Source organism: Dipodomys merriami, unplaced genomic scaffold, assembly GCF_024711535.1.
Source record: "Dipodomys merriami isolate MVZ:Mamm:240054 unplaced genomic scaffold, mDipMer1.0.p SCAF_1, whole genome shotgun sequence".
NCBI lineage: Eukaryota > Metazoa > Chordata > Mammalia > Rodentia > Heteromyidae > Dipodomys > Dipodomys merriami.
In genome coordinates, this window is record NW_027202270.1 from 53,888,105 (window position 1) to 54,133,743 (window position 245,639).

A 245,639-nucleotide genomic window follows, 5' to 3' on the forward strand; every position below is an offset into this window, starting at 1 on the left:
ATATAGGTCAGGACCTAGGACAATTTTAAAATTCTAAAAAAAACAAACAAAATCTATCAAAGTCTATTAGGATCTTGTAAAAAGAATCAGGAGACAATCTAAAAGAGTTCCAAGTCAACCAATGATAGGACAATTTGGGTATTAAAAGAGAAGGATGAAGCAATTAGAACATGTTAAATTTGGAAAATTTACTTTGCTATGGAAGCAAGTTATTATTCTGAAAATTGGCAAATAAAGGAAAATTAGTCTGTGTGTCCTGTACTAGATTTAGTTCAAGTTGACCAGAAAGTGGGAGATGGAAAGTTCCTTCCAATAAATTCAAAAGGAATAATAAAATTGGATTGATTGAAACTTATTGTAAACGTGTGTGGAAATATAATAATGAAATCCCCCTCTGTATAACTTCTGTAAGCTACTAATAAAACGTAAAGGAGAGAAAACCACAATTCTGCAACTCTTGATGATATAGACAACACCTCTGAACATTACAACTTATCTGTGAGTTGATGGGGAAATTTATAATGAACAAATAACACTGATAACACCTGAACTTCTGTCTGGTCTTAGTAGCATCATTAAAAGTGAGACAATCTGACATTCCATGTCCTGATGTCATCCACATCACATCCTCTATTTTATTCAATGACATCTAGGAAGCAATCTTTTCTGAAATATAAATTTGCACCTAATCAAACCCTGAGTAGTAACTATCACATAATTTAGTGTGTACTATGAAGTTGCAGTCACGCTGGAAATTCAATGACACAAATGTCTCTAATCCTTCAACAAATAAACATTCATTTTAGATATGAATGGAAGTGAACCTTCATATGTTAAAAGAGGCTTCCAAGACATATAAACCCAATTTATTATATACTTTGTTTTATCCTGATTGAAATAAACTAACCTCAAAAAGTTATTTTTGATAATTGGAGAAAAGGAATGATCAACATATATTAACTGCTGCTAACAAAATATTAAAGTTATTAGATGTGATAATAGCACTATGTTGAAAGTTTTTATGTGTTAATGGATGATATTAAGACAAAAATGACCATGGTTGTCATTTCTTTTAAGGAAAATGTGTGTGTGTGTGTGTGTGTGTGTGTGTGTGTGTGTGTGTGTGTGTGTGTGTGTGTGTGTGTGCATAGACAGACAGAAAGACAGAGAGAGACAGAAAAATGGCAATACAGAGCTGAATGATAGTCATGGAAGGGTCATCATCCTTTTCGCTCTGCTTTTGTATTTCTTTGAAAACATGTTTAATGTTAACGTTTATTTTTTGTTTTAGATATATCAGTTTGAAACACAGCAGAAACACAAAAAGGCTATGAAATATTTAAAGAAAAATATTGAAGCATATTCCTATATAATCTCCAACCCAGAGCAAACCATAGAACTTTATCATTTCTATATCTCTTTTGGTTCTTCCCTAAGCCCTTAACTCTTTCTCTCCCTCAAGGAGAATTGTTATTCTAAATCTTATGTTATAATCCTTTTGGTATTCTTTGTTTTAAAATTTATTTATATGCTTATTCTTACACATTTTGTTTGTTTTTGTTTGTGAAGTTAACACAAATGGAATCATGCCTATGCATATTGCAGTCTGTGGACTTGTTTCATTTTTCAGTATAAATTTTGAAATGGTCGAGATTGTTGTGATGGTACTGCTGTAGTTTTCTATGTTTGCCAACTAAAACCCTTTCACCAATTCTCCATTTGAGTTCTCTTCAGTGTCTTATGACTATTCTAGTGTATTTCATCTGATGTACAATGGAAGAATTTCTTCAAGGTATACACCTGTAACTGCATGGCAAGGTTTATACAAATAAAAAATAGGCCATGCTTTATTCCTAAGTGATGGGTAAAACACGGCATCCAGGAAGCAGTTTTTTTTTTTAACAACTTTACTTCTCCCTTCTTCACCTGCTTTTTTATCTTCAAAATTCTTAATTTTTGCCAGTCTAGTGGTAAATGTAGAATGGCGTCTTATTTTTATTTTATTTCAAAATTGCTCTTTTACATGCTAATGTGCATCAACATTATTTATCCTCCTTAGTAAGTATGCACTCATCATTTATAATAAAGACTTTTCTCTTTTTTGGGGTTCCAGGTCATTTTTAAATAAGCTCTATTGTGATTTTTGCACAATACTTATTTTGTGGCTTTTAAAATTATTTTTTACTCTTCTTATACAATCATTCTATAAACCAAGCTTCTTGATTTTAATAAAGTCAAATTTAACCATCTTGCTTTCATGCTTATCATATTAAAGATACATCCCTACATCAAGGTCAACAAGCTTTCCCCTCTATTCTCTTCTAACAGCTTCATAATTCTGTTTTTCATATCGAACTCCTGAATTCACCTGGACTCCACCCTCAACATTGGCATTGGTGAAGTAGGGCTTGGATTTCCTCTCTTTCATATGGCTAGCCACTTAACCTAGAATATTTGTAGCAGAGTTCATTCCTACTCTACTGCTTTGTAATGGTCATCTCTATCTAACTCAAGCATCTCTCTCCCACTCCCTCCCCCTCTCTTTCTATGCTAAGTCTGCTTTTAGTCTCTCTAAATCAGGCTAATTTTTTTTTTCATCAAGGGTAAAAAAAAAACCCACAGTAAGTAGAACCGTTTGGCAATTTCCCATCTCCCTTCAAATCACACAACTTATTTCTTATTTCTTTATTCATCTTCCAAATTATCACTCCTAGTGTTCTTTGGTTCATGCTAGTTCTCTGCTGAAAAACACTAAATGACCTCATAGTGAAACAATCTAAGAAACTTTTAAAGCTGGCTGGCAGTACCTGTTATATAGGAAAAATTCCGTGCATTCTAGTTTCTTTCTAGGATATCATAAGGGTAATGAGGGGGGGTCATGATTTGCCTCATGTCATCACCAAATGTTCTCACAAGAGTTACATTGGCTTTATTTTTGTTAAACACATATGACTTAGAAATGTGCCTAAATCATATAAAGATAAAGGTTTTAGTTCACTGTTTCATCATGTGTGAAAGTCTCTTATCAAACCGATTTAAAAATGCAAATCATATAAAGATAATTTAACAAACTCTGGTGTTGCACTTTTTATTATTTACCCTGTGCTATTAAGAAATGACTACCAGAAAATGAAAATGACAAAATACAGTAATCAAGGTTTCTTTAATAAGTACATTTTGCACTTTTTTTTATTAGTTGTGCAAGGACAGCAATTTGGGGCTTTTTTTCTTATTGTACCACTTCATATGATCTCTCCTTTTGAGCTAGAATATAAAAGTCTTCTGCAGGCAACTTCAGGGACCAATTAACTCCATTAAATTATAACCAGTTACATAGTGAACTAAACCAGTGTTCATGTGGGGCTGTCTAGAGCTGAAACAATTAGGAGCTGGAGAGCAACAGAGAGAGGAGAGAGATTGATTTTATGTGTCACAGAAGCACACTGCAACAATATGCCGGTGTGACTTTCAAAATGGCCTTAAAATATTCCAAACTAAGGGAGTTTCCTTGCTCATGAGTGGGAGTTGACAGACTGTCTGGCAGCATTAGAAAGAGGCAGCGAAAAGCTGATGTCTATATTGTGTCCTCTGATAGCATTCTGCCTCTTTGCAGCAGCAGGATCCTTCAATTTGGTGTGTGTGTGTGTGTGTGTGTGTGTGTGTGTGTGTGTGTGTGTGTGTGTGTGTGTGAAAGAGAGAGACAGAGACAGAGAGAGACAGAGAGAGAGACAGACAGACAAACAGACAGTGAGCTTTGACTAACCCCTTATAAGGAAGCGCATGATTTCCCCTTTCTCCTCTTACATCTAGGACACCCCAGTCAAAGAACAGCAACCTCCCAAGGTCACCTAGAAAATTTGTATCTTAGCCTAATGTAGGGGTGGAACAGAACCCAGGTATTTCTACTCCAGCACTAAATAATTTCCCTTCCTTAGTGGGGTGGGGGGGGGAGAGAAAGGGGGGCAGAGGGAGAAGGAGAAGGAGGGAGACAGACAGGGAGAGACAGAGAGAGGGAGGAGAGGGAATCCTTGAGCAAGGGATGGGGGGGACCCAGTGTGAGTTTAATCAGATTTCCTCTTTACCTTACCTCCCTTTCTCCTTCAGATGATAAAAACTTAAATCGGGTATCCCACGTACACCACAACTCCAACCACCCCACCCGCGACACAAAGCGATCTTGGCTCCCGGGGCCTGCAAGCCGACCTTCCGAGGAGCCTGGGAGGTGAGGAGTGGGGAAAACTCAGCCCTCACCTCCAGCGGGTCCGGAGCTCCGCGGCGTCCAGGCCCCGCCTCCGCCCGCCCTTCCCCCCCTGCGGCCTCGCACGCCGGCCCCTCTCCCCTCTCCCCTCTCCCCGCCGGGTGCACCCACCCCAGATGCCGGCTGGCACTGCGCGCCTCCGCCGCCGCCGCTGCACTTTCCACTTGTATTGATCACCTCCCGGCTCCGCTCCGCCTGCTCGCCCGCCCGAGCCCAGCGCCGCCAGCGCGCAGCCCTGGGCAGCCCCGGTGCAGTCGGGCTCCGGAGGAAACTCCTTGGGAGCGCCCTGTCCCGGGTGTCCTCTGCGCTCTGCAGTGTCTTTCTCTGCTAGGGAGGAGGAAGAGGAGGAGGAGGAGCGGGGGGGTGGGGGGGCGAGAAGAAGAGGAGGAGGAAGAGAAGGAGGAGGAGGAGGAAGAAGAGGGGAAAGAAGAGGAGGGAGAAGAAGAGGAGGAGGAAGAGGAGCAGGAGGAGGAGGACGAAGTGGAGGAGGAGGGGGACGTCTGGTCCCGGTTGGGAGGTGGAGCAGCCGCTGAAGCCGCCGCCGCCGCCGCCGCCTCCGGAAAGGGAGAGGCAGGAGAGACCGAGACTTGGAAACCCCAAAGTGCCCGCGACCCTGCACGGCAGGCTCCCTTCCAGCTTCATGGGCAAAGTGTGGAAACAGCAGATGTACCCTCAGTACGCCGCCTACTACTACCCCCAGTATCTGCAGGCGAAGGTAAAGGTGGGGTGCGGTGTGTGTGTGGGAGAGGTGGGAGGGGGCAGGGTCGCTCAAGGAGGGGGGCGACGGAGGCGCGCGTCCGGTCGGGCCTGGGGAGGGGCGCGCGGCCAGCCCCCCGCCCGCGGCTGGACTTGATGGAAGGTTGCTAACTATAGCCCTGGCCCTGGCGTAACCGGGCGGGCTGCGCGCGGGGCGGCGGCTTCCCGGGGAGCGGATTGCGGGGATCAGGTTACAGAAAGCAGCGGGGGCAGAGACTAGACAGGAAAGAGCCGCCAGCCCCTCCCTGGCCTGGGAGGCGGGGAGGGGGTCGCGGGACTGAGTGATGTTCCCCCCTGCCAAGCGCAGGCTGACGGACGGCGGGACCCAGGGGCCCGCAGCCGCACCCGCCGGTGGCATGGCTTGACGACCTCTGCCTAGTCCAGGGCCTTGCCCTAAGATCAGTAACTCTTCGCTTCCCTCCCAACGACTGGGGAACCTGACCACCCCCCCATCCCCACCCCCGCCTCCCGCGCGCCCCGGGCTCCGGGCTCGAGGGGGGTGGGCTGGACGCTTCCCTCCCCGCCTCTGGCCCTGCGCGTCCGACCCTCACCGCCTCTGATCTCTTTGCGGTGTGGCACTTCACCTGGTTACTCATTTCTACTTTTACACCGGTGTTTTGGGTAAAAAAGTGGCCAAAGTTCACTCAGCATTCATAGACGTTCCTTTTCATGTACTCTGTAGTTTTTGTTTTTGTTTCCCCCCCCCCCAAAGGGGGACAATGGAGAGAAATTAGTGCAGAGAAAGAAGTGACTTTGTGTTTAGTTTTTTTTGTTCTCTCCTTTAAACAACAGCAACAACAAACTACATCATAGGTTCACCACAGATCGATGGTGGTGCCTTTTCGAAAGTGGCCTGGCAGCCACACTTAGCTAATGACAAGCAGCCAGCCATACACATTCTGCCTGCATTTCTAGGGACTATAGCTACCTTGTTAACGGGTTTATTCTATTTTAATGACCATTTGATGCCTCTCGGACCAATTTTAAAAATTACTTGGGCCCTTGAAGATTGGAGATTTCACTGATTTGTAAGCTTCTGACACTAGAGGGGAAGGCAAAAGGTGGATGCACAGGCTGCCATCAGACATTAACATGTAGCACTACTCCAGTGCCTTTCTAGATCACAAAGGAGTCAGGTATGGATGGAGCCAGCGGCTGAACTTTCTTCAGTAGATCATAGGAGGTGATCTTACTGGTGAATGGTCATTTCTGGTCTGGTACCAAAAGAATCTTTGATTCAATCTTGATAAGCTTTTCTTCCCTGCAACGTATGTGGTCCTTGTTGTCATGTACATACAACATAGTCCTGCATTTGTCCACAGAAAAAAGGACACTTGTCAGCATCTAGGCCAGAATTTTTTTACTTAGCATTTGGGGTCTTTTTTTTTCATGCCATCCCAGTTCCCATTTTATCTCCCATACATCAGAGAACAGAGGAGCAGTAGCCTCAAGAATACCTACGGAACTTGAAGGAAATGCTCTGTGTGTGTGTGTGTGTGTGTGTGTGTGTGTGTGTGTGCTGTTCCAAGAAATTTTGTAGCGTAATCAATGCACTGCCTTTTAGATGTGTTATATATTTAATGCACTTGTTTAAATTATGCAGTATTGGGTGCCTAAAGGCCAGCCTATTCAACACTTAACTGAATAATAAATATGCACACTCAGGTGAAGAAGACAAAGCTATGTTTCTACAAGCACATTCACCTTGGTAATTTTTATGTACCATTAGTAAGTTACAAACCAAATACATAATGTTTAATATAGCTAATGCAATGCCATTTGGTTCCCCCCCACCCCTGTGAATAATTGAAGAGAGACAAACTGGCAAGAGCCTGCTCGAGTAATTAGGGTCGGATCCCAGAAAGCTTTAGGGCCCATTTTCTGAAAGCGTGCTTCCTGAATAAAGCAGTTAATATTGATTTGTGTTACAGTAAATGACATTCTCAAAAGATATTTTGCTGTTTCTCCTATGAAACCCGAACTCCTATTACTCTGAATCCCTTTGTTTGAGGAGAAAGGTACACATCCTCATTTGACCTATATAATGTGATATTAAAACTTAGTAATTAAATCTAAATTCCCTATGGTTAAAAAAAAGTGTTTGCATCTCTGACAAATGAGAAGTGATCACATGCAAATTTTAGAAAAGAAGAGTTTGAAACATACAACTCTTTTTTTCCCCTTTCCCTTACCTAATGTACTAGTTGTGTGAGTCATTTTGAAATATAGAGACATTTGATTTGTAGTGTAATAATAAGTTAAGTGTAATAAAGAGTTAAGAAACCAACTTAGCATCTGTTGTCTACAGGGATGATACTTGCCTGTATTTCTTCTTGAAACAAGAGGTAGAAAGCATCATTTTGTTTAAAGTACAGCAATGTGTTCACTAGTCCTAGTTGTTTTAAACTTCTGTTTGACACGTATATTAAAAAATAAGGACTGTCTCTCAAAGTGGCTTTCGTTTGTGATCAAGAAGTACAGAGGATTTTCTTGAATCCAAGAGGAATAGACAGATGTGCTTTTTGTGTTTTTCCCCCATCAGAATAATAATGATACCAATTAATATGGCACTTATAAATACTGTTAAATGAGGGAAAGGTGACACTATTCAAAAAGAAATGTACTCCTTACCTGACTTATGTAACTGTAACCCCTCTGCACATTGCCTTTATAATAAAAAGTAAAAAAAGATGAATATTGTTACCATACTTTTAAAAGTTGAAGATGCAAAACTGTGTTTCTTGGCTTAATCTAATCATCATCTGTTTTGACAAATTTATTCTGTATTTTTCCTATAAAATATTAGCTGTACTGATATTTTTAAAAAATAACATTTATGGGCCCTACTAGTGCAGATGACCATATTGGTATACTTTGATCCTTGCTAGGAAAAAGAAATCACCAGCAACATAATATATCTGTATTAACCATTAAGTAACATAAACCAGGATAGATGAAAATGAAGGAGATCATGAAATTTTTTACAATACATTATTGTAGAGTAGCAAGAGATTTCAAGTAACCCGATTTTACATGCTGTTGGGGATTTTTTTTATTCCCCTCCTCCAAAGATAATCTTATCACAGCATTCCTGTTTATCACCTGGCACAGTTACTGTGAACTGAATAGCTTGATGTAGCTTTGTAAACATGAGCACATATTGGTCTAAAGGATTTTGTGAATTTAAAGCAATTTATGCTACATAATAAAAAAAATCAGACTTGGTTTCTGCTTTTCACCTACTCAAAAAAGAAGTGGTGATTCATGTTTTAACTTGAAGACTTGTATTTGAACAATTTTCAGCCAGTGGCTATAGAAACCTAACTTGTTGTGAAGGCCATCCTGGAATCAGGATTTGCTTATTTGAAAGATAAGTATACATTATAGTCAATGTATACATGCAGATATTCATGGGAATTAAAATACTCTACTGATGAAAAGCAAGTACACAATTTTCTTTGTGACTTGATATGTATTTTGTACCAGCTAAACCATTTTGAAACTTTATCATCTTTATTTACAGTTACAATATACAGATTTTTCACTACATAGTTATAAATATATAAATATTTGCTTTATTTTCCTTATATAATACTATATTGTATATTAGGATATGTTTTATTCGAAGGAAACGTTTGCTTTTAAAACATTGTAATTTGTTCTTGTTATTTTGTTTAAATGTACGTTTATAAAAAGTAACTGAACTTAGCTTCAAAATCTCAAAAATGGTGTATAATGTGGAATTTATTTATAAAAAAGCCTACTAGGAAAATTTTTTTTTTTAGCGGAACACATGTTCAGTTACCATTTTGTTGAAATCCTTAATTCTTAGCTGTGACTAAATGGGTTGTATCAAATGATCTGGTCCTTTGGAAATTCCCTAGGAATTAAGAGTCATGATTTGATACATGAGTTGAGAAAGTGCATAGGAAGTACAAAGGCACAAGAGATAGAGTGCTTTGAGGATTGCTTAAATGTTTTAATTTAGTAACCTTGTGTGTTACACTGATAAATCAACTGCATTTGTATAGTGGGATGTTGTGAATGTCTCCAAGAAGTATTGGGAGATTCAAGGTCACGTGAATGGTTACGTGAATGTTTAAATGAAGTTGTATGCTAGTGCAACATTGTAACATCCTTTCTAATGGCTTTGAATTCATCACCATGTTATTGTTTCTATATTTTAAACTACTAGAAGTGAAAAAAAACTAAAATAGAAAATAAGTATTTAGTGTGGGTATAACTAGATACACCCCATTTGGGGGACATATAAACTGAATTTAAACTTAAATGTGGACACTTTCCATATAATATGTTTTCAAGAACAAAGTGTTTTAGATACATCTCTCCAACTTTCTATTTGCTTGATGTTTTATTAAAATAATACTAGCTTACTTAATAGGTGCTGAAATTTTAAGTTATAGATCTTTTAGCTAAAGACAAAAGGATTTTTTTTTCTTTTCTTTTTATTAAAGAGGTTTTTGCCTGGAAAGAAACCCACATTTTTCTTTTCTTTTCTTTTCTTTTAACCAATAAAGATCACATAATAAAACCTGATTTGTTTTGATTTTGTGTTCCTATAAGGAAAACTGTCAAATGTTTTTTGAATTAAGATCTCTAAGAGAATCACATGTTGACTTCCAAATTCTTAACTTATAGAGTAAAAGATGTCTTTTTGTGCAATCTTTATTAAAGAATATAAGAGGGCACTAGGGAAAATATCACTGCCATACACTGAGGAGGAAAACAGCACACAGATTGAACTGGCAACTTAGGCCTGTCTAGACACACTATCACTCAGGCCAACATTGATGGGAACTTTTCATGCTTAAATTTCCAGGAAGTTCCTTCTTTCCAGTGTATTTCAGATATAGTGAAAACACTTACTCATTTAATGGGCAATAGTAAACATATAATAAACTAGGATTGGTAAGTTGAGAATTGATTCTCATTACCTGTTCATTACTAACTATAGCAACAGTATTAACATGGCATTTGGCTATCTATATTTTAAATTGGAAGATGCCAGCTTACATCTATCTCATTAGGATATTGTAGGAAAAATCAGGGATATATCATGTTGCTGTTAAGGAGAAGATTTGTATTCAGTGTAAAATAATGTTTTTTAAAGAAAACATAGTTGTGAGGTATAATGTATTTAAATACAGCACCATAGTATATGATCAAACTAAATATTCAAAAATTGCACACTGGGTTTGGGGATGTTAATATGGGACTCATAAATGTTCTGGGTTTTTCTGTTATGTAGTTTTACCAAATAAAGAGTAAAACCAGATGGAACACAGCTTTGCCTTGGGAGGAACAGCCATTAGTAATTCCTTAGCACTGAGAATTTATTTGGTCAGGTGATACAGAGAAAATGGCTTGTCTTGTTAGACACACATACAAACTTGAGCCCACACACAAATTTGATAATAGAAACTAAAGATTTCTTAATGTAATTGATGTGAGGGAAAAAGAAAAGTGTAAAGGGAATATGATAGCTAAGCCAACAATAAACTGAACACATATCTCCCATAATCTGATTCTTTGTTTGTGCCTAATGTATCTAGTCTTCTTAACATAATTATATGAACATTTTAATTTTTCAAACAAGCACTGGAAAACACGTGTCAAAATGATGAGAGAAATAGAGGAGAGGGCAAAAACAAACACTGAGAGCTCATCACGGAGCAGAGACTTAACACTGAGCGTGGCCATGACCTCAACATTATCTTCTAGCCAGTTCTTAAATGAACACATCTCTTATTTTAGAAGATGAAAGATAAATGCAGTATTCTGGATAGTGAATATGAAAGCTAAAAGAGAGAAATCACATCGTGTGCTACTAGATGTACTTCACTTGCCTATAAGTATTGTAAGCATGCATAGTCATCACTTGGTGGATGATTTCTTACATTAGTTGTAATATCTGCATTCTGAAATTAGATTATGTTTTAAGGTGGTAGCTTGTTGCAAACTCATGGGACTCAGGAAAGGGTAAAACACTTGCCGGTGGATTGTAATAACTGAGAAAGTTAATGCCCTACTCCTTGTTCTTAACATTGGGAGAAGTTTTGGAGAAGAATATCTGACCCCTGTTTTCTAGCAACTCCCCAACCACCAGGGAAGATAGAATAAACACAATAGAACAAATAAGTGAAAAATATTGTCTAAATAGTCTACACAGGTGGCAATATACCAGCCAAAGTTCTGCTGATAGTGAAGGCACTGGGATTTGTGTGGGAATTAAAACTATTATGCACAATGCAGATGTTTTATCCCTGTAATCCTAACTAACTCAGTAGCTGAGATCTGAGACTTATCTGTTACAATAAATCTGAGAATTTTAAAAAGAAACTGGGCTTTATGTAAATAAATGCATAAAACAGTCTCTAATTGATAACCAGATTTTCCCCCTTTTTTCACTTTGTAAGTCTTGAGATCACTTAGAATTTTTTTAATTACATTTTTTTGGTACTGTAAGTCTTTCTTCCTGAAATCTCAAGTTCAATTATTTTATTTTACATTATTTCCAGTTTATGATTACAAATGTGTTTTTAAGCCAACCTATTTAGTGTTATAACAGGGTGGTAATGTATCTTTAAGTGGTGACATAATGGTGTACAGAAATACTTTTACTGTTTTAAACTATCTAAAATGATGTTTCTTTCTCCTAACCCATTAGCTTTGCTTATGGCAATGGAGAGAAAATAAGTTTTGAGTTTTAAAGGCTTCTAATTAGGTCATTGCCTGCAATCTACACATTGATGCCGTCTAATGGGAGCCTGTGGGGTTTTTTTTTCTGAAAATAGATTTTAAAAATTATTTCTGATCTTTTGTAGACATCTCTTTATCTAACATGAATTCTTCTAAAATAAGCTTTTCTTTGCCTCTGCAAATGAGATCTCATGCTTTAGGAGTCAATCTGTCCACTTCTTGGCCTCAGTGGGGGACTCAGAGTCTGTCTCTCTGGCTGGCTTCTGAACATGTGCTGTGTATTTGGGCTCCTGGGTCCCAGACAAATAATAATTTCAGGGAAAGGTTTTGTGCAACAAAATGAGATCATTGCATAGAGGTTATAAATAACATTCACTAGTCTTGAAGGAAAAATGGATCATCTTCCCAGTTCTGCAAGTATGAGCCCATTTCACAAATACTGGTTGTATTTTTCTATGAGTTGCACAATTGAATACTTAGAATAGCAAAATTGAATGGATACTGCCATAAAACATTTTGTTCTTAACTTGTGTTTCTTAGGGGAAAAATAAAAGTTGGCAAAATGAACTTTATATTACAAGCTTACATCTATATTATTCTCAAGTAACTCTCTACTCTTCCTTGTTAGAAATTTTTAAATCATGATTTTTCAGCTGTGGTTGGGAGAATATTTCATACTGGAGATCTGAGCCCTTGTTTTCCTCTGAAATCTTGAGGAAATATTTTCATAGTTTATCTAATAAAGTCTCAGGTAGAATATTTGGTCTAAATTTCATTAGAAATTTGCAAGACCATCAGTTATATTTTTGTCTAGCAGCTTGGGTTTTTCATGGAATAGGATTTTTTCAAATGCAGCAATTATGAAGTGTTTGCCTGAAAACGGTACCTTTAAGTCATTAGCTGAAATATATCCTCAAAGTACTCTGCTTTTTATACAGCCCAGCATTGATTACTTTTATTTTCTTACTGTTCTTGTTTTGTTTTTGAGATAGGGTCTTGAAATATAGCCCAGGCTAACCAGGGCCTCTCAATTCTCCAGTTTCAGCCTCCCAAGTGCTGGGATTACAAGCATGCACCACCATTCCTGGCCCATTTCATTGTTTTTAAAATAGAAGTTAAAAAAAGAATACCAAAAAAAGTGAATTTCCAAATATTCTTTTGTTGTTGCTGTTGTTGTTGTTATTTTATTCCACACGATCACTTTATTTGAAAAAAGTAATTAACACAGAAAGGATTGGCTACCAGCTGACATTTTTCTTGTTCTCAATGTGACTTGTTGGATTGGATATGTTTCCAGTAGGTCTTATTCTACATGGTTCACTTGTCAAGTGGTTTTGAAAACTTGCAATTCCTTTCATGTACGTCATGATAAGCCAATCCCTAAGAGCCTGTAAAAGTTACTCACCTTATAATTCGTACATACTTCTATAGCAGTACACCACAGAACCACATCACCTAACCAGGGGGTGTTTCTTGGAGAGAAGAGTACTCAGAGTTGAAATTCCAGGAATCCATCTTTGCCTTCATTAAGGGAATAGGAACGCAGAATTGCCATATAGTCCTAAAATAGTGCTTTGAGCTTTTAGGACTGGGGAAAGGGTTTCAGGAAGATGGGAGATAAGGCTTGTGACCAGGGATGGATCAGGAATTTGCAAAACCAGCTGCTGGTGCTGGGACCTCCAGCACCAGTCAGACCCTGGGAGCCCTCACTCCTAAAATACCTTCCCAATCTGGTTTTCCTTCCTCAAGATAGACTCAGATAGAATTTCACGTCCTATAACTGCTTCTCTGCCATTTTTAAAAGCAACCCAATGGTAGTGACACTATATAACAGTGCTCATCCTTAGCTCACTGGCTGTGTTACTTCAGCTTCACCCTTCTTCCTTCCCTTCCACATCCCTGATTCAAGCAACCATGGCTCCTGTCTAGTAATGAGAAGTGAATGAAAACACAAAGTCTAAACTGGCTTGTTCCATCAGTTCTCTTTTTTCTACCTGTGGATTCATAACTTCTGGGTAAGCTGAGACCTACCTGAGAATCAGGGGATGGTACATACTCCTATTTGCCTCTGCTTTTTAACCTAGTGTCTTTCCATGGAACACAGATTAAAAAACCCAGCCTGAAAGGAGAGTGAAGACTGAACCCATCTATACATTGGAAGATCCATTGGTATTTTGTCTGTGGACTGTGGCTCATCTGCTTCTGGTTGACAAGGTCCTGTGGTGTGTAGTAAATTTCATAGCTCTATCTAACAAGCATTTGGACAGTGCCCCTTCTTGCCAGCTTCCTCCTTCCTGCCCCAACTTTTCCTCCTGTATTCGTTTAAGATTGGAGCCACTGTGAATTGAATTCTTCCCATAACAGGTGTGTGTGCTAATGGTAGATCCACCACAGTGACCATCACAGAGAATCTGTTCTCACTTGATCTGCCCAAATATGGACCATGTTTGTCTGCTTTATTTGGCCTGAAATAATTTTTGCTAACTCTTAAAAATTCTGATTATGACAAAGAATTGGCTACTACAATTGTCCTTTTGAATCAGATTTTCTTGTCTGATTCCTTATCCAATTTTGTATGGAAATTTTAATAAAATTTTATTTAGTAATGTATAAGTGTGTTATAGAAGACAGACATGATGTAATACTTCAAATCAGAATATGTAATCCACATAATAGAAAGTATTTAGATGACAAATGTGCATTTCTAATGAGATTGGAGCTTAAATATGATCTGGTCCAATGGAGGCTCCTCACATTTTTTTCTTTATTCATATTAGAATTTAAAGTGATATATAACCATTTTCTATATCTTGAATATTCACTAATCTATTTATTTAAAACATAATCATAAAAGAATTGTGTGTGAGGAGGGGTTATTTGAAAAAGACTAAAATAGTATGTTTCTTCCTTGGTAATATTTTCTCAGGTTAAATTTTGTTAACAGAATTCTTAAATATGAAATTTTTTGCTTTTTTTATGCTGACTCCCTTATACCTAAGGGGTTTATAATGACAGTGGGTGACATCTAGTGCACTATGCCAACCACTCTGTCTCACCGAATTCAAATGCATGTCTCAGCAGCACGGGATGTTCTTCTGTGCATCCTCTGAGCTTGAACAATTTGATTTGACTGTGAGTCTGAGGATTGGCTGTTAGATCCGTACAGTGTGATACTGATCGGGGCATCTGGTTTGTAGGAAATCACTACAGCACCTTTCTTTGTTTCCTCTTCTTTTGCCTCTTTGATTTAAATCTTGTTTAACTCTAAAACTGGGGTGGGTTTTGTTTGTTTTCAGTATTCAAATGCTCTTATCTCCCTTTTTGGAAAACAGCATATTTTAAAAATGAATGACTGCTCTGGGAATTGAAAAGAAGACTGAAGGAAACCCAGCTACAGTTCCGCTCTTAGCTTCCCAGTTATACAAAAAGACATCTAGTTGTGATCTTATAGATGGAACTATCTAGTGAATTTAATTAAGTTTGATAATCATCCACCAGAACAGGCATTGTATTAGGCCCTGGAAGGCACAAATATATAATTAAGACATTGTTTGTACACTCAGGAAGCACAGTGGGATGTTACTTTTTTGTTTTTTTAAAATTTGGATTAAGGTAAAATACTCACACAGTATAGAGCACCAATTCTAAATATATGATTAATATACTCATGTCACACACTCAGGTCACAATATAACATTTGCAAAAGCACCCAGAAAGTATCATTTTTACTAACTGTAATGACTCACCTGACTTCACTTTGTAGATTGCTTTCCCCTGTTCTTACCCTTTATGAAATAAAATCAGATTATACCTTTCCTGGCCTCTAAAGCTCATCATTATTTTGGTTTGATTCACTGATGTTATATGTGTAGTTGATGCTTCTCTTTTTAAATATTGTTTAGTGTTTAATCACAGAATATACCATAATTTAATCTTTTTATTAATATGCATTTGGATTATTACAATTTAGGGTTACTGTGAATAAAATTGCTGTACTTATTCTTGTTCATGTCATGTGTTTACCATAAGAATGTCCTCTTATGAAGTGACTGTAGATCATAGGGTATGTGCATGTTCAGCTGTGGTAGACATTACCACTTTTCTAATCTAACCAACAACTCATGAGAAGTGGAATTTTTCTATGTTTCTAATAATGCTTGGCATTGTTAGTTTTAGCCCTTTCACTTGGTCTTATCTCATGGGTTTAATTTGCATTTTTCTAATTGGTGATGCTGAATACTGTTTTGTTTTGTTTTTAACTGAAGTTTGAATTAAGGGCCTTGTGCTCACTATGCAGGTGTTCTACCACTTTTGAGTCATGCCCCAGGCATTTTTGCTTTCATTATTTTTAAATAGGCTCTCACTTTTCTTTTCTTTTTCTTCTTTCTTTTTGTTGGTCATGAGACTTGAAATTAGGGCCTAAGAGCTACCCCTGAGTTCTTTGGCTCAAGGCTAGTCACCTACCACTTGAGCCACAGCTCCACTTCCAGTTTTCTGGTGATTAATTGGACATAAGAGTCTCATGGACTTTGCTGCCACAGCTTCCTGAGTAACTAGGATTATAGGCATGAGCCACCAGCACCCGGCAGGTTCTCCCTTTTTCTCCCTTTTTTTTGCCTGGGCTGGCCTAGACCAGGATCCTCCTATTTATGCTCCTTGCCATAGCTGGGGTGACAGGTGCATGACACTGCAACCCGTTTATGTTCAACACTGTATGGATTTTGGTTTAGGGCCTACAGTAAAGCCTTGAACTCCTAGTCTCAAGCCTGTTAAGTAAATAGGACTACATATGTGTGACACCTAGTTTACTCCTTTTCATATATTTGTATGTCAACTGGTGGCCTCTTGTGTAAAACCTATTTCTTTTTTTTTTGCTTATTTAAAATAATGATTTAATTGAGGTATAATGCACATACTATAGAAGTAAACTGCTGACTTTTTAAATTGGCTTGTCGTTTGTGAGGTTTAAAATATATTCTGGATGCTGTTCTTTTATTATGTATACATATGCAACTTTCTCCAAATTTTCAGTTTTTCTCATTATTGTCTGCTTGCTTTTGATAAACAGTTACTCTTTTTCTCTTCTTCTTTGTCTTCATCTTCATCTTTTGTTTGGAGGGAATGCATTACTAGAATTTGAACTAAGGACCTCACTCTTGTTAGCTGGTGCTCTAACACTTGAGCCATACAGACAGAGTCTTGAGAAGTTTTTTGCCCAGATTGACCTCAGTCCTCAATCCTTCTGCTCTCAGCCTCTCAAGTAGCTAGGATTATAGGCATAAACTACTGCACCTGGCTAGGAGTTTCTCATTTTAATGAGGTCTAGTTTGTCAGAATTTTATGACTGTTGCCTTCAGTGTCATTAAGGAAATCTTTACTTAAATTTGGGAAGTTCCCTACATTTCCAGCTAGAAGCAGTGATTTTCCCCCCTCACATTTTGGTCTGTAGTTCATTTCTGTGTGCATACAGTCAATACATTTTTTTTTCCTTTATGAAAAAGACATTTTCCCTTTTTGGATTTCAGTGTTCCCTTTGTTGTGAAGCAGTTAGCCACCCTGTCTGGGTTCGTGTTTTGTTCCCTATACAGCCTGCTGTCAATCCTTCACTGTAGCAGTACAACGAAGTATACTTTTTTAATGGTCTCCACTATACTAGGTATTTTGCATTTATTTATAAAATGTAGTATCAGCTTGTCAACTTTCATAAAAAAATGAAATCTGCTAGAGTTTTTATTAGGATGGCATTAAATCCATAGGAAAAACTTAGTGTTTTAGCACTGATGACTCTCCCCAGCTATAATTGTAATAAAATCTCATATTTATTTATGTTTTATAATTACCACTCTTAACTAACTAAAATTAACACAATGGAAAATTACTCTTCTTTAAAATATTAAAGTAGCCAGGCGCTGGTGGTTTATGCCTGTAATTCTAGCTACTCAGGGGGTTGAGATCTGAGGATGACAGTTCAAAGCCAGCGTGGAAACGAAAGTCCATGAGAAAAACTGGAAGTGGCATTGTAGAGTGCTAGCCTTGAGCTGAAGAGCTGAGGGACAGCGCCCAGGCCCAGAGTTCAAGCCCCACAACCAACAAAAATAAATAAATAAAGTTAAAATACAAATGAATACACCCAATGACTTCTTCAAAATCTTCTATGAAGAAAATAATTCTTTTGAAGGAAGGATAATCAGATATCAAAATTAATTTTGGAAAAAATAGCTTGTGTTGAAATACACTTTTAAACAAGATGAAACAATTTTTTAATTTCTTGAATGAATCTCAAATTATAGCCATTTTTCCCTTACATTCTTTTTATTTTTTTTTGAAGCTTTATTTCATATTGTTGTGAAACTTTACTATAGTAATAAGTTAATTTTGTTTTGAGAATTTTCTGACATCCTTTAAGGTTTGGGGTGGGGATGGATTTAAGACAAGAACTAATTATGTAGTCTAGGCTGGCCACAAGTTATTATCTTCATGCCTCAGTTGCCTGAGTGCTGAGTTTATAGGTATGCACCACTATGCCTCTTCTATACATTTTTAAAAATTATTCTGTATTGTTACTATACAGGCGATATACAAAGCAGTTACAATTACATTAGTCAGGTAATGAGTACATATCTTTTTGGACAATTTTACCCCTTCCATTGCTTTCTCACAGGTTTTCCCTCCAACCCCACCCACAAGTTGTATAGCTTATTTTCAACATAGTATCTAGTGATTACTCCTGCTGCATTTGTTCATCCTTTGTCCCTCCATTTCTGTGTCCTCCTTTACCCTCCCCGATCACCTGTTATAAGTTTGTTGTTGTTGTTGTAAAGGTGTTGTACAGAAGGGTTACAGTTACATAAGTAAGGTAATGAGTACATTTCTTTTTTTTTGCATTTTCTTTTTTTAAAATTTTTATTTTTATTTTTTGTAAACATACTGTACAGAGGGGTTACAATTACATGGGCAAGATAATGAGTACATTTCTTCTCAAGCATTGCAGTACGTTTCTTGTTTAACATCGTTACTCACTCCTTCATTTTTCTCCCACTATTCCTCCCCCCATGCTCCCCCTTCCAAAGTTGTAAAGCTCATTTCCAACCCTTTGAGTTACATGTTTTTAATATGTTTTTGATGTTGTGAAAGCAAAGATTGGGAATTTCTAGTTAGATACTAACTTCCTCTTCCTTCTCCCCTCGTCCTCCCCCTCCTCCTCCTCTTCCCCCTTCTCCTCCCCTTCCTGCTCCCTCTCCTCCTCCCCCCTCTTCTCCTCCTCCCCTCTCTTCCATCCCCATCCTCTTCTTCCCGCACTCCTCCTCTTCCTCCTCCCATCTTCAGCTTTAGACTTAGGTCCTGGGCACTGTCCGGAGAGTCTTTGGCTCAAGCTTAGCACTCTACTACTTGAGCCACAGTGCCACTTTTGGCCTTCTCTGAGTAGTTTATTGGAGATAAGAGTCTCATGGATTTTCCTGCCCATGCTGGCTTCAAATTGCAGTCTCAGATCTCAGCCTCCTTTGTATCCATGATTACACATGGGACACCAGTGCCTGGCTAGATACTAACTCCGGAGCAACAGAACATGCTGCTATCTAGGCTTCAAAAAAAAAAAACTTTCCTTAAATTTTTGAAAAATACATATTTTTCTTGCTTAGTATTTAAGGTTTTAAGCTTTGATTATTGACATATTTAGCCAGCCAAAAACAACTTCGTAGAACTTTCAAAGCTTATTAGTTCTGGCCAGGTTAATGTAGGTTGAGTGGGTGGTTGAATAGATGACTTCTGATGTTTCTTTCAACTCTAAATTTTATGATTCTGGACTTACAACATCCAAGAATCATAGAATGTAGAATTGGAACCATCTCTGGGATCATCTGGTCCTAGCACTTAGAGACACAGTCTAGCTCTAGAGAGGCAGGGAGAGAGAGAAAGGGGTAGGGAGTAAGGAGTTGGGAGGCTGGGCCTCAACTCACATGACTGGTAAATGCCATGGCTTATGGAGGAAGTAGGAAGAGAGACCACATGCAGTCAAGCCAGGAAACTGATCACAGGTTGCAGATGGTGTGAAAGAGGCCAGCCATGCCCAGCGATTGTCAACAGAAGTTAAGACTGGTCACAGCACTACAGGTTACCCTGCAGTGTGGACTAGCCAGACTTCTGTATTTCCCTCTACCAGCCTGGCTAGATCTCCTGCTTCACTAGAACCAGGTTCTGTTTTTCAGGTTCCAGGTTCTGCTTTGCTCGCAATGTTTCTAACCTACTTCAGCTAGACAGTCACTAGCTGGCCATGATCATAACCCCATGGCTTCTGGCCTATTCCTGGCCCAACAAGGCCTTGTGTAAACACCTCTTCTACTTGTTAAAAATAATGCCCTTGTTCACCATCCTGATGGGAACCACCTTATTCCCATGCCAACCATTACACAGTGTCCTGGTTTTCCCCTGAGATTTATGAACTGGTTTGAAGGTTGGTGGCCTGCTATCCTCATCTTACAATTAGGCTTTAGAGGCTGTTTTAATCAATTATGTGAATAACATTGGAAAGACAAAGTACACAGTGGGAAGCATCAATAGTTCCCTTGTGCCATTTGGGCCTAGCTTTACTTTCCTTCTATTTGGGTCATATATTTACTGAGCAGAGCCCCTGCAAAAGTCATGACTTGTTGTGTGCCACCCATTTGGGAAACCAAATTAAGAAGGACTGAAGATATAGAAAGTACATAAGACATTATGATTTTCCTACAATTTGCAGAAAGATTCGCCAGTAAAAATGCCTCCTTGTTCATTTGCATGTTTCAAAGACTATTATAGGTCACTAACTCTTTGACAGAATTTATAATTTATGTTAAGCCATCAGGAACCATGGCTTATTAAAGGTTGATTAGGTATTATGAAAAGTGACTTTGTGAAACAATTTCTTAAGCCCATTGGAAAGGATGAGTTTAGTTTCGTAATTTCTATCCAAATTCTTGGATTGCATGATTGAGCAAGAACAAGATGCAACTGAAACTAGCTTTGTTTGTTTTTGTTTATTTCTCATGGCTTTAAGGATATTTTCCCTTGATTAAATCCTTTTTGCCATCCTAGGAGTGTGTATGTGTGTGTCTGTATAGGTGTGTGTGTGTGTGTGTGTGTGTGTGTGTGTGTATGTGTACACGCACGCACACACGCACGTGCATGCCCTCCGAAAGTTGGACAATACACAGAAGGAACTGAGAAAAAAGGACTTCTAGGCAAGTTAAAATTGAGTTATCTGTAATAAGATCAAGTGTGTGAACCATTATTACTTGACAAGTGTAGTCAGGGAGTTTAGTAGCAAGGTTGGGTGTTTTAAAGGCTGGGGAGAGGCATACCCTGGTAGAAGACATTGGGTATCAGTTTTAGAGTGAATGGCTGTTTGGACTAGATGATCCTTTGGGCAGTGATGGAAGAAATCTTAGCAACATGTTGAGCCCAAACAGTTTGTTGTTAATAATATTCATGTGTAAAAAATGGCTCAAAATCTCTTGCAAAACACAGCAGTAGCCTACTATGTGAGTTTTCCTTACTTCTTTTATCTTCACCAATAAAATATGGGCACACTTGACACCTTAGAAGTCAGACATTATTTGTTTAAGTTACAAATATACATATTCATTGGAGATTTTAAAAGTCTAAGAAGAAAGTAAAGGCTCAAAAAGAAGATGAAGAATTATGTCAGAAATCTAGGGTTTTTTGGGTTCCAATTCAAGTTTGCTTCTGAATCTAAAAGTTTCTGTTAATAACATTCATCTGAATTTCTCAACATATTATGAAGACTAGTTTACTCATGGTTTTAAGAATATACAGGCAGATCAAAGAGACTGTATCCCATTTGGTGTTAATATTATTAAGCAGACTGTAAAACCTCATTGTTAGGAAATTAAAAAATAGAGGCATTTGAATTTAATACTTTGGCTATTCTTTTTCTTATTACGTTTTAACTTTTGCTAAGTAGCATTTCATTTAGAGTATACTGTTAATGAATTTATATTTAATATTAGGGAAAAAGACAAAGTTGGAAAATATTAAGAAAGAAGAAGTAGCAATGAATAGGATAGAAATAATCAGGAAACAAATATCCATGAGCTTTGTGACCCACAAGATACTTTCAGTGGTGCTGTACGTATTAATGTCATATTTATGACATGAGATGTTTCTTCTTCAGTAATGATGAGTTTCAGATGACTATTTTGTCAGATTCTAGACTTGTGATAAAGCAGACTTCTCAAGACAAATTTTTAAAAGACAAAATGTCATTGAAAGAGTAAAAAACAACTCAGGTCAGACTTTAAATATGTTATTATAAAGCTGATGTTATATATATGTAATGATATATATATACACTATATATATATATATATATATATATATATTTAGAAAAAACAAGCAGAGTACTGCTAGCTCATACCTATAATTCTATCTACTTTTCAGGAGACTGAGATCTGAGGATTGTAATTGGAAAGGCAGGAAAGTCTGTGAGACTCTTATCTCCAGTTAACTACCAAAAAGCCAGAAGTGGAACAGTGGTTCAAGTGATAGACTGCTAGCCTTGATCACACAGACTCAGAGATAGTGCATTCAAGCACCAAGACCAGCACAAAAAAACACACAGAGAGAGAGAGAGAGAGAGAGAGAGAGAGAGAGAGAGAGAGAGAGAGAGAGGGAGAAAGAGAGAGAGAAACATCTAAATGTCAAAATCTTGAAGAGAAAGTAATATGTAATGAGTAATATTATTCTGTATGTCCTATGTCATATCCCTCTACCCCACTCTAGTAGCTACCAAAACCTATAGTGGCCCAGGTGATTTATATAAGCTGTGTGGAATTTGAATATAACCTACATATATCCTCCCCCATACATTGAATCATTTGATCTGATAACTTTTAATTCTATTGTAACATAAATGACAAGTGAGTAATGTTACTGTAGTTCAATTGTTTTAACTTTTATTGTTATATTCTATCCTGCCTTTTTTTTCTCAAAAACTATTTTCACTCCATGGTTGCTTGGGTCTGAGCATGCAGAACCGTGAGCTACAAAGGGTAATTACATAGCTAATATAGCATGTAGAAATGGGGGACATTAAAATGAAAATTATTACTCCATTAGTATAAAATTTCAAACAACATATGTATAGGGCATGATTATTGAAAAGAAATTTCATTTTAAAAATAAAATGTAAAAGACTGAATTTTAAAAGCCTGCATTTCTTAGCATTAGCTGCCATCTCCTTGGGCCTGTGATTCTGATAGAAATCACAGGAACTCACATATCTGCCTTCATACTATTTGGTGCCTGAAACTGGAATCAATAGGATCCTAGAAGGAGAGGTCCTAAGGATGCATACATGTGTTCCATCTCCTAGGGCACCAGATAGACAGTCCCAAAGAGAGGCTGAGGGATCAGTAAATTCTGTTAAATAAATGAATGTCTGATTGCTTTTTTTCTTAGTGGGAATTTTATGTCTTTCATTTAGCAGTGATCTATTCACTTTATTGACTTAAAATCTATTATTACTCAGATAAATAAGATAAACAGATGCACAAAAGATTGGACAGGCCTGTTGATGTTGATAATGAATGCCTTTCTTTTATTTTTTTTTATTTTTTATACCTTTCTGAAAAAATTAGCTGTTGGTAGAATGGTAGTATGCTTTCAGTAATAAATACCTAAAACAACCGAATAAGTGTTGCTATTCTGAACTTTAAGGCAGCACTATAAAACCCAAAGCACTTCATTTCAGGTAGATCTGGGGAACTTTCTATCCAAAGCACTCTCATAGTACACCTCTGTCCAGCAGAATGTTCTCTGATGATGGAAATGTTCTAGTTTGTACCATCAGCTATATTAGCCACTGCCCCTGTGGGGCAGTTAAGCACTTAAAGAAGAACTGGATTTTCCATTTTCAGACACGTGTCACTTGTGACTCTTACATTAGCAAACATAGCTAATATAAAAAATGCAAATACACACTCTCTGCTTTTAATTTTCATTATTCCATTTTGAAATATGAAGTTGAATATTGTAGTTTCTGATTTTCAGATTGCTCAACTTGTGCATAAGAACCCTACCAATGCTGGTGACTAGCATGGAAAGGGAAAAGAAATCCAAAGCAACCAAGGTGATGAATTAAAGCCTATACAAAAAAACTGCAAAACCCTTGTTTGTTATATAGTGTATACCTCTCAAAGATTATTATATTTATTTAGACTAAGTCATAGTGAAAAACAGATGGCTTATCACTTCGAAGACTTTTGGAGCTGGATAACAGAATAGTGCTCAGTTGTGGAGTTATGAGAAGGAGTTATGAGCAAGTACCTACTAAAAAGAAAAAGTTTCTTAAAGATTCAAACTGCAACAATGTTGCTCACACCAAGTGATAACAGGTTTTCCAGAGTCTTGTTAATGAAATAGGTTAAAATGCATATTTAAAGTTATTGAATTTTTATTTAATGGATATGTGTTTCTATTATATTTTTTCTGAATATTTTATTCTTACTAAAATAGCTGCCCCCCAGTATAAGTCATGGGTGTAAAAAATAATCATAAGGCCAGGCGCTGGTAGCTCACACCTGTAATCCTAGCTACTGAAGAGGCTGAGATCTGAGGATCATGGTTCAAAGCCAGCCTGGGCAGGAAAGTCCGTGAGACTCTTATCTCCAATTAACCACTAGAAAACAGGAAGTCGTGCTGTGGCTCAAGCAGTAGAGTGCTCACCTTGAGTTGAAGAGCGCAGGGATAGCGCCCAAGCCCAGAGTTCAAGCCCCATGACTGACAAAAAAAAAAAAATCATAAGTACTTTTTGACCTACCCAGCCACAGGAACTATAACTGATTACATATTAAATGTATATTACCATTTCGTCAAGATTGTCACATTTGAGACCTCTTTTGTCATCTGTTTTCTTTGATTTATATGTTATAGAAGCCGTATTACATTTCCCCTTTGGATGATATTTTGTCTTACTTTTCCCTTGTCTTCAGAAGCCTGCTTTATCCTAAGTCAAGAATCTGGGGAAACAGTCCCTTGAAGCTCATATTTATTGTAGAAGAAACATTATCATGTCATAAGTATGACAATACCTGCAGCACCAGTAAGCTTATGGATATTTGTTCCTGATGATTTTCTTCAGCCTTCATTAGATCTGCCTTCATGGGACATAAGAATTACATCTGAGATCTTGCTTTTTTCTAGATTTAGTAACAACAGCAACAACAATATCAGCAATAGTAATAACCATGGCTTTTGATATACCCATCTATATAACAGTCCAGAGTCATTAACACTATTCTCCTTGTGCAGCCATCACATCCTAAGTATTATAAGGTGATGTTTCTGTTTCCTGGAGATTTTTGTTTTGTTTTCCTCTTTCCAAGAGAACTGCCACAAAATTTCCTGAGTTTTTCTTTGTATCAGTCAAGAAACATCTGTTAAAACCCTACCAAATGATATTTTAAAGTAGAATTGAATTAGTGAAGCTATTGTTCATCAACTTACACAAAACATACTGAAAATAACTTTTAAAATAAAAATATCAGCCACTTAAAATAAAAAGATGCTATCCTTTTGCTTCTTGATTCTCTTCTGAAAGAATGATGTCAGACGCTCAGGTAATACTGAAGTCTAATGATAAGCGGGAAAGAAGAAAGCATGCTTGTAATGTATAGGATGATATCACTTACCTTTCTTTAATTTATTTTTCAAGTTTGTTTAATAATACCTACACTTAAGCTTTCTTTCATTCGTTTGATCCTAAGACAACAATGAAAAATTTTAATTCACTTTCCTGTGTGTTAAAATGTATAATTAACTTTCAGTGTTTTATAAAACTATAAAAGCTAAAACTACCTTTCTTTACAACATGAATTTGGTTTACTTATTGCCATGGTAGCCAGGTAAATAGTAATACTCCCCAGTAGACCTCTATTTTTATCCACATAAATTGTATTACTAATTCTTCATAAGATCTTTAAAATTTTTGATACCTCAGTAAAGGAAGAAAAGGTTCAAGCACTGGAAGAGAAGCAGTCAAACTTTACTTGACTACAGAAGGAGTTGAGGGGGTGGAAATGTGTGCTGCTGAGCAAAAGAGTTTTCAGAGCAGCCTGTTCTGGTATTTTATACCAATTATGTGCAACTATTGCTTTGAATAATTTTGCCGCCCTGCTGAGATTTCCTTTTTACAAATCCTGGAGCAATTATAAGATGGAAGTCTGGAATGTATAAACAACGTCCTTTGAACAGTAAATGAGCCTCATTCTTCTAAAAACTCAAGGGTAGGAATGTACGACCTCTTATGCTATGGTTTTCTGCCTTCCCTTCCTTCTTCAACAAAAGCTGACAAATTAGCATCTACTTCCAGAGTGTACAGAAACATGACTTTTGGCCTAAAATAATAATAAATCACATCAAATTAACAAGATCTATTGCTACAATACAATAGCCAGTGTACTGAATACCTGTTCAATACAGCTATTAATTATATATTTCTATTTGATTCTATTTCTCTTTTTAACCTTAACCAAGAATGTTTAGTGGGTTACCTTTTTCTCTGGCCCTGAAACAGACAGTTGTATACTGCGGGGAAACACACAACACCCTTAGAACATAACATTGGGCTGAGTTTCCAAATGCCAACTTGTTTTATGTAACAAAGCAATCTGTGTTAACCATAGCAAACAAATAGAAAATACCTTAAAGAGAAGTCAACTGTCACTTGGAGTTAACTATATAAAGGGTGAACTCCATTATTTACTGAACTTACAGACCTCATACAGTGTTTACGATAAGGTCTGGAGAGTTGCCTAGCACTGGAAAATATACAATTAAACAACATATTTGAGTAGCCTTTTATGTTGGTACTGCCAAAAGACCATCATTACACTCACATGCTAGTCATTCTTGGAACTCTTAACATAAACAGGAATAGAGAACATTAATTTGTAATTCTGTCTAAGTGCATGGGGGATTTTTATTTTCTTTTATTCACAGAAACCCCCTTAGAAACTAAAAGATAGCAGTAATGAAAGAGTCCCTGCATGAGAATGGCTTCTTTGACTATGGAAGAAAAAAAATTTCTTTGACTTTTGTTTTCTTTGCAACTAAGCCTCAGAAATCATTCTGCTGTCTGAACTTTCATTTAAGCTTCTATAAATAAGGGAGATTGTATTTAAATTAACCATAAAATGAATTTTATTTCTTTAGAAATAACACTAAAATTAATGCAAAATGCACTTCCAAACTTCCTTCAGACCTTCCTCCCTAAAACTAGCAAGTGCTAAGAGACAACAAAATATTACAGATTAAAATGAGCCAAAACACAGGCAACATTTTAAGTACACCTTGTGTTTACGTAGTAGATCTAACTCAACTAAAAAGTAAGGCTGATTTTTCAGTAATGATGAAGAGGGAACAATATATAACTGAAGTGATTTTTAAAAAGGGAAATGGAATAATATAAAAGATTGTTTTATAGTTCTGTCACCACAAAATAGAAATACGTATTTCCCTACAGTATTTTTTTTCCTATCAGTTTCTCAGGGATGTTTGGCTTTGTGATGCTTTAAAAAATAGTTTGTATAGACAACAAAATTAACTACAGCTAAGTGGCCTGACATAAAAAGGCAAAGGTATGATTTAATGCAGGAAGGAAGATTTGAGCTCATTTAGGTCTCTGGATCCAGCTATTCCAGCTGCTCTGCCTCCTTTCTGAAATTAGGGAATTTACATAGCATGCTAATAGAGATTTGAGCTGCTAGGCACAACATTTACCTATTATGTAGAAGAAAAAAATATCTGTCAACCCGAAATAGAAGATTGGCAACATATTTACATACTTGAATGACAGAGGAAGTCTACTATTAAAAAGTTGATACCAGCACAACTATGTTTATTGCAGCATTATTTACCATAGCTAAGATATGGAACCAACCCAGATGCCCCACAATAGATGAATGGATCAAGAAAATGTGGTATATATACACAATGGAATTCTATACCTCCATCAGAAAGAATGACAATTCCCCATTTGTTAGGAAATGGAAAGGCTTCGAAAAAATTATATTAAGTGAAGTAAGCCAAGCCCAAAGAAACATAGGTCCCATGCTTTCCCTTATTTGCAATATCTAGTAAATGTATGAGTCAAGCAGAAAAGGTCAGATAATGTGATGTCAGGAAAATGAACCCTTAGATACGTATTTAAATGTTTTTTTTCTTTCATGCATTTGTTTCTAACTCATTTATAAGATTATTTCTTTGTTGCTTTGTATGTCCCTCCCCCACAGTATAACCCCCGCTTTCACTATATTTGATGTCGGTATAATTTGTGGAGGAGAAGGGGAAAAACAAGTCATTTAAGGATACAGGTAGTTGTTGCAACAATGAGAAGTACAAGTTGTCATGTCCAAAACGAGCTTTACAAAGTCGGTGGGGGGGGGGGTAGGGGAAGGGGGGGAAGGTGAAGGATTGGGATTGGGGGGGAGGGGGGAGGCTGGGAAGGGATGTGAAGGGTAAACAAAGGAGGAGGCTGCAATGCTTGGTAAGAAATGTCCGCATTATCCTGCCCATGTAATTGTAACCCCTCTGTACAGTATGTTCACAAATAAAATTAAATTAAATTAAAAAAAAAAGGATACAGGTAGACCCGTTGCAACTATGAGAAGTACAAGTTGTCATGTCGAAAACGAACTTTACAACTTTGGTGCGGGGGGGGGGGGGGGGGGGGGGGGGATTGGGTGGGGGGTTGGGGGGGGAGGTTGGGAAGGGATGTGAAGGGTAAACAAAGGAGGAGGCTGCAATGCTTGATAAGAAATGTACTCATTATCTTGCCTATGTAATTGTAACCCCTCTGTACAGTATGTTCACAAAAAATAAAAATTAAAATTAAAAAAAAAGTTGAAATAATTACGTCTGGACATGATTAATTAAACAGCAATCTACACATGGTGAGAACAAAGGAGAATATTCTTAGGAGAGGATTTAAGGGCTGAATAGCTATGTGCACAATATCATATAAAATGATGTTTATCAAAATGAACTCCAACAATTAAGAGGGTTGTTTTTTTTTTATTAAACTGTTTGCAGTTCCTTCCCACCCTTCTTTCCTTTATTCTTTGGTTTATTCCTTCTGTTTTTTTTAAATTTCTGTGCCCTTTGTCTTGTATATAAGTTTATCTGATTTGGGGAGAAGAGAGGGAAGCACAGAAATGGTGGGACAAAGGGTGAACTAATCAGCAGTGAAACCCACTAGACACTAGACACTATATTGTAAATGAACTATACAACTTTGAGGGGAGGGATGTCAGGAGGGGACAAACTGGGAGAGAACATGAAGTAGGTGAGAGTGTTCAAAAGGAAATACGCTAGTTACCTGACGTACACAATGTAGCCCCTTTGTACACCACCTTCACAATAACATTTAAAAATCAAATTAGTAATAGAAATTAAACAGTTTCTAGGAAAAAAAAGTTACTAGAACTGTAACTTCACAAAACAGAGAACTATTTACCTCCTAACATAGCCTGAAATTTAGTAGTTTATAGCCTGCAAATACAGACAACTTTTGTTCTTTAGTTTCTTTTACAATATAAATCTCCACTTCTCAAAACATCATCAGAATATATGAAAGATTAATGTTTTTGTACATTTTTTAATTGTAAAAATGCCGTACAGAGGGGTTTCAGTTACATGAGCAAAATAATGAGTACATTTCCTATTAAGTATTGTTGCTTCTTCTTTGTTTTCCCCCTACCATCCCTTCCTTCCCATCTCCTCACCAAAGTTGTAAAGTTCCTTTTCAACATAGTGTTTTGTACATCTCATTGGAAAGATTAATATTGACTTAGACAAAAAGATCTTCTCTGCACAGCTTTTACCTCTACTTTTTGGATACTTAATTGTCAATTGCAAGAGATTAACTAGTGCTTGAAATCTCTTAAGTACAGGAATATGATTTGACCATTCTTGGACATACTTATGTGTTAAGAACATAGCCATTTCCAGGTATATATGTAAACTCAACTTCTTCTTTTCTAGAAGAAAAAAAACTACTATGAACTTTTTCTTACTTTTTAATGGCTCAAGATTTGATGTATAAATGATCAATTATTTTTTGAACTTTAATAATTATCCTATGTAAGATAATATTTTTCTTTCTTTTCAAACAAGAAGTTTATTTAAACAACAAGACGCTTGACTTGAGGGGAAAACTATCTAGGATTCTTTTTTTTAGAGTAATTTACCCCTACTTAAAGACAGATTGCCCTACATTAACAGCTATGTACAACAAAAGAGTTATAAAATTTTCCTTGGTTTTATGTCCTTGATAAATGAAAACATTAAAATTCTCCAATCAAACAAGGTATGCAAGAATTTTTGTTGTTTTTTTCTTTTTCTTTTTGTTAAAACGGTGAGAGCAAAGTAACTTACTGAAATATAAAGATAAAAGCTGAATGAGCATGCCACGAATGGAGAAGGGAGATATCTTCACAGAACCAGTATTTTCCCCCATCCCATCTCCATTTGATGCCAATCAAAATATACATTGGCCATTTAGTTTAAAAGAAAGAAAAGAAAAACAATATGCTTGTGCACATACACCAGTTACTTTATGTACAATAAAGGAATAGGGAAGGGAAAATGAAAGAATAGAGAAAACTATACTGTAGTAGTCAGGATGTGGTGGAACCAAGTTGCTGTTTTCTAATTAAGAATGTATTCTTGGTCTATAAGAACAAAGTTCTGGAGCAAAGTAGCAGGTTCCCTTTTTCAGTAGACATCTCCTGTCTGCTGCTGGAACACATCAATTGTATCTCCATCCTCCCTTTCCACCTGTTGAAGGTGTGTCTGCTTCATTGATTGGCTGCCCATCAAATTGGAATCTGATCTGCCTCATTGACAAACCCTGTCGTTCACAATAGACTTTCATTAGTTTACTAAGTGGTGTGTGCCTCTTAATCTTAAACTGTACCACAGAACCATCCTGTCCGCAACCTTCAAATTAATATGATCCTTGTTCTCGGTCTTGATTCCTTCCTTGGGCTTTTCGTTGGCCATCATGACCACCAGAGTCTCCTCAGATGCCACTTCACAAAAGAGGTCCCCGGTCCACACCGAAGGAGCACACAGGCAGCACCACCGTGGCTGGAGGAGGTGGCAGCAGTGCACCTATTTTTCTTTTTTTTTTATTTGACCGTCATGGAGCCTGAACTCTGGGCCTGGGTGCTGTCCCCCAGCTCTTCAGCTCAAGGCTAGCACTCTACCACTTGAGCCACAGTGCTACTTCTGGCTTTTTCTGCTTAAGTGGTGTTGAGGAATCGAGCCCAGGGCCTCATGCAGGCAAGGCAAGCACTCTACCACTGAGCCACCTTCCCAGCCTCAAGATAATATTTTTCTATACAGAATAATTCTAATTTTAAAATTTACATTTTCACAGAAGTCTCTCTGTCCTATGAGTCACTTTAAGCTATTCTCCATTTTGTTTTCTAAGGGTAACTGAGAGTGATAGCTGAGATATGGTTGAATTTTCTACATGGTAACATTATATTTTCCATTTTATATCCAATATGTAAAATTTCTCTCCGTAGTCAGTGTTTGTTGATATATTGAGTCATGGTTCATTTCTGACCGCTGCCTCTCACAATGGGGCCAAACCAGGGTGCCAGTTGAAGGGATGGTTTCCTGGCTTGCTACTCTTACTCCCGTAAGCTATTGAAGATAGCTGTCACTTTTTGCATGCACTTTCCTGCTGTGCATCTCAATGTTCTCACTGATATCAGTGTAATTGCTTGTTTAGTATTCTGTGCAGATGTGGAGATTTTGGTGTAGATTGCATCTTCCTGGTGTTGTACTGGGCAAATGTTAAGTAGGTGTGGGTCTGTCATTCTTAGAAACTGAAGCCAAGAATTATGTCATGACTCTTTAGTTGGTCTGCAATTAACTTTCTCTGCATAATAAGGCTTATTGCACAGATAGTCATATTTAGGTATATGGAGTGTTTAAAGGTTGAGAGACGTGCTTACTCTGAGAAAGTCTATGGTGTCACCTGATAGCCTGATTCTGATAGCCTGAGTCAGGCTGTTGTTAGCAGGCCTTAACAAATGAGGTGGGAGTCAAGGATGCTTTTTGGAGGGAGGTGGATAACATCATTCACTTCTGTTCCAGAGAAAATGAAAAGGTTCTGTGGATGAAGCATCATTTGTGATGTGGTTAGTGGTATTAGTTCAGAGTTGGGACAGGAGAGTAGTGATGGTATGTGTTTTAGTCTGCTCAAGATACCATAAGAAAATACCACACAGTGACTTAAATAACCATTTTTTTCACTGTTCTAGAGGCTAGAAGTCCAAGATCACATGTGGTGTTGGTAGGGTTAGTTTCTAATGAAGCCTTGCTCCTTGCCTTGCAGATGGTCAGCCTTTCACTTTGTCCTCTGAACAGCCACATGCTCCTGCTGTTTCTTCTTCTTTCTACTGCTTTCTCTGTTTAACAGGACTCTGAGCATATTGGATTCGAGCCCCATCCTTGTAACCTCATTCAACCTTAGTTACTTCCTTAAAGGTCTGACTCCAAATACATTGGAGGTTAGGACTTCAACATGTACATTTGGAGAAACACTATTCAGTCTCTAACAGTATATTTGGGATGGTTGAAAGGAGCAATATGGATCTAATCTGCAAGTATGTATGGATGGATATCAGGCAAATGGAAAGTTCCTATTATGTCCTTTGGGTAATTATGAGTTTTAATCTGAGGAATGACAACATTTTAGGAAGAACAACCTACAGATGCATGGAAAATGAGTTGGATGGGAAGGGAAAGACCTAAGTATAGGTCTTATTTGTATGTGTTTTAAATGATTTCTTTGGATACCTTGTCAAAGATTTTTTTAAAGCTGTTATATATTCATTCACTTAAAACTAATACTAACTTTTTTTATTACAGACTACACAAAATCTTGAAGTACAAAATAAAATGTGGCTGTGTGTTAGTTTATATTCTGTTTCTGTAATGGAACATATGAAACTCCCTGAAGCATTAAAAAAATAGATTCAGGACTGGGATGGGGCTCAATGAGGCTCTGAGTTCAAACCTAGTACCTACCCCTTCTCAGCTTAAAAAGATGAGTGTTTTGTTATGGTTTGTGGCATTAGAGGGTAGGAAGTCTAAGAAGATGGTCTCTTCTTGCGGTAGGGGGTCAGGTGAGTACCTGGTGCTCCTTCAACTCATGGCAGAAAGTAAAAGGGAAGTGGATACAACTGGAAGAGAGGAAAGTAGCCAAACTTGCACCATACCAACCTGTTCTCACAAGATAAACATTAGTTGTTGCTGAGGGCTCTGGCCTGTGACCTGAACACCTCCCACCAGGCTGCCTCCCCATTCTGCCACATTGGGAACCAAACTTCGTCATGAGTGTTGGTGGGGACAAACTATATTCAAACAACGCAGATGCCCATAAAAGGCATATAAACCAAAGTGGCTATATCTCACTCTAGATGACTGAGCACTGTGTCAATCCATATGGTACAGTTGTAGGAATTTCTTGGCAGTTATAGACTGTGTTATAATTAGAATTTGTTGTAACAGAGACATTGCTATTCAAAAAAATTGACAATGACACTAGTGATAATCATTATAGCTAACATATATTAATTATTTACATGTGACAAGCACTGTTTCAAGGAATTTATATATGTGCAAATCACTGTTGCTAAATTATATAGTTAAATATGAATGTATTTCCTGTTAGAATAAATAATGGGAAAAAAGGGAAAGAACACAACAAATTGATGTGGTTGATAAATTGAATAAATTTAATCCATAAATATTGTTCTTTTTCATAAATTGAATAAATTTAATCTATAAATATTGTCTTTTTCATATAATCAGGAAAATACATATGTACTATACACTGTGGGAAATGTTACGGTTTTACACTGACAATTGAAAACTTGTTAATTAACATATGCTAGAAAGTAAAAATAAATTAAGTTTATGCAATAATATTTGGGGAGTGTGATGTGGAGCTATTCCAAGCAGAGCAGCAGCTTGGATGTTTTTTTTTCCTTCTTTTGCTGTATTTCTACACCCTCACAACAGCCTGATAGATTAAAAATATGTCTGTGTAATTTTCTTGTCTTGGTTCTGGTTTTCAAAATGTGACTGTGTAGCCAAGCACTGGTCGCTCACCCCTGTAATCCTAGCTACTCAGGAGGCTGACATCTGAGGATCTTGGTTTGAAGCCAGCTGGTGCAAGAAAGTTCATAAGACTCTTATCTCTGGTTAATCATAGGAAAAAAATCCAGAAATGGTGCTGTGTCTCAAGTGGCAGAGCACTTGCCTTGAGCAAAAGGAGCTCAGGAACGGAGCCCAAGCCCAGAGTTCAAAGCCCCAGGACCAGGGATAAAAAGTGGCTGTGTAGCTTTCCTACCTTGGTTCTAGAAACTGGAGTTGATAAAAATTGTAGTTATAAGCATTTGGCTTTGGGTGCCACTGATGCAGCCCAAGCATATTTTACTAGGAATCTCCTTTAGCATAGCTCCTTGCAGGAATGTATACCATTTCTCCTAGTTCCAATATTCATTGATTTGGCTATTCAATGGTAGGTCAACTTTTGTATCTCCTCTATTTTAAATTTGAAATCTGTTGATCATTTGCAGAATTACATTCCATAGTGTGTGTGGTGTGTGTGTGTGTGTGTGTGTGTGTGTGTGTGTGTGTGTGTGTGTGTACGCGCGCACGTGTGTGCATGTGCACACATCCCCTACTATGATGTATGTTATCTTCTAGAAATTCTCTGGTACTTACTCAGAATCATTTCTGTATTGGCATACTTGTGCAATAGTTGATCAAAGAAGTTCTGAAAGAGAAACGAGGTTCAGATAATAAAGGCTGAAGTTATTGATACACTAAAGAGAAAGGGTCTCTGGGGAGGTGGTACCAGAATGAGAAACTAGATAGTGCCCTAATAAATTGTGATTCTTATGAGGTCTTGTCCATCGTGCAACAACTGTAACCAGGGACCTGAGATCTATCAGAGGCTTGGTGTCCAAACATACATACTGTGGGCAGAGTTCACCAAAGCCTGGAGTCGGGTCTGTGGTGATAGAAAGAGCCCGGGAGATGAGAAAAGCCCAGACAAGAAGCGCTGGATCCAGCTTCTTTGGCAGATGGAAAAGAGGCTTGTAAAGGAGGGTGAATGTGGAAAAGAGACTGCAAACGCCATGAGAGAATGATGCGATGTGTCAACGTGAACTGGCTCTGGTGGAATTTGAGAGTGTTTTCCTATAATGAGTTAATTTGCAAGCAGTTTTTCTTGCAGAGACACATTGTGAGTGAAGACTCTGGAGCTTCAAATGTGCATTCCATTCTGTTGTGTTATGGTGGTTTTGTGTACGAGTGTGTGTGTGTGTGTGTGTGTGTGTGTGTGTATTTGTGTGTTACATAAATGGTGGCTTTGGTGTCCACAATAGCATTTGAAAATGAGTGTTTCAGACAAAAACAAGAGCTGAGATTCCTGCTGTTCAATTCTCAAATTTAAAAATTCCAAAAATTAGCCTGATAGGTTCTTTGTCCTCTCATTTTCTCATGGATATCTAATCTAGAAGAATTTTTCCTTTTTAAGCAAGACATCAGTTGAAATAACCAATATTTTATATTTACATTTTGTTATATTCTGAGAATCTTTAGGATGTCATTATAATATAACTTATTGAATATAATGTCATAAAATGATGTTAGAAGCTTTCATTTTTATAGGTGTGATTGACAGACATAATATAAGTCATTTTGGATGGCAATAAATTGCAATAAAAATATAATAACACTCTGAACACATATATACCATGATAGTAATAACTAAATACATTTTAGGCTAATAACTTTTCTGATATGTCTTAGACCACGACAGGAAGCTCATTAAGCTAGATAATATAATAACTAGATAAAGCTTGGAATTCTAGAAGTATAAGTGTGTGGTGTATATTGAGCTTGTGATGGAATACCCTCCTAGGGTATACTTGCTCTTCCACTCCACTGTCTTCCCCGTCCTTCTTATTTTTCACAATTCCATTTAGCTCAGGCTGACCTACAACTCATAATATTCCTGCTTTGGCCTTACAAGCATATCCCTTTCTGGGATTATATCATATGACATCACATCTGACTTCTAATTTCTTTAGTTGGACTTTTGTTTCTTCTTACTAAAGTCTCTATTGTGATCTTAATTATGATATCTTCAACAGAAGGCACTGAGAATGGCAGGAATACACCCTCCTTTTTCCAAACCACCAGTCTTAGTTCTTGAGCCAAATCTGGTTTACTGATTCCATAACTGGAATTCCTTACTCCTGCTATCAGTTGTGAATTGATTCTTATCCTTGGAATGATGACCAAACAATAATTTTAATCATTTATTTAAATGAAAAAGTTGAGTGAAGAGTGTAAGACTGAGTTGGACAAGAGCAATCATATGTGCATTATTGGGACCTGAATTTTTCGGTATTGTTGGTGATTTATACTTGTTGTGGAAAGACTATACAATACTATCTTAGCAGAAACAAGACAAGATTTTTAGTTTTGAATTTCTGGGGAATTGAGTCATAACATGTTGAAGCAATGTTGTAGAGCAAATTATTCAAGTTTCACTATATCACATGGCTGGCCAATTAATTTGTCTCCTTGGAAAACCTTCAAAGAGTGATCAGCATATTTGACGTTTAGTTGTTATAACTATCTATTTGATAATATTTCATTTTGGAATATCTTCAAAAGTCATTTGCTTAAATGCCATTTAAAAACTCATGGCAAGAAGATAAAGATACATATTAATATTTTTTGAACTGTAATATCATGCTATTCTATAAAGAAGCAACACACAGCTACTTTTTTACAACTTCACATTTAGTAGAAATCTTTTTTTACTGTATTTATAAACCTATGCTATCGAATATGACAAGATTCCAGAATAGGAATGGGTCCATTTTGCATAAACCTTGCAAGGGAATAAGTATTTTCAGTTTTCATTGCTCAGGATTGCTTAGGATATGTTCCACAAATACTTATTGAGTGAATGAGTAGATGGGCAATTTAATTAATTTAAGAAAATGTGAGTTTTTACTGAGTTTATGAAGTTTTCAGTGCTGCACTATTAAAAAATACCTGCAGATAATGATGAATTACCTATGTATCCACCCTAAAGTAATAACAGCTGAATGCACTGGCCTCACAGGTTTTATCTTTTGCTTTTTAATAAAAGAAACCAAATATTGCTTTTGTTTCTTCCACACAGACTTGTCATCAGATGTTTTCAGTATAACCATCATATTTCTACTTTCCTATGTTTTCATATAGAGTTTTAAAAATATATAGCATCACATTTTGTATTTCTTCTTGTCTTTTTGTCTTCTTCTTAGCTTCTTCTTAGCCATTTCCTTTTTTCTTCTTCTTCTCCATCCCCCTCCTCCTCTTCCTCCCTTTTCTCCTCTTCCTCCCTTTTCTCTTCTTCCTTTCTCTTCCTCCTGTTCCTCCTCAGTGGTACTGGGATTTTAACTCAGGCTCTTCTGTTTTCTAGGCAAGCATTTTATAAATTAAGCTGTAACTCTAGTCCTTTTTGAATAGTGTTCCATTTCTGCTCAGGTGGTAACCTGAACAGCAATTGTCCTATTTATACTTCTTGAAAAGCCCAGACGATAGATGCCTGGCACCAAATGCAGCTATTGATTGAGATGGCAATATGTTTTTCCTGGGGTTGATCACAATTCTGGTGATCTCTACTTCACAAGTAGTATGAGGTTCATAGGTGTGAGCCACCACATCAAGCCACGTTTGGTGTGTGTGTGTGTGTGTGTGTGTGTGTGTGTGTGTGTGTGTGTGTGTGTGTGTGTGTGTGTGAGTGTGTGTGTGTAGACTGGGATTTGAACTCAGCCCCTCCTCCCCGTGTATTTGTTAGATGTTTCTGTACCACATGAGCCATACTCCCCAGGCTTTTTTATTTTCTTCATTTTCCAAATAGGGTCTCTTATTTATGTGTGGATTGAGATTTTCCTATTTACCCTTCCCATGTAGCTGGGATGACAGGTGCACACTATCATGCCAGCTTTTTATTGGTTGAGTTTTTGCCTGGGTCAGCCTCCAAGAGGTATCCAATCTCCACCTCCAGTTCTCCTCCTTCCAGTAGCTAGGAGCACAGGAATGAACCACCTTGTCCAGCTCCTAGCTGCATTTTTAATTTCCAGTGATTTTGTACTCTATGTCTTTCAAATTTGCTCATTTAACATTGTTTCTAAGAAATGTCTGTGCTATTACATGTGTATATTCATTTTACTGCTGAGTCACTGTTTAAAAACTCTTGCATTTTTTATTGTGAAAATACCTACAGAGGGGTTACAATTACATGAACAAGGTAATGAGTACATTTCTTATCAAGCACTGTTGCCTCCTCTTTTGTTTCCCTTCTCATCCCTTCCCATCTCTCCCTTTTCCTTCCCCCCTCCCCACTCCAAAGCTGTAAAGTTCATTTTCGACTTAACATCTTGTACATCTCATTAGTGCAATGGGTCCACCTGTATCCCCATTTAAACAATTTGTTTTTTCCCTTTCCCTCCACAAATTATACCAACATCAAATACAGTGAAAACAGGGGTTATACCATGGGGGAGGGACATACAAAGCAACAAAGAAATATCTTATAAATATGTTAGACACAATAGCAAGAAAGAAAAAACATTTGAGTTCTTAACTTGGGGTTCATTTCACCCAACATCAACTTACCTAAACATTTCTGCTTGTCTCAGACATATACTAGTTATTGCAAATAAGGGAAACTATGGGACCTATGTTTCTTTGGGCCTGGCTTACTTTACTTAATATAATTTTTGGCAAGTCTTTCCATTTCCTAACAAATGGGGCAATGTCATTCTTTCTGATGGAGGCATAGAATTCCATTGTGGATATATACCACATTTTCTTGATCTGTTCATCTACTGATGGGCATCTGGGTTGATTCCATATCTTAGCTATGGTAAATAATGCTGCAATAAACATAGTTAACTCTTGCATTACTTACCTGTTGACTTTTTGATGCATACATGGGCTGTTACTGGTTTTTTGTTTTACATAATGACAGGTATATTTCAGTGACTGGCATGTGTGGTCTCTGCACATGTTCAGGAGCTTCTCTGAGACATGTCAACAGGTGAGTGGAGTGGAGTGGATGTTACTTCTGAACTTGCTGTCTTGAGTTATCCTTCCATTGGCAAGCATGAAAGCACTTGAACTTCATGTATTGTCAAAGAGGATGCAATATTTAGTTAGTAAAATCTGGGACTTTTTATATAAGACCATAGTAGGTAGTTTAAGTACTATTTAAGTACTATTATTCTCACAATTAAAATTTCTTTTCATAACCTTAGAGAAAGGCAGACAGCATAATACAAAAAAAAACACTTGTGGGTGACATGGAAGGGAACAGCATGGGATGAAATAGGAGACACTAAATTTAAAAAAATGGTTTGCTTTTGAGGTTGCTATGGAACCCATGGAGGGCCCATTTGGTTGTAAAGGAGATGGGGCTAAATCTCCCAGTAACAGCCTGTTGAAAGGACCACACAACCATCATTTTTCACCACTAAATAGTTAGCCTTGAACTGCCCAAACTGATTTTTGGGTAGGTATGCATTAGAGGTTCTGTATTAAGTGAGAACCAGCTTCTGTGGTTATTAGATTTAACCCTTGCAGATTATTCTGAACAACCTTTTGGATTAATTTTGCAATTTTATGGACCACATTGGGCTTTTTTTCTTTTCTCCTCCTAACAATGAATTTTGTTTTCTTCTTCACTCTTCAGGAAAAGTCTATCTTGTCATGTGTTTCAGAGGTGGGGGGGAGGGGGACGAGGGAAAGAGGGAGAGGGGGAGGGAGAAAGAGAATGAGGCTCTGCCTTATAACCTTACATCATTTCCATTCATTGAGGGTTTATTTTTCAGCTGAGATGTCCTTCTAAATCTACAAGTGAACATGGCTAATATGATGCTCCTTATCTTGTGTCATAATACTGTTATTGTTAAGATGATGTTTTCTCTGTACCCAGTAGTAGAGTCTCAAAATCCACATAGCTTTTGCTGTTGTTTTGTGGTGCTAGAGATGGAACTTGGGCAAGTCTTCACAAATGCTATGCATGTTTTACCACAGAGCTACACCCCAGGACCTCCCCCATAAAACTAACTAGTTTTAGGGTAAGCTCACTGACCTAGCATTGCAATAGTCACCTATTTTCTTTCTTTAGCCCTTTCATTTCCTACCTGACCAGTGCTATACAATACATTATGTTAAATGATAAACCAAGACAAGATCTTCCTGGGATGCTATACAAAATTCTGGATAGACATAGTATGTCAGAGCAGAGGGCCAGAATCCTGTCTGTGTCAGTTCATTGTAATACTTACTAAATGTGTGAAATCAGGATGCATAAAGTACAGACAAACTCTTGAGTGTCTACCTGTCAGTTACCTGTGATCACTGGCAGAAACCAAATTGTTTCCTTCATCTCACTGTGTGCTGTTTGACCATTTGCAGACTTTGCCCTCAATCCTCCATCTTATCCCCTCAGGAGTGTGATGCACATTGAAGTTTAGAGCCCACTGGGTTAGGCAGAAGAGAGCTTGGACAACAACTTGATGGGTAAAGAGAATGCAAAACATCTTCTAGTTAATAGCTGTACTATGAACCTTCATGCACACCTTTGCTGTAAGTTCATCTGCTCTACCACTTGCCTTTCATCATCAGAAAACTGAATATTGACTGAAATTGTTAAAGAAGATAGCAATAATGATTCCATCTAGCTGCCTACCAGCCCAAGGGATTGTTCTTTTTTTAAAAAATACATTTTTATTGGAAAAATACTGTACAGAGGGGTTACAGTTACATGAGCAAGGTAATGAGTCCATTTCCTATTGAGCATTGTTGCCTCCTCCTTTGTTTTCCCCCTACCATCCCTTCCTTCCCACCTCCACAACTACCCACCCCACCTAAGTTGTAAAGTTCATTTCAACATAGTGTTTTGTACATCTCATTGTTACAGTGGGTCAACCTGTATCCCTATTTAAGCATTTTGTTTTTTTCCCTTCACCTCCCCAAATTAGAGAAGTGTATATACAAGATACAAGATACAGGGTACAGACATCAAATATAGTGAAAACAGGGGTTGTACCATGGGGGAGGAACATACAAAGAAACAAATATGACATTATACATTATAAATACACTAGAAACAATAGCAAGAAAAAAAGATTTGTGTCCCTATCTTGGGGTTCATTTCGCTTAACATCATCTTATATGGTCATATATACATAGCTTTTGACCTTTTCTGCTTGTCCTACACATGTACTCGTTATTGCAAACAAAGGAAATCATGGGACCTATTTTCTTTGGGCCTGGCTTACTTTACTTAATATAATTTTTTCCAAGTCTTTCAAGGGATTGTTCTTACAGCTAAGCAAATGGTAACATGGTGAATGCCTTAAAGAAAATAACTAGCAGCTTCAAGAGAAATTAAACTCCCCCTTGCTATTTTTTTTAACAGAAATTTGTATTTGTGAAGCATTTCTGAGGGGTTTGCTGTTGGTGAATACTGGCATGAGCCTAATGGAGTAGAGAGCAGTGCAAAAAGGAGGTTATAACTCATGCAGGAAGGGCTTGAGTAGCAGTGATGGATGACCCAGGCAGGGCGTCTTCCACTATCTTTATAGCCCTGAGCCTATGCCATGGCCATAACATGCTCCAGAGGCAGGACTGGCCTCGACCGTTTCCTTGCTAGAGCTGATGGGGGCATAGGCTTTGACCCCTAGGTGAAAAAATGTGCGGACTTTGCAAAAGTAAAAGGAGAGAGACCTGGTTTTTCCACTTACCTTGTGTTAGGGTAAGGTAACTTCTAGAACATCCAATAAGGGTACATCTACTCTGCCTCACTCTGATGGTTGCAGTGCCACTATTTGGACTTTATTCTTCTCATCAAAGCATTATTACTGGTTTAAAAATAAAAAAGCACATTTTCTAAGGCAGCTAATTTTAAGCTTTATTGCTCACTTAACGTACTATAGTAGACTGCTTAAAGAACTAGGAAGACAAGAGGATGCTGTATATCTTCAGGAAGGTCTGACAAGGTCACGGGAAGGGCATTGCTCAAGGATCCCATAACTAGAGAGAAATGCACTTCCTTCCTCCCACCTCAGAGCCACTCAATGCTATTGCTATAATAGAGGTACCAGAGTAAGGCGAGTGCAGCATTAAAAGGGAGCAAAACCACCAAAGAGGAAAGATAAAAGCACAGCGGGTTGTATGGTGTCCTCTGACAGAAAAGGGGATGGACAGTGTTATGCAGTAGCAGCTCCAGAATTTTCTCTCCCTTGTAACTGGCCAGCAGATAACCTTTGGCTATACATCACTGGCTGGTAGCCAGCTGTCCCTATTCTGATCTAAGGAGAGACTTCTGAACCGAGTGCCAGAGCTGGTGTCAGTATTGAATAGAGTATGATGTGCAAAGTTCTGTTGGAAGTTTGTGTTTGTGTGTATGTGTGTGTGTGTGTGTGTGAGAGAGAGAGAGAGAGAGAGAGAGAGAGAGAGAGAGAGAGAGAGAGAGAGAGAGAGAGAGAGAGAGAGAGAGAGAGAGAGAGAGAGAGAGAGAGAGAGAGAGAGAGAGAGAGAGAGAGAGAGAGAGAGAGAGAGAGAGGGGCCAGCATAGATTTCCTTACCACCTAGTGACATGCTAAGTGTAGAAGACTCATAGATCTGTCCACCACCTCTGGCTCCTCCTGCTTCTTTGACTTGGTAAGTTTCAGAGTCATTAAGTGACTTCAATTTTGTATTCCCCACAGAAAAGCAGATGCCTTCCCAAATTGATGACCAGAAGCAGGGCATTGACCTTGACTGCCTTGGTTTAGGTAAGGGTGGGCCAGCTGGGGGAGGAGTGAAGTCATTCCTCTGCTTTAGGAAGTATCTACTATCTGTGTTCCCAAAGGTGTGTTTTAACTTATCTACAAGGTTAATGGATTTAATTGTGTATTAGAGGAGAATTAGAAATTCTTCCCAAAGAATGTTGCTGGGGTAGGGAAAGCCATAAATCCTCCCATGGCTCAGCAAGCTTAGGCATGCAGGAAAGTGCTGTGTAGGGGAAGTTCATCTCTCCTAAAACATACTTCTGTGCACATTGGGTTCAATCAGTATCGATGAGCCAATCTGTTAGAAAGAAGATATGTGCATTAGGCCTCAGTTCATCTATTTAGTAATGTAGTGATGCGGGGAGTATTAGTGTCAGACACCATTCTGAAACATGGCTTTCCAAGTAATGGAAAAGTGAGCTAAATTATTTATTAAGAACTTTGGTCATAAAATACTCACTGGTTACTGGAGGCAATGCGATTAACTGTATGATATGTGAAATAATATATGATTTGGGTTCACAGTGAAAAATGGCAAACAAGGAGAAGAAAAAATCCTTTTTATTTCTTTTAGAAATATGTCAGAAATGTAATGCTTATGTTGATTCAGACTTCTGTTTGAAATTGCCACAATTATTAGCGTGGATATCATTTTCAGTATTTTGGACTCTGCCATTAAGAAATAAGGGTTTAAAATTTTCCTTGAAGTATATTTAATCTTTTAAGCATTTCGGCTATTAAAAAGATCACTAAGGATCAAGAAGAAATATTTACATGTAAATCTTGGGATTCCAAAGAATAGCAGAGCTTTGTGTGCTATCCTGTTGATTTTTCTAAGATGGAATTAAATGTTATGTGCTTGGGGACCCAAACCAGACTCTTTTTTTTTTTTTTTACTTTTTCAAGGGAGAAAACAATTTATCAACTGAGAAATAGTAGGTACATGTGGGAAATGGGAATAAATATGCCAGTGTTAGGTAAGCTTCAGTCTATATGAACAGAAACCATGTCACGTGGTTTGATACTCTGTTAACTGTAGTGTTTGGAACATTAGTGGTGGCAACTCTGAGCTGAACAGTCTTTAACATGATTGTATTACAAAAAGAAATTAGGCCATCTGAAAGTAATAGGTCTCATCTCCAAATCTGTATGTTACTTGAACAACAGAGCTGTCTTGATGCAGATTATTACACACAAGTAAAAGAACATGCCAAGAATCAAAAGGTTCTATAACATATGTTAAATACCTTTTCAAATTAAAATAGTTCTAGCATCAATTTTTATTTATCGTTACACAAAAAACTTGGGTGATCATCGTATCCAAAAATTCAATTAACTCTCTAGATGGAGATGGTTTTAGTATTTGTTTTTTGTTTTGTTTTGTTTTGCTTGGACATTTCTGCATGGTGGTTTAGAAGAGATCAAAGCAGCACATAAAGATCATGATCTCAAAGGGAAAGCAGCATGAGAGCCTGATCCTTCCAGTAAGCCACTTCTCCACAATGCTGTGCACATAATATCCATTCCTGTACTTTGGATTTAAGTTTCTCCGAAGATGTCTTTCAGGCAATGTGTGTTCTGAGATCCAGAAGCCAGAGAGGTCACCAACATCTCTTACTATAGGTCACAGGAAGTTTCCAGTTGGATTTTGTCATGTGATGATTTCTCTCATTTATGTAGTGATCTAAGTAACTTTAAATATAAGTACATTGAGAATAAAATAGTCTTTGATAGAGTTTGTCCTCTATAATAACTTTTACGTGTGTGTGTGTGTGTGTGTGTGTGTGTGTGTGTGTGTGTGTGTGTGTGTGTGTGTGTGTTCCAGTCCTGGGGCTTGAAATTAGGGCCTTGGCCCTGTCTCTGATCTTTTGAGTTCTGGCTAGTTCTACCACTTGAGCCACAGCCCACAGCTCTAGTTCTGGCTTTGGGGTGTTTAATTGGAGATAAGAGGAAGTGGCGCTGTGGCTCAAGTGGTAGAGCGCTCACCTTGAGCTGAAGGGCTGAGGGACAGCGCCCAGGCCCAGAGTTCAAGCCCCACGGCCGACCAAAAAAAGAAAAAAAGAAAAAAAGAAAAAGTCCAGACTGTTTCTCGCAGCCATTACTATTATGCCAAATGATTAGTTTGCTTCTATCCTTCTGTGGTGGAGGATAGACCAGTTCAAATCCCAGCAGGCTACTTGCTAGCTGTGAAAACCTGAGAGGCCTCCTCTCCACCATTTCCTTTGGTCCTGGGGCTTGAACCCATGGCCTCATGCATGTTCACTGGTCACACACTCCACCACTGACATGCACTCCCAGGAAAGATGATACTACCACTGATGCACATGACTACAGTCTTCTCAATCTCTGTACAAAGGCCTCACATCTGACCAGATGAAGTACGTGTGTTTTTGATTTGGCAGTATAGCTCTATTATTGATGAACTTGCCCACAGAGAATGAGTAGAGGTGAAAGTAGAACTTATCAAAATAAGCAGAGCTGATCAGATTGGAACTTCATCAGCAGAGGATACTGCCAGAAGAGTTGGTGACACAGCCAAATTGGAGGAAGGAGAAGCTGATTGTTGTGGCACTGAGTATCCTGACAGTGAGAGATGGGAGTCTAGCAGTAAGGGCACAGACAGTCAAAATAAAAAACCAGGAGCAAGTCAGAGAGCATTTCTCTTCCACGTGGTGTAGACATAGCAGTCCTATGGATCTCGGTAGCTCTTAAGCAGTTTTATAACAGAACTTGACAATAAATGTTTTAAAGTTATGCATAGTCTATTGTGAATGATTAAGAGAACTTTATGGATGCTTAGAATGCTGGTTACTGTGTTCAAGAAAGGGGACATCTAAAATATGACTTAGGAAGCTTTTTACTAAAAGGATTAATATAATAGATAATGTTATATTTTATTTAATATCTCAGTTATAATATTTAAAAAACTACAAGAAAAACGTATGTAAAATTCATTTGCAAAAGTTCCAGTTAAACAAAGCTAACCTTACCTTCAGTTCTAGCTTCCCTATCCTGCATCTGACTGCACTTTCCTTCTCTTAAAGGAATACAGATATTTCTTACTGTAGAGTTGGTAAAAAGTTTAAGTCAAATAAGCCATGGAAAGCAGTATGCATAGTTCTAATATGTACTTTGGGCTAAGTATATTAGCTTTTGTTTTTTCTCTTGTTATTCTCAGTGTTATAACTTACTACTATCTTTCCCTTTTTGTAGTTTTTCTTTATGAAACCATTAGAGTCTACTCCTTTTGCACTGGTTCCCTTTGCTCTTATTTGGTCTTGTTTGCTAATGACATTCATCATTCTCTTTATTATAGATAAATCACTGGCCATATAAAAGCTTAGGAAAGGTTTGTGGTGGATAAAATTTTTTTTCCGGATTTTAGCTGGATGTTGGGCTTGTCTTTGGTGTTATCTCCAAGCAGACTCACAACTTTCCTGTCCCCCGTGGTGAATAGGATCATACAACAGAGCCAGGCCCTGCAGTGGACAGCTAGCTATGTGCTCTTTAAACCTCTGTGAGATTTCCAACTATGTTTCCCATTTTTTCCTTTTTCCCTTTTCAGGTTGGGACGTGTCTTCTGGCTTATGTAAACATCACAAGAACTTTCTAAAAATAATACTACTTTCTATCTCCTTTGTGTTGTAATGGTAACTTGAGTGAATTTATTCCCAACAGAGAAAGATTATGACATTTCTAAACAAACAAACAAGAGCTGTCTTAAATGCTTCTTTATATCATTGATAAAGCCTCAGCTCAGGTGGGAAAGGCCTCTCAACTACAGTTAAAACCAGCACAAGTATGTTCATCACAGCATTGTTCACCATAGCTAAGATATGGAACCAACCCAGATAGATGCCCCTCAGTAGATGAATGGATCAAGAAAAAAAAATATATATATATATTTGATTCCACTGTGTACACACACACACACACACACACACACACACACACACACACACACACACACACACACAGTGGAATTCTATGCCTCCATCAGAAAGAATGACACTGCCCCATTTGTTAGGAAATGGAAAGATTTGGAAAAAATTACATTAAGTGAAGTAAGCCATGGTTTCCCTTATTTGCAATAACTAGTATATGTCTAGGATAATCTTACCAAGCAAGTAGAAAAGGTCAAAAGATACTTACATATGAACATATAAGGGCTGGGAATGTGGCTTACTGGTAGCGTGCTTGCCTTCCATGCATGAAGCCCTGGGTTTGATTCCTCAGTACCACATAAATAGAAAAAGCCAGAAGTGGCGCTGTGGCTAAAGTGGTAGAATGTAAGCCTTGAGCAAAAAGAAGCTCAGGGACAGGCCCTGGGTTCAAGCCCTAGTACTGCCCCCCCCCAACCAAAAACCCCCCAGCTTTATTGACATATGACCACATAAGATGATACTAAACGAAAAGAACCCAAGATAGAGACACAAGAGGTTTTTATCTTAGTCACTGTTGTTTTTAATGTACTATGTGATGTTTTTTGTTTCTTTTGTATGTTCTTCCCCCATGGTATAACCTCTGTGTCATTATGTTTGATTACAGTGCCCTGCATCTTGTACATACATTTTTCTAATTTGGGGAGGGAAAGGGAAGTCACAAAATGTCTAACAAGGATACAGGTTGACCCATTGTAACAATGAGATGTACAAGACATTATGTTGAAAACAAACTTTACAACTTGGGGGGAGGAGAGAAGAGTTGGGGAGGTGGGGAGGGAAGGGATGGTAGGGGAAGAACAAAGGAGGGGGTAACAATGCTTGATAGCAAATGTACTCATTGCCTTACTCATGTAACTGTAACCCCTCCATACAGTAGCATTACAATAATATATACATATATATGTGTATATATATATATATATATATATATATATATATATATACATATACGTGTGTGTGTGTGTGTGTGTGTGAAAACTTTGGATTTCAATCAGCATCAGATACTGGCTTTATCTTGACAAGAGATTGTAAACTCTTTGGAATGAGAACTCAGATTAAAACTTTGTGTATAGTGGTTTCACAAGAACGATGATCAGCATTGTAACTTTATATGCTTCAAGTATGTTATTCAAAGAAACAAGAGCAGAGAGCTAGTTTGTGTTGAACTTTTAAAAATTATCAGAAGCTAATGAATATAATATTTGATTGATGGATGTTCAACTACCTAGTATTTTAAACATGTAGAAAAATCAAATATAGCCTGTGCCAGTAGCTCATGCCTGTAATCCTAGCTACTCAGGAGGCTGAGTTCTGAGGATCATGCTTCAAAGCCAGCCAGGGTAGGAAAATACATGAGACATTTTTCTCCAATAAACCACCAGAAAACCAGAAGTGGCACTGTGGCTTAAGTGGTAGAACGCTGGCCTTGAACTGAAGAGCTGAGGGACAGCACTTAGGCCCAGAGTTCAAGCCCTATGACCAACAAAAAAAAAAAAAGAAAAGAAAAAGAAAAAGAAAAAAAGAATAATCAAATACAGAACTTTTCCAGCTCATTAGTAATTTTACCTATGAGTATTTTTCATTCCTCATGCTCAAGAAAGGATCAATAAGTCCTATCACTTTACCATACCCCAGCTCTAGTGACTTATACATGCCTTCCAAAGAAAGTGCTCTAGCTGGCATAGCACCCCTCCCCTCCAGGTTGCAAGCTGACAGGAATGTTCATACTTTCCCAGGTGTGTCAATCTCCCTCCTGCCTCAGGACCTTCAAGAGTATTTTCCTTCTCTGTGAATGTGTCTCCTCTGTCTCCTCCCCTTCCCCCACAATGGTTAATTCTTCCTCACTTGTCACTTCCTATTGCCAAAGTTTTTCCTCAAACTTTGTCCTCCTTACCTGGTCTTCAGTTCCTTTCCTGCATGACATTTATTATAGATTATAAATACACATCTATTTGTATGTTTCTGACTTATAGTTGTAGACTGAGTGCCTCACCCAGTACCTGGAAAACAGAAATTGAAAACCAAGTGCTGAATAGGTCAACACTAATATATATTGCAGGAAAAGAGGAAATAATTGGAACTGTTTGTCAACTTTCTGTCTTTTCAATGTCTATCTTAAACAGTGTATATCCCATGAGATTTTCCCCAAACAAACCATTCTAGTGTTTTCTTCATATGAATAGCAAAATGAAGACATTTATGAGTTATGAGCCAGACCACAGCAACAAACAAAGGTTGAGTTGATACAGCTCTGCTGTGATAAAATCCATAATATAAGCAGAGATAAGAATTTCTGTAACACTCTGGAGCATGATACAAAGATTCTTACATAGGAAATGGCTCCCAGGGGCAGGGGATCATTTTGTGGCCTTGCTGGATACAACAGGGACAACTTTCATTGAGGAAAGGACCTTAAAGCTCATCAGGTTTGGAAGGAAGAGTTGGAATTTGCTGGTTGTATGACATTGGAAGGCAGTTCTTGGCATGAAAATTAAAATGAGCTAAAGTAAAGGGACATCAGAATATCTGCCATGTTGAGATATCAAGAGAAGTTCTGTGTGACTTGGAGGGGGTTTGTAGAGAGAGGGAGAAGAGTGGCCGGAAGTGACACTGGAGTTATGCTCAGGCTTTGGTCCTAGACCATATGGGCAGTTTTACTCAGGAGCTTGGCTGTGATTTGTAAGGAAGAGGAATCTATAAAACATTTCAGCTTGTGGCTGAGCAGACCTGTGTGATGGAAATATTGTGTTGGTGTTCCACTTGAAGACATTTCTAAGGCAGCTCTTTAATGAAGTGTTTGCAATGAGTCCTTATATGAGCAGGAAGTGATATGAGGGCCTTGAATAAAAGCCATGTCTTGCACAAAGGAAGGGTGGGCAATAATGAAGGGATTTCTATTTTTTAACTATATATTTTTTAAATTATGCAATTACCACGTGATTAGAAGAGAAGCTTTGGAAAATGCGGAAAATTTAATAAGGAAAATAAAGACCACAATATAGTTTAAAGAAGGAAAAACAGTCAAAGAAAAATGTTTCTGGGCTGATTGGTATAAGAGGAGGAAATTCTGGAAAGAATCTAGAAAGATTTTCTCTTCTGGAGAACTCCCTTTATTTTATTTCATTTTTGCCAGCCCCAATTCTTTCCATCCAGACAACCCACAAACTTCTGTTTAAGACTCTTGGCATATGTCTTTTCCTCTGTCTAGAGAAGGTCCTCCTGCTGTCTCTCTGGCTCCTCCTTGTTAGCTTCTATTCTTCTCTTCCAGACAATAAAATAGCGGTCGAAAACTTTATATTATATGAATAATTACAGAAATATCTATTAGTACAGTATCCAAAGCTTGTCACTGTGTTTAATATTTTCATTTCTTATCAAATCCCTGCAAGAGTCCTCTATGGTAGGACCCATAGTCACCCCATTGTGCACATGAAGTTAATACTACAGTGACTGAATAAATATAAAAAATACCACTTCCCCAGGAATTCTTGTCTCTCCCCCCCAATTCTACCATCAAAGTTAGGAACCTCTATAGAGTTATCTCATTTTCTGTGGGAGGCTTTATCTTATTAGTGTTTGTCTCTGAACGCAGATCTTCCCTGCTAAACTGTAAGCCAAGTGAGGATGGGTTCTGTGTCATCATTTTCCCTGCAATACTCTCTGATGCTTTACTTTGTGATTATTTGCAATGTAATGGGGTTCTTCATCGGCTGCTTGACATAATCACACTTCTATACTACAGTCAGTCTAAGCTTGTCACACACTGTCTTGGCAAAAGCATCCACCTAAAGGGAATACTTGTTGTCTCACCTTAATAGGGCTACGTTGAGATAAGAACATTAGGGTTCCCTGGGGTACAGAGACTAGATAAAAGTCCTTCTCTTTCATTCCCATCTCATCTAGTTTCCATAATCCCACAAAATCTTTTCATTATCTTACCAGATTTTCTGGGTCTTGCACTAAGTCTCATTCCTACAACAATACACATGACATGGACTCCAGGGCCATCCATCATTGTCATTCAGATTCTCTGAGCAATCTGTTTTAGGGGGTTCAGGTATGCTTTTGTTCAGGTTTGACCCATCTGGTTTGTACTAAAATGATATAATTTGAAAATATCTTAGATGAAAATCATACAAAGGAAACTATAAGACTTTGATTCATTTTAACTTTTTTTTTTTTTTGGTCGGTCATGGGGCCTGAACTCTGGGCCCACGCTGTCCCTCAGCTCTTCAGCGCAAGGCTAGCACTCTATCACTTGAGCCACAGCGCCACTTCTGGCTTTTTTTCTTTCTGCTTATGTGGTGCTGAGGAATCGAACCCAGGGCCTCATGCATGCAAGGCAAGCGCTCTAGCACTGAGCCATCTTCCCAGCCCTTAACTTTATTTTTATTTGTGGTCTCAACACTAGATTTATAAGACATTTGAATATGGTTGATAAAGAATACTTTACTACCAAATGAAACATTATTGATATTTTAATTCCAATGTAAGTTACACCTGTGCATGCTAAGGATGCTTTTCTGGATTATTATTTGGACTTGTTTCTTTTCCATTTATCCAGGAAGATGAAAACATGAAGGCACTGGAAGATGAACTCTCTCCATTTACCCAGTTCATTGAAAATGAAAGTACACTAACATCCACAGAGCAAACTTTGAAATTGGTTTGATATAAGCAAATCAATTTGAAGAATCCTATGACTTTTTTTTTCAACTAGTCAATACAGAATGTCAGGAAAAAGGCATATTTTGATTTTTTTCTCTCTCTAGTTTTAGACATTAGAGTTTTGTTTTTGTAAGAAAAAATAGTCGCAGCATTAAGTAAGATATTTAAATCAGGTAAACACACTGTTTCAAAACACGCTTGGGAACAACATTGGTCTTTATCTTTGCCTTCCTGTTTATTTATAGACTGGAAAAGGAAGACAGCCTTTCCTGACTCTTCAGTTTCCTTATGACATCTCAGTTGATCCAAAGGAATAGGCTTTCTTTCTATGTCTTCAAAGAAATGACCACTACTAAAACTGGGTTAGTAGTTGTCAAATCCAAACAGTTACGTGATTTCACTTTATTTAAAACCTAATTCAACTCTCTGTACACTCAGCCTAAAGATTTATTAGAACACAGACTATGGAAAGAATAGTGTGTAAGTCCAGGGATTATTGTAAAACAAAAACAAAAGAAAATGTCATAAATATAATAGTTTTAAGCTCTAGTCAGAGTGTCTCTCTGTTGGTATTACATGGTTTGTATGGTTTAGCCTATTAAATTTTGTTAGTTTGGGGCATGAAATTAAACTTAATAGACTGTAGTTTGATTAATCTCTTTATGAAGATACTTTCAAGTGTTTTGCATTCACTCACTCACACTTTCTAAGCATGTGAGTGCTAAGAATTCCATGATAAATCAAACACATTCAAAAAGGAGATGTTTTCAGCTTTGCTGTGTTTGTCAAGGGCATCATCCAGTCCACTCTAAGAGACATTGTAGCATCTCTTGACCTGTAGTACTCAAAGGAGCCAGGCTCTTGTACATCTTGATCTTTGGATCTTCAAGTAATGTTTTAGCTGTCAAGAATAGTAAAATAACAGAAGGAACTCATTCATTAATCAATTTATGGACACCTTAGAGCAGAAGTATCTTGTGATACCTACTATCAATGTAAAATGAAAGTTACATTGCTGAAATGCGCATGGTGGCACATAGCTGTAATCCCAGTACTAAGGAGGCTGAAGACAAAAACTACTCAATTTGAGGCCAGTGTGAGCTACAGAACTAATGAAACTCTGTCTCAAAAAAAAATGTCACATGACTATCCTCCGACAAGGAACATAAATAAGAAATTTTACTAGCCTGTATAGCAAGTGCTTTTATCCTGAAATTATTCTGTCATAGTACAGGCAATGTTTATATTCTGCTTTAGAATATAGTCCTATGGAGATCAGTACACACAAGCTTTCTTGGAGAACAAAACTCCTACTGGGGTGGCCACTCCAATGCCCCTACCACCTGGCTTCACTTGCTGTAAGTTTGGAACCCTGTTACTGGGTTGTGGGAAGAAGTGACTCACACCATGTTTTGGCCTAGATATGAAATCATTCACCCTATTGTTCATAATCTTTATTTTTTTCTGGTGTGACCTTGGAGTCAGATGTAGAAGACAGCAGCCTTCTTGGACAGAGGCAGTCTAGTCCTTCAGGGATGCTGTAGAACACAGTACCCCAACCATATTGAACCGTAGTCTGATAAGAAGTACACTCTCATGGTGTCCCTATGGCCTGAAGATTATTTCACAGCACTTAGTCTACCCTGAGAAGATGACCTCTGTACTCTAGGGCTGCCTGCCCTAAGGAAGCATTCGTTGTCTCAAGAAGAGGAGAAAGGGAGACCCATGTGGAGAGGGTCTTAGGGAAATGAGAAAGCTTGGACCTTTCCTACAACCATAATAGCTGGGTGTAACCTGGCTGCAGTTAGGAGGAGAGGGCAGCAACTGTGACGGGACTGGAGAGAATGGTCAAGATGAGAACATAGAAAGTTGTATGATGGAAGCAGGTAGACCTGGGGATCAGAGAGTATAATAGTGGTGTCCAAGCAATAGTAAAAAGGTTCTAGCCTCCGTCCTCTTGTAATTGATTTCATAACAGAAACAATTTATTATGAAATCAGTCTTAATAATGGACATGCCCATTAGGATTCATCACATATGCAGTTTCCAAGAGTACACAGCTGGAGATCCTTTCATTGGTATTCGTGTGGACAGGGGCATGGATGGGGCATGGGAGATTGAAGGCTCTGGGATTGCTTAGCTGGAAGAGGAGGAGGCTCAGAGGAAGCTCTGATACTTGCTTTCAAGTATCAGAAGAGACAGCAGGTAGAAGAGGGTTCTGCTTGACTGAGTAACTCCAAAAAGTAATATAAGACAAGTAAGTTGGGCTTTGCATAAAACAGAACTTTGTGGAAAACGCCTGAAGGCACTTGGTCTGAGGTGGTATAAACTGCTTCACGACTTGGGGGAATTGTCACTGTGGTGCCTCTGTGGACAAAGCAGGACCACCTCCTATTCTTTATTACTGGAAACATAAAACATTTTGAAGGGTGAGGATACTTCTGATGTCAATATCAGGGAAATATGCCTGACCCAAATGTCTGTCTTTACCCAGAGTTAAATATTTGGTACTTAACCCATACATTTTAATTGGGTCTGCTGAATATGAATTTAGTCTGGTTAACATGGCTGAATGACCTTGCAATGATATCATGGAAGTGTATCACCAAGAAAATGTCAAACCCAACAAGGCAGTGGGTAAATGTAAAGGCAGGTACTATCTGCCTCTAAAATACTCCAGATACTGGGTGACGAAACTTTCCCTTAACTCCTGTATTTATCAAAGCCAGATAGCTCAGCTATTCAGACACTGTCAGAATTTCTCTCATCTCTGCCTCTGAACTGATGGATGGGGATTGGTCTTGCTTAGTAAATGTGCAGTATAGCAAGATACAACTTTATTTAAAATACCATTAAGATACAAACACATTATGGCTCTTCTGAAGGCCTCCTCTTACAACATGAATTATTCAAATAGCTTCTTAATAACTGCATTGATTTCCACAGTTAAAAGCAGATCAGATTATGGAATCTGCTCAATACCACTTAAATGTTTATAGATGTTAGCGTTGACAAAGACCTTTTAGACACTGATAATTCATTTCACAGGATCAGAATGCTGGGGATTTGGCAGGAGTAGTGTGATTTGTGATTATTTTTAATAAATGGGGACAGTCTAACAGCCACCATTTAAGGTCTTCATTCTTATTCCATTTTAGTTCCAGAGTCATTGCCTGAAAATCTAGTTATGCTAAAAATCTGACCAGAAACTCTTGCATTTATATTGATCAGAAGCTTTTATGCTTCTTTTTCAAAGATCAATGCAGTAAACATGTCCTAACCTACATATACTGTGTATATATAAAAATATCTATGAATATTTATGACAAAATCCAATAGGATTTCAGTTTTTCATGTGCTTTTAGTGTCTCATGAAAGGCCAAAATGGTCCAGGTTTGCTAGTATGAGAACTTATAGGTGAAGCAAAAATTTGATCTTAGGTTTGCTCTGATGCCTTCGTCTGGTTAGTCTATTATAACAAAATGCCACACCAGGCTAAAAGAGGAGAAATTTATTTTCTCACAGGTCTGGAGGCTGAAAGTTTGAGGTAGTGGTGGTAGTTTGGTGTAGTGAGGCCTCTCTTTATGGCTTGTAGACCAGGCCTTCTCTCTGTGTACTGACCTGGCCTTTCCTCTCTGTCTGTCCATGGTAGACAGAAGGAGCTATTTCATCTCTGCTTTCTCCTGATGGAAGTGGAAGTGTGACTCAAGCTTTAAGTGAGAAAGTGAAGCCCAAGTGCCAGGCCTTGAGTTAAGCACCAGTACAGTTGTCTGCATGTACATATGTGAATGCATGCACGTGTACACACATGCACACACACACATGCACACACACACATACACACACACACTGAGCTTTGTTTTTCACACACACATGCACATACACACACACACACACATACACACACACACACACACACACACACACACACACACACACACTGAGCTTTGTTTTTCCTACTCCTGAATGCCCATCAATTCCACAAGATTAGAATCTTATTTGAGATTAACTACCTTTTTATGGATCTTATCTCTAAATTCACTAGAAGTGAGAGCCTCAAAACAGAAATTATTTGGGGGAGACCATAGCTTGAAAGCCATTGGTTTTGGAATCTGCCTGCCTGGGTTCAAATGTAAGTCAAAAGTCAAAGCAAGTTACTTACATTCTCTCTTTCTCAGTTTTCTGTAACCTGAGAATAAAGATAGGAGTTATTTCATAGATTTTTCATCTTGGATAAAAGAGTTAAAATGTGTGAAGTATTCAGACAATGTATGGTAAGTATTAAATGCTCAGTGAAATTTTATTATTATTATTATTATTATTATTAAATAGCGGTGACTTACATGATTTTATATGTGTGATCTCCAACTTCTTTATATTTATCTATTAAATAATTATTGGCATTGGTGAATTCACATTATGCTTTGAAAATTTGATGGAATAAGAGATTATATTTTATTATCTAAAAGTCTTAAAATTTGTTACTATCAGTGTTGTTCTATCAGTGTTCATCTTTAGCTACCCATCACCTAAGGATTTTGAGATGACCTGTGTGCATTCTACACAAATAGTAAGGACACAGTAACTTCCCAAGTGGTAAAAGTGGAAATTCTCTATATCTTACACACACACACACACACAGTTTTCATACTTTGTACAATCAAACATAGGACATACAGAATATACTTGATTACTGTGGAAATCAAAGATTGTTGTTTACAGTAAGAAATTTTGAAATCTTTAGGTTCCTGCAATAGCAAGTTTGAAACCAGAGCTCACATTTAGTATCTTGAAAAGCTAAAGAGGAAATACTTGATAGCTTATCAGATGCTCCACAGGTAAGGGATGGTGGCCTAATTCATTGGCCTATATTACACTTCATGTGTTGCAATTGGATACAAATGGTGGAGAAAGCACACTTAACTGATACTGAAATAATATTTTTTATGATTTGCACTATACATTGGGAACCACTCTTCTTTCACTTTGGCCCCCTTCTGAGTCTAGAAAAATAGTTATGTCTTTTTTCATGCATAAATTAAGGTCAAATTTGTAGGTAGGGTTTAGGTAGGGAGAGAGAGAGAGAGAGAGAGAGAGAGAGAGAGAGAGAGAGAGAGAGAGAGAGTATCAGTATGCTGTTACTGGGGCTTGAACTCAAGACTTCCTGTTCATGTTTTTCTGCTCACAGATGATGTTCTGTCAATTGTGCCATGTCTTCATTCCTGGCTTTTTGCTTGTTATTTGGAGGTTAGAGTCTTGAAGACTTGTCTCCCTAGGCTAGCTCCAAGCTATATTCCTCAGATCTCAGCTTCCTGAGTAGCCATCACTGGCCTGGCTTCTACAAAGTTTTATTTTTTAGTGCCCTGTCTAGCAAGTAGCTGGCCTTTCTGCCTTCTAAGTCCCTGCTGCTGAGCTGGCTTTGCCTGTGCCTCTCTCTCTCTGTCATGGATATTTTACACTTAGAAACATTTCATTCTAAATAGTTGCACTTCTGAGTCAAATTAGAAAACTTTCACTAAAATTAGAAACCTAAGAGTCTTTTTTTATCCGAGTTCCTGCTTTAAAAGAAAATGAAAGTGAAATATTTATGCACAGCTAAGTCTCTAGCCGATGCAGTATGTGCAGTTAAAATGACTTCTCCTTATAATAACCTCTCAGCATCAGGATGGCCAATGCTACCCGAATGCTGAATGCAGTAGGAAATGTTGTGGATATGTACAAGTGAAATGTCAGCTATAATGCTGACAAAGGCTGTGATACCACCAGTTCCCAAACCATGGATAAACACAGTATTTAGAAACCAACCTTCAGGGAAATGAACCATTTACCTATCTCCATATCCAAAAGGTAATTTGATTTGTATCATAAATTTAACATACACGTAGACCTAAAAATCCTAGTTGGATGCCAGTGGCTCAAACCTTTAATCCTAGTAACTACTCAAGAGAGACAGAGTGAGATCTGAGGATCACAGTTCAAAGACAGCCTGAGCAGAAAACTGTGAAACTGTTATCTCCAATAACCTACTCAGAAAAAGCTGGAAGTGGCACTGTGGCTTAATTGGTAGAGCACTAGCCTTGAGCACAAAGAGGCTCAGGGACAGTGCCAGACTGAGTTCAAGCCCCAGGAATGGGGAAAAAAAATCCTGTGGAAGGTAGAGTGTGATAGCTTTGTGACCTTGGGGCAGGCAAAGGATTTTTACACATGATACAAAACACTTACATCAGAAGTTAAACAGTTACCAATTTACCAATTAGGCACTACCAAAATTAAATATTTCTATTTACCAAGATATACTGTTTGAGAAAATGAACATATTATTAACAGCTAAGTAAATACTCATAACATATTTCTGACAAAGGGCATGGGTCCAGAATATATTAATAAATTTGTATAAACCTACTATAAAATGACAACCTACTCTTTGTAGTGAGCCTGCCTGTAATTCTAGCAGTCAAAGTCTGAGGCAGGAGGTTCTAGAGTTTCAGTCTGGCTAGGCTATCTGGTCTGTCAAAGAAGAAAGAAAGAAAAAAGAAAAAAGAAACCCAGTTAAACATTTGAATCAACATTACACAAATTTAGGCCAGTGGCCTAAAAAGTTCTCAATATCAATAGACATTAGAGAAATAAACATTATAACTACAATGAGATGCTATTTCATATTCACTAGGTTAAAAGACTGTCAACAGGTCAGGTGCTGGTAGCTCATACCTCTAATCCTAGCCACTCAGGAGGCTGAGATCTGAGGATCAAGATTCAAAGCTAGCCCAGGCAGGAGGGGCATGAGACTCTTTTCTCCAATTAATATCCTGAAAACTGGAAGTAGAACTGTAGCTTGAAGTGGTAGAATGCTAGCCTTGAGCAAAAAGTCTCAGGGACAGTGTCCAAGCACTGAGTTTAATCTCATGACTGACCAAATGATGATGATGATGATGATGATGATGATGATGATGATGATGATGATGATGATGATGATGATGATGATGATGATGATAACAATAACAATAAAATGATAGTAATAATGATAATAACAACAATAATGAAAGATTGTTAACACTGAGTGTTTGGAAGGACATGGGACACCTAGAATTCTCAGTCACTGTGGGAGTATCAATTGCCTAATCCCATTGGAAAACTGTTAACAGCTTTAATAAAGTTAATCTTACATACCTTGTGTGCCTGGAAGTTCCACTCTTGGATATTTACCAGTAATAAATAAAAAGATACATATAGAAAGCAGGCTTTGGATAGATAAAAATGTTTATCTCATGCAGACTCATTCATAAAGCCGAAATGTGGAATTAATCTAAATGTCTATTAACAGGAGAAGGAATAAAGAATTCCTCTCACAGTAGAATACTGCTCAAGCAATTAAAAAAAGAATAAACTATTGATTCAAGCAACAACAGTGATGAAACTTAAAAAAAAAAACAGGCTAAATAGTTACCCAAAAATCCTTACTCTATAATTTTATGTATGTAAAATCCAATATAGGCAAAAATCTCATGTCTGGTGCTAGACATTGGTAGTAGAAGGAAAGAAGCTTGATGGGGGGCAAATGGCCTGTGTATTGTTGTGAGTGGCGGTTATACAAATGTCTACAACTGTCAAAACTGGAGCTGAACACTTAGGATCTGTACTTTAGTCTATGTTAACTATATTTCAGTCTTAAATGAAAGAAAATTTATCCTTCCTCAGTTAAAAAAATGGAGACCAGCCCATAAAAGAAAGGAATATAGAGAACAGGAGGTATAATTTGTGAGATTTCTTGGAAGAAGGAGATGTTGCCTATAATTTATACCAATATGTATGTATTATGAGACATGCTCAAAAGAGTCTTACAGGGGCTAGGAAGGTGGCTCAGTGGTAGAGTGCTTGCTTTGCATGCATGAGGCCCTGGGTTCAATTCCTCAGCACCACATAAGCAGAAAAAGCCAGAAGTGGTGCTGTGGCTCAAGTGGTAGAGTGCTAGCCTTGAGCTAAAGAGCTGAGGGACTGCTGAGGCCCAGAGTTCAGGCCCCATGACTGACAAAAAAAAAAAAAAAAAAAAGTCTTATGGAGGGAGAACTGGAGTCAATCACGGACTCAGGGAAAATGCAGCACATACATCTGAGAAAGACAAGAGTCCAGGATACAAATGAATTTCTATAAATCCACCATGAAATGATCATTAAATTGAAAATGCAGCTTCAGCATCAGTACATGAAGCACACTACTAAAGATCACCAACGTCAAAAGATTTTGGGGAGAGGGAGAGGGATGGGGCAGGAGATGCCAGCAATAAAGATGGCCTCTCTCTTCCATCCCTTAAAGGTAGTGCATGGAGATCTGCTCTGGGGCTGTTTCAGATGTTCCTCTGCTTGCTAGTAGACTCACTGAAAGATCACTTACTGCTTGCACATTGAAGGTGGGGCTAACGTTGAAGCAGCCCACATTCAGGGACCTGGCTTCATTTTTAGTGATCCTCTTTTTTTTGTATCCTCTTTTCCTTTTAAAAATTATCTTTAAGTAGATCCCTCCTCTACCCACCTTTTCCATCATTCTTCTTAATTTTGTAGAATATACATTGAAGTGTTAACTGCATTCTCCCTCTCTTCTCTTCTTCACTCATCTATCCCTTTCTTCTTGATCCCACCTCACACTTTCAAGTTACCTGCTTCCTAGTGTTTATTTCATTGAACTTTGAATTCAGCCCATTTGTCTGAATTTACTCTATTTGAGTTCCCCCTTGGATCTACCATATTTCAGTTAATACATTTGTATACATTTGCATACGACACAACCCATTTACTTATGAGTTTATAAGTGAAAGTGAGGATCCTCTTTCTTTTCTTTCTTTCTTTTTTTTGTCTTGTGTGTATATCACTGTTGCATTGGTTCAAGAGGATCCTCTTTCTTGAGGCTGGAGATGTTGGGTCCTACCTTCGTCAGGAGATGGAGCCCACACAACCATGCATTTTGTCAGAGGAGGAGAATGCCTCCACCTTCACGGTTACAGGAGCACATCCACAGTTACCGGAACACATTGATCCTCCGAATACTGCCTTTCATCTACATAAACTATGGACTCTAAATAGCTTAATTTCTCGATGGAGTCTCTTAGAATGAGCTCAAAGAGTATTCTTGACTTCCAAATGCTTTCAGTGCTGCTGAAAGAGCAAAAAAGGACTTGATAAGAAGTCAGAGATGGTGTTAATATGAAAGTGACTTCCTTTCAGCGATGGAAAGAACAGCAAGACCCTAAGGCATTGCTTATTTCTGGCTAAGTTCTGCCAAAAATCTCAGCTAAATGTTCCTGATCACAGAAGTAAAAATAGTATGAATGGGGTGATTCTCTTACACTTTTAAAGCTAAACTCTTGGAGCTTGTTTCAGAGACATTTTTCTTAAGTGGAGAAGTACCTAACAAGGCTGTAATTGGTACTTTGTTTTAGGAGAACTGTTATGCATCACTGGGTGCTTTGATAATCAAAGTCTGCAGGTTTTTCTTTGGATGATCACAGTTTGTGTTGCACTTGGTGCAGACCATGAGTTCTTCCTGAACATCTCAACCATGTGAACACACATGGGGTTATATATCCTAAGGATGCAACAATGTTAAGAGGCAATGCCCATCAGATACTTTGAAAGTTGGTGGAGAAGGGAGCTTTGTATTCTTTGTATTCATATTTGAATAGACATTTCAAGATTCATTCATCAGCCACAAATAGGCGTTGGTCAACACCCATTACTTCTGCACTTACTGACAGAAAGAAGGTTCTGTATAGAGAATATGTGACTGCAGTGTTGGTATTTCTGACAGAACTAGCAATTTCTCAATTTGAGTGAGGGGTTAGGTTGGCTTTTCTTTATGGATTATGTATCACTTTCTTATGGATTACCTACCATTCTTGCTAATTGTGCTAAACTAGGAAAGACTACAAGAGAAATGAGACTAATGCTTTGAGCTCTTTCTTCTCTCTCCAGTGTTAGTAGCTCCAGTGGGGACCACAGACAAGAATAAAAATAATGATGGAGCAGGTAAATGCCACTGGGGTAAACCATGAAGTTCTGGGATGGTGGGTTTTAGGATGCTAATTTGCCATCCCATTTATATGGGTTTTGTATTGTTTTGTTTCTGTTTTTGGTCTCAGCATCATCACTCTTTTCTAGTTCCATTGAAATAGACAGGAAGTTCCAAGAAACTTTTACCTTCGTGCAACCCCTTCGATAAGTTTAGGCTTCTCTTCCTCCCTCTAAAAATGCCATAAATACGTAAGTGTGCCAGCATAATCTCAGCGGTCAACAAGATTAATGTTGTATAATATTTTAAAGGTTGTATATAGTATCTTAAAGTTCTGATCTCATAATTGAATTAATATTTATTTTTTAAAAGCAACTCATAGACCGGGGTCGAGGTGAGCTTCTAGGATGTAGCTTACTCCAGAGATGGACTGCCTAACTGCTTGACTTCAATGGGTTTATCTCATGATTTTTTTCCATCATTCTTCAGATTCCAGTATAAAGACTTTGGGATTCTTTTGCTAAACACATTCCTTCTAAAGTATATAACAAATATAAGCTATGTTTTTCCAGGACCCCACTATTCTCTTAGCTCATATTTTATTTTTAGTTAATTGTGGCAATAAGATGAAATAAAAGAAACGAGGAAGATTGGGGATGAGCTTTCTGTGTAGGTGTGTCAACAGCATACTCAGAAATACCTGCCATCAGCCATACTGGAATTTGAGTGAAAATGGATGACTAAAAAGCATAAATTTCCTTTTATTCAGAATAAAAGGTAGAAATAGTAAGTTGGGCAGTCAGTGAATATAGATATAGTTAAATTGAGTCAAAACATGGTGACTTAAAACAATAATCATATGTTTCATGGTTCTGTAGCTTAGGAATTGAGACAGTTTGGCGATTCCATGTGTTAGCTGGCTCACTCCTGTGCATTCACTCGGCAGCTTAAAGTTGAGCATTGTGGCACATTTCAGTAAGTCCCAGCTGCTTGGTGAGGAGGATTACTTGAGTTTAGAAATTCACAGCCAGCCTGAGGTGAGCCCTCCTCTCAAAACCAAGCAAACAAGCTGAGACAAACAACTGGAAGCTTAAGTAGGCTAGAAGGTTATACAGGCCTCACTTTTAATAGCTGGTCCATCCTGCTGTGCTATTAACCTTTCTCACTCCCTCTGGGTGTTGGGCCTCTCTTACAGGATAAGATAATGGTTTCAAGATGGTTTGACTTCTTACCTGGTGGCCAGCTTCTAAGAGAACATGTGAAAGCTGCCAGCATACATCACCTACTCTGCATTTATTGCACAAAGCAAGTCACCATGCCAACCCAAATTCAAGCTGGGATGAGGAAGATTCCAGCATGAGTACAATAGCAAGAGAGTGTTGAAAATGATGGCTACTTGCAGATTTCCTATCTCAGTTACTTACCAGGGTTCCTAGGATGGGTTGGGATCATTTTTAGAAAAATGTGCTTTTACTTGATTCCATCACCCTTCAAATTCTACCATATTTAACTTGTGACAATCAGATTATTTGCTATTGTAAAAATTTTGGAATGTTTCTTGGTAGATTGGACAATAGATAAGACTTCGTAAATCCATTGATGATGATCAAAACAACATAGTCAAAAATTTTCCGTGCTTATTAAGTAATAACTTATCTATCTGATGGATCACTGACTGATGCATTATAACTAGATCTTTGGAATACTCTAATGAATGTATTCTTCATGGATCCCAGTTTGGATAAGGAAAATAAATTTAATCCAGACCTGAAAATAATTCTATCCTTTGCATTATGCTATTTCAGCTTTCTATGTAATTCTTCTTCCTATTACAGGGAAAGTAGTATAGGTTCATTTTTTTTCACATCCAGAGATGATTTTAAAAAATAGGTGCCCTTTCTTGGGGGGCAGAAAAATAAAAGTCTGGAATTCCAAGGTGAAAAATACAAACACTACTTTAAGACTTGGTGAAAATGAAAATCTGTTTAGATTGCATTGTAATTGTTAGGCAGTAAGTTCTATTGCATCAGAGTGTTATATTCAACACTCTGAAGTGATAGACATGAAGTAAGAATTAGGATTGATGTTCTGGTCATTTTTGTCAAGTCACTTAGTTTGAAGCCTTTTTTTTGGGGGGGGGTCCGGTCGTGGAGCCTAAACTCTGGGCCTGCACGCTGTCCCTCAGCTCTTCAGTTCAAGGCTAGTGCTCTACCACATGAGCCACAGCCCCACTTCCGGCTTTTTTTTTTTTTGCTTATGTGGTGCTGAGGAATCGAACCCAGGGCCTCATGCATGCAAGGCAAGCGCTCTACCACTGAGCCATCTTCCCAGCCTTGAAACCTTTTTGTAATTTGTGAAGTGACAAGAATAATTCCTTCTTCCTGGATTGGAAGGATCAATATCATGAAAATGGTAATACTTCCAAAGGCTATCTACAGAATTTGCATTGAATTAATGCAATACCTATCAATATTCCAGCCTCATTCTTCAATGAAATAGAAGCAATCCAAAGGTATTACTTCCAAAGGCTATCTACAAATTCAATGCAATACCTATCAATATTCCAGCCTCATTCTTCAATGAAATAGAAACAATCCAAAGGAAATACTTCCAAAAGCTATCTACAAATTCAATGCAATACCTATCAATATTCCAGCCTCATTCTTCAATGAAATAGAAGCAATCCAAAAATTCATATGGAACAATAAAAGACCCCGAATAGCAAAAGTGATCCTTAACAGAAAGAACACTGCTGGAGGAATATCAATACCAAATTTCAAACTATACTACAAAGCCATAGTAATCAAAACAGCTTAGTACTGGCACAAGACCAGATCTGAGGACCAAGGGAATAGAAATGAAGACCCAGAAATGAACCCAAAGACTTATAGCTACCTAATCTTCGATAAAGGAGCTAAAAAATTACAATGGAAGAAAGACAGCCTCTTCAGTAAATGGTGCTGGCAAAATTGGTTAATCATCTGTAGAAAACTAAAGCTAGATCCTTATATATTACCCTACACCAAAATCAACTCCAAATGGATCAAAGACTTCGGAATCAAAGCAGACACTCTGAAAACATTACAGGAAGGAATAGGAGAAACCCTAGGTCTCCTTGGCGCAGGCTGAAATTTTCTTAATAGAGACCCAGAAATACAACAAATCAAAGAAAGGTTGGACAAATAGGATTGCAAGAAGCTGCAGGGCTTCTGCATGGCAAAGGACATAGCTAGCAAAATCAATAGAAAGCCCACGGACTGGGAGAAGATCTTCACTAGCCATACAACAGACAAGGTTCTCATATCTAAAATATACCTGGAACTCAAAAAATTAAATCCCCCAACAACAAATCCTCAAACAACTTCCTGATAAATAAGTGGGCTAAAGGCTTAAAGAGAAACTTCTCTGAAGAGGAAATAAGAATGGCCAATAGACACATGAAGAAATGCTCAACCTCTCTAGCCATAAAAGAAATGCAAATCAAAAAACATTGAGATTCCACCTCACCCCAGTTAGAATAGCTATAATCAAGAACTTTAATAACAACAGATGCTGGAGGGGATGTGGACAGAAGGGAACCTTACTGCATTGTTGGTGGGAGTGTAAACTTGTTCAACCTCTTTGGAAAGTAGTATGGAGGTTCCTCAAAAAAAACTCCACATAGAGCTCCCCTATGACCCAGCAATCCCACTTTTGGGTATTTACCCAAACAATCCCAAACAAGGCCATACTAAGGCTACCAACACAACTAGGTTTATTACAGCATTATTTACCATAGCTAAGATATGGAACCAACCCAGATGCCCCTCAGTAGATGAGTGGATCAAGAAAATGTGTTTTATATATATACATGCATGTATATATATACATGTTATACATACATGTATATATACATGTTATACATACATGCATATATACATGTATGTATATATGTGTGTACACACACACACACACACACACACACACACACACACACACACACAGAGTAGAATTTTATGCCTCCATTAGAAAGAATGACATTGCCCCATTTGTTAGGAAATGGAAAGACTTGGAAAAAAATACATTAAGTGAAGTAAGCCAGACCCAAGGAAACATAGTTGCCATGGCTTCTCTTATTTGCAATAACTAGTATGTGTGTAGGATGAGCAGAATAGGCCAAAAGCTATGTACATATGCCCAAATAAAATGATGTTAAGTGAAATGAACCCCAAGATAGGGACACAAATATCTTTTTTCTTGCTTGCTATTGTTTCTAACAAATTTGTAATGTTCCATGTGATTTTTTTTTTACTTCTTTGTATGTTCCTCCCCCACGGTATAACCCATTTTCACTGTATTTGATGTTGATGCCCTGCAACTTGTATTTACACTTCTCTAATTCAGGGAGGGGAAGGGAAAAAACAAAATGCTTAAATAAGAATACAGCCCATTGTAACAATGAGATGTACAAAACACTATGTTGAAAACAATTTTTACAGCTTGAGGGAGGGGGATAGTTGTGGAGGTGGGAGGAAAGGGTTGGTAGGGTGAAAACAAAGGAGGAGGCAACATTGCTCAATAGGAAATGTACTCATTACCTTGCTCATGTAACTGTAACCCCTCTGTACAGGATTTTTACAATACAAAAGTGCAAAAAAATAGAATAATTCCTTCTGTCTGCCTACCGCAGACAGTGTTGGTGAAGTTTAAATAAAGTCTTTAGGACCACACATATGTTAGGTACAAGAAGTATTAGAATGAATACCAAAGAGGCCAATTATTTAGATAGAAATAGATGAAGCCTCGTAGGATCTTTCTAACAGGATATTTATTTAAAATATAATGATAGCTTAAAATAATGTGTTAGCAAGACCTAACCATCTTTTCAATTCTTCATGGTTCTGTTGATTCTATGGAAAGCAAATTAAATTGAATTACTTTAGCCAAAGTATCAACCTGTTTTAAATGTCTACCTCTGGGCAAAGCTGGCACATAGCAGGATAGTAAGCCAGGACTCAGGACAGGGCTCATCTTTTGCTATGGTAATCTTACCATTTCTTGCCTTCCTTGACAGAACTTTATTATTTGTAGACAAAAGTCCCATTTTTTGTTATTGTTGGTTAGTTTGGTTTGTTTGGAATGTAAGGCCCAATGTTGAACTTAGGGCTTCAAGTTCTCTCAGCTGTTTGGCTCGCAGCTGGTGCTCTCTCTGGAGTTTCACCTCCAGTTCTGACTTTGTGTTGTTAATTGGAGATAACAGTCTCATAGAGTTGGTCTCCCTGAGCTACCTTCAAACCATGAGCCTCAGATCTCGGCTTCCTGAGTAACTGGGATGTAAGCATGAACCACTAGAGCTAGGCTTCAAATCTCGTTTGTTTCATTTTCATTTCATTTCTTTCCTTTCCTTTCCTTTTGGTGCCTTTGGTATGAGGCTTGAACTCAGGGCCTGGATGATATCCCTGAGCTTTTTTTCTTATGACTAGCACTTGGCCACTTGAGCTACATAGTTTACTTCCAGCCTTTTGGTAGTCTCACAGGCTTTCCTGCCCAAGCTGGCTTTGAACTGTGATCCTTACGTCTCATCCTCTGGAGTAGGTAGCATTATAGATGTAAGCCACTGGTGCCAACTTCAAAGCTCTTTTTGTGGTGACTAATTTAATAATGATTTTTAAAGATCATTACATAAGCATCAGAAGAAAATAAGTTGAGGCCAGAAATGGTGGATTATACCTATAAGTCCAGCTACTCCAAAGGTACAGATTAGGAGTATCACAATTCAAGGCCAGCCTGGGCAAAATGTTAGTCAGAATCTCTCCCACTTTAATAAATAAGCCAGATGTGGTAGTACCCATTTGTAGCACTAGTTATGTAGAAGGATTGTAGTCCAAGGCTGAAAAATGAGACCCTATCTCAAAAATAACCCTAAAGCAAAATGTGTTAAAGGTTTAGATCAAGTAGAAAAGTACCTGCCTAGCAAATAGAAATCCCTGAGTGCAAATTCTAGTCCCATCAACAAAAAGATTGAGATTCCTGCTGGACATAAAATAATTGCCATATTTAAATATTTAACTCATTGCATATAGTAGCTTGCCTCTTCATCTTTCAGGATTCTTTTAATGATGCATCCATACCACCTAATACAGTAGCTCTGAGGTAGTTGAGAATATTTAAGTTTGAACTAATTAAAATTAAAAGTTCAGTTGTGTAGCCATGTTAACCTTATAGCAAGTGCTGATGAGCTGCATGGGTTTAGCGTATTTGTAGTCCAGATGTAAAATGTTGCCAGAATCATAGGAAATTCACATGGATAACACAATTATAACCCATATGTCCTGTTCTCTTTCTCAAAGGCTTTCTTTAAATCTGCACTGTTTGGGTAGAGCATCAGGAAATTGGGAATCAAACTCAATCCTGTTGATGAAATAGCTGGTGATTAAATGTACTGAATCCATTCACTAGAGTAAAATTGTTGGTTTATACTGATGCGTGTGTATCAGTATTGGAGCTTGAACTCGGGGTGTTGCTAACTCACTTGGCTTTGGCTTTTTTGTTCAAGATTGGTGCTCTATCACTTGAGCCGAAGGGACCAAGGGTAAACAAATGCAGCAATGATACTCACTAGACACTATGTTGAAAATACTTGGGGATTCAGTGGGGAAAACTGGGAGAAAACAAGGGAAGAGGTGAGGTGACACTGTTCAAAATGAAATGTACTCCATCTGTGCTAGGTGCTGGTGGCTCACACCTGTAATCCTAGCTATTCAGGAGGCTGAGATCTGAGGATCACGGTTTGAAGCCAGCCCAGGCAGAAAAGTCCCCTTGAAACTCTTATGTCTGATTAATTACTCAAAAACCAGAAGTGGAGCTTGCTTGGTTCAAAGTAGTAGAGTACTGATCTTGAGCAAAAGCTCAAAGACAGGCACCCTAAGTCCAAGCCCCACAATGTACAAAAAAGAAAAAGAAAGAGAAAGAAATCTACTTTTTGCCTGACAAATAACTGTAACTCCTCCATATATCACCTTCACGGTAACAGCGACAACAAAAAAGACCCTCCCTTCACAGCAGCAAAAATTAGGCAACTATGGGAAGGAAGTAATATGTGTCCTTTGTTCAGTTTAAACAATATTTCTATCCAAGGTTGGTTCAGATCTTGATATGTGCCAATTAAAATATTGACATTAAATAAAGAGGTCATAAAAATGTAAGATTAAAACAACTAGGAGCTGAGTCCTTATCACCTAACCCAAAGTAAACTTGGATTGCGCAATGCTGGGATTAAGGAGCTCAATTTCATTGCACAGGCGTGTTCCTAGATACTTCGCACTGCTTTCAAATGATAGTGCTCATGATGAGAGAATGATACTAAATGAGGCATGGGAATGAAATTCACGTTAGGATGTCTAGTTGCTGAAAAGCTTTAAGGTACAGCTGTGCAGATTTGACATTTAAAAACAAACAAACCAACAAAAATCTCTGAAGCCAATCCACGTTTCTTCTGATCAGAAAGTTCTGTGTTAAGTAGTGTGGATTTTGCTTTTTGGGGGGACGGGGAGGGATCGGTTATGGGGCTTGAACTCTGGATTTGGGTGCTGTCCCTCAGTTCTTCAGCTCAAGGCTAGTGCTCTACCACTTGAGCCACAGTGCCAGTTTTCTGAGTGGCTTATTGGAGATAAGAGTCTCATGGACTTTCCTGCCCAGGCTGCCTCTGAACCATGATCCTCAGATCTCAGCCTCCTTAGTAGCTAGGATTACAGGCATGAGCCACCAGCACCTGGCAAGTAGTGTGGTTTACTGGATGTGTCTTCTGCAATGGAAGTCTGTTTCCAAGCCTTGAAATCAAAGTGTATCTTTGTGTCACTTAATGTTTTGTTACTTGGACCCACCCAATTGCAGTTATTTAGTTGTGAAATTAAAAGTGAAGTCTTGTGGCTGAAAACGTAACTTCCATGAGCAGACTTGTTCGAAGCATATTTTCCTACCTTATCACAACCAGTGAGAGGAGCCATTCAGCTAGGAGATTTTGCCAGTGAGCACAGAAGACAACTGCCCTAGTTCATCTCCTAGGATCCTGCAAAAGGAGAATTGGTTGAGGATTGGGCAACTGGAGTGTTTTCCCAGGTGCTCTTCTGTTTGGTTTGGGTAACTGGGCAGGTAGATTCATGTGTCAGTACAGAATTCCAAACTGTGAAGTGGAATGCCTGTGACCAGCTTCTCCTAATCACCATATCATAACCCACTGATGGAGACCAAGATTTCTTCATGTTGGAGCAAGCCCAGCTTTTCCCCAGAGCTCTGGCTCCTGATATAGTGCCACCAGGCTACCTGACAGCCTGTACGCTTTCTGTTCCCAGGTACTTGACATTCCTTATATGTAGACTTAGCCAAGGACTTGGCTTGGGCAAGGTTGGCTTCAAGCTCCTAATGTGAGTTCCCCCACATATATGCCAACCACTTATTGCTGCAGGGGTTAATGGGGCCTTCCACAACAGGCCTATCAGTTAGTTCATCATTAAGTGCCACTTGTCTGAGTAAAGTATTGCCAATGCTATTACACTACTACTCCTTTATTTCCTGGCATCTAGAGGGCATTTAGGACAGCAGGAAAGGATCAAAAGAGAGACTCTGTGTGTGTGTGTGTGTGTGTGTGTGTGTGTGTGTGTGTGTGTGTGTGTGTACGTGCGTGTACGTGCGTGTGAAAGAGAAAGAACAACAGGAAAGTGTTGGTGTCATGACACTTGTGAACCATATAGTCTTGTCCATCATTACAAGTACTTTTGGATTTTCCTTAGAGAACTATGGCTTATGGTCTCTTCTTGCGGTCATTTTCTTTCTCTCTTAAGTCCAGTAAATATCTTTATCTTCTTAGGTCTCTATCACATCACACACCAATCAGTCTGCATTTGTGCTTATATCTGTTACTGAAGTAGTCAGATCCTTCTTTGTATCTCTGAGAGTACCTATAATATATAAAATTGCATAGTGATATGCAGTTTGAGTTCTTAAACTAAAATTGGATTCATACTCAAAAAAATCACCTGGAATACCACTATCTACAGAACCTGTATTGTAATACAAATAAGAACAAGACAAGATAGAATCTTTCTCTCAAGGGGCTTTCCTAACAAAGTAAAGGAGATGTTTAATAAATAACAATTTCAATTGTAAAGATGAAAAAGAAATAAACCATATGTTATCCATACTCTGAGAAACTGGAAGTCCTATCTTATTCTTGGTGGCTTGAGGGAAGATTTTGCTGGCAAACGACAGGATTGAAGAGGGGAGTTAACGAGGTGAAGAGGCAGAGGGAAAAGCAGAAGACAAAGCATGTGAGAATCAGGTGGCTGGATCAGTTGCCTTGCTATAAGATCATAATATCTGCATCTCAATCAGCCAAGAGGAGAATGGCTCAAGATGGTGAGAGAGAAGTAGGTAGGAGGCAACTCTTGCAGAAGATCTTTGGACCATGAAAAGGTGTTGGTTGTTGTTGTTGTTGTTGTTGGTGGTGGTGGTGGTGGTGGTGGTGGTGGTGGTGGTGGTGGTGTGTGTATGTGTGTGTGTGTGTGCCCTAGTACTGGAACTTGAACTTGGGGTCTGGGCCCTGACCCAATAGACTAGCACTCTACTACGTGAGACACACCTCTATTTCTGGATTTTGTGTGTGTGTGTGTGGTTAATTAGAGATAAGAGTCTCAAGGACTTTCCTGCCCAGGCTGTGTTTGAACCAGGCTCTTCAGATCTCCAGTTCCTGAGTAGATACAATTACAATTGTGAGCCACCAGCACCCAGCCTAAGGGATTTTGTTCTTTACCTAAGATCAAGAAATAGTTTCTGGGAAGTATGAAGTAGAGAGTGCTTAATCTACATTTATCCACAGAGCCCTTGATGTGGCTTACTGGCTTGCAGCATGTGCCACTTACCTGCATGACTATGGTGGAGGCAGCACATCCTTAGAGCTTCACCCCAGAGAATGGGGAGTTGCCTACTTAGAAAAGAACCTCACTAGCAGGTGGAAAACTACCAGTCTGGATCCAAGGATTTCAAAATTTCTATTTGTTCTGACTTGGAGGTAAACCATTCAATCTATTTTGCAAACTTGAGTTCTTTCTTTAGAAAATTACATGCATTAGGGGCTGGGAAGGTGGCTCAGTGGTAGAGCGCTTGCCTTGCATGCCTGAGGCCCTCGGTTCGATTCCTCAGCACCACATAAGCAAAAAGAAAAAAAAGCCGGAAGTGGTGCTGTGGCTCAAATGTTATAGTGCTAGCCTTGAGCTGAACAGCTGAGGGACAGCGCCCAGGCCCAGAGTTCAGGCCCCACGACCAGACCCCCCCCCAAAAAAGAAAAAAAAATTATATGCATTAGTTACAAGGAAGGTTTCATTGTGATGTTTACACACACACACACACACACACACACACACACACACACACACACACACACACACATTGTATCCAGACCAGACTTACCTGCTCAGTTCTCTCCCTTATCCCCCAAGCTCCCATTGTTCTCTTTCCATACACACATTCAACTACTTGCGCCCTGTTTATGCTCATTCATCTTCTCCCTTAGATAATGATCTAGCTGAAAACCCTTCCCTCCATAACACAGCCTGTTTCACTTCCTGTAATTCTTTTGTATGTGCACACACGCATGAATTTCATGTATATGTGTGTCCATTAATTGTATCAGAGCACTTCCCCATAGTAGTTCAGACATGCATATCCAATCTGATTTCTGTTATTCATCTTTTTCAAGTTCATTCTTAGAGTTCTGCCTGGGTGAACAAGACCATTCTTGAGTTGTGACACTACAGTACCAACTACATACAAGTTTTTCCCTAAGAATACTTAGCAAGCAATTGGAAAACCTAGTGTCTTTTTCTTTCTGGAGCTGTGTGTCCGTGACAGTCACACACAATCTCCAGGTGATCCTGGAGGAGAGCTAAGGGAGGGAAGCTAGAAGGCAAAGGCCCTGTGCTATATGTTACTCTTCCATGTTGTTGTGCTGGAACTAAGAGGCAATGGGAGAATTTTAAGGGTCCTTTCAAGTTCAAAAATCCAGTTTATAATATTGCTTGAAATTGCTAATGCTTTTAGACTAACATTCTTAAATATCAAGATGACAGTATAAGTGTGCATAAATTGAAAGACACAAGTTCAGTAAGGTTATTTTTTATTTTTTTAATCTATAGAACTTGTAGAAATGAATATAATTGTTTAGATTACCCTGGTCTAACCATAAGGAAGACTAAAGAGAACATTTTTCACTTAACAGTTGATTATCTTGATAAACACTACCATACTAGATATAAAATAGAAAGGGATACATAAGAAAAGCATCCTTTAAAAATGGAACTTGTGTTTGTTTAAGTGCCCTGAGATTTTGCACAGGATATTTAAGTTTGATAGAGTGTTTCATTGCATGGCGTGACCATAGGTGACAGTGGATATAAAAGGTTTTTAACCTTATGGAACATCATACAAACATACTTAATGGTGTTAGTGTTTCAGTTATCCATTACTGAGTAGCAGATTACCTCAAACTTAAAACAATGCTGTCTTACTTTGCACAGTTCCCTAGTTGGCTGGGATCAGTTGGTTGGTTCATCTGCTCATGTGGCTCTGACTTAGTCATATGTGTAGTTGCACGCAGTTGGGACCTCAGCTGGGGATAGAATGTCTGGAATGACCTCACATACTTCATAGCTGTCTGGCTGTGGGCTAAAGTACCTCTATTCTCTATTAATTTTACAAGGTTTTTTTTTTCTTTGCATAGGAATCCTTACAAAATAGCAGAAAAACTGGGGCTTTTTATAGGGCAGTTAGCTGAAAGACTATTCAGTGTTAGATCTGAAAGTCACTCCATGATTTGTTTGTATTCCTCTAGTCTAGTTGTGGTGTCATCTTTTATTCAAGAGCAAGTAAAATCAGTCCCACCCTTGATTTAGGAGGGTGAGTCATACTGGAAAGTGTACATAGAAGGGGAGGAATTATGATAGATCTCTGAGGAACATTCTACCAAAATTATTAAAGCTTAGAAGACTAGAACAATTAATTTCCAATGGATAAGCAGTTCAAACCAGACTCAACCTATACAGCTTCCAAAGATTTAAAATGTTCAATACCTTTTTAATATAAATGTGCTACATTTAATAACACACACACACACACACACACACACACACACACACACACACACACACACACACACACACACACACACACATATATATTCATGGTTTTTACTCTAGATGAAGGAGTTATTCTACATTTTCCCCTAAAAAGCTTTTTTTTTTTTGTTTCATTTTACTGATTATAGAAAGAAAGCATACCTCAATGATACTTTGTTTTTGCAGAAGTTAACTTCAGTTTACCTGTGTATGGATACAAAGGGAATTTTGAACTCCCCCTAGTGGTTTCCTTATATTCTAACAAAGAAATTGCTTGAGTTAATAAAATGGCTGACTTACATATAATACAACTATAATAGAGCCTGGTTTCAAAAATGACTAGTTTCTTACCACAATGCACACCTGCTCCTGTGTGTTATGGAAGCTACTTCCATCTCTTATAAGAAATGTTTAGCTTTCTAAGATACATGAATCATAGTATATTAAAGAAATAAAAGACTTCTTATTAACTTTTAAAAGTATAAAGATTGCTGGCTGCTCTCAGTTACGTTAAAAATATTTTCAAAATTAAATTATTCCAATTCTTGATTAAAAACTAAATTGAATTTTAAGTTTTTATCCGCAGAATTATTTTTGAATAGATGTATTATTTAATTGCAAAAAGCTTTACATAGAGATCATTGGGTAGAATTGAAATATAAAACATGAAAGCACCAATAGCCAAACTTGACAAAAATAAAGGCATTGAAACCTTTAAGCTTTCTTTAAAAAAAATTCAAATGAGGATGTTCCTAGCCAATCCAAAAACAATAGTCACCCTAACTATTACCATCATTCCAAGCAAAAGCAAGCACAGCACCAAAGAGGATAGGAAAGGAAGGAGATAGGAAAACAACTCTCAGACAAAAGCCCACTTTTCCTATCCCTACCTCATTGCTGAAGAGTTAATAATATTTCTTTAATTACTCTGGTACCTGTCCAGTTATAGACAGATTTATTCTCATCTTTTTTAAGACTTTTTTTTTGGGGGGGGTAATGCTATTAGAAAAGACCTTCTCACAAAGTCTTATCTTCCCACCTAGGTGGGCAAACAGAGCCAACTTACCTTGTATCATTTGGCAGGTTGATACTGTATCCATCTGCTCACATACTGGCCAGAGCTGGGAAGAATCTATAGTTATTCTTGTTTTATCTCCAGGAAGAACCAGGATTATCAGAGTAATTACCAGAGATTTTGTTTTGTTTGAGAGTAAGTGATGAAGTTGTAAAATTTCACTGAAATAATTACTCCATCCAATCAAAAGTTAGATGTTTATTTCCACTACCTCTTTAGCTCAACAGTTATGACTGAGAGATGTCTCTTGTGGTCTCGATTGCATCCGGTGTTTTTAGCTGGCAGCATTTCCTCTGTTGAGAATGCTTGTGTTATGGGGCCAGGCTACATTTCTCATTTTGGTGAATGGAGAGAGAGAGACAGAGAGAGACAGAGAGACAGAGACAGAGACAGAGAGACAGAGACAGACAGAAAGAGAGAGAGACAGAGACAGAGACAGAGAGACAGACAAAGACAGACAGACAGCGACAGACAGAGACAGGGAGACAGAGAGGCAGAGACAGAGAGACAGAGACAGAGAGAGAGAGAGACAGAGAGACAGAAAGAACAAGTTGTATTAATGAGTGAAGTTTCAGAAAAACTTGACTGTAAGTATAACTTTGATTCTTGAGGCAAAAATGAGGCACTTTATTGGTTATCAACAAAGTTGTGGTTATTAAATCTGGAGCTCACAAATGCACACAGAAAGACTTAGAGTCATCTTATAAGCGCCCTACATGTTCTCTCTTGAATATTTATCAAATCTAATTTAGCTAAAAGAGACCAGAGATTCCCTTCCCTCTTTAGTCTCACAGATTTGAAATAATGAAAGTGAATTTGCATTCTTTAAAGTGCTATCTTCCAGTTCTCATAGAAATGTTTTTGGAACAGTGGTCTGTGCTAACAGCTGCATTTAATCTTGAGTAAAAGTTACTTCCTGAGGAGAAAGAAATTCAACTAAATCAGAACTTGCTTGGAACGTAAGCCTGTAGGTGACTGTACTATGTGATTATGAAACTGGACACAGCACCGTGCTGAAGCCACTTTTTGTAAACAGGACCCAATAGGAAACATTAGCTGGTGCCTGCTTTTAACCCAAGATTTGCTCTTCTAAAAGATTGCTTATTCATACAAATAATTATCTTATTTTTAAAGAGCTTTAGATTAATTTTAAAGAGCTTTTGATTACTTTTAAAATGCATTTTTGTGGAATACATATAATTCCAATCTACATATAAGATGGAATTTGTATCTCTACACAAAATTATGTACATAAAGGATATGTATTTACATATTTAGCATTAAATTTTTTATTGTGCCATTCTGGATTTCATTTAGTTTTATTCATTCATTCATTTATTGTACTATGAGCCCAATTTTAATAGATTAGTTCATAAGATTAGTTGAATATATATGTGTATGTGTGTATATATGTGTATATATATATTATACATTATACTATTCATACAGGCTTTCAAAATATCTTCTAGAGAGTTATTACTGACTTCTACTTGACTAAATACCATACTTCTTCATTTTAAAGAAGGCGAATATTGCATTAGTGTAATGTGAATATTGTTAAATCTCCATGGGATCAAACCATAAATGGATGCATTTAGTCTGAGTCATCTGGCTTTTTTTTTATGGGTCATCTTTTTGTCATCTAAACAATGAACGCATACTTCTTGGTCATAGGTTATTAGATTGAAATAAAGACTAAAGCATTAAGCCAGAATTAACAAACCTAAGTAAAAACCCAAGCCTTCTCATTTTGCAGGAATCAGAACCATTTCCGGCTTTTGCTTTGGTAAGAAAGATGAAACTAGATTTTTTTCATTGCTTGACCAAACCACTGAGTTGCCTTGAAGACCTTTGTTTATAATTTCTTTTTACATTCCTCTTGACATGCTCTCCTCCCTCCAGCAGTGAGATACTAATTAAAGAGAGGCCACTGTGACCCTAGGTTGTTTAGAAGTCACCAGGAATGGGGTGGTGGCACAAATCTGAACAGGAAATGCTCACTCCTAAAATATAACAGTCTTTAAAACTGTTTTATCAAAAATCTGCTGGCTTCTGATAGCACAAACAGTACCACCTTTGACTTAAAATATGTGTATTTCAAACCAAACCAGAATCCCTGACACTTATGCAACACATCATTTGTACAATTCTTGTAAGAACTTGCTACAATTTACATTACCTTGGGTTTATAAAGCAATAATTTATTCTGGAGACACTGAAATATCTAAACATAAAAGGCATATTTTAAAGTTGATTAAGGATAGTATTTTTTAGGGGGTGTGGGGAAGGAGATCATTTATCTTTTCATTTCTTTTCAAGATTTTGAGGCATAGTGTTATTTTTAAGAACACCTTACATTGTATATGGAAACCTTTAAAATTTTTCACTATACCCTAATCAAGATAATACAATAAAAGTGGTCCCTGCTTGTCATGTGAAAAAGCTAGCATTTTCTCCATAATACATATTCAGTGAGAAATGGAAATAATTAACCTGAAATAAAGCAGGTAGTATTACCTACATGTATTATTTCCTTCTTAAAGTGACTTGCTATTGCTAAATACTAATTCACTGAAGGCAGTTTCTTACCCAACTTCACTAGTATTTGTTTAGCAAGATACTTTTGATTGCAAAAAATAAAGACCCACTGATGTTCGTGTAAAGTGGGTTTGCTCTAAGAATATATAAGGGACTAGAACTCTCAGTTATGAAATCAGATCTCAGTAGAGCCACCAGGGAAGGCTGCTTTCTTATGTCTCAGGATTGACAAGAAACTCTACTGGGCACAGACCCTGTGGACAACAACTGGGTGATTTTTCTCAGTCCAAGGTAAATTTTATGAGTAAAGTGAAATTTTCCTCTTGAATATCTACCATTGCTATCAATCACCTGCTCTTTGTTTAATCCATTTCAGACAGAGCCTAGCTTTTTGCTGCTCAGTATCTAGTGGTTTCTCATTCTCTCCTGAGTCTCAGTGCTGTTACAAATCCTGTGAGTCACATTATAAGCAATAACTCCTCCCAAAGTGTACTCCTGACCCCTCCACTTCCAGGACTTCCATCACAGGGCCTCCCTCTCTCTCCCTGCTCAGTACCCAACTAGTAGACTTCCTGTCAACCTTGGTTGAATGAATAGGGAACGAACATTGTCAGGGAATGAAAGTGAGAGTAAGAACTTTACATTCTCTTTTATTTAGTCTCTAAAAGCAAAAAGTAAGAGGTAAATTTGCTGAATCGTAGTTGACAGCAAAAAGCTATTTGAAAATTTTAAGAGGCTTAATCATCTCTTGGAGTTAAAAGAGAATTCATTGTAATAATTGTGAAAAATAAAAGTATTTGTGTACAGAGGCATTGAAGGAGTGTACACATTTAGACTTGGGAATCCAGGCTAGCCAATTAAGCAATGGGATTGCTTTTCAGTCCTCCTCATACAGTTCCTTTTAGGTAGACAGCTCCACTGTCACAAATGGAGATTTAACATTAAAATGCCAGGAAGTGAGGCAGTCATTGTTTTGTTTTTTAATACCATATTCTACTCAGAGGAAAAATCAGGGTTTTAAATAAGACCTGAAGAGTACTTTCGTGTGTAGTTTGGATTTTAGATATGAAGATGATAAACTCCTGATACCAGATATCCTCTTTCTGTTTGTGTTTTATCTCCCCTCCCTGGGCTTATTGCTTCTCATCTTTTACCTTTCACTTGGCTTGTAGTCTAAAGGTTCTCAATCTTTTGTTCTTTTACCTTCTTTTAGTGGTCTAACATGCAATAGAAGTTCGCAAGTTCATTGTGTAAAATCTTTCTTAGTTAGACCCACTGTGTAATTTTTCTTTTTATTTAAAGTTTCCAATTAACAGTTGAGTTGAACAAGAGGCTGAAATCCAGTTTAAAACTCAGCTATTCAGCTTCACATCTTTGAGCATGAAAATCCCAAAGTTGCTAGTCAGTGGGGCTTTCGTTCCCCCTGTACTTTGGAAGCAATCAGCATTCCCAAATGCATCAAGGAGATTTTCTTGTAGAACAAGTGTTTCTCAGAGACTCCAAAGGCTTTCCGTGTGGAAATAAAACATAGCAGACAGTAGGTGGACCAATGGATGTAAGGAAAATTCTTAGTTTTATGAATTGATTGATAAGACAGTACATTTAAATTAACTGATGTCCAGAGTTTCAACCATTTGTAAGGCATTGAGGTGGAATGCAGTCTCTTGGAAATGGGCAGAAAAGTATAAGTGATCAATAGAAGGAGAGGGAGAGAGAGAGAGAGAGAGAGAGAGAGAGAGAGAGAGAGAGAGAGAGAGAGAGAGAGAGAGAGACAGAGACAGAGACAGAGAGACAGAGACAGAGACAGAGAGAGAGACAGAGAGAGAGAGACAGAGAGAGACAGAGACAGAGACAGAGAGGCAGAGAGAGAGACGGAGAGGCAGAGAGAGAGACAGAGAGAAAGACAGAGAGACAGAGAGAGACACAGAGAGAGAAACAGAGAGAGAGAGAGAGAGAGAGAGAGAGAGAGAGAGAGAGAAAGAGAATTAAGAAGTAAATTCTGATCAAGGGGACACAGAAGCACAAATAAATATGAATGATCCATGAGCCACTATAATTCTGAATCCCAAAAGAAGAACCATGCTTGGAGCTCTAGATGTAGAATTCTTTTGTTCAGTGATGATCTCTGATATGCTACTCATGGGTGAACAGCTATGGAAAAGATCTGGAACAGAGGACAAGAGAGAATGGAGGCAACTCAATGAGAAGACAGTTGGGAAGCCCATGACAGTGATGGCAGACACTGATCTGGAACTAAGAAGTGCTATTGAATGGTGGGATCAGGTATGTAGAATGGGAGATGCAGATGTGCACCTTTCCACTGTTGAGCATCTTCCAAGAACTTTGGCAGTGAAGGGGAGAAGGAAAAAAATGACTTAAGATGCAAGAATATAATTTCTCCCCCACTTTTAGGATAGAGAAAAGTTTATTGGAAGAAAGCCACTGCACCTGCTGGTCTTATTTCTGAAAGGAAGATATATTACTGTAGTCATGCTTTTTTAGTAAAAAAAAATTAAGTAGCCAAGAAAAACTGAAAACAAGTGAGCAAAATGGTACAGAAGTTGAGTTGAAAAGAGTTGGGTAAGAGTTGGGGCAAGGGAGGATTATATAGGGAAATTCATTTAGAATCAAGGATAGAAGTAGAAACGTACATCTTGAAAAGATTTAGAAACATCTCTACTAGTGGAACAGAGAGGAATGCCAAGAAGATATGTAAAAATAGAAGATATAACTGAGAAAAAAAGCTGAAGGAATTTCATGTAAATAGTGTCAGATGATAACTCCTTGTTATTTGGCAGTGAAGGTGGGATTTCAGAGTTTGAGGGAAAAAAATAAGATGCTTGGAATTCATTCAGTGTTGCAGTGGGGGTGGAAGCCACTTGGAAATGAGAAAAAGGAGTGTTTGTACAGCACTGAAGGTATAACTAAAATTAAGTGCAAGCTTAGCAAAGCCAGTGTGTGTCATTATGATTTGCATGGGAATTTGTCAGAAAGGCAAGAAGATGAGTAGAAAACGCTAACTAGAAATGCTCTTTGAAGGACAGACAAAAGGGGCACAAGAACTGAGAACTAGAGCAACAAAGTCAAGTTGACCCTAGCACTTAGGTTAGCTAGAAGTGTGATGGAGAAGGGGTAGCAGGTTGGTGGTGCAGATGTGATGTGGTGACCCTCTAGACCAGGAGCATGGGGGAATAAAGAGACTGGAAGGCTGTTTCTCCATCTGAAAGAGGAAATCAGTATGGGGAGAAGCACAGTGGGGGTGAGAACTAATGAGCCTATGCCTGTAGAATACTTGTAACAATGTCCAGTATATACTAAGTAGTCAAACCCCTCTGGAATGCTGTCATTTTGAATGTAGAACAGATGGAAAAATGAGAAATCGGGATTTGACCACATATAACAATACAAGTCCCTGAAGGAATGTGGTAGATGCAAGACTGGGCTTTTAGATGAAGTGATCTCATCAGAGAAAATCCTAGCTATGGGCTAAGTTCACCTAACAAGGTGAACAATAGCATTTGCTGCTGACAAATGATGCTAATGAGTACTCATGATTGAACAAAAGTAAGGTTTTTTTCATAATTGTTATGCTTCTTATAAAGACTGTTAAAGAAACATTTTCTTCTTCTTTGTTACAGTTTTATAGATTTATAGATTTGTTATAGATTTTGATGAAGGTTGTACAGTTGTCTTTTGAACACAGTAGTTCTTTGTAGGTCTGTACTTTGCTAAGTACTCCCCAGGACAAATGGTGGTGGCAGTCCAAGTGCTACAATGGAGTGGAGAACATGGAAAGAACCGTTCTGGTCTTACATTGAAAAGAAAAAAGGAAAAAGTAGGTGCCTCTTGGTGTGGAGGAGACAAAGAAAGAATCACTGGAATTTCAAGGGAAGTTGGGTCATCAGGGGAAAGAAAATCTTGTTGATTCAGTTACTCTAAAATGCATTTTGATACCATCTTGGGTTTATTAAGTAAATGCTTACCCAAGAAAACATGTAGTCATTTCCAAATCCTCTTTAGTCAAAAGGGGATAATTTTCATGTACCTTAGAACAAAGCACTTAAAAAAAAATTCTAAAGCAAGCAAGCAAGGAAACAAGCAAGATACAGACAGACAGACAGCCCAGACAGAACACTGAGATTAAATGCTCTTCTGGGTTCCTGTAAACACTTTATGGTTCATTCTTTGCAACAATGACTCTCAGGTGAGGAGGGAACATGTACCCTTATCACTCCTGATTCTGAGTCATGTCAAGGTAAGCTACTGAAACTGATGGGAATGTATGGAGACCTCAGGAATGCTGGGTTGGAAAGGAAGCTAAGAACTACCAGTTTATGTCACTGTCAGGTGAGTGAGCACATGCTTTGCTCTCCAGATGCCTCTGTACAGAGCATACAGTGCAGGGTGCCTGCTAGATCTTGCCCTAGTTTCCTCAGTAGAGGAATTGCTAGGACGTAGTAAGTTGTACAGTAAGTTGGCCTAGTTTAGGCATTAAGATTGTCCTTAGAAAATATAGCAAGAGGTCTTGAAAAATAGATGAGAGCAGGAAAAACACAGAGGGGCCAACCATGAGCTGTGATTTCAACAGAGTAAACAGACGGAGGGATGAATGTGGTTTGGCTGATGGAAAAGCATTCTGTTTCCTGGCAAAGATCTGTTTCAAAGAGCCAGAAAAGAGTAAGTTCAAAGCAGCCAAAACACAAATAGTAGCTGGAGTGGTGGTAAAGGGGAGAAGGAGATGGAAAGCCCAATGTTTTGCAAGTGTCAGACATGTATATTTGACCTGCGGGTTTGGGGAAGGTGAATGGTATGGTCAAAGAGGACCTAAAGAGTTATTTTGGAAGCAATATAGGCAACATTTGGATAAATAAGGACTAGTCAGAAGGAAAAACAGAGAGTCTAGCAGTTTTACCTTGAGGAATCTGGTGGATAAAAAGGGATGGGAGAAGGATAGAGGATAAGAACCCTGAGATGCACTATTTTGGAAATGGCATTTCTTATTTCATTCTCAAGTGTGGAGATTAGCTGACTCCTGTGTTTAATGATTTCGATTTGTAACCTTTCTTGATGGATTTGCTGCCAGCTTTGTGCTCTGATGGACAGTAATGTATAGCTCCACTTTTCAAATGGCTTGTTTGTTTTTCTTTTATTTATTTCTTGGGAGAAATTCACATAAGAAAAGTGTTAAATGAGCTAATGAAGTAGTTATTTAAAAGAATACTCCTAACTAGCTCAATGGTCACAAGGTGTCGCAGAATCAATTTACCTCCTTTGTCCAGAATTTCCTGAGAGTCAACCTCACAAGGCTGACATTAAGCAAAGATACTTTAATTTGTGAGAGTTTTCCAGCATACACTAGAGTAGAAAGATATTTTCAGTAGCGATCAACACTATCCCATTCTTAAGAGATTTTTCTTCCATACTGGTGTTTGAACTCAGAGATAGCATGCTAGGCATACTGTTCCACTTGAGCCATATCCCCAAGCCCTTTTAGTTTATTTTTTTCAAAGAAGGTCTTTCATTTATGCCTGGGCTAACCTCAATCTTAATCCCCCTATTCATATTTCCTACATAGCTGGGATTCAAAGGTATATACTGCCACTTGTGTTAGTTAAGAACATTTTGCATGGTTTGGCCTTGAATTGCAGTCCTTCTAATCTCCACCTCCCATGTAAACTAACATTATAGGTGTAAGCCACCAACCCAGCTATTAATAGAATTTTTGAATGCTATCTGATAAAGCAAAACAAAATATATTTTTTCAAAACAAAATATATTTTTTCAATTACCAGAGTTTGAACTCTTAAAAAAATCTTTAATTCCACAGTCATAAATTAAGAGTTCTTGGTTTTGTTTTAGTTTTTGGTTTTGGTGTTTTTTTAAAAATTAAATAGGGACATAGACAAACAGGGTTTTTTTGGGGGTCCAGTCATGGGCCCTGAACTCTGAGCGCTGTCCCTCAGCTCTTCAGCTCAAGGCTAGCACTCTACCACTTGAGCCACAGCGCCACTTCCGGCTTTTTTATTTTTTCGGCTCATGTGGTGCTGAGGAATCGAATCCAGGGCCTCATGCATGCAAGGCAAGTGCTCTACCACTGAGCCACCTTCCCAGCCCAACATAGACAAACAGGGAAAAGAGTAGCTTATATTTTGTAGCTTAACATTTTAATGATTATAATAAATAATTTGTGTGAATTCTAATTTTCTTTAAATACTTTGCAAGCTTTGCAATAAAAAATAGAATGTATTTTCAAACAACTCAAAGCATTACAAATTATAGAAACTGAAATGGCATTGCTTCATACTGAGAAAGTTTAGCTAATTAAAAATTTAAACATAGTGAATTAATGAGTATCTCATAAATTGTAAGCTTACATTGAATAATAGCATATATTTGAATAGTACTTGCATATTTTCTGTTTTGTTTTTATAGTGTTGGAGATTGAAACCCAGAACCTTGCACATAATATGTAAGCACTCTACTGTATCCCCAGCCTGAACTTGCATACATTTTGAAAATGTTTATTCATGTATTTATGAACTCATATTTGCATACCTAATGTGTACCTAACCCTGAGTTAGAGAATTGGGATATATCATTGGTTTGGTATGTTAATAATTCTATTAAGTGATTTTGAAGGTAAGATGGATGATAATTTTCTTTTATAACAAGAAAAACATTTACAGACAAATGAAATTCAGAGGTAATTCATTAGCTTCAGTTTAATCAACCTGCAGTTGGAGAATTGACCAATTTGTTTCATTTTCATGTCATTTTCATTATCACATCAGTGGAATGACAAGGAGCTCTGCATAATGCATGAGGAAGAGGAGGAGCTGCAAGAGATATGTCATGCCTGAACAGACTTGAATGATCAGATACTAATAGTTGTTGTTCTGTGTGTGAATCAGTCACATCTTTGTTTATAACTAGGTCATTGCACCTGTGAAGTAATTGCTTTTGTTCACTTTGCAATTTCCTATTAATTTTAAGGGCTATGATAAACATTTCAGATATAAGTCTTTATATCTGACTCAGGTGATCTATGCAAAAATTGCTTTTCCAGTCTGGAGCCCAAGGAAGACTGAGGCTGATACTCTAGGTGAGAACTGATAGTCAAGGTGGGATGCTGTAAGACTTGTCAGAATTGATGTTATAGCCAGAATGGTACTGATGACTGAGTTGACAGACGGACTAACTCAGGTTACATTTGCAAGTGATAAGTTCAAAAGTACCAGTAGCAAGAAATGTGGAGTGGAATGGTCAGATAAATATATACGAACCTGGGATCAACTCCCATTCAGCTTTCTTTTTATAAACATGCCAGTGAAACTCTTGGCACCAGTCTGACTTGAGAGTGGATGGGAAGATGGCTGAGAAGAGAAACAAACAGTCCAGCTTGAATTTTGGGGCAGATGCCCCTGTCTGCTGAGGGGCAAGTTCTCATTCTGACTCTTAGAGAATGTGCTTACTACCGTCAGAGTTTCCTGGAAGAGCTGAGTGTGGCAGCCGTCTACTGATTACCACTTTTCTTAGGATGGTGCTAAATGACTGTTTGACAAAATGTATTTCCAGAAACTAAGTTAGCAGTGAAAAGGATGTGTGTACATTTGCACAAGATGAGGTGTGTGGACACACCCATATGCCATACTTTAGAGATTAGGACAAGACTCACCAAGTTCCCATTTCAATGTCTTTGAAACTGAGAAGCATCTCAGAATTTACAGTGTCTTAAAATTATTGTGGTCTGCCTTTTTCAATGATGCCATAACTTTAGGCAATTTATAATCTGTGTCATCCTAGTTGCATGCCATACAATTAATATCCAAGCTGATGGTAACCAATACAATTAATATGCAAATATTTGTAAGCCTCTGATGCAGAGAGATGAATAAACACATCTCTTGTACCCCAAAAATACAGCAAGAAGAGGTCAAGTGACCTGCAATGTCATTTCCTTAAAAAGCCACATACAAGTACAAAGCATAGCATTTATTATAATCTCCTTTATAATCCTAAGCAACTGACAGATTGGAATGAAAGTTTACATTTAATAGATATATAAAACATACTCTTTAAGATATAATCAATACATTTTAACATTTCTAACCCAGGCAGACAGGATTTTGAATTCATTATTTGCTATTTATGCATGTAAGAAATCTAACTAGTTTTCTACTATTCACACACCCAACAAAATGTACTATACACAGAGTGGATGTTAAGTAAATGATTAGACATTCACAATCCATTGAGTAAACTTACAACACTGTCAATATTCCAAAAGTAGATGGTTGATCCCTCACTTTCTATGGCAGTGTAGAAGACAGAAAAACAGTAATTTACAACCGACAGCAGACAGGAATTCTAGTCCCAGGGCATGACTCTCATAGCTTCAAAGCTGTTTAACAAGAACTTTTTTTTACAGGTATGGCTAATATGAATAGATAGGATGATTTTATTATTGGTCAGGATGCCCAATGAGAGACAGTCGTATTTACTCAATTACTACTCAAGCACAGGGATTAGTTTGTAGTAATTCTTTCTTAGCCTTGAAATTCTGTTTCTGGGCTTCATGACCTGTGGCAAGTTGCCTAATGTAACTGATGCAACAATCTACCTGTTCATAAAAATGTAGGGCTAGGAAAGACCTGCCCTTCTTCCTTAATAATGCATTCTTTAAATGGACACATGCTAGACATATTTTATGTCTGTAGTGAATACACACACACACACAGACACATACACAGACACACATACTGGTCTGAAAACTAAATATGTTCAGAAGTTACTTCTTCCTCTACTTCTTCTACCTTAGAAGAATCAAAGAGACTTTCTACATAATCCTGTGGTCAAAACATGATTGCATTTGCTATTAGATCAAACAGATTGGGAGGGGAAGGCAGGGAGGGTGGGCCTGGGAGAATCTGTTTAGTGTGGTGTCAGCGTTCTGGAAGTCTTCCTTACAATTTGGCATTCAGGCTACTGACGTCATGATCAGTCATATTGTCATGACAACACCAGAATTTCCTCATTTGCCTTCTCTTCCTTTGGGGAGTATTAGTTTGCCACAGGTCTGTCATCAGTTCACCCCATGTATTCAGTGTGTAAGATTACTCAGAGCTCTTCATTCTTAAAATGCAGAGGGTGAGGAATTTTCATAAGCCCCCAGACATCCTATTTCATCCAAATGTTGGAAAGACTGCTCTCATACATACTCCACTAAATAGAAACCTATTTTTGTAATTGTTTATGTGCTTGTTTGATCATAACAATGCAAAAAGTGTTTCAGCATTCTTATTTACAGAAAAGGATGTTATGCTTCTAGCATCTTACTCCAGATGAAATGGACAATTAACAACCAAACACTAAAGAAATTTTAGGGATTTTGTTTTCTTCTGTGTCTGAAGTGCTTTAAATCTGAACTTGTGCAATAGATACTCCCCTTCCCTCATCCCTCCACATTTAGCAATGTCTGATAATAACCTTTCACCATTCTTCACTCACATGATGGTTTTGTTTGTTCCACACACTGTTTACTGTGTACTATCAAAGTTGTCTTTTGTGCAGGTAGTTTTTACTCATGGAAATGAGATGGTCATTTTAGATTCAGTTTAACTTTCTTATCCATAATTTAAAGTTTGGCACTCATTTTTTCACAAATTCTGTTGATTTCTAAAGTGCTTTCTGCAAGAGATGAATATCATTAGTAATTTTCCCAGCATACCTCAACTCTTACTCCTTGTGTATGATTCCAGCTCTCTGGGTAAACTGTCTTCAAAGTTTTATTCATAAGCGTTCTCTCACAATTTAAGAGGTTTACTACAATCATGGAAACTTCCTTTACTTATCTTGGAGTAGTATGACAATAGCCCCTATGATATTAAGGGCCTGCCTACAGACACAAGAATGATGTCTCCTGTACAGTCTTTCCACAATGAGAGAGGCCTTGCAGCAAAACTAGCTCATAAGATATGAAAAATGAGCTTCTTTGTGTTCTGATTTCCTAAACAGTTTGACTTAACTGCTCTATAGAATTTGATGTACAGGTATGAATTTATTGTTCTATAAACTAAACAAAAACAAATGATTTTTTTTATCTTGAAAAGAATAAGAAGTCATATGCTTATTTTTATTTAACAAACCAAGGGAAAACTCAGAAAATTTTTATGCCAAAAATTTGAGTAAGCTTTCAATTTTTATTAACTATTCTGAAAGAATGCTACAATAATTAATTAGATTCAAAGATGTTTTGTGTAACTTGTTTTGAATTTCAAGAATGGCTCCTTTAGAGAGAAATGCCCTAAATAGAGATTAGGGTTTTAGTTGGCCTATAAATGTCTGTGAATTCCATAATGAAATTAATTTCAAATATGGTCTCCCATTATTTTTTTAAGGGAAAGTAGGTTGTCAGCTCCAGTTCAGGATCCTAGAAATACCTTTCACCTGAATTCCATTCTGGCTTCTAAATACCATCCCCTGTTTCTCTTCCAACTCTATTCCAATAATCCTCCAAAATTGGATAAAAGAGAACAGTTACACCACAGTTAAGTGAGATCTAGGTACTAGATTGGAGCAGAATATATGTCGCCATTTATCTAACAGTGAAGGTATGCCTTCTTACTCAACTGAACAGACATTTAATGTACAGATGCTCCTTGACTTAAGAAATGGTTACATTCAGTAAACTCAGTGCATGGTTTTTTTCTTTCTTGCGATTGTTTCTAACATATTTATATATATGATGTTTTGTTGCTTTGTATGTCCCTCCCCCACGGTATAACCCCTGTTTTCATCGTATTTGATGTTGGTATAATTTGGGAGGGGAAGGGAAAAAAACAAATTATTTAAATAGGGATACAGGTGGACCTCTTGCAACAATGACATGTACAATATGCTATGTCGAAAAACGAACTTTACAACTTTGGCGGGGGGGGGGGGGACGACAAAGGAGGAGGCAACAATGCTTGATAAGAAATGTACTTATTACCTTGCTCATGTAATTGTAACTCCTCTGTACAAAACTTATTAAAAAAGAAAATAATATAAATATATTTAACCTATTGAATATCACAGCTCAACTACACAGTGACTGTAAATTTGGAACTTGTAAACTTGTGACTTTGTGACTAACTGTGAATTTCATTTCAGCTCACTGTGAGTGCCCGGACTATAGCATACTGACAGGGAGTGTGGACCTCACCCATGGCTAATAGTCATAAGAACTATCGTTACTGTTATTGGACACAGGGGATCTAAGTGCAAACCCTGACACTATTAGATTGCATTAAATCTCTGAGTCCCAGAGAAAGGAATAGGCATTCTTCTCATGTGTGTATGTGTGTGTGTGTGTGTGTGTGTGTGTGTGTGTGTGTGAGAGAGAGAGAGAGAGAGAGAGAGAGAGAGAGAGAGAGAGAGAGAGAGAGAGAGAGGAGAGAGAGAGAGATTTTTGGAATATGTCTAGAGTATAGCATTTATTAAGTAAATGACAACCAGCCAGTATTATTTAATAGTCCATGCAGAAAAGTAGTAGTAGGGATAAACTCATTTCTCCTGTTTTGCTCACTAGGGTAGATTTAGGAACCATCAGAATGTGGCTTCTGGCAAGACTCATGAGAATTGCCTATGTTTGTATTGTTCTATATACATTCACAATTTATGGCTATAGTTTCATTTTATTATAGTGGTTTTGTTTATATATATGTATGTATGTATGTGATTGTGTATGTGTCTGGGGAGCCTTTAAGTCTGGAATAAGAATTGTAGATTTTTTTTAAAAAGCAAAATAGTAAATAACAAAAAATATTGTTGTTACTTTAGAAAGAGTACTTTATCAACTCTATTTTGTACAAGGAAAGAAAGGAAATTTAAAGAATTTGCTGACCCTGTATCTTTTTTCTTCTTATGTTTTGCTAGTATACAAAGGTTTTTCTGGGATCCAGAGGCTCTCAGTTGTGAATTTGTCTGTGTGTATGTATGTGTGTGTGTGTGTGTGTGTGTGTGTGTGTGTGTGTGTGTCTGTGTGTGTGTCTGTGTCTGTGTTTGCTGATTATTTACACTAACCATTGTTGTGTGGCTATATCTTATGCATTAAATACTGCAATTTGCCACACTGAGTGATTTTTCCCTTTTGACCCACATAAACTGATTTGGAAATGATTTAGCAGTGATGGCAACTGGATATTGCTACAGAGATAGAGACATTCCATTGATAGAGACATTCCATTCTTATGACATTGGTCATCTTTTTCAAAAGTTAGCTTAACCACCATACTTTATTTATTTAAGTATTTTCACCTAATCACTCTTTTCTTTTAAGGTGTATTCAGTAATATGTGCATTAGGGTGTTTTAGAGTGGCAATCTCCTGGGCTTTTCACTGTTCCTTAGCTGCTCCTTTTTGACAAATAGCAATGATTTTAGCTTTGATGACCCCAAATCCTCACTTTCTCTTGCTAGCCTTCTATGTGTACTTCTGGTTTTGTGGTTGTTGTTTTTTTCTTCTGGTTATCTGTTCAGTGCTTCTTTCTGAGTGACTCTCAAAACATTTATACAGCTGAGCATACTATACCCATGTTATATCCTTATTGATCTCTCTCTCTCGTGTCAAACTCCTAGAGCACAATATCGTCTAGACCACTCGCCTGGCACTTACCACATAAAACCATGCCTTGTTGGTGCACAGAAGCTTGGGAACTCTATGGATTACAAGTGCTCATGTAGGAATGGAAGCATTATATATAAGGCTCTCTTAGATACAGTGTTGGAAAACTCTAGGGAGTGCAGAACTAATTCTTTGAACCCCAGCGAGGTCTGAATTTTAACCCTAGTATTGCTGTATAGGTAGCTTAGTCTGTCTTGCTTAACTTTCTCCCTTTGATCTGCACATTGAACCTGATAACCCTTCTATTTCATGGAGTTGTGAAAGTGAAATGAGATGTGAAAGCTTGAAAAAACCCAAGTCTCATTTTAGAATTGTTTCTATGGGACCAATGTCTTCTCATTTCAGACTCTCAGATTCTAGTTGTACAAACTCTTTTAAAGTGATAGGAGGCATCACCTCCCAGGCTTCTGCATGGACTGGTTGTTCTAGCCTGATAGTCCTTGATTGAATGAGCCTGCCTACAGAATGATCTCTGATACTGCTCACACATACTGCTTTGGTACATAGACACTTCAAAGAATCTGTACAATAATAAATGAAGGAAGACTTTCAGTGCCTCTAGTTTCTTGAGGCAGATCTTTGGCTAGACATTTTCTCCACCTTTTAAAGTTTCACCTGCTGTAAGGATACACAGCCCTCAAAGGCATACTCATTCAGTCATTCAACAAGCAGTTTTTGTTTTGGTTTGGTTTTTTGGGGTTTTTTTGGGGGGGGGGTCTGGTCGTGGGGCCTGAACTCTGGGCCTGGGAGCTGTCCCTCAGCTCTTCAGCTCAAGGCTAGCGCTCTACCACTTGAGCCACAGCGCCACTTCCGGCTTTTCTCTTTTTGCTTATGTGGTGCTGAGGAATCGAAGCCATGGCCTCAGGCATGCAAGGCAAGCACTCTACCACTGAGCTACCTTCCCAGCCCCTCAACAAGCAGTTATTGAAGGGAACCCCAATTACCTAAATCTGATCTTTTTGTTCTTCATCCATTCCCACCATACCCTTGCTCCTGTTCTTTGACTTATTAAACACCAAATACTCACATCTACAAACCACTACTGGAAACCCTGAAAAAAAAACAATAATACCATTGCCATTTATTGAGTTTGCACGTTTTTGGGGGGTAGGGGGTGTATTTTACTGAAAGACAATCTGATGAAGACAGTCTAGGAGCCAGAGAAATCAACTAATTTACTCCAAACCATGTAGCTAGTTCATGGAAGGCTGAAGTGTGTAAGCCAGATTTGTTCAGCTCTGCCTCAGTTTTGTTCCTTGGATCAGAGTTGAGATTCATTTAAGCTGTGGGAACAGGGATGTGGTTTAGGTATATACAAGGTTGTGTAAGGGTGATTGCAAGTCTGCAGAGCCAAAGCAGCTCTGGGGACCGCAGCTCCCTCAGTCATGCCATGGCCAAGAGCTCACCAGCTCCTGGCGTGGGCTCTACTCCTCTGCTGGCTGCCCGTCAGCTTCCTGTTTACTCATAGTTTCTGCTTCCTCCTAACCTTGGCTTGCTGATAGTTTTGGCTTGTTGTGGCCTCTACTCTACCCCCTGGCACTCTTGCAATTTCTGCCTCTTTACTAGCTGGTTCAGCTCTTAGAATTTTCTGAATCAGATTCCCGAGGATGAGAATCAGATTGGCCTTGCTCATGTTCTTTTTTTTTTTGTCCTGGCCAGGTCATAGGTCACTGTGCAGTCTGTGATGGCTGTCTGTGGGTCAAATTCTCACAGTTTTACCTTTAGGCTAAGTGTCTGCGAGAGGGTGTTGTATGACAGCCAGGGCAGCAGTCTCAGTTTCCCTTCAAACAGGATGTACATCTCCAATATAGACTCCAAAATGCTTCTTAAGATGATGTCCGTGCAGTTTCTCTGCACTGTTTTATCTTCTCTATGTTAAAACGTAGTTGATTTAATGGTCAGTAAACTTTTCTAAATAAACCTCATTAGAGTCTTCCCTCTAATTGCTCTTGCAACTAAGCACTTGTGAATATGTCTAAATGATGATATGTGTTAAACACATGCTTTCATGTTTGTATTAGATTTCTTTATTGGAATCTATGGGTTTGAATGACTACATTTCATCTTATACTTTTGGAGTGTGAATAATCAGTCTTATTTTACTTTGTAGAAATGCTTTATTTTATTGAGTATGGACCTGCAAGGCTTAGGCCTGCAATTCTTGCTAGTAGGTGTCTGAACTGAGGGTTGTGATTCAAAGCTGGCCCAGACAGAAGTCTTATCACCAATGAACCAGCAAAAAGCTGGTAGTGGAGGTGGAGCTCAAACAATAGAGCACCAGCCTTGAATGAAAAGGTCAAGTGAGAGCTTGAGGCCTAGAGGCCCTACTGAAGTTTGGAACTTTTGAACTGATGGACTTTTTTATCATACTTTTTTGTTTTTGCTTTAGTTTTTGGGTGCTGGAACTTAAACTAAGCCTGGGAGCTGTGCCTGAGCACCTTTGGCTTAGTGCTTGTACTCTACCACTTGAGCCACAGTACCACACTTGAGTCACGGTGCCACTTCTGGCTTTTTCTGTGATTAACTGGAGATAAGTTCTCATGGACTTTCTTGCTTGTGCTTGCTTCGAACTGCCATCCTCAGATCTCAGCTTCCTGAGTAAAGATTACAAACATGAGCCACCGTTGCCCAGCTTTAATACATTTCAAGTCTTTTGTATGCTATTCTCTATTATACAATATACATCTTGCTAGTTTTTAGATATCCTTTTTAGTCATATATATGTGGTCCTTTTAGTATTCTTAGTGATTAGAATTATTTTCATATTCTAATTTTACCTTTAGCAACACCTAACAATTAGCTATATCCTTAAGGATATTACAAGATATCCGGCCAAATATTAGCCTTTAAAAATGGCATAACATCAAGTTATCATGGAAAAAAAGAAAAGGAGGATCCCTGCTGTTCTGTGGTCCAGAATGTGGCTTCTTAGAGACCCATCATGATGACTGAGGTTGTAGGGACTGTTTCCATGGACACTGGTCTGAACTATAGAGGTCTTGAGCATCAGGAGAAGTCACCTTTAATGTGAACATTTCTAACAAAAGACTTCCATTGTCTACCTGATCTTGATAACTGTAAAAAGGGCCCTGGTGAGAGGAGATGGCAAGCAAACAACCCAAAGGATTGCAAATGCTGCAGTAGCAGGAAACAGCCCTGGCGTAGGTACTAGCTTGGACCTGAAGACTAGTTGCACTCTGGGTTTATCTCTTTAAGGGACAGATTTTACTGTGAATTTTATCTAGCAAGTTCTTACTTGCTGGTGGTGCTTTGTGTATGACTGTGCTCATATTATGTTCCTTTGCTAGACATATGTGTATTTTGTACTTAGCGGTTTTAATAGGTGAGACTTGCTAATTCCTGTCACTTCTTGCTGTAAGAAAGTTGGGAACGTTGAGAAATACGCAAGTAACACATGGAGTCACAGACCAGACCACCAGGATGGATAGTTTTGTTTTTTACTGCATGTGATGTCCATAGAAGACCCTGTTTTCCTTGTGACAGCCAGAAATTGAATGTCTTTCATTTCTCAGACAAGTTAGGATTTTCCATTATCATAGCAGATGGACCTTTCCAGAAAGGTGTTAGTGTCCAGAAGGCAAAAAAGAGCTCTGTAATATTTGCTGTGGTGTTAATAGGCTCTAATACTGGCCATGGGACCGGCCCGTCCCAGTGACCTCTCCGGAGATGGCGGCTCCTCCTCCTGATCAGCTGCTGTAGAGGCCTTCCACAAGGCAAGACAGGAGTTCCCGCTTGAAACATCCAGGGGAAGGTGATGGCCACAGAAGCCACCTCAGAACACTTCAGGAAACAAAGGAAATTACCTCTTCCCTTTGTCCCTCTCCTTGCCTCATCTGCATCTAATAATTAACGTGAGGAAGGATTACATATTCTCACTTTCAGGAAGGAGCCAAGACTTACCAACTGATGGCCTGACGTGATATTCCATGTCTCTTTTGACACTGTCCTCTTGAAGGCAGGCTTGTCATCTCGTACGGGAAGGAGATAGAAAACTTTCCCCAGTGTATTTGGGTGAGGGGCGGGGGAGTGGAGATCTGCTTACTCTGCCAGAATTGAGCTTGTGAAGGGGGTGGGGGGAAGAGATAAGGAAGATTGGCAGAGGAGTGATAGCAGGCAGACTTGCTCTTGGAAGTAATTCTGCATGTTTTCCTGGGAGGGGGACAGGATAGAAGATCAGAGAAAAGAGGTTAAAAAAAAAAAAAACCAAAACATCCCAAACCCTGGTGACCAGTTTGCTTACTACCTAAAAGCCTGGGTGATTCCTGCCGCGATGTTCTTAAAAGGGGCTTCGGAGTGGGGTGCAAAGCTACTGCGGGCAGGGGAGCCTGTCCGGGCGACCCAGAGGAGAGGGTGGGCCACTCCAAGGAATGTGCGGCACGCGGGGAGACAGACCCAACCATTGCACCCGAGCAGGGGCGCCGGCGGCTCTCCGGGACCCGAGGCCGGCGGGGAGAGCGGGGGGCCTGCGGGCTGGCGAGGCGGCGGGCGCCGCGCCCAGCGGGCGGGCGGGGAGGCGCGGGTGGGCCTGGGCGCGGCGCGAGGCGGTGCGCGGCGGCTTCCCCGCCCCCGGCCGGCGCGCTCTCCTCTCGGGGCGGTGGTTGAGGCCGTGGTAGGTGGGGACGCGGCGGCGTTGCTCCTCCGCTGCCGCCGGGAGAGTCGGCGGCGCCGCCAGCTCCGCGCGCGAACTCCAGTCCATGGCACGTAGGGCGGCGGCCCCCGGAGCTGCTCGAGTGTCGCCCGCCGCCGGCGCCGCCGCGTTGCACTTTTAGGGCGACCGCGGAGATCGAGGACGGAGAAAGTGAGCCTCGGAGCTGCAGCCCCCGCCGGCCGCCGCCGCGCGGCGAGAGGGAGTTCCCGGAGCGGCCCCGGGCCCGGCCGGCCCCCTCCCGCGCCCGCGCCCGCGCCCGCGCCCGCCGCCGCTCGTCTCCCGCCGCCCGCGCCCGCCGCGATGATCTTCCCCAGCAGCAGCGGCGCCCCCGGGGCCAGCGGCAACTGCAGGACGCCCTACCGCAAGCAGGTGAGGCGGCGGCGGGGATGCCGCGCCGAGGCCGGTCGGCCCCGCGCTACAAAGGGCGGCGGCGAGCGGCGGGCTCCGCTCCCCGGGCGGGGCGGTGACCTTGTTTCCGAGGGAGGCGGCCCGCGGGGACGGGGACGGGGACCTTCACCGGGGAGATGCCCTGATCCCGCCCCGCCAGCCCGGGCTGGGTGGGACGGAGGGGAAAAAGGGACTGGGGCAGGGAGAGGCGCGGAGAGGTGGCCAGGGCCGGGGCGCGGCGGGCTGGGGGCTTAGCCCGGCCCTGCAACAAGTTTGGGGTTTTCCTTGAAACCTTTGTGTATAGAGGAGTTACCCGAATAAGTCGTGCGAGGGGTTTGCAAGCTTCAACTTGGAACCTCAAAGAACCTGTCCGAATCGGAGGAAACCCGGAAGACGAGTGTGTGTGTGTGTGTGTGTGTGTGTGTGTGTGTGTGTGTGTGTGTGTGTGTGTGTGTGTGTGTGTGGTGTGTTCGCGCGCGCCCCCGTCGAGAAAGAGAGAGAGAGAGAGAGAGAGAGAGAGAGAGAGAGAGAGAGAGAGAGAGAGAGAGAGAGAGAGAGAGAGAGAGAGAGAGAGAGGGGAAGAGAGAGAGAAACAGGAACTTCTGTCACTTTCTCAAGGTTTTCAGTTTTCGAGCACAGGGAAATCCTGTGACATCCTAGTTGCAGAGATCCTGGGGTAAGCCTGAGTCATACACACGCCTTTTTCTTATTTTAATACCAATTCATACATTAAAAAAAAACAGATTGAAGTCCAAAAGGCACTGAAGTGTTTAGATGAGAATTCCCTGCCGGGAAAAGGAGTGGAGCTGGGTGGGAGGTTTAGTTGTGGCCTGGTTTTTTTTTTTTTTTTTTTGGTCTTTGTTTTTAGAAGGTTACTGAAGCCATGTTGTGAGACTCTACCCCACCGTGGTACCCTTTTCGGCAATAGCAACAACAAAACCTAGCTTTAAAATATGTAAAAAATGTGCAGGTCTGTTGAGAAAAGGTTAACCTGATTTAGAGGTCAGTGGCAAAATGCTTGTTGAGAAAACAAAAACAGGATTGCAGATGTTTTTCCTCCATAATGAAGCTCTTGTCTACATCCTTAGCCACTGAGACAAATCAATTAAGTTATTATCCCTATAATGATACCAGAGAACTGGACCCTTCTGTGCGGATCGCGGCTCTTCTTACCGTCTGACCCCATGACAGGGATACCTGGTGGCTTTCTTATAAGACACCCACAGATGATTGAAGATATTGACTCCTTTTTCTCAAAGTCTCTTAAAAAATGTCTTAGTATTAGTAGAGCTGCAGGTATTTTAGCAGGGTGAAAAAGTCCTGCTCTCTGATTAATACTCTTGATTCTTTTACATGTTAACTTTTCTTTCAAAAGATAGGAATCACACCCTGGTTTGTCTGACCTCCATGTTGAAGTATGTGGAACTTTTCCTTGGGTTAAGAAGTCTTTTATTTTACTTAAATAATAAAATCTTGAACGCTCAGATTGTCTGGCTTCCCCAATCAGGCGTCTCTAAACTCACTTCACAGGGCATTTTGTAAAGTAAGGTTGGGGGGGGAGGGAGGGTGGCCACATCAACTTCCTGAGAGAAGTCAATTTACAAAAAGTATTCTCCCAGCTTCTCAGCCCCCACCCACCTCTCTCTACCTGAAAAGATGGCTAATTATGTTAGGGCCTTGTGTATTCATTTATTTGTTGTCAGAACTCAGCGGGATGTTAACACTGAAAGCACACCCTGAAATGGGAAAAGGCTCTGAGGGCGAAGCATTTTGCTGTGAAGGGCTGGAGGTTTTGTGTGTGGAGGGGACACAGCCTGCTGGCTGGAGCACGCTGATAAGATGCTCTCTTTTCACTGGGCTCTCCTTGGATTCAAAGACTAAAAGGGCTGACTGAATCAGAAAAACAAACAGACTTTCTTTTTTCTATAGGCAAAGAAAGAAATGAATGTGTAGGCATTATACAGACACAAGACCCCGGGTACCAGTGGTATTTGAGTCAAAGGTTTCTTTTGTTCGTACTTAGTCATTCACTGGAAAAGCACACTTCCAGCCCAAGGACCTGGTTACCAGGAGTGACTTTGTGATCTCATTCTGCCTTAGCCTATCCGGGAAGTCTAATTAATGCCTTTTTTGTGATGTTAAGCTTGTACCTTTCAGTTTATACTACTTTGTTCATTTTGATGAGAGAATTGACCAGATTTAGGTCCATAATGCAGTTTGGTTTTAGAAAAATCTCAGCTGATTTCAGATAATTTGCATGAGGAAACATCTGAATAAGGAATACTTTGAAAAAAATATCACCTTTGGAAAAGGCCTGATGGGTGAGATTTACTCATTCTATGAGTATAAAAGTAGCAGTTAACAATCAAGGAGAGCACGATGGTCTGGCCCCCTGCTATACTAAATGCTTTCTGTGGATGCCTGATTTTATCATGGTGACAGCAATTCTATAGGCAGGTACCATTGGTGTCTCCATTTTACAGTGAACACTGGGACGTGAATTAAATGACTAGTGCAGAGTCTGGGCTACTGACACTGCAAAGCCAGGGTCTGAACCTCCATGGACATCAGGCCTTTAGAACCATCACACTCCAGCTGTCTGCTTCCATGCATATCATGGCAAGCACACAGCTTCTCTGTATCAAGGCTTATCACAGTTTAGTCTTTAGTCTCAGATGTCCAGGTTAAGGATTCGTACCACTCTGTGTGTGTGTGTGTGTGTGTGTGTGTGTGTGTGTGTCTGTCTGTCTGTCTGTCTGTCTGTGTCTGTGTCTGTGTCTGTGTGTGTAAATGGAAACTCTAGATTGTGAATTTGTGGTGATTGAAAGCAGGGTAATTGTCAGAAATCATGCTTTAGTGTATGATCATACAATTTTTAAACCTTTTAATGTTTTATATACATAGCAGTCAGCCAGTATCAGTCATAGCAGCAGTGGGTGGTGCGCAAATCTATCCCACGTGGTACAGCCAGGGTATCTGGGAGCACCAATCTCCAGAGTCATCTGGGATAAACAGGATTTTCCTGCATCACAAGCCTGTGAGCACATTAGACACACACCTGCTCAGCCTTGGTGAAAGGATATACTTTGGAGTGGAGTGATAACCAACTAGTATGTAGACAAAGTTTATTGGTTCAAATCTCAGTGAATAAATATGTACATCTTGTCACTGTTGACTGTGGCTCTTGAGTATATGCTATATGTTAAGCAGATCTGTCTGATGATATGAAAACAGAATCCACCAAATCAAAATAAAAACTTTTGTAATGGTAAAAATACTTTATTGTGTCTTGAAAGAAAAGGAAATGCTTCATGTTTGAAAGCATTTGAATATTAAAAATGGCTGTTTCCATTGTTATGGATGTTTCTTAAAATTTTTAAGTTTCTTCTACTTTGGAACTACTTTATTGAAACAGTTTACTTGGTGATGGCATATAGTTTGATTTTATTTATTTATTTGCAAACTCTGGTAAGTAATAGAGCCTTTTGGCAAGTAGTATGTTGTCCTAGTGGGTTGCTTTGGAGATAGGAAAGTATATGTTAGGATTTCCCAATGTGGATGTATTTTTACCTACAGATGGTCCGTCCTCTAATAGTTGTACTTGTAAATGTTGCTAACTTGTGATGAGTCAAGTACTTATCTCCTCAATTTAAGGAGATTTACATAGTTTGCTGCTTTCTTGATTAACTGGGTGTAGCTGCACGTGAGGAATTCAGCAGTGATTCAGTGTTTGGCCTTGTTTGGAAGATGACATACAAAGCTGTTGATTAATCCTCTTCAAGCAGTTTTTGTTCACAGAAATTTGTGTTCCATAGATTGAGTTTTGTTAAAGTTTAAAGATTAAAGTGCATGGAAAACGTATTTAAATGAACACTATGAGCCAATCCCGATTTGTTAGTTTTTACACAAAGGTAAACATATTTAGGCACAGACATTGGTGGTTGGGGGGGAAAGAGACAGCAGAAAACTAAATTAGTAAATGTATAAGATCTTGTCCCCTCTTTTAGATTATGCTTTAAATTGACTGGGTTTTAGATGCCCATCCATAGGCTTTTGAAAAGCGTAGAATTCCTCATCCATGACTTCATGCTTTTCCTGCTAGGCACACCCTTTGGCATCTCACTACGTTTCCCATAGTTCACTTAGGGTTTCAAACACATTCCTAGATTGTGTGTTTGTTTCCTTCCTTTTAGAGACAACTGTCAAGAGATCTTTGTATACTGAGAATAGTTTTGGGTTGGTTTTTTTAAAGCCTTTTCTTGATGGTGAGGGACAGTCTTAAGTTCTTCCAAATTTCCAAGAATCTGGTTCTGAAGTAGTCTGCCAATAAACACATATATGATGTATCTTTCTAGCTTCAGGTATATTTTAGTTCTCACAATAGCCATATAAAGTAGCGAAAGAAAGGCTTAGAAATTAAACAGCCTAGTTGGTAATCTGGGCTCAAGCACTGGGTCTGCCACTAGAAAGAAGAGACAGAAGTCAGGGAGGAAGCTTTGCAGCCCCTCCACTTGGCCTCCAGAAGACATGTGGTACACAGGGCGACCTGGATTGTAGCTCTGTAATTTATTAGTAGTTTTTTTGTTTTGTTTTGGTGTTGTTGTTTATTCCATAAAAGCCTTAACTCTAAGGTTGTGAGATAGCATACTGGATGCTGAGTGAAATACAAATTTCAGATAAACAAGGATTGTTTTTTCTGTAAGCACCCCAAATATGTTGCCAAGCTGGGTATTTTTTGTTTATTAAGTCTAATAACCTTTTCTCGGGGAATCTAAATCACTTTTTATAACAAGTTATAAAAAAAATCCCATGATAATAAATCATGCAATATTTCTACTTTTTCTCTTTACATGTTTGTCTCTGCGTTCATTCCTGAAGGTCTTGAGCATATTCAGATTACAGGTGACTTTCTAAGCCATTTGATCTAGGCATCCTCCTATATTCACCTCAATTGAGAGATCTCAGCTTCCATCCTGGCCCAACCATTGGCATGCTTTCACATACGGTTTCCTAAGACTCAGTTTCTACTAAGTAAAGACAATTGTACACACTTCCCAGGGTAGTTGGTGCTAATCCTTCTGAGGTATTATTATTATTAACATCTCCACAAAGCAAGCAACAGTAGGTGGTCCTAGGGGACACTGTGTAGTTCTGGGAGACCTTGTCAGTCTCTTAGGAATGGGCCCTGTTTGTGTGTTTGTGTTTGCAGCCTCTAAGAAGGGACTATGTTTAGAACTTGGGTAGCCTCAGAAAGAGATAAGGACTAGGAGGTAGAAAGTGAATTTCCTCAGCTACATTTAAAAAAAAGAAATGGAAAAGTGAATCTCCTTACTTTGTAACAGTTGCTTGTGGTTTATGCTCTTTTGCAGTTTACCTTTTTCATAGGAAAAGGAAATCCCTTTGGTCTTTTACTTCATGTAAATATGTGAATGCGGAAGGACAAAAGAGCATTGGCCTCCTTAGCTAGGAAAGCCACTACCTTTTATATTTGCTTGATATAATTATTAATTAGTACATTTGTGGTTATTTCCTGAATTCCTTCCTTTGTCTTACATATTTGAGTTTCAAGGATGTCATCTTTGCATTACTCAGAAAAAAAATATATATATATATATTTGTCTTCGGACTCCTGTAGGTGTTTGGTGTGTATTTGTTTTTAAACTTGGGTTTGTACAGAATACTATGCTTAATGTTCTAGACATTTAAAAAGCTAAATTGTAAAATAGAATGGACATATATGTAAAAGGGAGAGAGGATTTTTAAAAAAAATTTTACTCCATTTTGGAGAAAGTAAAACAATAAAACAGAGAGACAGTATTTCAGAATACATTACTGAGTCACTAACACTGTGGCTATTTGACACTATTAAAAATAGTAACAAAAGAACTTTGTGTTATAAGATACTGCCTTAATAAGTGGAAATCATACTGACTTTATTCATTAGAACATAGGAAAATTCAAAACAATTCAGGGGAAGATTTTTATGTTTGTTAGATGTTCGAACAAGAGTCTCAAGAGTACAACTTTAAAAAGAACCAGGTTGGGTGCCCAGGTACACTTGTAGTCCCTACACTCAGGAGATGAAGAGGCAAGAAGATTGCACCTTCCAGACCAGCCTGAGCTATGTAGAGAGAACCTTATCTCAAAGAGCTTGAAAAACCAACAACAATGAAAAGATATAGACTATAACATTAACAAGTTTCATCTGTTGTAGAGCCATGAATGACTAGTTTCTTGATATATATATATATATATATATATATATATATATATATATACATACATACATTTTATTTTAACCTTCTAGTCCCTCTTAGGCATATAGTTATTTCTTGGTAATCAAGAAAAAGAAAAAAAATATTGAAAATGTAATTACTGCTAGTGTCTTAGAATTGTGGTGAAACACCAAAGAATTCTTTTTTTTTTTTTGTCGGTTGTGGGGCCTGAACTCTGGGCCTGGGCACTGTCCCTCAGCTCTCCAGCTCAAGGCTAGCACTCCACCACTTGAGCCACAGTGCCACTTCGGGCTTTTTCTGCTTATGTGGTGCTGAGGAATTGAATCCAGGGCCTCCTGCATGCAAGGCAAGCACTCTACCACTGAGCTACCTTTCCAGCCCCCAAAGAATTCTTATATGTTGAAAAAATCTCAAAATGCAGCATTTAGTGGATGCAATACAGCATACTTGTAATCTCAGCCACCAGGGAAATGAAGGTCCCAGATCACTTAAAGCCATCCTGGGCAACAAAGTGAAACCAAACAAACAAACAAAAATGAACAAGATAAAGAAAAAGGCATGAAGACACTACTTTTTTCTAATACTTGATTTTAGAGGTATGGTTGTTTTTCTTTTTAGGTATTGTCAACAGCTAACTCCTATATTACCCTTTTAGAAATTACTTATTTATGCTAGATAATCTTTATATTTAACAAGTGTTTTTTATTTTTATATGTAGGCTAAAAGGACCTCTGAACTCTTAAAAAACGTTTTTAAGGCACTGATGTATCTAGATCAGTTAGAATAGGGGAAAGGCAGAGATAGATAGATAGATAGATAGATAGATAGATAGATAGATAGATAGATAGATAGATAGAGATAATTTCATACCTTAGGTTACTTTTCAGAAGAATAGGTTTTATAAATATCCTAAATATTGAGAGGTTATCACAGTCTCCTATTTTCATTTGGCTTCCAACCATATTTAAATCTGTAGTTCACACACACACACACAGAGTTCTGTATTTAATGTGACAAACCAAGACTTATGTCAGAATCCTTTGAGTATGTTTAATTTTGACTACTCACAACGATCTTCATTTCAAAGTTACTTAGCTTTTAGCCTTTGGAAAGAGTTGTGCAGTAAGAGGTGTGGTTTCTTTATTAGAGACATCTTTAATGTATAGTGGAACCATGAGGATTTCTGTGAGAAGTACAGGACCCAGGTAATTAACAATTGTTAGTGCACAACTGGGGAGAAGGAGCATTTGGGGTACCTGGGGATTTAGGTGTCCATTGCAGAGGCTGACAGGTTTTAGGACCAAAGGAAGAGGAGAGAACTGAGCAGAGGATGGAGAAATGAGGTGAAGGAAGAGAGGATACAGTGTTACCTTGTTAAGTTCTTCCATTATTAGTTAATGCAGCAACAATCTATGCTTGTCAGATTATTTTGTTGCTGTCTAGGTCGAGACAAATATGTAGCCTCATTGTTTTTGCATTAACTTGCATTCTTTATCCTGGTTTTTATTTATCCCTCCCCCCCCCCCCCCCGTCTCTTCACTCTTCATATTAGTCCCATCATTTAGCATTGCCTGCTTTTTGCCTCTCCTTTGGGCAGCAGTGTATAAGTCACCTTTTGGGAAGACTACTAATGATGAAGCCAACTATAACCTATTGAAATATTCTAGAAAATACTTTGTTTCAACTTTGTATCCTCCATTCACTGGTCAAACCTATGAGACCAATTACAAGAGACTAGATTTGTTATTTTGTTTAACTGAAACTGGGAAACATTGTGTTTAATAGTCATTAAGTATGTGGCACAGGTGGTTTTGAAACAGCCATGAATCCTTAAGAAGAAAAGTGATATCCAGAGAAGTCAGACAGGAAAGCAGTGGATAACAGTTTTAAATCTGTGAGGAACCAAAAGAAGGCAGTAACATTGTAGATGGGAGGGGCAATCAAGCATAGGTACACTAAAGCCTGTAAATTAAGTGTCAAGTGTTACATACATCGAGTATCTCCTAGGTAGAAGTTCAGAGCTTTTATGAGCATGTCAAATGTATCTGTCTTGCAAAAAGTTTTGTGACTGCTGTGGCAGAGGGCTGGAGGATGAGGAGATGGGGTGCTGGTTGATCATGGAAGATGATATTTCAAGTGGAAAGAACATTGTAGCCCAGGGTTGAAGATAAAAGAAGATGAGCTCTATTAGGGGGGTAGTGAGAAAGTCAAGGCAGCTGGATCCAGAGTGGAGCTTGAATTGCAGTGGTGCCAAGATCAAGTTTGCTAAACTGGACCACTGAAGAGTATGAATTGAGGAGATACCCTCACAGCTGGAATAAAGATGTGAATTGGAGGAGTAGCAGTGTGAATACGTTAAGTAGAACAGACAGAATTTGGCTCGTGACATACTGATTGGTGGAGGGAAGTATGTTGAGGAAAGAAAGTCATAGGTTTCTAGTTTTAAATGATTGGGAAAATGAAAAGTTACTGTAACCTTGTTGCTCTGAGCTCAGTGTTGAAAAGAACCAGCCTTTCTGTTAGGGAGATATTCTACATTTTTAGATGTAAAAAAATAGGTGAGGTTGTCAAATTCTTCTGGTATTCTGTGTCCACACATCAGGAATTCAAAGTGCCCAGCTGAGTTCAGGTTGGTTGGTTGTAAGAAAAAAATTGTTCAGCCAGGGGCTGGTGGCTCATGCCTGTAATCCTTGGCTACCCTCAGGAGGCTGAGATCTGAGGATTGCAGTTTGAAGCCAGCCCAGGCAGGAAAGTCCCTGAGACTCTTATCTCCAGTTAACTACCAGAAAACTGGAAGTGGCACTTCTAGTGGTAGAGTGCTGGCCTTGAGCTGAAGAGCTCAGGGACAGCACCCAGGCCCAGAGTTCAAGCCCCATGACTGACTCTCTCTCTCCCTCTCCCTCTCCCTCTCCCTCTCCCTCTCCCTCTCTCTCTCTCTCTCTCTCTCTCTCTCTCTCTCTCTCTCTCTCTATATATATATATATATATATATATATATATATATATATATATATATATATATATAGTTCAGCCTGAAGATCAGTCATATTTCCAGTAAGAATGCTCCTTGGAGCTCACAGATGAGCTGTAAGCATTTCCTTACTGCTTCCTTGGGTTGTCTTGAAGTAAACATAGAGGCTGACTCATGAGCACAAGGGATTTTTTTGTTGGCCCTGGATTTTGACATTGTTTAGAGTGGAACACATGTGGCATATCTCTTTACAGGTAATAGACCCCATCTGTAATCATATAGTCATTTCTAACACCCGTAAAATAACAAGCTCACTGCTTAGATAAAACCTCTCCCAACTCGATAGGAATGTGGCCAATGCACAGGTAGGGTGAAGAGCTTAGAGGAAACATTCTACAACAATAGAAGAGTTTCTGAGGAAAGGTGATGGCTTTGGCTGGCCATTGTAACTTAACCATATAAATCACACAAGTGTGGTTTCTTTATAATACCATTCCAGGTGGAAATTTTTAGCCAATAGTTAGAAATACAGAGTGGGAGCCTAGAGAAAGAAGCATTGGGAATAAAGAATCATTTTCCAGAAGGAGGAGGCATCAAGGAAAGAGGTAGGACAGAACAGGTTCTGTACTGGGAAGGAGGAGAATGAGTCTTTGGCAAAGTAAGGAACAGAATGATAGAACTCTGGGAGAGTCCAGAGGGTCAGGGAAGCCATAGCAGAGTCCTTTCAAGAAGAGGTGTTCATCTCTGTTAAATGCTGCCCAGAGGTCAAGGAAGACAAAGGCCCAGTGAAAGGCAGTTGGAAATATCTTTTCGGAGGTCTTTGTGAGCTCTTGAAACAGAAGCTTCAATGGAGTCTTATGTGTGTGCTGGGGGCAGGAAGGAGTGCGGGGGGTGGGGGGGGAGGAAGCACATTCCACAGGGTTTAAAGGGTGAAGAGGGTGTATGTCTTGTGGAAAGTCCAGGCCCAAAGAAAAGAGAGTCCCTCCCAATTAGAGGGTCACAGATCAGAGACCAGACTGTTGTAGCAGCTGACTGTGGTTATAAGGACTAGGAAAACAACAACAACAACAGGATAAGTAGAAGTATGATTTCTTCTCAAGACTGAGGCAGGGTAAGTCCTAGAGGAAAGGAATCTCTTCTAAGCTTTTCCTCTCCATGAGACCTGAAAGAGAGAGGTTGTGCTCCAGTAAGCTAGGAGGATTAGGAAGCTGACTGGTTCTTTAAGAGGTTACATTTCAGGTAATAGGTTAGGGAAGAGGAAAGGAGGGAGGATAAACATAATATTCCTGCTTAAGGAGTGTGACAAGGTTTTCAATAGCTGTTCTTAGGAAGTTATGAGCATTCAGTAGAGATGAGTAAAAAGATGACTGAGCTCTAGTGAGGGCTCAGAAGTCTGAGCCAACAAGATATTCTTTATTCAGCAATAAAGTGGGGTGGTGATAGGGGATCTGGGTACTGGATTTATATGGAGTTTGACATGGGTAAGGTGAGGATGGCATACACTGATGTCACTGTTATAAAAGCTGAGAAACCAAAGAGAGATGAAGTATTTTCAGAATAAAGATGAGCATGGAGATTCTTATAAGATACAAAAGACCCTGGGAGAGAGGAAAAAAGAAGAAGGATAAGGAAGAAAGAAGGTGGTAGTAGTAGTAGTCATTGTCAAGTCAGGGTTAGAATCTTAAAGATAGATTTTAATATCCTTGACCTTCTAGTCCCTAGTGCTATAAAAAAAAACAAAACAACAGAAATTCCCATCTTATAGAGTTGTTGAGATGATTAAATGAGATAAATCACATCTAAAGTTATATACATATCATAATGCCTATGGACATAGGTGGTTATAATTATTATGATAAAGCTCTTATATCAGTTATGCTTTCCTATTACTATTGTAATATTTGTATAAATCAAATCATATTTCAAAGAGATCACAAACTGAAATCTGTTGTTGTTTAAAATCTAAACTACAAGTCATATAAATGTAAAAATGTCAAAATATCCTAAGTTAGTTGAGTGTATTTCATTGTTTTCTTAAATTCATTTCATCATGGAACCACTGACTATACTCTTGGAACAATAATTTTATGCCTCTGAGCACATTTCTTAGGCTTTCTAAGTCTTAATGCTCTTAGTGGCAAATCTAAAGATAATAGTGGTTTAATGTTATTGAGTGATTAGTTGAAGCTATAAATGCAACAGAACTTGACACACTACCTGGCATTTCTTTTTTTTTAATTTTTTTTTTGGGTCCAGTCATGGGGCCTGAACTCTGGGCCTAGGCACTGTCCCTCAGCTCTTCAGCTCAAGGCTAGCGCTCTACCACTTGAGCCACAGCACCACTTCTGGCTTTTTTCTTTTTGCTTATGTGGTGCTGAGGAATCGAACCCAGGGCCTTGAGCATGCAAGGCAAGCACTCTACCACTGAGCCACCTTCCCAGCCCTACCTGGCATTTCTTTAGCTTTTTCCCTCCTTCCTTAAGGTGTCTCTTCACTCTCAAAAGAGAGGCATGAAACTTTAATTATTATTGATATGGCAGCTTTAATTGTTGAAGAATATAGTCATCTTTCTATTCATTAATAGAATATACTGTGGGATTAGAAGGATATAAAAAATCTCTTCAGTTTTCACTGGAAAAATATAAACGATTCTTATATGACTTCCCAACTTAAGGGTTAGATGAGTGAATGTAAGATTACAAGCTCTGTGTATGTATGAAGAATAGAGATGTTAAAGGTTTCTGAAATGGATGTACTAAAGTGGTAGGTGAATATTTTTCTGCTTTTGACATCTAATTTTAAATTGATGAAATTTTTCTATTTAAAGCTCTTTTTCCCCCAAATTTTGTTTGCTTAAACAATAGAACTCAAATTTGGTTCTATTGAATATTGAAAATGTTCCAGGAATTAAAATACCCAGTTACAAAGCAACTTGGGAAACATCACATACTATATAATAGTACTTAGAGGACTAATGATATGAATTAATATTGAAGGCCACAGTAAAAGGTGTTTACCCAACTTTATGTATTTTATTGTTTTCCTAGGATGATGTAATCATGTAACCCCTTTGCCCTAAAATGTTATTATGTATGTTCTTGGAACCATCTGGGAAAGCACATACTTAAAGGAACCTTTCACATCTAGAGTTGGTAGGGGTAGTGATGATCTGGACTGGTGTCTTTAATTTACCCAGAAGACATCCAGGGATTTGTGCAGTTTTCTTTCTTGAGAAGCCTAAGTCTTCTGACTCAGCACCCACATGCTCTCCTGTCTTCAACATCTTTGCCTTTCCAAATGTGCCACATCCCTACACCAATGCTATTCTAATGAACTCAGCTTTTAAAGCAATGATTAAGCTGGGCACCAGTGGCTCATACCTGTAATCCTAGCTACTCAGGAGGCTGAGATCTGAGGATTGTGGTTCAAAGCCATCCTGGGCAGGAAAGTCTTTAAGGCTACTATCTCCAATTAACCACCAGAAAACCAGAAGTGGCTTGAACTGAAGAGCTGAGAGACAGTGCCCAGGCCCAGAGTTCAAACCCCACGACTGACCACAACAAAAAAACAAAACAAAACAAAAATCCAATCATTAATGGGGCTTCAGAATTGTTTCCATGGGTGCTGAGAGGCCTTGGGGGAAGGTATATTGGGGTTATCTTCAGATGAAACACTCGTATCAGTCAGCTTTTAATTCTTTTTTGCTATTAATTTCTCCTGTCTTATGATCAATTTCCCCACCTATTTTATTGCTTCTTAAAGCATAAACCAAGTCAAAATAACTATGACATGAGAAATCAATCTAGTTTAAAATGCCAGTGATCTGGAAAACCCACACATTCCAGTTATTAATGAATACTCTTGCCCTCTAACTTGCCTTTCTCTCTTTCATGTAATTGGTTGTGGGCAGACAAATTTGCATAATTTTAGCCCTTTCCTGCATGACTTATTACAACATGCAGAGTTTACTCTGTGGTTTCTAGGTGTAAGTTCCTGTGTAGAAGAGAACACATTTAAGACTTTACGACCCTCCTATACTGAAAGCCCATATGAAACATATACTGTGTTGTGTGTTCTTGAAAAAATGTGAATGGCCACTTCAGTACTCTTCCTAATCATTGGGATATTTCAGACACTAATCATTCATTCACTTGGAATATTTCTTTTCTTTTCTTTTTCTTTTTTTTTGTTCTATATTAGGCTCTTAGTTGCCCTGTCTAAAGAAAAGTAGTATATACATATATACATGGGTGTGATAGAGCATGACTATAATTCCAGCACTTAGGAGGTAGATATCATGGCTCAGGGATTACAAAACACCGTTGCCTTTGTCTTTTTGAGGGGACACAATTCAACTCACAATGACCAGGTTCCAGATCTCACTCAGTATAAGGCAAAACTCATCAGCCAAGCATCTTGATAGGCCTGAAATAAAACCACAATATTTAAGACATAATTGTGCTCACATTAGCTTCTGTTTAAAAAAAGGTATTTAACAGGTAGCCCTGTTGTACATAATATGTAAGGTATTTGTTTTTAACTTGAAGAATAGAAGACATGTCTTTACAGAAGTAGTTTAAACATGTAAATGGTTCCACTTACAGTCAGCCTTCATGGACCTCCAAATTGTCCTGCTCTGTCTTTGCTCCATACCTACCATGCTAGCCAAAAATTCATTCCCTGATTCTCCATTCATCTCCAAACCTTTGTCATCACCAGTGGCCACAGAATTCTTATCTTCCCACTTTCATGATCATGGCTCCTTTGTCTTCAAGTTGACATGCAAGCTGGACTTTTCCCAGGAAGATGATCTTTGCAGAGTCTCTTTCTTTAGTCCTTACACTTGTGGAAAAGTGGAATTCTGATTTTCTTATTATGTGAGGGTGGTGAGGCTGCACTGGAAAGCAGTCATACCCTTTGTATTGCTAGCACCCGTGAAGAATCAGTTGAGCTCGGTAGGGATGAAGTGAGTACCTGTAGTTATACCTAAAATAGCTTACCTAAAGCTGTTCTTAACAAGGAGATTCTTCCCACTTGTAAGTTTATTTTGAAGGCTGTGTTGAAAATTGTAGTTGAGTTAAATTCCTGAGTCTGATGCAAGAATCACAAGATGTACCTGTTCCATTATGGATATCTCACTTTTGTTATTCTCAACCCTCTAAAATAATCTTTTTTTTCATCTTTTATTTTTTGGAGAATATGAAGAACATGCCTCAGGTGGAATTTATTTTTTTAAAAAATAGCTTAATTAGTCATTTCTCTTTACAAATGGATTCTTCCTTATATGTAATTGTTTGCTTAACTACTCAGAGTTCTTTTTGTTTGAGTGTGTCTCTCTTTACCAACTAGATTGCTGAATATCTTTTAGTATGGCAATCTCTACTTCTCTATAGCATACTGTTTGCTTATTTTATTCATATTTGGGTAGAGGGCATACTTTTTGCTGTTTTTGAAACTTCTTTCAAAATTCTGTTCCTTAGTATATTTAAAATCTGGATTTGCTCAGATGGAACTGTACCAAAGCATATCCAATGCCTGGCATCAAGCATAAACAAGCTTTTTGGTCCTTATTCTAGCAAGTATTTCAGTGCTGGCATAGCCAAGTGTCAGGGAGTTCACTTCAAGGTGCTCCACACCTTCTGCCCAAAATGAGGTCATTGGGTTTTCCCAAGTGGCCGCTTTCTGAAATTTGTGGCCACAGACAGTCACATTGAGATAATTTGGGAAATGAGTATATTTGCAGTTGGCTCAGAGTAGAAACAAAAATATCTTTGAGCTGTGCAGGAGGGTGCTAAGAAAGGCCTCTCCCAGGGGAAGACTCCCAGTGGGGTTCTATTTGTTTTTACCCAGTGTAGCTATGCTGAGTTGTTAACCTAGAGTTGGACATTGAACTCTCTACATGTCAACTAGTGGGGAGCTGTCAGGCCTCTGACATTGGAGGGATGGTTGCTCAAAGTGACAGATCAGGAAAGGAGACACTGCTTGGATCAGCTGGTACAAAAGAGGGTCTGGAGGGTGTGGACAGAGAGCATGTGGTTTTCCAAGCTAGAGACATCTTTTCCTGAAGGCGGTGAAGAAGGAGTCAAGTGTCATCTGGATGAGTGAAGACAGGACTGTGTGAAAGGGAGGGAGGGACAAGGTGGTGGTTGCTTTGCCTGAGTATCAAACACAGAACCAGTGTGTCCAGAGGAAGACTCAGATCCACTCTAGAAACAGTGGAAGGCCCTTTCTAGTAGAAGAGATAAGGGGCTTTCCTGGATGTCAGTGACAGGCTTTCTTGGTTCTATGTTGCTGTTTCCTGAAGTGTGATCTCAGGGCCAGGGCCATCTGCATCAGAATCTCTTGAGGGTCTCATAAAAATGAAAATTACTGGGTCCTGCTACATCATGGGAATACTTGAAGGTCTTTAGAAGCTCAGAAATCTGAGGTGAAATACCCCCGAGGGATGGTTCTGTATTGTTTCAGTGTCAAAAAATGGACTGAGTAATCTTGAAAATCCAGCAGTGATATGGGGAGGAAATATAAGTGTGTGCCCAATAGACAATGACAGCTTCATGAGTAATTGAGTCAAAAGTGGATCCAAAGAAAAACTGGAATATTTCTCTTAAAGCTGATGTCAGAAAAGTTAACAGCACACATTTCTTGGAACCGTGGTTGGCCAGAGTCCTGGTGTAGCTGGACTGATGCATTCAAGCAGTTCTAAGTTTCTGCTGGAAAGTCTCAAGGGTTTAGTCTGCGCTGTGGCCAGCTTTTTCCTTCTGTTCTCCTACCCGCTTCCCTTCCCTTTTCCTCCCTCCCTGCCTTCCCCTCCCCTTTTTTCTCCTTTTTTCCTTTTTTTCATGTCAGACATTTGCCCCATAATTTTTTTTTAGTAAGTTTTTGGTGTACATGCATATGTTGTAGAGTAAGAGTTTCTATGTGTTTTATAGAAAAGATAGGGCAAGGAGGAGAGATTTCTCAATATGTAGATCCCAAATACAGTGATTAATGGTAGTGAGTTGCCATTTGCCTTCTCTCATTAGTCCCTTTTCTTAGCCTCTCTGCTGTACATATAGAACAGACAAGATGGCCACCAGTAGCCAAAACAAGAGAGGTTTCAGAGCTCGTGCTGTTGCAAAGAGCCCCCACCACAACCAACATAGGAATCTGACCTTGGCGTGCAATTCCGGCCCCTGCCTCCACATGCTCATCCTCCATTCACCGGACTTGTCAGGAAAATTAGTTCCTGCTCATTCTAGAAAAAAAAATGAGTGATTAAAAGCTCTCCTAAAATGTGGAGATTTTACCCAGTTCTTATTTATCCATCCTAAGGGATAGACTTTTATTAAAGCATTAAGATAAAAAGAATCCTTGTTATAATGTAATCTCAGTCACCTCAGGCCTTTCTCCATTATCACAGCCACTCCAGCTGCATTTACTACAGCGAATAACAGTATTTTGAATTTTTCATTCCTCTGCAGGCAACCACATATCACAAAGGTCTATTGGATGGCTAGTAGAGAGAACAGCCAGGACAATCACAGTCTTCAGATCGGATAAACAGTGAAAATCTGGTGATCAAATCCATTGAAAACATCAACTTCTCCACCATGTATGAAATATGCTTTTCAGTTCCTAGATGACACCTAGCTAGGAGAAGGAATAAAGATTTACACAGAATAGTCATTAGGTAAAGGAATAAGGATTTACACAGAATAGTCATTAGGTTTCAGAAGAATACTAGCATGCCAAAAGATGAGCCCAAGTAAACAGAAAGGAGTTGAATAGGAATAAACAATCATAAAATCTTGCATTTTGTTAAAAAAAAATGGAGGGAAATTTAATATAACGCAGTGAATAAAAAGACTTCAGTGGGCTGGTGTTTTGGTTTGGGCTCTGCTAACAAAAGATAATAAATGGCTTCAAGAATTTATGTCTCTGCTGTTCTGGGCACTAGATGTCTGTGAGTAGATGTTGTTGAATTCTGTCTTTTGAGTTTGTAGACCGTTAACTGCAGAATCATCACATAATGGACAGATAGAGCTCTAGAGAGTAGGGAGGGCCAATGTCTAATGGCACTAATCCTGTACCTAAGCGTTCCAACTTCATGACCAAATCACCTCCTAAAAGTCCCACTGCCTAATATTCTGTTGGAATTTCCACAGATGAATCTAAGTGAACACATTTAATCAGAAACAATTGGTTTGACCATCAATGAGTATTAACCAACATATTGAATTGGCTGTTTAGTGTTCCTTACATTAACATAGCTAGAATAATACACAAATGGAGTCATATGACTGTGAAGAAAAGCTCTTGTTCAAAATTTTTTCTCTAACTTGAGGTTTTTGAAGTCATGCTTATTTTATTTTCCCTCACAGAAACATCATATTTGATAATTTGAGAAAATAGTGATTCAATCCCTTGAATTAGCTCAGAAAACTAGGGGTCTGCTTTCCGATTAATTTTATTAGTGTATACTAATTGTACAAAGTGAGAAGTTTCATTGCATTATCTGTGTACATACAGATAATGTACAAAGATTCTATTTACCCTCTTTATTACTGTGTACATTCAATTATGTATGTATTTATTTATGGTGGTATTGAGGTTTGAACTCAAGGCTTTCAACTTGCTAGGCAGACACTCTACCTCTTGAGCCCTGCTCCCAGAACTTTCTTACGTGTGTGTGTGGGGGGGGGGGGTCATGGCGCCTCAACTCTGGGCCTGGGCACTGTCCCTCAGCTCTTCAGCTCAAGGCTAGTGTAGTGCTCTACCACGTGAGCCACAGCACCACTTCTGGCTTTTTCTGCTTATGTGGTGCTAAGGACTCAAACCCATGGCCTCATGCATGCAAGGCAAGCGCTCTACCACTGAGCCACTTTCCCAGCCCCTTACATATGTTTTTAATGCAGTTCAGCATTTCCTTTTCCTATGTGTATTCATTTTAATAGACTTTTAGAACTGATAGTGCCAGCTTAAGTTATGAGTCCCTTGTGAGCAAAGATTTGTCATACTTTCTATTAGTTAGGGGAAGAATATCTTTCTTGCTTATAATCACAGTGAAAGTTGTAGATTGGTGGCCTGTTTTGCACTCTCTTCATGTTCTGTGCTCCAGAATAGCTCTGAAGGTACTTACTATATGGTTGAATCCCTTCTAGGTATGCATCTTTTCTCTGCTGGTGACAGCAGCCATATTCTAGGTATGTGGGAGTTTCAGAGAGGGGCTTTAACATCAAAACAGATGTATTTAGAACTACAGATGGCAAAACAAACCCAATTTTAAAAAGTACAAGAACTAGGGCCATTTTGACAGGTTTAAGCCCTTCCTGCCTTTCCTGATGAACTGCTTTACCATCCCCACCCTAGCTTTACCTGACTTTAATATAATCTTAAATTTATTTAACCCATAGAGCCCCTTTTCTGTTCTCTCTTAATTTTCTCCATTATTTTCTTCTATGTGTTCATGGAAAGGGCTCCAAAATGGGAGGAGGGGTTGAGAAACTGCTTTCTGTACAAGTCAGTTTGAGATGCTTCTGGGCTCTTGGGTACCACATTCTGTAAGACGTTGGGAAAGGTGGACTCCAGTGTACATTTCACACACTGAGCTCTTTTGACAAGTTTGGGATTTCCTGAGGGGTCTGCAGTTGTTGTATAGTCTCCCATTAACTCTCTTAGCAAGAATAGAATAGGTAGCATGCCCTTACACATGAAGAGGTGACACTGGGAGGTGTTAAATAGGTAGCCCAAGAGTGAGTGAGTGGCCATGGTGGCATCTGAACTTGGGGTTGATTTCAGAATCCATTCTTTCAGCCCTAATTTATTCTCTACGGCCATCTTAAAAGCCATTCCATCCTGCCAGGACCTCACTAGTGGCTCATGCTATAATCCTAGCTACCTAGAAGGCTGAGACTGGGAGGATCTAGACTTAGGGCAGCATACACCAGAGATCCTTCTCAACCTATAGCACTGTAGCATTTGCCTCTCATCCTATCAGCATGGAGGCTGAGTTCAAACTTCAGTACAGAAAAAGAATCATTCAAGCCAAAGAAGGCATTTGATTATTGTTATTTGTTTTGAAGTTTAGAAGCATGTCATTGGGGAATTACAGTTCTCATTCAGGGTCTAAAATTTGGATGATGATGAAAAACAAGGAGGAGGAGGGAAGAAGAAGAGCTAAGCTTTTGCTATGTTATAGCATTCAGATGGTTCAGAAGTAAACTGGAGCATCTTCTATTTTCCAGTGGTGCTCTTGGGTAAATAAAAGCAAATTTTACTCATAGAAAAAATTTGTACTTGGACAAGAGACTGAATAATATGATCTGTACATTTTTTTGTTGCTAAACTAAATATGGTTAATGGATTAATTATGACTTATTGGATTTTTTTTATTTTTTTGCCAGTCCTGGGGCTTGAACTCAGGGCTTGGTTTCTTTTGCTCAAGGCTAACACTCTACCACTTGAGCCACACAGTACCACTTCTGCACTTTTCTGTGTATGTGGTACTGAGGAATCAAACCCAGGACTTCATGCATGCACTGTACCACTAAGCCACATTCCCAGCCCTAGTGGATTCTTTTTTAATTTTTAAAATTCCTATTATGAAGATGATATAGAGAGATGTTATGGTATATAAGTCACGTAAAGAATACATTTCTTTTTGGACAGTGTCACCCCTTCCTTCGCTCTTTCCTAGTATTTTCATCATATTCCCACCCACAAGTTGTATAACTCATTTTTAACATTACATCTGTGAATATCACTGCTGCATTTGTTCACCTTATCCCTCCAAAAGACAGATACATGACTAAATAAGACCCCCCGCAAAAAACCTAAACAAAAAAGCAGCAACAAAGAAGAAAACCTTTGTTTCCATTTCCTGGAGTTCATTTTGATAAATAGTCATTGCCCCTTTGTGCTGTCCTCTCCTAAGAATATCCTTCTTTGGCTTAGTGGATTCTTACACAAAAATAATTCAAATCGTTTAGCTAGGCATACAGGTGGACCCATTGCAACAATGAGGCGTACAAGTTGTTACGTCGAAAACGAACTTTACAACTTTGGTGGGGGGGAGGGCTTACTGGGGGGTTAGGGGGAGGATGGGATGGGAAGGGGAAACAAAGGAGGAGGCTACAATGCTTGATAAGAAATGTACTCATTATCTTGCCCATGTAATTGTAATCCCTCTGTACAGTATTTTCACAATAAAAAAATAAAAATTTAAAAAGAAAAAAATAATTCTTATGTATAACCTCTGATTGAGCAGCTAGTAGTTAAAGGGGGAGTCAGCTAAAAGGGTCAAAATAGACAATTGAAAAAAGCCACTTTAATTGGTTGAGTACTGTTCACCTCAGAATTTGACTTTATGTGGAAATAGGGACATTATAGCTATCATCAAGGATGTTGAGGTGAAATCAAACTGGATTTACATTGGGCTCTAAACCTAATTACTGTTGTTTTGGTAAAAAGAGGGCATGAGTTAGGGAGTGGTGTGGCCCACGTTTACAATCTAGCTACTCAGTATGCTAAGATCCAGAGGAACAGAGTTCAAAGACCGCTCCAGCAGAAAAGGCTGGGAGCCTTCATTTTCAGTTAACGGAAAGTCTGGCTGAAAATTTGGCCTAAGTGTAGATTCCTCACCAAGCAAGTAAGCTATAAGTGATAGTACTGGGCCCTGAGCTCAAACTCTGATACTGGAAGGAAGAAAGAAAGGAAAACAAGAAAAGGAAGTATGAAAGAGAAGGTCATGTGAAGATAGAAGGCAGAGGTCAGAATTATTTTTCAAGGACCAAGCAGCAGCAGGCACCATTTCCTAGAAGAGGCATAGAAAGATTTTCCACTGGAGCTCTCAGAGGGATTATTGATCTGCCAGCACCTTGATTTAGCTTCCTGAGCTGTAAGAGAATATATTTCTGTTGTTTTAAGCTACCCTGTTTGTGGTCATTTGTTACAGCAAACAAGGAAACAAATACAGCCTTTTCCCCCTTTCTGTCCATTTATAGTTCATTTTGTTTAGCTTAATGAGTGTGTGTTTTCCTGGCAGGGTAATCCTATTGATTTGTATTGGGATAGCTGTGCTTATTTACTTCACATTTTAAAGAGAAGTGATGAATTTTAGGGACCACTTATAACTTTTTAAAAACCGTTCTGGAGGGGTTTAGAGATACTTGGATTTACCCAAAAAATTTTATCAAGCTCCTTGAATGACTCCACTTACAAGTTAGTCCTATTAAAAAATAAAATAAAATAAAATAAAATAAAGCAGCCCACAGACTTAAACTTCTCTGAGGTTAAAAATCAATTAATAGGATTGGGGGGGGGGAAGGATTGGGGTAAAGGTGTCATTTTTCCAGTTGGAAGTCTAATAAAGCAACCCCTGGCAAGAATGAAGAACAACTGCCTGACAAGATATGGCCGTTTCCAAAGGCAGAAGAATCCCACAGTGACCCAGGTCATCTCCAAAGAGTGTGGTAATTCTACTTCCTCTGTTTTGAAAAATCAAGTATCCATCCAAAAGCAATAAGATTAGGAGTATTAGGACTCTTTTTCTCCCCTAAATTATAATACTCTCAATCATAATTTTAGTGTTCTTGATGTTTTGAAGTTTTCAGCTAGCAGTTTTCAAAGTTCATCTATAATGGAGATGGAGATTGTTCAGAGATGCTTTAGTATGGAGAGGAAATATACTAAATTTCCAGTGGAAATATACTAAATTTCCTGTTTCAGTTACAGACTATGCTTTTCCTAGGTGCTAACTCCTTTGCAATTTATCTAGACCCCTCTACCACCATCTTACCTTGCTGTCCATGGCTCACCTCCTGTCTCCTTGTTCCTTGGAGCTGTTTAGCACACTCTGCTGTATGCCAGTCCAGTCCATGGATTTTTTTCTTGTTTGTTTTTTTTCTTGTTTGTTTGTTTTTGTTTTTGGTGTTGGTATTAGAGCTTAAATTCAGGGCCTAGGCACTGTCCCTTAGCATTTTTGCTCAAGGCTGGTGCTCTCCTGCTTGAGCCCCACAGTTCCATTTCTGGCTCTTTGCTAGTTAATTGAGGTAACTATCTTACAGACTTTCCTACCCCAGCTGGCTTTTTGAACTGTAGGGTCCAGTCTCAGCTCCCAGCCTCTTGAGCAGCTAGGATCACAGGCATGAGCCACTGGCACCTAGCTTCTGCCCTGTGTTTTCACTAGACACTTTTGCCCTTGGTACAAACTCTGAGTTCTAGGATGCAATGAACAGGTCAGGTATGATCCCTTGTTTTGCAAGGACTTACAGGATAGTGTGTGTGAGTGTGAGAGAGTGCGCACACGCATGCACACATGTGTGCACCTACACACACATGTGTGCAGGATTCTTTCATGCCGTTGTAGCAAGACTGCATTAAGTGGTGTTAAGCTTTAGTAATACATTGAGAGGATTTAACGAAAAGCAGTATTTCTTTATCCGTGCAGCATTGCACTGTCAGTATTGGAAGATGGAAGGACCTGGCTTTCAGCTTTACTGTTTTGCAAACCATTTCTTGAGCCAACCTTTTGGTTATGTTTTATTGGAAGGGTTTTAATAATCATGTCAGAGTTAACACTGTTCATAACAAAGGCATGGTTTTGTTCTTTCTATAAAAGCCTTAATTGGTGCATGTGCTTATCAAGTAAGGCCCCCAAACAGTGAAAGTAAATGGCATGCCCTTCGCTTAGTGCCACTTCTTTTCCACGGAGTTCCTGCAAGCGTTGGCAGGCTGACCTTATTTTACAACCAGACTGCCACTTTGTCTGTGACCTTGGGGAAATCTATTAGCCTCTCCTTTTCCTTATCTGTAAAACCATGATAAACATACCTATCTTATTGTGACTAAATGAAAGAAGGTGTACAAAGCCTCCTTTGTATATAAGTAGTAAATGCTGCTGAGGAAATAGATAAATAGAAAGTGCTCAGTCACATTAGCAGTTACCACTATGAATATAACATTCTCTATGAAGAAAATGTTTTCCACAGATGATAATCCTTTAAAATATTTTCCCTTCTGGGTTTTGCTTATTTTGCTATTTTTTTAAAGATAAGAGGAAAAAATACTATAGACCCAACTCAAATGGGTGAATAGATGCTGAATCTGCCCACCTAGAAAGGGAAAAGTTGCTGGGATTTCATCTGTTTTGTTTTTGGTTTTTGTGGGTTTTTTTGATCACTGCCAGACAGAATTTGTATATCAGCTAACTGGTTCCAGGTAAGAGAAGAGATTTCTATAAGAGAGACTGGAGGTGGAGTAGAGCTTCTAATGTGTTTCTAGATGGATCAGACTGAGATAACCAACCCATTAAGAGCTGATGGACATATCTGGCTCTGATCTTCATAACTTGTTACTTTTAAAAATATATATCCCTATGGCATTAAGCTGCTATTTAGATTTGTGTGTTGTCTTTGTTTACTATGTTTAATCTGAACAAGTTCTATATAACTGGGAGCTAGTCCTGGGCTGTGGAGAAGAGCCATAGGCCTATGGTATCCTCTGCCATGAGCAGTGGGTGGGTTTTTCCTGTCTCTCTGACTACAGTGTACAAAAGGAAGCTGGTCTGTGTTTCATAAGTGTCTTCTACACTATTAATAGTTATTGCCTGGTTCTTTTTTTTTTTTTTTTTTTTTTTTGCTCATGGGCTTGAACTCAGGGCCTGGACACCATCCCTGAGTGCTTTTGCTCAAGGCTAGCACAGTACTACTGTGAGCCACAGTGCTTCTTCTGGATTTTTTGATATTAATTGGAGATAAGAGTCTCACAGACTTTCCTGCCCAAGCTGGCTTTGAACTCTGATCATCAGATCTCAGCCTCCTGAATAGTTAGGATTACAAGTATGAGCCACCAGTGCCCAGCTACCTGGATCTATCCTTCATACATTTTACTCCATGCTCTAATTTTTTTTTAAACTGGACTGAGAATGCTATGTCAAGACTTTAGCAAAAAATATGAGCACACTATCCAGAGATTTGAATGTATCTGTGAAAGTGTCTTTATGAAGATACAGAGATTTAAGAACTCTTAGATACCCTTGCTGCCTTTTTTCCGTTTGGAAAAAAGTGACTGTATTATGTCGATGGCCTAAATTTCTATTGGTTCACCTATGAGTTTAATGTGGCTACAAGTCATACCTCCCTTGTACTGGTCAGTCTTCTCTGCTTCAGCAGTCCTGGGACTCTGGCCTGGCTTTCCATTTCCTGTTCTTCAATACTTTTGAGCTGCTTTGGAATGGATATGGATGCAGCAGAGGGAACTGATGCCTTTCACTGGCCACTGAATGTAGAGTCCCCAGGTCCAATTTCCTTCTTCCCAAGTGCATCTTTGTAGTGGGTGAGGAGGGATGAGCTCTCATCTTGTTTGTGCACTTGGAAAGATAGAGATTTAAGAAACCCATTTTGGGATTCATTGCTAATACTTCAGTTTAATCTGGGATATCAGTAGTCATTATGTGCAGTCAAGGTTAAAGGTATTAGAATGAAACTAAATATTGCAAAAGGAAAAGATGGACATCCACATTTGGGACAAGCACCATGAGACCCTCTGATCCTCACAATCAACCCTCAAACACACCACACATGGAGGTCTTACATCTCCTCTCTGGAGAGCCAGAGCTTCCCATTTGTGAAGCTCCTTTGAAAAGGAGTCATTGGACATTGCCAGGGTCCAGCTAGGTGCACCTTTGGTTCATTTTGCTAAAGAAGGTAAACTGGTACTTTATGAGTAACTGGAGCAGCAGAGAAGAAAAAGGTGTTCAGGAAGAGCCGTATCTTACTGAACAATTCATGAACTCCCACTCTGAACAGAGTTGTGCAATAATTTGGAAACTAAAAGAAGAAAATTGCATCTGGATTATGTAAATGCTGAAACTTTCTCCCATATTCTGCTTCTGAGAAAAGTCTACTTCTGTCTCTCTGCCTCAGAAGAGGGGAAAGGAGGAAAGAGCACTGCCAGAATCTGACTTGCTTCGTTTCCACGGTGCCCACATGTTTCAGGGTAGCTAGATAGAATCATGACAACAGTGATCAGGCAACCATGCATGGGCCGACTCCGGGAGAGAGGAATGAACATCTCAGCATCATTAGTGATAGATACTCTACCCAAATATGCAGAGTCATTAAGTAGAGAGTGATGTGTAAGACAGTGTGTCCCGGTGAAGATACAAAAAATGCATAGTCAGGAGTCAGAGAAATTCACCCATGCCGGTGGGCTGCTGGGCACAGGGCTCCTAATTGAGTTTAAGACTTTGGAAGGAAAACCAGTTTGTCTTAAAGAGCTACTTTGAGCATATGCATTTGTGACACTGTAGGAGAAAAACAAATGGTCTACTACACAAAAGGAAATCTTAAAAACATCTCCATTTCATTTTTCAGGAAACAAGATGAAGTCACTTTTCTAAGTATATATATTTGTGACAGGGCGATAAGAGGGTGGCAATTGGTTTGTGATTGACTCCCATTGAAGTGTCAGTTGACTCTGCATGTACTCTTCTGACTGAAAGCCATCCAAGTCCCACAGTTAACCTGCTTGAGTTTAGTATTTTCCTTTAAGCAGGTACAAATGAGGATGATCTCAGGTGCTAGTTCCCAATTTTACTACAGATACGTGCAAAATAGTAGTGAATGGTATTTGTGGGCAGGTTATAAGCATTTTGAATGATAATTCAGTGTTATCAATTTCCTTTTTGAAAGCAAGAATTGGATGTCAGGACAGACATGGACATCCAGCCTAAGTTATCCGGCAGCATTATAATAAATACAATGTATACAAACAAACATGAAAAATGTACTTTTCTTATGATATCTTTTTTTTTGGGGGGGGGGGTGGGAGTCCGGTCGTGGGGCCTGAACTCTGGGCTTGGGTGCTGTCCCTCAGCTCTTCAGCTCAAGGCTAGCACTCTACCACTTGAGCCACAGCACCACTTCCAGCTTTTTTCTTTTTTGTTTATGTGGTGCTGAGGAATCGAACCCAGGGCCTCATGCATGCAAGACAAATGCTCTACCACTGAACCACCTTCCCAGCCTGCTTATGATATCTTAATAAGACTGGTAGATCAGTTCTGCTCATTTCTAAACAATTTGAAGCCTATACAATCATTCTTAAAGTAATCAAGCACTGGTGTTCTTTGACAGTAGTGGTGTGAATGGAAATCTAACTCTGTTCCTAATTTACTATGTGCCCTTGGATGTGTTGTTTGAATTTGGAGATCCTAAAAAGGAAAGTTGGATTCAGTCAGTGTTTCTCATCATTTTTAAAGTCAAACTCCCTTTCATGAAAATGAAACTATTGGGTCAAACATGCCTATAATCCCAGTTACTCAGGAGGTGCCATTGGGGAGGATTATGGTTTGAGATCATTCTGGGCAAAATATCCATGAGACCCCTAGGTCAATCAAGTAAACTAAAGCATAGTGCTTCCTGCCTGTAATCCTAGCTATTCTAGGAGGCTCATGGCCTGAAGGTGGCTCAGGGTAAAAATCTAGACCCTCTCCATAAAGAATTAAAGGGCTAAGGACATGGATCAAGTGGTAGAAGACCTGGCTAGCAAGTGCGAGACACAAGTCCCTGGGGGAATAAAGGTTATCTTATTCTTTCAGTGGCAATTTCCTGAATTTTGTCATCTCTGATGTTCATCCTCTCTCTGGCACCTTGTTATTCTAGGTAAATCCTGGACTGGAAATCAGTGGAACAGATTCCTTTGTAAAGTTGGAAGGGTCTTCTGGAACCCATCTCACACCTTGAGTATTTTGTGTAGTAGTAAGGCTTGTAAATGTCCTACCCCAGATGGCCCAGTCAGATTCCACATTTTCACAGTGCAGAATTCACAGTAGGCTAGTGAATTTCCCATCTGCTAGAATTTCACTGCATTGGGGAGGTCAAAGGTGTTCTTGCACTAATTTCCTATGTCACTGCCAGCATTTCTTTAAAAAACACATACACATCTAACAATGTGTATTACAAAGAAAATGCCATTTCATCAAACTTTGCCTTCATTTATCAGTCTGTGCTTGTGTGAATGTGCTGTGGAGAGCTCAAGCCAAGAAGTCAGTTTCTAAGGTGGATCTTAGACAAAAACTTCTTTTTAGTCAATAGAAACTCACCTCTTCCCTTTTTCTGTAAATCACAGATGTGTGCTTTTAGAAGTACACATGCTACTGCACAATAAAAGTCATTCTATGCAAGCATCACTTCCATTCTGTAATTATCAATGCTGTATCAAACATAAGGTGCTAGACTCTACCATGCAAAAGTAACAACCATCAGCATCAGCCAGGTGTGATGGTGTACCTGTAACCACACGACTCCTGGAGGCTGAAGTAGTAGGATCATGAGTTTGAGGTCTGCCTGGGTTGCATAGTTGACCTTGTCACAAAGAAAACAAGGGTGAGGGAATTGGCTCAACAGTAGGGTTCTTGTCTAGCATACATGAGGCCCCAACTTCAGTCCCCAGCACCACCCACACAAAACCTAGCATTAATTCTGGAGTTGTGTTAACTAAACAAAAAAATACGCCTGTTGATGTTATGAATATTTGGATGCATAAAAATCACAACCTTGCCAAATGAGGTTTCAGTTGTGAGTTCTTTTTTTGTGTGATAATACTACTATTTCAGTAGTAGTACTTATTTGTAAAGTACAAACAATAACTTATGTTTTTCTAGGGCTGATTTATAAAAGTCACAACACTGCAAACTTGCTTTCATGTCCCTCTGCATTTAAAATAAACAAATGACTTGAATGAGGTGTTTTTTTCTTTTTTCTTTCTTTTTGGTAGCTTACTCATAATTTTTAACTTTAGTTAATCACTTTGCAATACTTCCCAATACATTTAGTGTGGAGAAAGTGTGTTTCAGAATGGCTAATTTCCACCCAGAGAACTTTGCAATCTCAGCAATACTTCTTTACTTACAAGACTAAGTGAAGGCACAAATTGTGCTAGAGATCCTACTCCAGCTAACAGCTGGAAGGAAGTTGTCGGCTCTGGAGTCTTCTCTCTGTTAGGGAGGAGGGAACTGCAGAACATTTCAGAGATGTTCAGAACTGTTAGAGTGGAAGCAGTGTTTCACTTCCCTAGTAAATTGTCTTCCTTCAGTTTACTTGAGGTCAAAAAGGGAACGAAGAATTTGCTCAGATCACCTTCACCAGGTTTGCTGTGGACCTGGAAATTCCTCTTGTGGGGCTCAAAAGGACGGGATTGCATTGTCCACCTTCCTTCAACATTTGAGGGAAGCATCAATTTTACATCTGAAGTTGGGCAGAATTTTGTTTACCATGGTCTAATAGCTGGTTGTTTGGAATGGAATTTGCTTACTGTTTTGAGTTTTCTTCTGAGGTGGTTTTAGAGTTATGACCTAATCCTTGATGTAAAAGAGAGTGACCAGAATGTGAAGTGAGACTTTTTAGGCTTATTACCTGTGCAGACATCAATGTGCCAGGCTGCTAACTTAACACAATCTCCTAGTAGAGTTAAATTCATCAGGTGATTATAGTAGTAATGCTCTTTTTTACCTGGAGGGCCCTCCAGTTTCCAGTGTTCTGAAAATGGCCTTATTGTTTGTTTTAAATGTATTCCTTTAGGTTTATCTGTAATTTTAGTCTAGCTGGTGTATTTGGAATATTTCCTACGATCATATGTGACCCAGTAGACACTCAGGGTTGGTCTGAGGGTCACTGAAAGGCAATGCAGTGCAGTACTGGAGGAGGGCAGCTCTCTGGGGCCTGCTGCTCTGCTCTTTTGCTCCATTTCCCTGGCTGACAAGTTGGACCATTATGTCACCTCCTTGGCTCTGTCTTGATGTGCTTTACCTGGAGCCATCAAAGAGGCATTCTCCAGCTTTAGCGTTGTAGCATTAGAAGGTAGCTAAGGAATCATCCTGACACAGTCATTTCCCACTGAAACAACTCAACTGTCAAGGATGGCTTTCAGTTCTGTTTCTAGTCAAGGTAGAACTTGGATTTGAATTTGCAAAGTTATTTTTCTATCTAGCAGTTTTTCTTTTTTTCTTAAAAAAATTTTTTTATTGTGAAAATTTCATACAGAGGGATTACAATTACATGAGCAAGGTAATGAGTACATTTCCTATCAAGCATTGTTGCCTCCTCCTTTGTTTCCCCTTCCCAACCCTTCCCATCTCCTCCCCTACCCCCCTCACCCTCACCACCCCCCCTCACCAACGCCCCCCCCCCACCATGAGAGTTGAATGGAAAAATCTTCATAGTTTTGGGTTTTCCACAAGCCATCCTCTTCAATATTGCCTTCAAATTCTTTTTCTTTTCCTGGGACTTCGGGGTGACCTGTGGTATCCTGTCTATTTCTACCTTGTTTTCTAGGTTCTTCCTCCTGTCTTTCTAGTATTCTCAGTCCAAACAGCAACTTGTCAGGAGCTTCCTCTAAACCAAACAGGTCAGGCATTTCACTGAACTTGCGCATATTGATCCTTCCAGTCTTTATCTTGGGTAGTTCTTTCTACCTTTCAGAGTTCTCAGCATTGCACACTTGCTCAGCCATCCTTTCTTCAACCTGAACTCTTACAGTTTTTAGCCAGACCATTCTACCCTGTTACCTGTGATGCAGTTGAGAGTATCTAAGGCTAAAAGCTTTTTCTTTCTAATGAGTTTGTTCCCTGACAAGAAACTTCTGAAACCATTGCCTTAACACTCTCACTTCCTTTGTTATCTCTTCTGTTTTCTGGTAATGCCTTCTGTTTGGTCTTTCATGTTGGTCCTTAATTTTTTTACGCCACACACCTCTCCAATGATACCTCTGATCTTCCTCACCAACACTGTTACAAAAACTAGAGAAACAGATAGCACAAGAGCCCTGCTATGTTTTCTGGCCTGGAGTTCTCAGTGGGCAACTTGGAAAGTCTCTAGAGTTCCTGGAAGAACCATTGGAGGAACAGAACAATTGGGCTACTCACCTGAGCACAGGATTGCTCTTAAAAACTGAATGGTAAAAAAAATCTAGTTATGTGGTCAGATATGGAAGGAAAATTTGACCTTAGAAACCACATAGTGTATTTATTGTATGTTTTCTACCACTGATTATCAAAATTCCCTTACCCTTTCTTCTTTCCACCCTTTTTTTTTTTGGGTCCGGTCGTGGGGCCTGAACTCTGGGCTGGGTGCTGTCCCTCAGCTCTTCAGCTCAAGGCTAGCACTCTACCACTTGAGCCACAGCGCCACTTCCGGCTTTTTTTTGCTTATGTGGTGCTGAGGAATAGAACCCAGGGCCTCAGGCATGCAAGGCAAGCGCTCTACCACTGAGCCACCTTCCCAACCCTTCTTTCTACCCTTTTATACCTACTACCTATATCCCCAAAAGTTTCAACACGCTCATTTAATACTGAAGGACAATTCCCCTTTAAGTTGCTTGCACATCTTCAACATGGTCTCCATGTATTTATTTTATTAGTCATGTTGTTGTCATTAATGAATGTCTCAGGTTAATTTCTTTGATCTGAAATCTAAAAAAATGATGTATATCCATAAATTTAAGTGAAGAAATTTTTATATAATGGTTACAGTTTTATCTGCTGCAATCTTTGATAGGCATCATGGAGAATTACTTGTGAAGCTAACAAAGAATTTTTATTTTTCAATTGTATTTGAATAGCTAATATAACATGGACTTCTCTCTGTTGACAAGCTTAAATCCATTAGTAATCTGGTGCTTCATTTCATAATCTTGAGAACCTGAAAAGTTTATTCCCAAGCAAGCGTCAGTGAAGGTATGAGAACCAATAATTAATTAGCTATATGATTTTATGCTATACTACAGCTATAGCAAATGGGATTCAGATTTTCCTCACTTCTTCAGCAGTATGAAAAGAGGTATTCTTTTCTTGAAACTGCGTCTTGCTCTTTAATCCTTGTCGCAGACATTGCTGTCCTGATCTCCCAGGAAGAGCACCTACCACCTGTACAGACTATCAGCTCTTGTCAGTTCATTATCCACTTCTCAGATTTGTTTTTCCAGTTTCATTACCAGTATTTCTCTTTCCCAGCACCATTCCCAGCCTCCTAATGAGATTGAAAGTGGATTTTTTTTCAGTGTCACACCAACTTCTGTTTGAATGGTTCTTTTAAATTGTTAAATATCTTGTGCATTTTGAAGGGTGGTCCATTGAATGGAAATTAGTGTTGAATGCAGTGTCTTTAAGGCAGCAGTTAGTTCATGATAGACTTGATATTATGCTATTCCTCAGTGAAATTGATAATGTGTCATAACTTTTCTCTCAGGAGCAACTATAGCAATTATTTTGCTTCTGGATAAAGAAAATAGTGCATTGTTCAACTTCTCTGCTATTTGGAGCGTTCTGGGGGTGGTGGTGGTGGTGGTGGTGGTGGTGGTGGTGGTGGTGGTGGTGGTGGTGGTGGTGGTGGTGGTGGTGGTGGTGGTGTGTGTGTGTGTGTGTGTGTGTGAAGTATAATTGAGATGTCAGAATTATAACATTCTTTAATTGGGGTGGGGATTATAACTTTAAATTTAAGGATGATAGTCTTAAAAAAGACTTGAGGGAAATTAAAAGGCAGATCCTAAGTTTCTTTCCATTAAAACAAAAATTCTTAGGGAAGTTGCAAAGTGAGGAGGTAGGGAGAGGAGGATGGCTTTGGCTATAAGATTGATCTGAGAACTGTTATTTGACTTATTAGTTGTAGGAAGGAAACCAGAGTGGAATCTAAAATGACAAGTCTTTAATTTTGATGAATAGTCTTTGATGAGTAAAATTCTGTAACTCTATATATGGTGACTCATATATCCTAAGTCAGATATGGTTCATTTTACTCCTTCTGTAAGATATAGAAGGTATAGAAGACACAGTGTGATGATGGGGGGAGAGGGATAATATACTAGAGAAGGAAATAGACTTGCACTATGGAGTAGTTATCCTACGTGCCTGTTGTCAGTGATGTTATTTATTGTAGGAGTCCTACTAGACCTTTCTGGCAGGATAGAGACATGAGTACTGTCTGCCTACACAGGAAGTGCTTCTCCAGTGTTGTGCACACAGGAAGTACTTTCTCCCTCACTGCTGCGGACACAGGAGTCCTCCTTGAGGACTGCTCATACAGGAAGTCCTCCCAGGGGTTAATGAGCACTCTGCTGCTGGCTTCATACCACTTACAGGGCAAGGATTCTGCTAATACTGTCCCTATTTATTTCCCACTGACTTTGTTTTGTAGCATTTTGGGCATGCAAACTAAGCCTAGATAAATGTTATCATGGAAATTGAATTAACTTAGTTCCCTTGGCCTTTTTACCTGACATAATCCAGTGAAAGGCTGGGATATATCAGGTACTTTGGAGGATGAATGGGCATGGACTGTGGTCATTACCACTGGGTTCCCTAATTAGGCTGCATGTAGTTAAACTAGCTTTACCTATAGGGGTCTTTTTAAACTTTATGGCAGGCTAGGAATTTTGAGAGCCAAAATATAAAAGGACAGCCAGTGATGAAAACAGAGTTTGGTGAAAAACATTTCTTTGTAAGTTTCTTTCCTTTTTTTTTCAGTCTACCATTCATGCTGTTCTGGCTCACACTGCACAGTGTAATTGCTTTAAGTTGAACAAGTTCTCAAGCTGAATATAAAGACTTGTCAGAGTTTGCAAACTCTGATGGTCAAAGAGTATGCTGTAATTTATAAAATGGACAGAATATTCATTTTTTAAAATCCTGCATTGACTTCCTACTTATTTTTATTAAATTTATATTTGCTTATTTGCAGTGCTGGGGATTGAACTCAGAGCTCCATGCAAACTAGACAAGTACCCTATCACTGGGCTCCCCACTCCATTCCTTGTTTTTCAAGATAGTTTGACTCTCTAGTTCAAGTTGCCCTTGAAATCAAACCAGGCTGGCCTCCAAGTTATGATCCTCCTGTTCCTGCCTCCTGAGAGTTACACATAAAAGTTAGACATATTAATAGAGTAACATGATGTTTTGGTATATGTTTGTATTGTGCAATGTTGAAATGTCTCCTCAGACATTTATTATTTCTTTATGTTGAAAACTCAAAATTTTCTAGGATTTTGAAATGTACAGCGCTTCACTATTATTTGAATTGTATCACTTCAGGTGGAATTGCACACCAGGACCTCTGACTCTTGTCTCACTTTGATTAATCTTTTCTCATCTCTCCATTTCCACAACTGTCCCCAGTCTCTGTGGACCACTGTTCTGGTCTTAACGTCTATGAGATCAGCCTTTTTAGATTCCACATGAGTGGAATCCTGAGTGGGAGGTATTGGTTCTTCTGTGCCTGGATTATGTCACTTTCATAATGACTTTAGGTTCCATCCATTGCCCCAATGCTGTCACAAATGCAGGGTTTCATTCTTCTTTGTTTCTGAACAATATTCCACTGTGTATGTGTACCACAGTTTCCTCGTTCATCCATCAGTTGATGGACACTTAGGCTGTTTCCATGTCTTTGCCAGTGTGAATAGTGTTGCAGAAGACAAAGGGGTACAGATGTCTTTTGGACAGACTGATTTTATTTCCCTTGGAAATAAATTCCTAAGAGTGGGATTGTTGGATCATATGATAGCTCTGTATTATCTGATTTTTGTTTTGACACTGAGTCTTACTACGTAGCATAGAAAGCCTGGGATGAGAGACATCCACCACTGATTCTATGTTTAAGGTTTTGAGGGACCTCCATGCTTTTTGTAGAGGGGCTGCCCAAGTTTGTTCGTTTAGTTTTGTCTTCTTACCTTTGTTCATGTAATTGAGAGGATTGCACTCCAAGTTTCACACCTGCTAAGCTTTACCACTGCACTATTTCCCCAAGCTCTCAGAATTTGTTCTTTAGTAGAAAGATTTATAAGGTAGAATTTCTAAACCAATGCTTCTTAAAGCTAACCTTTTTTTCCTTTTAAGGCACTCACCAACCGTGTGCTCATTAAATGAACTCAGAGGCACCTTTTATGTTCTTAGCATAGCTGCCAATGGTATTAAGTTACATTTCAGAAAAGCTTGAGTTTGGTAATTAGGTTGATATAAGGATGAGCAGAGAAGAGGAAGGAAGGGGAACAGGACATTTTCGGTATGGAAGGAAGGTGGTTTGGAGTGCCACTTAGAATAGCGTTAGAAGGCTGTGGCTTTGATATCTAGCAGACCTGGATTCAAATTCCAGCCCTTCCTCAAACTAGTATGTGACCTCAAAACATTAATGTGTCTTGAGACTCAGTTCTTTAATCTATAAATGGGAGGACAGTGATATAACTTATTTTGTTTTGATTTATGTAAGGCAGTGCATATAAAGCACTCAGAGCAGTAAACAGGCAGCTATTATTCTATTGTTACTAATACCATTCCAACTATAATCAACCCGTTCTGAATATTTAGGAGTAAATATTTTATTGGGTTTGAGTTTTCTTCTTTAAACATATGTATAGCCCTTGTCAGAGTTTATGTTTGTAGATTGAGTTCTAGAAAGTTAATCTTTGATTTAAAATTTTTTCCCCCAAGTCGGATACTGGTGGCTCACGCCTGTAATCCTAGGTACTCAGGAGGCTGAGATCAGAAGATCGAGGTTCAAAGCCAGCCCAGGTGGGAAAGTCCGTGAGACTCTTATCTCCAATAAACGACTAGAAAACTGGAAGTGGTGCTGTGGCTCAAGTGGTAGAGCACTCGTCTTGAGCTGAAGGGCACAGGGACAGTGCCCAAGCCCAGAGTTCAAGCCCCATGACCGACAAAAAAAAAAAATTTTCTCCCCCAGAAAAAAAAAGGACAACTAAGTATACCTCAGTTTTATTCCAGGCATCTTTCTCTGTCTGTCTTCAACCAGGTCTGAGAAACAGCAAATACTTGAATAAAATTTTAATTTTAAGTTTCTTAAGGAGCCTCTTCTTCCTCTATTCAGAATATTGGAAGATTTAGTTCCTTTGGAGAACAGACCAGTGGGAACCAAGGAGGTACAGGCTCCCCATCTGCTTCCTACAGTGCGAAAGTATTACTGTAATAAATATAGATGCTTGTCAGACATATATTAAATCAACTGTATGAATTCGGAGATATAAATTATGGGTCTAGTTCTCCTGTCAAAAATAAATACATAAATAAAAACCTACTGTTTTCATGTCCAAATGATCTGGAAATAAATCATACCCCAAACATTTCCTTTAATCTTGCAAGTATACTCCCTTTTCTACCCTAGACAAAGGAGAGGTTAGAGCAGATACAGGTTGGGGATGCAATCTTTGGAATATCTGATGGTACATTTGCTTTTTGTGTTGACATAATCCAACAGAATAGTAGGAAGAGAGACATATGTGATCCATAGGGCTTTTCAGTTTCTCCAAGTTTTGTCCGTGGTATCAAATATCATTTTTTGTCCTAGTGCTGAAGATTGAATCTAAGACTCAAGAATGCTGGGCAAATATTCTACCACTGAGGTGTGCAGGTCCCCAGCCCTTTATTCCTGCAGACAGACTCAACCTCCAGCAGTTGTACCCAACATCCTGGGCCTTACTATTATATCAGTGTGCATTAGTGTCTTCAACACTAATAAAAAAAAAAGTTTAAGAGACAAGACAGCTTTATGTAATTCTACCTAGAGCTATTCTGTGTCAGTCAAAGGCTTCAGCCAATGAAGTCAGTGTGAGCCACATCCTGGAACCTCAGTTCTAACCAGTATGAGAAGGATGACAGGATTGTGCAAATGCAGGCAAAGATGGAGTGACTTCAAAGGAGGAATACAGGCCTTGTATGGCATTGCTGGGCAACTGAATTGCCACCTTTGCCAGAGCAAGGAACAGGGCCTACTCCTGCTCACTAAAGGCACAAATCTCACAGATTGGTTACATGTGATCTCTGGTGCAGCAGTTCTGTCCTTTGGTTTAAGCACTACTGATGTTTCTGGTTCAAGTTCAGCTTTTTTTTTTTTTTTTCCTATTCTGTCATGGCGCCTGAACTCTGGGCCTGGGCGCTGTCTGTCCCTCAGCTCTTCGGCTCAAGGCTAGCGCTCTACCACTGGAACCACAGCGCCACTTCTGGCTTTTTCTGCCTATGTGGTGCTGAGGAATCAAATGCAGGGCCTCATGCATGCAAGGCAAGCACTCTACCACTGAGCCACCTTCCCAGCCCCCAAGTTCAGCTTTCATACCAACTATTTGTTAACCCTTCTTGCTGCTGTCCTTCTAAATGAAAATCTCTTAAGAGAGTGTTTGAGCCTTGATAATATCTTATCAAGGACCCAGAGCAGTAGGAGGAAGAATCCAGAACATGTAAGAATAGAAAAATAGCTACTTCTAACAGGGTATAAAATTAACCCTCAAAAATCAATGGCTTTTCTGTATGCCAACAATGAGAAAAGTGTGGCTGAAATTAGGAAAGCAACTCCATTCGTAATAGCCCACAAAAAATAAAATACCTAGGAATTAACTTAACCAAAGAAGTGAAGGACTCTATAATGAAAACTTTAAAAACTTGAAAAAGGAAATCAAAACAGAACTTAGAAAGTGGCAAAAACTCCCATGCTCCTGGATTGGAAAGATCATCATCGAGAAAATGGCAATACTTCCCAAGGCTATCTACAAATTCAATGTGATACCTATCAAAATTCCAACTTCATTCTACAAGGAAATAGAAGAGGCAATCCAAAAATTCATATGGAACCATAAAAGACCCCAAATAGCAAAAACGATCCTTAACAGAAAGAACACTGCTGGAGGAATATCAATACCAAATTTCAAACTCTACTATAAAGCATAGTAATCAAAACAGCTTGGTACTGGCACATGAACAGACCTCAGGACCAATGGAATCGAATTGAAAACCCAGAAATGAACCTACAGACCTATAGCCATCTAATCTTCGATAAGGGAGCTAAAAAAATAGAATGGAAGAAAGACAGCCTCTTCAGCAAATGGTGCTGGCAAAATTGGTTAATTACTTGTAGAAAACTAAAGCTAGATCCTTATATATCACCCTGCACCAGAATCAACTCCAAATGGATCAAAGACCTCGGAGTCAAAGCAGACACTCTAAAAACATTATAAGATGGAATAGGAGAAACCCTAAGTCTCCTTGGCGCAGGCCGAAATTTTCTTAATAAAGACCCAGAAACACAACAAATCAAAAGGTTGGACAAATGGGATTGCATGAAATTGCAGAGCTTCTGCATGGCAAAGGACATAGCTAGCAAGATCAATAGAAAGCCCATGGATTGGGAGAAGATCTTCACTAGTCATACAACAGACAAGGGTCTCATATCTAAAACATACCTTGAACTCAAAAAATTAAATCCCCCAACAACAAATCTTCAAAGAAACAACTGCCCACTAAATAAGTGGGCAAAAGACTTAAAGAGAAACTTCTCTGAAGAGGAAAGAAGAATGGCCAATAAACACATGAAGAAATGCTCAACCTCCCTAGCCATAAAAGAAATGCAAATCAAAACAACATTGAGATACCACCTCACTCCAGTTAGAATGGCTAAAATCAAGAACTCTAATAACTTGTTACTGGCAGGAATGTGGACAGAAGGGAACCTTACTTCATTGTTGGTGGGAATGTAAACTTGTTCAACCACTTTGGAAAGCAGTATGGAGGTTCGTCAAAAGACTCCACATAGAGCTCCTCTATGACTCAGCAATCCCACTTTTGGGCATTTACCCAAATGTTTACAAACAAGACCACACTAAAGCTACTAGCATGACTATGTTTATTGCAGCATTATTTACTATAGCTAAGATATGAAACCAACCCAGATGCCCCTCAGTAGATGAATAGATCAAGAAAATGTGGTATATATACACAATGGAATTCTATGCCTCCATCAGAAAGAATGACATTGCCCCATTTGTTAGGAAATGGAAAGGCTTGGAAAAAATTATATTAAGTGAAGTAAGCCAGGCCCAAAGAAACATAGGTCCCATGGTTTCCCTTATTTGTAATATCTAGTGTATGTCTGAGTCAAGCAGAAAAGGTCAGATAAGGTGATGTTATGGAAATGAACCCTAAGATATGTATTCAAATGTTTTTTCCTTTTTCTTTCATGTGATTGTTTCTAACACATTTATAAGATTATTTCTTTGTTGCTTTGTATGTCCCTCCTCAACAGTATAACCCCTGCTTTCACTGTATTTGATGTCAGTATTTTTGGAGGGGAAGGGGAAAAACAAATCATTTAAATAGGGATACAGGTGGACCCATTGCAACAATGAGATGTACAAGTTGTTATGTCAAAAACGAACTTTACAACTTTGGTGCGGGGGAGGGCGGGGTGGGAAGGATTGGGGGGTGGGGGGAGGGTGGGAAGGGATGGGAAGGGGAAACAAAGGAGGAGGCTACAGTGCTTGCCCGTGTAATTGTAACCCCTCTGTACAGTATTTTCACAATAAAAAAAAGAAAAAGAAAAATAGCTACTTCTGTGAATGACATACTGTGGGATTGCAATGACCAGGACAGCGATGCAGTACCAGGAGCCTATAGTGGACACCTAAATTCATGATGAAGTAAATAAGGGTGTGTTCTTATTGCAAATGCTCTGTCAAACTTTTCATTATGTAGTTTAACTTTTCCTCCACATGCCTAATTTTCTTAGCTGTGATAGCAGAAGCCAAGCTACGAGATTTAAAGTGTGTTAGGTGATTATTAATGTAAGTGATACTGTTGGTTTAGTATTTTTTTTTACTTAGAAAGATGGGAGATGCCATTCCTGTCCTGCTGAGCATTTGCTGTGAAAATGCTTTGGGTTGAGCATTCCTGTCCCAACCTGAGCCACTTAGCTTCCTCAAAAGTCACATGTGTGACATACGGTCACCCACTGGTGTGGGTACAGTTTCAGACATTGTTCCTAACTGGCTGCTGACTATAAGCCACAGAGCCCTTGATGCATATATTACAGGAGTTAGGGTGGTTGCCACAGGACCATTCTCACAGGGGTTAAATTTCATAGGGTTAGCCAGACAGAAGACAGCAGCAGGCTTGTGGCTCTCAACCAGACCCTCTGTGAAGCCATGTGCTGCCCTTCTATAAAGTCTTCCCGAGTTAAGGATTACACTCTTAACTTTCTTGCACTTAGAGAGAAATCTTTTCTTTTTTCTTGTCTTTTTATCTTTTAAGAATCCTCTTAATAAAATGATCAGTAGTTCTCAATCAAATGTTCTTCAGAATTTGAAAACCCTCTCAGAAGTGTAGTGATTTTTAAATTACTGTATATTAAGATGATGTTCTCATGTGGCTCTGTGCAAGTTAATTTTGTGTCTCAGAAGATGTGTTCCTTAAAATGTGTGAATAAATTGATTTTACATAAATTTAGCCACATTTAACATGCACATAGAGAATTTGTTACTGACTAAAACCCTACTGCTTCATATTGAAGGAGATATTTTTTGTAATAGAATGAATACATTTTTAAAGGTGTAAATTAATATTTATATATCAAAGTTGTTTAGTATAATCTGTATTTAAACCGTGGTAACCTGTCTTAATTTAGAGGTCATTACAGCTTGTGAGTAGTGTTTGATCCCTTACCTCTAGCATTCTAACACTCCTGGTCTTTGTCCTGCAGCAGTCTCTGGTCCCAGCGCACCCCATGGCCCCTCCCAGTCCCAGCACCACCAGCAGTAATAACAACAGTAGCAGCAGTAGCAATTCAGGATGGGATCAACTAAGTAAAACCAACCTGTACATCCGAGGCCTGCCCCCCAACACCACTGACCAGGACCTGGTGAAGCTCTGCCAGCCGTAAGTACAAATGTTCTTGTTGCTGTTGCTGCAAAGCATTTCCTTGGTCATATTGTCAATGACATCAACTGTTTCTTAGGAAAAATTTCCAAGACATAATCTATGGCCCCTCAATATGGCAACTATAAGATAAGTTCTAAGTTTTAAGTGGTGGGACACTTAGCATTAATATCAGCTGAATGCCTATAAAACAAGAGCAATTGGAACATTTCCTCAATAGAATTTGATCTGATGAGCAAATGAAAAATACGACTTTCCACCATTTTATGGCTGGATCCTTTTTTTAAAAGTGTTCATCTTTGATAGACGCCCCTCTGGAGGATTAGTCAATTCTGTGAGTGAAAACTTGAGCTGTCATTGTTGGACTGACAGGTAGTTAAATAGTGTAATCTCATTTTTATTAACTTTTTCTTATTATCCTTAAGTAGTTGTACAGAGGCACAATGCATCTTGATCAATGTCATCCCCCAATTCTCCCTACTCCTTCAAATGGCCTATTTTCTAAAATATATACATTGAATATTATGACTGCATTTTTCCACCTTCAATGTAGGCAATGATCTTAAATCCTGCTAGGAGCCCCACGACCGACAAAAAAAAAAAAAAAAATCCTGCTAGGAGAGTATTAGTCCATCATCATGAGCAACTGCAGTTTTGTTGTCTGGGTATTCACTCTTATCTCTGTGGAAGTAAGAACCCACTTCTACTTCCTGCATCTTATGAAGAAAAGTATGCATGTGCATAAAGCTTCAAAGTAAATTTGCATTATATGCTAATGTTGTTGATGAATAGAATATAAATGTGCTACTTTGCTGCAATTACATTAACTGGCTAAGTAAGAAAGCACTAATTTACAAGAAGAAGTCAGAAGCACTGTAGAGTACAAAGATCATTGCCGAAAGACTAAACATGCATTGAATCACATTGAGCAATAAACACCTGCACAGATAAAATAATTTTTAATTAATTTATTATTGTAAAGGTGATGTGCAGAGGGATTACAGTTAAATAAGTCAGGTAATGAGTACATTTCTTTTTGAACAGTGTCACCTTTCCCTTCATTTTCTCCCAGTTTTTTCCTTACCAACCCTTTCCCCCATAAGTTGTATAGTTCATTTTCAACATAGGGCTTAGTGAGTATCCCTGCTGCATTAGTTCACCCTTTGTCACACTGTACCAGTATTCCTTCTTACTCTTCCCAAAACAGATAAACTTACATATAAGACAAAAGGTACAGAAATCAAAAACAGCAACAAAGGGTGGGGGAAGGAAACTAACAAAAACCTCACTTCATTTCTTGGAGTTCATTTTGATAAATATCATTTTATATGATCATATGCACATAGCTCTTGAGCCTTTGTGATCCCACCCTAAGAACATCCTCCTTTGGTCTCACTGTGTGAATATTTAGAGTCCTTTTTAAGTTTCTCATGTCCAAGTCTATTTTTTTTGTCTTTTACCATCATTGGCTCTACTTGTAGAATTATATGCACATTCTAATTACTACAAATGAGAGAAACCATGGAACCTATGTTTCTTTGCGTCTGACTTAACAGCACTTTTTATTTATCCTAAGACAGTAATGGTCCTTTACTAAAGGAAATTTTGCACAATGGTACAAGACTTCTATTCTACTAGAAAATATTTCTCATTCCCTGAAGCCTGTCAAAGCATCTTATTTGTAGAGTCTCATTTCTCTTGTGCTAGATTAAGTCCAAATCCATTACTTATTCTTTTGGTAAGGGGAAAACTATTTAAAATTGACAAGGACAGTATTTCCAAACTGAGACTAAAAGCAACATCTGGCCTTCCATATGAGGTAGTGGTGGTTTTGCTTTATTTTATTTTGAGAGGGGAAGGGCTGTGCCATAGGTGGTGGTCTTTAGGATCTGGAGAGCTTTGAAAAGGCCATCATACTCAGACTCTTTCTTTTTTTGGGGGTGGGGGGTGGGGGAGGGGGGGTCCGGTTGTGGGGCCTGAACTCTGGGCCTGGATGCTGTCCCTCAGCTCTTCAGTTCAAGGCTAGCGCTCTACCACTTGAGCCACAGCGCCACTTCCGGCTTTTTTCTTTTTGCTTATGTGGTGCTGAGGAATCAAACCCAGGGCCTCATGCATGCAAGGCAAGCACTCTACCACTGAGCCACCATCCCAGCCCTCAGACCTTTTCTTTTGCCTTCCAGTGGCTCCCTTTTTTACCAGTCCTCTTGAACCTGACTTCTGCCCTTGGCTTCTACAAATGTGAAATGCTCTGTACTGGGGTCTGCTTTGAAAGCAAGCCTAGCTTTTAGGGTTTGTCCTGCCTGTCCAGACGCAGCAGGAACCCTGCCAGGTGTGCCTGCCCAGTTGCTGCTGTTCAAGACCACAGATAGGCCTTTTTCTGTCTTGTCTGCTGCTGGCCTTTCATCAGTATCATCTTATGCTTTTGCAGCATAATTACAGGTAGATGTAGCGCCATGAAGTCTAAGAACCTAAAAATACAGTTTTGTAGAGAACAAAAGTAAGAAGCTAATTCTCAAATTGTCAAAGTATGTGTAGAAAGGGAGAGGATGATTCCAAAAGTCAGATTGTTCCTTGATTATGGAGTGCTGATATCAAGGAAACAGTAAAGGAAGCATAAAATAATAGAGTAATAGAATAATGTTCATGTACAGTAAATATGTATTTGAAAAATTGAGCCAGTGATTCTGGTGATAAGTCAAAACATATGCCAAATGTACTAGAAGAACATTTTATTATTTTTCCTAGAATATTTATTCCTTTGTCATTGTTTGTCTCTCTGATAGGTATGATTTTTTAACATGGGTAGAGATTACTCTCCTTGCATTGCCAGTAGCAGAAATAAGCATTTGCCATCACCACTTTTCTTCTGTCATTTGCACAAAGAGGTTCTTGCAAAATCCAGGCTCAATATTAAACTCTGCTGATAATTTTCTTGATGGATATCTTACAAGGCAAGACGTAACAATAATTGGGGATGTTATCTCAAAATCAGCTGGAAGCTTCATTCCACTTAGCACAGAAAATCTAATAAATTCCACATTTGACTTGCTGACAATTTCATGTCTTAAAATATAAAGAAAGCCAAAAAAATGCATTCATGTCGACATTTAATTGTTTCCAATGAAGAATAGCCAGTCAGTGACATGGAAGTGACATAGAAGTGACAAGAAGCTTATGGGAAAGTGACTCATCCTAGAGCAAACAACCCAGTGGATATAATGAGAGATTTTAGAAAAATGAGTATCTGTAACTTCTCAGAAAAGCTAGGTGTAAATCCATACCTATAAAAAGGAGAAAAATATTTTAAAACTGAAAATTTAATTACAAGTTGCCTGATGAAGCTGAGTTGGGAGAGGAAGCAAGAATTGAAAGAAATGAGCTCTTTCTGAGGGTTATCTAAAAGAGATGGAAAATGACACTCAAAGTGTTTTTAAATAGCAGCCCAGTTCCACACAAACAGCGCATTGAGTTTAAAGGCATATATAGCCTGAAGACTTCAAAAAGTGGAGAGGAAAGCAGTATATACCTATATGTGTGTGTGAGTATGTATCAAACATATATAATGTATCTGTGTATGTATGTATTTATATACATTTACAGACATAAATGTATGTATATACCATATGTCTACATATGTGGATATGCATGTGGATATGTATGCATATTTCTTTATTTAAAACGTTATATTTGGAGTAGAGCATAAAGATGTTAGAATGTAAGAAGAAATGTTGGTGAAAAGCCAGATGTGGTCATAGAGTAAAAAAAATATCAGCCTCAAAACTTTGATTCATAATACTGAAAGTTGTGACCACCATGCTTAAGAGGAAAGGCACCTAGTAGAGATCTTAGCAACCAGTTTAACATCCTGAGAAGACTGGCCATAAGCAGCACTTATGGTCACAGTGATGGTGCAAAGATCATGCGTATTGAAAATAGATCCTTTTTTTTTGAAGGGGGGAGCATTTCACAAAATGAGCCAACAAGCTCCAGTTAACTTCTAAATTGTGAAATGTGCATGGGAAATCTGGTGATCTCGTGACTCTCCCAGGCCGTCGCAACCTTGTTCCTCATTTCAATACAGCCACTACTCTAATAGACTATATTAGAACAAGTCCTCCACTCTAAAATTACAGTATATTAGAGCAGGGTCCCAGCATGCTTAGGGGATGGAATGGTCTGGGTAACAAGGAATAATCTGCTACACCTTGATCTTCAGATATTCTTACGTTTCCCTTTCCTGAAATCAAGCTAAACATATACTCTGTTGTTTTTTGTCATATAGACTTCTTAGTTGAACTTCTAGACAGATGAGTTAAGGGCTTTCATGGCTTTTGGTGTTTTTTTGTTTTGTTTTGTTTTGTTGTCCTTTTGTTTTCAGGTTCTCAATCAAAGCTGTACCAAGGTCAAAGAGAGCCATCATTTCCTCTAGCTTGTTTCCCTGTCGGCCTTTCATCCTCAACTCTTTGTAATCTCCATTCTCTCCACTAGTTATAGGATTCTCTACTCCTTCCAATGTTCTATACATTTTTCACTTTAATGTTTTGGCCCCCAATTCAACATGGTCTCCTTCCTCTCGACTCACTTTTTCAGATTTACTCCACTCACTGCAGTTTGAAGTAGTCATTGACCACATGCCATTCTGCCTTAGTCACCATGTCTTCTTCATTCTTCCTTCTCATTGCTAGCAGCATTGGGTGCTTCTTGCCTTGCTCCCTATGATGTGACAGAAAAGAACAATTTGCTCTGGTGGTCACTCACCTTAGCTCAGGTACCTCATTTCTCTTCTTTGACTCCATAAGGCCAAAGCCACATTCTCCCTGTTTTTCTGAATGTTTAGGTCACACTAATACATCTGCTACTTATGTTCTTGCTTATTGAGTATATCTGACTACCTCGTGATGTGCACTTTATTTCCATACTTTTCTCTTCCCCAAGTGTCTATTATTTTGCATAGCAACAGGTCTGTAATGCTATAGAATGCAAACAGCATATCATCTTCACAGACTTCTCTTCTAGCTTATAAAATTCACAGAATCAGAGTTTCTGGTTTTTGAAATCCCAATATTACCTTGCCCCTGTGCTTGGCAAGTCCCTGATTTTTCAACCCATAGCCTATGAAATGGGTCTAATAATGCTTTTCTCAAAAGGTTATGATCAGCATTAAATCCTATTCAAGTTGGATATGCTTTGGACCAGAAGTATTTCAGACTTCATATTTTGAAATTCTTTTGTATAATGCGATATCTTAGGGATAGCATCCATGTTTATACACAAAATCCATTGTGGTTCATGTACACTTCATGATCATAGCACGGTTGGTTATAGTTATACAGCCTTCTTAGTGTACCTGGGTTCTGACTTGAACCCATCACCCATCACATTCAGTTAGATGTGAGACTTTCTACTTATGGAGTCATGTCAGTGTGTGAAGGTTTTGCATTTTGGATTTTTTTTTATTAGAGATGTTTACCTGTAGGATACTGTTCTTTCATTTCCTAGAACTCAGTTATACCTGCATCTAAAAGTCTTAGCTACTCGGATATACTTAAGTTGTATTTAATTTTATGTTTGAAGCTAAGGAGAAAAATCCCCACCAGCCTCTCATTTTGAAAGCAGGGAAAGCCCGGGAAATAGTTTGCATAACATAACTGTGGCTGCTTCTCTCTTCAGGGTTGGTTTGGTGCAGCCTTACATAACACATTCATTCTTTTGGGTAGGAATCACTAGACTTAGAAGAATCCTCCAGTGTATTTATTTTTTCTGATAATAAAATAAAACAGGATTTGTGTGCAAGATTTGGTTCATAGCTCTTCCTGGTTTGCTTAGTAGTCAAAGTATGAGAGTCTCTGCTGGCAGAAGCTGGGTAGCCTACAGATTAATTACTACAGTGCTGGGTGCTCCTGACTCAATACATGTAATCTTCACTACTCAGGCATCTGAGATCTGAGGACTGCAGTTTGAAGCTAGGCCAGGGAGAAAACTCCATGACACTCCTATGTCTATTTAACCATCAAAAACCTGGAAATGGAGCCATGGCTCAAATGGCAGAGTGCCAGCTTTGAATGATAAAGCTATGGGACAGTGTCCAGGCCCTGAGTCCAAGCGCTGGTACTGGCCAAGAAAAGAAAAAGATTGAGGCAGCATTGAACTCTTATGAGAAGATCCAAACCCATTCTAAAGTAAGAACACTTTGTGGTCATTAAAATAAAAGGAAGTGTTTCTACCTCAGCCACTTTGGATAGTACTCTCATTTCTAAGCTAATTCTCAGTCAATTAGTTTCCTTCCTTTTATTCAAGTGATTTCTAATTTGTTTCAAGGTACAGTGAAACATATGATTTTCATATAAATGTGAAACTAAATCTAACTTTCAATATGATAGCCTGTTACTAATCAAAAGGAAATATCTTTGAAATATAACCAATTTCAATGGTTATAATATCCAATACATTTTTAATTTCCTACCCCTTTGTTGCAGGTATTCCTTGTTCTTTTCAATATAACACAGATCTGAAAATGTGAAGCAGAACAGAAAGACAGGTCAACAAGAGGTAGAAACAACCACCAAGTTCAAGACAGAATAAAATAATGTTTTTATCTGTGATGTTTCGTGAGAGGGCAGAGGAAAACTGTGTTAACCTTGATGTGAGGGGACTGGAGTAGCATTCTGGGAGGTGACATACTGACCTTAAAGGACAAAGACAATTTCACAAAGATAACTACTGGTATTTCCAGGCATGGAGAAGAGTCTCAGAGGTGTGAGAATGCTTAGATGTTTAAAAATGCACAGAAAAGAATGAAAAGAAAAAGGCATTAAGGCACGAAGAGAGCTTCTTGGTCGCAGCTAGTATCCAGCAACTGTTAGCCAGGGCTCCTGGTGACCAGAGGATAAAATGTAGATGTCAAGGGAAGTCAGGATATGTAGGTCAGGGCATGTCATTAACATCATGATTGAGAATCTTGAAAGGTTGGAGTCGATTTTTTAGTTACAGAGAACGCTTTAGCCTGGATAGTAGTCCTGAGCAAAGTAGAAGTTTGGCCTGGAGGAGAAGACTCTCAGGTGCTGGAGGAGAAGACTTGATCCAGGACTGTGAATGAAATGGACTAGAGATCCAAACTTAATGGCCATGTCTCAGAAATGGTATCATTAAGTTTTGAGCCAGAATTTAGCTCTGAATAAAGAGTAAGTTTGCACTGAGTTAGCAGGAATGGTACTAACTCTGAAACCTTTCTCTTGGGCCCTAACTCCAGCGCTCTTTATCCCTGTGTTTCCTAGATGTAGTAGTGCTTTGCTCATGGTATCCATAAATACATCCCAGTGAGCCGAATGCTCTTCTATTTGTCAGCAGTGATTTTAGAGTTGTGTGTGTGTGTGTGTGTGTGTGTATGTGTTGGTCCTGGGGCTTGAATGCAGAACCATGGCACTGTCTGTGAGCTTTTTTGCTCAAGGCTACTACTCTACCACTTGAGCGACAGCTCTACTTCTAGCACTGATTTTAAAAGAACACACTAGGTTGTTATAGTTGTGTTAACTAGTGCAACTAATAGGAAAATGGACAACTTAAAATAGCTGTCTTCTTTCTCTGGGTATCTCCGTTTATGTCTCCAAGATGTCTTAAACAGTCTCTCTGCTGTTTTCCCTCTACTCTGGAATTAAACAGTCATCCCTTTTCTTCCAAAATAATCACACTATTGCTGTAGTCACTGCGTTATAGTGGCATAAATAGAAACAAAGGACAACATTGTAGTCATTTGAGTTTAGAATTTTAAAAATTATATTTTACATGCCTACTGAAAACTAGAAAGGGAAACGTGAAGTAGTAAAAAAACAAAAACATAGGTCTTTTTATTAGAAGTATTCTTTTCTTTAGCCTCTCAAGAATCCTTCTTTATTCATCTAGAAGATTCTTAACACATTAAATAGTAATAGCAGTAGTTTCTAATACATGGTTTGCTAGCATAACAGAATGACATGTAATAAATTGCACAGTGAGGGTTTGGACCAAAAAAAAAGTTTAAGCATTTGGCTGAAAAAGTATGATCAAAGATAGGGAGCTTTCAGACTTTGTCTCATCCAATCAGTATTGTCAAAATAGTTACTGATCATGATTTAACTCTGTCCTCCTACACAGTATCCAATAAGATTCTATGTTATTGAAGAGTTTAAAGAACATTTAGCACTGAAATCAGATATAATCTTTATGATTTTTCCTGCTAAAAAGCAGATGTCAAAGCAAAGTTGAGGACTCAGGAGCAGTAGTGTGTTCTCTGACCCTTTTCCCATTTATCTCTTGGGTTAGCCATGCTTAAGATTCTCAATCAGAAATTGCAGAAATCCAGGACTGCAGGAAGTACTTCATGTATAGTACTTTGACACAGCAAAGTATAACCTAAAGACTTTTGAAAATCACAGACTTGTGCAAACATAATTGCAGCATTAAAAATAATCTCCATGAAATAAATACCAGCTTTTCAATAGTGAACCCTCTCAGTTAGGTCTCTATCCACTCTTTTTTTTTTTTTTAGGTTTGTCTTTAGAACTACCCTTTTGTTTCTTAGGTAGAGGTAATTCAAAAAAAAAAAAAAAAAAAGAAAGAAAAAAAAGAAAAAGAAAAGAAAAAAGCAGAACAAAAGGAAGGAAGGGATCCCAGAGAGCTACCTTGTGCAAACTCAAGCATAACCTGAGAGAATCTGGACTTTGGGGGATAGGCTACGCTTCTTCACCAGCCATATGGCTTGCTTGATTCTACAGAGTGCCCACAATTCAAGTGTGTGCTATAGCAAAATTAAAAATGATGGTAGGTCAGAGACTTTTAGTGTCTTGAATAACTTAAACTTCAAATACAATCACTGCTAAGTACCTACAATCACTGCTAAGTACCTACTATAATGCATGTACTTAATATTTCTGGCAGAAAATCTGTTGTGCTTATTTTCTTAATTTACCTTTAGTGAAAAATCCATTGGTAACATGGATATTTAGATGGTTAGCCAACCTAATTCGTTGCTAGTTAACCTTTTTTCTTTAGGAGTCTTTGTTTTTATCACCTCTAGGCATTCTAAAGAGCCATTCTCTCCTGTAATGTACAAATTCTGCACAGGATGCTGCTAGCTAATTTTAATAGTAAATTTAGCAAAATTTAATTGGGAAGCCAGCACTGAAAATGATGATCATCACTGCTCAGTTTTTTTTTAATCATACTTTCCTTTTCTGTGAGTGCAAATGATACTTATTATATGTTCCTTCCTTCTTCCTTCATATGAACTATAGATTTCTGTAGCACCTTGGTGGAATTTAACCATAGATGAAGGCAAAGGTCGTGTCATAGGAGTAAAAGTCTCTAAAATCTTTTTAATGCACAGAAAGATGATTGCAGTTAACAATATTGTAAATTTCAAAATGTATACTCTCAAATACACCTGTGGGCTGTCTCACCACAATGCCATTTTAAGGGGTTGGTCTTGCTAATTGCCTTGATTTTATCATTATTTAGCACACATATGTATTGAAACATTACATTCTACTTGGTAAATAGGTTTGATTTTTATGTGTCTGTCAAAAGTAAAACTTTTAACATGATATGTTAAAAATTCCTTGTATTGGTATGTTAATGCTTTTATTTTTCAATCCTTAGAAAATACTATTATTACCCCCACAATATTATTACCCCCACTGGCGACCTCCATTAGAAGGATGCAATTGAAGGAGACTTCTTTTTGTTATTACTCAGGATAATTTGGCTGATAATGGTAGAGCCAGAACTTGAGCTCAGATCGTCTGACTCCAGAGCCCATACTGAGAACCACTGTGTTTTCTGCCTCCTAAATGTACTTTAATGCTATTTTGTGATCGTTCTCCTTGCCAGTGCCACTAGTCTTCCATTTGCCAAAAGCTTAGAAGATTCATTTTCCCCCAACCCCCAAATATTCTGCCATGATAGAAAAACCAACCAATAGAAACAAAAGTTCCAAGGGTTAAAGATATAAGAGGAACCAATCTTTCTTTTTTATTAATTACTTCATAATTTATGTTTAATTGTTATTTTTGAGTTGATGTTCAGAGGGGTTACAGTTACATGAATCAGGTAATGAGTAGTGAGTACAATACTTTTGAACTATGTCTCCCCTTCTGTCTCTCTCTCTCTCCCGATTTTTCCCTTCCATCTCCACCTATAAGACATACATTTTCCACAGTGTCCAATAAGTACCACAAGTACCCTTGTTCCACCTTTTCTGTGCCCACCCTTACCCTCCCAAATACAAACAAAACAAAAGGTAAAGAAAACAAAAACAGCAACAGTGGCAACTAAAAAAAGTGTGTCTTGTTTTTTTTCTTGGAGTTCATTTCATTGAATATTATTTTATATGATCAAATGTTGCACATAGCTATTGAGCTTTTGTCAACCACTCCTATGCGTATCCTTCTTTGGCCTAAGCAAATGTCTACAGTCTTTTATAATTTATCATGTCCCAGTGTGTATGCATATATGTGTGTGTGTGTATGTGTATGTGTGTGTGTGTGTGTGTGTGTGTGTGTGTGTGTGTGTATATATATAATTCATTGTGTTTACTTGTAGATTTATAGGTACATTCTAGTTACCACAAATGAGGGAAAAGATGCAGAAAAACCTGTGTTTCTTTGTCTCTGCCTTACTTCATTTAATATAATTTTTTCCAAGTCTTTCCATTTCTTTATGAATGACACATCATTCTTTCTGTTGGATGAGTAGAATTCCATTGTGTATATATGCCACATTTTCTTGATCCATTCATCCACTGAGGGACAGACATGTAGGTTGATTCCGTATCTTGGCTATGGTAAACAGTGCTGCAATGAACATGGTTGTGCTGGTTGCTTTCATGTGGCCTGGTTTGTAGTCCATTGGATAACTGCCCAGGAATGGGATTACTGGGCTTAGGGAAGCTTTAGTCTTTTCAGGAAGGCCAGATACTGTAAAAACATTACAGGAATGGGTAAGGGAAACCCTAGGCTTTCTAGGCACAGGGAGAAACTTCCTAAATAAAGATACAGAACTGGATAAATGCATGGCAAAGGACATAGCTAGCAAGATAAATAGAAAGACCACAAAATGGGAGAAAATCTTTACTAACTTTGCCTCATATCTAAAATATACTTAGAGGTCAAAAAATTAAGTCCCCCCAAAAATAAACCCTCAGAAGCTCAACAACATAATCAATAAAAGGGCTAAAGACTTAAAGATAAGAGACTTCTCAGTGGAAGGAAAAAAAGAATGGCCAATAGACATATGAAGAAGTCTAGAACATCTCTGCTCATAAAAGAAATGCAAATCAAAACAACATTGAGATTCTACCTCGGTTAGAATGGCCATTATCAAGAAAACTAACAATAACAAATGGTGGTGGGGAGGTGGCCAAAAGGGAACTCTATTACACTGTTGGTGGGAATGTAAACTTGTTCAACCACTCTGAAAAGTAGTATGAAGTACCTCATCTTTCTTGATATTTAACAAAGTCATCCTTTTAGCATAGTTGGTTACTAAAAACACACCTCATGGTTGGCTAATGTGCATTGCTCAGACATTATACAACAAAGAGAAAAGCATGCCATTTGTCATGTGCTTGGTGCCTGAGAGTGTTTGTGCATAGATCAAAAGAAATGTTCTTTTACAGATCATTGACAAATCCTAACTGCTTAAGAAAATAACAGAAAATATAGGGGTATTATAGTTTTCCTATGAATGAACGTTCTTCCATCTGAGTAAAACTGATCAAGTCATCTTGGGTAGAAATAAGTGTTGATTCTTATTTCTTCTGATTTAATCAGTATTTATGAAGTACCAAGCCAGTGCTTTTTGGAAGACATTAAACTAAGTATGGTACATTGTCTTGCCTTCCAGAGTTTTTGTCTTGTATAGAAAACAAACTTCACATAAGAAGAGCAGAATATGAGAGATATATGGTGCTCTGAAGATTAAGAAGTGATTTCATGTGCTGGGAGAGGCATCAGGAAAAGTTTAGAATTGGAATGAGTCTTGCAGATGGGTGGGTAGCCCAGGCTTAGGACTGAAGACAAGGCTAACTTAGGTGTCTTGTCTGTTGTTTGTTGAGGCCATATGACAGTAGGTCTTTAACATCAGAGGAAGCTAGTGCTTCACAGAGAAGGTAGATGATGCAGCCTGTCCCAGAGTTCCCTTGATGTAATATGGAACAGAGGACAGGTCTGAGGAAGAAGATGATTCAAAGATATAAGACTTAATTCTATGAACCTTGGAATTTGGTATTATGAGTAATTATATGGGAATGAAGAAGAGCTTATTTTTATTTTTTTGCCTTGCAGTTCTCACCCATTTTCAGGGGAATCTTTTCAAGTTGAATACCTGTTTATTTTATGAGTTTGTGCACTTCTGGTGTGACTATTAAACAGAAAGTGGTAATGCATCAGTTCCAGACTGATAAAGCTCCAGTGCTAGGCTCGATAGACTAGTAATTAACGATTGCATTTGTTGACTGGAATAGATGACCTATTCATTTATCATTTGATGACTGTTTACAAGGTGTTACCCACTTTCAGTTGAAATGAGCTTTGTGATCATTAGTAATAAGATCTGAGTATTTTCTAATACTTTAAAAAATTTTGTACTATTAGGGGCTAAACAGTTTTGAATTTTTTAAAATTTTATTGTCAAGTTGATCTACAGAGCAGTTACAGTTATATAAGTAAGGTAGTGATTACATTTCTTGTCTAACTTGTTACCCCTTTGAAAAGTTTTTTATTAACAAAATACTTTGCAATTTTGTTGACTAGGGTCATGTGGCTTTGGACTGGCAACTTTTGAGAAAAGAGGATTTTCTGAGAGTTGTGGAGTGAGTGGGACTAGAGGAAGATGAGTTTCCATAAATAGGGTATCCAGAATTAGTGAGGAAGTACTCAAAGCATAAATAGTCGTGGCTGTGCTCATGGCTCTGACAGCAATATAGACTCACTCCCCTCCCAACTCTTTCTGCCATCACTGACCTGGCCACTAGGCATATATGTGTCTAAATTGCCCTTGTCTTATTTTCTTCTTTTGCTCTAGTCTTTCTCCCTCTCATTACATGTCATGTATTCCTGTATGGGAATTTGTTGTTGTTGCCAGCTCTTGGGCTTGAACTCAGAGCCTAAATGTTTTCCATGAGCTTTTTTTGCTCAAGACAATGATCTAACACTTGAGCCATAGCTCCACTTCTGGCTTTTTGGTAGTTAACTGGAGATAAGAGTCTCATGGACTTTGCTTCAAAGGTTGACTTTAAACCTTGATCCTCAGATTGCAGCCTCCTGAGTAGGTAGGATTACAGACATGAGCCACCAGTGTCTAGCCCAACTTAAGAAAAATATCAACATTTTCATGTACAGTGAATACTTTCTTATAATAAAAGGACTGTTCTTTAAAGATGAACCAAAGAAGCTGCTGTTTATAGTTCTAGGAACAAAGTAGTCCCATATGGACTCATTTGGACAAGAGCACAGTTTTTTCCCTAGGGGATTTTCCAAAATGTTTTATCTTCATATCCAGATTGAGGCCTTAACTTAAGAAACTGTTACCAATTGGAGCTTTTGCTCCAATACTTTTTCTATCTAAGTGATTGTGTATATCTCACTAAATAATAAATACTGACATCCTTCACATCTGTAGGTTCTATGTCCATGAGCTCAACAAATTGCATGAAAAAAATAGTTGAAGAAGATTGGATGTGTGCTGAACATGTACACTTTTCTTGTCACTGTTATCAGCACAGTATAGCAGCTATTCACATAGTGTTTATGTGGTACTATAAGTCATCCAGCAACAATTTATTACTTTTTCCAAAATGGATGAGTCTTTTATTGCCTCCCTTTTTTAAAATCACAAGTTGTTTTTATAATCTTGGATCTTATTTCTGTAGCTGGGTAACTTAGAACTTGTTTATGAGTCTGCTGTACTGTTCCTTTTTCAAAACCATAGATACTCTCCTCATATTTTCTAATAGTCTTGTTTTTACCTACTGTGGCTTGCTGAATCAAAGCAACTGAATTTGAAAACAAACTCAATAGCATTTCCTTCAAGGCTTAACTCAGTTTTCTGAACAAGCAGCTCTTATCCTCATTTGAACTTGCTGATGTTTTTATCACTCAAGAAGTTATGAATTTCAACAAGAGACTTTTCTCCTGAATGATAATGCTGATAGGGAAGTATGTATACAGTCAGACAAACAGACACACACAAACACACACATACACACATACACACATACATACACGTCATCTTATAATGCGTAATAGAACCCTTGATTGTGTTCAGTCCATGAGTACAGGTAGTACTGAATGTAACCAGTTCCTGTCTATTTTCCCGTCTCTTATCCACATGGAGCCACCTCTTTTTATCCCAGGGGGACAGAATTCTACATTTATGGGATTGAAGTCCTTTGGGAGGATTCTTCTAGGGCCCTTCTTGACAACTGTTTGTCCCTTCAGAGTGATGTGGACATTTTCTGGAATGTCACCAGACTGGATTGCTGAGCATTGTTTTTCTTCATGTAAGTTATGCAGCAGAAAGCTGCATAATTTAAAATATACAACAGGACAAGCAAAGGTTCTATTGAAATACTCTCTTATTGTTTATAAGGGACTTGAGCACCTGAAGATTTGGGGATTGCTGAGCATTGTTTTTCTTCATGTAAGTTATGCAGCAGAAAGCTGCATAATTTAAAATATACAACAGGACAAGCAAAGGTTCTATTGAAATACTCTCTTATTGTTTATAAGGGACTTGAGCACCTGAAGATTTGGGAAACTGAGGAAGAGTTCTCGAGCCAGTGCCTCACTGATTACTAAGAGAGGACTCTATTTTGTTTGTTAGGTTTTTTTCTCTCTACTCTTCTTTAATCATTATCTAAGTTTACTGCCATGCAATTAGTTAAAAAGCCATACTTACTACTTTTGGCTTAGTGTTTTGAGTCAAAAGAATTTGAACATTTATTGAATTAAAACTTGTATTTAACTTTTCCATCTCCAATCTGAAGTAAGGAGCTTCACATCTCTTCTAGTCAAGTAGCTGCTGACAAGGAGTGCTCATGAGAATGATGAGACTGCATTCCAGTCCCCTTCAGAGATTCTGAGTCAGAATGCCCAGAAAGATACATGGAGAGACGCAGTGTAACACGCAGTTGTACTAAGGAGCCACAAGCTAGACAGAGCTTGCCACTTGGTTCTACCACTTGCTTTTTTTTTTGGGGGGGTGGGGTCCAGGCATGGGCCTGAACACCTTCAGCTCTTCAGCTCAAGGCTAGCGCTCTACCACTTGAGCCACAGTGCCACTTCCTGCTTTTTTTTTCTGTTTGTGTGGTGCTGAGGAATCGAACCCAGGGCCTCATGCATGCAAGGCAAGCATTGTACCACTGAGCCACCTTCCCAGACCTCTACCACTTTCTTGAACAAATTATTGAACTTGTGTGTGCTCTGGTTTCCTCTCCTTACCTGTAAAAGTGGATGAATAGTAGTGCCCATGCCACATGAGTTCATGTAAGGAGCTCTGAGTATTTTCTGACATGTATTCATTTTACTGGTATCTGCCTGCTTCTCTATCTGTCTAAAAGCTTTCTAGGACCTTGTAATGTTCAATCCTAGTAAGAGCCTCATGTTATAATTGAAAGAGCTGAGGCTCATGGGGGTTTTAAATGAACCATCCTGGAGTTACAAGATTAAGAAGTGGCAGGCCTGGGGATAGATTCTCTACCTCCTGGAACTCCTACCTACTTTGATTTACCTCTTTACTTTCCATGCATAAGTAAATGGGAACTCTGTCCTCAGCTCTGCCCCTTGATCATGAGTATGAAATATCTACACTTTTGTGTTCTACCAAAGAACCTCACTTTATTCTCTCCATTGTTCAGCCCTTATCAAAAGCTGTGGATTTAAAGAATTCAGATTTATGAGGAACTAAGTAAACTCTTTGGCGTTTCTTTGCTCACTGAAGAGCATCCCAGCTTTGTTGGGTTGCCCAATGAAAAGGAAGATGTTTGAATTACACACAGTCTTGGTGTTGTTTTAGATTGCACTGGATTATCACAATAGATGAGGCTTCTCAGTGCTAAAGGTGACAGGCATTTCCTGGACTCCAGGTGTTTATGGGATGAGTACGCTTACACTTAGACTTGTAACAAAACTACCCCAGTTCATAATTCAAAAAGCCTTCTTACCAAATAAAGTTTTAAGCAGAACTACATATACAGATGTTTAAAAGTAGGACTTCTGAAAGAGTACAAATTAAGAACATTTATAAAAATGATCAGGGCACCAGTTTTGCTAAACTCAGAAGAATGAAATTGTGACCCTTGGTGTCTTTAGCCTCACAGTAACAGTAACTTATATAATGTGACATAACTAATATATTTCTAATTCACTTTGGTCATATGGCCTTTGGAAGATCCATATATATACATATACATGTATATACATATACATATACATATGTATATATACATATACACATTTATATATATATATATATATATGGAGTTGTAAATGTGACAGTTATTACTAGCTCAATTGTCTTAGTATAATCTTGAGATAATCTGATCTAGAAGCTGGTTAAGTACCAGAAATTTTGGTCTTGACATTGACTTTTTAATAATACAGCTATTTTATCTATTAAGAGCCTGTCTCAGTAGACATAAAAGTCAAGCCAAGAGCACTTAAAACTTAGAATCAGTACCAGCCAGTGATGTTACTTTATCATGACTCAGTCTTGTAGGCAGTTTGGTATTATACAACTGGCTCTTAGATGTTGGGAGGGTTTGTGCCAACCAGTTGTACCTGCTTCTGATCTGGCATTTGTTTCAGTGTGATGTGTATGTAGGTCATACAATTTTATACAAGTAGGCATGCAAAGACTTGAATCTTGAATTCTAACCTGGAGTTAGAACTTATGTAGTCATTGACTCATTTATAAGAAGCCCAAAAGTGTGCAAGGAGATGGCAAGAAAGGTGTTTGTCCAATATCTGCACGTGAAGCAACCTGTAATACAGACATGACAGTCTGTATTGCAGTCTGTAATACAGACATGGCTTTCAGTGTGCTGAAGTTTCGTGTATGTTCTATTTGTCTACATTTCCTACTTGTTATCTGTTTTTATATTTCAAGACTAAGAGGTAAAATTTAAGTGGAAAAATGGATGGAATCCCTAAAGCACCTTCTCAGGGTATAATTTTATAAGCATGATTCCAGAGAGTGGATTATGCCCATGGGTGCAACAGTGACATCAGAGATCTGTGTGCATGGGCAGAGATCCTGTGATTATCTGCCCTGGTACACCCAGAACTTTGTGACCATTTGACCAGGCCATGACACAGGGTGTGGCCATTTTAAGACCCCTAGAGGAAATGTCTTCCAGCCTTAGAGCTGAGAAAACAAAACTTGCCTTGGACTCAGGGTTTTATTCTAAGAAACATTCAATTTTGTAATATTTCCTTCTTACTTTGAATACTAAGACATTCTTAGTCTTCAATGCATCCTGTGTCCACAGTCCTGCAGATTGCATATGGGCTTACATATCTGCAAAATAATGCTGCTACTCCTTGCTTTACGAAATTTCCCTTCACCTTGGACTCCAATTGCCAGCAGCCTCAAACTTCTGAGAAGTGGTATAGATAAATATTTCTCATGCTGTTTGACTGCCCTCTTAAAATCGCAGTAGAAGGAATGTTGCCTGATTGTCATCTTTTGTCAGCTTTACAGCAATCATTATTCTTATCAAAGTGGCTCCCTGGGAACACTGATACTTCAGATATCTAATGGCATTTCCACTGGAAAGGAAAATCTGTTCCCTTTTCTTCATAGCCCTCCAAAGAAAGAAGCGGATATACACAGTTCCCTGGATTGTCAATAAACATTAAAGTCAGCAAATATATATGATATTTTCTTGATCCATTCATCTACTGACGGGCATCTGGGCTGGTTCCATGTCGTAACTATGGTGAATACTGCTGTAATAAACATAGTTGTGCTGGTAGCTTTAGTATAGCCTTGTTTGGGATCGTTTGGGTAAATGCTCAAAAGTGGGATTGCTGGGAGCTCTGTGTGTACATATGACCATATATGATGATGCTAAGCAAAATGAACCCCAAGATAGGGACACAAGAGGTTTTATCTTTGTCACTGTTGTTTTTAATGTACTTTGTGCTTTTTTTGCTTCTTTTGTATGTTCTTCCCCCATGTATAACCCCTGTTGTCACTGTATTTAATTACAGTACCCTGCATCTTGTATATACATTTTCTAATTTGAGGAGGGGAAGGGAAATAACGAAATGCTGAAACAAGAATACAGGCTGACCCATTGTAACACTGAGACATACAAGACACTGTTGAAAAACACACTTTATAACTTTGGGAGCAGGGAGGGAGGAGTTAGGGAGGTAGGGAGGAAAGGGATGGTAGGGGAAAAACAAAGGAGGAGGTAACAATGCTCGATAGGAAATGTACTCATTACCTTACTCATGTTACTGTAACCCCTCTATATAGTATCTTTACAGTAAAAAAAATAAATTAAAAACAAAAACAAAAAATCAGCAAATACTCAAAAAACATGATTTGCAATAGCTTTTAGCTTTAGTAAAAGGAGTTTTGTTATATCCATTCTCACTTGGAACTCACTTTGGCATTCAATTGCCAAAGTGACAAAATGCTTAGCAACTGAGTAGTATCTTTGTTTTAGCTGAAAACGTTTTTTTCACCTGTTTGGGTTCCTTTTAAACATGACAGTTTGGAATTTATAGCTCTAGCTTATAAACTGCCCACAAGGACAATGCTTCTGCTTTCTTTATTGAATATGCAGCCTTTGATAAATTCCCAGATTTGACCTTGAAGAAGCATTCTCCCCTGGAAGTGGTTCATCCTGCAGAGTTGGTAACGGTCCTCTCTTCCTCTCCTCAGCTTGTCACTCTGTTTGGATGTCTGTTGTAACAAAAGCATCCTACACTGGCCTGTACAGAATGATGATGTATGCACTGAGACCTCAGAATTGGTTTACTTCTGCTTGGGTTCACTTGTACCCCATTCTACATAGATTTTTATCATTTCCTGACTTAGGATACTTAGGTTCATCCCTGATGAACCTCTCTGTGCTAAGGTTAGCATTCTACCACTTGAGCCACAGAGAGCCACTTCCTGCTTTTTTGGAGTAGTTTTTTGGAGATAAAAGCCTCAGGCTGAACTGGATCCTTAGATCTCAGCCTCCTGAGTAGCTAGGATTACAGTTTTGAACCACTAGCATCCAGGTTTTCTCCATAGGTCTCACTGGGCAGAGGGCACATTTTAAATATCACATTGAAATAAAAAACTGAGGTGAAACATCCTTAATGATCTCTGACTACAGCAAATTAGTAGACCTTCATTCTCACTGGTACTGCTGTGACTTCCGAAACTTCCCAGCAGCACTTGCTACTGTTTCCACAGTCACAGTTGCAGGTTATGTACCATTCTGACCATGTGTTTTCATGTTATGGACCAACATGAGCCACCATGATAAACATCTCTGCACGTGTGCCTCAAGTCTGTGCCCCCATCTGCACAAAATGTATGGTCAGTCCATTTCTGCTTCCAAATATAAGCACACTTAGGAGTCCTGGTATAGCTGGCCACTCGCCCTCTTCACTTCTTTGCTCATTAAGATTTCTCCAAGTCTTAACGAAGGCCACAAAGCCTCATCAGATCAACGCCTCTTTCATAATTGTTCTGACCTTACTCTTCCATTGTCTCCCAACTACTTCACATTGGTCTGATGGAGTCCTGGTGATTTCACCAGGACTGCTTCGGCCTTTCAAATCTTGGATTAGGTTTTACTCTCTACCTGCCTTGTTCCTGACTGCATCTTTCATGTCTTCCAAGATGTGGTTCCAGTCCCCTTCTCAGCAAGCCGACTTTTGTCACCCTGAAATCTGTCTCTACTTGACCTTGATTTTCTGATGATTTTCTGAATCTCAATTCTCCTTTCTCAGTAGTATCCAGTTGTCAGACTACCACCCTCTAGCCTATGGTGCCATTTGGTGATTTTTGCTTACATTTTGTAAATAAATATCAGCAAATATTTTTGAATAAATAAAATGCCACTTTGGCACAAAGGAATGCTGGGGTATGAGCCCAAATCCAGAATTACAGAATCATCATTACATTAATAGTCAGATTGAACACCTTTCCTAGCATGGTTGTGCGTACATCTCTCTGTTCTGTCTCTGTTCTCTGTGCCTTTGTCTCTGTCTCTTTGTGTCTCATATGGATTACTCAGGACTGGGACAGGTGATGGTGAAAATAAAGCCTCTGGAATTTGCCACAAAGATGAATTTTACCCTTTCCCATGATTCATATTCTTCTCTCATCTTGTTTTTCACATCTATTTATTGTCTCCATATTGTGTATATTTCTGTAACATCAGGTAATCTTTGTAATTAGGCAATGTATTGAAAAATGGTAAATAACTAACCAGCTGCTTTAAGCCATCTACTCTTCATTGGTTACATCAGCAAATTGAGGCCAAATAAACAAGTGGCCATGTACCACCTCATTTCCTCTTCCCCGGCAGGATTGCTAATAAATAGATGACAACACTCTTTCCTGTTGGGCCTGGCTGGGCCTCAGAACCCTGCCCTACACAATGCTACCACCAGTCACTCATCAGAGTTGGTTGAAATTTGAAAGAAAGCTACTCGAAACTTCTAGCAAATTCATTTTTGCTCCATGATCTAAGAAAGGAGAAATGAAGGGTTACTCTGTGTCTAAGAACTTAGAAACCGATGGTTTCCTAGATTTTGTTTTGTTTTGTTTCGTGGTCGTGGGGCTTGAACTCAGGACCAGCCTGATGTCCCTGGTGAAACGCTCTGTGCTAAGGCTAGCGTTCTACCACTTGAGCCACAGAGCCACTTCCTGCTTTTTTGGAGTAGTTTATTGGAGATAAAAGCCTCAGGCTGAACTGTGATCCTTAGATCTCAGCCTCCTGAGTAGCTAGGATCACAGGTGTGAAGCACTAGCACCCAGCTAGGTTTAAAAAAAAAAAAAAAAACTAAATATCACTTCATGACACATTAGTAAATCCCAGTGGTCAGGCACTGGTGATTCACGCCTGCAGTCCTAGCTGCTTAAGAAGCTGAGATCTAAGGATTGCAATTTGAAGCCAGCCCAGGCAAGAAAGTCTCTGGGAAACTTTTCTCCAATTAACCACACAAAACTGGAAGTGTAGCTGTGGCTCAAGTAGTAGAATGCTAGCCTTAAGCATAAAAGCTCAGGGATAGGGCCCAGACCCAGAGTTTAAGCCCCAACAGGCACAAAATAAATAAGTAAATGAATAAATAAATAAGCAAGCAAACAAATCTCAGCAATCACTAACTGGGCTTTATCTTCCCATATAATCAAGAACTAGATCATGCTAATTTATTCAATTTTCTGCTTATAGAATTTTACCTTATATCTTATATGATTGTCAGTTTTCAAAGCATCAATATACTTACTATGATTCAGATCACACTTAAAACTTGTATATCAGAGTCATTGTTAGGACCAATTATCATTGAACTATTCTTGTGCTGAAGAGTTGTTTGAAATAGATTTCTTGTCAATCCAGCACTTCATCTGCAGGTCATTTGGTATATTCGATCAGGGCTAGTTGATAGTCATTAGACAAGCTCTTCAGAAAACTGCCAGTAAGAAGTCAGCACTTGAAACAGTCGACCTCTATCAAAGCCATTTTGTTCCTGCTTCATTTTTGCCATTATGTCATGCGTAATGGCATGCTTTTACTTTTTGCCTTTATTATGCCTTCTAGGATGTATCTGTTTACAAGCTGTCCCTTGGTCCTTTTCTAGAACAGTACAGGACAGCCATGTATACAAACACACACACATACACATATATAGATATATTTGCATGTACGTATACCAGTATGTAATGTATATATCATATATTCATGCATATATACAAGTTTAAATGTTTGACTTCATAGCTGGATGAATGTCATTGTTACTTTTTTAAGTACGGAAAGGTAAACATCAGCTAGAAATCATTTTTTACCTCTGATTTTAAAAAAAAAGCTATATGGGACACCATTTGAAATATCTTGCAGAGAATATTTCAGCTGTCAAATGCATGTCTTGTATTTTTGTTGTTATTGTTGTTTTATTTGAAGGACCCACCATTGCTTTAGGATAGACTTATATACTGCTTTCCTTTCTATATTTCAAGTGTACTAGATCAATTCTTTAATTGGATAACAATCAGGAAAAGTTGTTTAAAGTAATACATGGTTTTAAAGTTCAGCATATTATATATATATATATATATATATATATATATATATCAGAATTGCACATTACCTGAATGTAAATTAGTGTATAAACCATCCAGTTAGTTTCATCCATTGTATTCAAGGTCTGTTATGTATTCTTATACGTGTTGACCTCCAGTGAGGAAGTTTTCTAGTCCTGACAATGTCCTTTTTACCACTATGCTGCTTATGATCAAGGGCTCAGGCTTGCATTTAGCACCCAAAGAGCCTATTGACAGCTGCTCTCCAGGTATTAGTTATGTGAGGAGTTAAGTGTTGTTAGCATCATGTCTGGACTGGCACGTCCATGTTCAAAAGTGTGTTCTATGGTGACTTGTATTTGCAGAAAAAACTATAAAGAACCAGACCAAAGAAGGGCAAGAACTGAGGCTCTAATTCGGTTTACTTTTGTTTGTTTTGCTTTGCTTTTTGAATAAAAGTAGACATAGGATTCACTGTATACTGGGAAGGGCTTCCAATATTTGGAGATTTTTGCTTATCAAGTAATTCAGTAAAAATGGGCTTTGAACCATCTTACGTACTTAACACTATGTGGTATCACTTTTGACATCAAAACTTTTTTATGATTTATTTATATTTATTTATAGTAGTACTGGAGATTGACACATGGCCTCCTACTTGCTAGGCAAGCACTCTACCACTTGAGTCAAGATTCCAGTCTTTTTGCTTTTACTTTGTTTTTCAATAGTGTCTCCTAACTTTATCCAAGCTGGCCTCCAATTATGATCTTTCCACTCTTAGCTCCCCAGTAACTGGAAGCTACTGGCCACAATGCCTAGTTGTTGGTTTCTTTTTGTTTTTGTTATTATTGGTGTTGGTAGTGAGGGTTGAATTTAGGGGCCTGGGAGCTGTTCCTTCGCTTATTTGCTCAAGGCTGGCACTCTACTTCTTGAGCCACAGATCCACCTCTGGCTTTTTGGTAGTTAATTGGAGGATAAGAGTCTTACTGACTTTACTGCCCAGGATGGCTTTAAACAGCAATCCTCAGATCTCAGCCTCCTGAGAAGTAGTTAGGATTACAGGCATAAGCCATCTGGACCTGGCTCTAGTATGTTTTTAAAATAGACTATCACTAACTTTTACCCTCCTTGGCCTTGGATTATGGTCCTTGTATTTCTACTTCCTCAGATATTCAACCTTCTTAAAGTTTAAGTCTGATATTTAAGTTTGATAAAGTAAGGAAGATTATTATCCCAGCTACTTACTGCCTTCCTCTAGGTGAAAATCAAAGTAGTTAATAATCAATAAAAACATTGGTAAACTGGATGTCATCCCTATTCTGACCCGGAGCAGGGGTTGGAAGGATAGGAGGAAGGGGATGGAGATGTCTCTAAATTTTTTCATAGAGTTTTTAAGGATATAAATTATCTGTCTTCTCTAAGAACAAGCAGAAGACAAAGATAAGCAGACCTGATTCCAGGTCTTGAACCTAACAGTTACTAACAAACATTTGCAAGGTAAGCACCAAGTATTTCAGGTTCAGTTTGTTCATCATTAAAATGATGACATTAAATGAAATAAGCATTTCTCACCCTTACCCTCTGCTCTCCTAACTTTCTCATGAGTGGATGGTTTCAGTTCCCCCTGGAAGAACTCATTCTGGTCTAGAGACACTACCAGGCTGGCCTTGTGTATTAAAGTCTTTCTGCCACTAAGTGCTGATAACTCTTGCTTCCCTCTCTTCCCATTATTTCCAGCTGCTCTCTGTAGATAATTTCTCTGTGGAAATGTCTAGAGTAGCAGCTTCTCTGAGCTATGGTTCCCGTCTATGGTCTTCAGAACCTGTATCATCTACAAATGGTTACATTTTCCATTATGGGTTTCACAATAGGCTGGAACGGGTTGTACTGAAATTACTGTACAGCCTTGATTCAAGTTTGCCAGAGACTAAGTCGCCATTTTATTAACATAGAGATCAAATATTAAGATGCCACGCTTGCAGTTAGCTGCTTTGCATACTCTAGGTGCCACATGGGCCACCAAGTTCATGGATACTCAGCGCTGAACACTGTTACCACTGCCATTTTATTGTAAGTTAGTCAATGAGATTTGGTATAAGAATGTAGCATAATAAATGTGCCATTTTAAAGCATCTATTGACAGGTCCTACAATAGTTTTAAATGTCAGCAAAATTTCAGTCAGTAAGTTCCATTTCTTATAGGCCGTGTTCTTGAACTTTGAAAAATACACTATATAATTTGCTGAATTAATAACACATGAAAAGATACCTTGTGAGCTGACTTTCTGGATGAGTTATTTTTCAGTTGTAGAAAGGGTCTGTTGTAATATTCCTCTAATGGCCACGCAGATATTGTAAAAGAGTGTTTTACAATCACAGACGCCACACAAGAAGCCATTTCAAGCCGTCCCCACTCCCATTCTCCCTGGTTGATAATTAAATTTTACTTCAGGTGACTCCAAGCTGAGGTCAGAACTTCCTATCATGGCAATAATGCCCATTAATAACTGTGCGGTAGCCAGTAGCACAGCCTTTAATTAGAACCAGCAATCTGATAGGCTTAGAAGCAAAACTGGAGGCCCCTGAACGCCCCATATCCTTATGCAGAGCTGTGACAGTACCATGCTGTAATTTAGCCACAGTAAGATAACAGGATAAGGTGCAGTATTTGCAGGAACCAGCTTGCCCTTTTAATTCAGGATATTCAAGAGGAAATTCTGAAAGGCAGCTTGGCCATTTTTGAAGGAACAGGTAATGCCCAAACTGAGATGAGTTTTAGTAAACTCGTTAGAAATCGTATTTGGGGAGAAGGGAATTCCTAACCCTATGAGAACTCTGCTTTGCCCTTCCTTGGGTATAATTTGATTGAAGTAAACATTTTTCTTAGTGTATATTAATTGTAATGGTAAGGGGGTTCATTGGAACAATTCTGTAGATGTATACAATGTACTTGGATCCTATTCACCCCTCCATTTTTTTTTTCTATTTTCTCACCTGTAGATGCCCCACTTCCTTGTCCTTCATGTCTTGGTTTCTGTTTTTGTTTTTGTTTTGCTCGTACCTGTTTTCCTCAAATGAAGGAACACATGTGACACTAGTCTTCGTGGGACTGGCTTATGTCACTTAGCATGATGATCTCAAGTAGCATCCTTCTTCTTAATGGCTCAAAGTCCATTGTGTTTCTATTCCACACTGTCTTTATCCATCCATTCACTGACAGGCACTTAGGCAGAACCATGGCAAATGGGTGGTGGTAAACACAGCTGTGCAGGAGCCTCTGAAGTGGGGTATGTGAACTGTGCACCCCATGGGCAGATGCCTGTCCCTGTGATATTTTCTGGCAATCTGGCCTAGGCTCACAGTTGGGGCATCCTTACATTTGCATGGAGTTCACATATCACATGCTGGCTGCTTCAGTCTCTTTTTCTATTCTTAGGAGGTTTTTTTGGTAGGGGTATTTTTGTTCTTTTTTTTTTAAAAACATCACTTGAAGTTTTATGAAGCAAGGTGATCATAATACAAATATTTTATTTTATTTTTCTTCTAAGGGGGATTGAGTTTTCTTTCAGAAGTACTAACTTGGCATAGGCCTCTTAAGGACTTTCACAAGAGCAAATGAAGTGAGTGCTAATGGGTCTGTAGACATTGTGAGAATGTCTCATATCTCTGCTGGAATGCTGATTTAATAACATTAAGGAAAGACTCAACTGTTTGAACCCAGGCCTTAGGCTTGCTCTACCACTCAAGCTCAAACCAGGATCCTTCATACCTGCATAGCTGAGATTACAGATACACCTGGTTCATATTATCCTCCTCATCTCTTCCTCCAGAGTAGCTGGGATTTCAGGCATGAACTACCATACTGGGCACTAGACTTGACCTTTTGAACCTTTATCAAATAGTTAATCAGTAAAATGGTTAGAACAGATAACTGAATGAATATAATGTCTTAAAATATTCTTTTTGTCAGGTTTTCTTATTTTACACTGTATGTTTTGCATGTGCAGATACTGCAACAGATACTAGTGATAGCTGTGTGGATGACTTAGGTGTTTAAAACTTATTTAGGAGCCTCTCACCCCACCCACTTCAGAAGATGGTTTTTGCTCCATAAATGTCATGTTACTAACTGTGCCAAGCACTAATAGTAGTGGATTATTTTTCTTTTCAGGAGAATTAGTCAGACATAAGATATATTTCTGTAAATGATATTAATACAACTGCAACTGAGAATGGGAGATACCTTAACCAGCCCCATGAAAACAGCTTACTATCATGTGATTTTTACAGGCAGTTTTATCTGGTTTTTAAGGTAAAACTTTGAAGATTGTGAAATGAGACTTAATTATATAACCTTGCTAGGTAGAACAAACAGTTCACCAGGTTTGTGGGACTTTTCTTTGGGGGTAGTTTCTTATTGAGTTCTTTTTTTCTTCAGTATTATTGGTAAGATACTTTAAAGTATTTTACTACAGTTATAAATGTTTAAAGCATATCTAGATTGGAGTCAAAAGTCTAACCTTAGATCTTGCTTATATTGCTTTATCTGCGTACATATTTGTTGTGAGATTTCATTTGAAATGGAAGGGAAATTGAAAGATGAAATAAATTGCATGGACCTATAAGTGTATCTTGCTGGCTGGATTGAAAGCAGACCTGGCACAGTTCAATTGCCCTGTCTCCTCCTCAGGATGGTTTCATGAAGTCTCTACAACAGGGACAGTGTCCTTAAACATAAGTTGTTTTCTTGTGGCAGTAAAACGAGATTCATGGTTTGTCTGCTCAGCTCTGCTTTCCTCTGGGCTCTTCACACTCCCTGCCTTGGCCTTTGGGGGTGTCAGGAAGGAGGCTTTTGGCAGGAAACAGCTGTAGAGTCAGAATGAAAGTCTCCAGGCCTGAACCTTTCTTTCCCCAGCTGCTGGGCTCTGGGCAGAGACACCAAAAGGCTGGAGACCCCAGATAAAGAGTGTATATCCTAGCACTGTCAGTGAGACTACAAGCCAGAAACAAACCAAAATATTTATAAATAAACATTTATGAACTTACAGTGCTCAGTAACATACATTGTAGCTATTGCAGATTTTTGAAGAATATTTAATGGCATGATAAATTCTCACTATATTATTAAATGAAAAAAGATCAAGAATTTCTATACTTATCATTATCCTAATTTTGATAGAAAAAATGTTATCCACTGCTCTGCTCATATACATATATATATACACACATATACTTATATGCATAGATATACACATATATACATTCATACATACACAGTCATGCATACACCCTTGTTGAAACAAGAGTCTCACTGTGTCATCCAGACTGGCCCTGAACTCACAATTCTACTGACTCAGCAGGGAGTGCAGGTGTGTATCACATGCCTGGCTCATACAAATATTTTTAAAATCTCAAAGAAAAGATGTAACTTCTCTTTTTTGTAATATGAAACAAAATGGAATCTTTCATAAAAGGGGAGGGGGGTAGCTGAAGTGGGGGCAGGCTGAACAGCAGTTAATCATGAGAATAAAATACCCCTGTAGTAACTGAGTACTGACGTCTGCTTAAATGTCTGATCATTCTCTAGACCTACATGCTTTTTTTACAATACCAAACTCTTTCATTTTTTCTAAGTATTTATTAGGATACCCATGAGCATTCTAGCTTTCTGAAAGATTGAATTGAAAGTTTCACCTCTTTCTTTGGTGGTACTGGGGTTCTGGTGGACACGGGGCTTCGTGCTTACTAGACAGGTACCCTGGCCCCTGAACCTCACCCTCATCCCTTTTACCATTGGCTCTTTTTACCTTTTCATATAGTGTCTCAAAGTTTTGACTGGGCTAGGCTCATAACACAATCCTCTTACTTATGCTGGGATGACAAACATACACCATCACACCCAGCTTATTCGTTGAGATGAGGGACTCACTAACTTTTTGCTAGGGCTGGCCTCCATGCTCCTAATCTTTGCCTCCCAAATAACTGGCATTACAGGTGTGAGCCACCATTCCTAGAGGGAAATTTTGTTTATTTTGCTTTGTTTCTGGATAGTAATTATAATTTGCCAATGTTAGAAAGTTGTACTTATCTCTATTTCTTCCTGTGGAGTTGCTGCAGATGCCTTCTATGATTTTTCATTCCTGAGAGGGCTCTTTCCTTCCTTGCTTTTCCCCTGTGTACCCTGACATCAGCCACTAGGTTTTGCTGCTACCAGACTATGCCTTAGAACACCAACAGCAAACGTATGACCTCCATGTAGTATGCTTGGAGAAATTCTTCCTTCGGGTGTGTTAGAGTCACACATCCATTATAAAGACATGACCTTAGTAATGTCCCTTTTAAAAAGTTGTCAGTGAGATTAAACAGATCAGACATGTTTTATAATGACTCATCTGGCTAGTGTTTTTTAAAGTATTTTGATCAGTATATTTTTAGATGTGTTGATTCATCAATAAATTATAACAAAGGAAATGTCACTTTTTACTATTTTCTTTGAAAAACAACATATAACCATGAAAAACTGGGAAAATACACGGAACAAACTAAAAATCAAAGTAATCCTACCGCTAATGGATTCCTCTCAGTTTATGATGGATACTTAAAATGAGTGTATTTAGTCAACATAAACTAATTCACTAAAGACTTCAGGACAGGACACATTGTTACTAAACTTTAGGGACTTCTAGGGCAAGTGGTGTGGTTACTTAGCAGTGAGATATGGTAAGTAGGGTAAGTGCCAACAGTGGTTCAGATATCACAAATACAAGAATGAAATAAAAGCTTTCTAAGTGTATTTCCTTGCAATAAGAAAAAAACAAATAAAACTAGCCTAACTTTAACTACACACACACACACACACACACACACACAAATACATATGTCATTGTGTTTCAGATCCTGACAGTATGGCAAAAATTAATTTACATAACTTTTAATCACCACAGCTGATTTTAGAGTATCCACATAGCTTTGATTTGGTTGTTTCTAACTATGCCAGAAACACAAGAAAAACTACTAAGCACATTATAGTTAACATAAGCTTCAGAGGGTAAGAACTCAAGTATTTGTTTTCCTAGAATACATCCTTTGTTTTGTTTTTATTGAATTATTTTTTTAAATATTCATTGACTAATGCAGAATCCACACAAATATTATTGTGGATAATACAGAGTGAGGAGGGAGATAGGAATATAGTGGGTTTTTTTTACATGAATGGAATCTTCCTAAATTCAAGTTTTATATATTACTAGTATGCTTGCACACACACACACACACACACACACACACACACACACACACACACACTACACCCCCACACACACAAATATACTCTAATGCATCCTTTAGTATTGAATGGCTACATAGCCTTTAAGTGGCAGTGGGTGGGGTGTGCTGGAGGAAAGGATAGCCTGACTTCTGGAAAACATTTTATACAGACTATTATTAAAAATAGTTTGGTAATCAAGTTAGGATTCATGTTGTCATTGTACTATTACCTATATTGAAAATAAACTACTTTCGATGGAAAAAACAAAATTATGACAGTTAAAGGAAAAAAGGGAAATGTGACCATCTAATTGGACCAAATGCAATATAATTTTTCTCCAGAGTCTGTACAGCTGGTGTCTGGCTATTTCTCACCATATGACGTAGGGACAGAAAGAACCCAGTCAGATCCTGGCTGCTTTGTCATAGTTGGAGGACCCTGGGCTTGTTGCTTTTGTTTTCTGGCATGGTGTTCTGCACTGGTGAAAGTGGGAACTCTAACGCCTGCTCTGAGGTTGGAGTGAGATCATTGGTGGACAGCTCCTGGACAGCGCCTAGCATACACAGCATGGGAGCAAGACTGCCTCCCTACCTCGCCCTCTTCTGACCAGGAGAATGTGTCCAGCTCTTCAGCACTCCCATCATCTCTGTCTGTGACCACTTGTCTGCCTTCTTAAAGTTTAATTTGTTATGTTAAAAGCCAATCATTAGTAAGTACTAATTGTTGAAAGGCATTGTGATAGCACAGAGGACATATACATATATTGATATAGCTCTTATCTGTGATTAAAATCTAAGATTAAAATATGTTTGAGAGAAAAACAGCAGGTAGGTGGGTGAGTAGTTGGATGGATGGATGAACAAACAAACAGATGGACAGATGATAGACAGTCAGCAGGATATGGTGGCTGCTTTCCCAATACACAGGAAATATCAGATTTGGTTGGGAAATGAGTTTGGCTTACAATTACTATTCATTTTAATGTAGACCCTGTCTGGATGGACAATAGGATGGACTATACCTTTTAATATCAAACATGCTATTCTATTCTATATTCTGTTGTATTCACTATGGTAAATAGAGAATGAAAAGGTTTTGATCTACAGGTTCCAACTTTCCTAGCTATATCTTATTAGATAGACCATTTCATTATAAAGATGTATGGAAAATAATTTTATGAAATTTGACTTCTATTTACATATTTAGAACTGCCTGAAGTTTTGAAGTTTTAATTTCCAACTTACATGTACACAGGTTTACTTTAGAAGTATCCATTCGTTGTTCCTTATTGTCGGCCTCACCTTTCCATTAGGAAGGCTGTCACAATTTTGTCACATTAGTAAGGACATTCTTGGTTCTGAAGTGCCTTATCTGAAGGCAACTTGTGTCTGCTTATCAAGCTCACTGCTGTCTCCAGAGCTTCTCACCTGCTGTGGGGTCAGCTGGCATCTTGTTCCCAGGACCCAGTATATGGTTTGAGACAGTGGCACCTGCACACCAGTGCCTGCCCAGACACTGAGGGAAGCTGAAATCTTTCTTTCACTCTACTGAACCCTTTATTGAGAAGTTGTCATTTCCTTATAGGATCCCTTTTCCTAATTTACCAGAAAGCTGCCTTAAGTGCTCATCTGCCCTGCTTGCTTTTCTCATGCCCTGTGGTAGTACTCCATTACAATGTGAAATCTGAAACAAATAGAGATGTTAGCTATATAAGATTAATTACCTTTACATTTACTCAGTTCCTTGTTTTAGATAGTGAGCAAAGTTAGGTGGGTACCCCTGTGTTTTTGTTTGATTTAGTTTTTGCTTTCCCTAAAGTGAGGCTGAACAAATAAAATTACACCCTTCTGACAGAGGATCTCAAGTCATATATGCAATTCATGCTACTCAGAGATTATGTGACACTCCTCATTCTTAGCCTCAAGAGTTAGGAATGACAAAGGCAGAATTAATGATGTATTCTGCCATGCCAGGCTTCATTTGCACTGGGAGATTAGCCACAGAATTGTAGCAAGTAAATTAAAAGGAAAAGGAAATGCTACTGGGACTTTACAAGTAGATCTTGATATTTAGACTTTCTTAGCCCTATCTCCCTTTGATCAATGTTTAAAAAAAAAAGTAACCCTAGAAATGCAAAAGTTAGCATATTGCCCTAATCTATGCCCACTTGAAAGCATCTACCATAAACAAGCTCAAGCAGTAGTCAGTGACTACTCTCACAACAATTGAAATGGGGCCAACCTGATATTTTCGATGGGAAGGAAACTATTAAACTGTGAAAGAGGTAACAAGACATACTGCATGTAGATGCCAGGAGCTGCACATGGCCAGCAAGGGCTTGAAATATGCCTAGTCTAAATAGAGATGTGCTGGTTTGGGAAATATACACCACATTTCAAGTGCTTGGTAGGAAAATGTTAAACCACTCATTGATAGTTTATATTCCTCACATGTTGAAATGATAATATTTTGGACATATTGGGTTAAAGAAAATATTATTGAAATTAATTTCATCTGTTTCTTTTTATTTTTAAATGTGGCAACTAGAAAATTTTAAATTACATATGCGGGTTGCATTTGTGGTTTGCATTCTATTTCTGTTGGACAGCACTGATCTGGCTTTTCAGGAGAACAGAAGAGCTGTATCTCATAAGATTCTGTAGCTTGTTCTCCCCCTCCCCCTTGGAGGTCTGGGTTGTCTTCCCATAGAAACAAAGACGTGGACTCTTCATTAGTTGCATTTTTCCCCATTCCCCAGCCATCTTTAGTTTAGTTGGTTTTTAGGTTGTTTAAACTTTTCCCTATAATTCTCATAGCAAAGCCTTTGTGCACATAGTTTACAATTTTCTTAGGAAAATCATTCAAAGCTTCTGCTATCAATTGCCAAATTGCTCACAGGTTGTGACCCATTTACACTTACCAGAGACGTATGTCTATTTTGACAAGGTTTGTTCCTCCAACCTGAGTCTTTTCTTAAAAATCTGTTTGTAAAAAAAAAAAAATATCTGGTAGTATCTATACCAGTTGGCTCAATAGTGTGTTGTCTGTTTTAAAAGGGAAATCAACGTGACATGGGCTAAGTATAATAGGAAAGACTAATGAATGACAGCTTATGGCTCTTATTCTAACGCACCTTGGGTAAAAGTTCATGTTAACTTGCAGTCTGTTCAGAAAGAGACCAGTGACCATTCCAATTTACATTTGCTCATGAATGCCTGGTCCTCTTTACCAGCCATAAAGATCACAAGAATACCTAGCAGGGTGAATCTTGTGAGAAATAATCCGTAGATGCGCCCTAGAAATGAAGTTAACATCACCTGTAGTTTTAGAAGTACATAACGAAGATCCTGGGGGAAAGAATCCTTCTCAACTGGGAAGTTTTTAATTGGCATGGCTACAGGGATAGAATTACATCAGGATTGCAAGTCCAATTAACTAAGAGTTTACAAAAATCTGTTCAGTGTTTTCTGAACTTGAGAAGAACAAGTGAAAAAAAAATCTCTAAACGTATTTTAGCTTCCTCCTTTTTATTTAGCAGGAGAGAGGACGGGGTTTATGCCAAGATATTGATCATTGCATTTGCCGGCAGCACATTAGCATTTCTCACATATAAGCGTTTGAACAGTTCTCTAGGATGTGGCTATCCTGTAATTGTCATGTCTGAGTTTGTTGTATGGCAGTAATAATAAGAGAGAAGTTGCTTGACCAATTGATGAATTGGATACTCCCAGACATGATCGCTTTTTTCCCTTCTGCAAGCTCTGTATTCTGAGTAGAGTTGGTGGTAATACAAATTGTGTTTGATAAAACAGTAATATAGTACATTTAACAATACAGTTTTTGTTTTTGTTTTCTTTAAAAAAATGATGCTTTATGCATTTTCTCTCTTCCTTTTCTCTGTTGATAGATTGTTCAATCACAAACCATTCCTCCAGGAATCATTTCTTTTTCTTTGCTGCACTTACTTGTAGAACTTGCACCCTTTAGATTCTAAATATGTCTTTCTCTTTCTCTCTCCTGCAGGGTTGGTTGAGACAGCTTTTAATCCTCATTATTTACATTGTTATGCAATGAGCTGAGGACTTTTAACATATTTTTTTCTGGAATAAATATTTCTTTTATTTCAGGACAAATCATATATATATATATATATATATATATATATATATATATATATGGATTTAAGTATTTAACTCAAGTATTATTGGAGGGGATTGTTTCTCCCCTCAAATCATTTCAAGGTTTTCTTGTATTAGTATAAACCTAAAACTTGTGATTTAAATATGTGAGTAAACGGTTTGATATGGAGCTTGAAACAAACCAGTTAGTACCATCTCCCTGAACAAGAGGATCATGGTGTGTAACTTCCAATGCTGCCATTCCATTCTTCATGTCAAGGGTCCCATCTTGATTCTCTAGTAATGTTCTCTTCTAGCCAGGCATCAGCAAGCACTTAGAAGACTAAGATTTGGATTATGGCTCAATGCCAGCACAGGCAGAAAAATCGGAGACTCCATCTCCATATAGCCAGCACAAAGCCAGGTGAGAAGCATGGATCAAGAGGTAAAGAACCAAATATGAGCAAGAAAATCTGAGAAGAGGCCCTGGGTTCAAGCTACAGTACCAACACACACATGTACCAACACACACATGTACAAACACCCACACAAACATACACACATGCACACACACACACACACACACACACACACACACACACACACACACACACACATGATTTCTTTTCCCTATTAGCTAATAATTTCCTCATTGTCATGGGAATGAGTGCTCCAAGAGGAACCTGACTCAGGCTCCTTTTTTGTTCTTAGGATCTACCAGATAACCTAGCTTATTTTCTGGCTTCTTTTCTGTTAGCAGTGCAGTGGAAAGATGTGCTTTCCCTCTTGGCCTTGATTTTGCTTCCTGTCTAGAACATGACAAATTGTACTTCCTTTGCTAGCTGCCGTGGCTTGGACCAAGTACACACAGACGCCTTTATAAAGCATCAAATGTGACAGTTTCTTTAAGTTTATCAAAGAAGTCAAGTATGTGTCATAGCTTCTCCCTGATTCTTACCCTTTCTGCTCCCATAGTCATTACAAACTAGAGATACAAAAAAACTTCATTCATCAGCTTATTTGTTTACTCAAAAATATTTTGTGGAGGACCTAAGATCCTATTTTCTGAAAATCTCTTAAAGAATGTCATATCAGAGAAATGGAAATCTCTGGTATTGTGGATGAATACTCTCTAAATAGTAATGAAGAAGGATTTCCTCATTGAAAAGAATGGATGTATTTATAGAACTGAGTTCTCAAAATAATCATTCTTGGAACAGAGATGTGTGAGCGACTTAGTATACATGCTACAAGGATAGGTGTTCTACCACTCAGATTTGTGGCTTCCAAATGAATTCATTTTATGTCTCTTTTCTTTAAGATTTGCTATGCAGGTTCAAGCTAAGAGAAGGGTGACTTCATCTCTCTAATGTGTTTGTTGGTGTTAGAAAGACTGCTTTGTTATCATCTCCTGAATTCCCATCACAACTTGTCCTTGATCCCTCTGTGATTGAATATCTCTTGTGTTTTATGCCAGCCATTAGAAGGAAACTTGATTTTTCATTTAATGAAGCTCAAGGTGCTTGTTTCTGTCTACACCCACACCCTTTGGTCCTGTGTTGTTGCCTCTGTAAAGGTTTAAGGGTCAGGTCTAAGAAATGAACTACAGATTAAGATCATCTTCTGCTGTCTTTCTGAATCACGGTGTTTGTAAGAGGAAACATGCAGGGCTTGGAGCAATTAGAAAGCCCAATGTAGGCCTGAGTGTTAAGGAGGCAATTATCACCTTCCTCTGGACATGGTTTGGAACAGGCACTACCCTGTGGAAGGTTCCAGGCTCGTCTGATGGGCCTTAACCAGGTTCAAGAAAACAGACATTTTGGGAAGCTGATCTCTGAACACTTAAGTAGTGAAGCTTGATTTTGTTTTACCTGTATTCTAAAGAAGGTGCTGTATGCCTTACAAGAGAATGAATTGTGATAGTGGGATTGCTATATACACAATATATAGAATGCAAACAAGAGCCAGGCATGATGGTGCACACCTGTGATTTCAGTTCCTAGGAAGCTGAAGCACAATGATGGCAGGTTTAAGGCTAGCCTGAGCTTCCAAGGAAAATGCAATCTTAAAAAAGAAATCAACCAGGCACCTGTGACTCACACCTGTAATTCTAGCTACTCAAGAGGCTGAGATCTGAGGATTGCCATGTAAAGCCAGGCAGGGCAGAAAAGTCCGTGAGATATCTGAACTAGGGAAGGGAAGGGGAACAACAAAATGGTGAGACAAAGGACAAAGGGGGAACCTATACAACAGCAGTACTCACAAGGCAAAATGTTGGAAATGATCTGTACAACTTGGATGGGGGATGGGGAAGAGGGAAAGAGGGAGAAAACTGAGGAAAGGGGTAGCAAGTTAGACAAGAAATGTAATTACTACCCTACTTACATAACTGTAACCCCTCTGTACATCACCTTGACAATAAAATTTATTTAGGAAGGAAGGAAGGAGAGAGAGAGAGTTGTGAGACTCTTAACTTCTATTAACCCCTCAAAAGCTGGAAGTGGCGCTGTGGCTCAAGTGGTAGAAAGCACAAAGAGGCTCAGAAACAGTTCCCAGGCCCTGAGTTAAAGCCAACAACCACCCCCCTCCTCCAAAAAAAAAAGAAGAGGAGATATACTCCTGTCATATGCCAAAGTCAACTTAAAAGAAACCAATCTGTTCCCTTTCCCCTGTCCAGATCATCACCCAGTCTGGCTAATAGACTTACCTAGGTGATTGACTTAGCAAGGTTGTCATAGATCCAATCCCACTTTATCATTGGAGATGGTGGTACCTTAGTCTCTTACTCTTTAAAGGAAAGAGCACTTTATACTTACTTGCAAAGAACTATGTGTGTGTATACATGTGTATATGAACACATACAACTATGTTATATAATGAAGCTCCCTAGCTTCATTCTTTGAGGCCATGCCTTTAAGATCCTAATATTACTAGAGGATTTCAGTTCCTTTTTGAAGGTCACTCCTTTCAGGGTATAAAGAACCTTTCAAATGGTCTATAAAAGCTGGCCTCTCATGTTCAAGACTCACTTTACCCTGATTTTTTTTTTAAACATGCAAGGTCAAGCCAGTGCTGATCAAAGCAGCAAAGGAAGCAGGAAGTGGAAGAGCCGAGGCTGTGTTCTGCTGCTTCAGCGGGATGGTGGCAGGAAGTACTGGGCGGAAGCCATTACTGCTAGCACACCCTCTGCAGCTGAATCCTGGAGAAAGCATCAAAAGCCTTATCCCTCTTTTTTTCTGACAGTTTCTTTGCCACATAGTCACTTTACAGTATTTTATTTAGCTGGCTTTGTCTGAAATGGTAATTTGAAAATAAATGTTTAAATGACCACATTTAAGATATTTTGCCATGAGTCTTCCGATCAGTGATTCTGTATTATAATTCTTAATCTTATTGACCTTTATCTCATGTAGTCTATTTCTTGAAGCACAGATTCCAAACCCCTGCTTACCAACCTGCTATATTTTAGTACTTAGCCAGATTTTTGAATTTTAAGGACTGACAAGCTAAACAAAAATAATTAGCATTTGAGATCCAGTGTGGAGTAGAATTTCTGTTTTGTCAAAAAGAACACAGACTGTAACAAGCATCATCTTTCGTGAAGAAAAGGACAATTTTAATATGAGAGCAAAATTTCAGGAATATATAATTGCAGAATGTGATTTTTTTCATTCTGTTTTACAAATTTACTTATTTTATTTCCTGCTTGCCACTGATCCACTGGGTGCCTATCTTCTAGACCTGTTTTGTGAGCCCTGAAGTTGACCTCATTCTGCACCACAACTTTTGGCAGTAAAAATCCCACCTCTGTTCCCCACTAAGGAAACTGCTCCCCCCCCTCCTGCCACTCACCTGAGCAGCCGCTGCCAGACCTTCAGTTGTGCCTTCCTCTAGGATATGGTTTCTAGATGTTTGCTTATGGTGCTCACTTTTGAAAGCTCGAGAGGACAAAGTCAGAGGAAAATTTAGAGGAAGTGCACTCAGTCCAAAAAGTACTCAATGAAATCAAGTTGTGGGCATTTATTTACTCTTGCAGTCTTTTCTTCTGAATTTCAGATGTTTATTATTCCCAGGCACCATATCAAGGTCTAATATTCAGAGAGAAATCAAAAAGTACAAGGGCACACACACCTACTGATGTTGACAGCCATGCAGACTGCAGCATCACACTCGGGATTGTGCCACAGGAAGTGTGGACAGGTTGCAGTGAGGCACAGTATAGATGTAGCATGGAGCTTAACCAGGAAAGGTCAGCAAAAGCTTGGTGCCTGGTGCTGGAGAGTGCTGTTAAGCCAAGTTTTGCTGAATAATCCTAAATTTCCAAAATGCCACATATGGGTAGCTTAAAACAAGAAATGTTGCCATTCTGGAGGCTAGAAGCTCACACTTAAGGTATCTAGGGGTTTCCCTGCAAAGGAGTGTGATTTTTCAGTAATTCTTAGTATTCTGGCTTGCAGCTGCATCCCTCCACCTTCTGCCACCATCATCCCATGGCCTCCCTCCCGTCGCTGTGCTTGGATTTCCCTCTCAAAAGAACAATAATCATAATAAATGAGGGCTTAACCAAAGGGCTTCATCATAACTTGATGATACCTTCCATTCTATCCAAATAAGATCACGTGCAGAGGTCCTTAGACACACAATTCAACTCATAACTGCAGCATTGGAAAATATTGACCAAAAGAGTGTCATTTATTCCTACATTAGGTGTCATATATTTGTCTTAGTGAAGCCTAAGTTCAGTTATTCAGAGAATTTGAACTTGTCCTGATTTAAAAAACAAAAAACAAAAAAAAAAAACAGATATTTCTATGTAAACAAGCTAAGGCTTTTAACCAAATTTTGTGCAATTGATTTTCCCCATTACAATTTATGTAAGGTTTATTTTTCTATGTTAAATATTATTGTGTTTGCATTGACCATGTATTTGTCCTAGTTTGTTAAAATAATTCCAAATTATTAATTTGACACCTTATATTCACCATCCATTTTAGCATTGAAATCCATACAGTTCGATAAATACCAATCGTTTGCTGTATGTTATTGTTGAAAATGGTTCCCCACCACCACCCCCACCCACAGTCCTGCGGCTTCAACTCAATGCCTGGGCACTGTCCCTGAGCTTTTGCTCAAGGATAGCACTCCCACTTGAGCCACAACACCACTTCTGGCCTTTTTTGTTTATGTGGTACTAAGGAATTGAACCCAGGGCTTCATACATGCTAGGTAAACACTCTACGACTAAGCCACATTCCTAGGCCAAAATGGTTTTTTCAAAAGTGCTAGCCAAGCAGGTTGCTCATGACTCACACGTGTAATCCTAGGTACTCAGGAGGCTGAGATCTGAGAATCAAGGTTGGAAGGCAGCCCAGGCAGGAAAATCCAGGAGACTGTTAACTGTAATTAACCACCATAAAGACAGAACTGGAGCTGGGGTTCAAGTGGTAGAGCACTAGCCACGAGGAAAAAAACTCAGGAACAGTGTCCAGGCACTGAGTTCCAAGTTGCACGCTCATGTACTAGTCAAGAACAGGGCTCTTTGGTACATATATCACTAGAGGCTTTGCACCAGGTTCACTGTGCATTGACCTTCTTGAGCCCCACTACTTGTTCATCTAGTTGCCCATACATCCAACCAAACTTAATTCTCCCTATTTTCTTTTACTAGTCCTGGGACTTTAACTCGGGGCCTGAGCACTGTCCCTGGGCTTCTTTTGCTCAAGGCTAGTACTCTACCACTTGAGCCACAGTGCTGTTTCCAGCTTTTTCTGTTTGTATACTAGTGAGGAATCAAACCCAGTGCTTCATGCATGCTAGGCAAGCACTCTACCATTAAGCCACATTCTCAGCCTCTCCCCATCTTTCCTGCTCATTTTTTGCTCATTTTCTAAATTTTGCTGAAATAAAATAACTTTTATGCTAATGACATACTCTAGTCCTTTTACAGATCTGGAGGATTGCAGTTCTATGACAGAACTGCAATTAACCAACAAAAAGCCAGGCTAGCGGTATAGCTTAAACGGCAGAATGCAAACCTAGTAAGCACCAGGCCCCAAGTCCAATTCCAGTGCCACTAAAATTAATAATAATAGTAGTAATAATAATATTCAATATTCCAAAGCAACTCTGTCTTCCTTACTACTCCCATTAATAGAACCTAAGTTTCAAAAGGTCCTTGATTTGCTCTTAAGAATTGCCATTTTTTTCTTTTTATACATCTCTCTAACTTCCTGTTTACCAATCCATGCTAGAATTTTACTTATAATCACCTGCCTTTACTTTCTAGAATCTTAAATATTTTTTCTCAAAAAATTTGAATGGCTTATTGCTCCTCTAGCACTTCTCTTGTTACACAAGATTGTTCAAAACAGCTATGATTTAGGAAATTCTCATTGGATGGGTCACATGCATCAGAAATGCAGCCCCATCTCTGGCCACATCATCTCACTTGCAAAGTCCAATTTGATTGCCTCTGGGATTTTTAGGGAATTCAAGCTATACTGAGAGTGAGGCGAGTATGTATGTATTCAAGCTATGCTGAATCCTCTCCATTTGGGACATGGTAACTGAGTGCAGTTGACACCTAATGTAATTTTTCAGTGTTCATGTCTCTCATTACATCCTTTCATATAAAGATAATTCTTTTTTAATTTTTTAAGCCTTAAGTTCCTAAGGTTTTCGATCTATATTATTAGATCTTTGGTATGAGTGATCATCTTTATCTGCAGTATAATAGGACAAGCTGGGAGTGGATCAATATGGGAGCCTTATTTGTTTTTCTTCACGGGGATCTGTTTTAGGTCACAAGTGACCTTTGAGTTAAATATATTTAAAGATGGGACCGCTGCTAGCAGGTTAGGCTAGCATTTCCTTGTTTCTGTAGGTAGGCCAAATGTGTTCTTTACTAGTGACACAGATTTCTTACAGGTGAAGTGAGTAAAATAGGTATTATTTTCCTTATTAGTCTTTTCTCAACCTGGCCTTCCAACATCATGGGGGCAGGGGAGACTTCTACTTTAAAAAGGGGTTAGACTGTTCTGGAAATCAATGCACTGGTGTAGTATGTTGGATCAAAGCCAAGGTTAGCTTTCAATTCAAGAAATGTACAATTTGACTCCTACCTTTGAAGTTCATGTCAGAGTTGAGAAACTTCTAGATAATTTTGAACACTCCATTTTAATAGTTTCCGATAACTGTTTTGTTTCAGAAAGCATATTTACTCTTATGTTCTATCATGCTGTTTTTGTTTTGAATGAAGCAGTCATGTATAGTATTCAGTGTTGGAGTTTTAATGCATTTAGTTTCTACAGACTCCAAGTTGGGTTTTTGGCTGTGCTTGTGTGTGCACGAGTGCATGATTTCCAGTTTTGATTTATTTTTAAAAGTGCAACAAATTTAGAAATACCTGAAAAATGGTCATCTGAGATTTTGCCCCTAACTTTTTACAGATTTATTTTTGCTGCTTATTTTTAATTCCACTTGACTACCAAATTATCTTACTTCCCTCTAATGTTTTTATAAACTAAATTGGGATAAAATTCAAGGCCATGTCCGTTTTCCAAGGCAGAATGATTATTTCCCTTTTCCCTACCACGGCCAATGTCCCTTAATTTCCTACACCAAACATCTTAAGGGAGAAACAATACATTACCTACTTGCATCTTATGCATTCAGCCAACATATGTTGAACATTTATGATATATAAATAACTGTGCTGCAAAATAACAGTAAAAATAAAGGGTATGCTTCCTCTCAATGGCTTGCAGCACATTGTTTAATGTGAGCAGGTACTCTATCTAGGTCAGTGCTTTCAGTGATGTCCCTGAAGGGCGGGTGGAAAAGACTAACACTTTTTAGTTACTGAATATCTGATATGCGTTGATCACTGTGAAGACCAGCAAATATATCCTTGCCACAAAAGTGGCCATATGACATAATAGCACTTGAAGACAAATCTCTGATAACTCTGCTGTATTTTCTTTCTGAATAAAGTATTACATGCATGTATATGTGTATATATATGTGTGGGTGTGTGTATGTACACATATATATGTGACACAGTTATATCATAGCCCTAGATTTCTTAGAGGGGAAGTGAGTAAAATAGGTATTATTTTCTTGTTAAGTCTTTTCTCAACCTGGCCTTCTAACATCATGGGGACAGGGGAGACTTCCTTCATTAAAAAAGGATAGACTGATCTGGAAATCAATACACTATGTATACATATATATGCACACATACTTATATACAGATAAAGGTTAGATTATCAGAACAAAATAAATACAATGCAGGTTTTGGTGAAGAAAGAAAACAAAGAGAACAATCACTGCTGATTTATCAACTCATTAAAAAAACACTTTCTATAATCAGTTTGCCTTTGCATTAAATGTCAGATATTAATCAGTCTTGGAGACTTTTAAGGGTTCATTTTTATGATAGATAATATACATTTTACTTACAAAATCCTAGTTTTCATTTTCAGCATGTAATTTGTTCCTCTGGCTTATTAATACTTGGGAACCCTAATTTTGGTCTAGCTGTGACTATACCCTTAAGTGCTTCAGTGCCGTAACTTGTATTGAAAAATTATTAATATAAATAATGTAAATGACCTCTTGTGCTTTAAAAAACATAAATAGTGTAAAGCTACTTTACCTTGATTGCATATCATAGAATAGATGCTAAAATGTAATAATCTAATAAATGAAGTGGTTTATAGTGTTGTTTTCACTTAGAAGAGAGACTATGTTTTTTAGAGTATGGCAGAAACAGCTGTACCTTGGCTGTTTTGAATGAGTTCTAATGTTCATTCAGTATGAGCTTTTAAATTGTGTAGAGGAGAAAAAACATCAATTGTTACCTTTGCCTACTCTTTAAATCAATGTTGTTTTCACCAGGAATGATAATTAGGCTACTTATTGAGTATGATTCAAAATAGTACAAGGTCTGTTGGTCCCCAAATCTAGGTACACATGGTCAGTTTCACTTGTACTCAAAGGAAGTGTTTATCTTAAAACTCATATTGTGAAAAATTGGGTTTTTAGATGTTTATATTTTCTCTCAAAACCTACTACTTGTTCTAAAGCTGTGATTTATTCTCCATCAACTCACCTGCTATCAGGCAGCTAGTCTAGCTAAAGAAGAGACCATGTGAGACCCCAGGTGGATGATCTAAACTTGCACTCAGTCATCTCCAGTCCTCAGGGTCGGAGTCTGTCACTGGAGCTAAACAAAAATCCCTGCCCTGTCCAGAAAGTTTAGAGAAGTGAGCTTGAGGCTTTCCTCTCCCTGCCTCTGAATTCAAAGATGGCATAGCTCTCCATATCATGTACCATAGATTCTTTTGCTCAGATGGCAAATAGCATTGAGCATTTCAGGCTTCTTTGGAGATGTTTTTTGTCTTAAATCTCCCCTGTCCTTGAGAGCCTTTTCATTCTCCTTCCCAGCTCTCCTCATCCCACCTCATTTTAATTTCTTGAACCATGAGTGTTATTGCTACAGCACACAAAGAAAAAGGCTAAAAAATAATATGTGACACCTCTCTTGGCTAATCTTGGGGCATAAGCTTTTTCAGTAATCATACTAAAATCTTGCTTGTGTCATTTCATTCTGCAGTTATGAAATTTCCAGCCACATTCTTTTCCTTTCTCCTTTTCCTGGAGCCAAAGGGCCACCTTGGGACCATTTCAGACTTAGTTTCTGTTACTCTCACATATCCTTCATTGCCCACCTGGATTTGTTTTCCCCCAAGTCTTTCTTGTCCAACATGACATTTTTTTTCTATGCTTATTATTCCTTTGATGAGCATTCATTATACAGGCTCTCATATTTTTATTTTAGCACTAAGATGGTTTTAAGTATGAAAAATGCCTCACATCCCCCAAAGGATTGTCCATTCTCTAGCAAGTGTGTTACCTTATACATTTTTCATAGGCTGGTTTGGAGAAGGGCATACTATAAGTCATTCTATAAATGTGAGTGGGTTGATTTCTTGATTTTGGACTCTCCTTTCTTGTGATACTTATCTTTCCTGTGATCCATTCACCTTCAGGTTTTCTGTTCTTTCTGACCTTTAGCTCTGCAGTAGCTTTTCTTGCCAAGCATTCTCCTACTTGAAACTCTGGCTTCAACTCCAACTACATAAGATACAGTTTCCTGTTCTCTGTATAAAAGCACTTACAACACAAGCAGAAGGGGCCAAAACAAGAGAAATTTTAAAAAATGGAGTAACTTTTTACACCCTTAATATTTTTATGTCTTGGAAAAGTCTCACAGAGATACCATGAAAATTGTCAAAGTGAAAAAAGTAAAGCCTAATGGAATCTGCGAAATTCATTACCAAATGAACAATTTTCACTATTAGGGAGTATTTAGCATAATATGGATAAAACACTTCTCTTACTTCCGTTTTACTTTAGGCTTTATTCCCCAACCAACTTTGCTATTAGCAAAACAGATAGATGCCATTGTTTATATTTTATTTTCCTTCCCCTATAACATCTCTGTTAGAAAAGTTAAAGCAAATTTTAGGAAATCCCCTTTTTCTGAGAGGCCATTAGAAAAAAATTAAAAAACAAGCTAGTAAAGTACATCCATATATTCTATGAATACATGGGAGGTTGTGGGTGTGGGTATAGCCATATGTGTATACATAGATTTTCCTTTTCTCTAACAACTCTGAACTAGAAGAAGTTTGGGCTTGTAGTCCTTAAATTCATCCACATGCATTGCATCAGTGAGTTAATTCTTTGAAGCTTTAGGGCCAAGCGTGACCTCTCTTCATTGAAACTTATTTATATCGTGGATCTAAACCCAAGGTGAACCGATGTTATTTGTTCAGAAAGTCTGGAGCCAAATGACTCCTTCCTGAATGTCAGCAACAGTGTCTCACACATTAACAGTGGCAAGTCTGCCCTTTCCTCATTTGAAGCTGTGCAGAGTTAAAGTGGAATTGCTTTGAACCTATGGAACAATCTGTGGTTGGTGACCAAAGTTTCTGCCATTGTCAACATGCATGGCCTTTAAACTCCAAAGCAAACTTCCTGCCTTGCATCTTCGCTACTTATTAGCTTTGTAACCTTAAGTAGATTCATTCCACTCCCAAGTTTCACATCTATAAAGTGGGGATACCAGTCTACCTGCTTAGAATTAGTTGTTGTGAAAACTAAGCACTGACCTAAATCACCTAGAAAATATAAGATTCTTTCCTTGAATTAACTCACTAGGTCATCAGCTTTCAGATGGCTTTTTTCTTACTTTTGCCTTTATTTCAACCCATCCCTGACTATGGTCGTTTGCCAGGCTTAACATCTTTCATGGGATGATAGGTGGATGAAAGGCTCCTTCTTTGTTCTACAGGAGAGCGTCTGCTGCAATAAATAAATAATAAAACCGTCATCCTATATACATAAGCAATATCTGACCCTTTCTCAGACTTAAAACTATCTTTTATTTACACACACCAAAAAATCAGTTTATTTTGCCTTTTCAAGTTTAATAATAAAAAATGTTCATAAAGATTCCAAAACTAACACAAACACTGCAGTGGTACCTTAAATAAATCTACTGTGGAAATGACCAGTGTTAAGATAACTTATCAACCATCATCGCCACCTGTTGGTGATGGTTGGCATGGACTCCAGTCTCCAAAGCCTCTGTTGATGTACCTAGGGAAACTGCAAGCTCTCCAGTAGAAGAGGGAGAGAGGTGTGCACACACAAACACACACACGTAAAAACACATTAGAGAATCTGCAAGGATGTGCACTAACATTCATGTCCAAGTTTCAGGTACTTTTAATTTTTCAACCTACTTTTCTGGTTTCTAATTATACTAATGTGTATTACTTTTATAATTAAACCAAGTTAACAAGAAAGGTAGATTTTGAGGGACTAAATAGTGGGGGCAGAGGAGAAAACTGATTTAGAAAGGTCAAGCTAACACATATTTGATTCTGTATCATAGCAGATAAAAGAAGACTAAGTTATAAATGGAAATGGCAGAGAAGTGACTGATGCGAAGGGAGTTGTAGTAGATTCTAAGCAATGGGGCTTATCAGCCGTGTTCACTTGGACCAGCAGGGCTAAATGGGAGGTTTTATTCATTATTTTCTCCCTCCCTTTGAAATTCTAATTATTCTGCAGTCAAGTCTCCTAATTACTCTTTATCCTTTCACTGCCAGAGCTTCCTCTGGAGTGGATTATCCACTCTTAGCAAAGAATATTATAATCTGGGTATCCAGAGCTGTGGTCTGAGCCTTGTTACTTTGAAGCTAGATAAAACCCAAAGACCCAAAGAATCTTCATAGACATTTATTTCCATAAAATTCTATGACTTGCATTCGTGCGGATGTACCTCCGTGGTGTTCTTAGAGTTTGAAATGCCCCAGTCAGGGAGCCTGTTTGTCCCAGTGTATTCTGTGTTTCTTTTCTTTTCTTTTTTTAATTGTGAAAATACCGTACAGAGGGGTTACAATTACACGAGCAAAGTAATGAATATATTTCTTATCAAGCATTGCTGTCTCCTCCATTGTTTCCCCTTACCATCCCTTCCCATCTCCAACCCCCCCACCACCAAAGTTGTAAAGTTCATTTTCCACATAACATCTTGTACATCTCATTGTTGCAATGGGTCCACCTGTATCCCTATTTAAACAATTGGTTTTTTTCCCTTCCCCTCCACAAATTATACCAACATCAAATACAGTGAAAACAGGGGTTATACTGTGGGGGAGGAACATACAAAGCAACAAAGAAATATCTTATAAATATGTTAGACACATTAGCAAGAAAGAAAAAACATTTGAGTTCTTAATGAGGTTCATTTCACTTAACATCAGCTTATCTGACCATTTCTGCTTGTCTTAGACATATACTGGTTATTGCAAATAAGGGAAACCATGGAACCCATGTTTCTTTGGGCCTGGCTTACTTCACTTAATATAATTTTTTCCAAGTCTTTCCATTTCTTAACAAACAGGGCAATGTCATTCTTTCTGATGGAGGCATAGAATTCCATTATGTATATATACCACATTTTCTTGATCCATTCATCTACTGAGGGGCATCTGGGTTGTTTCCGTATCTTCGATATGGTAAATAATGTTGCAGTAAACATAGTCATGCTGGTAGCTTTAATGTTTGTTTTTGTTTTTGTTTTTTTTAACAAATTAAGGTGCAGATTGAAAGAGAAGGAAATGAAAATCTGGTTGCTTTAGGAATTTTGTACCCAAATACCTATGAATCTTGTAGACACTGGAATTTGAAAATAGACTAAATGTTAATTATCAGTAATGCCCCTCCCATGATTAAATCTTACTACAAATAAACAAACAGAGGGAGTCTGTGACTCCTCTGTGCCCTGCCGCTCCTTTGTCCCCTTCCTGGAGACTGCATCTGATAGAGAACTCTGCCCATGGCCTAGACTTTCCTGGCCCTTTTCTTGTTTTTTCTTACTTTTTTTCTTACTTTTGCCTTCATTTCAACCCATCCCTGTCATTTGTCATTTGTAAGGCTTCACATCTATCATGTTCTTGTATCCCATTATGTGTCCTGTTCTTGTTCTGGGTTCCATTCCACAGTCACCTAATGAGTTAACCAGGGCCTGTGTGATTTAGTATTACAGATTCCAGGAAGGGCTCTGTACTTCTATGGGAGTGTTTTGACTGTGAGTGATGCAAATAAGTGAACCACTCCAAAGAGAAGGTGTTTTACAAGAAGAAACCCTTCAGGACCCCTCAGGTGACTCTAGATAGTGGTCTCCTGACCCACTTGTTTGCACAGAGCCAGCAGTGAGTAACCATATGGACAGAATGAAAACCATCTTCTAACTTTATTGGAAATCGTGGTCCCTCAATTTTAACTCACAAATCTTAATGAAAACCACAATGGAAAGTAAAACTGATACATTACAGAAATATCTCTTTCCTTATCCCTCTTTCAGTCATGAGCCACATGTTTGTTTCTTTTGTTTGAAGCAAGAAAGAATTATGTGGGCTTGAAAAACTTGTTTTGATGCCATAGAGGAGATTCATATATTCTGTTTCTCTCCTTTCTTACTCTGATAATATAAAGAAAACATTGCTTTGTAAAATAATTTCATAGATAAACCAGTGAAAATTTAAGACACTTAACTTTTTGAGCTTTAGGATTCCAGGCAAAGTTGCAAAGTAGGGGGATAATAACATTTACTTCATAGGGCTATGAAGTAAATGACATCATGCATACAGAGTAATTGGCCCAGTGCCAAGAACATAAGTAGGAACTCAATAAATGTAATCCCTTCTCTGTCTTTTTATATAATAGCCAGCTAAATGGTTGTAGAAATTAGGGATGTTTTCACAGAAAAGATAATGTTTGAGTCCTCTGGATGGAGCATGGGTTGAATGGATTAATGGGCAGATACATATTTAAAGTAATGTTTGGGGTTAATACCACAGTCAGCTCCTCCTGGAAGGACAAGATGCTGAGAGAACTTTGCATAGATGACTTTGCATAGGTCTGGGCAGTATAGGAAGGATAAAAATTTTTGAAATATATCACAGATAAAACTCAGCAGAGTTGTTGACTGACAAAGACTCAGGAGTGACTGAAATGCTGCTGTCCTTAGCTTGGTAGAAGACTAAAGGAGGGACAGCACTAGTGAATGAAAAGAGATACAGAGAAGAGGGGGTGGGGAGTATATTTGGAGTGCTAGTTAAGTTGAGATTTGGAAAAAGGTGGGACTTTTCATATCTTACTGTAATATTAATATGTTTAAATAGAAAGAAATAAAGACAAACACTAACGAATTGATAGGATTTCAAAAGACAAGAAGGAGAAATGGGCATCATCGAGGGAAATTCATGAAGTCCCTAAGTAAAGGAAGGGTTGATAATCAAATATTAAATCCCAGAGGGGAAGAAAGAAACATGAGACATAGATGGGAATCGAAGACTGTCATCATCTCTAGCAGAAATCAAAAAGAGCCACAAGGAGAAGGGGTGTGACTATCCAGAGCCTGTCCCTTTCCCTGCTCCCTCATCTCCATGTCTTTCCCATCATTCAATGCTGACTGCAATGCCAGAAGAGTAAGCACAGGCCCTTACCTTCACAAAAATAGCTTTCTGTATGGTTGACAAAAGGTCTTGTCTTCTGAGTCTTCAGACATAGTCTCTCAGTCTCATGACACTCAGTCCCCTTGTTGTAATCTGGACTTGTATCAACTTTTCTCCACTTTTAAAAAAGCATACATCAGGGATGCAACCTAACAATGTTTTCACTTAGCTAAGTGCTTGCTAAAAGGCAGACTTTAAATCACTTGTTTTTTTAAAAAAATCATAATTTTTTAAAACAATTGTAGGTTTAATGATCTGTGCTAACATTGTTATAAATCCTTAGAATATCTACAAAGAATTGAAGATGTTTGTGCAACATTTTCCTGATAGATGTAACGGTCATGTGAACTTTGAATTGTTTTTGTTTTCATGCCTAGTTAGTCCTCATTTGACTACATGATTACACAGATTGGAAAAGAGGGAAAATTAGGTGAAAGAGAGGAATGAAGCAGTTCAAGCCATTTGTTTATTCCCAAATATATTTTATCTGGCTTCAATGCATAAAATAGAAGTCTACAATAGTCATAGTAGTTTAGAAAGCTACTCAGGTACTTAGGTTTCCTAAAACTTTCAAGACTCTTGTTGTTACTGTTTTGTTCATATGCTTTTTGAAATATTGAGGTTTGAAGTCAGAGCCTTGGCAGACACTACTGCTAGCCAAACCTCCTGCCTTTTTTTTTTCCCAGTGTGTGGTTATTTTCCAGATAGGCTCTTGCTTTGTGCCTAGGATTACACTTGGATAAAAATTCACCTTTACATTTCCTACTGTAGCTTGGATGACAGGTGTATTGCTACCATGTCTTGCTTTTTCCACTGAAATAAAATCTCAACCAGCACTTTTCTACCAGGTTGTCCTGGAAGTATGATCCTCCCCTACTCTGCCTCCCATGTAGCTGAAGTATCAGGTGTGCAGCACCAAACCCAGCTATAAGTTGATGTTGTGTGTATGCCTGGGCTGGCCTCAAACTATTGTCTTTCCAATCTCAGTCTCCCAAGTAGCTAGAATTCTATAATCCTAGATGGTGGTATGAACCACCAGCTCCTATCCTTTTATGTATGTTGTGGGAGAAGGCAGGGATAGCTAGGAATAGAACCCAGGACTTTGCTTATGTCAGTGATAGCTCTATCACTGAGCTACCCCTGCCATATGATTCCCTTCAGTCCTCTCAAATCAATCACAAGATGGGTATAAAATAGCAAATGGGGAAATTTTTAAGTTAATTTATAGAAAAATAGAATTTGGAATGTTACTATATGTAAGTGAGGAAACCTAAGCTTCACAATGTTGTGTGCATTTCCCAAACTTTTTAATTTTTAAAACAAGTTAAAAAAATTTTTTTTCTCAATTTGAAAAAGACAAACATGAATGGCAGTCCTTTTCTTCAAAGTTTACACTAAAAGAGATCATTGGTTCGGGGTGTATATTTAAATTACATTGTCACTTTATTTTTAGAAGCAGTGAACTAAATTTTAATATTCTGCCTTTTTCCATCTCCCCAACTTCTGTGACACACTAAGAAATCTGAACACATGGGGCTGGGAAGGTGGCTCAGTGATAGAGCGTTTGCCTTGCATGCATGAGGCCCTGGGTTCGATTCCTTAGCACCACATAAGCAAAAAGAAAAAAGGCCAGAAGTGGTGTTGGTTCAAGTGGTAGAGCGCTAGCCTTGAGCTGAGGGGCTGAGGGACAGTGCCCAGGCCCAGAGTTCAGGCCCCACGACCGGACCCCAAAAAAAAAAAATCTGAACACATTCAAGCACACCTTCATCAAATTGGTTCTTAACCCCCAGTTATTGTTTTATAGTCTCAGTTGTTCATTTCTTTTGCATAATTCTCACCCCTTAACATAATGTTGTGATTATTATCAGTGAGTTAGAAGTGGTGTTCAAGTAAGTATAAAAAATATATATATTTTTGTTTAAGCTAGGTGCTGGTGGCTCATGCCTGTAATCCTAGCTTCTCAGAAAACTGAGATCTGAAGATCATGGTTAGAAACCAACCAGAGCATGAAAGTCCAGGAGATTCTTATCTCAAATTAACCACCAAAAAGCCAGAAATGAAGCTGTGGCTCAAGTGGTTGAGCACTAGCCTTGAAAAAAAAATATATCAGGGATGTGCCCCAGGCCCTGAGTTCAAGCCCCAGGACCAACCAAAAAATAAAAGTCTTTAAAAAGCAGGGACCTGTTTTTTTCTATTAAATTTGTTAAACATACACACACGCACACCCTCATGTTCTGTGATCTGTAGCCAGGCAGCTCTGTCTACAGAGCCAAAATAAATAGAATAATGCAGGCAGCTTTTCCACTGTTACATTTCATAAAGACTGTGTGGGTTAGAGAACTTTAATAGCTCTATGGCCTTGTATTTCTCTTTGTATTTGACTACAGACAGTATTATTAGAGGAAAAAAAAAATTTAGAGTACTGCTTCCCTATTTTCCCCTAGTCTGTCAGGTAACTACCTGTTCTTCAAAGCCAAACATCAAGCTACAATCCAAAGACTCAGAGGAAGAAGCCTGGCCATTCCCTTTTTGCAATTTAGTTTGAAATTTAGAATTCCCATGGCCTACCCCTCAGTAAAGAACACTTTGTACTTTAAAGCTCACAGATGTTTGAAAAATATGCATGTTCTTTGGACTTAGACATTGATAAGAGTTCCTTATACCTTCTTCTTCTTTTGCTTTTTCAGATATGGCAAAATAGTCTCCACAAAGGCAATTTTGGATAAGACAACAAACAAATGCAAAGGTATGTTTCTTTGTGACTGATTATTTCCTAAACCATAGCCTTAGAAAAATGATGGAATGAACTTTCAAATTGACCCCCAGTTTATTAAAAACCAAGTCTCTTATGTTACCCAGTTTCTTTCTTGCACAATATTAGCTTATTGCTTACGTTTGTTTTGTCCCTGGTTTGAGTTTTGGCTGGAAACCCAACAGCAACTAGCAGTTTGCCAGAATTCCAGATTTGGCACCAATAGAGTTAACATGGAAAATACTAGCTGGCATTTAGCCCTTGCTTTTAAAAAGGGATAGAGTTAGAAAATAGCTTTTCTTTCCTGAGCCTGAGGAGATTAGAGCTGCTTACTGAAGACCATTGGACTGTACTAAAGAACTGAAAAGATTACATATTGTGCAAATTGGCTCTATTAATTAGAATAGAGTAGTTTTAAGCAGTACTTAATTACATGTTTCAATACTCCCAATTGTTCTCTGCTGAATGCCTGTTGACAATATTGGCAGCGGGAAGGAGAGACCCATTTTCACTGACCAAATTGTACCAGGGAGGGGAGGTCATGCACCCCTTTGAAATATGCTGCTGCATTAATTTGATGCACTGACCTTCAGTTTTCCATGTAATTAGGATGAGCTCATCCAGCTCCATGAACTGCAAGAGGAGGCATCTACAGTAGGCCGCACAGATGCTGTGTGGTTGTGACTTTTAATGATCCAGCATCTTAACAATAGGCATGTGATTTCTAGGAAAAGGGAAGAATGGAGTCAGCTGACTTTGAATCTAACTACTGACCCCATGAATTGAAGTAAGGTTGACAGGAATAGGCAGAGAAGGCAAATCTCCTCGTTAATTAGACCCTAGTTTTTCAAGTAGTAGGGATGGGGCAGTGGAACATAAATGAACCCCATGGTAGGGCCTCTCCTTGTAAGCCAGCCATTTCCTTTAATCTAGACTTGAAGTGGTTCATTGTATTTCTGTCTCTTCTTCAAAGTGCCTAGATTTAAAGGAGCTATTGTGAAAAGTATCTAAGCCCATGTTTAATCAACATGGCACATTAAGGCAGTTTTGCCTTGGGACAGAGAATCGAGTGTGCTTTATGGAAAATGCTGCCCAATAAATATTTAAAATGAATTAAACCAGAAGAGAGTCAAATTGTAGATGGAAATGCATACACTTAGTTGCCAAGATTAGTCTTATTTAGCATTCATAAATGATCTGGGAAAGCAGCAACATAGAAAATAAAAAATCTTTTGGTTTTATGAAGAAAAGTGGACTCTTGCAGGCACAAAACAGAAAGCTGATTTCAAAAGGTAGTTTCAAACCAAGAGAGAAATCATAATTGATAAGTGGTTTTAGCCTTACCATTCATTCGCTCTTTTTCTTCCCTGTCACAAAAGAAATCTTACATAGCAGCTCAGTATGCTAAAAAGCAGAGCTTCTGTATTAAATGAAAGAAAGGCCCTAGAGGTCTCCCTGGTTGAAATTCTCTACCTTACCCTGCACCAAAAACCACTATTGTACAGCCTGCTCTCTCAGATCCCAATTCCACAGTATGCTTGTCAGGACCAAATACAGGTATGGATAAAGACAAACTTCTGATAAGCCTAATATTAAGATGCTAAACCCATGTTATATCATACCATATATCATATCATGTTGGAAAGTATTCAAAGATTTGTGGAGCTTCTAAATAAAATTAGGTGTAAGTCAGAACTGATTGAAATTCAAGCATCTTAGGGACCTTCCCTTCACTTGGGGATTTGTGGACACTGCCTTTTTGTGGACCAATGATAATACCCTCCAGAGCTGTCTGCATCTCACCGCCTGCAGACAGTGAGTGTCAGCAGATATCTAGAGGGGAGGGAAAGGGGTCAGCAAGAGTGGGTTGAAAAGATCTCGAAGCGAGAATGGAAGTGTTTTGGGGAGAGGAGCAATGTTAAGACCAATGAGGAAAAATAACAACTCGACTCACAGTATAGTTAGATAATGTGTTACTCTTGCTTATCATGGTAAATAGGCACATAGGTACAGATAGAAAGATGACAGATTGATAGATGAATAGCTAAATAATATAGAACAGATTACAGAGTACATGAAAAGTACTTCTCTAGCAATTTTGTTATACACTTAACTCTTAGAAATTAGTCAAGAATGAAATGCATGAAAAATAGAGATCTTACAAAGTGGTAGGACTTTTGTGTCACAAAATGTATCTTGGAATCAATTTTGAACAAAATTAAAGGAAACTTTTTAAGTCTGAATAACATGTATCTTAGCTGTTGAAAATCCAGTTATTTCTTAAAATGCAATTTTTTTCAGGACTTATGTCAACAACACATATTTCAATGCTTACCAGTAATTTTGTATGTGTTATTTGAGGACCAAAAAAATCCCAAAACCCTCACAAAGAGTTGAGTGTGAAACTCAGCATCAATAGTAAGCATATAAAACAGCATATATACTTGTACATTAGTAAAATAGGTGAAGATAAAGCAGACCAATAGGAAAAATGTACGTAGGAGTAATTTCCTGGGAACCAAAGCAAAAACAGAGAAAATAACAATCCCCATGATATAGATATCACACTATGGGGAAAGAGAGTTTGGATTTCAGTGAGCAAGATTAGTGTAACTCTTTTTAGTCTACGTCCTGAGAAGTCTCCCTAGAGCTTCGATGAGAGGATCTTTATGGTATTTCATGAACCCTACCTTCAAAGACAATTTTCTACATATTTATGTACTTAATCCTTAGACCCTGCATAACTCAAATTTTATACCATCTGATAGTTACTTTAAAATAGAGCACCAGGTTGCATGCTTACCTGTTGTATTTATCTTCAACAAATGATTACAAAATGTTATAGCAGTATTCCACAAAGGTCAGAAAGGGAAGTAAACAATTAACTAAATACAACAATTACTTATATCTCTTAATAAGAAAATAGATAAAAAGAACATTCGTATTATGTGACTGGATTGTAACTTCAAGAACAATTACATCATAGCTGAGATCTGTTCATTTTATTGGCAGTAGCAAAATTGTGGGGGGGGGTAAGCTAAATGTCTTATCAGTAGAAGCTGTATCATTACAGTGTAGCTGGGTGTGTGTATACAGCCTGCTGAAACAGTGAAGGAATGGGACAGGGAGCACGTGTGTGTGTGTGTGTGTGTGTGTGTGTGTGTGTGTACGCACACGCGCGCACACAGGCACATGCACACACACGTGCCTGCACATGCACAGCATTGTAAATTACCATAAACAGATTTCTAAAATAACACTCCAAATACATTTAACCTAATTCCTAACCTGGTAGTTGAGTAGTGTGTTCAGCTTTGGCCTGGATCAGCCTTCTCCTCTTTCTCCCTAACTTAGCTATTTCCCTACTGTCTAAATCAAATTAAGCCTATTTCAGTCCAATTCCAAGTAATACAGAGAAACTGCTTCTTGCTTCAGCTTTAACGTTCATCTCTTTAAAGCATCTATTTTTTTTGTAATCAATAGTCTACTCTGTTTCATTGTGACTTACTTTGCAACCAGGCATTATTTTTCTTATTAATGCTGCTAAAGCTACCAGACTTTCAGAATTTAAGACTTTCTGTTTCACTCTCTGGCTGTCTGTTTCTTTTAGTATTAGTAAAATACTGTCTAAATTAATATTCCTTCATAATACCTGAAAATCAACAATAGCTATGCCCCCTCTTCTACACAATCTCAAAATATACTTACTCATTTTAAATTAATTTTGGGGCATGATGACAAATGCCTATAATCCCAGCTACTCAGGAACTAGAGGCAGAAAGATCACAGTTGAACACTCTATCTCAAAAACAAGCCAAGCCAAATGTAATTTGAGCTGCTAGATAGATGGAAGTTGGAGAATAATCACAGGGCTAAAGTGTGAGACTATAATTAATTAATTTAACTAATTAACAGTGAAAGTACAGAAATGGAGGAACAAAGGGTGAAAAAATGCAACAATGATGCTCACTGGACACTATGTTGAAAATGAACTATTCAACTCTTGAGTAGAGGATGGGTGGGAAAACCTGGGAGAGAGTAAAGAAAGAGGTGATATTGTCCAAAAAGAAATGTACTCTACCTGACATATGTAACTGTAACCCCTCTGTAATCACCTTTAGAATAACAATTAAAAAATTAAAGCAAGCAAACCAACATCAACTCCATGTCCGGGAGATAACTCCTAAGTATTCTAAAAGTGTTTGTACTTATGACATGGAAATATATTGAGTGTATTTATTACTCAGCTTGTCATTAACTTTTTTATTAAAATACCTAATGCTTAAAAGTTTCTAAAAAATAAAAAGCAAAAGTACTGCCCTGAAAAGCTGGGTGCTGATGGCTTACCCTTATGATAATCCTAGCTACTCAGGAAGATGAGACCTGAGGATCACCATTGGATGCCAGCTCAGTTAGGAATATCCATGAGACTGATCTCCAGTTAACTACCAGAAAGCCACAGTAGAGCCATGGCTCAAGTAGTAGAGCACTTTCCTTGGCAAAAAAAAAAAATCTCAGGGATAGTTCCTAGGCACTGAATTCAAGCCCCAGGACCACTCTCTCCCTCTCCCTCCCTCTTTCTCTTTCCCTCTCTTTCTCTCTCCCTCTCCCTCTCCATCCTCCCCCCTTTTGTTCTCATCCTCCCCCCTCCCTCCCTTCTTCTTACATACATAAGCGCACACGTGTGCATGTGCACACACACACACACACACACACACACACACACACACACACACACACACACACACACACAGAGGACTCAACTCAACTGATAATACACTTGAGCAAGTTTGAGACCTTAAGTTCAGTCCCTACCTAGTACTGCCAAATAATAATAAGTAAAAATTAATTTAATGAGTTCCAAGAAAAACTTTGATATTTTGCCTGAGACCCATGTTCCTATAACAGTATATCAAATAAAATTTAACTTTGTCTCAGTAATAATCTGTTGAGATTCATGGGGCCATTTGTCTTTACTCTGTGTGAAGCCTGCCGCACACTGAGGCAGCTTTTCTGCTCCTTCTTATTGGTTTCCACTGAGAGTTGTCATCCATGTGTGTGTTTGGCAGCTCTACCTTCCCTTTTCCCAACCCTTTCCCAACCCTTTTCCCACTAATTTCCTGTTTTGATTTGTTGTGGCCTGGGAAAACAGATGATCAGCTCAGTAAAATGTTTGTGGAACTATGGTAAATAAGCTTTGAACCACAGCCTCTTAGGCAGCTATGTGCTTCATCATGTTGTGTTTTGTTTTGAGAATTCAGGGCATGAACTACTGAAACAACTATTTGGGGTATCCAGAGGTCTTTTCATTTCATTCCTTATTTTGAAAGGATCTAATGAATGAGTTCTTTTAATCAAGTATAAAATGTAATTATTTTATATGCTGGTACTGATGGTTGTACTTTCATGTTAAGAAGGTTTGGCCTATAAAGTAAACGCAATTTTGCTTCTGACATGTTTCAGCTTGGTGGGATGATTCCATCCTTCTTGCTGCATCATTATGTTAAGCAAAGTAAGTCAGGCCCAGAGAAACATGTTTTCTCTTATATGTGGAAGCCTAAATCTAATTTATAGCTGTAGAAGTAAACAAATACAGGACTATATACAAGTGTACACAAATGTATTAACCAAAATATGGTACTTGTGCAGGAGAAGTCAAATGGTATAACTCCTTAGAGTTATAACAAAATGAATACTTGTAAGGTTGGGGGAGGGTCAACCAGAGGGGGATAGACAATGAGATGAAGAGGGGAGAATATAATCATAATATTCACTGCATACCCTACAAAATTAAGAAAATAGAAGAGCGATGTTGGATTGGGAGGGAAAGAAGAAAATCATGAAAGAGATGACATTGATCAAGATGTATTATATTCATAAATTGATTTGTTGAAATAGAAACTGCCATGTACAGCTACTTGAAAATAATAAAAATGTAATTAAAAACCCTCAGTACCTTAAAAAGTAAAACCCTCTCTGAAGTTCTTCCCCACTTTTTTTTAAACCTTGATTTACAGGTGTCCTTTCTTACTCTGTAACTATACATCTAAACTAGGACAAAGTTCTCCCCTCCAGCCTTCTAGCCCTCTACTGTGTAGAGAGTCTTGTCTGGTCCATGATAAGGCACAGGGTAAATAGACCTACCAAGGAAGCCACTGCACTGTGGCTATAGGAACACATGCCCACTTACGTTGCATGCCTCAGAAACAAGAGAAGAGTAACTCTCTTACTCTAGCATAAAATAACCAAGTCTGTTTCACATTTCAGGTTATGGTTTTGTTGACTTCGACAGTCCTGCAGCAGCTCAGAAAGCTGTGTCTGCCCTGAAAGCCAGTGGAGTTCAAGCTCAGATGGCAAAGGTAAGTGGAGAACTTAGCCCCTGAAGCCTGACATGGCTAGACTTCCCATCACCACCTACCTTCTCCCTTCACCACACCTGTCCTGTGCCTGCATATCCTCAGTAGCTATTGTGACAAAGACATTTATTCCTCTCAATTTAATGTGTAGAGGATTTGAAAGTATATAATGTATAGAGTAAATGATAGAACCCATAAGTAAATCACCAGATTTTTTTCAGGTAATCCAGAATTTAGAAGTGTTTTGAAGTCTGTACTGTTTGCTGAAATCAAGGAATTTATCCCATTTTAAACACATTTCAAAAGAATGTCATATGGAATATGTAGCTGGCACATACATGACTTCCTACAAATTACTACTTGAATGAAACAAGCTACACATGTTATTATATCAATGTAATAATTAGACAGTTAAAGCACATTGTTTATGGAATGTAAATATTTTTAGTAGTTCTATAAGGACTTTATTCAAGATTTTTTGTGAAACTTTAATATTCTAGATGAGAAATATTGTTAAGAAACATTCCTGTGGGTGAGGAATATGCCTAAAATGTTAAAAGTAGATGAGGATCATGTGTTTCATGTTTGAGATGTATTTTAGCACCATATACATGGATATTAGTTACTAAAAGGCCTGATGTTGTCCCTGAAAATTTTTGTTTTATGATTATTTCCCTACAAGGTTTTTATCTAAAAATCTAGGATATTTTAATTTAAGGCTTTGAATAGCTCATGCCTGTAATCCTAGCTACTCAGGAGGCCGAGATCTAAGGATCTAGTTTCCAAGCCAGCCTGGGCAGGAAAGTCCTTGAAACTCTTCTCTCCAATAAACCACTAGAAAACCGAAAGTGACACTGTAGCTCAAGTGGTAGTGTGCTAGCCTTGAGCTGAAGAGCTGAGGTACAACTCCCAGGCCCAGAGTTCAAACCCAAGACCAACCAAAAAAAAAAAAAAAAGACTTTGAATAGAGTTGACTTTTCCTTTCACATCTGGTTAATCCTCAAAATGAAACAGTGAAGATAGCCAATTCCTTTTTTGAAAGGTAGGGTGCCTCTCATAGGTTCATTTGAAGTTGGCCATGCTGAATATAAAGTGCTAGTCTAGGTATAGTTGTGTTCCTTTTAAATGACCATGATCTGTTTTAGAACTGAGATCTAGAGAACAGAATAAACCTCAAAATACTACTCACTTCTTAAGGTTTTACATTTTGTTGTAAACATTCATTTATATACCAAACACATCTAGGAGTGACAGGACTGAATAGATACTTCTACTCAAGACTTTGTTACCCAAATTTCAGTTTCAATTATTTCCTGATATTTGATAACTACAGTATACTTAAGGAGATATGTATGTAACAATGTAGATTGTCCCCATCTTTCATTTTTCCATTGCTATGGGAAATGTTTTCAGCCCTAAAATGTAACAATTTGATATTTTGAGTATTCCTTTCAAAAGAGCAACAATTTTGCATTATCTGGCTTCATGAAATACAAAAGAAAGTAATTTCTCTGTTATTTCTTTTATTTTTTTTATTGTGAGAATACCATACAGAGGAGTTACAATTACATGGGCAAGATAATGAGTACATCTCTGTTATTTCTAAATGGTAGCACACGATCATTCCCTGGACAGCATTCACAAGTCTATAGGGAAAGAAGGATTATTGAAGCTAAAGGATTCTGATGAAGAGATAAGTTACCTGCTAAGTCCTAAGAAATAAGCTACCTGCTCAGACCTGATCTGCTAACTGCTACTAAAAAACATATGCCCAGGAATCAGAATAAGGATTTGCTTTGAATACAAGAAATCCATTCAGACAAAGATGTTAGGGGCTAAGAAAAGGGATCATTTAGTAACCTTGCCATATAGTGTTTTTAAAGCTTTATGCTGAGTGTTACATATTCTTGAATTTTAGGGTAGAAGTTAAACACAGTCTGTAAATTGTAAGCATTGTGATTTTCCAGGTCACTGTATATCACATAGAGCAATTTCCCGTGGTACTGAAAAACAATGAGGTTTTCAGTCTGTTGTGAACATGTGATACTTGTTCTGCATAGTGATTTGAAAAATCTTTAATCTCACCTTGTAATCAGTGAGTTACCTCTGTCCTCTATTCCATCTATTCTAGCTCACTGTTAAGAAGCTGCTGCTGGGGCTGGGAAGGTGGCTCAGTGGTAGAGTGCTTGCCTTGCATGCCTGAGGCCCTGGGTTCGATTCCTCAGTACCACATAAGCAAAAAGAAAAAAGCCGGAAGTGGCTCTGTGGCTCAAGTAGTAGAGTGCTCGCCTTGAGCTGAAGAGCTGAGGGACAGCACCCAGGCCCAGAGTTCAGGCCCCACGACCGGACCCAAAAAAAAAAAAAAAAAGCTGCTGCTTTAGATTAAAATTTGGACCAATTCCATGACCCTTCCAGCCAATCATCACTTAAGGAAGTCTCTTCACTTGCTTCTTTCATTACAGATCTTTCTGGCTGATTTGGGGGGGGGGGGGGTTAGAATGCCTCTTGATTTTTCACATCTGATTAGACTCCATGAAACATAAAAATCTTTAAATACATTTTCAGCCATTCTTGTCCTTATTTACATCATTCTACTTCAGCCATGATGCTATTTTATATAGGACATTGTATGATGAATGCCTCAAGTTACAGTTCAAACACAGTATGAGCATGTTGGGATTATGTGTACAGGTTTTGAAAATTGTCCCAGAGTCCATTGATTGGGTATTCGTAGCAATTGTCTCCTGACAACTTTGTTCACAATTTACAGGAAGCAGTGCTTAAAAGATTTCCATTCCAACATAATCACTAATTCTATGTACACACACAAAGTTATATTTAGTTATATCTTAGAAAATTGTGGGATATAAATTTAGAATATCAGTTGAAGTTGTGACTGATGTATAATATATTATCACAATTTTTTCTTATTTAAAATAATATGGAAACATTTTGATGTTAACATTTTGGTTAACACATGCTTCACATCTTCGTGCTAAACATTTTGTTTTTCAAGAACAGATCATTGATGTTTGTGTATGAGGCTTGTAATTTAATTGTCTGATCCTTTTGACAAAATCTTGGAAAATCAGATAAAAGTGGTAAAGTTTTCCCTTCCCATACATAAGTCAGATCTGCTGAGTAGTATGAGTAGGTTGAGAACAAGGTTGATTCTCTTTTCTGTCACTAAAGCATGTGTTTTTTTCACTCCACTTTTCCATCAGCTCCCTAACTGTGGCCAGCAATCCCTTCAAGGTTGGCGGTATAAAGAATGGGAAGGGTTTTTGACCTGACAGTGATATAATCAGGTGTTGATTTCTCTGGCTTGGTAGTATGTTGATGCTTTCTCTTATGAAATGCTTCAGGTATTTTTCTGTTTTTCTGACCTATCTACCCAACCATATCACACCCCCAAATTGATACTTTCCCTTTAGCTTTCTGAGTGAAAGGCTGATACCCTTTACTCTCATCTCTACCTGTGTGGCTGGCCTTCAACACCTGTATCACAGACTCCAAGGATTATAGGAATAACCAGCCTGCTTTTGATCTACCTTTGACACTCATTAGCAGAAAAGTTATTAACTTCCTGGGATGGGAATGTGGCTTAGTAGTAGAGTGCTTGCCTAGCATGCACAATGCCCTGGGTTCAATTCCTCAGCACCACATAAACAGAAAAGGCTAAAAGTGGCTCAAGTGGTAAAGTGCTAGCGTTGAGCAAAAAAAAAAAAAAGTCAGAGACAGTGCCCAGGCCCTGAGTTCAAGCCCCAGGACTGACAGAAAAAGAAAGGGAAAAAGGGAGGGAGAAAGAGAGGGAGGGAAGAAAAGTAATTTCCCAACAACACTTGTAGACCCCTTTAACTAGCCTTTCTTTTTTCCATTCCTTGCTTTTGAGTTGGGCATTAATCTATTTTATCCAACACTCTCTGTACAATACAGATCAAACATCCTGAGTAATCTGTGGAAGGCCCTGTTGCCTAACTGGTAGTGAGGGAAAAGAGCAGGCATGCTGCGAGTCAGGCCATGGCTGCCTGTCTCACCACTTAACTGCTCACTCTTAGCTCTTCCAGTCTCTTCTAGACAGAAGGTGAGGTTGTCTATAGTTTCTCCCTCTAGAATATGGGAGCACTTATACCCACTATTTTGTGGACTCTCCTGAAACAGAAAGAGGCCTATTTTATTAAAATTGATTTAAAACTGAAGGGGTCTTTTCTAGAATGTTCCATGAGCAGTTAACCCTTCATATCATTGTTGAAGCCTGCCATATTAAGGAACATAGTATATTAAGTATGCACTATTTTTAAAATGTCTTTTCAAAGCATTTAGTTAGGACAGTACTAGATATAGATTGGCACTATATATCGTATCAGCAGTGCACTTTGAATGCCAGCTTCCCCGTGGATTGATAATGAGCTCTGTTCAAAGGCCTCATCGGGTAGGCTTTTCTGCTGCAAATTGGCTAGAAGGGAAACCTTCCTCCAGCATCTGTGGGGAGGATCAGTAACCCAGGTTCAGAGATGTTGGTCATGTGCCAGTCTGCATAGGATGCATTTCTTCAGGTCTCTGTAGAATGTCTTGGATATGACTTCTTTTTTCACTGCATCTTTCCAGTTACAAAATGCCTTGTAGATGCCAGCAGATCTCTTTTTTCTTGAGTTTTGTGTGTCTGAACTTGGGTTAACCTCCTTATGCTGACTGGACCAAGGCACACCTGGCACTCATCTTTTGGGAAAGGATTTCTAAAGGAAGTTTAAGTCTAATAAGGGATACATCGCTGTCCACTTTCTTCTAGTGAATGAATCAGGATTTTAAAATATATTGAAAGCTCACATCCTGAAGTTTTGATCTTATATAATCCAAACAAGTTAAGAGGTATTCAATTAAAGATAGGTAGAAATGTGATGTTGTTTGACACTGATTACCTGAGTTGAGAAATGACTCCAGAAATACTCCAAACTGGATTGGAAACTGTTCAGAAAGGAGAACATGAGAGACCAGTGCTTATATGTTATTCATGTTTGAATTTTATCATTTGTTTTGTTGATAATAAAAACAATCAATTAAGTGAAAACAAATGAGCTTGATAAGACAAGGGATATTAAGAAAGAGATATTTTAGCCAGCCTCAGAGATTCACTCTTATTATCCTACTTATTATTATCAGGAGGCTGAGATCTGAGGATGGAGATTCAAAGCTAGTCCAGCAGAAAATCTTCCAAGACAGTTATCTCCAATTCACTGGCAAAAAAGCCTGAATTGGAGGTATGGCTTTAGTGGTAGAGTACCAACTTGGAGAGAAAAAGCTATAAGCAAGAGTGCAAGGCCCTGAGTTCAAGACCAGTACCAGCACAATAAAAGAAAGCAGGGAGGGGGGAAAGAAAGAGAGAGAGAGAGAGAGAGAGAGAGAGAGAGAGAGAGAGAGAGAGAGAGAGAGAGAGAGAGAGAGAGAGAGAGAGAGAGAGAGGAAAGAAGGAAGGAAGGAGAGAAGGAGGAAGGGAAGGAAGGAAGGAAAGAAGGAAGGAAGGAAGGAAGGAAGGATATGAAATTTCGTATGTGGAGAACTCTGATGTAATCTGATGAAACTTACCAACTAGAAAGGGCCTTGGACCTTATGGAAATCCTATTTATGTTAAACTTGGCAGATGTCTCACATGTGTGAATATTTCAAATAAAGGATATGAATTCTATGAAGAGAAAGGAAAAGAAGCTCAGATAACAAGATAAAAAGATGTAATGCACAAAGTAACATGGTTGATATCTGTTAACAAAGTAACTTCTCTAAACCTCTGCCCCGGGTCAGTAGACCCTGGGGTGTTGTTTGGCTGGTGGGAAGCTTGCACATTTTTCTCAACAAATAAGCAGTCAAGTGAGTGGGAATGAAATCCCCCTGCCTCCACCCAGAGGTCCACATACTCCAAGTAGTTTACAATCACATGCCCATGAGCGGTGATCTGCTCGTTGGACCTATTCAGTACAAGAGAAAACAGATGTCTGCTCTTCCTGCCAAGTCTCTTTCTTGCATTTTAGGAACCATTCCACACGCATAGGGAGGTTTTTGTTAATTTCTTTCAGATGATGACTGAGTGCTTTACACCATGTGGGACCTCCAAGCCCGGCTTTTCTATGCAAGTGAACATTAGTGCCGTTTATCCCCCTCATAGCCAATGTGGGATCTAGTTTTCCACTTGTTAGAGAGGTCCTTGAACCCTTTCTGTGCCTAAGGATATAAAGAGGCCCATCGCTCCCACTTTTGATTGGCCACCAATAATGGTCACCAACAGAATAACATTTTTCAGACAGAGCAATTTATTTTTTAGACATAATAAAAGAGTTATGGTTTCTCATTGATTGTAAAGAGACTAAATTATCCTCATTCAAAAACACCACCAAGGACTTACAAGGGCTTACAAGTCTATGATCCATTCACTCTGAATGACTAGTAATGAGAGAGACTGGTCACTTTAGGGATTAGATAGTTTGTGGCTGATGCTTGGGTTTTGTCTACCCCTCCTTTCTTTTGGTTTTAAGTTTAAAATTACTACAATACCATGATTAATGTTTACAGGAAAGGTTGACCAACTGAGAAGAAAGAAAAACCTGAAGGTTTTGCTACAGAAAAACAGACATTAGGAAAAAAAAAATCATAGGAAATATTTATGCTTCTTTAGTCCACTCCCTCTCTTTATTATCAGACAATATGTTGAGAACCCTTTTTTCTAGATTCTGATTTTTAGCAGTTTTAATGTTTTCTTCACTGATAAAATGTCAAATTGAATCAATAACTTGTAGGATATGCCCTAGTTTTATTAATATTCTAATATTAATCTACTAAAACACAGATTTAGAAAGTACTGAGCATCTATATTGTTAACTCCCTTTTAAAAACACTTAACATGTCTAATAAATTCTCTTTTTGTGCTCTTGAATATTAGTCATTGAGATCTTCATAGTATAATTTAAAAAGTCTATAATGTTTTAATGTACATCCCTTATATGACCATTTCTATGCCATATCTTTGTCTGAGGAGTATTTTAGTGTACTTTAGTTAGGGACTTCCCATCATCATTCTGAATCTGACTAAGGCATGAAAAGTTTTTCTAAGAGAGGAGAGTGGCCAGATCAAGCCTGATTCTAGGCCTCCAGACCTCTGTTGTTCAAGGTATGGCTCTCCAACTGCAAGCCCAACTTGCCTTTTCCTCCTGAAGTATTAGGGTTACTTGATGGTATCAGTCACAGATGTTTATTGAAACAAACTCAAAGTGCTAGGAGTTGATTGTGAAGTTGAGTGACTTTTGTTTTTGTTTTTGTTTTTGTTTTTTTTCAATGAAGTACAGTATTGAAAGGAAATTTTGCAGCTCAGGCAGGCTGCTTTGGCCTTTACCCACAGCATCCTCTGGTTGTATGGTCCTTCCTGGTTTTAGTATACCTTATCTTGGAAAGTCTAAGCAGCCATGACTGGAAAGTATAGCCAACCTCCTTACATAGCTGCTCACAGTCCATCTCAGCCTCATGATTTTTGCTCGTTCTTCAATCTCTCATCCTATAAATCAGGCATCCTCATTTCCCTAAGAGAGCACTCCATCTGTCCCTTCTCTACCCATTGTAGTTTGCATAAATTCTAGCCTTCATTACATGTTTCTCCCTCCTGTCTAACTATAAGCTGCTAGATCGTAGCTACTTGTAGTGGGTATCAGGGACATGTAAGAGACACTGGAAGTGCCCTTTAGCTGCATGACCACCCTCAGGGAGAAAAAACTGTGTTGGCTCATGCAGGACAGATTTCTGTAGTAAGTAATACATCTTACAATCCTGAAAAGCACCAGAGACTTGGGAGGTCAGGGCCTACAGGTGATGGTTAATCAAGGAACTGAGTAGTAATGATCCAGAGGGAGCATGTGAAATGAAAATAAGGGAAAAGACTTCACCTTCTATCCACCTCAATATACCCCTGGACAGTACTGTGAAATACTGCCTGTATTAGTATACTACATCTATTAAACAAATCACTTCCCAAATTTCATATATAAAAGATATACTTTGTATAATTGACAATAAAAAGTTTTGCTCAGCATAAGGTAATCAGCATCTATTTTTTGCTAAAAGCAGATAGTTGCCTGTGTATGGCTGATGAGAGTCAATGTTCAGCTTACTTTTGATCATTTGGAAATGTTTAGTATTTTCTTAGACCACCTGTCCTCCTCCCCACACCCATGACCTACCCTGTAGAATATGGGGCACCCAGATTGGGCCCCCTGGTACTTTATATCTTTGGGATTGACCTGTTTGCACACTGCCTTCCTCTGTGTCCAGGAAACTGTAAGAGCAGGACTTTTTTCATACTTCCCAGTATTTGATAACTTTAATTCTTGTCCACTCCAAGTCATTTGCTGTTCCTCAAATACCAGAGTCTGTGTGTGTGTGTGTGTGTGTGTGTGTGTGTGTGTGTGTGTGTGTAGACATGCATGCATGTGCACACACATGCATATGCTGAAGACTGAACCCAAGATTTCCAGCATGTTAGGCAAGCACTGTACACATCAGCTACCACCCAGATTGTTATTTTAAATCTGATAAGTATAGGATAAAAAGTCAGTGTTAAGTCTTAAAGATTATAGAAAAGTACAAGATTTCATTTCAGGCTTAATGAATGCTAGGATACACTGGAAAGACTTTATACAAATTCAGACATGCATAATGCTTCACATATATTTTTATATATTTTATTGTAAAATACTGTACAGAAGGGTTACAGTTACACGAGTAAGGTAATGAGTACATTTCCTATGAGCATTTTTACCTCCTCCTGTTTTTCCCCTACCATCCCTTCCTCCCCTACCTTCCCAACTCCCCCCTCTCCCTTCCCCCCACCCAAAGCTGTAAAGTTCATTTTCAACATAGTGTCTTGTACATCTCATTGTTACAATGGTGGCGCAATCGGTTAGCACACAGTACTTATATAACACATATATTTTTAAAAGACCATTATTTGGGAAATCTAGTAAGTCATAATGAGTGTGCCATTCTATTGCCAAAGGCTAGCCCATCAATTAAGGATTTTATTAATAGTGCTTATTAAAGAAAAATCAAAAGCTTTCAGATGCTTCAATATGTGAAGATACAATTGGAGAGCTGGGGGTATAGCTCAGTGATAAGAGTGCTTGCCCAGAATGTTCAATACTCAGCACAAGTTTTAAAAAAGGATACAGTTGGTTAATAAGATCAAAGGCTGATGTTTCAATGAAGGCTGTGCTAATCACACAGCTCCATGGGTGAATTTTGCTTTGGTCAGAAGCTATTCTTCCTGTCGGAGAGGCTTTCTTGATCTAAGAGCATTGCCTCTCAAACTTTCATATGCTTACTAATCATTTGAGCATATTAAAATACAGCTTATTAGTCTGTAGGTCTAAGGCTTGGGATTCTGTATCTCTAATAAGCTTCCAGGTAATTTCAGTTCTGTGGGCCTCTGACTAATATATTACTATTGGTGGAGCAAGGATTTAGGAACCCTACCTGTTTCATCTACTTTTTTTTAATTTAATTTTATTGTCAAGGTAATGTACAGAGGGTTATAGTTACATATGTAAGATAGTGAGTACATTTCTTGTCAAACTTGTTACCCCGTCCTTCATTTTTCTCCTACTTTCCCTACCCCCAACCCCCCTTCAAATTGTAGTTTGTTAACAACACATTGTCTTGTGAATATCACTGTTGCATTGGTTTGCCCTTTGTCCTTTGTCTCACCATTTTGTTGTTCTCTTTCCCTTCCCTAATTCAGATAAACATATATAATACCCAGGATGCCAAAATAAAATGCAGTGACAACTTTTGACCTCAGCTTTCCTAAAACTCTAAAATTTTGCTCTGCCCATACTATGCCATTTTCTGTGGCTTTGCTTTTCTTCTCTGAGTTGAATTAGAAGCTCTCTTTTTTCCACTGATAACCACTACTTAAAAGTAGTACTTAAAGTGAATTCACAAAGCTCATACTGGATTGCATACAACTCGGTCAGAACCCTTTTTCATGTGTCTCCAAATTGGATTATTAGCCGTTTTAACCTCTTGTACAATAGTGTGCCTAGAGTGGACTCCTAAAAATAGCAGTGGAGGAGAGGTTGGTTATATTTAGAAACTGCAAACAGCTGAGAGTTGTTGTTTCATGAGGACATCATCTCCAAGTCAGGAGAGCCTGCCAGCAGAGCCACCTTCTCATCTGCTGAGAAGGGCTCTGCGACCTATGCCTGACCTGTGTAGATGGCCCAAACTTCAGATATTTTCAAGTATCCAAGGTGACATGAGTGTTCTGGACAGTCTATAATCTCACCGAGAAGTACTTGAATCAGACTTAAGCAAAGACAGTGGCTAAATAAAAGTAGGTATGTTCACATCAATATCTCATGTTCTATTGGAAATTGATAAACAGTTCTCTGTTCTGCTTTAGCAACAGGAACAAGATCCTACCAACCTGTATATTTCCAATTTGCCACTGTCCATGGATGAGCAAGAACTTGAAAATATGCTCAAACCTTTTGGACAAGTTATTTCTACAAGGATACTACGTGACTCCAGTGGCACAAGTCGTGGTGTTGGCTTTGCCAGGTAAGCACACTGCCCTCTCCTTCCATATTATAGCAATAATAATAGTTCTGTTAAGTTATCCTAGAAAATAAAAGGTGACAAAAGAGAGAAAAATGAACCATTTGTATCATGAGCTTAAATAAATTACACAAAAATTTTCCCAAATCTTGTGATAATTCATTGTAATTTCTGAACTTACCTTTGATGGCCCATAGCAAGGAACGATCACATAAGCAGTAATTCAGAAACCATGTCCTCTGTATTTTGATTAGTTATATTGGGATGTTTCTAACTTCTCAAAAATGTCAACTCTGTTGGGTGCTGGTGGCTCACATCTGTAATCCTAGCTACTCAGGAAGCTGAGATCTGAGGATCACAGTTGGAAGCCAGTGGGCAGGAAAGTCCATGAGATTCTTCTCTTGAATTAACCACCAGAACCAGAAGTGGTGCTGTGGCTCAAAGTGGTAGAGTGCTAGCCTTAAGTGGAAAAAGCTCAGGGAGTGCCAAGACCCTGAGTTAACTCCCACAACAACAACAACAAGTCAATTCATCTCCTAAATATCATTAAAGATAAAATGTTAGCTCTAATTATATAGATATTTGATCCTTAGTCAATATATGATTTAGTTAGGTCTTAATACTGAATACTTCAGATTTTAAAAAGGATATGAGACCTAACCAACATATAACATTTTAATATAACACAGTAACACCTACTAAGATGTTATAATTCTTCAGATTCTTCTGAAGAAATAATTTCCCAGATATGACTATTTATTCCTTTCATTTAATTTTTATCTTCTCCAGAAAGGATACTTGAGGGTAGTGGTTAATTGGTCTCTAGAGTAAAGATATTAAGCCAAATATTTTGTTAGAATTATCAACATAAACTGTATTTCAAATCTGATTTTATAGGATGAATCATTTAGGAATTTATTAATAATGTGCAGTTACAAATAGTATCTAGACATTTCAAATTATTAAGTTTAATTTTGAAGGAATAACACTTTAGACCAAATACAGTTACATCTTATCACAGACTTGTAATCTCAAAAGAACATTATTATTACATGTTATTTTTATAAATTCAAGACACTTTGCAGGCAAAATAAAAATTTTCTCCATTGTCTCCGAGCTTCCAAGTCATGAAATAAGGGCTGTTACTTCTAGCATTTATTTATTCCATAGCTTTAGTGGGCCAGACAGTTTTGTAATTCTCTCAATTGCAAGTTTCCAAGTCCAGCATTGCCACTGCATGCTCTTATTGCTTAAAAGAATCACATAAAGTCAGACAGTGGTGAATGCCTATAATCCTAGCATTTGGAAGGCAGAGATCGGAGTATCACAAGTTTAAGGCTAGTCTATGATACATAGTAAGACTCTGTTTCCAAAATAAATAAATAAATAGATCCAGGTGAGACCTTGGGTGGCTCAGCATCATCAAATCCTCTCTGTGGTGCTGTTTGGAGAGCAGATCGATTGTCTTACCTCTGCATTCAAAGGCAGAACCCTATTAAATTCTATGCATTTTTAAAATTAGTAACTTCTCAGGTATCCCATTTGGAAAAGATTGCTCAATGTTTCTTCCACTAAGGAAAAATAAGTCAAAGTAATTTAAGTTCCCCCACACACACACAAGTGTTTCTCAAACATTGTTAGCCAACTTAGATATAAAAATAACTTGTGAATTTGATCCCTAGTTTTTCTTTTTTTTGTGGGGGGGGCGTCCAGTTGTGGGGCCTGAACTCTGGGCCTGGGCGCTGTCCCTCAGCTCTTCAGCTCAAGGCTAGCGCTCTACCATTTGAGCCACAGCGCCACTTCCGGCTTTTTTCTTTTTGCTTATGTGTCCTAAGGAATCGAACCCAGGGCCTCATGCATTGCAAGGCAAGCACTCTACCACTGAGCCACCTTCCCAGTCCCTAATCCCTAGTTTTTCATTACTCCTTAAAGTCAAGATGACTAAGTACATAATCGACTTCACTAATTGTAAAATGTGAAATACACTAAGGCACACTCTGTTCAACATGAGCTGTTGTCATAATGTTTTACTATTATTTAGATGAATTCATAGAAGGAAATACCCCCTTTAAAAGGACCAATATTTTAGCAAGTAGTAAATATGCTAGTCTATTAAAGTGTTGGTTTTAACTCAATACCCTGACAAAGAAAGCTATTATGTATTGATTTTCAGTTTTCAAAAATTAGAACAAAATTATACATTTGGTACATTAATGTTAAACATTCTGGATATAATTCATTCATGATTCATGAGATACTTGCATATCAGTTTATTTTATTGTAGAATTATAAAATGAACGGTTACCTAAAAGAATGACTCTTCTTTTCTTTATCAGATTGATATTTTTGCTAAATAAAAACTCATGTCCAGAAAACCTGAAAAAATGCACATGTACAGAACAAAATGAAAACTTAAGACTTCTATATATTTCTAAATGTTTTGTTGTTTTATATAAATAGGATGGAATCAACAGAAAAATGTGAGGCTGTTATTGGTCATTTTAATGGAAAATTCATTAAGACCCCACCAGGAGTTTCTGGTAGGTTGTTTGTCTAAAATTTTATTAGTAGTCTTTTTGTGATGTGTCTATAATTTTTGCACATGATGGCTATTAAAAAACAAAAAATGGTATTACTCTTTAAAATGTCTTTGTGTGTACAAATAAAACTTAAAAGTCACTCTTTTCCAGACACTAAATATGTGCATTCAACTCAGCAGACCCAGTGGTAAGGAGCTGTCTTACTTGTAAAGTATTACAGAGCCCAAAACTCTTTTGATGTATCAGCCAGATTTTCACCCACCCCATCATTGCCACCCTCAGTAAACTTGTCATATTTAGGCATATCCATTGAGGAGTGAAGCATCTCTCCATCTCAGCAGGGCCAAGAACCCGACTTGTGGCCATATTTACATCTCCTCTTCAGTTACTGTATGTTGTCATAATCAAGAACACTACACCTCAGGACCATTTCATATACCAAGGTCACACTCAGAAAATTCTGATTCTCTAGCTCCTTCTCCTGTAAACACTTCTAAAGGGTAGCTCTGACTTCTCACTGCCCATCATACCTCAGCTCTCCAGTGTGCTATCTTCCCCTAGCAGGTAATTGAAATTCCTTCTGGTAGACCTCTGGTTTTTGTGTGTTAGGGAAGCTATAACAAAACAGTTGAGTGGCTTAACCAATCAAACTCAGTGGCTCTGAGTTCTGGAGTCAAACATCAAAATGAACAATTCTGTACTTTGTGAGGGCTATGGGGAAGCACCTGCCACAGCCCTTGTCTTGACTTATTAACAGCCATCTTCTCCTGTGTCTTTTTCCTTTTCTTAGAAAAAGCTAGTATCAACTATGGCATTCAAGCCAGAAACTGTGCTCTGAACATCCCTGACCTGTTCATCTGTCTCATAAATAAATCATGCATGCCCTTCCCTTTTTCTTTCTGATTATTTCTAGCATCTATTTTCTTCCTCAATCACTGCCTCATTTAACCTCTTATCTCTCACCTGGGCCATTGCAGCAGTCTCCTCAATACCTGTCCTGTCTAGTCTTCTATCCCTCAGATTGTTTCTTGACTAGTCAGATTTAGACGCACTGTGTACGTCTGTATGGCTTCACTACCAGAAATCATCTCTTCCCACAGAAGAAAAGATCCAAGAGTCCTAGAATGACATTGAAGACAAAGGTGACTGGAGCTTTTGCACACTGCCTGCCTCCATTCCCTGCCAGCCTCTCCACTGAACATACCACACTACATCAGTTCTCTTTACCTTCTTTCTTGTGGTTTCCACAAGAGACAAGTTTCCCGTGTCTCCGGTCCCTGGGTTCCCTTTAACCTGGCTGTCTCCTCCTCTCACTTCTAGACTCAGCGCACAGCCTGCCTTCTCCTTGCACGTCTGTAGCCAGCTGGCTTACAGTCTGCTGGTGGAGGCCCCCAGGATGCCCACCTATATCACGGCCCTGACCATGTTTACACATATCCACCCCGCTGAGGTGCAAACTCCAAGAAGTCAGAAAGTTTTCTTATTCTCCTTATGTTCTTGCCTACTCTAGTGATTGAACTATACTCAGTAACAACCAATATTTGTGGGTTTTGAATAAATCTAACTATAATGCTGAGACAGTGTGACTTCCTTACAATCTAGCATATGGGAGAAAATTGAAATACCTTTGATTTGCAGCCAGCCCCTGTAGCATACCGTCTGCCAGCAGGCAGTGTCTCAAAATTTAGAAACTACCTCACCTTACTTTGAAGGCAAGGTACTGAGATTAACATAGGAAAAAAAGGAGAAGAAACTACTTTGACTCTCTTGAATTGTTTCTACCTAATAATTTTCATCTTGTTTTGTTTAGATGAGCTTAACATACTTTGACTCTGCTTCCCAATCTGTATTCCATATCAGCCAGTTATCAGGCTTAGGCTCCTCAGTTAACAGCCCCACTTTCTTGCCTCTACCGATATATGCCCCAGGGTAAGCTTGGGGTTCCATCCTAGGTTGGCAGAGATATAGAAAGAGGCCTTTAACAGTGCTATCCTGACTACCTGTTTACCAGTCTCTACAGTAAGAGAGCCACATCAGAAAGATTTCTCCCAAATACCCCTTCAGGGAGCAAAGCCATGAGCATATTTCTGAACCAGGCAACAGAACCCAGAACAGCAAGAATAGAGCCTCTGTTCCATCCCACCAACTACAGCTTTTCTCCCCAAAGTATATCCAGCAACCTCATCACCTTTTAAATGCCAAAAGAGGTGACACTGAACTAAATAGACCCAGTGAGTTGAACCTAACTGACATAAAAGGCTGGGTCATAACAAGCCTACTTCTGGATGAGCACAGAGGCCATGCACAACATGAATCTCAGTTTGTCACACAGGATGCGGCCAGAAAGCACTGAGGTATTTTGAAGTTAGATTAATTTCGGCCAGGAGTCACTGAAGTGAGCAGTTGCTACAAGGCTATGTGTAACTGGTATTCAGTATTTATCCTCCTGCGGTTCCAAGGTCCCATCTTTAACTGGATGACTGATGATGCCGATTAGGGAGTCACTTTAATTTTCTGTACCCAGTTTCATTTCATAGAGGAACTAATTTGTAAGTCTGCAGTGCCACAGGCTACATTTGATCTTGTAACACTTAAACCTGACAGATGCTGCTTCAGTGGCTATATCTGAAGGTGAACTGCTTACTGGCACAAGTTCAGCGTACAAAATATAAGACCTAGAAGGACTGTCTGAAGAACTCACCTAGTAATAGAGTTTTCCTGTTTGTTCTATAGGTTACTTTTGTTTTGCCATCACTAACACTTTAATGGAAAGGAAAGATACATATATGTATGCATATATATATGCATATAATATAGATGTATATATATGCACTTATATGTGTGTATATATGTACATATGTATATGCATACACATATATTTTTGGGGGAAAGGTACAATTCATGCCAACAATGCACTTTCAAATCCTGAATTGTATACTTTATGCTCAGCCTAAGGGTGGTATGACCTCACTTACTTAGGGTACTGCAAGAGGCCCCTCAAAGAGCCATAATTATTGGAACAAGCTCTATGTGAAAAATGCTCTTGGAAACCACTTTGTAACTTCTGTGGGCACACAGTGATGTACAAACTTCCTGTGCCTAGTACAAAATTAAATAACACAAGAAACACCCTGCCCATGAAGAACTTCCAACTTAATTGAGAACCAAGACTAATACCCAGGGAAGATCATTAAACATTCAGAAATAGCATAAATCAAGCACTCATTCTGAACATAGAGGCAATGGCTTGAAAGCAAAATTGTCCCCCTTCAGAGATGCTCACAATATAGGTAGAACTCATTGTCTTGTGTGCCTCATTTGTCACTTGGCACAACATAGAAGAAACTATTTTCTTCTTGCTGTAGTGGTGCAGAGGCTTCTATAATTATTGACATGTGGTTTGGAAATCAAGGTTTAGGTTTGTTTTGTGTTTTTTCCCTTGTATGGGTGTGACCAATCGCCTAAACCCACTTGAGAGGAAACAGTCAGTGGACATGGCCATGAAGTCCTCCAGAGAACAAAGGAGACTGTCTTCCCCAACATGTGACACTCCACACTTGAGAAAGTGGAAGAACTTATCTCAGAGTTATACAACATCAAAATAAATGTGTTCGGGATGCTTTTCCTACTTGAACTTTCCTTGCTTCTTAGTTCCTTCTTGCAAGAAGTAAAGAGGTCTCAAGTAGATCGTGATTAATTCCAGTGGAAAAGACTACAAGTTAGGGGTCCTGAGTATGCAAACAGTAGCTCAGGGGAAGCAGAGAAAATTCAAGTAGGTAGAAGTGCTAAATTTGGAAAGGGTTTACAGATGGCTCTTGCCACTGCTTGGGGCTCACACCTATAATCCTAGCTATACAGGAGGTCAAGATCTTAGGATCACCATTCAAACTCAGCATGGAAAGAAAAGTACATATGACTTTTATCTCCTATTAGCCACCAAGAAGTGAGAATTTGAGCTGTGGCTCAGTGGTAAAGCAAAAAAGCTAAGTGACAATGCCCAATACTGGTGTGTGTGTGTATATATATATATATATACATATATACATATATACATATATACATATATACATATATACATATGTCTATATATACATATACATATATACATATACATATATATGTATATATACATATATACATATGTATATGTATACATATACATATATACATATATACATATATACATATATACATATATACATATATATATACACACACACACCAGTATTGGGCATTGTGTATATATATATATATATATATATATATACACACACACCTATATATACACAATATGTGTATATATAATTACATATATCCATGATGTGTATATACATATATATGTATACACTATTGATATATGTATGTGTGTATATATATATTTATATTTCATTAGGAGGCAGTGAAAGTTTTAAATAATTTTTACTTTCTATGGACCTGCTTCCTTTCTCTTAGGAGAATTGTCTTGGAATATAGGCACTTTATTAAATACTACTCTGTCTTATTACCAGAATGGTTGCTCTGTAACTTCAGCTTCTCCACAGAAAACATATGATTATTGAGTAGAATCAAGGAAAGACAAAAGTATTGTCAGACAAGGGTAAACTGCACTTGAATACTACAGGCTCAGTGCTAGGCAGACATAACATTTCATAAATACAGTCAGAAGATGGCTTATTTAATGATGCACATTGTTTAGCTAGCATAAGCAGAATTATCCAGGATGATTCCTGTCAGCATACTTGGATTCTTGCACAGTTGGCAGTTTGCCTATGACATTGGAGCCAAACACAGAAGAAGAAGAAAACAAAACAAAACAAGACTAGAGTACTATCCTAGCTCTTATCCTGGTGTGTGCAGCATCCTCAGAGAAAATCTGTGGGTCTTCTTTTCACTAGCTGGTATAGCTGATGGTCAGTGCTCCTCTTGTTGACCAAGTCGAAAATATGCTCTTTCCAATAAAATTAAAATTAAAAAAAAAGAAAAAAACCTACTGCAAACACAATTCCCAAAAGGTCTTTCCGAAAATAAACTAAACAGTAAACTCATTGTTGGGCGTGGGGCCTGAACTCTGGGCCTGGGCACTGTTCCTCAGCTCTTCAGCTCAAGGCTAGCGCTTGAGCCACAGCATCACTTCCAGCTTTTTCTGCTTATGTGGTGCTGAGGAATTGAACCCAGGGCCTCATGCATGCAAGGCAAGCACTCTACCACTGAGCCACCTTCCCAGCCCCAGTAAACTCATCTTAATGGTGACACTCTTAGGAGATCTCCCTGTGAGGAAGCGGGGGCAGTTTGTATGTAAGTAGGCATTTCTCCTACATCATCCTTCCTCCTGCCCACACATTTCTATACCCCGTGCCAACCACGCCCTACTCTGACCTGGGACGTGGTGCATAATACTTAGCATGTTTATAGCTTTTTAGATACTACATTATAATGTTTAGTGCAGTCTGTTTTCTATAATGCTGTTTTATTTTTAAAACAAAATATTCCTTTTTTTAAAGTTTTTTATTGTGAAAATACCATACAGAGGGGTTACAATTAAATGATCAAGGTAATGAGTACATTTCTTATCAAGCATTGTTGCCTACTCCTTTGTTTTTCCCCTACCATCCCTGCCCTCCCACCTCCACGACTACACTCCCCCCACACACACTATTTCTTTTTTAATCTGTTATTAAGTTTTTTTTGCAGGTCCTGGGGCTTGAACTCAAGGCCTGGGCACTGTCTTTGAGACTCTTTTTGTTCAAGGTCAGTGCTCTACCATTTGAGCCAAAGTGCCACTTCCCTAGTGTTAATATTTTTAAAGAGACCTTATCTTATAGCAGAGGCTTCTTTTCAAGGTACATTATAATTTATGCAAGGAAAAATTGCTTATAATTTTTTTTAGTTGGCAAAAGGATAGACAGTTTACTTTTGTCTTTCTGTGCCCAGTCTCTCATTTTTCCCTAGCAATTCTAGAGGATTCTTCTTTGTTTGGATTTATCTTGGTTTTGAGTGTAGGCTGGTTTAGAGCCAGTCACATTTTGGAAAGTCCCTAACCAGTATTTAAAAAAAAATGCTTCTTTATGAGACCTTGGTGAATTCCACAGAGGTTTTCAGAAAAGACCTAATATTTGTCCTTATGAGAAGGTAGTATGTTAGTGCTTTTCTATACAATGAATGTTAGAAACAAGCCCAGGAAGTTCTAGTGATATAGGACCAATGTCCATAGAAGTAAACATGTGCCAGGCAGAAACACTATGGTCATCATGATTTAAGGATTTGTCTAAAACAGTTCCTCCTGGAACAGTACCTTCTGGAAGACAATGCAGTGTCTGCAAGAATAATGCATGTGGAATGATGGTTAGAACTCTCCTGGAGCTGAGAACAGCTGTCATCCTATTCACCATCAACACCCCACCTCCTTATGACCAAGGTCAACCGTGTGTTCAGTGCTGCAGGAGATGATGTGACTACCCATCTCTTGACCTTTCCATAGTGTTCTTGGAGGTTTGAGCAAGTCCTTATGTATTAGGGCAGAGAGGTTCAATATGAAGAGGTTTGTAGTGTCTTCATGGGTATGAGTGCTTATGCAATTCATTTTTTAATAAGTTTTTTTATTGTGAAAATACTGTACAGAGAGGTTACAATTACATGAGCAAGGAAATGAATACATTTCTTATCAAGCATTATTGCCTCCTCCTTTGTTTCCTCTACCATCATTGCCCCTCCCATCTCCCCCTGCGCGCCCCCCCCCCCCCGTGCTTATGCAATTCTGTGTTGTTCTGGCCTCACAGCCAAATCACACTAAGCTTATCTGCATCATGGCAGAGATCCATAGAACTGTGTATGGTGACTGCATCCAAAGCCTTCAGCATGTTGTACATGTACTTTCTGTGTCCTCCTGCTTATTAGATTAGGTATGTATCCAGCAGACTCTCACCCACAATTTATACTCTGTTTACAGTGATGCTGTTAGGGCAGGATCCCATGCCAGGAGACAGAAAGTCAAAGTTCAAAGAAGACCTACAATTTTAGGTTAAAGGCCTGAAGACTTTTTCAAATGTTTTCCTTGCTTTTGTGCTTCCTTAATATTTGTGTTAAAGACTTGTTATTAGGTAAAAGCAGGATTTTTTTGCACCTCTGTGACCACAGTTGATTTTCCATACCACAGATTCTATACCCACCAATTTGTCCAATCATGCATCAAAAATATTCAGGAAGCTAGGCGCTGGTGGCTTATGCCTGTAATCCCAACTACTCAGGAGGCTGAGATCTGAGGATCGCAGTTCAAAGCCAGCCCGGGCAGGAATGTCCATGAGACTCTTATTAATTAAGCACCAGAAAACCAGAAGTGGCACTTTTGTTCAAGTGATAGAGTGCTAGCCTTGAGCTGAAGAGTGCAGGGACAGTGCTCAGGCCCAGAGTTCAAGACCCATGACCAACAACAACAACAAAAATTCAGGAAAATAAAATGCTCATAGTAATACTGCAGTATCAGACTTTGGGAAATGTTTGTGCCTATTAGTTCAGATGAAGAAGAAAATAACTTCCTATTTGGGTGATGAAGAAAAGAATATGAGCTGAAAGATTTCAGAAAATGTCTGTGGCTTACTTTTTAATTAAAGGACCTTTAGCCTAGAACACCCCATAGGTTTGGGGAAAAAATTGATTTGGGGTAGTTTGTGTAAATTTTTTAATCACTCTAGCCTAAGAATATATTTTAAATTGCAAATCACTTCTCTGAACTCTTTACCTTTGTGCAAAACTGAAGTAATTGCAGAGTTGGTAATGAAGAAAAGAAGAATATTACATACTAATTTGCTAATGTACCCAAACATGGCTATTGTTTTTAGCCATAGTACTAGTATTTGACACTTCCTTTTCTAGCCTAGAATCTCGCTTCTAAAGCACAATCAAGGAGGTCAGCTGAAGGTCTGTATGGTAGAACAAGCCAGGATCACACACTATCTCTCCAGCCTCACTCTTGAATCCATGTATCCGGCTCCCCAAAACAAACCATGCACCACCTCCTGGTTTAAAACAAGCCACAGGAAAGGAAAAGTAAACGAGGACCTCTCATTTTGTAACAAGCTTGTACATACACTCAAAAATAAGTGAGCTAGCTTAATGCCAGTGTTTCATGCCTATAATCCTAGCTATTCTAGAGGCTTAGATCTGAGGATCGGGGTTCAGAGCCAGACTGGGCAGAAAAATCCTAGGGTCATCTCCAGTTAGCCAGCAAATGGCCCAAAGTGGAAATGTGGCTCAAGTCACAGGGTACTTAACTGTGAGTGAAAAAGCCAGATGAGAGTATGAGGCTGTAAGTTCAAGCCCCACTATTGGCACAAAAATAAACGAATGAATCATAAGTTTGTTTTTCTGCCCCAAACATCTAACTGAAATCATCTGACCTTTATTCAGCATCAGGTTAAGTGTGAGTTTTAATAAATTACAGTAAGATATAATAAAGTTTCAATCAAGTGGCCAATGAATTATATCCTCTTGCTCTCTGAAATTCCTAGAAACCATGGACAATTTTATGATAATTAAAACATTAATAATGTACTGCTGTAGGATTTTGTAATGCCCTCCAAATGAAGGAAGCAGCAATTGTAAATAGCACCAACTGCTCTTGCATCCATTTTTTACTTTTGTGTAGCATTCTGATTAAAACCAGTACAAGAGGAAAACTCTCTCTTCCCTATAAATGAGTGGGTTTTTGTGAGATTGGTACACTCTTCTCACTTGAAACAAAGATTGTAATTTATCCACCATGGTAAAACTGGTTTTCATATGCCCTTCATTATGAATATACTCAACAAAACCTTTGGCTGAAAAACCAAAAGGAAATCAGAGAGGAAAGAAGCTGTTAGAATTGTTTGCTTGCACTTCTAGTCTCAGAAACAAGGGGCTATGAGCTATATAAACAACATGACATTCCTATTGCTTACAATTCTTTAAAGTAAGTAAATTGTATGACTAAGATAAATTACACCTGCCAGTACACACGCTACCATAACTACTTAACTTTTTTTTTGCTTTTAGAAGAAAACTGTCTTAATGGCAGTATAAAAAAATGCAGTAAATACAATTTGACTTTGAAAGATGCTAGTACATTCTATGCCATTTTCTTGGTTTTAAATGATGTATTTACAAACATACCATCATTTAGTCACCTGATATTTACCAAAACCTCACTATATATTTTAGCAGGCTTTGCTGCAACCTGAGATTTCTTTTTCTTTAACAAGACAGAGTCCAGATGAAGGACCATGTATTGCGAAGACATCATCTCTGGATAGGGATACGGGGCCTTTCAGTGAATATTGAGCTTATCTGTATACCAGGGTGTATATCCAACATGGTTGCTTGCTTTCTCTGGAAAAAGTTATATTAATGGAGAAAAATAGCTGATACCACTCACTGAGCTAAGTGTAAAAAGTAGTTTACATAAAGCCTCTAGACAGAAGTGTCTCCTTATACTGAAGACTCATAAAGTGCTAGCTCCTCAGGGCTTGTGTGCTTTCATGACTTAAGGGATTATGTAGCTCAAATGTCACTGAAGAATGCAGTACTCAATATTACAAGGACCTTTCCAGATCTATACAGAGTGAGATCTTGCCTTTCCCTCTGAGTTCTTGATTTGTCCTTTCACAGCAAGGTATCTCCCAACCCAATGTCACCCACACAGTACTCCTCCCATCCACAGGTCTTGCATACTTACTGACTCTAGGGATTAGAGGATATCCACTGTTGGAGTTTTAAGCAAAATTTTCTTTGCTTCCTAAAAAAGGTAATTACTTAATGGAATTCCAGCTGTAATAAGATCTTACTCTCAGAAGCATTTATTCTTTATCTGCTTCTTGGATAGTGTATTCTCAGTCCTAGCTTCCATCTGAACATTAATGGTTGAGTTGTGGAATTAAAAAGACCATCAGCAAGTGGAAAACTTTATTTTTTTATTCCTCCTACTTATTTACCTTCTGCAATTGTTGGTGGACATAGAAAATACTTGGTCAGCATGTTTTTTGAAGGGACAGATAGTTTAGTTTCATTCTAGGGTTTGACTTCAGACCATCTTTGATCATATGTAGTTTGTTTTACATGAAAGTTCCTTTTTCAGGAAAGCCAGATGATGGGTTGGCATCTTAAGGTAAATAATGAGATACTTTGTAAGTGATAGAGGTCATAGCTTACTGCTACTCTTACCAGACACCTGTTTTCTTCTTCACATCTGATATATTCGTCTGTTTTTATTGCTATAACAAAATACCTTATTCTGGTGGTTTTATACAGAAAAGATTATTTAGTCTCAGAATTCTGGAGGTTCAAGGATAGGGTGTTGGCATCGGCTTAGTTCTGATGAGGACCACATAGCAGGTGGCATTTAAGGCAAAACCAGAGAGGAGTGTGGAGGCTGGGCTCATTCTATAAGAATTCAGGCTCTCATGTCAACCACCCTTATTCATAATGAGTCATGCCTCTCAATATGGACCAAGCTTCCAACATATGAACCACATCCAAACCATAGCGTACCCATTCAGAAGTGCCATTCAAAAAGGATTCCTATACCAACCCATCCCTTGAGAAGGGCTCACCCCAGGGAGAGAAGACAGTGCCAACCAACAGCTCATCTGCACTGAGAAGAATTACAGCTCTATGTTTTGTCTTGTTTTGTTGGCAGAGAAGTGTAAAGAGACTATTGCTCTACCCTGTCATTAGTGGGTGGGTAATAGTGATATAAAATAAGAGATGAATTAGGATAATAAGAGGCAAAGGAGAAAGGAGTAAATTTTCCACAAGTAATATTTTTCTCTTCATGGTTATTTAACTTTGAAACTGAACTTGAAAGCAGTAATCACAGTTCTACAGTAGACAAAAGACCAAGTGTAGGAACCAGACAGGAAGGTAAGGTGTGAGTGCCTTTATTACATTATTGTACATTTTCCTAACTACAGGAAAATGTACAAATGCCAGAAATGCACTGCTGTTTCCATAATAGAACAGCAAAGAAAAGGGAAAGTTACAGATGCCCAGTTAACCTTAACCCTAAGGAGCAGAGATCTTTTAAATGAGTCTACATCTTTTCTTAAACATATATTTATTGTAAAAAAGAGTCTGCATCTTTTGCCAGGCTTGTTCCTTGGATTTTTTTTTTTTGGATCATATTGAAGTGGACCGATAGTAAAACAACACCAAGTGAGAGGGTTTACAGCCCAGGAAAATTTAAACCAGGGAGCAAGTATTTTCAGTTTCCTTATGATGACTATTATTTACTACTGTGTCCTCACATTTTAAAAATGACAGCTAGTTTTATTCATTCATTGAGTCAATCAATATGTAAAAGGCACCTGTAAAGCACTAGTTCTTTAGGCACTGGGATTCTACGATGATGAAGTAGAGAAGGACCAGACACCAAACAGTAGCCATAGTCACAAGTAAATACTACAAATGTTCTAAGTAAAAACAAGGTATGAGCCAGTACAAGGGGTTGAGACTCACTGTGAGAAGCGGAGGACTCTCTGGGAAGCTACAGTAGCTCTGTCTGTGTGCACGCGCGTGTACACGCACACACACACATACACATGCATAGATACACCTATCCTGGGACTTGAATATTGGTGAACCATTCTCTGTTGAGAAACCAAAGCAATCTTCTTGTTCATTCTAGTGCTTTTTACATTTTTTATTCTGAGCCCACTAAAATTCCATCACTAGCCACTCACCAAAAATATTCATGGAAAAAATATACAATCAGTCTTCTTTTTCCCCAACTTAAAATGCTAGTGTACAACTGAGTGCCTGTGGCTCATGCCTATAATCCTAGCTACTCAGGAAGATAAGATTGATTTCAAGACCATTGGTCCAAGCCAGCCAAGTCAGAGAAATCTATAAGAATCTCATCTGAAATTAACAAGCAAAAAGACAGGAGTGGAGTTGTTGCTCAAGTGATAGAGCACTAGCCTTGAGCAAAAAGGCTAAGTGACAATGCCAAGACCTTGACTTCAAGCCTCAGGATTGGCACACCTGCACACACACACACACACACACACACACACACACACACACAAAATGTTTCATTCCATTTTGTCATCAGCACACATATCTAATTTGGGTTTTATATTATTTTTCCTGTTTACTCAGCTCCTACAGAACCTTTATTGTGCAAGTTTGCAGATGGAGGACAGAAGAAGAGACAGAACCCAAATAAATACATCCCTAATGGAAGACCATGGCACAGAGAAGGAGAGGTGAGACTTGTAAGTCCTTTCTTGAAACTGTGAGTATTACACAAAAGTTACACAGTGAAAAGTTACACGAAAGGTGACTTGCTTTGGCTATGACATTTCAGAAATAGGTGCCAGGATTAAACCTTCCACTGGTAGATTATAACTCTAATGATGTCAGGTTTAAACTCTTCCCAATGTATATATATGGTACTAAGAAAGGATTCCCATTTGGACAGATGGGACAATGGTGGGAACTAACTTGGCTTACCAGCAATAGATACACATAAGTAATAGGATTCTATATTGCTATAAAAATGTAACAGTGTTTTGAAGTTTTCTCTTTTTGTCCCAGTTTATTCTTTTAGGTGTATTCTTTTAGGTGAGTTTACATTTATAGTATTCAAGATACAGTCTAAACTAGATGCTGGCAGCACACACCTGTAATCCTGCTTAGGAAGCTGAGATCTGAGGGTCACAGTTCAAAGCTAGCTTAGGCAGGAAAATCCATGAAAATCTTAGATTCAATTAAAAATCAAAAAGCTGAAGTGGAGGTGTGATTGTGGTTCAAGTGGTAGGGTGCCAGCATTGAGGGAAAAGCTAAAGGAGAAATGAAGCCTAGAATTCAAGCCTCAATACTAACACAAATAAAGGGAAAAGTAAATAATGGTAAAAATAATATATTTTTAATTGAAAGTTTTTTAAGCTTATTGTTTTGAATAGTTTCTTGAAGGGAAAAGAAAACCACCCTTCAATTTCTTAGTAAAAGACTAGGCCTTGCTAGACACCAGTCAGTAATCCTAGCTATTCAAGCAGCTGAGATCCTGAGGATCACAGCTTGAAGCCAGCCTTAACAGGAAAGCCTTTAAGACTCTTATTTCCAATTAACCACCCAAACACCAGAAGTAGATCTGTGGCTCAAGTGGTAAAGCACTCAAGGACAGCACCCAGGCCCTGAGTTCAAGCTTCAGGAATGGCATGCGCACGCACGTGCGCGCGCGCGCACACACACACACACACACACACACACACACACACTCACGCACGCACACAAATTGGGCCTTGACTTCTCTATATTTGTTTTCAATGAATTGTGATATTTTAAAAAAATACATGTCTGGGAATGTCTGGAGAAAAATGTTCTAGAATTTGTGCTATGTATTGATAACCACTAGCTACATATGGCCATTCAATGACTTGAAATTTAGCTACTTCACTAGAGATTGGATTTTCTATTTAATTTTCAATAACTCCGTGTGTCTAATAGCTTCCATATGCGACTGCACAGGTCTAGGGCTTAATTCTTTTCCTGAATTTACAATTACATGTGCCTAACAGAAACTCCCAGTTTTATCAAATGCTATTATTACTGTCTTGGACTGCAATGACTGTCAGAAATGGAACTTTAGAATCATGCCTTTCCAAATGAATGTTCCCACTTCCTTTTCCTTCCTATAGGCTGGAATGACACTCACTTATGACCCAACTACAGCTGCTATACAGAATGGGTATGTCATTTATACAAATACATAATGGCTTGAGGGAAAATGAAGGTGGAAAAAAACAGACATTTTTTCCGTGAATTATTCCATTCTAGGATTACTTAATAAAGGCTTTTGTGTTTGTTCTAGATTTTATCCTTCACCATACAGTATTGCTACAAACCGAATGATCACTCAAACTTCTCTTACACCCTACATTGCATCTCCTGTATCTGCCTACCAGGTTTGTACCTTTAGGATATGTCAGCAGTGAAACAACTTGTGCATCATGAATCTCTGCTGCATTTTGATTTGTCTCAAAATTCTGAACAGGGTCTGATGAAATTTAAGTCAGGTTTTATGCAGCCTGGATACCCAGTATAGAATAAGCTTCTTTTTTGTTTGACAGAATGATTTGCTTTTTCATATAGGAGACTACAAAGCCAGGGATTAAGTGTTTGTTCCATGTCAGTCCTTGCATAGCAGTTTAGTAGTTGAGATAAACCCACACACTTCCTCTACCCTGAGCCCTGCTTTTGGATACCATATGTCCCCAATATGCAGACTTGAAGAGAATTGCCATTAGGCAAAATGAAAAATAGATGTGGACCCAAATTTCTGTCTGATCATCAGCAGGAACTGATACAAGAACAAGAAACCTGACAATACACAAAAGTCTCTCCTAAGTAACAGTTAAGTGATACAGGGACTCCTCCCCAACAACAAAGAGACAACTCCCCTGTTCTGGTTGTTTTCTTAAGGAGTCTCTATCTTAAAATAAATTCCCAACTGAGAACCAAAGCACCTTATTAAGCATGTGTCACAACACTAGGGCAGTATTGAGCAGGACTGGCCCCTCTTCTCCAGGCACACAGTGGCCTGTATGATTTTTTTCCTCCTGTGTCAGAGTCCTTCAACCAGGCCTGAGCCCCTATCTCCCTCCAGGAAAGTGTTATAACAGAGTACAGCCACTAGCATGAGGGAGGAAAAGTCTCTTCTGATGACTGTTGAGACCCTGTTGACTAAACTTTTTTGCATTCTTGTTTTGAAAACAACTGAATTAGATATAACAGTCCTAATTTCTGGGGTAAGAGCACCACAATATACTCTCCTAGCTATGTTATCTAACAAAGCCTCAGTTTCCTCATCTTTAAAATGAGGATAGTAATTGTTGCTATCTCATAAACTTAAGAGAGTTACAACAACTAAATGAGAATATGTAAAGTTCTACATATCACTCATAGCTCATTAGCACTCAGTGATGTGATTAGCATTCAGTATGATTGTCATCGTCATTATACATGAACTAACTATATTTTTCCATAATGGGATGGTTATCTTAAGCCAGTATCAGCTGGTTTCTGTCACAAAAATAGGAAAATAAATAGCTTTGAATAACAAAGAGCCATTAGATGTACTAAAACTGAAATTTACAATTAGTATTCACTGCTTCTCTCAGCTTTTAGGTTCTTTCATCCTTCTTCTGAATTGTCACTCCTTTTCTTTTCTTTACTCTCTCTAAGCTGAATTGCTTATTCTGGCGTGTCAATCCTTAGGGCTTAATAATCATTTAGTTAATGCTTCTTTGGTTGTTTAGACTTCAGATTCCTATCTTTTCCTTGATTCTGTAATACTAAGATCTACTGTAGAGCATTTTCCCCAAAACAATTCCTGTGTCTGTTATTAAAAGATAATCTTTAATTATCTGAGTTTAGAAATATTTGATATTTATAAATCTCTAAAATTAGGGGCAAGTTTAAACTTGTTCTTAGGCAAATGAGAGATAGCGTATAATTTCAACATACTTTGCTATAGATATTTCCACTATTAAACTATATCTCTACTACCTTCTTTCCCTTTTAATATAAAAGTAATGTTCATTTCAGAATCATTTAATAGAATAAAAATTTAGAAGGCCAGTGATGGTAATCAACTTGATATAGCTAACTGGAAACAATATATCATTTCAAAGGTCTGATTTCCTCTCCTGGGCATCCTGTATTTTTCTAAGATCCATGTGGAATTTCATTCCATTTGCCTGATGCTCACTGCCATGGCCTCTCAGATGGATTCTTAAACCCCTATGTTCAGGGACAGGTAGGGTCATGGATGAGCTTTAAATAATCTATGATCCCTCTTGTTTGCAATATGTTGTTAATGGATGTGCAACTTGTTTGGGGTGGGGTGGGGAATCTATTTCTTTCAACAGGTTTTCAAAGAGATCTGTGGCCTTAAAGAGGTCCAGAGTTAATAGACTATAGGGAACATTGAGCAATAGAAATATAAGCAGCTGATTTGCTACTTAAAGAAGAAAACTAGACTAGATGCCATAGCTCCCTGATCTCATAGTGCTAGAAGCAATAACAATTAAGATCACTGATGCATAAAAAATGGGGAATACCTGGACTAAGTTGGGATCAGTAAGGAACTGCTTACCTCACATGCTTTACCTAGTGAGGAGCATTCACTCAAGTTGGGGTGGGCCGTTCTCCACTAAACCACCATATACTTATGCAGTTGGATTGGAGAAATTGGCATCTGCAAGAAACCACCAATACCCCAATGGAAAGGCTACAGTCCAGATAACTGAAATGTTAACAAGGCAGAAGCACTTAACTTTGGTCTGCCTTAGGTGGCAAAGGAAACCAGAGAAAACAAGTATCGGGGCTCTGCTATCAAGGTAAATCACAATGCATTCTTCCCCCATGACTCTTCCCCATATCCTCTTTATAGAACCTCTGAAGTTAACACTAGGGAATAGGCAACACGAGGGCTTTGTTATTAAGAATTGGAAATCAAGACTTGTTTTCAAATTTCATAGGTCCTGGAAAGCCCTGGGCATCAAAACATGGACTGAAGTGATCTTGAGTGGCAGACTAAACATGCTTTTGTTTTCGGCCACCTAGCCTGACTCTTACATCTTACTTCTCAGTTGAGGGGTCAACCATGTGGATGCCCTTTTAACTGTAGATGTCAAGATCTAGTTACCTAAGTTTAATTTCCAAAATCTGAATTTCAGATGTTTATTTTTTTCTAACTAGAAATTGACTTCCATACAAGATTTCTGAAGCCTAACTTCCTGTTTATCAAAGAGATATTGTATTTCCTGATTCTTATTAAATGATTACATACTTTGAGGGTTAGTTTTTAATAAGATTTGCTGGAACTAATCCTCATTCATCTGTTTTCCTTATAAAGCACCTGTCCATACCTTGATTGTAACATTTTCTACTAATTATTTGATTTGTTTAGATTTTTTTCTCCCTTGCTTAGACAACAAATTTCCTGAGGGTGGGAGCCCTTCTTGAGTTCACCTTTTTCTCTTTGGTGTCTGATACTCAGTAAATACTTGTGGAGAGGGCAAATAGAAATTGGTTCTACATAATCATTCTATCCCATTCAGAGTGACCAGTTTGCCAAGAATTCTAACTGTCTTAATCTTTTTAATCATTGATAGTATTGTTTCCTTATTTTCCTTCTGTAGATATATAACACGATTAGTAAGATTTCTAGAGAACTAGATAATTATTACAGTGGGAATCAATGTTTCTTTCAAAATCCTCCCTTTTCCAGGTGCAAAGTCCTTCTTGGATGCAACCTCAACCATATATCCTACAGCACCCTGTAAGTTTCTTATCTTAACAGCTTTGTGTACTGCCATTAAGCTATGTATGCTTTCTGAGTTAAAACCCTCTGCCAGAGGTGGTATAGAATTTGAGAAGGTTTAAGTATGGAGTATGAAAATATATAGGTTCATTGCCAAACTTCCACTCACCTTTGTCTTAAAACAAAATTGTACTAAACCTGAATTGAAATTTGCTCTTAAGGACATAAAATTCATTCTTTTTTTTTTTTTACTGCGATTTCATAACACTCCATAAAAATGGCCATCATCAAGAATATACCAACAAGAAATGCTGGCAGAGATGTAGGGAAAATGAACTCTGTTACATTGCTGGTGAAAGTATAAACTAGTGCAACCAGTATGGAAGGCACTTTGGAGATTTCTAAAACACTAAACATAACACTACCCCCATGAGCCAGCAATACCACGCTTGGGCTATGATTCAAAAGATTCCACATCAGGATACAGCAAAGACATTTGCACACCCATGTTTATTGCTTCACTATTCACAATAACCAAGTTATAAAACAGCCAGTTGATGTACAGTGGATGAGTGGATCAATAAGCTGTGATATATAAATAATGTATTACATAAATAAAATATATATTGTATACTATACATATTATATATAAGTAAATACATTATATATTATATTATATGTAAGGTAGGTTTCATTGGGTTGCCGATAAAGAGAACACCACGTGGTATTTAGGCAGGAAAAGAAGTTTATTTACTGAACTGCTGCCCCTGCCATGCAAGATGGAGAGACATGGCCGAAGGGGGTGATCCACCCCTCGGCCAGGACTTATTTAAGCAAGGGATGGGAAGAGGTGTGGCCAGGTGGGCGAAAGGTGTGGCCACACTGGATCAAGATATGACTTCGGGGCCTGGGACAAATCAAATGGGAGGGATGACTAGGGGAGGCCCAGGATGTGAGCAGGAAGGGAGGTGACTGCTTCCAGGTGTGCCAGTTATCTAGGTATCACAAATACTCAGCAGAAACTTAGCCAAGAGGTAGGGAGGTGTCTGCACAGGGTCTGCATGGCCCGGGGAAGACCTTACATTATATAAATGAAATATATATTTTACACTGTATAAAAGCACACTATAAAAGTATATATAGTATATAGAAATGAAATAAATATTTCATAATATATATATTATGTTATGTTATATAATTATATATATTAAAAATATATTTTAATGTATATGTTATACATATAAGAATTTACTCATCCATCAGGAAGAATAATACGCCATTTGCAGGGAAATGAATGGACTGTTACGTGAAGTAAGTCAGGCTCAGGGAGCTAAATCTCAAACATATGAAGACATATACAGGATCATATGCATAAACACAAATTGACTGAAGTATGGTGTATACAGGGGAAATAACTTACAGCTCAACAAAATGAATAGTATAGAGCCAGAATATGTGTTGTGGGATGAGGGACATGTCCAAGGGGAGGAAGTGCAGACAAATGGTGAAGGAAGGATGAGTGAATACAGGGGATGAGTGGGTTTGGAAGATATGAGAGAGAAGGATGGAAAGGGTGACATTGATCAAGATGTATATTAGTCATAAACTAATAAGTTGAATTGAAACCCCTTTGTACAACTACTTAAAGATAATAATTTTTTAGTTTTATTTTATTGTAAAGATGCTGTACAGAGAGGTTACAGTTACATGAGTAAGGCAATGAATACATGACTTGTCAATCAATGTTACCCCTTCCTTTTTTTAATACTTTTTTAAATATTGAAAATAAAGTACATTCTGTTTGAGGAAGTGTACTCTTCTTCTAATACTAATTCTACTTCACCTTATTATTTAATGTGTTTTCAAAGCTAGTTTGTTAAGTTAAAGCAGGAGTTTAAAAGTTATAAACTAAGAGAACAGGATCACAAACCAAGCTAAGAATGTCCTCAATGGGGCTGGGAAGGTAGCTCAGTGGTAGAGTGCTTGCCTTGCATGCATGAAGCCCTGGGTTCGATTCCTCAGCACCACATAAGCAGAAAAAGCCAGAAGTGGCACTGTGGCTCAAGTGGTAGAGTGCTAGCCTGGAGCTGAAGAGCTGAGGGACAGCACCTAGGCCCTGAGTTCAGGCCACATGACCAGCAAAAAAAAAAAAAAAAAAGAATGCTCACAGTGACCTGCATACTTGCCATGAGAAGGCCTAAGTTTTCTAGTAACCAGAACAAAAAGATAAGCAAGACAGTTCACAATATTTATAAAAAATGGATGGATTACTTAGTAAAAGAACTGTTGGCCTTATATAAGACAGGAATTCACTTAAGTATTCCTCCTAAAGTAGATACTAAGCAATGTAAAACTGTGTGTGTGAAATAATCTAAAGATAAAAAGCTCTGAGCATGTGACTTCTCTTAAGCAAATAAAACATGCAACACAAGACTTCTCTGATGACATAGTATTTATGCATATATGATCATTTGTACATGTGTCTACTTTTGCACACATATCCACATATCTACACATACCCACACATGTATGCATAACAAAATAATATGATCAAATTTTGTTCTAAGAGTCATTTGGCCCACACATAACCATAGCAATCTCTGTCTCTGACAACTTGATGCTGCCCTATTTTGGAATACTGGAAATCAATGCATTTTTAATTTGGGTTTGTCTTAGTAAACTACCATCCTACAGATAGTGTGAGGGAATGTGAAAAACAGGATCAGGAAATTCCTCTACATTCTGGGCTTCTGAGTCATTTTTTTGTTACTCTATTATTTTTGATGATATACAATAAAAATGAAATGTATCTTTCTTTTTGGCAACTTTTAGAAGACAGTTTTCATTTCATTCTGAGAGGACATGAAGAATATTAGCAGAAAGTTTTGATCTGAGAGTCCAGTGCCTTTTGCCATCCAGATTCAAACTGGTTGGTTTAAACTACAATTATAAAGTATGTTCACATCCATCTCTGCCCTCAGTTGAATATCTAATTCTTGATAAATAACAGTACACTTAAGGTTATAGTAGCTACAGTGATAACAAGCATGTAGTACCATTTGTAGAGTGTTAGAACATTGCATTCTCTGAAAATCAGGCAATGGCAAAAGTGAAGAGGAATGGTCAAGTCCATAGAACATTTTTGGTACATTTTTTATTGTAAAAATATTGTACAGAGGAGTTACAGTTACATGAGCAAGGTAATGAGTACATTTCCTATTGAGCATTGTAGGAAAAATTACACAACTCAAAGATACGATCACAATTGACTGAATTTTAGTGTATACAATGAATGTATCACAACCTAATACTGGTAATGGCACAGCTTTCAATAAGTTAATGTTTAAATATAATACTAAATTAAAGTCACATCCCCAAATATGAAATGTCTTCATGTTCTCTGACTGTAGGCTGACTGTGTGCATAAAGAGCCAGTGTTGTTCATACATACTGGTTCTATTTACAGGCTGGAATATGGGTGATTGTGGTTTTTATTCCTTTCCTCTCTAGTTTACTTTTTTTTTTTTCTTTGTTGATGGTAGAGCTTGAACTCTGGAACTTTTCAGCTCAAGTCTATCACTTGAGCCACAACACCACTTCAAGTTTTTCTGATGGTTTATTGGAGAGAAGAGGCTCACAGACTTTCCTACCTGGACTGGTTTTGAACTGTGATCCTCAGATCTCTTGAGTAGCTAGGATTATAGGCGTGAGCCACTGGCACCCAGTTTATTTTCCTTTTTTCTTGTTTTTTTATTAATTATCTTTAAGTAGTTGTACAAAGGAGGTGTCATTTAACAAAGTAGTCTATAAATACAATGTATCTTGGTCAGTGTCACCCTTTCAACATTCTCATCCACACCCACCCACCCCCTGCCTTACATGTTTGAATTTTGCAGTATATACATTGAATTCTTCATTGCATTCTTCCCCCTCTTCTCCTCTTCATTCTTAAATACATTTTTAATAACCAACATTTTTAAACTTTAAAAAAAAAAACATGAAACTAGGGTAGAATTATTCAGCCTGCCTGAACTGACCTCTCTTCCAAGGGCACACCAATAATAAACTTCTGAGAAAGACAGTAAATGAAGAACATACTCTTGATCCTAACAACTTACACCCTGAACCAAGTGACTTGTGTAGAATATTTTTTAAACAAATCACCATATTGGTCATATTGTTTTGTAGTTCTTTTAAAAGAAAAAAAAAAACCTGGTCTTTTTTTAAGAAGGCATATTGTAGCTCTCGCCAGCCAACAGACATCCCAGTTTATTTCCTGTTGCAGCTCCTCCTGCTGGAGCTTAGCTTAATTAAGGGATGTTTGTGGCCTTTGTGACAACAAACTATTTCCCCTAAGATGCTTATGAAGCCTCAGGAAAAGTCATCTGGAAGGTTTTAGGAAATTGTTTGTGATACCAATTCCAAGTTTAAGGGAAATTATTTTTGCTTCATATGCTCCAACAAACAAAGGAATTTCTCTTGTAAAAGGTAGCTCCTTCAGCTTGTCTGAGTTGTTCTTGTCTCACCTCTCTAGGGCGCTGTGTTAACTCCCTCAATGGAGCATACCATGTCACTACAGCCAGCATCTATGATCAGCCCCCTGGCCCAGCAGATGAGTCATCTTTCCCTAGGCAGCACCGGAACAGTAGGTGGCAAATTAGTATCATGTGTCTGTGCAGACTGAGGAGCATCAATTAATACTGCCTGAATCTTTTCTATCAAATCGTGCACTCAGGGATGACAAAGATGGTATCTGGTCCCTCTTCCCTGCCCACATTGCCTTCCACAAAGTAAATAGCCAGACATTTTCATTCATCAGCTGAATGTCAACTCTCCTTTGCCAAAATGTAGCACCCACACATACCCTTATATAGATTTTATAAGCAGGGTCTAAAGCCTGCATCTCGACAAGTAAAAGATAAAGGTGATTAGTGCTGAAAAAGACAGGAAATATTTTTTTCACTATTCTTTTTGCCAAATTTGGAAGCACTGAATCATTACCCTGGTGGTGAATTATTTCACTGGAATCCAGGAGATTGGGTGGGTAGTAGGTTGAACTGACATTAAATCAGATTCCAGGTTGGAGGTTGATGATAGAGTTTAGGTTATAAGCAATGGGCATTTGATTCAGCCTGTGTCTACAGTATCCTTAAAGAGCAAAGGACAGTACAGTCTTCCCTTCTTGTGGATTCTGTGTGTGTGTGTGTGTGTGTGTACGCATGCACATGCACGCTTTTGCACACACACGCACGTGCATGTGCATGCTGATTATAGGGCTTGAACTCAGGGTCTGGGTACTATCCCTAGACATTGTCCCTGCTCAAGACTGCTCTACCACTTGAGCCACAGCTCTATGTCCTGTTTTTTAGTTGGAGATAAAAGACTCCCAGACTTTCCTGCCCTAGCAGGCTTTTGAACCATAATCGTTAGATCTCAGCCTCCTGAGCAGCAAGGATCACAGACATGAGCCACTGATGCCTGGCTGAAACATGGGATTTTTATTTTGACAAATTAGAAAAGCTGAAAACTTGGACTTCACCTTCCATGTGACACATTTGTATATGCTAACTAAGGCGAGCTCATTTGAGTTTCTTCTCAAATTCCCCAGGTACTCTGCCCCTTACCACTTACCACTGCCCCTCCTGACTGCCTTCTTTTTTTCAGTACATGCCTGCGACATCAGCCATGCAAGGAGCCTACCTGCCACAGTACACACACATGCAGACGACGGCAGTTCCTGTCGAGGTTGGTACTGGCATCCAAAGGCCATTCTGGCAGTGCTTAGCTTAAGAAATGGGTAAATTCAGTAGAACCCAAAGCAAAATCTATCAACAGTCAAACATTTGCATGAAGAATTACCTGTACCAGGAGTATTCACCTAGAAAGTGTTTTCAGTTACAAAATAGAATTCTCCTCATAGAGAGTATACTATCTAGATTGCACGCCTAAGACTCCCCAAATGTTTTCTAATCTTGAGTATATCTCATAGCCTCTTTATTGTTACCCCCAAAATGATACAGGAACATTAAGATAAAACTGCAGTTTGCAGTCCCAGTACTAAGGAGATTATGTTAGTATTTATAAGAATAACAAAAATAATCATAATTCAAATACTTAATAAGAAAAGCTGATATTTCAGTCATGTAGTAGGGATAACAGAAACCACATCTGTTTCCTAGAGTCTATTGGTATAGCTAAACATGCTTAGTTCTTTTTTTGGAAGATACCTGTATGGGAAAATCCAATCATCTGAATTGTGACTAGACAGAAAAATTTTTTTTTTTCTGCAAAGCACCCTTAAAATTCCAAGGAAATTCAGAAATCCAGTTGATCTCACCCAGTAGGCAGATACCAGAAGTTCCATTTCCAGGAAGGACCATAGAAATGTGGCTTATTATTATTGCTTCTAATTGTGCAACGTTACACAACCACAGTTACCAGAACCCACAAGGACTTATCTGCAATTGCAAAACTCTCCAAAAATTTATGAAAATGTGAATTCCCTTTGTAACCACTTTAGGAAACAGGAAAAAAATAACCTGGCCTTTGGGAAAACCCAGGCCTAACTTGCGTTAGCAAGGCAAAATATTCCTCTTTCACTGTAGAACTATTGATATGTTTGATTATGAAATACGACTCTAGACCCTACCGTATATAGGTATATGTGTACCATGTCTTAGATTCCATACCACATCTGTTCCCAGGGGATAAGAATAGACAAGTCAACTTTAAAAGAGGGAGGTCCCATAGGTCTACCATATTTCAGCTAATTAAAAGCCTTAAAAACTTTACGTGAGGGCTGGGAAGTTGGCTCAGTGGTAGAGTGCTTGCCTCGCATGCATGAGGCCCTGGGTTCAATTCCTCAGCACCACATAAGTAGAAAAAAATCTGGAAGTGGCACTGTGGCTCAAGTAGTAGGGCGTTAGCCTTGAGCTGAAGAGCTCAGGAACAGCGCCCAGGCCCAGAGTTCAGCCCCCATGATCAAAAAAAAAAAAACTCTACATGACATAAAGGAACTCACTTAATATGCTTGAGTTTAAAGTATATGCTCTGGTTTGCAATCCAGTCTAGGAAGCAGAGTTTGGCTGTCATTGCTAATCTGTCTCTTCCATTCTGTTTCATTGTAGGAAGCAAGTGCTCAACAGCAGGTGGCTGTAGAGACATCTAATGATCATTCTCCATATACCTTTCAACCTAATAAGTAACTGTGAGGTATGAGGGAAAGGTCTCCATAACCATGGGGCAAACATCAAGCAACGTCTAATGTTTTCTGTTGTTGTTGTTGTTGTTGTTTTGCGGTTTTCCTCAAAAATTTATATAGAGAATTATGTAGAGAATGACTCAGATTGGATCATCCTGCTTTAATTATAAGCAAAGGAACCTTATTAAAAAAAAATCAATGATTGTGTGAAGTTGCAGATTTACCATTCTGCCTAAAAATAATGAATATTGAGTATTATTGAAGTGAAATATATATTTATTATCCCCCAAAACATAAAATCTATATTACCACGGGATAGCAGGTATTAAAAAAATAGTTGCATAAGTATCCTATCTTGTATGCTCAGATACTTATCAACTAAAGGACATGTAGTATTATCATGTTACCTCAGTCTTAAAAGATTAGCGAGATCTTGATTTGTCTTCCCAGCTGTTTCTTGACTCTCAAATTTTCCAACTTTTTGCTTTACCATGGATATTGCTATAAAATAACTACTATGTGTGACTGGCTTCTGGATTGCTCTGGTGGTAACACATGTCCTGCCAGTTTGGAGAGCCATATGAATATCTGACTCTGGTCCTCTTATTGAAGAAAAGCATATGAGTCCCAGACTTGAAAAGAGAACTCGAGGCATTGAAATTGCCCCTCAAGCCTGGGGGCTTGCCTCACATTTGGAGTACCTGCCTAGTAAGTACAGGGCCCTCCATTCAAACCCTAGTAATGCAAAAAGAAAGAAAAACACTACTTCAGTTTTAGGATGTACATCTCCTACTCTACAACCAGTGATGAATAGAGCCTTGCTCAAACACATGTCTATTTAAAGCAAGAAGGAAATCTGCTGTTATACTCGGTCTACAAAATTATCTGTTCTTCATCTTTTCCAGGTGTACAGAAGGATGCTCTTACATGAAGAAGGGTGTGAAGGCTGAACAATCATGGATTTTTCTGATCAATTGTGCTTTAGGAAATTATTGACAGTTTTGCACAGGTTCTTGAAAATGTTATTTATAATGAAATCAACTAAAACTATTTTTGCTATAAGTTCTATAAGGTGCATAAAACCCTTAAATTCATCTAGTAGCTGTTCCCCTGAACAGGTTTATTTTAGTAAAAAACAAACTAAAAAAAAAACAAAAAAACAAAAAGATTTTTATCAAATGTTATGATGCAAAAAAAAAAGAAAAAACAAAAAAGAAAAAAAAAGAAAAGAAAAAGGAAAAAAAATGAGAGAAAAAAAAAAAGAAAACTTCAATTTTCTGGGTATGCACAAAGACCATGAAGACTTATCCAAGTGCATGACCGGATTTTTGTAGTTTTGTTCATTTTGTGTTTAATTTGTGTTTTTTTTTTCAGCTGTATGAAACAGGCTTTCTAAAGTTTTAACCGTCCGACTTCACCCATGTGTTTGTGCTTGCTGTGCGAGTGTTCCTGCCACTCGATGTTTCTGTCCATGTCTTTTCTTAGCTTCCCATTTTTCTTTCCACGTAGTGTGAAGTGTCTTATCCTTTTCTATGAATTCCAATTTGCCTTAACTCTTTTGATGCTGTAGCTGTTTCAGTAAAAAGTTAGTTCAAACTAATGATGTAGAATGCTTTGACCAAATGAGCTGGTCTATTATGCCTTGTAAAACAGCAGCATAGGGCTTTTAAAAGGTAGTCAATAAAAGTTGCTGAAATTTTGGCTTTTTTTAAATATGTAGTAGGTGTTTTTAATGATTTTTTTCACATAATGTGTAAGGTAATGAAATGCAAGAAGGGAAAAATGTTTTGTGTGAAACACGTTTTCTGACTGGGGAAATTTTAATAGGGTAACTTGTTTGTAAGGCTGTATGCCAAGTTTCCTCTGATAGTTTGACTGATTTAGGATATCTGCTGTATGATGCAATGTAAAGTCTTTTTTGCCTTTTTTTTTTTCAGGAAAAAAAAACTAACTTGATGTTCTAGATTTAGTGTAGGTAGCGTTGGGACTGGGGGTGGGGGGTGGGGGAGGGGAGTCACCCCATGTTTTGTCCTTCCTTTATACTGATGATAGTGCTTTAGAGTGAGGATTATGCCTGCAACCTGGCAAACCGAGAAAATGTTGCTATTGCAATCAAATGGCAAAAGCTAAAAGTAAGGATTTCTCTTCAAACATATGCTGAGATAGGAATAGAAGCAAAATGATTGGCTACTAGCTCTCTCTCTCTCTCTCTCTCTCTTTCTCTCTCTCTCTCTTTCTCTCTTTCTCTCATTAGGTAAATTTGAAAAAGTAAAAAAAAAAAAAAAAAAAAAAACGACTTGGCACTTTTAAAGGTAACTTCACCAAAGACCGAAGAGCCAGTAACCAGTAGCTCCAACTTGTCTCAGCATCACATCTTCTGTGCTCTTTTATTTTTGCCGGACCAGTTTGCGGTTAGGAGGATGTGCCTTTTTTGTACCTTTGCATTTAGGTTTTATAGTTTTAATTGATGTATGGACACACACAGACAAACAACAACAACAAAAAGCATGAAGGAAGATTTGGACCCAAGCAGTGCCACACTTTGCATCACTACAAGTGTTTAAGTGTAAAGAAAACCAATTTTGAAACTATGAAATTCCTGATTCATAAATATACACAGTTATTTCTACTTTAGTACATAGGAGATGATTCACTGTTATTAAAGCTCTTTTCTTAAAGCAATTGCGTATGTTTTCAAAGCAATGATAAATTAAGTTGTCTTCCAAAACTGTGTACTTGTCTGGTCAGCTGTGTATGATCAGTTATCTACCTCAGAGTCTGTTTTCTTTTGTGCTGGGACAGGTTGCTGGCCCTTCCTGTTTCCACAGACCAAATCCTCCTAGCTCAGGAGCTAGGGCTAAGCAGTTGTTTCTTTCAAGTATTTTTTAGTTCTTAAATTTTATTGCTTGTATTTGATTATCGATGTCAGTGACATTTCATAGTTTCAAAAGTCCTTGCTGCTCCGAGAAGTGTAGATTCTAGTAAAAAATTAAATAGTCATAAGAGAAATGTGTTTTGGGTTTTTTTATTTTTTATTTTGTTTCCTTTTTTTAAGTTGTGGTATTATTGGTTCTATGCTCCCTGAAATATTACTGCTTTGTTAAAGTCCAGACTGTACGCAGCACCCTCCATGAACTGAGTATGTTTCTGAACCTGGGTCTCTCACTACTTGATATTTTTTTGCATTAGTTAAGAAAGAAAATGGATAGCTCAGTTAGAAGGGGAGGGGAAATCTGCTGCTAGAAATGTCTGAACTAAGTGCCATACTCGTCTGGGTAAGATTTGGGAAACAAACCTCTGTACATAAAAAAAAAGAAAAAAATCAGTTAAACATCACATAGTAGACAGCCATTAAATTATAAAAAAATTAATTTATGAAGAAAGACCTTTTGTACAGATTGAAAAAAAGATTTTCATAGAGATATCTATATGATCAAGAGAGTTAATTTTTTATTTGTGTTTTACTAGCGCCACAAACTTGCCGGTGGTAACTTATTTGTCCGGTTCAAGATAACTCTGTAGTTTTCTTTCCTAGGACTTGTTAAACGCCAAAAGACATTTTTGAACTGTACATTTGATCAGATTGTTAGCTTTTTCTGTTTTATTTCTTTTGAGAACCTTTGAATAAAAAAATATCTAAAACTATTCTTCCTGTCCATTTTTTAAGTAGATTAAATGTATCTCAATTTCATTTCACTTCAGATCTCACTCTTCAACACAGGACACTGGAATAGGTAAAAGTATGTAATATTCAATTTGGACTAAAAATATATTTTTTTTAATCAGAAAACCCTTTCTACTCCTTGCCTATAATTTAAATCCATGAAGTGACCAGAGACATCAGTCATCAGCCCAATACAGCTCATCTCAGCAGAAGTCCAGCCCAAATGAAGCCCACTCTTGATCTGGTATTGGTTTTGATTTTGGGGTGTTGGCAGTGCTGGACATAGAACCTTGCCATGCTACGCAAACACTCTTCCACTGAGCTGCATCCTCAGCCTCACTGGTCTATTCCTAAAGGTCAAACAATCAGACCCATTGCCTTCCTCCTTTTTTTAGTGCTATCCTTTGACCCATTGTTTAGGAGGATGGAATAAAAAGCAAGCAAGCAAGCATGTGGGCATGATGTCAGAATGATCTTGCTCATGCCATTATGACCATGGCCTCATAAATGCCCTTATTTGGCTGTTCCCAATAGCAGGCTTCCATGCAGCATTCATAGTAGAGTGAGAACTTCCCTCCGCTTTATGGGAGGCACCTAATCTGGGAACTTGACACCTACATAAAGTGAAATTTTTTCATGTAGTTGTCAGTATTTTTTGCTGTCTAAGGACTCTGTCAGGGTAATAAAAGGAGTAGAAAAAAAAAATTACCTGTCCTTTCTGTATGCCTACCATGTAGTCTGTGAATCAGGTAAGGTAAGTTTGAGTACTTCGCTTGAAAAAAACAAGAAAGCCCTGGTATCTGGTGGCTCTTTGAGAAGATAAAGTAGATTCCCCTTGTGGTGACTCGTGTTGCAAAGGGAAAGGTGTCAAGGCATGGCCTGGTTGAGACAAACAATGGTCCCATTTTGTGTACCCAGAAGTGCTTTGTCATATGACCTAAGACAGGATAAAAATACCATTTAGGTTTCTGGGCATCTTAGGTTTTGTTATTTAAAAAAAAAAACAACTGTCAAGTCCCAGGCTACCCATCTAGCTAGGTTATACACTTGTCCCTTCATATCTCCACGGGGGGGTGGTCTCAGACTCATCAGAGATGCCTAAATCCACAGGTGTTCACAGCCTTACATAAAATGCATTCATCCTACCCATATCTTCCCATATACTCTGAATCATCTAAATTAGAACACCTAATACAATGTAAATTCACTCAACTACTTGTCTTACTGTATTAGGAAATGACAGGAAAAAATATCTTTACATGTTCATCACAGATGTAAGTTTTCCCCCAAATATTTTCTATTGGAGGCTGATTTCTATCCATCATTGTGGCACACACAGATGCAGAGGACTAACCACTTTGTGAATTGAATGAACATTCTTAAGAACAACTCTGACTAACGTAGAAGGGAGGATCAAATCTGAGTGGTGATGGTTCAGAGAGATGATGACTTACACAAAGAGGCACCTTTGCCAATAAGGTACCTATTGCTAAAAGCTTGCAGCTCCTCAGGTATGAGGATTTCCTTCTGATCTGAGATGTGGGGAGGAAGAAATGGGGTTTTGGAAGAAAAACGCTGTAATAGTTGCTCCCTGGTATGAAATACCCCTCTTGGTTAAGATAGAAGAGGTTTTGGGGGACCAATCCCATTGTCACTCTTGTATCCATGCTTTTCATGGGGCAGTGGCAATAAGTATTTCTGTTGGAGCATGGATTCTGCCTCTTGAGTTTCATAAAAGCTGATTAAAAACAGGAGAAAGATGCATACACACATGCACGCATGCACACCTGTGTAGGATTTTGTTAAATGCTGGGACCTAGCTGATAATAGATTTATTCTAGCAGAGTAGCTGAAATTGGAAAGAAAAGTCACACACACACACACACACACACACACACACACACACACACACACGCACACACACACACACACACTCTGCCAAATACCTAAGAAATAACATACGTGGGGGAGGGTGAACCCGGAGTTCAGATTTAAGAAAAACCAGGCATTCTTTCAAGAGCTCGTGAGAGAGAAGCACCCTGGACCAGGACTGCGAACAGACTGGTAGTCATGTGTACCACAGTGGAATTTCAGTCCTGTGAAATGGCTCCTGAATGTCTATTTGCTCTGGGTCTCTGCCGGGCATGGGAATATTTCAAGCTCTGACCACTAGAGGGAGAATTGGATTCTTCAGCCTTCCAAGCCCATGCACAAGGCATGGTCTCCTGGGACCTGGAGAAGTGTGCCCACTGCTGGGAGGTGTTCAGAATCTCAGGATACACACTGTCAGTGATAGAAGAGATCTTAAATTTGGGGTTCACTGAAAGTGAAAGCACAGGCCATCACTGCTGCTGACACAAACAGATGCCCTTGTAGTGACCACAGTTGCATGGACAGGGTTGGGCTTCAACTGACTTTTAAGACTCAATGAAACAGACCAGAGAGGAAGCCACAGGCCTTACTAGACCACAGTGGGTGGGCACAGGAAAGCACTGGCAGGTCTCCCTGAGCTGCTCAGAATTGAAAACAGGTGGCTTTGGATTAAATGCAAACTACAGCTATTACTCATTTTTCTAAAGTATGAGACTCAGAGGCAAATATTGTATCCAAACCATTCCATTGCTCACACAAGACAAAAGCTTATAAACAAAACTGCAGCTACCTCCTTCCCCCTGAAGTCCTTGAAGCCATCTGCTCTGCGTGAACACCTCCAAGGATGCCACTCCATACCACACAGAATGTCCTATGTCTTCTAAACAGCTCTCAAACCTGCCTATGTACCCAAAGTTATATCATTGTAGTTCCCACTTACCACTTTTGATTCTGCTAACTGGGCAGCCAGCAGTTGGTTTTTGTGTGTTTGTGAGTGTATACATATATATGTATACACATATGTGTATGTATATTATGAACTCAGAGCCTACACACTGTCCCTTAACATTTTTTGCTAGGGCTGATGCTCTGCCACTTAAGCCAGAGCTCTACTTTTGGCTTCTTGGTGGTTAATGGGAGATTTTTTTTTTAATCTATCCTGCCTGAGCTGGCTTGGAACCTTGATCCTAAGATCTCAGCCTCCTGAGTAGCTAGGATTACAGGCGTGAGCCACTGAAATCAGTCATTCTTAAACTGTAGAGATTGGTGACTCCTCAGGCATCCCCTCTGAGCTTTCCATCTCCCCCCTCAGACCTGGCTCTACCCTCCACACTCAGCTCACCTTCCGGACTATATCACCAATGACTGGGAAACAACACCTGGATCAGAAGGAATAGCCTGGGTCTCCGCTTATCTCCCCACTGTGCAGATCCCTATATTGTAGTAGAAGAATTTCTTTCTGACTCCTCAGATGTTCCAGATTCTGCGGACTCACAGCCAATGAAGCTGTTTCACTTCCATAATTTCCAGACGTCATTTTAAAAAGAAGACCTTGGATAGCATGAAAGAGACTCAGGATATAAGGTGAAAAGCATTACGTAGATACTGCATGTTCCTAATTATAAAGAAATACTTTATATATCAAAGATGATGAGAAAGTACTTCAGAATACTGAGCTGTACTGAGAGTACTAGGGAAAGTTCATATTGCATCATAAGTTTCTGAAGTTTTTAGTTTTCTACAATGAAAGCATTGTATAATTAAAAAAGAAAAGAAAAAAAAAACATAAGGGATATTGTCAGCTCAACCTGAAAGTAGGGAAATCACAATGCTCTTAATATCCCCTCTCTGCACGTTTAATTTTCTGCATTCACAAGCTACTACACCAGACATCAAAAAACACAATGATAACATGATGTGTTCTCAGTCCTCAAGAGACAATATTGTGAAGAGAGTCTATTGTCTATAGTGACAAGATTGAAAGGAGAACAAAAGTATGATATAAATAAAGAGCTTTGGGAGTCTAAAGAAAAGACCAAGATAATGTGAACATCTCTCCTGAGAGTCTCATCATTCATTTGCATATTATCAACCAATTCCTTTCCACTGGTGAGAGTTTACTCCAGAACAGCCATTTTGCTCACTGATTCTCCACCTTCTGAGAGGTCAAATGGTTAGGAAGACAAGTGACATCTTCAGTAGCTCCTTTCCAAGAGTAAAACTTAGAGCAGTTGTCCAAAGAAGTGACATCCTTTTGCCACTCTTGCTCTGAAAATACTAGAAAGTGTAACAAAGCATCATCTTATTTCTGTTTTTTTTGTTTTTTGTTTTGGAGTTTTTTTGGTTGGTCGTGGGGCTTGAACTCTGGGCCTGGGCACTGTCCCTCAACTCTTCAGCTCAAGGCTAGCACTCTACCACTTGAGCCACAGCGCCACTTCTGGCTTTTTCTGCTTATGTGGTGCTGAGGAACCAAACCCAGGGCCTCATGCATGCTAGGCAAGCACTCTACCACTGAGCCACCTTCCTAGCCCTCTGTTTTGTTTTTAAGTTAAGCAAAGAGATGCTTTCCAAACAACGTCATCCAGATTTCTTTACTCTTGATCATAGGATTCCCATGAGCTAGTTGTGCATTTCAGATGCTGAGACTACTTCTCTGACTCCCAGCACATTCCCCAGTAACACAATACTGCCTCCCAAAGCCATTTCAGACAGGATTTCTCCAGGAAAGACAAAGTTGCAGAGGTGGTGGGAGGCTGGTCGACATCCATGTTCTGAACTCTGAGTCATCAAATCTAAGCTATCTTGTATTAGATCCCTCTCATAGAACCCACTGCTATCCCTTTCAAGCACAGATCTGTTTTGTAATAACACACATTCTCCAGATCCTTTCACTTCATACATTCACTGAAACAGAAGATAAGACTAGTCCTTGGACTACAATTCATATCCAGCTACACTTCAGACTGTTTTTTCCCATTCCATCAAAGCAGGCTGAGTCACTGGGCTTTCTCCTAACCAGTGATCAGGTGGATGTCACTTTCTAGTCACAATGGAGCTCACAGATAATATTACATGTCTACCATCAAAGAACCTGTGAGAGGCAAAGACAGATCAGGAAACTCTGTGTGGTCCACCACAAGCACTGAATTTTTCTTAAGTTCTCAGAGTCTCTTCTAAATAAGAGAATTTTGTTATTGACTTTTTTACTTTATTATATATTTTTATGCAGTTGTATAAAGGAGTTGCCATGCAACAAAGTAGTATATGAATACAATGAATCTGAAGAATTTTGTATTTGCTTTCTTAAGTATTTTTCCCTCATTGGCTATGCTATTAGATTTAGTAAATATTTTTAGAATTTTTGAAACACAGAAGTTGCAAAGAGCTCTGAATTTATTTAAGAAAGAGATTGTGGATTGCCCCCATTACCCTCTACAAACAAGGGAAGTTGCCTACTTGGCCCTGCTGCAAATATCAAAATAAGGAGAATGCAAGGCATAGATATGTGACTTGATCTCAAACCTCAGTGAAGATTCACCAGTTACTCTGGTGATGCTCTTTGTTACAAAAGGATCCAATTCCAATTATAGCATTGTGTTTAGTTATCTCTCTCATATTCTCTCCATCTAACTAGCTCACCTTGTCTGCCTTTGACTTACATGACTTGGAACTAACAGAGGATCAGAGACCTGTTATTTTTATTATTATTATTCTGAAAATACTGTACAGAGGGGTTACAATTACATGGGCAAGATAATGAGTACATTTCTTATCAAGCATTGTAGCCTCCTCCTTTGTTTCCCCTTCCCATCCCTTTCCATCCTCCCCCCTGCCCCCAACCCAATCCCCCCTGCTCCCCTCCCTCCCCCCACACACCAATGTTTTAAAGTTCGTTTTTGACATAACAACTTGTACATCCCATTGTGTTCTTATCAAGCATTGTTGCCTCCTCCTTTGTTTTCCCATCCCTTCCCATCTCCCCCCACACCCCTGCTTATGCCTCCCTCTCCCCCCCTCCCGGCCAAAGTTGTAAAGTTTGTTTTTCAACATAATGACTTGTACATCTCATTATTGCAATGGGTCCACCTGTATCCCTATTTAAACAATGGGAACCCCAAATGCCAGCTTCTGGGGTTTTTAGAGGTGCCCTCACCTTTCTTGAAGCACTGCATTGTCCCAGACTTGTATTTTCCTGCCTCTAGAGCCAGAATAATTTACTTCAAAAAGCGCTGCCTCTTCTCACTGAAGAGTAGTAGCATTTCGAAACTAAGATGTGGGCCTGCACTATTTGCTACAGACATATCATGTTCCCAAGACCTACTGGTAGACAGCATTAGGAAACATGTGTTGTTTGTATATGTACATATTTACACCTGTCTTATCTGTGTAAATATTGGAAAACATGAATTTTTCACACATATTTCCAGTTCCAGTCAAATACCACAGGGCATATTTCCCCTTTCATTTCGTAATTCTCTTTTCCAATGACAAGGAAGCCTGACTGCTAAATCCTTGATATACTTATTCATGTGATGAGGCCCCTGTATGCAACCATTCCCCATCTCTGATGCCTCTCACATTTGTGTGCACTTTCTTCCGCCTGCCTCTACCTGCTTGGGCTTTTTCATCTCCTTCTGAGGGGCTTGTCTTCCTATAAGCAGACAGATAGCAAGGAACAGGAGTAATCACCCAAAGAGAGCAAGTGCCTCCAGAAGGCCAGGTCTCTTGTGATATGGTAGAGTTGTCCCATGAAATCTTATCTCTCACTGTCATATGGGGCGAGGTAAAGGTTTGAAATGGTGAGCAAGGAGGCTATAAAAATGGAAGAGGCTAGGAGAGCGGCTCAGTGGTAGAGCGCTTGCCTTGCAGGCATGAGGCCCTGGGTTTGGTTCCTCAGTACCACATAAGCAGAAAAAGCCGGAAGTGGCTCTGTGGCTCAAGTGGTAGAGCACTAGCCTTGAGCTGAAGAGCTGAGGAACAGCACCCAGGCCCAGAGTTCAGACCCATGACCAACAACAACAAAGCAGAGAAAGGAAACAGGAAAAAGACAAGAAGATAGGTAAATAAGAAGTAGTAGCCACCAGTAGCTCATGTTTGCAATCCCAGCTACTCAGGAAACTAGACCTGGAAGATTTCAGCTTGAAGCCAGGTTGGGCAGAAAAGATGACAAGACATCATCCCTAATTAACTAGCAAAATGCTGGACAGATGTGGCTCAAGTGGAGCATCAGCTATGAGGAAAAATGCTCAGTGAGTAGTGAGAGGCCCTGAGTTCAAGCTGGCTGTTGGCACTAAATAAATAATATAGGGGAAAAAATGAAGATGGAATTAACTGATGTCTGATGTCTCCTTCCCAGAAGTGTAATTTAAAGCCTGGTAAGTAAGCTCAGGGCCACGTACTCAAGCAAACAGTGATGCTTCCAGCAGTAAGTTTCTGTCTTAAAGGCCATGAACCCAACATCCTGCAGAAATACCTGACCCAGCTAATTTTCAAGAGCTTCCCAGTAAAATATAGTCTAACTTCACAGAGCGTGGGGACATTTCCTCTCCACTTGAACCATTTCACTAAACTGTGAGTTTATTCTTTTTCTCAGTATATAGAACTTTCATTTTTCAATTTTATGTCAGTAAACTGTAGCAAGGGTGAAAAGAAAACTAGTGATCTTGAGGGCTGAGTTAATTCTTAAGTCTTTGTGTTTAAGCTTTTAAGAATGAAAAGAACTGGATACTCGTGGCTCACATTTATAATCCTAGCTACTCAGAAGGCAGAGATCTGAGGATTGAGGTTCCAAGTCATCCAAGGCAGAAAAGCCTATGAGACTCTCCAATTACCCAGCAAAAAGCTAGAAATGAAGATGTGGTTTTAAATGGTAGAATGCCAGCCTTAAGCACAAAAGCCAAGTGACAGCTCAGGGCCCTGAATTCAAGCCCCAGAATTGGCACAAAATAAAGGAGGGGAAAAAGAAAGCTACAGTCTCTTATGGTCATGGGAGCTATTGAATTCCCCAGTGGTGTCCATCTGTATGGCTTTTGGCCCTCTATATGGCTCTGGTCAGGGCTGCCAACCTACTGGCCTCCGTGTCTCCACCTCTTTCTACTGCAGTCTGGGATCTTCTGCCAGCTTTCCATGCTTCAGAGAATAGAAGCTCCTATTCTCAAGCCAGAGAACCTTGTTTAATCTTTAGTTCAGTGACCTCTTTGCTATATTTGTCACTGTTGACTTTTTACATCTTGAATTCCATTCCCTTGCTCGTAATCCATCCTCAAGTTCATCAAGCTTCAATGCCATGACCCATTTGATTGCCTCTGGTGCTATTTTAGGGCTGCATGCTTGCACATGTCTCTTGGTTTACCTGTACACATATCCTCTTGAGAATACATGACTAAGACTGCTAGATCATTGCCTAGTTTGGGTTTTATACAATAACACCTATATGTTTCCAAAATGATAATCACCACTTTCTCTCTTAAAAAGAATGCCTCTATTTGGAAACTAAAGAACAGAAGAGCTCAGTAGGGCAAAGCTAGGCAGTGAACATGAGAAAACATGGCTAGCTGTGGAGCTGACCCTCACGGGAAGGGAAGGGAAAGGAAAGGAAGTGGACCTAGGGTTTGGCTAGCATAAATGGCTGTCCTTTCAGAGTTGTTTTTGGCTTTTCTGAACAATGAAAAATAACTCTCCATTCTCTTTAGAATAAGGAACTGGGTTAGACTAAGCAAGCATGTAGTTTATGGTTAGAGGGGCTCTGGTACGTCTGCTGTTGTTCCAGTGTCATCTATAGACAGCCAAACTATAGAGCTGACCAGGCAAGTACAAGTCAATGCTTACCACCCATCAGAAACTCCCAGGCCTCATTTATACCCTCTCCTGGTATATTAATACCTATGGTGACTCTCACAGTCTTGGCCCATATAGTCCATACAAGAGACTCTGTGTTCTGATGTTGGTGTAGCCTGGTGGGGTGTAAAGATGTTCTTCTAACTGGCCTTTGTCCTAGTTCACCAGCAGAACCAGGGAGGGTGAGAGAGGGTAGAGGTAGTATAGCTGCATATTATTCTGAAGCTGAGACTGAGGGTTACCTATGTTTCCCTCCTGCACAGTATTGAGAAATTCGGGCCATGTCTTAGTCATAATGGAATCTTTCCTTTTCCCTCCCCACACGTCCAATGCCTCACACATGCAGGTATCTAACCTGCCTCTTGTCTAAATTATAACTTTATATGGGTTGGGGATAGTGGAGAGGCCCTGTTACTGTCATTTACCAAAAATGTGTCAGAAAGATCAAGCAAATCTACATCATTGTAATTGTAGGTGAATGGTACACTGGACCATGTGCTATACAGCTCTCTCTCCAAAAACTGTAGGCTGCTTAAATAAGACAACACCATGCTGAATTTTCCAATATTTCTGAAAATGAGGTTATTAGGACCAATGGCCTGTATTAACACAAATTACTTCCTATAGGTGGATACCACAAATACTCAAAAAAAAAAACTGCCTGCCAAAGGAGCTTGAGAATGATTTAAACAAGCACTAATGAATGGGGATTTTGCATGGACGGCTTGGTACTTCTTTGCCTTGTGGAACTAGAAGGCTGCCAATATGAAGAGCACAGAAGACACAGCAAAATGTATCTTTCAAGTTGTTCCTCATTGTTGCTGGAAAGAAGATTGCAGGGTACTTACTACCTGTCAGCCTAATCCACAATAAAGGTTCTGGGCAGACCACGCAGCAAGGTTTTGGCTGAAGAGAGGGAATTAAGGGAATGCCAAAAGCCATGCTCGAAAGGGCTTCTCAGTGCAGCAAAAGGCACATTGTTTTCTCATGTCTGCCCACAGGGAAAGCCTTTCTCTAATTCCCACAGGCCCTACTGCTATTTCTCATCTTCCCATTGTGACAACATACAAAGCTGATCTCAGTAAGAGCAGTTCCCTGAAACTAACACTGCCTGCCCAAGCCACAAAAACAGCCACCTCAGCTCATTCTGTTACTTCCATTTCCTTCCATGTTAAATCATTCATAACCCTATGCATTTATTTTTCTAAGTTCAGCACATTGACCTTGTACACTGGATACTCTGATCTCTCTTCCTCTCCAGATTCCAGAAGGCTGACCTTCAAGGGTGGCATCAGAAAGGCTCCTTTGCCTCTGGCTTCCATGTGGCTGCAGTTAATGAGAGGTGCTGGCAGATCTGTGGGCTTTCAGGCCAGCTGGAAGAGGAATCCAGTAAGGTGTGTTCATACAGGCTTCCTGCTGTGGGCCACAGATTGTTAGTGGCTTCCATCATGGGCTAAATTGTACCTCCATCCCATTCATATATTGAAATCTACTTACTAGAATCTTAGAGTCTGACTATACTTGGAAATACCATCTTTAGAGGAGGTAATTAAGTTAAAATAAGGCTATTCAGTGGGGTACTAATCCAATTGAACTGGTGATCATACAATACAAGGAAATTTGGACATAGACAAGCACAATGGAACCAGTTACTTGAAGGGGAAGATGGAGGAAATGACAGACAACAGGAGTGACACTGATCAAGATGCATTGCACTCAGAAGTTGACATGTTGAACTGAAACTCCTTTGCTTAAAGATAATGTGTAATTTTTTTTTATCAGACGTAGGGTTTGAATTCTGAGCCTAGGCACTGTTCCTCAGTTCTTCAGCTCAAGGCAAGCACTCTACCACTTGAGCCAGAGTACCACTTCTGATATTCTGGTAATTTATTGGCGATAAGAGTCTCACAGATTTTCCTGCCCAAGCTGGCTTTGAACTGCAATCCTCAGATCTCAGCCTCTGAGTAGCTAAGATTACAGGCATGAACCACCAACACCTAGCTAACGATAAATATTTTTAAGAAGCTAGATTTAGCTTACAAACTCATAACTAAATATGTTTGGTGGTATACAAGTGGATACACATGTACTAACTGAAATACAGTAGATTCAAGGAAGAATTCAGATAATGTAATTCCTTAGAAAGCCAATATCAAGTTCAGAAAAATCAAACATCAGGAGGCGGATACTTGAAAGAGATGGGATCAAGGGGAAAGTGGTAGAAAAATGAAAAGAAAAGGGGGAAAATGCAGAAAAGCATCCAGCACATATATTCTACAAAATTAAGAAGAATGAGGGAAGAGGTGGGTAGGAGAATGGGTTAGAATGTTGGAAAGGTTGACATTGAGTATGACATATTGTATTCATAAACTGCTTTGCTAAATGGCAACTCCTTTGTACAACTACTTTAAAATAATTTTAAAATAAATATTTTTTAAAAAGCCTCAGAAGAAACCAGGCTTACCAGGACCTTAATTGTGGGCTTGTAGCCTTCAGTATTGTGAGAAATGGATTTCTGTTACTTAGCCACTAGTCTGTGATACTCTGTAATTGTGTCCTGAGTAGACTAAGTTAGTGCCTTTATATAAATCATATGTGTTGATCAAGGTCTTCCCAGAGTTGAGTCCTGCTCTTTTCTGCCACTGTTGGTTCCCTGAAATAGCCCTTGGAAAAAGCCTTCATTAAAGTACTTTGAGTCATCCTGTGTTGCATAAGGTGTTCCTAACAGGATCTTAGATTCAATTTGTTTCCCTCACAATTTTCCAAAGCCTTTCCTAAAATGCAATCTTCCCAGACTGATTCGTCAGATGACTATCTTCTTCTGCCATGTCACTGGGGAAAAAACATTTTCTAAACATTTCCTGATGAATCAAGAAAAGGTGGTATATATACACAATGGAATTCTATGCCTCCATCAGAAAGAATGACATTGCCCCATTTGTTAGGAAATGGAAAGGCTTGGAAAAAATTATATTAAGTGAAGTAAGCCAGGCCCAAAGAAACATAGGTCCCATGGTTTCCCTTATTTTCAATAACTAGTATATGGCTGAGTCAAGCAGAAAGGTTAGATAAGTTGATGTTAGGGGAATGAACCCCAAGATAAGTATTCAGCTCATGTTGTTG

The 245,639-nt window shown here is 38.6% G+C and overlaps 1 protein-coding gene and 1 long non-coding RNA gene across 12 annotated transcripts; one reads left to right on the forward strand and one right to left on the reverse strand.

The window, feature by feature from the left end:
* The first annotated feature begins 4,728 nt into the window (after positions 1 to 4,728).
* Rbms1 (RNA binding motif single stranded interacting protein 1) lies at positions 4,729 to 233,788 on the forward strand. 10 transcript variants are annotated; one of them, XM_070022267.1, is made up of 16 exons: positions 4,920 to 4,973; positions 42,604 to 42,669; positions 134,466 to 134,641; positions 186,096 to 186,154; positions 192,428 to 192,519; positions 202,952 to 203,109; positions 205,567 to 205,646; positions 217,773 to 217,888; positions 219,314 to 219,363; positions 219,487 to 219,580; positions 221,969 to 222,016; positions 222,910 to 222,960; positions 227,477 to 227,587; positions 228,607 to 228,687; positions 230,070 to 230,154; positions 231,049 to 233,788. In XM_070022267.1, the coding sequence occupies exons 3-15, from the start codon at positions 134,490 to 134,492 to the stop codon at positions 230,145 to 230,147; spliced, it is 1,170 nt and encodes a 389-aa protein (XP_069878368.1). In that variant the 5' UTR covers positions 4,920 to 4,973; positions 42,604 to 42,669; positions 134,466 to 134,489; the 3' UTR covers positions 230,148 to 230,154; positions 231,049 to 233,788. The 10 variants fall into 10 exon arrangements, with proteins under 10 accessions (XP_069878377.1, XP_069878307.1, XP_069878386.1 ...); XM_070022206.1 differs by lacking the exon at positions 42,604 to 42,669 and having other exon boundaries at positions 4,731 to 4,973; XM_070022225.1 differs by lacking the exon at positions 42,604 to 42,669 and having other exon boundaries at positions 4,732 to 4,973; positions 217,773 to 217,879.
* LOC138826912 (uncharacterized) lies at positions 91,838 to 94,159 on the reverse strand. Of its 2 annotated transcripts, none has more exons than XR_011371902.1 (3): positions 93,967 to 94,159; positions 93,624 to 93,872; positions 91,838 to 92,296 (listed from the first exon to the last, which is right to left on the reverse strand). It is a non-coding gene; the product is annotated as an uncharacterized lncRNA (long non-coding RNA). The 2 variants fall into 2 exon arrangements; XR_011371901.1 differs by lacking the exon at positions 91,838 to 92,296 and adding an exon at positions 93,147 to 93,503.
* Positions 233,789 to 245,639: the final 11,851 nt, after the last annotated feature.

What these genes read in the sequence shown, in the direction of transcription:
- Rbms1 (XM_070022206.1), top strand. Translation starts at nt 4,899, where the DNA reads ATGGGCAAAGTGTGGAAACAGCAGATGTACCCTCAGTACGCCGCCTAC. An exon ending in CTCCTGTATCTGCCTACCAG is followed by an intron (nt 219,581 to 221,968) that starts GTTTGTACCTTT and finishes GGTCTGCCTTAG; the next exon opens with GTGGCAAAGGAAACCAGAGA. An exon ending in ATCGGGGCTCTGCTATCAAG is followed by an intron (nt 222,017 to 222,909) that starts GTAAATCACAAT and finishes TCCCTTTTCCAG; the next exon opens with GTGCAAAGTCCTTCTTGGAT.